The 271,809-nt window shown below is 39.8% G+C and overlaps 15 protein-coding genes and 4 long non-coding RNA genes across 28 annotated transcripts in view; 9 read left to right on the top strand and 10 right to left on the bottom strand.

The window, feature by feature from the left end:
- Positions 1-1,141: 1,141 nt before the first annotated feature.
- Positions 1,142-2,381, bottom strand: LOC131979440 (uncharacterized). The gene is made up of 3 exons (XR_009395055.1): positions 2,300-2,381; positions 2,188-2,212; positions 1,142-2,021 (listed from the first exon to the last, which is right to left on the bottom strand). It is a non-coding gene; the product is annotated as an uncharacterized LOC131979440 (long non-coding RNA).
- Positions 2,382-3,110: 729 nt separating this feature from the next.
- On the bottom strand, positions 3,111-5,452 carry LOC131979441 (uncharacterized). Its single transcript, XR_009395056.1, has 3 exons — positions 5,021-5,452; positions 4,667-4,753; positions 3,111-3,159 (listed from the first exon to the last, which is right to left on the bottom strand). It is a non-coding gene; the product is annotated as an uncharacterized LOC131979441 (long non-coding RNA).
- A 7,090-nt stretch (positions 5,453-12,542) lies between these two features.
- Positions 12,543-13,751, bottom strand: LOC131979439 (gap junction alpha-8 protein-like). Of its 2 annotated transcripts, XM_059343424.1 has the most exons (2): positions 12,834-13,751; positions 12,543-12,800 (listed from the first exon to the last, which is right to left on the bottom strand). In XM_059343424.1, exons 1-2 carry the CDS (start codon positions 13,749-13,751, stop codon positions 12,543-12,545), a joined length of 1,176 nt encoding a protein of 391 aa, XP_059199407.1. The 2 variants fall into 2 exon arrangements, with proteins under 2 accessions (XP_059199407.1, XP_059199406.1); XM_059343423.1 differs by having other exon boundaries at positions 12,543-13,751.
- A 20,235-nt stretch (positions 13,752-33,986) lies between these two features.
- gja5a (gap junction protein, alpha 5a) lies at positions 33,987-46,022 on the top strand. 2 transcript variants are annotated; one of them, XM_059342293.1, is made up of 2 exons: positions 33,987-34,213; positions 44,245-46,022. In XM_059342293.1, the coding sequence occupies exon 2, from the start codon at positions 44,283-44,285 to the stop codon at positions 45,432-45,434; it is 1,152 nt and encodes a 383-aa protein (XP_059198276.1). In that variant the 5' UTR covers positions 33,987-34,213; positions 44,245-44,282; the 3' UTR covers positions 45,435-46,022. The 2 variants fall into 2 exon arrangements, with proteins under 2 accessions (XP_059198276.1, XP_059198277.1); XM_059342294.1 differs by having other exon boundaries at positions 44,184-46,022.
- Positions 46,023-52,179: 6,157 nt separating this feature from the next.
- acp6 (acid phosphatase 6, lysophosphatidic) lies at positions 52,180-58,916 on the top strand. Of its 2 annotated transcripts, none has more exons than XM_059342291.1 (11): positions 52,180-52,326; positions 53,821-54,046; positions 54,148-54,276; positions 55,032-55,162; positions 55,319-55,398; positions 55,484-55,571; positions 55,742-55,874; positions 56,922-57,022; positions 57,148-57,240; positions 57,335-57,500; positions 57,583-58,916. In XM_059342291.1, the coding sequence occupies exons 2-11, from the start codon at positions 53,828-53,830 to the stop codon at positions 57,715-57,717; spliced, it is 1,275 nt and encodes a 424-aa protein (XP_059198274.1). In that variant the 5' UTR covers positions 52,180-52,326; positions 53,821-53,827; the 3' UTR covers positions 57,718-58,916. The 2 variants fall into 2 exon arrangements, with proteins under 2 accessions (XP_059198274.1, XP_059198275.1); XM_059342292.1 differs by lacking the exon at positions 52,180-52,326 and adding an exon at positions 52,623-52,837.
- A 363-nt stretch (positions 58,917-59,279) lies between these two features.
- Positions 59,280-87,079, bottom strand: bcl9 (BCL9 transcription coactivator). 2 transcript variants are annotated; one of them, XM_059342290.1, is made up of 10 exons: positions 86,913-87,079; positions 84,753-84,921; positions 69,384-69,884; positions 66,835-67,148; positions 66,208-66,315; positions 65,875-66,061; positions 64,982-65,078; positions 62,694-64,890; positions 61,880-62,152; positions 59,280-61,728 (listed from the first exon to the last, which is right to left on the bottom strand). In XM_059342290.1, the coding sequence occupies exons 3-10, from the start codon at positions 69,668-69,670 to the stop codon at positions 60,695-60,697; spliced, it is 4,497 nt and encodes a 1,498-aa protein (XP_059198273.1). In that variant the 5' UTR covers positions 69,671-69,884; positions 84,753-84,921; positions 86,913-87,079; the 3' UTR covers positions 59,280-60,694. The 2 variants fall into 2 exon arrangements, with proteins under 2 accessions (XP_059198273.1, XP_059198272.1); XM_059342289.1 differs by lacking the exon at positions 86,913-87,079 and adding an exon at positions 86,530-86,904.
- A 4,667-nt stretch (positions 87,080-91,746) lies between these two features.
- LOC131979011 (uncharacterized) lies at positions 91,747-108,503 on the top strand. Its single transcript, XR_009395019.1, has 3 exons — positions 91,747-91,846; positions 91,998-92,102; positions 108,182-108,503. It is a non-coding gene; the product is annotated as an uncharacterized LOC131979011 (long non-coding RNA).
- Positions 108,504-108,907: 404 nt separating this feature from the next.
- Positions 108,908-118,892, bottom strand: si:dkey-229b18.3 (uncharacterized). Of its 2 annotated transcripts, none has more exons than XM_059342886.1 (7): positions 117,552-118,892; positions 116,668-116,741; positions 116,217-116,445; positions 112,649-114,636; positions 112,122-112,331; positions 111,150-111,290; positions 108,908-109,896 (listed from the first exon to the last, which is right to left on the bottom strand). In XM_059342886.1, exons 1-6 carry the CDS (start codon positions 117,895-117,897, stop codon positions 111,186-111,188), a joined length of 2,952 nt encoding a protein of 983 aa, XP_059198869.1. In that variant the 5' UTR covers positions 117,898-118,892; the 3' UTR covers positions 108,908-109,896; positions 111,150-111,185. The 2 variants fall into 2 exon arrangements, with proteins under 2 accessions (XP_059198869.1, XP_059198870.1); XM_059342887.1 differs by having other exon boundaries at positions 112,122-112,328.
- A 2,725-nt stretch (positions 118,893-121,617) lies between these two features.
- On the bottom strand, positions 121,618-130,864 carry chaf1b (chromatin assembly factor 1, subunit B). 2 transcript variants are annotated; one of them, XM_059342888.1, is made up of 14 exons: positions 130,793-130,864; positions 130,267-130,413; positions 128,945-129,077; positions 128,734-128,854; positions 127,731-127,834; positions 127,468-127,564; positions 127,244-127,328; positions 126,742-126,835; positions 126,555-126,624; positions 126,381-126,472; positions 126,103-126,262; positions 125,005-125,577; positions 123,042-123,130; positions 121,618-122,262 (listed from the first exon to the last, which is right to left on the bottom strand). In XM_059342888.1, exons 2-14 carry the CDS (start codon positions 130,390-130,392, stop codon positions 122,162-122,164), a joined length of 1,845 nt encoding a protein of 614 aa, XP_059198871.1. In that variant the 5' UTR covers positions 130,393-130,413; positions 130,793-130,864; the 3' UTR covers positions 121,618-122,161. The 2 variants fall into 2 exon arrangements, with proteins under 2 accessions (XP_059198871.1, XP_059198872.1); XM_059342889.1 differs by having other exon boundaries at positions 130,267-130,409; positions 130,794-130,827.
- Positions 130,865-133,987: 3,123 nt separating this feature from the next.
- On the bottom strand, positions 133,988-149,205 carry morc3a (MORC family CW-type zinc finger 3a). 2 transcript variants are annotated; one of them, XM_059343489.1, is made up of 19 exons: positions 149,007-149,205; positions 146,794-146,866; positions 144,735-144,867; positions 144,362-144,588; positions 143,979-144,135; positions 143,661-143,808; positions 141,626-141,754; positions 141,409-141,531; positions 141,214-141,311; positions 140,390-140,497; positions 140,155-140,283; positions 138,274-138,348; positions 138,138-138,165; positions 137,913-137,984; positions 137,669-137,786; positions 136,394-136,466; positions 135,213-136,311; positions 134,632-134,810; positions 133,988-134,520 (listed from the first exon to the last, which is right to left on the bottom strand). In XM_059343489.1, the coding sequence occupies exons 1-19, from the start codon at positions 149,043-149,045 to the stop codon at positions 134,346-134,348; spliced, it is 3,183 nt and encodes a 1,060-aa protein (XP_059199472.1). In that variant the 5' UTR covers positions 149,046-149,205; the 3' UTR covers positions 133,988-134,345. The 2 variants fall into 2 exon arrangements, with proteins under 2 accessions (XP_059199472.1, XP_059199473.1); XM_059343490.1 differs by having other exon boundaries at positions 133,988-134,517.
- A 4,820-nt stretch (positions 149,206-154,025) lies between these two features.
- Positions 154,026-174,587, bottom strand: dop1b (DOP1 leucine zipper like protein B). The gene is made up of 38 exons (XM_059343139.1): positions 174,428-174,587; positions 170,520-170,697; positions 169,737-169,918; positions 169,465-169,635; positions 168,447-168,636; positions 168,199-168,297; positions 167,790-167,913; positions 167,565-167,674; positions 167,007-167,118; positions 166,707-166,827; positions 166,462-166,578; positions 166,098-166,206; positions 165,317-165,544; positions 164,912-165,222; positions 164,511-164,821; positions 164,103-164,374; positions 163,854-164,006; positions 163,584-163,684; positions 163,280-163,470; positions 161,567-163,190; positions 160,930-161,029; positions 160,651-160,842; positions 160,372-160,494; positions 160,125-160,259; positions 159,972-160,027; positions 159,777-159,881; positions 159,121-159,187; positions 158,865-159,024; positions 158,234-158,316; positions 158,040-158,149; positions 157,802-157,951; positions 157,303-157,364; positions 157,043-157,171; positions 156,781-156,917; positions 156,619-156,674; positions 156,379-156,522; positions 156,160-156,292; positions 154,026-155,298 (listed from the first exon to the last, which is right to left on the bottom strand). The coding sequence occupies exons 2-38, from the start codon at positions 170,655-170,657 to the stop codon at positions 155,041-155,043; spliced, it is 6,864 nt and encodes a 2,287-aa protein (XP_059199122.1). The 5' UTR covers positions 170,658-170,697; positions 174,428-174,587; the 3' UTR covers positions 154,026-155,040.
- Positions 174,588-181,722: 7,135 nt separating this feature from the next.
- On the top strand, positions 181,723-189,297 carry slc5a3b (solute carrier family 5 member 3b). 2 transcript variants are annotated; one of them, XM_059342924.1, is made up of 2 exons: positions 181,723-181,922; positions 184,868-189,297. In XM_059342924.1, exon 2 carries the CDS (start codon positions 185,149-185,151, stop codon positions 187,258-187,260), a length of 2,112 nt encoding a protein of 703 aa, XP_059198907.1. In that variant the 5' UTR covers positions 181,723-181,922; positions 184,868-185,148; the 3' UTR covers positions 187,261-189,297. The 2 variants fall into 2 exon arrangements, with proteins under 2 accessions (XP_059198907.1, XP_059198908.1); XM_059342925.1 differs by having other exon boundaries at positions 181,906-181,981.
- A 6,979-nt stretch (positions 189,298-196,276) lies between these two features.
- On the top strand, positions 196,277-201,858 carry LOC131979241 (potassium voltage-gated channel subfamily E member 2-like). 2 transcript variants are annotated; one of them, XM_059343183.1, is made up of 3 exons: positions 196,277-196,352; positions 200,513-200,564; positions 201,182-201,858. In XM_059343183.1, the coding sequence occupies exons 2-3, from the start codon at positions 200,535-200,537 to the stop codon at positions 201,509-201,511; spliced, it is 360 nt and encodes a 119-aa protein (XP_059199166.1). In that variant the 5' UTR covers positions 196,277-196,352; positions 200,513-200,534; the 3' UTR covers positions 201,512-201,858. The 2 variants fall into 2 exon arrangements, with proteins under 2 accessions (XP_059199166.1, XP_059199165.1); XM_059343182.1 differs by lacking the exon at positions 196,277-196,352 and having other exon boundaries at positions 200,398-200,564.
- Positions 201,859-202,743: 885 nt separating this feature from the next.
- Positions 202,744-210,359, top strand: casq2 (calsequestrin 2). Its single transcript, XM_059343061.1, has 11 exons — positions 202,744-203,335; positions 206,899-206,983; positions 207,096-207,196; positions 207,307-207,418; positions 207,873-207,946; positions 208,017-208,147; positions 208,247-208,292; positions 208,377-208,431; positions 209,455-209,555; positions 209,661-209,735; positions 209,823-210,359. The coding sequence occupies exons 1-11, from the start codon at positions 203,099-203,101 to the stop codon at positions 210,132-210,134; spliced, it is 1,329 nt and encodes a 442-aa protein (XP_059199044.1). The 5' UTR covers positions 202,744-203,098; the 3' UTR covers positions 210,135-210,359.
- A 4,136-nt stretch (positions 210,360-214,495) lies between these two features.
- LOC131979493 (vang-like protein 1) lies at positions 214,496-241,196 on the bottom strand. The gene is made up of 9 exons (XM_059343491.1): positions 241,106-241,196; positions 232,090-232,339; positions 230,799-230,970; positions 222,560-222,988; positions 221,253-221,428; positions 219,792-219,925; positions 217,420-217,570; positions 215,985-216,219; positions 214,496-215,522 (listed from the first exon to the last, which is right to left on the bottom strand). Exons 2-9 carry the CDS (start codon positions 232,158-232,160, stop codon positions 215,262-215,264), a joined length of 1,629 nt encoding a protein of 542 aa, XP_059199474.1. The 5' UTR covers positions 232,161-232,339; positions 241,106-241,196; the 3' UTR covers positions 214,496-215,261.
- On the top strand, positions 241,170-243,482 carry LOC131979495 (uncharacterized). Its single transcript, XR_009395066.1, has 2 exons — positions 241,170-241,271; positions 243,420-243,482. It is a non-coding gene; the product is annotated as an uncharacterized LOC131979495 (long non-coding RNA).
- A 457-nt stretch (positions 243,483-243,939) lies between these two features.
- LOC131979494 (helix-loop-helix protein 2-like) lies at positions 243,940-246,757 on the bottom strand. The gene is made up of 2 exons (XM_059343493.1): positions 246,572-246,757; positions 243,940-244,762 (listed from the first exon to the last, which is right to left on the bottom strand). Exon 2 carries the CDS (start codon positions 244,734-244,736, stop codon positions 244,368-244,370), a length of 369 nt encoding a protein of 122 aa, XP_059199476.1. The 5' UTR covers positions 244,737-244,762; positions 246,572-246,757; the 3' UTR covers positions 243,940-244,367.
- Positions 246,758-255,727: 8,970 nt separating this feature from the next.
- On the top strand, positions 255,728-257,977 carry LOC131979087 (ribosyldihydronicotinamide dehydrogenase [quinone]-like). Its single transcript, XM_059342994.1, has 6 exons — positions 255,728-255,884; positions 256,032-256,196; positions 256,280-256,410; positions 257,110-257,223; positions 257,300-257,401; positions 257,477-257,977. The coding sequence occupies exons 1-6, from the start codon at positions 255,881-255,883 to the stop codon at positions 257,774-257,776; spliced, it is 816 nt and encodes a 271-aa protein (XP_059198977.1). The 5' UTR covers positions 255,728-255,880; the 3' UTR covers positions 257,777-257,977.
- An 11,084-nt stretch (positions 257,978-269,061) lies between these two features.
- Positions 269,062-271,809, top strand: part of LOC131979504 (atypical chemokine receptor 3-like) — a 6,397-nt gene continuing 3,649 nt past the window's right edge. Inside the window, exon 1 of the mRNA XM_059343504.1 lies at positions 269,062-269,215. The gene's annotated coding sequence lies outside the window, so the exon portion shown is untranslated. The remainder of the gene's footprint in view (positions 269,216-271,809) is intronic.

Raw genomic sequence — 271,809 nt, 5'->3', positions numbered from 1 at the left:
AAATGACTGGAATATCATGTGTGGGATATGGCTTATTTAAGGGTATAATCTCCAGCATCTGTGATTTCACATGTATAACCATAAATAACTCATACTTCTGCTGTATTTTCCATTCACCGATGCAGTATCTTTTTTTTAAGTGATGATGCTGAGTTTTCCATTTGCACTTCAATGTTTTTACTTTTTATACAGGATCAGATAACAGTGTAACAGACATCATTCACCCTATTCAAGTTCCCCTCAGATCTGCATAGCATTCGTTCTTTCGTTTTTCAATTGGCAATCAAAAATTAACAAAATAACCAGTCAATTTTTCATTATTTATTTGTTTTTTTATTATAACACAATATAACACAATAAAATACAATATTGATATTGATATTCCACAGTGAAAAGGTCTGTAAGTGTGTGAATAGATACTTAAGGTCCTCTTGAATGTAGTTGAAGTGGAGTTAGCGACTGGAAACAGACAACAATTTTTTAATATAATGTAATATTTTACTGTACAGTCTATATCCAAAGGCGTTTTATAAAAATAAAAAAAATCCACAGTGAACAGTTCTGTGAATATCGTGCAATTAATCTTATTCATAATCCATATTTATCTGGTATTTGGGCCTGGTTGTGTAACACTTTATTCTGAGAACTGAAAACCGCACGCCGACACAACAAATATTTTTTCCACGCGATGCAATTTAATTATTTCACATGGTCAGTTAATATAAATCTCCTCTCTGGGGGTAAGAGTTGACACTGAAAAAAGTGAAAAATAATGACAGTAAAGTGTTTATTCTTCATGTCAGCTGGCTTGGAGCAGTTTCAATGAATTTACCATAAATATCACAATACGGGTCACTACATTATATAGAGGCAGCTGGTTTGACTACTGAGAAGCGACTGACGCCTCACTTGACCACAGTCAAACTGCCGGGTCACATAAACCTGACCAATTAAATATTCAAATCAAATTCAGTTCTGGTGGCCGTTTTTCCATTTCGTATTTTTGATCTGAGCCTAATATTGAAATATGAAAAAAAACATGTTTTTTTTCCCGTTTTTTTTGTTTTATAATAAAAAACAAATAACAAAATTAAAAATTTTCATTTTTGGATTTTTGATTGCCAATTGAAAATGGAAAGAACGAATGATACACAGTTTCTATTGGCCTCCTTTAACCTTCTGTTGTTGTTTTTCGTTTACTGGCAACTCCTGTCTAATGATGCTTGTTTAGAGCCAAAGCAGGCAGTTTTTCTCAGCAAAAAAAAACTCATAAAAGCCCCACTGTACACTTCCTGCTAGGCACTATATTCCAGAAGCATTCATTAGCAACTGGCTGGTGAACATAAAGAAGCATTTAGTAGCTAATGTTTTATTCACACTACACAACTTTAAATGTCCTCAGACCACTGTAGTGTGAACACTACACAATTTATTGCCATGTTATCAGTAATCTTGAAGTCGTTTCAGACTGCATGGATGACTGGTGACAGTCTCACCCAACAAGGTCTTTCATCAGAACAAATCCCAGGAGATTATGTTTGATCTCCAAACTTTATTTTGTCCTAAACCGGATTTATTGAAGTTGGCTAATGTTGTGCAGTCTAAACAAAGCATTATGAGTTCACTTGGGAATAGGTGGAGATGTGTAGCTAGGCAACCAAAAAACACCTAACAAGGTGTCATGTGTTCAGCTTGTGCTGCTGCCACCTTCACATACAGAACCTTTATCGCGAAAACTGGTAAAACATTTTATATAATAAAATACAAAATAACTGAAGTAAGTATTCAGAGTGGAAAGTAACTTTGACAAATGTGAAAAAAAATAGGTTTTACAATTCATTTGTGTTCCATAAAATATTGTTGTTACAGTTTCACTCAGGTGGCTGACTCCCTTCCCTTTTAAATGTTCCCACCGTATTTTAATATCAGTGAGTCCTGTGTTTGTAGTGAGGATGATTGTAGCCACGTAGTTGACGAACATCAGTTTCAAGGCAGTTTTCATAAATATCTTCTTCTCGCTCCTGGAACAAAAATGTCAATTTAATTTGAAAAGCTTGACTTACAGTTATTATCACTGTTTGAGCTCAGTATCTCTGCAAAACACAATGTAATAGCAATTGGCTTCACTTTGTTAATTTAATTCACTGTGAACCTCTCAAATGAAAACGTGATAATTATTATATTTACCATTGCTGCAGAGGGAGAATGATTCCTGAAAGAGAGAGACATTTTATTTAAATTCCATTATCCACACGTCATGAGCACAGAATCATGTGAAAGAATGACTGGAGCAACTCACCCTGTTCTCTGTTTGCGAACTCTATGCAGAACAGTCAAAGCTAAAATAAAGATCAGGAAACACACACAAGGGACAGTAGTTGCCACTATAATTAGTAGCATTTTTGAATTTCCAGCTTTCTCACGCTCTGTGGGGAAAAAAACATTGAACACAAATTAAGTTTTATAAAATGCAGTTAAATTAAGCATAGCTTCATGGAATGATGGTGCAATGTGTGGTTGTGAGATAATGGTTTCATAAAGGAAGTTGTGGCTGCATGTTGTGAGGCCTCTGAAATGCCCAAAGCACAAACATGATGCATTTATAAAACAATATCCAAGCTCATGAATTGAAAAACTTTTTGTTTAACCAGTATATTTGAGGTATATGGCTTACTGAGAAGAGCCATGCCTGTGTTGACTCTGGATTAGTGTGTGTGTGTTCAGTAGTGCAGTAATTGTTGGTTCTGTTATCTTTGATAACTCCACATCTGCTCTGCTCCTTTTTACATCCTGTTTTTTGCTTGTGCTTCGAGGATAGCTTATGTTGCACCTAGTCTTTAAATTTAAGAGTGAGTAGCTCACCTGTAATTATCAGCTCCCACCTCTGTACGTCAACTCCTGTGGCTTTGCTGGTCTCACAGGTGTAGTTTCCTGTATGCCACTTCTGGGCGCTCTGTATGACTAGGGCATACGGGCGACTTTCTGTGATGTTGATGTTCAGCCTGTAAGTCTCACTATTCCTGTAAAGTCTCTGGGGACTGAAACTAAACAGGATGACGTCATTTCTTTTCCAGGTCAGCTGAGTGAGCGAGCTGTTTGACTCCTTCTTACAGTGCAGGGTCACATTGCTGCCAACCACCCAGGAGATGTTGTTTCCTTCTGTGAAGGGAAAACATCAGTTTAATTCTCATTATAACCAAGTTGTCACTGTTACATTACACTGCAATTAAAACTAAACTGGGTAAATTTTGGGAAATATGTTTTCTTGCTGACAGTTACAGCCAGGCATGGACACAATGCATCACGTGGGCGGAGCAAAGCGGGGGATTTTGTCTGTCACTCAGACTCTTTTGTTGTAGTGTGTGGTCGTTTGCCACCTACACTATGTGCACATTAATTTTCCAAGCAATAGTGCAGCTTTGTTTACTATGGGATCATGAATACATAGGTTGCACTTGTTTTTTTTTTTTTTTTACAAAGTCCTATGTAGCTTTTACATGTTGGAGGGCAGAGTAAAAAAAATAAAAAATAGACCAGCCGTAGTGTTGCAGCATCACAGTGCATGTCCACCAAACATGACACCTTCACAGCAATCTCCTCCTGTTTGGTCAGCTTTGCTAGCTACCCCAGCATACTTTGTGCAGTGAATAAGTCACCTCTCATCCCCTACACAATGACTGGGAGTAAATCTTGTCTGTTGGCATGCACCATCAGTTGATAAAAACAAAGGCGCTCTGCTGTGGCAGACAGGTCACGCTACGTTCCTGCACCATATGTTTCACTACTTAGATGAGAAAATAAATGCCCCTCTTGTATCATATCTGGTATATGAAGCTACGGACAAGTGGTTAGCTTAGCTTAGCATAAATACTGGAAACAGAGGAAAAAAACGCTTGTCTCTCTCTGTCGGAAACAATATCAATGCAACCGCTTCCTATTAACACCTTATGGCTATCTTGCGTTAAGTAAAAAATTGCGCAAATTCTAAAGAAGTTGAGATGCTGTGACGTTTATCTGATTGAATGTTAACTTCTTAAAACAGTTGGTTTGGGGTTAGGTGAAGGGTTAGCATGAGACCAAACAAAATGCATTTATATATGAGGCTTCATGTGAAAGGGACCATCTTCTAGTTTCTGCTGTGGCTAAAACACAACTGAAACTACAGCAGTTAAAAAAACATAAGGTTTCTTCAGTGGGTTTTAAGTGGTTGAACACAGTTTTACTACCACTTTTAATTGAATATATGTCATCATCAGGATCAGTGAGTTACGGCATGCAGTTTTACTTACATTTTAGACAATGTCCCAATGTTTTTGGAGTCAGGGTTGTATTTTTGTAGTTGACATACAGCCTCACATTTACAGTACGGACATGAGAGTGATATCGATTTTCTCAAACAGCAAATAAATATATTTCCAAAAATGTCAAACTGTTCTTGTAGAACAACCCCAAATTCCAAAAAAGTTGGAACATTGCCAAAAACGTACATAAAACAAGATGAAAACCATATATGTTATGTTCAAAGTGAAACTTAACTCTTTTTAAATATACGCCATTTGATGCATTCTGTTTGTATTTCCGTTTTACATAGCACCCCAGCTTTTTAGGAATACGTGCTGTATACTGATCTAATTGTGAGAGTAAGGGTGATGTAAATGAATTTTACCTGCCGGTGAGAATATCCAGAACATGCAACATATCAGAGAAAAAGTCCTTGTGATGCCCAAATATTTACAAAAATCCTCCATCCCACCTTGAAACAAAGATAATTTCATTGTAAATATCATGTTTGTGTTGATGATTTTTTTTTCATTATTTGCACAGGAAAGCTTCCGGGGGACTAAATGAGCGTCCCGGTCACAGGCTAAAAAATTAAAGTAATAACACACAATATGTCACAAGATCAGAATTAAACAGACAAAGTTATTGTGAAATGGAAAAATAACAGCGCTAAAAAGTATCATAAAGGTCACATCCTTTTCAAACCCAGATACAATCTAAATATAGTACACTTACTTACCGGTAGTGAGAATCTGTATCTGCTGTGTAGTCCTGTTATAAGTATCTTAAATTCTAAACTACAGCTTTAATTGTGTTACTAAGGTAACAAAAAGGAGCATATATGGATGAGAGCAATTATCGAATACCTGCGTAAGACTCTGTACCTAACAAGCAAGTGAAATGTCAAGATTAAAGCTGGCCAGGCCTCCCCCTCACACACTCGCACACCAGAAATGATTGCCACACAGGAAGTGAATATTGTGCAGACACTATTGTAACCTTCTGTGTAGTGTGTGTGCCCCTCATAGTGTGTGTCTGTGTGTGTCTGTGGGTGGCTTTGAGCTTGCAGGCCAATACTAAGTTAGTTGAAGGCATTGGTGTTTAAAATACGTATTCAATTAATTTGTATTTTGTGCTGAGCAGAAAGAAAACAAGAAAGACTGCTGAAGGAGCTTGTAATACTTAAATATATCTTTATGTTATTTTATTCTCAAATTAGATATACTTTTATCCCTAGGTTTAAACTGCAGAAAAAACAAAAACAATTAGCTTAATAGCAGTCTTTTGCTCAATGCAGGTAAATCACATGGCCTGTTCTGTCGGGTCCTGCATCACACTGTCAGCTGCAGAAGGGGAAGACTCTTTTTTCACTTGTCCACTTGGTTGCTTGAAAAGTTGGAGATCTTAGAAATGTACTTACTCCTCTCTACGCATACTGTATCTTTTTTTGCAGACAGCTTTTAATCTTTTGGAATCCCAACTGATCGACCTGAAACTTGTTTTAAATGACTCTAAAACTAAACTTATGATGTTTACCAACGGCAGGAAGGCCAGTGATCCTCCACCCAGCATATTTTCCTTGCAGGGAAACCAGATCGAGTTGGTTACACTTTACAAGTACTTGGGAAATTTAATTGATGACCGCCTAACTTTTAAAACCCACATTGAGAGCCTCATTAAAAAGTTGAAAATAAAGCTGGGCTTCTTCTTCAGGAACAAGTCATGTTTCTCCTTTGCTGCAAGGAAAAAATTAGTTGCTGCTACCTCTCTCCCTGTGCTTGACTACGGTGATCTGTTGTATATGCATGCCCCTGTACATTGTCTTCAATCCCTTGATACTGTGTATCATGGTGCCTTGAGGTTTGTTACAGGCTGCAAAGCTCTCACACATCACTGCTCCTTATATGCCCGGGTTGAGTGGCCGTCCTTAGCCACTCGCAGGTTTACTCACTGGCATTGTTTCATTTATAAGGCCATTCTGGGTTTACTCCCCAAACATCTGTGTGACTACATTAACAGGACCCATAGCACCTACAGTCTTCGTTCCAATGACACATACCGGTTGACTGTTCCGAAAGTCCGCACCGTACTCGGTAAACAGGCTTTTATGTATCGGGCTCCCTCATCCTGGAATCTGCTCCAGAGCAGTCTCAATCTGCAGGACCTTATTACACTCACATCCTTTAAAAAACTCTTGAGAGATCTGGAAGCAGACTCGTATTGCCTTTGCACTTGTTTTTTATGATGTCATGATCGTGTACTGTCCATGCATATTTTACTATGTTGTCTGGCTTGCTTGTATTTTACTGTAGGTCCATGTTTTATTGTCTGTTCTTGTTATGATGCACCGTCTGTCTTATTGTTGTAGCTTTTAACCCTGCTTCTTTTCACACAAAGAAAAAAAACAAAACAAAAAAAAACCTGCCAAACATCACTGCAAACCATGTGTGGATGTTCACTCTGGGGCGGGAGCAAGAAAGTCAATACCAGAAAAAAGGTCTGTGTTCGCAATTTTCCAAAGTGGCCAAACTACAACATTGCAACTTATTGGTCCATCACATGATGCCATTTGGCCCAAAAATATTTTTTCTATAGAAAAAGGGGCAATGCATCCATCAATCCATTTTCATCCGCTTATCCGGGGCTGGGTTGCAGGGACAGCAAATTTAGCAAGGCATTCCAGACGTCCCTTTCCCAAGCCACAACATCCAGCTCCTCCTGGCGAACCCCGAGGCGTTCCGAGGCCAGGCTAGAGATATAATATCCCCCCGTGTTCTGGGTCTTCCCTGTTGCCTCCTACTGGGCGGACGTGCCCCAAACACCTCTAATGGTAGGCGCCCAAGAGGCATCCTTTTTTAATCGGCTAGAAAGAAGGCAAGACATCTGTAAATCAGTAAATCATTGTTTTTGGGTACAGCAACTTAAAATGGTAAATATGGACTGCACTTGTATAGCACTTTTCTTGTCTTTGTGACCTCTCAATACACTTTTATTTATTTATTTATTTTTCCACATCTTTTTATTGAGGTTTTCAATACACTTTTAAACTACAGACATGCTCATTCTCCCATTGAAACAAGTGGCCGAGACTACACTACATGGTGCCACCTGCCACCATCAGAAATAATACACTGATCAATGCAGCATCAGGAGCAATTTGGGGTTGTGTATCTTGCCTAAGGAAACTGAGACATGTAGGCTGCCATGGTAAGAGCACGAACTACAACCTACCGATCAACTGAGCCCCAGGACAAGCACTTAAATAGACCTCATTTGAAAGATTATCGTCATTGAATCATTCACCCAAAAGTTGCAACTTTGAGTTGTGTTCCATCCTCAGTTCATGGGAATGAGCTGGGAGGCGGGGCTAAAAGAAGGACTAGTGCACAGATGCAGCAAATTCATGTTAACTGTATACACTAACTTTTAATGGGTCACTGAGAACTTTCATGTAAGCAAACAGGCCCCACCTCCTAGGTAAACTGTATACATTTTCTGTTTATCTCTGTTAGGGAAACACTGCTACAAAATCCCCCATCTAGCTGCTAACACCACCATGCAAGCTGCTACAGTTTGCATGCTCTGCTGCACATCTGACTACAAGAGCTGCTTAGCTCAAACGTGCAGAGTAGACCTGATAGTCAAATCAAGGTGGAATCATGTTCCTGCAAAAAAGCTGCTCCAGGACTGACTCCTCTAAAGGGACTTTAACAAGGCTATACCTGTTCTGTTTGTGTTTTCACCCACTGCTGTTCAGTTCACAAAACTATGAGTTCATTGAAGAAAGCTCTATTTTTATGCGTTCGTGCATGACATTGTTCACACCTGCCCATGCAAACAACACCAAATGTCATAAAAGAAGAAGTGCGTCATCGTCATCTTGCCCCTAAGTTCCCTCAGTTGCATTTCAGTTGGCTGTTCACTGTCGGTCACTGTGAGTGGTTTCTGGTGAGGAAACCACTAAGCTTGCACTTCTGAATTTAAAACCTCTTGGCTTTAAGATATCCTGATTGGACACTGATTGGACCCCTGATTGAAATCATCATCAGTTTGTATAGATCACAATCATCTCAACCTTTCATCAGCCTTTTAAAAACATAATACTGTTGAATCAAGCCTATTTTCTTGATCTTATCCTGATGTCAAAGAAGTAAACTTTCTTTGCATTGAATGTTAAAGACTTTTATTTGTGATGGAGCATGTATTATAATTCCAAAGTGGAGTGCACATCATTTCACTGAACTTACATTTATTTCCAGGTCCAAAGACGTGCAGATTGTAAATGTAAATGTATTGCCCTATAGCTTGTCTATCATATTATCATTTTTGTCTAAGACTAAATATTATTAGTGTTGTGTGTCTCAGTTATTAACACCACAGATGTTAATAGCAACATCTTTAGAGAGCTAAAATAGTAGAAGTCAGTGGTGAAGTTGGTAGTTAAATGTAATTTTCAGCAGTTTGTCCTTATTTTGAGCATTTTTCACTCCTGTAGATTTCGGAGTGAAATACAGTATTGTGTTTTCCACTCCACTACACTTTGCTGACAGCTTTTTACTAAGCAGATTCAGATAAATCACAATATAATTAGCAAATAATTTATGACACACAAGTATAGGTTCAGATTAAGATGAGACTTTATAAAGTAAATAAAATCAGCTTTAGACCTTCAGCTGCAACGTTAGTGCTGCTTACACATTAATGCATCACTAATTATTGTTATGGAAATTGCAGATGCTTGACTCAAAAACAATCAAAACTAGGAGACTCAGATGCCTTACACTGAATTTTTTTTTTAATGAATTAACTTGTACACTGAGAATTAACCATCCCATCACAAATAGAGAAAGGCAGCAGTCTGTGATGTCAGAGTCATTTCTGAGGACCTTTCCTCTGGCATTGTATTTATTGAAAAAGCATTTCTTAGAGAGAGAGAGTTTTTTAAACTAAACATTGAAAACATTGACACAGACAGCCTTGGCTGGCCCTGTTTAGACCAAGCTGGGAACAGCTTGAAACAAACATTGAATTCTTCAGTTTAACTACAGTAATTTATAATATGCAATTTAATATGATTAATCCTAAACATCAACAACAATTATGATCCTGTAATATAATATAGATTATGCCGTATGGACAAGTCTGCCTTAATGAGTACTTTAACTTTTGGTAATCCAAGTAATTTGATGCTTCTACTTAAGCTAAGCTTTAGTGCCATCTAGTGGCGGATTGCATATTGCAGCCAATTGAATTCCCCTTACCTCACCCTCCTTTTCTTCACCCCTCCTTTTTCAAGTGTGGTGTAGAACCTACAGTGGCTTTCAGGTAACCTTAGGTAACACGAAAGGTCATCTCGAGCCAGTGTTTATTTTGTCTGTTCTGGGCTTCTGTAGAAACAGCAACATCATGGACTCCATGTAGGAGGACTCACTCCCTATATAGATATGAAGGGCTCATTCTAAGCTAAACAAAAACAATTCTTAGTTTCAAGTGATCATACACTACTGAAAACATAATTATTACATTTTTACATATAATATAGAACAGAGTATTTATACACTGTGGCATTGCTAAGAACTAAAACATGTGTATTATAGCATATTGTAGCATAAAATACAAACAGTCCTCTGCTTTAAAAAGCTAAATGCTTCAATAAATGTTTCATAAATTGAATGTGTTACTATAAAAATACAATGTCAGCTATCTAGAAAAATGATGATTTCATTTTATTTTTACCTTGGAATAATAATAATACATTTCAGTGCTATAGTTTTACTGTGTGTGTGTGTGTGTGTGTGTGTGTGTATGCGTGCGTGCGTGTGTGCTTAGCAGAGAAACACTGACACAGGACTTCTTGACCACGTGTGACTTTTTATTTCGTCGGTTCACATTCCAAAAGAAGATACGGCCACACATCTATCAGCAAAGAAGACTACAAGTTAGTAAAAAGGATTTTTTTTTTGTTCTTTCCAAGATTAATCATGTCTTCTTACAAACATACAGGCAATGCAACAGTCTTAAAATACAAAAAATCATACATTACCAGTCATATCGATGTACACAAGGACCAGCATCATGCTTTAATTGTAACGCTGTTAAATGCTTAAATGTGTTTAAACAATTTGGTTGATTCAAATGAAGGCTCTTTTTGATTCCACAGCATTGGATTATGGGAGGCGAAGGGATGGCTGGGGGTCACAAAGGGGTCGCAGCTGCCTTCTCTCTGAGTTTCTCTTGAGCCATTTGATCATACCCCCAAAACCAACACTGTGAGGTGTGTGTCTGTGCATGTGTGTGTGTGTGTGTGTGTGTGTGTGTGTGTGTTTGTGTGTGTCTGTGCATACAAAGGCACATGTATGAGAGTAAGTGTGCACTGTGAGTGTGTTCATTTCTGCAAAAAATGTGACTGTATGCACTAATATCACCTTAACATAATTAATTGATCATGTTAATACTTGAAATATGTGTTATTTAATAATTTGTGCTGCATAATAGGCATATTTTTAGGTTTGTGTGTGTGTGTGTGTGTGTGTGTGCTGAGGGGTTGCATACAAATTGAAACTCAGAATAAAAAACAAACAAAAAAAGCAAATAAAATATCAAATTCACATAGGTCCCAGAGCAATATAATCACTTGCTACAATCTTACAACATTTGAGAATTTTACATTTACAGATAAGGCACAGGAAATCATACAGTGGCAGCTGTTTGAGTAAACAAAGGCAGAGAATGTGAGAGGAAAAATTGCGATAGCCTGAAGGCAAACTTAAGGCTTAACGCGTCAAATACTTGCTAATGATTTGAAAATAAATTAATCTTTACTCCGATAGATGCACGATACTGCGGCATGGGAATTCTCTCTTCACTCTGTTGGGTTTGTGAGATTAATTCAATATTATAATCACAATTATAACTGAAATAAGTGAAAACAGCTGCTCTGCACATTATGTACATTATCAGACATGAGATGGGGCGTTATGTACAGCGGGAGTTGCCCCTAGTTGTTTATTTCTCTTAGAATTTGAAAGCATGTCATGAGTATTGTTATTTTCTTGCAGGGTAAGGACCTACTATGGTCACATAAAATCAAGTAGAAAGATTTTTTTCACAGCCAGGTCAAGGATGCTTGTTTTCATTGATGAGTGCGGTTTCTTTTATTGTCTCGCCTCCAACAATACTTTGTGCTGATGGTGCATGATCTTTATCGCCCGGACGCCTGTTTGTACAGGACGAAAAGAGAGGATTTGGCCTGAGGTCGCTACTATAGTTCATTCTCTGATAGGGCAAAATGAGCCCTGCTCTCTGCCATGGACAACTGATATCACAGAATACATTTCTACTTAAAGGCTACAAAACATAAGCAAGTCTAAATGTAGAGATCACATTGAAAAAGACATTCAACATGTGGTCTTTTTTTGTTTTTGTTTTTCCTCACTAACTCAGCTCTGGCTGTGCTACCTGGTATATAAACATGAAAAGGAGAGAAATGCTCTGAAATTGATGCACATCTCTCTTCACTTGAAAGAATCCTGTGTAAATGGATGCATAGATGAGGTGTTATGAGGGTTAAAGGCCTTGCACAGAGTCTAAACCTCTGAATGTGCAAAAAAGAAAAAAAAGGTATGCTCTTCTCAACCTGAAAATGGACTTTTCTTCCTTTTCTCAAAGAGCTGTATACCTGTAAATGTACCGGCACTTAGTCGTGTGAATGCGAGAGCCCTCTCACTCGTGCCGTGTGCAGCCACATGCTGCATTTGCAGTATGTCTGAATGGGAATGAAAGTCAGTGCCTAACTACAGCGAAATTACTGATTTGCAGACACACAAGTATATTATAACTCTCTTCCCCCTATCTACTCAAACCCCATGTAAAAAGTCTAATCCTCCATTGTATATGATTAAAACTCTTTCAATAGAAAAAGATGTTTCTAAAAATTGAACATGGATTTTCATCAAGTAAAAACATTTCCCCCCTGCATGTGTCCTTTCCACATTTTTTAAATATAAGAACACGCTTAATAAAAAACCTACTCCTCCCCTTCTACTTTTTATATTTCATTTTTATCACAAACACGCAGATTTTTTGTCACTTTGTAGAATTGTTGCCCGTGTCTTAAAGGTTTTTAATCTATCCCTGTTGATTTTTCATCCATTGGTTTTTGACCTGCCTGTTCAAGAGTGTGCGTTGTCTTGTGTATGAGTGCTCTCTCTGATGTTGAACATTTGGTGTGTGCAGGTGTACATGTGCTCGCTCTCACAGGTTCATACGGTGAGATCGTCTGACCTGGCCCTGCTGCTTGCTTTGCTCAGTCGGCTCAGCGGTCTGGTGTCTTCTATCGTATCCGTGGCCTCCATCCCTGCCTCGGCTGGAGTTACCCCCTCCCCGTTCACCGCCTCCTCTACCTCCACATCCTCATCCACTACCTCCTCCGCTTTCTTTTCTTCCACCTCTGCCGGCTGCACCTCCTCATGTAATGTCACCCCCCCTGTCTCAGTGGTCTGCACGTAGGAGGGCAGAGTCTCTTCATACACTTTATGCAGCAAGGGTGGGGCCCCTCTGCCAGCCTCCATGCCCACCTCAGTCAGCGGGTAGAGGTGAGTTATGGGAGTTTTCTCCTCCTCCAGAAGCCTGTAACCTTTCGCTCTCTGCAGGGAGGGCACAGCCAGGGGGGGCAGGCTCTTCCCTTGTGGCGGCAGGGGGGCCGTGCCTTCGCCTTGCGCTGGGGCCGGGGCCGGTTTACGAAACACAAAGCGAATCTTCTTCAGGCCCAGGTGACTGATCTCCACAAAGTTGAGGAAGAGTGAGACACAGGCCACAGCCAACATGAAGATGATGAAGACAGTCTTCTCCGTGGGGCGAGACACAAAGCAGTCCACCGTGTTGGGGCAGGGCCAGCGGCTGCATTTGTACAGCGGCAGGATGCGGAAGCCATACAGGAAGTACTGGCCCACCACGAAGCCCACCTCAAACAGTGTCTTGAAGATGATGTGGCAGATGTAGGTCCTCAGCAGGGTGCCCTCCAGCCTGAACTTCTTGCTCCCCTTTGTGCTCGTCTCCTTCGTGGTGCGGACGCTTCCCTGATCGGGTGCCAGAGGGAGACGCTCCTCACTCAGCTCCTGCTGTCGGCTAAGTTCTGCCTCCTCACGCTCTTTTCGCTTCTCCTCCATGTGGACATGGTGCACGGCGTGACCCACGTACACTAGAGACGGTGTGGACACAAAGATGATCTGCAGCACCCACAGGCGGATGTGGGAGATGGGGAAGGCCTCGTCGTAGCACACATTCTCACATCCGGGCTGCTGCGTGTTGCAGACATAGTCGGACTGTTCATCGCCCCACACAAACTCTGCCGCCGTGCCCAGGATGAGGATACGGAAGATGAAGAGCACCGTGAGCCACACCCGGCCGATCACCGTAGAGTGCTCGTTAACTTCCTCTAAAATATTACCCAGAAAGCTCCAGTCACCCATGATCGGTCCGTAGCACTGCAGAATGAAGGGTGGGGTAGGAAGGGACACAGAGGGTGCAGACAGACAGGGAGGGTGGGGTAGGCAGGACACACAGGGGGAGGGGAATGGAGAGTGCAAAAAGTAAGAAATGTAGTAACTCTAACTCGCCAAAAATCTAACCTAAGCTGTAATTTCGTGCTACCAAACATGTTTCGATTAGAAAAACCTGAAGAATTTGAAACTTCTAAATCATGTTCGAGACATTTTTTTTTACCCTTTAAATTACACAAAAATAAAACATTTTAGCAAAGTATAGATTTTTATGCTTAAAAGGCTGCTTATTCTCAATGTAAACACTTTTTTTAAAATGTTGAAGCGTTAAGAGTGGTGCAAAACCAAAAAATATCTTACTGTAGCTCTTTAAAAAAATCCGCACAAAAACTCCCGAATAAAAACCAATAAAGAGAGATCAATAAGTAACAAATAGTCCCTTCTTCTGTAAGTTATGATATAGGTTAAATGTAATCAAATGGGCAACTTGCCACAGCTGCGGCTCCGGCGAAGTTGAGTCCTGTCCCGTTCTCTTGGCACCCGGCAGGGAAAAGTGAACTTTTTTCTGCCCTCTTTCCCACCTAAAGCCCCGTCCTTGTCGCCCCACTGAGCAGATGTGAATGAATCGGCTCTGATGGTTGGTTTTTAGTTTCCTACAATATTTAAGCTTGGAGCCAGACGGCCTTTATTTGCCGGGCGACGTGTGGTGACGCAGGAGACAATAGGATCAACAGAGCCAGAGCGGGGATGTATGGGAGCAGGCCTCAGGCTCCCACACCAACATGGACACTGTACAGCCGGGGCACCGAGTCCACAGCACAGCAGTCCAGCTCCATGCATGCAATTTCATCACACATATGTATGTAGACGCACAGATACAGTAGATGAAACAACAACAGCAGCTGATGAGCCTCCAGCTGCACGGCCATAGCCAACATTAGAGCAGAGAGGCAGGTCAGTGACAAACTATCAGCTCGGGCAGGGATGAAGGAGAGTTTATGTCCTCGTGCATTAGCACTGGACATTGTTGTTTATCCAGCTATTCAGTGCCAGCAGCAGTTAACTAACTATGGCATTAAATAAGATGCATGCTCTTATTTTGAACCTTGGAAATTAATTCCTGGTTTTGTTGAGAGAATGTGATGGCCATTAATTTCTCCCTTTTTTTAATTTCTCCAGTTTTCCTTTTCTGCACTACAACAACATATAAGCCAGATTCAGAATGTCATGCAAGCAACAATACAAAAAAAAGTCCAAAAATAACAAAAAAGTATTTGAATAATTTTCATAAGCGAATTTTCAGACTTTTTTTTCTGCCAAAAAAAATCACAAATCATTGACAACATTTTTTCCTGTAATACAATTGTAGAGATCCCAGTACATATTCATAAAATACTCAATTTCGCCTTCCTTTCAAGGCTTTTGAGGCAAGAATAGTAAATCCAAAGATTAATAACCATTTTTTGATGATATTTAAAACAGACAATTTTTTTCAAGGATTTTTACAGAGCGATTTCATACAGTCCCCCCAAAAAAGAAATTTGACTTAGTCTCTTTTTCCCAAATCACTCACATATTCTGTTTTATTGTAAAAATCTGCGAACCTCAACTGCCAAAGGAAGACCACCTGCTCCTGTGCAACTAAAGTTGAAATATAACATATGATTAATGGCCAAACTATTATTAATTAATTTGGAAAATCACATTTTGACATTTTATTTGTGTGTGCTTAAAACGGCTATAATTTAGTTTGACCTTTCCCTAATTTAAACATGCATGGATGTAATTTGTAGGTTCGCGTTATTAAGCAGTGCAGTTTTGCATTTCGGTTAATTTTCATCAAACCCTCGCTTGACCATCAACAATGCTGTGAAATGTGAGTTTTAACATAGTAGATGACTGAGTCCACCTCTGCGCGTGTGTGTGTGTATCATCATATCTGTGTCAGTTAGCTGGAATGTGAAGAATGTGAACCATTGAGTGAAAGCACACGCTGAAATGTCTCTATTATGGAGGTTAGTCAAACTTTCCCAGCTCAGAAAAAGCAAAACATTCAGCAGCAGTCTTTGATCTCTGAATCATCCCACAGATGTTTGAACAGAGGAAAAGCTACCACTGAGCCTAAAAAGGGCTGTCGAAATATCTTACATTCACATTATGAAATCATCTCCTGGTTTGAACAAATGCAATCAATAGCCTCGCAACAACTGAATACTTTAGGTATAAAATAATACATATAATACATATAATAATGAAGACAAACGTGACTTCTTCTTCTTCCTCTTCTTCTTCTTCTTCTTTTTTTCTATCTGATTCATGACCGTCAGCTGTGTGATGGGTCTCACTGGCATGTTTGGCCTGACAAATATATTTTAATTTATTTAAATACATATTATTTTGTGTGTAAAGATATGAAATTATTCCTATGCACCTTGATTTTTTAGAACTGAATTTGGGGGGCAAATTGGTTTAGCTAATTTTTATCACAAGTTAAGTATTAACTATTAATATTATTAAATTATTTATTTAACAAGACCATTTATATTTTGAAATGGGTGGGTTTTTTAAAAAAAGAAACTCTAATTAAGTTGTATAATTGCTATTGTTTTATGTTTACCTGTTGAATTTATTTTGAAATATTATTAAAAGGATATGAATACGAATTATTAAGTTTTCTAATAATGGAATCATAATTAATTAGATTTAATTTCCTTTTATATAAGTTTAATTTGTCTATCCTAAAATAAAATCAGTCTTATAATAAGAGTATTAAAAAAAAATTAAACTAACTAAAAGTATACATATCTTAAATTATGTATACACATAAGATGTAAATTGTTGAACATTTAAAAGATGGGAGAAATTATACATTAATATTTATTCAATTATATACTGCATATTATATAGTTTGCCCATTAAAATATTTCTCTACAAAATCAAGCTCACAAGTGCAAAGAATTCACTGCTAATCGTATTTGAAAATACTTTAGACAGAAGTTTGGGTATTGGATGTTTGCAGGTGCTTCCTTATTATTGTTACTGGTTGTTTTGGCATGTTTGTTCAACTAGGAAGCTTTCTGCTCAGTCTCACTTATAAACTCATGTTGTCGACGGTTTATGAGTCTATCAGAATATGGGGAACAGGATGGTGTTACATACATTAGAATACTGTACATTGTGTTGAAATGCAGAACTTTACAATAATGGGATTCCTTCATGCCAACATTTAATTCTTTTCATAATAAACCACTCTTGGAAAAGTTTATTTGAAGAAAGCGTTTGTTTGCCTGTTATCCAAACTTTCTCTCGCAGTAAACCACCGATGTACCAAATTAAAAAGGAAGGAACAAAACAATTACATGGCAGTCTGAAACAGACAGTTTGTTTATGGTCACACAGCTCATTTCCTCTTGCACAATCTAATTTCCAGGTTCCACAATTGTTTTATATTCCCAGGACCCAATGGGGTTTGAACAATGCGGTTTTTCTTTGAAGTCTGGTTTGCCTCCATTGCTGATATATCTAGTTTGGAAGAAAAACTCATACATAATGCATAAATTCAACATATTTATGATAGATTAAATGAAAGTGTTTTGTTCTTAATACAAAATTGTGTCTGAATGGAAAACTTAAAATAGAACCACTGCCTCTTTTCCATTTACTTTTAAGGAATCTGTGTGCTTAATTACTTTATTTGAAGCAATAATTAATTTATAGAAAATGGACATTTTTCTTTTTTTTCCTACAAGCTTTTATTTATAAAAAAAACTTTTCAAAATCCAGTTACAGAATGCTTTACAATCAGAAAAAAAAATTCAAGACATAAAATCATCAAGTTTGATTGTAATGTATTATTATCATCATCATCATTATTATTATTATTATTATTATTATTATTAGCACATTGGGTTTGCTTTTACCAATGAAAAGTGCTTTAAAAAATATTATTTTTATTTTTATTAGTACTACTACTACTACTGCTACTACTACTACTACTACTACTAATAATAATAATAATAATGATAATAATTTTCCTGCTTGAATAAAGGATAAATAAATATTATTGTTATTATAATAGGTAGTAAAAGTAGGATTTATTATATATATATATATAATAGTATATAATAATAGTAAATGAAATGGGTGAAGAAGGAAACACAACATACTTGATTTATTTAATATATTTTAATAAATTCCTCATATGTACAGTGGAGATGACCTCATACTAAAGGCTACATGTAACACATATCTGTGGTCAAAATCAACAACCTTTAATCGACAGAAGTCATCACTCCTTTTATGGATGTATCTCCACTCTGCCCATCTTATTACAGCCAGCCCTCGCTGTCTTTCAACCAATAGTGTTGTCTGTCCTTGGTGACATCACTGGGCTGGTGGACTAGAAAGTCCACCTCCTGATGTCTGCTCTCTGATCTGTTGGTTAGTGGCAGATTTGGCCTCCACACTGAGCTTCACTGATCCCACAGCTTTTCACAAATGGATGATGTAATCTTAGAGTTAAAAAAAAAGAGAGAAAAAAAAACAGTGTGAGGCACTATGTTGTTAAATGTCCCCAAATCATTTGTTACATTTCTCTCTAAATGACATAGCGTCCATGAACATCACTGTGTATGTTAGCTGATTGGAACTAGTCTCCATATATCCAGGAGCAGTGATATCTTCTCATAAAATGTCTCCAACAAAAAACCCAAATGCTCGCTCTCCTCTGTGCCCTGGATGGGCTTAGCCCGTTGGGTCGGAGGATAGAAGCCATGCTCAGAGCTCTGTAGAGGCATCAGGGTGTATCCACTGAGCTGGGGGACCAGGGGACTCCCTTTAAAGAGCTGTGTGTTGGTATAGTGGACGCTTGCATGCTAAGCCCTATGGTGGGCCCGTGAATGGCACCGGGATTTCACACAAAGACATGATGTCATGATGCAGGGTGCGGACTCTATTGAGCGTGTGCAGTGAGGCGTGAGGCCAGATTAGACCTCCGAAGCAGGGCACCAACTGGCGTGTTAATCAGAATGCTAACACGCTAACAAACATATCGTACGGTGATCTGCCTACGGCGATGGTGCCACAAGCTTCCTGCTCGCAGGGCCTTTGAAAGACAGGAAGTAACTGAAATCTTACTGTTGTAACGACCAATGTGATGCAATATAAGACGCGTATTTCGTCGAACAATATGCATCATGTAATTCTGATACGTGGTTGGTTTTGGCCTCCTGGTAACCTCACGCACAAAGAACATCTCCCATCGGCCCCTGAAGAAAAACTCCTTCCACGCCATTTTTATACTGAAAATAACCCTTCTGTTCATTTTTACTCATGTGCCATACAATGAGCATGTTCTTAACTCATGTACTTTTTAATCGATTTTGAAGGTAGTTTCTGATCACTTGAAGGTTCTGGACTCAGTCCTCTGCAGCAGTGCCTCTGTTTGGCCTCTTTAAGAGATCAAACCAGTCTGTGTTGGTCTGCACTGTCCTGACAACAGTGGGAGTTACCAGCAACCAGGACTGCAGCACTGGCGAACTGATCATTACAAAGTGCAAGCAAGCAGCACCTTTTGAAAGGGAAGTCACATACTGTATGTGGTATATTTGCACTGCTGTGCTGGCAGTTGTTAGTGTATCCAGTGGGCTCAGAGGGTGAGAGTGAATGCAAACTTTAATGAAAGGCAAGGAATCACTCTGAGTCCATTCATCTGATGCTTACAGTTAACTAATATCATTTCGAGAGGGTTTAAAGTAATTGCCTCAAGTGTCAGAACCTTTGCATTACTGGACAGGCTCAAAATCTGCTGGTTATAAGTCCTCCGTTGAGTAAAGGATGCCCCCTAGCAGCTTCAATAGATTATTCAAATCAGGTTGAAAGTGTGTAATACGTAAAGACTGCTCTATCATATGACCTCAGCATTTTTAGCTGACGACAAAACCTCTCTAAAAGAAGGATTTGCAGTGGTGTGAATAAGTGTTGGCCCCCTTCCTAATTTTTTTTGCATGTTTGTCACAATTTATGCTTCAGATCAAACAAAATTAAATGTTAGTCAAAGATAACACAAATAGACATAAAAGCAGTTTTCAAATGAAAGTTTTTATTATTAAGGGAATACAAAATCCGAACCTACGTGGCCCTGTGTAAAAAAGTTTTTGCGCCCCCCTGTTCAAACATAACTGTGGTTTATCACACCTGAGTTCAATGTCTCTAGCCACACCCAGGCCTGATTAATGTCACACCTGTTCTCAATCAAAAAATCACTTAAATAGGACCTCCATGACAAAGTGAAGCAGACCAAAAGATCCTCAAATGCTAGACATCATGCTAAGATCAAAAGAAGTTCAGGAACAAATGAGAAAGAAAGTAATTGAGATATATCAGTCTGGAAAAGGTTATAAAGCCATTTCTAGAGCGGCCAGAGTGTGGCCGGCCAACCGACCAAAATTACCCCAACAGCGCCGCAATGACTCATCCAAGAGGTCACAAAAGACCGGCCATCAACATCAAAAAATTGGAGGCCTCACTTGCTTCAGTTAAGGTCAGTTTTCTTGACTCCACCATAAATAGGTTGGGCAAAAATGGCCTACATGGCAGAATTCCAAGACGAAAACCACTGCTGAGCAAAAAGAACATAAAAGCTCGTCTCAGTTTTGCCAGAAAACATCTTGATGATCCACAAGGCTTTTGGGTAGACTGATGAGACAAAAGTTGAACCTTTTTGGAAGGTGTGTGTCCCATTACATCTTGCATAGAAGTAACACAGAAAAAGCACTTCATACCAACAGTAAAATATGGTGGTGGTAGTGTGATGATCTGGGTCTGTGTTGCTGCTTCAGGACCTGGAAGACTTGTGACAAATGGAATTATGCCGTCTACTAAAAAAATTCCTGAAGGACAATGTACGGCCATCTGTTCATGACCTCAAGCTGAAGCGAACTTGAGTTCTTCTGCAGCAGGACAATGATCCAAAACACACCAGCAAGTCCACCTCAAAGTCCCGACCTGAATCCTATTGAGGTGCTGTGGCATGATCTTAAATAGGCGGTTCATGCTCAAAAAAACTCCAATTTGGCTGAATTACAACAATTCTGCAAAGATGAGTGGGCCAAAAGTCCTCCACAGCCCTGTAAAAGACGCATTGCAAGTTATTGCAAATGCTTGATTGCTGTTGTTGATGCCCAACCAGGTTTAGGGGGCAATCACTTTTTCACACAGGCCCATGTAGGTTTGGATTTTATTTTCCCTTAATAATAATAAAAAAACTGCATTTAAAAACTGCATTTTGTGTTATCTGTGTTTAAAAAAAAAAAAAAACCCATAACGGGACTTTTTCACACCACTGTAGATCCTCTACTTAAAATTACAATCTTTTCTCTTATCTGTCATTGCTGTTTTTGTTTGTTCAGCCATAGTAATCACTGAATTGCAACACTAGAACATTACTTCATCACACAAGTGAGTTTTAGTGAGAGTCTAATGCGTTACCCTCCCTTGTGGACGAAGTTCTGCTGAGTGATGGAAACTGTTCACGACTGCAAAGGCTTTCATCTGTAGGCCCTAGCCTCAATCACTAGATAGTGGTGTAACTTTAGTAAAAGTATGTATAAAAGTACCATCTACATTAATATGTATGAGCATATTTAATTTGTAGTATCACTGTCATGTGGGACATATGGATCTCTAAAAAGTAAACTTTTCATGAGCTCTGAAAAACAGCCCTGTTTTCAGCTTTGTGACGATGCATCCAGCTACTACAAGGTTGTTTTGAAGTAGTTTGTTTAACATAAAAAGCAGGAGTATTGTCCTTTCAGTTCATCGCAAAACATTGAAATTCAAAATCACCAATTCTGGAGGTACATGGTTTCTACTGGACAGGAAGGGGATGAAAAATTGTAATCTAAATAACAGTATGCCATGGTTTTACCTGAGTAAAAGAATGTATTTTGATACTACATTATATTGTAACTAGAAGTGTATCGGTGGGAGTAGATGTGCCCCCCAAGGCATGGCCAATCTTGGAATATTAACAAAATTTGTGTGACCGACTCGTGATACACCCAATGGTTTCATCAAGCCAGTAGTTTGTCTGTTATCCTGCTGACAGACAGACGAGCTGAGTCAAAAGTGGCTGTGAAGGTCATAAATTCATCAAAGGGATTTGTATTAAATTATAGTCTTTAAAACTGACATGATCACACGCCATTTGGAGAAGAAAATCTCATGTCTCCAAGCTCATGTGTATGTGTCTTTTTTTTCTCATTCACTATTTTAATTGTCTGTGTCATACATAGTTTCACATCCACAGAAAGGAGGCATTCACAGCGGGTTTAAAGAGATGGTATCAGTGATGCCCTCCACAGATACGTGACCTGGGGGCAGCGCTGAGTCCCATGACATAGCACAACACTAAGACCTCAATGGCATCAGGCTTACGCTTAAAGACAGAGATCAACTTGTTTCTAAACACTTGTTTATTCAGTGTGCATGAGTCCATACATATTTTTGCCATATGTGTGCCATCATTTCTCTTTGTGCTTTAGTGACCTACTGCCTCGGTGACAAAGCCTTCGTTTTTCCTCTTTTCATGAGTCATCTGTTTAGAGGCACTTCCTTTTGTTTTGAATGGAGCTATTCGACGTCAAGATTCCAACAATTTACACAGCAGCTTTCTTTGTTACACAACCACTTTTACGCAGACCTTTCTCTCTCACTTTCACAAGTGTGAACATTCATCTCCGGTAATTTCTCATTTCCTCTGAGAACCGAGCAGTTTTTCTTTCCTGTGATGGTGAGAAAGTTTGAAACTACTCACAAAGGCATCCAAAAATTCACTGAGTACACAACAGTGACACTGCAGCCGCTCGCTTCAGCATTAGCCAACGGAAACTGGTGAGAAGATTGATAAAAGCTTGACCCTGTGATCTTAAACTGAGACAGGAATGTACGTCCAAACATCACTCATTGATTGTGAACCCACAACCACTGATTTTGGCCATATAAATGCCTATATATCATGGCTGTATAAAGAGATTTGGACACAGCATTGGGGTTGGGGCCCTGTTCATTCCTATGAAAGTTGCCGGGTGGCACATGAAGCCAAAAAAAAAATCAACTTCTAGACATCATAGCCCTTTGTCAGCCAAACCAACTACTTCAGGTTTAGTGCTCCCCTAACTTAAATGGGAATACAATTATTTAATTGTACAGCTATTCCACATTTTCCAAATGTTTTCAGACTGAATAAATCAAATTTTGATCGTAAAACGAGTCATTTTGCGAGGGTTATGGTGTTTTTAAAAAAATCATCTGTGGAATCATCTGTGGAATTTCCCCATTGCGGTATGAATAAAGTAATACATTCATTGTCCTTAACCGCTTATCCGCACTCGGGTCGCGGTAGGCTGGAGCTGATCCCAGCTGACATTGGGTGAGAGGCGGTACACCCTGGACAGGTCACCAGACTCGCAAGGCAGAAGAGCCCCAGGCCGGAGTCGAACCAGCTATGAGGCAAGAGTACCTTATGTATCTTATGTAAAGTAAGTCCATGGGAAATAAAGTATTTTGGACCCCATGTCATCACAAGTTAGATCCAGAAATTGTAATTCCACCGTTTTGTTTTTTTTTGTTTTTTTTCTTGCAACCATTGATGCACAAAATGGACTGGGGGCAAGAAGGATGCTATGTTATCTGCTTTAACATCTATTTCACTCTAAATATTAACATTATTTACAAAATGAACATCATGCTGTATTTATGAAAACTTGAAATTGAGCTTATAACCAATTACTTGGCGATGAAGTGAGAAGTAGAGTAATTTTCTCATATACTTCTATTCAATCAGGCTTCTTGTTCCAGGAGAGTCGCCCCCCTACTGGCCATTAGAAAGAATGCAAGTTTAAGGCGTCTCTCTTCAGTCCCAGAGGTTGATGCTTGATCAGAATTAGTTTAAATACGTGCTTATATGTACTCTCACGTATGCACAGACACACGTATCACACACACAGACAGGCCCCACATGTGTCACGTCTGGTCCTGTGCCACAGCATTGTGTTTCTGAGGGCAGAGTTCTTGCCACCCAGCTGGACTTGGGTTTAACCATTGTGTTCAGGAGGTCACATTTGTTGAATTTGGACCAGGCCACTGTCCCTCCTGTGCTCACACAGACGGTAGTCACATGGGACAGGGTTGTTAGAGTTTGGAAGTGCATAGCCAGGCCTGTTAAACACACTTTACTACAGGAACTGGCACATACATTAAATTTTGAGAGCTAAAATACGTCATTATAAAGCAAAACTGGTGTCCAGAACTTAAAGTTTGTTCCTCCGTAAATATTTTTCACCGGCTATTGTATGACAGTTTGTTGGAGATTAAATACAGATTGATCGTTGGTAAGATTGCCAGAGAGAACGGTGTGTTTAAATGGTGAGAAGATTGGACTGTTTGGACTCACTACCTGCATTTGTGCTTAAGGTTTCCCCTTCCATGTCCTGTTACCACACCGGTGCACCACCCTCCTGTGCAGCCTCCTGTGTCTTTGAGGGGACTTGGTTTTTGAAAGGGGCCACTATTGTCTTGTGTGTTCGTTTGGGTGTGTGAGCCTGATGTTCACATCTCAAATACACGGGATGTTTGTCTGGTGAGGTTTGGTGTACATATGTTTAGATTTGGTGTGTGAACTTTCTGGGAACCTGTAAGCAAGATCTGATACCCTGTCAAAGAGTAAATTACATTTTTATAATTATTTTTAAAATCTTAAACACCTGAAATACCCGATGGTACCTGTTCCCTTTAATTATGAGGGGAAATTTTTAATTTAAGTGCCTGATTTTGTGATAGGACTCACAATAATAAAACTTTTTTTTAGAAATTTCTGATATTTGTTTTTATTTATGTTGGGGTTTTTTAAAAAATTCCTTTTCATGCTTATCCATTAACAGCATTCGTGGCCATTGGCCGTATTTTTTTATTTTATTTGTCTGCACTATATAGAATTGTTAAGAAAAGTGCTATATAAATAAAGTTTATTATTATTATTATTATTATTATTATTATTATTATTATTTTATTTATTTATTCCTATTGTTGTAAGTTATTTTAGTCCCTCTGTGCCCTACAGTTTAGTCTAATTCCCTGAAATTTATAAAAGCACCCCTAAATTCCATATTCCACTCATATATTATAAGACTCTCCTCTGGAACAATCTGCAGGACATTATTATTTTTTTTAGTAATGTTATCTCTTTTTTAAACTAATTTTTATTTTATACATTTAAGCTATATCTTACTGCTTTTATTATGGAATCTGTCATGTTTTGACTCTTATTTCTATATATAGTTGTAAGTGTTTTTGTGCTCTATAAATACAATGTGTTAAAATTAATGTTAGTTCATTTATTTAATTGTTTAAACCCCAATGCAGCTCTAGAGAACAATATAAGGCCAACACCCACAAACATGCTGGTCTCTCACATTATAACACTAAAAAGCTGCCGTTGTCCACAATTTACAGAACTATTTTGTCTTTTCTGAAGACACGATGGATGTATATTTCATGGACAAACTGAGGCCTTTAATTGAATTCCTCTCCAGTTTTACAGACCCTGCGTCAGGAAACCAAGTAACCTGGCAGCCTCATGGAGTCTGGCTTTACGAGAGAGAGACGGGGTGAGAGACGAGGCATGAATTGTTCTCACCAGTGAAGAAGGAAGTGGAAGGGCAGTTTCCTCTCTGTGTAACGCGGGCACCCTGGGAGGGAGAGGAGAATCGACGCGCACACAATGGAGAAGGGAGAGGTGGAGGGTAGACAGAAGGCGTTAATGGAGGGAGGATGTAAATGCTGTCTGGATTTTTGAGGCTGGATGAGAGAGAATGAGGTTTAGGATGACTACTGAGGGGCTGAGATGATGGCTGGAGGCAGGCAGGAAGTTAAAGGACCACCTCTTTTGGACTCCTGTATATGAGCATTGTTTTGTGTTTCTTTGTGTTTGTTGTTCCCACTTTCCCACAGCTTGACTCATCAACAAAGTGATGTTCTCATCATGACCCATGCCCTTTCCTCGAATGCAAAACCACTTAGGCAATAGTCGTCTCAGCTGGTAGATTCCTCCCTGTATGATTAGTTAAAATTATATAAAATGATGATGATCCAAAATGAAATCCTTGATTCTGGATGCTGCTGACTTCTAAAATTTGACTTTTCATTTATTGCACTAGTTATATGAGACTTACTTACCAAGTAGATCCTTCAGTACACTCTTTAACCACATCATTTATTATTAAGTGTAGTTTTGACAAAGAAACAGTTTTTGGGTTACTTTCTTTATTTGCCAAGATAAATATTTTCTGATTAAAAAACACAGGTGACAGATGAAGCAGTTTATCTGAGTTTTAGTGTTTGATTCTAATTTAATAGTAACTTGGAATTTGTTTTGTTTTTTACCGTGATGAAGGAGCCTGTTAGAGATCTTTCCATGGGAGACATTTAGACTTGTCATCACAGGAAAAGCAAAGCATTCATTAGCGATGGCTGAGCTTTATCAAAGTGTCCCAGTAATCCAGGCCAGAGAGCCGTCAGGCACAATGGAAGTAGCTCACCTACATTAGATACAGTTATTTAATGCTGGGCTTTTCCCGCTGTAGGATGCCAAAATGTCTGCTGGGAAAAAGGTCAATCAGTTGATCAACGGACCTAATAAAAGGTATGGCAGCATTATTTTATGGCACTTTTCAAACACAAAGGCAATTTAAAGGTCTTTACATTGGCAAAGAAAAACATTAGACTGACATTTTAAACAATGTTGAATAAAAACGGGGAAAAAAATCAATCAAGATAGAATTAAATGTGATTTTTTTTAAAAGTCAAATTAATGTGTTCTTTGTTCATTATGTTAAACTTCAGAGTAACATAAACAAGCTGTAATGTACAAGCTGTTGAACTTTTTAAAATTTCTAATGGTGAGCCTGTTATCAAATCGTTGCTTAAAGACGTAGCAGAAGTAGAGACATGAGGCAAATATCTGGCTTTTTAGCTGCTGAATGCTCCAAAATGGTCACTCACCAACTAGGTAGGTTTTGCAAATCATTTGTCACCTACATCAAATCAAATACAGTACAGAGATAAGATATCTAAAGCAAAAGTCTTAGGGCGGTGGGAAATTTTTTTTTTCTTTTGTTCACTCACTTTGCATTTTGTTAATTGATCAAAATAAAAAAAATATTAACATTTACATTCTATTTTTGAAAGTATTCTTTCAATTTTTATCAATTTTGTTTTTACTTACCATTTACACAGAGTCCCAACTTTTTGGGAAATCAGGGTTGGAGCAATGCTGGATGAAACTGCCATGACATCAACTTCTGTTTGACTCATTGCATGTTTCTCCATGCAGCTCTAATTGGATCATTTCATCAACAACCAAACAGAGGAACCATCTCTTAAGGAAGGGCTAAAAAAGTTAACAGGAACCAGGTGCTGTTTTGCAAATCTTGCCTCTTGAAAACCGAAGAAAGATTGGTTCCAAGCAAGTTTACTCGAGTCAAGCTGTGTCGGCACTATGCAGTGGAAATTAGGCGTAACGTAGTCTGGTGTTTTGGGCTGGACAGGTAGAAAACAGAGAGCTTTTTTGCAATGGATGACTCAGAAAAAATGCTGAGAGCTAATCAAAACAGTGAAGTTGCTAAAATGCTCAATGTCACTTTGGGGAACTGCAGAGTTTTTCACTAGATGTTACACTTAACACATTCAATACTCATGTTAATAGCAGGAGTTTTAAATATGATACATTTTATTAGTCATTGGTCCTCAGTACACTGGGCCTGGGAAGCAGTCAGGTGTTGCTAATGGATTTATACACTTTTGAGGAAACAAAACAAAAGGAGGATGAAGGTGATTGGGAGATTTGAGATGAAACTGCATGGAGGGTGACAAAGGTTCTTTAGAAGTGCAGTGTAAGAGGGAACAGTGTGGGTGTACATATCGCTCAGGACAGGAAGAGCTGCCTGAAGGGCTTGAGGTAGATTTCAGAGGAGGGTAACACCCTCCTTGTCTCTATCGGGGCAACACATGGCCCCGACACAGGATGATTTCATGCCTCCAGGTCCCCGAAGTCAGCCAGCCGCCCAACACAATGTTATCTACGGATAGGAGTGCCGGTACACACGGTCAACCATCCACCGGCGAACACCCACAAGACTTTTTCACACACGTTCAGAAGGTGACAGAAATGATTTACAATTTAATGTTGTTTCCTCGAATGAAGCAGAGTCCCTTTAACAATGACCAGGACCAACAGGAAGTCATAAAACATTGCCAAAGTAAAGTGCATCAGACAGAGAACATGCTAAGGTCCCCCCCAAAAAACACAACTTTATTTCATTTGTCAAATCAGCTGTAAAACTGCCCCTTGAATTTTATTTGTTTGATTTATTCTAGTCAAAGGTTCAGCAGGGAGGAAGAGGCTGCATTGAAAGCCTGAATGGTCTTTTCGTTGCCTTTGGCCGGTGACTGCATGTCGCACGTCTGCTGGACCTGATGAACAATGCCGTCCTTTCATTCGCTGTTTGTTTTGGGGGATGTATGTTGGGCACATAAACATACATACACCCCTTGTCTGTCTTCAGTCATCGCACACATGTAAAACATACGCTGAACAAAGTCAATCTGTTCACACACACACACACACACACACACACACATGCATGCATGCGCGTCCACACACAGCACCCATCTGTCCTCATGTCTGAGTTAGTTGGTTGTCTTGGGTCAGGGGTCTTGTAGATATCCCTCTTCCTGCATTTGTTTAGGCCGCTCCTTCTCCCTTCGCGGCTGCACACTGATGCTGTAACTCCACAGTGGTGACGGGAGGAAAATATGGCATTAAGAGTCCATTCTTCCTCCAGCTCTCTCCATATCTTGATAACCTTGTTCTTAGAAGGGCGGAGGAGGAACTGACAAAATTTTGTTTGCTTTCATTTTGTTAAACCATCAGTTACTGACTCTCCACAAAGAAACACAGTAATCTTGTAAAAATGTTTGAATAAAAGTATCAACAGGTTTTTATCAACAGCACTGATACTGGATATTTGAGGCCACTAGGTTCTTTTCAGAGCAGACATTTTGACTTGTAGGAGAACCACAAGCGGCAGAAAGATATTAACAGTGTTGTGCTAAGCCTTGGGGGAAAGAGAAGGTTTCTTAAGATGGTACAAAATGTGCAAAACATTTTTGACAGTGTTTGCCTAAAATAAACTAATTCTGTGTTTTATATCAAACCAGATAAAAAGCAGCCAGCTAACCACCCACTAATCATATCTGTGGCAGCCTGGAGGCTCACAGCTATGTTGCTTTGCCATGTTATCCCCCTAAATCAAGAAATTGACATAGCCACCGTGATGTCACCCACCGTCTTGTGGAATACTTCTGAAGCCTCAAATTTGGGCAACTGGCTACAAGTGAGCATATGTTGATGAGAGTGGAGATACATTTTTGGCTAGTGGTAGCTATCCAGCTTGGTTGGCAAGATTAAAAAATGAACAGAAGACTCCTTAAAGTGTCTTCTAGTACAGCTGACACTGAACAAGAACTTTTTTATGCAACCAAAATGTTGCATGAAGTAAAAACACACAGTAAATGTCAATGTTCTTCAACAAAAAACAGATGGGACAACACCATGGTAGTGACTTTGAATCACAAGACGCATACTTTATCCTCTATTTTACACTAAATGGGACCATCATTTACAAAGTGGACTTCTTTTTGCAACCAGTTGAGTCGCCCCCTACTGGCCATAAAAAGAATGCAGGTCAATGCAGGTTTAAGGCACTTTTGCATTGACTTCACTTTTTTCAGGCCCAGAGGTTGCTACTTGATATACCTTAAAAACACTGAAGAGGTTTTAGAAAAAAAGAGAGTGATACATGGCATAATGCATGTGTGACCCACATACAGAACTCATCATCAATGAATCCAGACTGGGACAGAGTCTCAGACAGCGGCAGGGTCAGAGGTCAACTACTAAGAATAGCATCAGTCTAAATATGTAGACAGAGTTGGATCAGAGTGTAAAGTGACAGGAGTCTAAAATACACAACGAATGACAGATCGTCAGCCATGTCAGCTTCTCGCAATCTCTCACCTGTTGGCTCGGATTTATCGCCCTATAATGAGCAAACAGAACGGATAATCATTTGCTGTCTGTGACCACATGCTGTCTTCTCTGGGTCAGCTTGTCCCCAGCGCAGCACTGGTCTAACAATATTTTAGTTTGACTGGTAAAGATGTTGAGATGACAGTGAGGATTGATGGTGTTGTATATTTTGATACCCTCATACACTTTGTGTTACTTGTCCTGTGCTGACCCGAGAGGGGAAAAACTGTCTCCAAGGTCAATACTACTTTTTATTACTTCATAACAACAAATGTGTTTCTTAATTGTTAATCAATATTATATCCATGCCTTATTGATGAACATGTGTAAGAGATGTACTGCCTATCTAGCCAAGGCCTAAGTGGTTCCCTCCCTGCACCCATTCATTCAGTTCATGGACAGAGTAGGGAAGTTGAATTGTATGGAAACCACCAGCCTGTACTTGCTTCTTTTCTCTCTCTCCAGGAAAACCTGTTTAATGTACAGTTCTCTCACTTTACATTAAGGTATTAGAGCCACCATCTTAAAAAGTTCAAAAGTTGTAATTCATCATGATAAATAAATATAGCTTTATATCCTCTGTAGCTTTACATGTCAGTTAGAGATGTTGATTTAGAGAATTAGATACAATCCTGATCTCGAAAAGTTGGGGGTCAGTGTAAGATCTCAATAAAAACTTAATGCATACAATAAGAGTTTATTTGTAAAAAAAAAAAAAAAAGTTGAACACGACAGTGCCTTTGTACAGTTTTCAATTATATTTATTAATATATATGTCAAAAAGGATTAGTAAATTATTGCATTCTGTTTTATTTGCGTTTTAGATAATGTTCTAGCTTTTTTGGACATTGTTGCCTTTATAAATGACCTATTGCTGAGCTACTAAGCAACAATAATTAGTAATTAAACATTCCTAGAGAGACATTTATATATATATATATATATATATATATATATATAGAGAGAGAGAGAGAGAGAGAGAGAGAGAGAGAGAGAGTAGAAAGAAAGCCACTGTTCTTTAAAGTGCTTGTAAAGCAATACTGTATGTATTTCTCAGGAAAGTTCAATTTAAAACAGGAGAGAGAAAACTACACCTGATGCCTCTGCAAACAACTGATGTTTATTCAGATGTATGTTTTTTTGTTGTTGTTGTTTTCAACATAAGCAGGTATTGCTTGGCATCATATTAATACAAGTGGTTGATACATATAATAAAGGGAAAATGTTTACAGAAAAACAAATGTACAAATGAGTAATGAATTTGTATGTTTGTAATGGAAATTAGGGATGTAAATAACATATTGGTAACAGTAGGGCTGATCTATTCAGTTCAATTCTATGTTTACATAATATATACATTATATGCCAGAAATCAAATCCCTGTTTGAGTTATGAAAGCCTAAACAAATGAATAAAACCTAAAATTAGGCATGAGGGAAGACTTTTTTTTAAATGTTGCAACAGGATATATTTGACTAATGACCATATTAGTCATCACAAAGTCCAGTAAATGTGACTGACAGGAAGACCACCAGACTGACAGGAAGACCACCAGAACAACATACCAGTGCTGTGTACCGCTCCTGTCAGTTTGTGCTGACATAAACGACTGAGTATTCGTTCGCCTCAGTATACCCAACCTTGAGTTCTCAACCTCGCCCACTGCGGAGTCTCCTGCTACATTTCACTGTCGTATTAGGAGCCATCACTGGACTACAGAGACAAGTTGGAGGGTGTACATGAGTTTGTGTTCAGGAGCACATGTCCATTGGGCATGGCTTCCCTCGGACGCGGGTGAGGCAGGGCTGAAATGCAGAATAGCAGGCAGGGGTCAGGCTGGTGGGTGGGTGGGGTGGGTTACACTGATGCATCCTGGCAGTCAGGGCTTTTTCCATCAAACACTCAAGTACACATACACTCGTTGTTGTCTGCCTCCTCTTGCTCTTGATCTCTCCGTAACACACACACATTCAGACCTCATCCTGGCACCGCAGAGAAGCTGTAAATGATGAGATTAAGTGAAGTTGTGGAACATCACTTCTTTGTTGTAAATCACTTCATGCTGTTATTCTGTGTGAATGGAGTTCCGCTTTTTAAATCCATCCTGATGAGCAGCACAATGGAAATGTCACAGAAGACTTTTAACTGAGGAAGGCTGCCTAATTAGGAATTAGCAACAGCTTTTCCATCCCTTCAAACACTCCATTAAGTGGTGTCGCTGACTGAGGCCTGAGGGGATGTGAGGTGCTCCATGGGCTTTTGTTTAAGGAAACTCGGAAATCACAGGCAATTCTTACCGACGACTGTCGACCTTTTTAAGATGCTTGAGGAAAAGAAGGTGTTTTAGTGTAAGTCCATGTTCATGTAGCCGCCATGGTACAGACTTTACAAAGAGCCTTTGTTTTGTCTTGTAGGAGCAATAAAGACCAGAGATCCAAAAATGAGATGATGGCTCACAGCTCCTGGCCAGAAATCTGGCAGGGCTGTGTCATGAGATCCTGGTAAGTTTGGTGTTTTCTGCTATTTATACATGCTAAACCAGTTTCTCTACCCCTTTGTCAAAGGCACAGTTGTTGGAGAGGAGAATTTAACTATTCATGTCCCCGATTAAGCCATGGCAGCAGCCGGGGGAAGAAAATTAAGCAAAGAGCGAGAATGAGGGGTATCTTTGATTGCACTGAAGTAACAATTCTCTGTTCACTGAAAGGACGTCATCATTAAAGGAATAGTTATTGGCTTCATTTTGGGAAATAACCCTATTCACTGTCATGCTGAGAGTAAAATGAGAAGAATATCACCATTCTCTCATGATTAGCTACATGTGAATTTACTGCCAGAAGCTGCTTAGCTTAGTTTAGCTTAGCCAAACAACAAATAGGGCGGAAACGCTGCTTGCACAGACAAACTTTGTGGCTGTTTTTTGGGGGTGAAGATCTTTTGATTACTTTCAGTCTTAGTGCTAAGCTAAGCTAAACTAAGCTAAGCTAGCAGTTTATGGTGGTATCTTCACATTCACCAGACAAACATGAGATTAGCATCATTTTTTTAGCATTTTTTTCCAGATTGTTGGACTATTCCTTTAAAGTTTAACAGGAAGATAATCCAGAGACGGAATTTGACACACCTTTGCCGAATCAAAGAACGATGCAAACATAGCACTAAAGTTCCATCGTTAGTGAAGATACAGTAGAACTGTCTGTCTGTGAGCGAGTGCTCATATGTACCGTGTGCCCTCGCCACATAATTACAGCCATTTGAATGCACGTTGGCCCTCCAGCAAGGAGAAATCAGACCTAAAAGATACCCATTATATAATGTAGCATGTATCTGCAGGCAGGCTGCACATCAGAGAGACTGTCCTGGGTTCAAACTTACATCTCATATGGCAGACGAGAAAAACAGGAGGAGGATGAGCTTTTTGTCTGAATTTTGTCTGTGACTTTTTGTTTGCACCCCAAATTTCAGCACGTCATTTTGTTGGCTGGTTTTTAATAGTTTTTAAAGGGCCAGAGAAATGAGCGGCAAGGCAAAAGCAGGGACGACATTTCCACCAAAGCTTTTAAGGTAATGCCTGATATGATGACTGTTTCTGACTATGACTGTGTTTTTATTACTTCTGGAAATCCCCATTCGGGTTTATTTTCAGTCTCCAAAAAACTACAATTACACAGTTAGTCCATTCTTTTATCTGTCTGCTTGTACTCACAATAAACAGTCCAAAACAGAGAAATGCATCAGGATTTTGCAAACTTTTTCTTTATATCTTGCATTAGAAACACAGCACAGACAACAGAGCTGTAAACCTGAAGGACCATACAGTAAATAAGAGCACTCTGGAAGTTTACTCTGAGCGGAATTGCCATTGATCCCAGAAAACAATTCCACTTCCCCTCCCGAAGAATGCTTCCCAGCAGAAAATAGAGCACCAGGGATGTAAGAAAAAGGGGGGGAGGAAGAGGAGGAGATGGAGGAGGAGAGACAGAAGGGAGGGCCGTGGAGGGAAACACTCTTGTGATGCCCCTGCTTTTCTTCTCGTGCCCCCTGTGTGGACTAACAGTTTGGTGCTGGGGCGACGCTGAGCTTGGATGACATCCTTGAGAGCCAGGTCCTGTTGACAGTCAGAAAAAAGAAGAAGGTGACAGCCAACTATCACATCGAGCCTGTGGTCATCTGTTCATCTCTACATCATCACCTGCCAGCTGTCCACTGAGTTAAAAGACGTCTCATCAGGGGACAGATAGGAAAGCCGGCACTTCCAGACAGCTTTCGTACAGCAGAAAAGCAGGTAAACCATCAAGTTATTACATAACCTAGGTAAAAGAAGGATGCAGATATTTAAACACTGACAGCATCCTACTACTAAACTACAGTGCTGGACTCTTGGCTCTATAAGAGAGAGCTGGTCCTGGCACGATGGACTGAGACGCCTTGTGGGTGATAGAGTCCCTGTCCTCCTCGGCAGGTACAGCTGTGTCCCTGCTCGCTCTCACTCCTTTCAGCCAATCTTTCTGTCTCTCTCTACCTCCTCTCTGCTCATTACTCTCATAAAGAGACAAATATATTCAAACAAACTGCAGCACTGGAGATCTTAAATCACAGAGCCACCAGCAATGTGTACCGACACTTGGAGGAGTTGTTACCACTGTGGTGTCTCAGGGGCAGAAGCTGCTCATACTGCTGTTCATAAATCTGAACTGAGAAAATGTTTAAATCAATTGAAATAGCGTAAATTAAATTTACATTTGGGGGTTCAAAGCCACAAGTCTGATGCAATCTTTTGATTTTTAAGTCTAAAAAACAGTGGATGATTCGGATTGTTTACATAAAGTGTCAAAGTATTGCAATCAAAATGTTAAAGAAGTATTATAAGCAATAAGGACTTTAAGTATACAGGTAATATGGCCTTGGTAAGTGAAATTATTATATGTTAAACCATTGTATTATTGATTGATTATTGATAATTATACATGTAAGAAGCATTTTATTCACCCAGCTGGTTGTGGTTGAGCTAATTTAACCTGTTTTATACTATTGGGTGGTTTTATTTACTCTGCAGTGGTAGCAATGTGTAATTTAGTATATGCTCTTATAGGTTTTTAACATATTAATCTGAAAAATAACACGTATTTATAGCTATTATATAAATGTAATATCATTAAAAGCACTATATTTACCCCTGGAATTCAGAGGTCTGAAAAGTAACAAAAAGTAACAAAAAAGTACCTCAGAAATGTACAGTACCTAATTATATATATATATATATATATATATATATATATATATATATATATATATATATATATATATATATCTTTTTCAGAAAACAGATATATCAGATTAGACAGATAATATAGCTGTAGATAATATTATAATAAGTTAATTGTCTTCAATGAGTCCTCACAAAGTAACTTTAGCTTCTTTGTATTGAGTCCATGCCAGTGTTTTTCTGTTTGGACCTAAATTAAACAGCACTGTGACATTAGTGCGACTCCCAACTCCAAGCATAGTCATAAAAGACATTTCAGTGGAATCACATTGAACAAACAGCTAGTGAGAGTTGAATAAAGATGCCTCACAGCAAGAGATAAAGATTACAGGCTCACTAGTCAAATGATATTGTGTCCACTGCCAAGAATAAATTTACAGCACTGACTATGAAGATAGTCTTCAACATAAAAAGAGATAAAAAGTAAGATGCACATTTAATCTGTCACCACACAGAAATAGCTGCTATCCAGGAATTCCACTTGGGAGTGAGTTAGTCAGACAGACTTTTCCTCACTGAAACACCTTGCAGCTGTCTGGCGTGATGGCTCCAGTGTAATGCCATATGCAGCTAAACAATGGATCATAACAGGGCTGTGGGTCTGTGTACAGTAGTGGGCAGATGAAGAGCCAGACAGCCATGTAAGGTAGCAGGCAGCACACCGGCCCGCCGGCTTCTGCTTGTGTGACTGATATATGGCAGCCAGGAGCCACGCCGGCCTGTAAGCAGTGGCAACAGGTGACTCACATGTATTCTCCCCCTGGTCCTGCATCTGATTCACATTGTAGGTCACACTATCCCAAACTCACCCCTCCACCACTCCAACCATGCTAAACTTAAACATGCTCATCCTTGATCATAATCCCGGCACACATTTGGGAGATCGGCACGCCGCCACTGCAGTCCCGTAGCTAAGCAGCTGCAGCAGTGCACATTGGGATTAAACCCTCCACACGTGTCAAAGTTCAAGTTTAAAAGCCAGTGAAACAAATGCACCTAATTCATTTCCATTAATCACTCCATTATACCCTTAATAACCTTGTGAAACCGGTTCAATCACCCAGAGAGTAAAAATAACAATCGCTGAGCCGAATAACTGCTGCCTCGGTATGTTTGGCATCCTGTATGCAGCTCAGACTGATGCAACCTGTGTATAAATGTGTTAGCACAGAGCAGTTGTGTGGCTGGTTTGACATTTTCCTCGTGCTCCGCTGTGTCTGTTCCACTGAAACATTGCTGAGCTGTCACAACACTGCAAAGTGAACTGTTACCAGCAAAGATGTTTTGGTTATAGAGCTGCAAACAGGGGCTTTTTGTTTGTGGGTTAATTTGGTGACATTACTCTATCAAAGAGTCTCTTTGTCAAGATATCGATATCAGACAACCAGTATACAAGCTATCAGTCAAAGAAGAAACAGGTTTAGTATTTCCATAAGAAATTAACCGCTTTAGCCATTTAAAAGGTGCATAATGCCCAAAGCCAATACATACATATATACATACATATATACATATCATATATTGAATATCTAAAGTCAGGTAGTTATCAGCTATTGCAGAAGAAGAGCTAGAATGAAAAAAAAGAAGTAAGATAGTTTAATAAGCTTTCTAATAAGAGTTAAAGATGATTATCATAATGTGATTCTTCAATTTAGTTAGTGCTGCAGTAGTAGTTTTTGGCCCATTAAATGTCCATCGTAGCTCTTTAAAGGTCTTGTTTGTCAATCCAACAACAGTTGGTTCAGTGTCAACATGATATAAAACTGAAATGGATCTCCAAATGTGAGAGACTGACATTTTCTGAATTTTTAAAACTTACTTTGAGAATGAATCGATTATCAATAGAATCAGAGATTATTTTTCTGTCTATAGAGTAACCGATTAGACGAATAATCATTGCAGCTCTAATTATAGTCCATCCAACTTGATACAAAGCGCAACAATGATCGTGAATGTTTCTCCAGAGTTTTGGGTTAAAGCAAATAAAATGCATCCAATAAGATATGCTAGTTAAGTTTTCTTTTTCTCAGCAGTTACTGTTGAGATGGAAAAGCATTATTATATGTATTTTTTTTGTCTTTTTAGTGTAGCCAAATAAGTTTTTTCTTGAAAATTCAGCGTAGATGCAATAAAACCTTAATGGATGGTTTTACTTATATTTAAAATAAATAAAGTAGTAAACCAGAACATAAGGACATTTTTTAAAAAATTGATAAAATACAAATATTATATATATATATATATATATATATATATATATATATATATATATATATATATATATATATATATATATATATATATATATATAATTTTTTTCCTGATCTAGAACAAATAGAAGGACTGTGTAGTTACAAAGTTATCTCACACCAGAATCCTCTGAGGCCACCCGGCCAAATTAGGCTCTGCACAATTTTTTTAGTATCTGACTTCGGGCCCCTCCAGTGTGAGCCTGTGTGGTCAAATTTGTCCCTCTAGACTATGTCAAATACATAATTTTTTTAAAAATACAATATATGAGTTTTCTTACTGTGTTATACTTTCTAATGAAAATGATGAATTAGTTTGTCAGGTAATGTGGTTTTTAAGCTGGTGTGTACTGAAAAATGGACTTCAGACACACACTAAACACTATTGAGTTTAATGTAAAACGCTGTGTAAATACTTTTTTCCTCCACTGATGTTAGACTAAACATTAAACAGCCCCATTAAAGGGAAGCAGGCCAAGAGATGTATACCCCACCATGTAATTGCCTGTGTGTTTATGAGTACGGTGCAGAGCAGGCAGTGTATCCTGGTCCTCTATGAGGATCCAGAGTCTGTCAAACACGGCTTAGTGCTGAAAGGTGCAGATCACTAAAGGAATGTTTAAATCAACCCTGCCCCCTGTTGTTCCTGGCCTGTGGATGCACTGCAGGCTTTTAAAACCCATCAACCCAACTAGACAAGAGAAATAAGCTTTTAATTTGGGTCCAAAAGTGTGTTTCTTTCTATATCTCTGCACTCTGATTATGACTCAATCAAAGATTATTCCTAGTGATTTTATTGGAGCATAAATCTGCCCCATTTGCCACCTTAAAGCAATAAAAACATAGCTTAATCATTCTATAAAACTTCCATCCAGGGTTTTTTCCAGCCTGAGGTGCTGCCACAGTCCCAAGCAGAGTCACTGCCCTCTAAGGCAACACTGAGGCTCCAACACACGGAGGATTTATTGTTGTGTTGCGGGGAAGAGAAAATACACAGCATATATTCCTGTTGCTCCACAGCGAGTCACAGCAGCAGCCGTCACTTCGCAATGATGCAGTTTAATAGCTGCTATTTCTCTCCTCTGAGCTGCCTGGCTGCTCTCCAGACTGTTACTGTCAGTGCACATCTGACTTCACATTTAAGGGGAGACACTACAGGTGAATAGGGTTGTTTTTTTTAAAACTTATAGATATCTCCATGACACTTCCCCAGTTTGTTATTTACATTAAGACTATTTTTTTTTGCATTTCAAGTTTTCTGAAATGTTACTTTTAGATATGCAAATAATGTGTTAACACATGAAATATGCACTCATTTGCATATGTATTTTCAGGACATAAATCTGAACATTGCATTCAAAGTTAAGGTTTTATGTTGTTGATGTCTTAGATTTCAAGTTATTTACAAAAGGAAATTGGGATATCTCCTTTCATCATTTTATAAATCAAAAAATACTGTCAAAAGCCATTTAAAAAATCTAATTGTTATATAAATCAGGGTATGAATGATATATAGACAAACCCATTTGAACAAAACTTTCAGAATATAGTTAATAGTTAATAAAAATGGGTAAGTCTGGCATCTGTAAGTGTAGCTGAAGTTTAGATTTATAGCTCAGAGGATGATAAAAAAAAACAACTCATTTTGACAAAACGACCTTTTCAAGATTTCATACATTCTTAATGTAAATGACTATTTGAAGACAAAATAATGGCTCTAATACACAGCAACAACAATATAGAACATGTTAAACACTTAATATTGTGCAGAAGAGTGGGAGCTTTCTAACGATGCATGTGATGACGAGGGTTTGGGTTACACTTGCAGACCTACGTTCTGCAATAGAACGCTAACTTTTAGTGAATGTAGGTGAACTCTAGCAAATATATTAAAACATACACTTAAATGTTTGTTTTGTTGTTCCCTTTCCAGTATTCTGAAAGAACAGGAGACTTTAATACAGCCGGGTTTAGTTAGCCCGGTTTAATTTTGAGTTGAAGTGGTGAAATGACTGTGGTTCTTGGCTACAGTTCATTCAGAGGATACTTTCTTGTTTAGTTTATTATTATCTCAGACACTTACACTGTGTTTCCATGGAACTCACCAACACTTCCTCAGTGCAGGAAATACACACACACACACACACACACACACACACACACACACACACACACACACACACACAAAGACTAAGATATAACGTCAAAGAGAAATAACTCAGAGGTGCATAATACCCCATTTGCGCAGTTCATCGTTTTGAATACCTTCTAACCAGATTGTCCATTACTCTGCCACAGAGATTATAAACAAATATGACAGCCATGACGGTATACAGGCAAACCAGACGGCCCAGCAAAGGGCACAATGTGTCCCAGTAAATCCATGGTTATTGCCAGAGGGCCCACAGGAGTGCAGGTGTGATAGACAGACGAAAGCAAAAAGTTGCTTTTATTGCGGAGAAAGTCACTGAAACAGCTCGGCTGTAACCTTTCTGCCACCCCTTCCTCCCACTCCTCTTAATACCTTGTTCCTTTTGTCTTTCGGAAATCATATTGTTTAAGATTGTTTCCTCTGAGAACAGGAAGAGGCAGTCAAGGAAAGGAGACAGAGACCGCAGTTTTTCACCAGCTGATCTGAATAACACGCCGTCTACTTGTGTTTGTGTATGTTTGCATGTTTACGAATGTTAACAGACATTATTCGTCATAGCAAGAATAAAGTGTTTAATTACTTTACATGAAAATGTCTACTTTATATCAGTTTGTACTTCTACATTTGAGAAATCATTTTTTTGACATACTCCCAACTAAAATTATTTGACAGCTGGAGTTGCTAGTTTGGGTGCAAATTTATTTTCTAGATTATGATTTTTAGCCTTTAGCAAAGCAGCATTCCTCGGTCCACCACGTTGGTCTGGACTAACATATCTCAGCACTTGGAGGATGGATTGCCATGAAATTTTTTTTTTATATTAGTAGTGCCCAGAGGATTAATCCTCGTGGTGATTTCCTAAATTTCAATACAGTCCTAACATGAGGATAGCATGTGGTTTTGAGAGAAATATTCCACTTTTAGAGAGATGGGCCTTTGAAATTTGGTTTAAACATTCTTGTTTCCCTCTTTTACATGTTTACTTTACTAAATTTCTGAATATAGGACTTTTACCTGTAACTAAATATTTAAACATAGTGGTATATCTCCTAAAAGGTTTCTGATTGTTATTTCGATACACCAGTGTCAGGTCAGTAAAGCCTTACTGTTTTCAAATTTTCATATTTTACCACTCAAGGAATATTTATTGATTGATTTTTTTTTTCAATTTCATTTATTGTAATTAGGGCCCGAGCAGGCAAAGACCTGCGAGGTCCCTATTGTATTTCAAATGATTCTTTATTTTTATTCTTTGTCCCAAATGATCGCATTTTTCACTGCCTGAACATACCCCAAAACTCATGAAACTTAAAGACTTAAATATAAGTCACACCTCTTTTTTTTTCTTTTTTTGACTTTTTTTGTGTGACTTTTTTAAACTTTTTTTTAAAAACTTTTTATTTTTATTTATTTTTTATTTTTTTATTTTATTTTTTTATTATTTTTTTATTTTTATTTTTCTGCACAATGCGCATGCGCGGCCTTTTGCGCTTCTGCGAAGTATTCAGATCCTTTACTTCAGTAAAAGTACTAATACCACACTGTGAAATGACTCCACTCCGCTCATTTTAACTACATAATAAACTTTTAAGTGGTTTCATTTATAAAAATGGGTAATAATTTTAAATCTATCATGTTTTTCATTTTAAATCTTGATCTGAAAAGTAATTAAAGCTGTCAGCTAAATGTACAGGAGTAAAAAGTACAATATTTGCCTCAAAATGTAGTGGAGTATAAAGTTAAAGTATAAAGTATAAAGTTACATAAAATGTACATAAAGGTACCTCAAAATTGTACTTTAAGTCCAGTACTTGAGTAAATGTACATAGTTACTTTCCACCATTGCTACCTGCCTCTTCTAACTTATACATATCAGTTAAGAGTCCTCCTTCAGACACTGTATGAGGATTAAAGGGATAGTTTGTGCATTATTATACAAAACTTGGTACAATTATTGTCAATGCCCTCCTGAGGATAACCCTTTAAGGTTTTATTGATCGGCCCCTAGGTGGCACTGTGGTGGCAGTCTAATTTCATATTTGGTACCGTGGCCACACTATAACACTTAAGGCAATGAAATTCATAGGGGTGGTATAGACTGGCCCCTGTAACGCACACACCCCGACGGCAGCATGCCCCGACACGCGTGTACTGCAAGGGCCCGTTCAGTAATGCTTGCAGTCCTAGTTTGTAATTGTAATCAGGGCAACAGGTCATATAATAAAGCCTATTGAACTGAACTGAATCGAATCGAAAGGAGTTGAGGTGAGTTGAGTTGAGTTGAGTTAAATTAAATTGAATTAAATTAAATTAAATTAAATTAAATTAAATTAAATTAAATTAAATTAAATTGAATTGAATTGAATTGAATTGAATTGAATTGAATTGAACTGAACTGAACTGAATTGAACAACAAATGGAAAAAAAAAAAAAAAAACTTTACAAAAGTAGCTTTGTTGTCTCCCTTCTAGATCTCATTGCTTGACTGTATTCTCCATCTGGTGCAAAACATTTAGCAGCATGTCATTATTGAAAATAATGGGACACTATCACAAAGGTTAACTCTGAATGAGTCCAGGGGGAGATGTCTTGTTAGCATGGTCTGCACAGGTGAGGAAAGTCTGTTGTCAGTGTTAGCTGATAAGAACATGGCTGCTCTGTAATGTGTACCTCCTGCTATTGTGCTGGCTGGACTCTCACTCCCTTCCTCCTCCTCCTCCAGCTCTCTGCCTGTTTGTGATTTACTTCCAGTAAAGATAATCAGCTTTATTTAAGGAGGGCTTTGAGCCAGATCCCTGAGCAGGACGAGGACTCGCTTCACTAACTCACAGTCCAACTGGTCTCCAACTTGTGACCAGTGTGACGTTAGTTGGTATTATGTGCATGCTGGAAAACAAGAGTCAGACCACAAACTTTCCTGTGCTATGCATCAGTGTATCCGAACATTTCCTCTCTCACACGATCTGATGAGGGTGTTTTATTTCCCGCCTCTCCATGCTTCACAGATAAAGAGCACAACGCTCTGATTCTCCATCTTATTGCCATATATATACTTCATAGAGACACTGAGGGAGGGGGAGAGACAGGCTGAGGGTCATTTAGACCATCACTCTCTCACACATAACTACTGTCATTGTCAGCCAGACAAGTCAAAGCCCTGCACAGAGGACTATGCAATGGGAATAACTTATTATGGAAGCAACTGCTCATGGATAACACTTGGAGGGAGACGAGAAGTGGTAAGAGAGAATATTAAGTCCCTGTTTGGCTTTTTTCACACACTTGTGATTATAGAGATACTAATGTATATCCGACCTGGCACGCACTTAAAATAAAAGCCTTTCTTTACACACAGCTTTTGAGGAATGTATACTATGTTTTCTATGACCTTGCCAAGTAGGGCAGTAACTTCACGTGTGTGACGTGTTGGAAAAAGCTGTCAAACTGTTACTTTCAGCCCTATTTTACAGTATGGTACAGCTCATCTGTCTTTGATGTCTAATTGCGTAGTAAAAGCTGGCAGTCGGAAAAAGGTACATAGTGCATTAAGATGTCGGAGGTCACCCCTCAATGGAGTTTGATGGGGGTTTTTTTAACCTCTCAATGATGGGGGTCAGTTATTGCACCCATAAAGCTGTCTAGTGAACTGCCTTATAGGGTCATTCTTGGCTGAGACTCGCCAGCCTGTCCCTGCCATGTTTGGGTCTTACCCAAACTCTCACTAATGCTGCAGGTGAAAGCACGCACACTCTGGATGAATGGTATCTGACTGACAGCTTGATATAGATCCAGATTGCATCGTGTAGGAGGTTTTCATCATCGCAGAGAGGACAGCAGACATCAGAAGCTGCTGTTCTGTCGTTTTGAGTGAAATCTGCTGCTGATGCTCCACAGGCAAGATAGATAGAGGCCACGCAGCCCGGACCAGGTCACAGCATTAAAAGGACAAAGTCTCCTAGCTTTGACTTGCCCTGTGGTGGTTACCCTCTCTGTCTGTCTGCCATGTATAATTCTGGGGTTGGATATGTGGAATGTAAACACACATAATATAATATTGAGTCATTTTTCTTAAAACAACCTCATTATTTACGTTTACATGACTCCTCTGACTTCCCCTCTCTCTCTGTCTATTTCTCTCTTTCATGGGAAAGCGGTTGTTCTCATGCCATGGTGTCCAGTCCTCAAGCAATTCACAAGCAGAGGAGCTATTTTTATGCACATGAAGCCACACACACCCAGGTCATTTCATCTGCAGGGATATATAGAGGACCTATCTGTCTATTTGAGGTGTACAGAGACATCACTATCTGTATCTGATCTGTTCAGCCAAATAACTATGTCTCAGGGCCTTTAAAGCATCAGATTGATTTAATATAGGCATTTAATTAATTATGAAATATTCCTTAACTTCATGCTCTACTTTCATCGTTTTAAGAAAGATAAGATTTGCCAGTCATGTTCTTCCACCTGAATAATAACAAGCAACTTCAGCTTGCTTTCCGGGTAAATCCCCACTGTCTTTACATTTTCTGTATTTCTCTCTGCTCCTTTCTCTCCTCCTCTCTGCTCTGTCCATCCTCGACCTCAGTGACTTCACCTTGTCACCTCTAGTGCACCCTCTTCTCACACTTTCTCTCCTTCCTGTCCAGTCTTTGTTCTCAGGTGTGTTTCCGGCCTGTGAGCAGTGATGGGGGACTGGAGTCTCCTGGGGAATTTCCTAGAGGAGGTCCAGGAACACTCCACCTCGGTTGGGAAGGTCTGGCTCACCGTCCTCTTCATCTTTCGCATCCTGGTGTTGGGCACGGCAGCTGAGTCCTCCTGGGGTGACGAGCAGAGCGATTTCCTGTGCGACACTCAGCAGCCCGGTTGCACCAACGTGTGTTATGACAGCGCCTTCCCCATTGCCCACATCCGCTACTGGGTGCTACAGATTGTGTTTGTCTCCACGCCATCCTTAATCTACATGGGCCACGCCATGCACATTGTGCGCAGGGAGGAAAAGCTGCGGAAGAAGGAGCAGGAGGAAAGGGAGGAGAGAGGAGAAGGTGGAGGAGACCTGGAGGGGGAGAAGGAGTACCTCCAGCAGAAGGAGAGCGGAAAATTTATGTCGTCCGATGGTGCTGGCCGCATTCGCCTGAAAGGAGCACTGCTGCAGACTTACATCCTGAGCATCTTGATCCGAACAGTGATGGAGGTGACATTTATAGTGGTGCAGTACATGATCTATGGGGTGTTCCTCAGGGCGCTGTACCTGTGCAAGTCCTGGCCCTGCCCCAACCCCGTCAACTGCTACATGTCCCGGCCCACAGAGAAGAACGTCTTCATCATCTTCATGCTGGTGGTGGCTGGTGTGTCTCTGCTGCTCTCTGTGTTGGAGCTCTACCACCTCGGCTGGAAAAGCGCCAGGAGGTGTTTACGCAACAGGGCGGCGCAGAAGAGTGAAAACAAAGCTGTGACAGTGGCCGTGTCTGCAGCCTTGGAGCCCAGCACCCCGCCTCGCCCCTCGGCCTCTTGCACCCCACCGCCTGACTTCAACCAGTGCCTGGCAGCCCCGAGCTCCATGAACGCCATGACTTCTATGGCCTCTCATCCCTTCAACAACAGGATGGCGCTGCAGCAGAACTCGGTTAACCTGGCCACCGAGCGGCATCACAGCTGTGACAACCTGGAGGACGATGAAGACTTCCTGAGGATGAGATACGACCAAGCGGCCACAGAGCTGCCCAACAGCTGCGCCCCGTCGCCTCTGCTGCACTCTGGCTTCATGAAGGACAAACGCCGCCTGAGCAAGACCAGTGGGAGCAGCAGCAGGGCTCGCCAGGGTGACCTGGCAGTATAGACAACCAGAAAAAGTGGCTGACAAAGTGGGGCAGGCCTTCAAAACCAGGGTGAAGGGACAGAAAGGCACAAAAAGTAGTTTGACTGTCATAACTGAGTGATGGTGTCGGAGCGTGAGGCTTTTTATGCAAAACGGCATTGAAGCCGAAAACTTGACCACAGCCTAGGAAATGGTATAAATGCAACTTTGGAACGAGACACTGAGATGTGTGGAGTGGACCATGTGAACTTGAAGTGTGTGAGCTTTGTTAGCAGATAGTGTTTGTGAACCAATCTGTCCCAGAGCTCGACTGACAACCAAACTGCAAAAGAAAAATAATTTTGAGATGAGAACAGGGTAACAGGTGTGAAACCTGACTATTGCACATTATGTTTTCGTTAAACCGTTTAAGCCAAAAACTAAGAGAGGTAAAGATATTATTCAGTGAGAATAAAGGTGTGAGATGACTTCGGAAAACCATTTCTTAAAAAAGCAAATTAAAATGGACATAAATCTATTCATTTGATTAATGGTTGTTACTTTAAAGGGGCAATGTGTAATTCGTGGCAACACACTCCAAAACAATAGGGTGCAGCATTTCACCCTGTGTATGACACAATTTAAGATCACATACAGTTCTAAGTAGATTGATTAGTTCAAAGTAGGTCTTACTTTTACTTCTTTTTTCTAGGTGTAAAGCTACTAACTACTATACTGCTAACAGTGTTGCAGCTTTAACTGCTTCGTCCTCTCTGAGGGCAGACTGTACGCTACAGTGGCTATAAGTGATATTACAAGACAGGAAGGACTGGAGCTAGCTGGTTAGCATGCTCATTTCCGTAGATATCTCTGCAAAACAATACATAGATACATAAACTAAAGTTCTCTCCATATTTTACACATTGCAGCTTTAAATAACAGAACCAACTGTTTAAAAATTGCAAAAGAAATTGAGATGCATGAAAACAGGGACTTAATATGCAATAAACTGTGAAGCTTGCCATTATATAAATTGGATGTTTTTATGCAATGATCAAGGTAAAGTGCCTTAACAAGTGTGGAAATATATATCTTCCACACAACATGTTTTCTATATGTATTTTTCCAAAAAAGCCATATTAAAGACTGTAAATTTAGATAAAGCCATCGGTTGACTCACTGACTTGATTGCACTACACCTGCAGGTCAACAAAAATAAAACATAACTCAAGAATAATCACTTTACAATCTGAAAGGAGTATGAGTAAAACTGTATTCATTTGACAGGAGCCTCTATGTGCAAAATGAAAGAATGTAGCCTGTTTTCCTTTTGAGAGGGATTTGAGGGAAAAGAAAAGGAGGAGGTCCTGCTTGGATGCTGTTATGAGGAGATACGGCCACTGGGTGGCAGCATTGCACTTAAGTTTTTTCAGTTTTTCTCCTGGAGCTATTGTGTAAATAGTGAATTTGTCCCTATGCAATGTATGTTTTAGTTGATGTCTTTACATGTATTTTTATTTCATTTCCATTGTCTTGTTCTTATTATGCAGAATAATTGTACATGTTGTTTATGAGAGCAGTTTGTAAATCAATATCCACTCCAGCTGGGGGTATAATCCTGCATATCTCCATCAGCAAACATTCATTTAAAACAGAAATCTTGTCAGTCTTTTTGGTTTTCTCACACAGACCTTTCTGCAATAAATGTCATCACTAACCTGTCACAAATTAATAAACACAAACTGTTAAAATTTACTGTGTTTTCCTAAAAGGTGTGTGATTAATTCAAGCACTTCTTTTCTTTCTGCATTCATCAAATAGAGATGTGTGTGTTTCTAAATCAGAAATAATTTACAACACCAATTCTTTGGGATGCTGCGTTAAACATAATAAGCAAATAAAAAATTAAAAAAGAATGCATCAAAGAATGAGTGTATATATTTACAAAAATCAAAAGTGTATCAGTTTGAACATTAAATATAATTTCTTTGTACTGTAATAATTGCATTCTGCTTTTTTCACAGTGTCCCAAGGTTATTGGTTTTTTTTTTTTACATTTAGACCAACTTGTAGCATATCAAAACCTAGTGGTAGATGTAAAAAAAAATGCAATTTAAAGGAGAATTAAATAAAGAAGAGGAGATGTTAAAAAGGCATACATAGATAAAGGGTTCCCTGCTTTTTCAGATCTATCACCACTTGCGTCTGTTCCCTGCAGAAAGGACCTGCAGGAGACAGACTGGAGAGGATGTGCAGTATTTACACAAACAAAGACTGTCTCGCCATCTCTGCCAGGAAGCTGAGCGCTAATATCCAACTTGGTCTATCAAAAGCTGAGTGGAAAGCTGTTGTAGATGCTGCCATTTTGTTTGTTTGTTGCAAATCAGATCCAATTCTACAAAGTTACCCTCACTTCATCATCATATAAGATTATACTATATAAGACATATATAGTAGTAGTCATAATGACACAGGCTGTTCAATAAAATCTTTTCTTGTACATTACCCATAGGCAAATCTGAGGTGATGCTTTTATGCATCCAAAGGGGCACTGGGCTTGCAAAGTTGATCAATCTACATTCAAGATGGAAGGTGGGTTTATTGTTCAGTGGTGGAAGAAGTATTCAGATAATTTACTTAATAAAAATGTCACTTGAGTATTAGCTGCATGATTTCCTTTCTTCTTTATATAACTATGTGTTAATAGATTATCATTATTGATGCATTGACCTGTGGTAGCTATGTCCTACTTTTTTACATACTGGGCAACACTGCATATTTTTTTAAGCTTAAGATATGCATGGTAAATTCTAATCTATAGTATAACACGTGATTATGGCTGTAAAATGAATGCAGTGCAATAAAAAAAACTGCAATATGTCCTTCTGGAATGTAGTGGAGGAAAAATATGAATAAAAAAGAAAAGGTAGGATACATTTCAAAAGTGTATAAGGTATCACTCGTGTGCATCATGTGTGCATCTTAATATTACTGTAATTTCTAAATTCTGTGTTGAATACTTTTTTCACTTTTATTTCTGTATATATTCCTACACACACAAATCCTGCTTTATTTTAGTATACATATATTTATACATATTAAATTCATATAAGTACATTCTTCGAGATTAACAAAAAATACATGTGATTATAAATTAAATACTTATATTTTTAAACATTTTTTCTTTTATTTGTTCTCTTATATATGAATTCACTTATTTATGTTTCATTCTTCATTTATTTTCTTTGCCAGCTTTTTATATCATCACACTGTTAAAATAATCGCCTAAGTTATTTTGTGTCAACATTGGGGGTTTTGCCTAAAACATCCTCATGACACCGGCCACCTAAGGTAAAATCGCCTACATCCTCAGTTGATCAGATCATGTGATTTTAACCCTTTAGTGGGGCGGATTAGCTGAACAATCGTTCACTTTGTGATAAAAGCATGAAATTTGGTAGATGTGTTGGTGAATATGTTTCGAACAAATCTGGATATTGGGCCACCTCAAAAGCGCCCCCTAGTGGCCGTGGCAGGCATTTGTTATACAAATAAATCAATGATGAATAAAAACTGCCCTTTTAATAATACCAACTGGTGATGAATTGTATATTGTTGGAAAGCCTGATTAGTCACCTTTACAACGAGGTACAGCTTGTAAGGATCGTGCATTCATGGAATGAGCAACGGGGCTAAACGTGGGTAGCACCCCCAAAAAATGTGCATCCCCTGTGAGGCGGATTAGCTCAATAAATCACAAGAATTGTTTATTTTGTGATAGAAGCACACAATTTGGTGGATGTGTTGGTGGATATGTTTCAAACAAATCTGTATATTAGGCCATCGCAAATTCGCCCCCTAGTGGCCATAGCAGTCATTTTCTTCGTTAAAATTACAAAAAATATTTAAATTATTTCTTAAAATATTTAAAAAATGTAAACTAAATATACAAACGTAAATTAAAAAATGTAAATACACATATTAAATTAACAAAAATCCAGTTAGACACTCTTTCAGTTATTTTTCCTGCCCCACCACAATCGGGCTAGCCATCGAGCTAGCTAGCAAATGAGCTGACTAGCATTTGCTTCCTGGGACAAGCAGTGCAGTGAACTGTCCATCAAGGTATGTCTAAATATTTCATTTCACCTGTTATAATTATGAATAAAATATGCTATGAACATCATAAAGGCTAAAGAGAAAAACAATCATCATGGGCCTTGGCGGAAAAGTAAATTAGCAAGATAGCAAAAATAGGTACTTAAGCTAGCTAGTTAGCTTGGAACATGTATCAGTGGCTGTTGGGTGTGAAAGCTTAATAAGACACTGTTAAATTATGTCCTGTGGAATGTGGACATCCCTCCACACACACACACAGGCACACTATATGTAATGTCTCCTTTGCCCATGTGGTTCTTTTTTTAAATGTATTTTATAACTCCATCACAGTTAGTCAGGCGGCTTAGGACCAGATTTGAGAAGAAAGGGGACACGCCGGACAAAAGCACCAACATTTTTCCACATGCTCTCTATCACCAAAGGTTTCAACTTTTGGTAGGAGCCACTTCATCAAGATTGCAGATAGGAGACGGCAGCCATATAAGCCATAAGCCATAAGTCTATGAGAACCAATATATCTTCCAAGCCACCTAGAAGGTCAATCTTGGTGTCAAAATATACATTTTCTGGGTCAAAGAATCATTTAAAGCTACTGAGAATATCACTAGATGAGTCACTGTAAATAATTTGTTGATCAAGATCTGACATGAGTTGAAAGTGTACCCTTGATTTTTTTGAGCAGTGTACATGGCAGCTAATCCTCACTCTCCCGTGAACATTGATTCCAAACAGTTTCAACTCAGGATACCCTGCTGCAGCACTTGAAGCGAGTTGCCCAGTCTGAGTGAAAATGAACATATCAATTTGATAAAATAATCATCTAGTGATATTCTCAATAGCTTTAAATGATTCCTGGACCCAGAAAATGTATATTTTGACACCAAGATTGACCTTCTAAGTGGCTTGGAAGATATAGCATTTCTCATAAACTTTATATGGCTGCCATCACCGCAATCTTGATGAAGTGGCTCCTACTAAAAATTGAAACCTATAATGATAGAGAGTATGTGGAAAAAATGTGGTGCTCTTGTCTGGCGTGTCCCCTTTATTTGGCTAAGCCGCCTGACTAAGTCACACACCTCAGTACAAGGATTTTGCCAGAAAGAGTAACCTGCTACAAGTAACCCTAGTAGAATTTTTAAAATGTATGATTTTTTTCTCTGTCTAAATGTGTTTTGTTTTTATTGTTGCAGATCATACAATATTGAAAATTATTTTTTCAGTATAGCTATAGGAGGCCGTAGCCTGTGAATGGGAATATCAAGACCTAATAAAATGTTATACAAAGTTAATGTTCTTTTCTATTAGACTGTAATAAAGCTTTTGTCACTTTAACATGTCTCTAAATTATATTTGTGGTGCTGAAAACATGAAACAGCAGCTGTAGGGTAGGCAAAGCATTCCTCGCCAGTAACCACTGGCGGCCATTTTTAAAAATGGCCGCTTTTAAATGACCATTTTTAAAAATGGCCGCCACAGCCATCAGAATTTTTTTTGCGATGGCCCAATATCCAGATTCATTAAACATGTATTCAGCAATGAGTGTACCAAATTTGATGCTTTTATCACAAAATGAACGATTGTTCAGCTAATCCACCCCACTACACAGGGGATGCACATTTTTGGGGGGTGCTACCCACACGTTTAGCCCCGTTGCTCATTCCATGAATGCACGATCCTTACAAGCTGTACCTCGTTGTAAAGGTGACTAATCAGGCTTTCCAACAATATACAATTCTTCACCAGTTGGTATTATTAAAAGGGCAGTTTTTATTCATTATTGATTTATTTGTATAACAAATGCCTGCCACGGCCACTAGGGGGCGCTTTTGAGGTGGCCCAATATCCAGATTTGTTCGAAACATATTCACCAACACATCTACCAAATTTCATGCTTTTATCACAAAGTGAACGATTGTTGCAAAATATTGAGCTAATCCGCCCCACTACTTTAGATAATCACTTCTTTGACAATTTGCCACATTCATAGGCATCAGATAAGAACCCAGCAAAGAAGAGCTAGAGGGAGATTGTTTAGTTATCAGTTTAGTTTATCAGTGTTTTATTGTTGACACTAATATTGGTAACACTTTACTCTTAGGTGTCTATATAAGAGTGACATGAGCGTGTCATAAACATGACATGGGATGTGTCATGAACATTAATGACACTTTAAAGTAACATTAATGCTCATGATACTTGTCATGTCATGTTTCTGACAGGCTTGTGTGACTCTTATGTAGACACCTTCAAAATAAAGTGTTACCATATCTTGCTTAAGTCACAAAGGCATGTTCAAAAAATTGCCTAAGTCATTTATTTCTCTTAAGTTACATAATTTACACATAGTGTTATTACTCTGCCAAAAGCAATCCTTTGTTTCATCCTTCATCCTTTGTGTGAAATGATCAATAAATGTCATATTTTACAGTTTTGGTATAGTTTTTTTTGTGTTTCCTGCAAAACTCGAAAAAAATGAGTTAGGCGATTATTTTAACAGGGTGACGATATGGCATTACTACGAATCCGTCATAGTGTAGGGGGCAGCAGCACACTTGGATGCTTCTCCTGTACCAGAAATTATTCCAAAAAAGAAGAAGAGGTCACGCTGTACTGTGAATGCCGGGAAATGTAGTTTTACCTTCGTAGCTATCACCTTCACTTAAACCGTAGAGTGGCATTACAGATCCTACAGTTCCCGACATGTCGTTTGGCTTGAAGTGGTGGCCAGAGTTGCCGAATGACAAGTGAATTTATCATTTACCAAACGTTGTGTTATCTGACGATAAAAGCAGTAGAACTTCGTTTTTAGAAAGTAAGTAACCAGCTAGCTTGTAACCTATGCTACAGCTTAGCAACAGTGAGCTCCGTTGCCATGATGCGTGTAGCTCTGTGAGGTCAAACTTCATCTTATCATCTTGTTTTGTAATCAGCTAGTTTTGAAAGAGTTAACGTTAGCTGTTTGCCGAGCGGTGTTTCCTTATGTGCTTCAGGTTGCTGCGAGTTTATGTTGAAACGAATTAAGCAATGTTTGTTGGCTAGCTCAGGATATCAGCAGCATGAATACTTCTTATCTCACAGTATATGGGAATTGAATGGCAAGGCTAGTTCATGTGAACATAATATATTTCACAAGTTTGAATAGAAGTACTAGTGTTAACTGCAGCATCCTCGTCACCGACGTCACTGGACCTGACCGGAAGTTAAATTGTATCACTTTACTTTCTGCAGGCCACGTTGGTTTCCCTTACTTTAGACTTTCTATGCATTAGTGTTTTTCTTAGCTCAGCACAGGATTTTAGCACAGTCCTCACCTCTCGTGAATGGTATGTTTTGTTTAAGAATGTCTACCTAGTATAAATTGATTAATCACCTGTTTGCTGGAATCGATACAATTTTTGTAATTGTAACAGCCTTAAGATTTCTAATGTCATATGGATAATTGTCTTAACTAATGCAGGTTAGTAACTATATGATGCATAGTATAGCTGAAAGTAGAACCTAAAACACGGAACATTTGCATCAACAAAAAAATAGTTGGCAAGATATTGATTAATCGTTTAAAAAAAAAATCGAGTCAAAATGGCCAAAATGATCTGGTTCTTGCTCCTCATATGTGAGAAAAGGCTCTTTTTCTCTGGTTTTTAAAATTGCAAACTGAATTTAAGAATTTGTGGAGTGAATTTTTCATGTTTTTTGTGACATCTCATAGACGTATTGACAAAGTAATCTGCAGATTAATCGAATGGCTCGCCCTAGCTGAAATGATTTTCGATTGAGTCGGTTTTGTAGTTTTGTTAAGCAAAAAGGCTAAGTTATTCTCAAATGTTCGTATGGTTTGTGGTCTTCTGTGACCATAAACTGAATATATATTGGCTTTTGGAGTGTTAGTCAGACCAATATAAATACATGTCATATTGGTCTTTCAAAAGTTGTGATGGAGAGTCTTTCAATATTTTCTGACATTTTATAGGCAAAGATTGACTAATTGTGAAACTAATTGTTTTTGTGGTTTGTTCCAACACTGTGTTACATAACATTAGGCAGACTAATAGTTTTTTTTGTCTCCTATTGGCCAAGTACACAGAGAAAGAATTTTACTCCAGTTGTACATATGCAGTAAAAGACATACAGCTAAAAACAGTAACAATAACAGTTGTATACTGTAAGGCAGGAGTGCAATTAATGCTGGAATAAATATGGTGTGATAAATGTAACTGGTGACTTTACACAGTTGAGGGAAGTGGATATAAAGGGACAGTGTGCATAGATTTTAGACACTAACACAGTGTGACTGTTTTGTTCACAGCTCAGCCATGAGGTATCTTTGGACCAAAGCAGGTGTTTTCGGTTCAGTGTCAGTGGCTTTTGGTTCAATGCTGTGGTCTCAGAAAAAGAGTGAACCGGACCCAGTTGCTTCAAATAGCGCCTCTGCTGACACAAATCCCAGTTCCCCCTACGAGCTAAAATTGGTTCAAGTCCTGTTCCGACATGGCGCTCGAACACCACTGAAGTCGATACCTGATGTGATGGAGGTAAGAAAAAAAAACAGCATTGCATCACCTCCTGTTGTGCTTGTTGTAGCTGTATTGTTACAAAATAAATTATTTGTCTGGACATGTTTTTCTCCTCGAAGGTCCAATGGGTGCCTACGCTCTTGGAGCCTCCAGCACACACCCACATCAACTATGAAGTAACAGATCTTCATGGCGGCCCCAGGCCCCCAGCTCCCGTCGAAGACAGCTATCGGAAAAACGTACTGACCGTGAGTAGGTGTGTTTTGTGGTGCGGTCAGATGAGAACAGAGCTGATGTAAAAAATATTCACGTGCAGCAACTTGTGTAGCTGGTTCCTGGTAAGAAGCTTTGATGGAGGATAATTGGACGTAAATTTTCATGGCAGACATTTAGACATGTAGTAGCTGGCAAAAGCTGCTGTCATACAATTTAGATGTTCCTGTGCCAGGGCCTTGTGCAAGCTGCCACAGTTTCCTTAAACACTTACTGAGACAAGTAGATACATTGTGCCTTTTATCTGCAAGTCCTGTTGTGTTCGATCACTTGTGTGTAATCAAAATATGACAAGGGATTTTGGATTAAATGTCTTTTATAGACTGTGTGTAGGATACATACTGGAATAGTCCAGTCTGTCATAGATGTGAAGATGTGTGCACCCCTCTAGTGGCCACTAGGACTCATTACAAAGCCTTCCAGGTGACATTCAAGCGGGTTCATTCATTCAGCTCCTCTCTTTAACGCTGCTGAACTGTGTGTAGAGCTTCCCGGTGAGATATGTTTGCCAGCCACTGTGTCCATAGAAATGATAGTTTCCTGTGCTGAGTTCGCTGCTTTGCTAAAGAGGTTTACTGACAGGATTTAGCTTAGGAGACTAAATTCCACAATATGGACTCCTGCCATCCTTATACCACATCCACTCTGGATTCCTGCACGCCTTAGCAGGTGTGTGTTTGTTTGGCCACATCTGTGAGTGAAACCTGATCCTGTTTGTCGCACTTGGCAGGGTGGCACGTTCCCCGGTCAGCTGACCACAGTGGGCATGCAGCAGCTATATGAGCTGGGCAAGAGGCTGAGGAAGAGATACATCGAGGAGAGCTCTTTCCTCAGCTCCACCTTTAGTCCAGCTGAGGTCTAGTAAGTGTTGACGGGGAGCAAAAACACACATTTTTCTGTACACCACAGTTTTGATACATTGTGCTCATAAGGGCAGTACAAAGGATATCAGCCTAAATGTTTTACTATTTTGAAGTTGGCTGCCTTCCATGACCTGTTTTTTTTTTCCATTTTTAGTGTGCGCTCCACTAACATTGTGAGGACCATTGAATCTGCCAAGTGCCTGGTAGCAGGGCTCTTCCAGCAAAAACAAAAAGGTAGGGAAGAAACCCATATGTGCATGATGCTATTTATGCTATTCTGAATCTCACCTAATCTGTAATTTTTCTGTCCTACTTGAAGAAATTGTGCCTATTCTAACAACGGAGGCAGAATCTGAAATCCTATATCCTAACTATCATGGATGTAAGCTGCTGAGACTCCTTGCCAGGTATGTAGAGTATATTTGCATACCAGGCCTCAAACATCCAATGCACTCTCTACCCAGAACTAGAATCTGGAATAATGTGCTGTGCAAAATTATGAGCAGAGTTGAGATGCCTCTGACAGCTTGTCATGGTGTGTCTGTGTTTTGTGGCTGACACTGTGTGTTTTGTGCAGCCACCGCTGGGCAGAGTCGTCCACTCTGCCAGACATTGCAGCAGACCTGCAGAGCATCCAGGACGCGTTGGGCATCGCTGCTCACCAGCACATCGACTTCATCCTCATTAGGGACGACATGGTTGCCAGAGAGGTGACAGTGCCGCATCATGATTCATATGACTTTTATTAGGTCTCACCACAAGCTATCAGAATACATACGATTATTATGAAAACTTGGCCTGGCTCGAGGCAGCAACCCAGCAAGCTGCTTGTTATGCAAGATGAAACTCCACAACAAGGCTCATCAAGTTATCAAGCTAAAATAATAGACTTAGAGTAGAGTTTATACATTAATGGTATTTACTTATGGCTGTAATTGAAGATATCAAAATATATACAAAATACATTCTAATTCAGTTAGTGAAAGGAATTCACTAAGTGAAAGGAATTCACTAATAGATGAGTGAAAACAATGTTTTCCCATTTTATCATATATTTTTTTAGATGTTCAAATAGAAATATTTTACTAAGAGAATGCACACTGGGGCCACTACATCCTAAACAAGAAGAGGGAATTTTATTAGCTTTTTCAGAATTTGTTGAATATTTTTCCCCCTAACTAGCCAAAGTCAGATACTGAAATATATGTTTTGAAATTGGATCTATCTGTTATCAGTTACAAGTCACTCAGACTAACATAAGTTAATTATCTATAATGAACTTAAAGAAAATAGAAGAAAATAAAAGCTACTGGTAAATTTCACTGTAACGGCTTAAAATTGACACCCTATTTACATGAAGTTGCCCACAGTAAGGCTGCAACTAACGATTATTTTCGTTATCGTTAAACTGACGATTATTCTGAAAAATCAATTAATTGTGTGGTCTAAGCAATATGAGGAAAACATCATGTTTGACTGGAACACTATTTTCAGCCATGTTTGCATGAAAGACGACTTTATACAATTAATCAATTATAAAAATGGTTGGCGATTATTTTCTGTTGATCAGCTAATTGATGAGTGGACTTATTTTTGTAGCTTGAGCGAACAATTGAACCCTTAATTGAAATAATATCTCAGTAAGATGACAGAAAACAGAGCAAATCTTCACTCGTTTTGGAAGTTTCCCTTTTTTGATGTTTGTGTTGCTCAACAGCAAAGCTGATTCTCACTATCTAGTCTCTGCACATTACCAGACACACGGCCTGCCCTGCCCATCAGTACTGGACACCTGGAGGAGTAAAGTGGAACAGAGAGCTGTGGACATGATCTGCCATGTATATGAACCCAGCAAGAGGTGAGATTAAACAAAGTCAGCAGAGGAGGGGCTTCAAAAAAGAAAGAAAAAAAGGATTGATTTTTGATTATCAATTTTATGTTTAACATGCCAACTTCAATTCTTCTGTGCCGTTTTTTTTCCAGTGAGAACTTGCAGCTGTGTGTGGGACCACTGCTGCACACATTGTTAGCCAACATCGAGGAGAAACTACAGGGCAGCGCATCCAATCCAAACAGGTTGGACGCCTCTTGATGGACTCACCCATTTCTTGCACAACTCGATTGCATTTGGTCTGTAAATGATCAACTGTTAAATCTCTCTCTCAAACAGGAAGTTGTTTTTGTACTCTGCACATGACACCACTTTGATTCCCTGTCTGATGGCTATGGGGGTTTTTGACATGAAATGGCCACCATATGCTGCCGATATCACTCTGGAGCTGCACCAACACCGGCAGACCAACAAGTCCTTTGTTAAAGTGTCGTACGTTGACCAGGTAGGGGCTAAAGTGTGTTCATTTGATTAGCTGTTGCATTTTCCCCACTGTATTTCAATCTGACTTGCTTGTGTCCCTGCAGGATCAACTTATACCAGGCTGCAGTGGAGTCTACTGCCCCCTGGAGGAGTTCAAGCAGGTCCTCTCAGCATACTCCCTAAACTCTGAACTCTACCAATCACTTTGCAACAGCACAGAGGGCTCGACCGAACCCTGAAGTCTCACAAAAACCTTCACATCAACACAGTGCAACCTATGACTTTACACTCCAACAGGCACTATACATCATGTTTTGTTTTTTTCCTCACTTCCACTTCTCAGTCCATCCAGCCACCATCACCATGGGAAACTTTGCGCACAAGTCCTAGATTACAGCCTCTTTTGGAAATCATTTAGTTTACATCACGTTTAATTCTGTAATACCTCATCTCCATGTAACCCTACTGTAAAATGCTCAATTAAGATAGATTAGTTATATAATGGCAGATTGACAAGTGCAGAATAATTTTGCCATACAGTGTTTGTGATATCAGATGCTTAGAGCATAGGTGTCTGCTTGCATGTACTTAATCTGTGTGGTTTAATGATAAACGCATCATGATTTTCTTATTTACAACAAACGCCCAAAGAATAAAACTAACAATGTCTGTCCTGACTCACAGTCCCATCATAAATGGATAAAAGGAGATGACGATACTTTTTAGTCTAAATTATTTGAGAAAACATCCTGACATGGATTAATAGAAATGTGGCAATAAAAGAATATAATCCTGGGCATGTTCAATAGTTGTTAGACAATAGTGAAGGGCACAGAGGAATAACTATCGGATAATACTTGTAATACTTGTGAGAAGGATACATTGATTGTTGATTTTGGTCTTTTGGTGATTTGTTGCAAAGAAAAATACAGAATATCAGCATTTTGCTTAGAAGTTAAAACCATTGCTGCAATTAACTCTTACAATAAAATATGGATATCTTAAAGGTTGACTAATGTTGCACCAAGTCCAGTATCTGATTGCTGCTGCAGTTACTGTCAATTTGGTTGTGCTCACAATCAAATCTTTCACATTTAATCAATTCATTCCTCAGGGTAATACTAACAAGTTCATGTACTGTATCTAATGTTGGGGATTGTACATTAGTGTGTAGATAAACGTCTTCATAATGATGTAGACTCTGCAGAAATGGCTTTATTCTTCTACAGCATGTTTTAAGAGTGAAATATTAGGTTGCCTTATGAGGATTTTTTGGTTCAGTCAGACCACAGTAGAATGTCTGCATGAATACATGCCCATTAAACATAAACATGTTTTACAATAACACACTGAACCTCATTACTGGGTGTTTTACATGACCTGCTGTTTAAATATAAGGTTTGGATTGGTGAGTCATAAATAAAGATTTTGATCAATGTTTAGTGTCGTTTTTTGTCACATAATGGGCTCTGTACTATCCCTAGCAGTCAGATAAAACACAGGTTAGTAAAGTACAACTTGTTGAGTGGAGTTCAAATGCATCAACATGCTTGCATCTATTTTGGAAGTGTGGTGTCCTCTGAAAGTAGTGCTCACTAAGCACTTCCTGATAAAATGTCAACTTGACAAATGCTGCTTCTCGGTATGACTTGCTCTCTTTGTTCTAGCTCAATGTTGGTGAGCTGGTTTGACGTGTAGAAGGACAAAGACACCACCTGGTCCACATAACTGACTAGAATGTGAATAGTCAAGAGCCACATGGACCCATACATGCACACACACACACTCCATAGACAACATGTATATACCAAAACAATATCTTTTATTTGTAGTCCATCACCACAGCCCTGGTAGGCTATTCTGCACCAAAGCCAATGGAGAAACACATGACAAGCTTATACAATAGAGAAAAGAGAGGAAGTCAACTGGATGGTAAGCAGTACGTGTTTACATTTCTGCGTGTCTCGCTCTGGACACCACACCTGCCTTGCTAATTTTTTACCAGATCTACCTAGCTCTAGTTCTATAATACCTGGCATACCTGCTGCGGCATTCAGCCACTCCTGTCCCATTCTGCTGACCATTGGGGGGATTATTGCTGTGGGAATGATTATAACCCAGAGTCAACAAGAGAGTCAAAACAAAACAGGAACACAACAGGAACAAGAAGAACGCACATAGCACATCTGGGTATTAGCAGTATTATTTACGCTGGCGAAAAGTTGAGTCCTGAAAGTTTTGGAGCACCAAGTCAACTGTCATCGACAACTTGAAATGGACTGGGGATTATCATTGTGCTGCAAAGCTGCCAGGATCCTCCTCACACTTAATGTGTTGCTCTCAATGGTAAAAAATAGAGAAAGAAGACACTTTCTGCAGACGGTCCATGTTTGTGCTTTTTTAATAATACTATTATCTTAATGAGGTCATAGTTTGGTTTGTTATACACTGGAGTTACAAAGGAAATTAAAATAGACTAAAATTCGAATAGCCCACCAATGGTAAACAGTACAGTATTTTAGGGGGCGTTCCTCCCCCAATGAAAGTTGGGTAAGAGGAGTTGAGAGGTCACTGATAGAATGCCTATACATACAGACACATACATACATACCACACAAACATACAGTCTGTCAAGCACGCACACCCACTCTCACACGTATATACTGTACAGAAACAGTCAAAACAATGGAGCGAGAGACAAGATGGAGTTCCACTAAAGTCTTCACAAAGCACAAATTCTTCTTATTCCTTTCTCTTGTTCCATACCACTTTCATGACAAATTTGTTTTTTTAAATTTGAAAAAAGTAGACATATACTGTAGCATCTCCACGCTGACTTTGAGTTAGGTTGATTCCTCTTTGATGTCGAAATTCATCTTTATAGTCAGATAATCAAAAAACACAAGAACAGTTTTGCGAAATTGATGCACAACAATCCCATACATTCTGAAGTTCATGAGTCAAAATTAAATGTTCTTGTGGCAAAAGTACTCCAATCTGGGCCTGTCCGAGTCTCCATTGGAATAGTTCCCACAGGACATTACTAGGTGACTGGTTAGCTCCATTCTGTTCGTTTCTGGGTACATCCTCTCTCCTGTATTATACTTCCTTTACTTGAGTCCATCAGAGTTTTCTGAACACTCTTCTCACACAATCACCTTTACTCCATCCTTGTGTATTGTCCAAGAACATTCTACATACAAGGTTTCTGTTGGATTAGAACATTCCAGGGCCCGGACTGAACCCCATGTCCATGTCACGTGGCCTCATCTGACCCCCCATCATCATTGTCTGCTGTGGGGGGCCGCCCATGCCCTGCAGTGACATCATCATATTAGGTGAGCCACCAGGGCCTGGGTGGGCCATTTGTCTCCCCTGCATCATCCCCGGACCCCCAGGAGACATCATCCGGTGCTGGGGGCCCATCATGCCTTGGCCCATGAATCCTGGTGGCCGCATCGAGTTGTGGCCAGGGTTCCCCATTGGCATGTCTTGGGGGCCCATTCCCCCGCCAGGCCCCCCTGGCATCCCCATCCCCTGCATGGACATCCCCATCCTCGGTGGACCATCGCCCATCATGCCCTGCATGGGGAAGCCAGAGGGGTGTGGTGGTTTTCCCCCAGGGTTGTCTCCCCCACCTCGGGGGAAGTAAGACAGAGTCTGGCTGGGCTTCTCTGACGGGATTATCCTGGACAGGTCAAACTCGGGAATGCCGGAAGCTCCCGGCCGCATCACCTCATGAAGGTCTGCATCACTGAATCCACCTTGCATGTTGTTGAACTCTGGTCCTCCAGGGGTGTTGGGCTTGCACATACCCCCATCACCCCCTCCTCCGTGAGGCATGTTCCCCATCCGTCCTCCCATAGGTCCTGCTTCCCCCTGGAAGCCCATTGGGTGGCCAGGGAAACCTTGTGGACCAGGGCCGTTGTGCGGGGAAAAAGGGCCTTGCTGGGAAGGAGACTGGGTGAGGGGGTACGCCTGGCTTCGGTGAGGATAACCCATGCGTCCCTGGGCCATCATTTGGGGGTTTCCCATACCAGGGTCTTGGGGATTTGGTGGGATCATCATGCCATGAGGCATCATGCCTGGGCCCATATTAGGGGCATTGGGAGAGGGCATCTGTGGGGGCATGCCATGGGAGAGGGGCTGTGATCCCATTGGATTCATACCAAGCGGGCTGAGGGCAGACATGGGTCCAGCATTTCCAGGTCCCATCATACGTGGATTGCCTTGATGATTCATTGCCATACCTATATATGCAAGACACAAAGAAGTGATTATGTATTCATTACATGCACTTCTGAGGCAGATCAAATGAGGATTAGTATAAATATGGCCCAAGGTGGGTGGAATTGAAAGTTCAAATTAAACATCAAACAAAAGACATTTCGGATGCCTTACCATTATTGTTCACTGATGGCAGGTTCGGGGAGCGAGCAGGGGGCGAGTCGTCGTCAGAGCTGGCAACAGTCTTTATGGCATCGTGGTAAAGTGGGGTGGAGCTGGGCATTGCAAACTTGGACATGCGTGACATCATGATGGAGAGAGGATTCTGGGATAGAGTTGGCTCAGGGGGTATGGTGTATGGACTGCCAGACGGGACGTTGCCTGGGAGGGACATGGAGCCAGATGGAGCCCCTGATGAAGGAGGGGCTGAGGGAGGGCCGTTACCACCTAGAAGATGGCAAGATGAGAAAGAGAGGACATGACAAAGACATGAGAAATCTTAGCAGTTGAGACTTTTCATTTCCTGGCGGATTGTTTTTCATCTGTGATGATATGTAGCAATAGTGTGTAGTACTTAAGGCTCAGTGAGATCTAAATTCTTTGGCCACAAGAGGGAGCCACTGGACCATAGCCCACCCAACCCCACCCCTCATACAGATGTGTCAACTTGAATGAGAGATGCACTTGATAAATAAGCCTCTTCGTCTATATTATTTGAATGTTTCAGTTTTGGAGACTGATAATGATTTCAAAGAACTAAAAATGACAGATATTTTACATGTGGTATTAACAATCACTGAGATCAGAGGCTAACAATGCAATACTGATCAAATTCCACACTAAACCATTTACAAAAGACATCCCGATATTAACTAGATTCAATTTAAGAAAAATGCACTGAAAAAAAGACAGAGAATTAAATACTGAAAGAAGAAGCAGAGCAGAGGAGCTGCTGAACACACCAAATGGAAGAAATAGATTGTTATACCTTGCTCCATGCCCCCCATCATGTTTGGTGAGGTTATACTGAGGGGAGGCTTTCCACCCTGAGGTGGTACTCCAGGACTCTGCATGGGTGGTTTTGGTGAGGATGCCCATCCTGGAGAGGGGTTAGGAAGAGAAGGAGACCTCATATGAACAGGAGAGGCACCTGCTGATCCCATCATAGAGTGAGGGGATTTCATTGGTGCTGAAGCTGGAGGAGGTGGTGGGGCACTGGGGCCTGTGGGACCAGTGAGCATGCCAGCCAGTTGGGACGGTGTCTGGGGGGATTTAAGGTTTCCAGAGGGAGAGCCCATCATGGGGGACTGCACTTGCCTCAGAGGAGGGGACTTAAGTGGGTTGATACTGGGAGAGTTCCCCCCTCCTGCTTGGACATTCAGATCTGCTGGCTTGCGGCCCCTCTGACCTTGTGATGGGCCACCAGCAGGGGGGAGGTGGTTAATACGGCCATTACCTCCTGTTGGTGTAGATCTGTGCTCTGGACCAAAGGCTTGGTCTGCATGTGGACCCCTCATCCCTCCAGGACCCCCTGGGAAGGGCCGACCAGGCCCCATAGGAAAGTCTCCTGGCTGTGCCTGCTCAGGGAAGGGAGGACCCTGCATGGGCCGGCCTTGTGGACCCATGTTCTCAATTGGTGGTCCTCCACCTGCTCTCATTCTCATGATCTCTTCAGGACTCATATTCATGGAGGGATCTCTTAGCTTGGCAGGGTGCATATGAGGTCCTGGTCCAGGGCCAGGCCCCATGCCAAACTCAGGCCCCATTTCCCTTCCCCCCATTCCCTGGAGCCTAGAGGATGGACTCATAGGACCATCAACAGGCATTCTGGGAAACATGCCCATCCCATTACCAGGTTCCATTCCACCTCTTTGGTGCCCCATCATCCTTTGCATGTCCATCATCATTCCTGGGGGGATGCCCTTTTCTCCACCCATACCTTGGTGGAACATTGCTTCTTGGACTGACTGAGGATTAGGAAAACGCTCCCCACGACCCCCTGGACCAGCAAACATTCCCCCTGGTCCTCCAGGGAACCCTCGTGCATCTCCCATCCGGGGAGGCATGTCGTCAGGCCAGCCCATTCCAGGCCTTGGGGGTCCTTCCATCTCAGGATTCATCATACCAGAGAAAGCAGGCATCCTCTGCATATGGGGCATACCCCTGGGGCCAGGGCCAGGGCCCATGGCCATACGTTCCTGGTAATGCTCTGGCGGACCACCTGGTCCTCCCCACATCTCTCCTGGACCCATCTGGTAGGGAGGTGGGGGGCCTCGCATCATGCCACGTGGACCATGGGGGTGCATCATCATGTCTGGAGGAAGTGGCCGGTGTTGCATTTCTTGTTTCTTCCTCTTCTCTTCATAAAACTCCTGCTGTAGCTTCAACCAAGCCACTTGTTCTGGGGTCATCTGATCTCCATCTCCACAGCCCCCCGGGCCCCCCATATGGGCACCCATTTCATCTTGTGGAAACGGGGGCATGTCCCTGGGACCGTGGGGTGGACCGTGCGGTGGGCCAAAGGGTGGACCTTGTGGACGAGGTCCTCCTGGTCCACCTGGTGGTCCAAGGCTCTGAGACTGCGCCATCATAGCCTGAAGGGGCCCCTGCTCAGACCTACGCGGTGCACCATCAGGGCCTCCATCATGGGGTCCACCATGAGCCTGTGGGGGCCCAGGTTGTGGGGCATCACGATCATCTGGGAAAAGCATGCGCTGAATATCACGCAAGGTCTGCAGGGAGCGCTGGCGATGCTCCAACTGTTCTTGGGACAGACCCTCTGTGTTGGCCTCCATGTTTAAAAGCTCCTGGGCCAGCTGCTGCTGTTGTTGCTGCTGCTGGGGTGTTAGACCTGCTCCACCAGAGCCTCCACCCTGCCCTCCTTCACCTGCTGTCGGAGGGTTGAGGCCTGCCTCAGGTTGGGTGACAGGGGTCTGGTCAACTGGAGCTGTAGCGCTACTTGGGCTACTGCCGGGAAGATTTTTGGATTCCATGCCTGCCGAGGATGGTCCTTCCTGTGGAAGAACACCAGATTGGCTCCCTTGGTTTGAAGGCTGGGGTGGGGCTGGCTCTGCCATGCCAGGTAAGGACGGTTTGGATCCAGGCTGGTGGCTCTGATCTTGGGCATGGGACGGGGGTTGCTGGGGAGGCTTGGAGTCATTTCGGAGGGCGCTTGCTGCATTGTTCTATAACAAAGAGTGATAGAAATAGGACTTTAATGCAAAATGCTAGTGAAATTATATGTGTGTGTTTAAAAGAGCCTGTGTGTGTCCTTACCAGGAGGAGGTGAGCTTTGTCCTTGCTGTTGGAGATATTTTTCATGTGGAAGGCGATGATGTTTTCTGTATGGCCAGTTAGAACTGCATCAGCTGCCCTGAGGACAAGAAGGCAGACAGTCAGATATCAGTCATCAGACACAATAAATATATGTGTGTGTGTGTGTGTGTGTGTTGTGTGTTGTGTGTTGTGTGTGCTCATTTGAGAGACAGTGAGCCGGATGAATGAGTACTAGATGGGACCATGAAGGTAAAACCAAGGTCAACAGACTAAGCAAACTATTGCACGCACACACCTTCCACGGAGCATCCAAATCTTTGATCTCTAATTCCCAACAGAGTGTTAATCTAAGTGTATGCTCCCACTGAGAAACACACATGCTTGTGCAGATATACACAATGGATTTAGGCTATAACTGGGAAAGTTGGTGGAAGGAAGAGAAGGGGTGGGAAGCAAGTATATTTGTGCCATACACACAAACAGCTGCAACAAACATCAAAGACAACAACAGCCAGTGATGACTAGGGCACAGAGATATACAACATACTTCAGGCAATTGACATTGTTAGTAATTCCATTTAATTCTGAACTGCAATTCCACAAAGGGTTTCACTGTGGGTGTGTGTTTTGCTTATGTAAAAAAAAAGGTTCAAGTACAGAGATGATGATTTAATTAGCCTGTCTAAACACATTAATATATAAAATGTGTAGCGATGAGCTTTAACCATAAATACTAATCACTAATCATACCCAACACAAAGACTCCACATACATGTACAATATATGCACTTAAATACAAGATTTAAATGCCAAATTTTGGCTAGAGAAGGTAGTTTCTGAGCAACAACATAATAGCTGTGACAGATACAAATGGTTATTCTCAGCTTCCTTACTTGTTCGCCATCTCTGTTGTGAAGACATAAACAAGTTTTGTGCCTGGTTTCTGGCCACTAGCAGGTTCTGTTGTGGAGCTTTGGCCTCCCAGTGTATTGTGGGAGGGTGTGGAGGAGCGACTGAGTCCAGCATTGGAGGTAGAATGTGTGACCGAGTCCTGGGGCTTCACGTCACTGGAGTTGCAGTCTACGGAGAAACAACAGGGAAGACCGCGGCTTTAGGACCAGCACAGACCTATGGGAAATGTAGTTCTACTGAGGAGCTGTCATAAGTCAAGTTGATCAGCGGAGGGACTGCTATGCATGCTTGGATGCACACGTTAACACACTTACTGAAGAATCCTTTGTCATCTTCGTCACTTTCTCCCCCAGAGCACCAGTCAGCTCCACTGTACGGCTGCCTCCTCTCTGCCACACACATCCTCTTCACTCTGCTGCTGTCTGTACACAAACACACACACAGGGCTTGGGTTTATCAGCAAAAGTGACAATGGAGTGCACAGTATATTTTTCAACGTGTCTAACTGTTGCCTTCTCTTGACTAACAAAATATAAAGAGCTATATGAAAACAGTACTTTTCTAAATAAGTTATGCGGTGGTTCATGCCATTTCATCCTTTAAACAGTGCTGAAAATCTGATAAACGGCCTCTGCAGGAAATATGTGTATTTTTTCTAGATGAACAAAACTGATGCACTGCAAATGTGACACTGTTTGAGCACTGTCTGTACTCTATCTTGAGCAGATACGTTTAGTAGCAAGCCATCATCAAGAAACTTATAAACCTTACACACCTACCTTAGTACTACTTTTTTAATCATTCTGTTGAGAATAAACACATTTAAAATAGTCTCAGCAATTTAAATTGACCGACTCCTGCACTTCACATGACCGATCCTAGTTTTCTGCCGGACATTAGATGTTCAGAAAATGATGAGTACTGGCTCCCACGGTTCTTACCTTTTTCCTCGCTAGTGGGAGTGCCGCCCTCTGGTTGTTCAAACGACTCCACTGAGGTGCTTCTCTCCCTTTTCACTTTAACCTTGGAGCTTGGGCCAGAGGTCAGCCCCTGGCCGTTCTTCAGCCCCATGCCCCCTGCCACATTCTGAGCCCCTTTGGACCCCAGCGTCTTGGGGTCGCAGGGTGAGGGCTGTGATTGGCTACCAGTGCTCCCTGGTTTACCCTGATTGGGCATTTTAGAGTCCATCTGGGTGGCAGTGGAGGGGGACATGACGGGAGGTGAGCGTACCATGGCCTCCGTCTTAGGTTTAGGGCTGACAGAGGAGGAAAAAAAGAGATCAGAGGCACAATTAACGGAGAGAGAAGAATGAAAGGAAAATATGATTGTTCTTTTTGGCCTTTTTTCTTTGTAACTGTGAAAGACAATGCCATTATGGCATCTTGTATATGGTCCTTGAACTGTATATTAGGCTGTAGGTAGTGGGAATTCCTTGTGTACAGCTAAACCTGAAGGAACAGACTGTAGAGTCACAGGCCATCTACAAATGACTGTTGCTTACTAGCTATGAGAACAGTTCAGTTCAGGCAAGCAGGACACATCCAACTGGCAGAGAACTTCCCTACCACACCCTAATCTCTTTCTCTGTCTCCCTCATTCACACACACACATACACACACGCACACACACACGCACACGCACTCCCTTGTACAAGTAGCATTAAACAAATGCCAACATGTCTAAAAAGCACAGCCGCAGCCTAGCACACTGTATGTACATTCACACAGACACACAGCTAGTAGAAAAAGAAGGCAAAGCCAGAATTTTGGCAGTCCAGACAGCTGTTTCCAGAGGCTCCAGAACCATGAGTCAGCAGGGAAAACTTCCAACCTCAGTGTACTCCCTGACCCTAAAACAGCTCTGGATCACGCATCAAGACCTTCCAGGTAAAGAAATGGAGCAGAGAAGTGGATTGTAGATCTGCTCTACACCTAACCTACACTTGTTCACATGGGTAAAAACCAAAGTGGCATGCTTACTAGAGTCTGTTGAGCCCATATTCATATTAATACACATTCAACATTATTAAATAGAAAGTATAATATTTCTATTTATCAGTGCATTTGTGTGTGTGTGTGTGTGTGTGTGTGTGTGTGTGTTAGAAACTGAGAGGGAATTAATTCAATCAAAAGAAAACGAAATGGCTTAATCTATAATTAGGATATTGGCCTAAACTTTTATGGATTTTTTCAAATTCTTTGGGGCAATTTTTTCCCCTTGGATCATATTTCACAGTGCCATTTTAGAGGAGATATCTTAGAGAATTTTTGCCCTTTTGCATCCATATTCTGACACTGCATGCTCAGGTTTGTGTCACTTTCATTAGTCATCATATACCATATACACACTCAGTAACAACTTGCCAAGGCTGTACGAGAGCTAGCACCAACACTTTAAAACAAGAAGGTCTCAGCCTCAGACCTTTGTGTGTGAAGACTTACACAGGTTTCCTTTAGTTTGTTTTTGTTTTGTTTTTTATTTACACAGTAAAACATTCAAAACTTGCATATTAAAATAAAGCCTTAAACTACTGACTAAGCCACTGGCTTTAGACATAGTTGCACACTTTACTTAAATAGTTGGGATGGGTCACATTTCCCTGCAGAGATAAAATAAAAGTATGGAGAAAAATACTGCTGTAAGGCCTTGGCTGAAGTTTCCTGTAGACTTCTGATTAGCTTTTTCAAAATCCAAAACTCAGCACATTAGACGCTTTGCAACTGGCGAGATACGAGAGTTTCACAACATACCAAACACTGGGATGAGGGAAGCACTGATCACTCTGCCACCAGTAATATCAGCCAAAAGACTGCTTAACTTGGCATCTGTACTTGGCTGGATGGCACAAAATATTATTATTATTATTATTTATTTTTTTTTACAGAAAATGGTTCCATACATTACAGTAGCCTTGGTGTTTCGGTTTTTTCAATTCATTCTGTTCTGAACAGAGGGTTGAGTGTTTGTATTTGTTCTCTCTTTCCAACTGTTAATAAACACTGGCAGCTAATGTTTATTCATTTTTGATAATGTGAGATGATTTTTTTTTAAAAATAGGTTTATGTATTGGACACAAGCTTGCTGCCTCTTTATATGTAACTGATGTAAGAAGATATGAGTGAGTACTTCAGTCATCAGCTCTTAGTGGTACATAACAATGTCCAAGATGTAAACTTGATTTAGTGTCACCGACAACAACAATGTTATGCATCCATAAAAACAATCTGTTAAACACGGTGCAGTTGAAACTTAACTTCTGCTTGCGGTGCAGTTGTGCTGCTGCTCACAGAGAGTCTGCATTCAATTCATAATTTTAATCAACATTCAGATCAGTGTTTGGCTGATTAGGCTATTAAAACAATCACCAGGATCTCACACGCACATACATATATATGTACACACACCAGCTTACTGACAATAACCATCACAACCCTCCATAACTGCATCACAGCACTGGCCCTGCAGGTGGTCAGTGTGAGAGTCTACTCACCTCTGCGTGTTGGTGGACGGGGAGTTCTTTAGCCTATTGGAGTGCATTGATGGGGCTCCCAGGACTACAGAACAGGGTGGAGTGATGAGCTGGTGAGGACTGCCGCTGTGTGAGAGAGGCGCTTTTGCGCGCACGTTCCTTGAGCCAGGAACAGGATTCCCGATATTGGAGAGATTTCCCCGACCGTCCTTTGCCTCCTCTCGCTCTTTCTTCCCTCGCTCCTTCTTGTTGAAATGTGTCGCTGCTGTACCTGCCGCCGCTGGCCTCTCCTCTTGGACCTCCAACATTCTCTCTATGTCCTTGTCTGTGAAGGTGTGTTTGTGCGTGCCTGTGTGTATGTGTATGTGTGTGTGTGTGTGTGTGTGTGTGTGTGTGTGTGTGTGTGTGTGTGTGTGTGTGAGAATGTGTGTAAAAACAATAACAATAGTCCAGGAGTCTTTTCTTGTTCGGAGTGTATTTCTGAAACTCCCCCAAGGGGGCTTTCACGGGCCCTCGGGCACACTGTTGAGAGAGGAGAGAGGAAAACGAAGAGTTAACAAAACTGGGGAAAAAACGGCCACAGACTGAACAAACTTTAAGCAACACTCCACCCAAAATCTTTTTGTATCAATCTACTGGTGCAGGCTTGAAAGGTGGTTATTAAACGTTGGTCATTTTCTCTTTTCACAGTGGCTTTGGTCAGCTTTAAATCATGTCAGCAGGGAACGGACTCACTTTTTGACGTGTCACAGTAGTGAACACAGAAATGATCAGAACAACATTAATTACATGCATACTTCAATGGAACCATTGTTAATGTTATTTCCAGTGCATATGGTGTATAAAAAGGCTCATGGTACTTCTCAAAACTCTCCTGCAGCATTTTATTCAATGTATTTATCTATTTTCTTTTCAATGATGTGTTCAAGTATGACAGAAGCTAATGGCACAGCCTGAATCAGTGTATTGAGCCATATTTAGCCAAAAAAAATTTGAAAAAAAAGTGTTTGTAACATACTACCACCTCTCAACACTAAACTGAGTTTCACACATCTAGACAGGACAAAACAGCATGTGAAGTGTATGGGGCTGTGTCTAATTGCATTTTTTTAAATATTCACAGCCTTTACTGAGGTTTTTGACTGAAGCTTAATATATGATGTCATATTTTATTAAAAATCCATGAATGCAATCAATAATTGGAGTACAAAATTGTGTTGGTGTATGATAAAAAAAAAAAAAAACAACATAGCTCATTAGTTTCATAAACATTTGTAATGTATCGCAGCAAACTAATTTTTGAACAGTGTGAAAATGTTTTTGAAAGTCTGGACGCCAACAAATATGGATTGAAGCAGAATATTTCATTGGATAAAATATGTTGTAAATTTTGGAAATCTTTTTTTCCAATACATTTTTTCTTTTGGACTACACCATTCTGTAGTTATTGGAAATGTTTGGGTCATGGGAATGAAACTCTACAAACAGGAATAACAATATGAATGTAGCTTAATCTTTATCTGGACCTGTGCAAAAATTAGGAATAAAAAATAGAAAGAAAAAAAAGTCAAAAAAGCTGTGCAGCAATCCAGTGCTGAGTTAGAATTTGATTGTCAACTTTATGAATGAAGATTCAAACTATTGATAAAGCCCTAATAATGCTCATGTGTACATGTCAGCCAGTAAGTTACAAGAAATTGCAGCAGAGAAATGCCAAGGAGATTAATGCTTTTTCTATTTTAAAAAATTATATCTAAAAGATCTTTGTGGAAAATACCCATTTATATTGTTCATGTAAAAAGATGACTATTGACTGATACCATTATTCAGTTTTTAACCACTTTCGACCTAAAATCATCCAAAATTCAACATCCGTGAGGCTATTCTTTGACACTTAAGACTCTTCGTGTGATACCATGTTAACTTCATAAATACCAGCATTACTTTGTGACTGTTGCAGACAGTGAAGTAGCTGTGGTGGTGTGGAAGAGGTCGTACTGTGGTCCAAACTAACCACTGTGTGTTTCTGTTCCTGCGTGTGCTGAGCATGAGAACTGCATGAGAATCCTGTTCGAGAGAGCGGCCCAGTCAGTCAGATTACATTGTCATCCTGAAAATATTTAGGAGCTCTTCCAAAACACTCAACATTGTAACTGGCTCCAGAGTTCCCCCGGGGAGAAGGAGGTGGAGTGTTTGGTGGGGGTTAAGGGGGAGGGGGTGTCACTGGGAACCAGACAAATATACTAACTCCTGCTACAGCAGCAACACTCGTCTCTCGCTGGTCTACAGGAGAGTGATTTACAGCTATCAGGGCACACAGATCACTACTGCACACGAGCAGAGGCTGACTTCTCCTCAGGGACACAGAGGGGGAAGCGCAGAGGAGCATTGTGTATCCAAATGACACTATTAGACTAAAATAAAAATACACTATCTACTGATATTTATGTCAGAATTGCTAGAAAGACCTCTATTCTGGCGTTTCCATTTTGCAACACAACATTTGATACATAAATATGGAAGTAGAGACCACAACACACAATTATACGCAAGTATTTCTGCAGCACACAGAAATTTCTCACAAGGGCTCAACTATAGACTTGATATACACATTCACAAGTTTAAATTTTGGATCTAAATATTATCAGCCGAACAGACATTTCCTACCAACATCACATCAGTAGTTGTTGTTAGAGTTGGGGTTTTGTTTGGGCAGACTTTCGATTTAGGGAAGGAAGAAAATGTGTGAAGGAGGGCGAGACGATAAAGTGGCAAAAGCAGAGACGTGGTTTTAGTTTGCTACTGACTGTAATTTGCTCATCAAAGTGAAGCACTGACTTGCGTAAGTCACAGTGGAAAAGACCTGCCAGACAGTCCCGCTGAACCAAAACACTCAATAGTAACAGTCAAGATTTTATGCTTAAGCCAAAAAAAGGAAAAGCAAAATGGATCGTGTGGACAAAACTCCTAACCTATTACAAGACACATTTGACAAGTGGGAATTTAATGACACACACATCATAATCAAACTTTCATTTGTCAAAAGTGATTTACAATAAATTATTTCAGTTGTCATAAAAATAGGAAATCAAGCATTTTTAGTGTGAACTTCCCTCTAAAACAACTAAAAGTGTTTTCAGTTCTAATATGCATTATGTAATAAGAGTGCAATACAGTGTTTTAAAATTAAACATCATGGGTGTCGGTGCGAACCATATGTACAGGGTATGTTTTAAATAAACATGCTATCCAATCACGTTTGAGGATAAAAATGTCCATAACTATTCCGAACAGCTACATTAAATGGTAAGGCAAAGAAGTCTGCCATAAAAAGGGCCAAGATGCAATACTTGCTTAATAAAGGGACAGGGACACACACTTTTAGGATCCCCTCCATCTTGGCTCACTGAGAAAACTTCAGTCAATGACAGCCAAGTGGGGTCAACCACACTCCTTTTGCTATTGGTTGAGGTTGCAACTTTGTTTTGTTAACAAAATTGAACTTCACGTGATGCGAAGATGCAAATTAGCTTTGCCAACAAGGGCAAATGTTTCTATTAGCTCGCATAGAATGGAAGTGAAGCAAGATTCGGCAATGTTAATATCACGCATGTGTTCCCTTGGTGGCATTAAGGTGTTCTACTCATTTGTCCATACAAAACTGACAAAGATTTTCTTCAATATTATATGATTTGTAGGTCTGGGCATCTTGCAGCACCACAATGCTTCATTAAGAATGGTATTTTGACACATTTGACAAATACTGCAGCCCCTGCAATTTTGATATTGCATGAGTCCATATTGTGCTTCCAATAAAAAAAATGTATTAATTGTGTAAAAACTGTCAGACCCAAAAAAAACCTCTATTCCAGCATCAGACAGCTGTAGGGGAGAGGTGTAAAGATGCAGTTTGACCATCTAAATGCTGCTTTGTTTGAAGCATAATGGCATGGGGTTTCTAGGTGTAGTTAAAGGCGAGTTTTCAGCCTGCTCTGGTTGGATGTGGGTGGGCAGTGATTTTGCTGTCCTGAATCAAGAGAAGAGATTTTTCCTCCACTGTGAGTACAGAGACGAGCCTTGACCAAGATAATGTCCCACAGGGGCCTTGAGTCATGGCGGCCCGTTTGAGTCCATTGGAAAATGTATTCAGTTTGCTAAAGGAGATCTCATTTTACAGTATCAAAGAACCGGCCTCCTCCTTCACTCAGCCCTAACTGGCACGTATGCCCTCAAGGGTTGTTATCTAAACCTAAACCCCAATCATACACAAACGCGTGTAATGCGAGTATGTACACTCATACAGACGCAAACAGCAGGACCTGTCAATCACCTGTTCCCTCCAATCGCACGCTAACGAGACACTAATTGGGGAGCTTGCTGACATGACTGTCATAAGGAACGCGCTAACACACACACACTCTCATCAGGTGTGCACACTGCAACCCACTGCGTGTGCACACACACTCACACAAACGCACAACAAAACACCGTAGAGGTAATCACTGAGATTTCTCTTCTTCTATCTCCAGTAAAGAGGCTGAACTGTCTATCACAGCACACACGGGGAGTTGCAGTGCATGCAAGTTAATGGGAAAACAGTATAATGAGGCTCTAAAAATGAGCTTCTTGCCTCTGATATAAATATGAGGTTCCACATGAAAAGAGGGCAGAAAATAGTTCAATTCAATTAGATTTGGGTTTTCCAATGCGGGTGGCACTAAAGGGGAGCATTTCATTTCATGCTTATGTAACAGTCATCGTACGCTGGCTGAGCGCAGTGTAGAGACTAGAGTAGACCTTCCCTGCTACGTCACCCAAATTCTTGTGAAGGGGAGATGGGAGCCGTTATACCAGTAGAGTATCCACTGGTAGGGGGGGATTTAAAGGTGTGTGAATAAGAGGAGAAGATCCATGACCTTGCTGCCAACCCAGCCCACTGGATTAAATTTTAACGCAACAATACTAAAAAGACATTATTCTGAAAAGATGAGGGGGGGAAAAAACACACAAGTGCAAACACACACACACAAACTCCTTTCCTCATCTCAGCCCTGCTGTTGGCTGTAAAAGGACCTGCTGATGTTTCAGCCTTATTTATGCAAATCCCATTTTGCAGTTCAGTCACAATGGAGTATTGCTCTCTCTTTCTCGCTCTCTAGCTCCCCGACGCGCTCTCCGTCTGCTCGGCCTCCATCTCAAGAATTTCTTTAGTCCATTATTTGTTTAGGCCAATATCAGACACATTATTTCCACCTCTCCTCGCAGTTTTCTGCAAGAATATACAAAAATGCACAGCCATCAGCAAGGAACCGTGCAGTCTGAAGAAGCAGCAGCCAGCTCTCTCGCTCAGAAAAGCCTTTCCATCTCCGTACACAGAGGCACATCGTACATGCACCCAATTTTCAAATGAAATTACCACGTATGAAGTCTCAAGTCAAAGCTTTGTCACAAAAAACAAATAAAAAAGGGTTTATAGGGCTGGTAGTCAAGTAATAGATCAAATTATGCCGCAAATTCATTTCTGAAAATGCATTTTGAGGCCAACTATTTTAAAAAAATCTTTCAAGAGAATAGAATCAATACAAATCTAAAGCAAGACAAGTAACTTTTGTTAAAGGAAGCCACAGGTGGTAATTATCAAATAATGGCACATAGATATTTGGTACTATCTCAAATATACTCCTGAGCCAATGCTTTAATGTGACAGTGTCTTGAGAGCAAAAGTCTTCCCAAAAGTTACTACAGTGTGTGTTTGCCTCCCGTTTTACTCTTGTGGTATGAATCAAGCATTTTACCTGAGGAGAGTCTAAGGACGTAAAACGTCATGAATAACCTGAGTGCAACTGTTTGACAGTGTGCTGGATATGTTGGTAATTCATCCGACGCACCTGTATATAAACTTCCTGGAGTGCAAGAATTCTGTATTAATTCTTGATAAAAAACAACCAATGTTTTTCTTTCAATCATGAACCCATAAAATGACTCATGAAAGTCAGCAAACATTGGCAACAGGTTGTACCCGAACACATGTAAACACCAAAAAAACAAAAAAGTGAGTTGAATAGAGGACAGGTTTGTTTTATCGTTTATGATTGATCTTGTGCTACTTCTTTATTCTTAATTTGCAGAGGCTAGCTTTAAATTAATTACCAATAAACCTATGAACTGATCCAGTACAGATATCGCGCCAATATTGACATTTTGTTTTACAACGTTGGGAAAGCAACATTAACAGTCAAGCCCAATGTTGTCTTACATATAAAGAAATGATCCCATTTGCTTCCACACAGTGACACATGCAGCTTATTAATTTAACACTGGCATTGGACTGGTACTCTTTTTCTGCCGATACCGAAAGCCCAGGGATCAATATTAGAACGGAAAAAGTCAAATTGGTGCGTTTTTTGGCTAAAACATATCACTGAGAGGCCAATAGGAGTATGATATAAATACTGTCTTAATTCTGCGGTCTTAAATTAAGTAAAAAGTTTGTTTTTTTCCTTTTCCATAACCAGTTTCCTTACTACAATTTGTTCCCACGCATTCCTGTTTGGCTGCTAGTAAAGTGGTAACTAACTGCAGACAGAACTGAATTAACTCTATTTAAAGATAGTGCAAAAAGACCTCTGCTGCCCTTAGAGCAAAGATCTGTTGGATATCTCACAGTACCCTGGCTGAGGAGACACCTGCGTGCTCACCTGTTGAGGTGGTGGCTCCCTGAAAGCACTATCCCAACATGCCACACCCTGCAGATAGCACTCATGACTCACACTTGGTACATACAGAATGTGAGGAATGATAAGTGTCACTAAAGATAGAGCTGTGACGCCACCCATGTAGCATTTGACATAATTCATCTACCATGACAGGAACAAGGACTCTCACACATGAACAGCTCTCACACACAAGTATGACTGAACACCAAACCGCACAAATATTTACAATACAATGAACATTCCCTCCTTCTCTAAACTCTTAGCTTCTCCCAGAGAACAATAGCTACACATCTTCATCTGTTTCCACCCAGGCGTTCTCTTCTGCTCACCTGAGTATGTTTTAGTCTTTCCCCCTCACTCACTCTGTAATGCACAGTACCAGCTGTCTCTCCGCAGGTTTGTCTGTCCTGCATTTGTACAACAACTCTCACTCCCCCATCCTCAGCGCATCTTTCCTCTGGTCCGCAGACGATGCCCCTCCATCCCCAGGGAGGCGACATGTGTGTAATGTCACATTTTGTCATATCATATCGTGGTGACAGAAGCCTCGCCGTGTCCATCACAATGATGGAAGTGGCAATGAAAACAGGAGGATGGGAAAGGGGCATGATACAGATTTACCCGTAAGGAGGAGGGGGGTTTATTACACAAGTCGCTCTCTTCACAGAGTGTGCGGGTGGGTGTCTGTGTCGGAGATAGATACACACACACAGACAGACAGACACACACACACACACACACACACACACACACACACACAGCTGACTCACTAGTGACACATCTGCTGGCGTAGCCTGGGCACAGTGCCATGTGTGGCGGCCAGCTCCAGCAGCAGGACTGGCACTCAGCACTCCGGCCTGCTCTGATCTCCGTCTCACACACTTCACCCTGCACTTCCATCTCTGTCCATCTGCCCTGCATCTCTGGATCTTTGGCTAAGTGGGTGTGTCTTGCTTACACACACACACACACACACACACACGCACACACACACTCACCTCTCTACTCAATACAAGACAAAGAGACTGGATAACTGGCAACAATGTACCATTATTTCTCGAACAATACAAGCGTGGGTGCAAATTAAAGGTGTGCCAGTATCAAATGCTTACCAGTATCAAAGCTTACGGGACAATCACTGTGGTCAATAATGTAATGGTAAAAAGTACATGGTAACACCAAATTTACCTTGGATATTGAGACATAACAAACACACAGTAAAGAGTAAATTATAACTTCTGGACCCTCCAAAACCATTGACACAAAATACAATTAATAACAGTATTTATTCAAGAAGGTTGGTTTGTCAATTTCAGACAATTGACTGCAAATGACTTTAAATTCTCTCCTTCACTAGCAGCAGATGTGTGAGCAATGAGAGCCAAAATGAAAAATCATGAGCAGAGCTGAAGCTGACCCATGAACACCAACACCTACGCAATGTGCGCAATCTTGAGGCAGCAAGATTTCCTCTTTATCAGGCAAATGAAACCATGCTCTCTTTCACTTAACATTACAACTTTGCACCCACAAACTTCAATGCACATCAATAGGTTGTGAATTTTACCATAGCAAAGAGTCAGCCTCACTGTCCTACTGGGTAGCAGTTGGGTTTTCTGCCTGTAATTAATCAGACCCAAGTTGTCCAGATTTGAATTAGATTCAGTCTAATTGGGTCCAGGTGAAAGTTCATGGGTCAACATGGCTAATACACAAAAGGATCCTAGCCAATTGCAGAAATACGTGTCATTTAAGGTGAGACAAAATTCTTTTAGACTACAGCTGCTTGTTGATTGGTGACATATCATGCAGCACTACTATTATGTGTCAGTGGCCTCTATTTGGGTCTGTTAGAGTCAACCACATCTTGGATATGGTCCTCCTAAGGTCTAGTCTAATCTCTCAGATGGTTGCCTTTGTATATTAATTTATACACATCGAGTCAAGGCAGGTTTTCCTCAGGCTCAAAATTTTAATCTTAATTTAAGAGATAAATTCAAGCACTTTCGAGGTACCTACACTAAAAATGTCCAGTTCCTGTTACTATAATTGCTACTATAAATGGATTTGCAAAAAAAAGCAGATGGCCGTTGCTCATGAGGCTGTGGAGCAGAACAGAGAAACACCCTTCTATCTCTTGCTCCGTGTGTGGTGTGAGGCGCCAGGAGATGACGAACAAATATGACGACGGGATTGTTTCATTGCAAATATGAAAAGAATTTTCTTATTTCATGAGTGATCGTGTAGATGAAACACCGCATTATGTTAAAAATCAAGCATTTTCCAAGGATTAACTGAAATGAAGCGTATCCCTCACCTTGAATATATAACCTGTTAAATTAAGCATTTTCCAAACGTTCAAGGCCTTGACGACTTCTAGTAGAAATACTCTTCCTTTCTCCGATTTGTGACTAAAATGAAAAGCCAAACAGAACTCCATTTGCTTGAGAGACACTCTGCTGCCCTCTGTGCAGACCCCGTCTTTCCGCCCTTCCCTTGACCATGCTCTCTGGTCCGTGACTCCCTCCCTCTATCCTGATGGTCGCTCCCACACTCTGGCCACATTCCTCCCTTGTTCATGCTGGGAGGACGTCTCCCTGTGGCTAAAAGCATTGTGGGAAATCCCAACGGCCAGGCCCTTCAGCGGCCAAGCAGACCATTGAGGTAATGTGTAAAGGAGGCTTGCGTTCCCCGCTTGCTGGTCAAAAGGCACTTCTAGCAGGCCACTTTCAATTACATTACACACTTACACATGAGTGTCATTAATGTCTTGAAAATGAACCTCAAAACAAACAGCACAGAAACATCAAATACCCACTTTAGAAGCGGCAGTTAATACAACCCACACTGTGCAGAACCTCCATTTATAGCAGTAAGAACGTTAGGCGGGAAAGGAATGAAATTTTAAGACGTGCAGCCCAGAATATTTTTTTTCCTCTTTGTTCATTACAAATCACTACGCAACAGAAACAAAGTGACTTCTCAACCTGTCAGACCATGTGATACAGTTCAGGCATCTCCGCTGACCTGGCATGACATCAAACAAGCATAAACATATTTTACTCAAAGCAGAACACTCACAAACACACAGAGTATACAATGCATGCGCCGTCTCCTCTCCTATCGTACAACAAAATTAGCACTCTGGAGAGAATATGAGCCAGATCCTGTCCCTGAATTACCCCAGTTTGCACTTGTGTGTCATTCTCATGGAATTTTAAATACACTGGCTAAGACCTGCCCAATTAGATATACAGACACAGAGCAATATACGTGCACATACTCATTCTATTGCAAATGGAATCACCCACATGCGGCAGTAGTTAGCTGTCCTAATAATGTCGGAGATGCACTGAAAACTGCTCGACAAGTTTTATGACATCTGTTGTTCCCCTGAGTCTTAAGCTTGCGTGCCTCTGAAACTATGAATGCTCTGCAAAAAGACGTCTACCCAGCTTTTACCCACATGCTAATATGTTGAATGTATACAGTCGTAGAATCCTAATATAACAGACATACTGAACTTTCTTTGTTACTCCTAACACCTTATCTTCTCAGGTGAGGAGATGAAAATGATGTTACACTCTCTTTGTTGCAACGCCTCTCATACAGTTGTGTGGCTGTAGTAGCTACTCTCAAAGCTTGGATAGGAGAGAATATTTGGGCTTTTTTATACTGCAATTAAAACTCTAGAATCAACATTTTTGCTCTGTATCTTTGAAACATATGATTGCTTTATGCTCAGGGTGGGTTAAACTGGTTGAGAGGCACGGAAACACATTGGACAACACATTATTTTAATTACATCAATATTGATAACACCACAATTGTTTGCAAACAAAATAAACTATGGTAGTAAAACAACCAACATACACACACCTCTATAACACACTGCTTCCAATATTTCAAAAAGTAACCGGAAAACACCCCTAATTCTATCAAACCACAATATTCATAATTGTTGTTCTTAAGGAATTACAACAGATGTTAGCATGTTAATATTAGTACCTTGACACATATATTGTGAGGTGCCTGTACATCAAAATAACTTCAAATAGTCATTAATTAATAAATACACAGTTGGTAGTTTAATGTGTAAACAAACCGCTACTGTGTACCCTATAAAATGTTGCTTATTTTCCTCACAAACGCATGTGAAAGAGTAGCAAAGACTTCCTGCAAAGCTGACAGAGCAGTCAAAGAACACTTGATAATGAAGATTTGTCACAGCTGATGGATGCTTATCACTGGCTCGTAAAATTAGCAAACTGATTTCAAATTAAAAACCAAGCTCTTTGAATTGTGTCACATGCATCAAGTTTTATGGTAAATTGACAAATGGCAGAGAATCAGGAATCTAATCATCTTTCTACTGGAGAGCACATGGGCAAAAATTATTTGGAAAAAACAAAAAAACCCAGGAGGTGTAGTGGCCAAAATCCTAATTCAAACACTAGAGCCTGATTGCAGTTTGCTCTCTAAACGTCTGCTGGTTACCTCTGCCAAGGAAGTTATGTTTTTGGTTTCGGTGTGTGTGTTTGTCTGTCTGAAACAGCAATCAATGGGTTGTTTAAACGCCCTGAGCAATAAAAAACAACACATCTTGTTTGTAGCATCCATGTTGTTTGCACATTTTGACTTAAAGCTCGTAAACACACTGGAGTCAGAAGAACAGTAACCCAACTCGGGAAATAGAACCATGGAGCACGTGAATCCTCTGGCCTTGGAGGAGGTCTCCACTCTCCAAGTGCCAGCCTAGTTATTATCATGTCTCTGTGCTACATTAAACAAGGCTAACAAGTGACAGTCCTTCAGGTAGCTGGACGTCAGCCTTGCTGGCAGCTTTTATCATAGATAGGGTGAATGCGGGTCACCGTGCCCCCCAGGTTTCACCTGAGAGCAGCACTGTTTGAGAGGACCCCTCCCCTCAGGCCAGGAGCAGCAGCATGTCTGTGCAGTAACTGTCAATCACAGCGGACAAACATGAAAGCAGAATTATAGGTACATTCTGACTCAGACAGACACGTCCCTGAGGATCAGGTATGGGCAACAATCCCACCACACATCCACATAGACAGAGACCTCCTACACTTTAAAGATCTGCTAGTTGAAAAAACACATTCATATTTATAGCTGGAACAGTTTGGAAAGGCAAACTAAGCTGTAAAGACCTACTACTAGAAGTTGGTTCTGAAAGCCCTAAAAAGATTTGTTTTAAAATGACAGCCCCGTGTAGCCAATTTCCTTTATTATTACAATTTATCTTTATAACGCTTCCATGTGATGACTGCTCTATATTGGTCAGTGTAGGATTTCAACAAATGAATAAATAAAGAAAACAACTGATGCACTTATTCTTCTACTTGCCGAAATTGCTGTTCGCCATGACTGCCTATAAATTATGTAATAGATATTCCTGTCATTTAATCTATCAAAAGTATTAAACAATAGTTTAACACTGTGTGCTGAAAATGGTGTTAAACAGGAGTTTGTGCTTCTTAAAGAACAGAATTTATTGAACACTGATTTTTAGTTGTTTTAACACTACCATAACATCCATCCAATTTCAATCCCTGTTTTTGCTCTCTAAACTGTAAATCATACATTTTATTTTATTGTCTTCTATTTTATCTTATTTTATCCTGCGTTTTATTGTTATTGGTCCAATCTTGCTTCTACAATTTGTAGCTTGGTGTTTCACAAGTGCTAAATAATATTCTTAGAGATGCTCCGATTCCACTTTTTCTCTCTCTAGAACTAATTCTGATCCCTAAACTCCTGTCATCTGTTGACTAGAACTAATTAAATTATATTAATTGAATTGTGTAGAAGCTTTATAAAACCGTGCGGTCAAACTTTGATATCGAAAAATTATAGAAATGTTGTTTAACGTGGATTGGTCACATCTGGCCAATACCTGGGTTATCGCTATAGGTGCCAATACTGATTCCATGTGCCGGATCACTATTTGTTAGACAATGAAGACCTGATAACTGCCCATTATGACTACTGGCAGGGAAAATTGACAATATTTGCGCATATTTTATGCCTCTCTGCCTACAATTTCAAAGCTCCATTTATGCCCTGTTAAAGCTAGTAGTATTTAGCCATCTTCTACGAACTACGGAATACAAAATTGTTTTCTGTAAAGCTATAATTTCTTGGGTCTATGAAACAAATGCAGTTTGTAAATGCTCTTTTTGTGTATTATACTGACATCTGAGATCATAGAGCTTTCTTGGAGTAAAATTAGAGCACTTTTAATGTAATTTCAAGGCCCTAAACCAGAGATTTTCAGACTATTATAGCCTTGCTATTAGGAAAAATAAAGCTCACTAAATTCCTTTTTGAGACAACGGGAGACAAATAAATATGAGGACAGGTTTGTTTCATTACAAATGTTAAGATATTTTGTTTTCAAGGAGTATATTCGGATTCGAACATATTCCTAACCTTGGTAACGTAACTTTCAAGACTTTGAACGAGCCCTGTAACATTTTATGTTCAACCACCAAAATTAACTGCACAGGATTGCACATGATGGTTTTATGTACAGTCGTTTAGTAATGAAGAATTTTAGTTTCCCTTGTTTTACAGAGATAATTAAAAACCACTAAAAACTCCTTAACAAGTTGAATGTAAGCTTGCAGAGCTACGATGGTTACAAACGTAATAGTATTCTCCTGCTCCAAGGGGAATACTAGATAATTACTGTGCTATAGAGGCCTGACTATTGTAAAAGTCATTCAGCTGATTAAGTCTAAGTTCCTAAAGTAACTGTGAATGGTTGTCTTACCTAGAACACCAAGTAAATGGGAAGTTGATGCTTTTTTGCTTAATGTAAATACTCTTTAGTTTATGAGCAAACCGGACAATAAAAGAGATCATAATGAGGCAGCGGAGTGAAAATAAACATTTCGAGCAGCAGAAAAAACGGACACACTTGGGTTTGATCTACTGTATGAACAGGGAGGGGAGCATCCTGCCACCCACTGCACATGCGATGAGACAAACCGCCTCTCCCAACACATCCCTCCATGTCATACACAACACAAGCCTTGCAAGTTTTAATTAGAAAACCCATGAAGCAAACAAATGCACAGAAACATGAGAGGCCAATACACAGAGGAGAAAAATAAATCCTTTGCCGCTTTACATCAATATCCATTTCCCTTCGTCCTTCACCTCACTGTGGTTTTTGGTTAACACGCTTCGGATTAGATAGCAGATAAATAAACATTGTGGACAGCGTTCTCAGGGAGAGCGCCCTGACCGTGTTGTGTCCTCAGCATGTGCAGATCAGAGAATGAGACCAAACATCGCACTGATAGTCCAGAGCAGTGAGGTCCTTTTCCTCAAGCCGCTTCCCCCGATCATCAAGAGTGGCTGCAGAGGGCTCACCCGCTCTACAATTCAAGGCCTCTCTCATCAGACTGCAGCTATCAGTGTAGGCACATCCATAGATAAATGTCAAAGAGATAGTGACTGATGTTAGGAAGAGCCTGTGCCTGGCTTGTTACTGTTGCATCAGAGCAGTGTTAAGCTATCAAGTTATGACACCGGTTAGTCTTTGAGTGCAGGACACAAGTGTTTGCTGCCAGGTTTAAAAACAGAAACAACATTATAGTCAGGAGAATGTGTGAAATGTTCCTGAAGAAAACAGATATATTTTTTATTATTCTTTACCGAGTGCTACATATGGTGGAAACAACAAACGCTTGCTATATTGCTACACCATGGCGGAGTCCAAAATCACTCCTCTCTAGGGCCTTCATGTAGAAACTCTATAGCGAAGTGGTAAATTGAGCTCTTCGACACTAAATATTCTTCATTTTGCATCAACACTGAAAAGTGTGGTGTCGCATGGCTGATAATTGCACACATATATATATATACATATTTATATATTGTGGGATTGTTGGCAGATAGTACTGCTTTGTTTCATTCCATTGTGGGATTTTGTGAGGACACGATATGTATAGTAGATAAATTCAGACACTCAAGTGGCTCACTGTAAATATACTGAGGGTTAGTACAGCTTTTTAAGAATACAATTCAAGCACTTTTAAGGCACCTAAACCGAAAATGTCCAGACTTTCGTACCCTTTATTATTACATTTAAACTGTTAATTTAAAAGCAACTGCGGAAAAATTGCAACATTTACCCAATCTAGCTCCAATCTCGTATTAGACGCACGGAGACAACAAACAAATGTATTGACAGGAGCATTTCATTTGTAGTAAAAGATTTTTAGGTTAAATGAGTGATTGTGTCGATGAAATAGCGGATTGTGTTGAAAATCGGGCATTTTTCAAGGAATATATTCAAATTCAAGCATATTCCTGACCTTGAAAACATAGTAGTTAAAATTAAGCATTTTCTAAACTTTCAGTACTTTGTACAAACCCTGTGTGCTGCACTATATAGTAAGTATGGGGTGATTTCAGATAAGTTCCTGCCGTGACTTATGCTACTTGCTTCCTGGCATTTCTACAGTTATGCTTACAGAGAAGTGAAGCGATGAAAAAATGGGGATGAGAAAACAGCATTTATGTGCAGTCTGTCATGGATGTGTGCGTTTGAGAACAGGGGAGATGTGTACGTATGAAAGAAACTCTGTGATAAAGTGTGGAGGAGAAGGAAAAAAAAAAGGCAAGAGTTGAGCTGGGTTACCTCAGAAGCCCCCCTGCCCTTTCAGCAGGGCCTCATATGGAGAACCAGGCCTCAGGTCCCCTGGGCACTGATGTCTGCTCTCCACTCGACTCCTCCCAGCAGTCAGCCACGGAGGCTGTGCAGGAACCTGGCCCACTCACGACACCTTACAGCCACAAGTCATTCACACCTGGAACAGAGGGAGACAACTTTGCTCATCGGGCGAAGCACAAACAAGCAAATGGCAAGGAAAAGCACTCAGTCACTCGTGTTGACAAGACCAACATGTAGCAAACACATAACCAGTGCAAAGCTTGGGTCATTAGGGGCAACAGTAGCAGTGTATACTCGCCTTTTTTAACCCAGACACTCATTTATACTTCAGTTATCGACCGGTGTATACATCAGGGACTACAAAACAGCGTATGATACTCTACCAAGAACTTCCCTGCTTCCTCCTACTCCAAATATCAACTGTTGGATTGAAAAAGCTACTTTTTTACACGTCAATAAAACAAGAAAAATATTCTAGAAGTAGTGAATAACGGAAAGATTAATATGAAACCGTCTTAAGACTATGCAACAGATACACATCCGTGGCAGACAGCAGTGTTGCCTAGCAATTCAAGAGACCAGAGTCCTAATAGGAAGGTCTGCGGTTCAATCTCAGCAACTGGCAGATATGCTTCAAACGGTCCTTGGACAAGACATTGAGCCCCTACCTGCTAACTCAGGGGTCGTTCTGGATAACAGCATCAGATAAAGGACTCGAAAGAAGTCAAACTGCAACAAAACACAAAAGCTGCTGAGATTTTCTCTTTATAATTATGATGTAGAAATCATAGAATTAAGACATGGGGCTGGATGTGCATTTACTGGAAATGTATACTTGAGTCTTGCAAAATGTGTAATAAAAAGGAAAATAAATTACACTTGCTGAAACTCATGAAAGGTAAAAAGTCAAGACTTTATTCTTCAGGGGACTAAATTCCCCAAATTACGAGCTTTCAGTTGTCTTTTGCTTAACTTTTTAACACTAAAGGACCTGTGGATTTTTTCACTCATAAGTCAAGTTCTTTTTTTTTTTTTTTTAATGAAAAAAGATTGGTAAAACTAAAACACTGAACACATTCTTTGCCATGTTTAGCTCCCTTGGTCTTGCCAAGGTAACACAGCACAATGCCCCACAAGTTACTCACAAACGGGCCTACTCGAGGAAGTCGTCCTAAAATACACTCAGGCATCTACAAACCTAAAACTCTGCAAATAAACGTAAAGCACACAACAACTACAGAGACTAGACTTCCCCCCTGAAATCTCAGCGCCTCACTGGACAACTCTTGGCGGACAAAGTAATTCCATGGCGCTTGAAACTCCAGGAACTTTTTTTCTTTTTCCTAAAAGAAGTTGTTCCTGTTTCGCCAGAGAACTGGGGGGGAAGGGAGGACTTCAGCACTTGCATTCATGGAGCGTCGGCCAGCGCAAACAAAGTCTTCCCCGAAGAGGGAGGCACTGGACGGCGGCTGAGAGCGAGAACAACGACGTCGGCCACAAGCACACACAAAAAAAACACACACGAAATGAGATTCATTTTAGGGCTTTGTCTGCTAATAAAACAATCCAGGCCCTCCTTAGGCAAACGTTCATTTTCAAGTTCTGCTAGCTCCGTTAACAATGTAACAATTAAATCGCTCGGCAGATGATAGGGCTGGCCGACACAATCAGCAGCCGAGGCCTATAATCTCGCTACGCGTTTATAAATCTTATCAAACACATTTTAATAAAGGAAATACAATACCAGCGGTGTGGTACTCCCGAAGAATGCAGAACATGCATGCTGCATTGTATCCTTTTTTCATTTTCACGAAGCACGGGCGGTCCTCCAGTATAATGGGGTAAAAACCAATATTTCTCCGCGGGTTTTACACCATGCCGAAAACATCGTGAATAATCCGCTTTTGGTGCGCTGGAAAAATCGGCATTTACGGTTGAAAGGGTGCTCACTGTCTGCCAGGGCCAGACACGACGTGGGTTTGCTCGCCAGCCTTCGGGGACAGAGGCAGAGAAGAACGGATACCGGAGTGTGATGTCCCCGGGAGGAGGACCCGCGTGTGCCCGTTGCCAGGAGGCGAGCTGTGGTACCGACACTTTCCACCTGGATTTGAGAAAAGGAGCACTCACCTGGAATGTTGGCTTAATTTCCGTTTTCCTCAAACGACGGATTCATACCGTACACTAATCAAATCACAACATTATCACGGGAACATTATAAAATAGAAATATGTCTCCCCCCTTTCGCCCGAGCTTTCCAGTGGTCCTACTCCATTACATCCCAGTCAAGATTTCCTGTCGTCTCTCCCCCCTCCGCTCCGCCGCGATGGTTTAGCCCGAATTCTAAGTAGCAATTCTAGGTCAGGTCTGTGTGCCAGTGAGAATGTTACTGTCGGACAGCAGCGAGACGCCAGCGTCCACTCCATGTAACACGGTAAACACTAAAACATACAAGTACACAGAGGGGGACAACACGCTTAAACTGTGGTTCGGAAAAATATTTAACTGTACTTGGCACAGTTTGTCTTTGTGGAGACATCGAACTTCCCCCATCTAACTCGGGAGTTCCAAACTTGAGGACGTTCTTAGAGGATAATGTTTTTCAGATGCAATTTTGCAACAATTTTTCAAGTTGATTAATTTATTGAAATATTTTTTTAACTATTTATAGTTCCACCTTCATAATAATGCCACTTTGCTGCTTTTCTTTTATGTGATAGTAATCACCTTAAAGGGACAGTTCACCCCCAAATCAAAAATGCATATTTTTTCTCTTGGGCCTACCTGTAGTGCCAGCCTAGGCCGGCTCTACGCAGGGGCAAGAGGGGGCAGGGCCCCCTTAAATAAATGTCTTTCCCCCTCAAATCAAAATTTTAGAAGTTGAGAAAGTACATTTTAATATACTCACAAAATTAATATACATTACAATTTGACAAAAGTATCTGCAGTAGCCGAAAAAAGGGACACACGATACACGATTGTTGGTTGAAGTCTGGATGAAGGATGTTTTATTTTATTTTATTCATTTATTTTATTTTTATTTTTCAGTTTCCCACCCTGAGGTACTGCCACCTTATTGTGGTCAGGGGTTTGCGTGCCTCAGTGACCTTAAGAGCTGAAGACCAGCAGGAGCTTAGTGTTCAGGTGCGACACCCAAGTTGGACAGGTCTAAAAGGTAGAGGCCTGACAAAGTGCAATCCACTTCTCCAGGGTTGGACACATAGAGCCCTTTCAATGAAGAAAGCACCGTTACTATAAGCACAGTAAAAAGTGCTGGAGCATGATGTGTACACATGATGCCCCCTTCACATTTCTGACTGCCCCCTCATATATGCTTGCCTAGAACCGGCCCTGGAGGAAATTTTTTTCCAGATGCAATTTTGCAACTATTTTTGAAGTTGATTAATTTATTGAAACATTTTTTAACTATTTCTAGTTCCAGCTTCATAATAATGCCACTTTGCTGCTTTTCTTGTATGTAATAGTAGTCACCTTAAAGGGACAGAAAATCAAAAATGCATTTTTTTTCTTAGACCTACCTGTAGTGCCAGCCTATGTAGATTACATTTACAAAACTCAACAGCACTTTATCTATAACCCATGATCCAATCAAAAATAATCTGCAACAGTTTAATATAGGAACTATACTAGAAAGAAATTAATTCCTACATGAAACTTCTAACAACAATGTTTGTGGGTTATGTTCAGTTGCATGGTCCATTTTTCTGGAAAGAGACAATACTGTTAAGTTTTTTCAGATACATTTTTTGGTGCTTTAGGCATCAAAAGAAAAGACCCATATATCTGATATTCCATTATATTCAATAGATTGCAGACATTGCTAAAATGGTTGGATTCACTCCAAAATAAAAAAAATGTTTTTCTCTTGGGCCTACCTGTAGTACCAGCCTATTTATCAATTTAGGTTGTTTTGGTGAGAGTTGCTGAATGTTGGAGGTATGAGCTGTAGAGATGTCTGCCTTCTCTCCAATATAATGTAATATGGACTCGCCTTGTGGTGGTTAATGCGTCAAAAAACAATTTTTCAATAGCAGTGTCTCTTTCTATAAGTCATGACACGCTGACTAAAGATAATCCACACTTTTGTTTGAGCATATTCATGTAGGAACTATACAAGAAAGAAAAACGTTCCTACATCAAACTACTTACCAGATTATTTTAAGTAAAATAATCATACTTTTTTAAATGCAATTTTTTTTTGGTGCTTTGGGTATCACAAGCAAAGTGCCATATAGCCGAGTTCCATTATATTCAAGAGAAGGCAGACATTTTAACAATGGCTACAATTTAACAAAAACCAACACAGTCTTGATTGGAAAATAGCACCACAGATGAAATAAAAGTTATTAGTTTTTTTATTTTGGGGAGAAATGTCACTTTAAAGATTTGGAGTGCTTGTCAATACATTTATAGATGTTACCTTTGGTTTTAGGATTTTATGTTGCTATTTTTCTGTATCTTCTGATATTCTAGATCAAATTATCTGTGGTGGAAAAAGTACTCATATCCTTTACTTCAGTAAAAGTAGAAATAGCCTGCTGTAGTCTGAAAATATCCCACTACAATTAAAATGTTGAATTAAAAGACTTAATTCAGTCAAAATAAGTATGTTTTCATTCCAGAATGAACACAAAGTATCAATAGTAAAAGTACTTACTATGCAGAGTGGCACATGCATAAATAATATATCCCTCATAGTGATGCATTAAAGTGCACATCACTTACTTCTTGCAGCTGGTAAAGTTTGGGCTAATGTTTTATTTCTTAATCTACTGTCAGGTATCTTAATCTATTATCATACATTATAATGTATTACTTTATTTATATTTTTTATTAATAACCTGAATCTGCAAAGTAACTAAAATTGTCCAAAAAAATGTAGTAAAAGAAAACAAAAGTACAATATTTGCCTCCAAACTGTAGTCACGTAGAAGCAGAAAGTACCAATATAGCATGGAAATACTCAAGTCAAAAATGTACTTAAGTTCAGTTCTTAAGAAAATGTGCAACTAATAAAGTGTTTGGCAGATTGATCTATAATTGTTTGTTGCAGCCCAGCTTCACTCTCACTGTTGACATTAAGCCATTTATAGCATAACATTCTGGTTATTTTTTGTCCAGATGTTTTTCTCCGTTAATGAAGCTGTCAGTTCAGCAGCAGCTGTAATAAAATGTGTTGCTCGTTTTTTTTTGTTTTTTTTTCAAAGAAGCCCTTGCTTAGCTGCATCTGCATTTGTATTAAAGAAGTACAGTAAAGTCAATACACTTCCATTTAGTTGAGGAAATCACAAGAGGGGAAAAACAGTAAAATAAATAAATAAATGAAGCAACAATGGTTGCAATATTCAGTTTTGTTGTTGTTGTTTTTGGATTCTGAAAACCCTCAATCCTACATTCCCCACAATGCAACCATCTTTTCACTGATCCTCCCTGCCTGGCAAACGGCCATGACTTTCAAACTCCACCTCCAGTTTGTGATTCATGTTTTCTGTTGTAAATGTGTAGTCTTAAAGCTCATGCTGAGATAACCTGATGGAACAGAGCTTTAAATTCATGTGTGTAATGTTGGCTGAGTTCCCCTTTAAGACACTCAAAACATACAAGTATGAGTTGTGTACTTTACTGAAAAAAAGTTCATTAATCACATGATTTCTGGTTTATCCCCTAAAACATCAAAGCCACAGCCGTCATGAAGAAAACTAATCATTCAAAGGAAATGTATGTAAAAATAAAAGGAATACTGAAAGAAAGAAGAAGAAAGGGGTCTTTGCTGCAGATCAGCCCTGTAGGCATTCAAATGAATACACAAAGAGAGAAATGATATACAGTAGCATAGATAGATAGATAGATATCTCAGAGGGGTAAAGTTGTGTTACTGTTTCATTGTCCACCCGATTTATATAAATGATGGGTGGAAGTTAAATAATGCACACAGTTCATCCATTGAATGTTAGTGGAAAAAACAGACTAAAAAGACTAACATCATTATCATAGAGGATTTTTCAAGTTTATCACTAGGTCATCCTTTATTCCTTTTCTTTCAACAGGCTTACATCAAGTTTCAGTCGTGTTCATGATGCACAAAGTAGCTAATGACATTAAAAAAAATTGTCTGGTGCCACTTGATAAATAAGATTATGTTCGGATACAGCAAACATACACACTCACACACACACACACACACACACACACACACACACGCACACACTTATCAGACTATAACAAGCCTCAGAGGAAGAGTGAAACATTAAGAACATGCAATGTGAGAGTGGTCCTTCTCAATATTTAATCAAGATACATTTCAAATCTAACCCAAATGTATAATCAAGACAACTGGGGATTGAATGAATTGGTGTTTAAGTGCACACAATATTAGCTGGCCTGATTATGTGTGTGTGTGCCTGTGTGTGTGTTCTCTACTTATGCAAGAAATGATTTAGACTCTCAAAGTGAAGATGTCTTTTCAAACTGAGACGTTCTTCTTCAAGAGGATGTTTGAGGGTGAGGACTCGGTTTTGTGTGTGCACGGCAGTTTAAATGTACAAGGATAAAATCACAAGTGTGTTATATGATCTTTTGAATTCATGGGAGAAATTTTGTCATACAATTCAAGTTAGCAACAGTGCTTCAATCTTCAAAATGACAAAAAAGAGCCATAGCAGCAGGTTTGAACTGAAAGCGCAGGAAAAAGGGATGCTGTGCTGAAAAGTTTTTTGCATGTTTTGTGCTAAAGTGCTACAACCCACGATTATTTTCTTTATTGATTAAACAAGCCAACCCATCATCTTCCTAAAGCCAAATGGAATTGCAAATATGATTCTTGTAAATTTAGAATATTATTTCTCAAGTCAAAAGTATAAGACTGTGAAAATGCATAATTGGAGTGTCTACACACCCAAAAAATTGATGTCATAACTCTCTTTCGCTGCAGGGACGATGCTGGTCTTCGTACCTGGATCATCTCACATGAGCAACAGGTCTTGGTCATTCTTTTGCTTCCCAGCTGATGAAAAGACAAGGAGTCACTGGATAAAACACATCAGGTAAGATAACAGAACATTTGTGCAGTGTATGAACTTGTTAAAAGAGTGTGTTAATTGAACAAACCCATATTTTTGGTGAACTGGTTGCATCATTTTGCAACTAATGAACATGAAAGCTTGTTACCCCATTAAATAGTGTTTCCTCTCTTAGTTTCCTCTTGGTAAAGTGATGACCAGTGTTACGGTTTCATGAGTGACCATGTTAACAGGTGACTCAGCCGAATGTGTCGTGGCTGCTTGAAGTGTCCTTATAAAGGTATTGTCATTTTACTTATGTCAATTTGAAATACATACTCTTTACAGTTCATTATCAATGTCAAGCATTAATGTAAGTTATTACATGCAACCATTGACGCTCTCAGCTGAAAGTAAGATGTTGGTGAAGTGGTTAGCACTCTTGCCTCACGTTCTTCTGTGGCTCTTCTGTGGCTCTTCTGTGTGGAGTTTGCATGTTCTCCCCATGGGCGTGGGCTCTCATCGGGTACTCGGCTTCCTCCCACAGTCCAAAAACATGAACTTAGGTTTAATTGGTGACTCTAAATTGCCCGTAGGTGTGAATGAGAGTTTGATTTTCTGTCTCTATATTTCTGCCCTGCAGTAGTCTGGCGACCTGTCCAGGGTGTACAACAAAAGCAAACGTCCATTTTTTTGGCACTGTAACTGTATCTTTTAAATGACGAATATTATATGTGTAATTAGTGGCACAACTTAAACATTATCAAAAAAATATTTGTTTAATGCCATTGAGTACCATTCATATTTTTTTCTAAAATAAGGTCCCATTGGTGTTACCAGAATGGAAGAGACTCTCAAATACGACCATGAGTTTTTTTATTCCAGCAACCTGGATTTTTTTTTAAAATGACAACATGCACTATATAATACAACTGAAAAAGTGCCAACATTGCTCTGTTTGGTTGCCAATGAAAGGATCCAACAAATGCTGCATTAAAGATAATGTTACGGCAGGTTCACAGTGTTGCTGTGATGGTCAGCTGATAATCCCACCTGCACTGAAGGGGTTCTCTATGTGCAGCAGGAGAACTAACAGAGAAAAGTATTGCCAAGAGTGGGTTGAGTCGAGCCAAACGATGAAGAAATAATTAGGCACACAAAGCTAAATAGTTATTCAGCTTGTTTGAGAATCCGCCTTCTTTCTCCCGTCCTCGTTAGGTGTGCATATATATCGTACCTGTAGAGCATCAGCTACATGGAAGCCTTTTACGGCACAGTGGGATGACACACAGTACGTAGGACAGCTGCATATTTGTGACTTTTGACAAGCAGGCCACGGCTACGTTGGACATGTTTGTGCATGCTAGCAGAGATCAGTGACACACCACAAAGCTCTGTCTCTCTTTTCTGTCTTACACTCCCTCCCTCTCTCGTTCTGTGTGTATAAGTGTGTGGGTGTGTGCATGTGTGTATGATAAACCCCACTGGTGGAGTAACAGTAGACTGGCAGTATTCCCAGACTGGGTTGCATTAGACATGCACACTAGCAAAGCTCTTCAGGTCGATGTTCTGGCTCTCCAGCGCTGCAACTCTCTGGCATGACTAACACAGGATACTTTGGAAACGGGAAAACAAAATCCAGATTCTGCCCAGTGTTACATTAAAACAACTGGAGAAAAACTGAATCATATTTATTTCACTCTCAGCACTAATGTGTGTGAATGGCCATCTGTCTTCCTGCATGTGTGTGTGTTTAAGCAGGACACCACCATTGACTGTTCACTTATCATATTACCATCTGCATTATTCAAAGCTTCGATAAACAGTCTTATGCTGCGGAGACACACTGTAGACACAGAGAGGAGGGATGAAGTGGTGGGCTGGAGGTGCGATACAATTTATTATAATATATTTTATTATACAGACTGTAACTCATGCACAATATTAACAAAATACAGCAAAACAGCTGGCCTCAGACCAGTGGCTGTGGGAAAACTGGGATGCTTGGTGGGTTTTGGTGGTGTGTACTGTATCTCCAAGGCTTTAGTTTGTTCATTAACAGGTTTGTTGCGAAGAACGCCCGTACTGGCTGGGTTATCAAAATACTGAGACAGTGAGCTCACTCACACAGCGGTGAGGTCACTTACCAGAGTGTGGCAGCCTGACCAATCATCAGTCAGCCTATTATCATGGTATGCAGTGTTGCTATGAGTAACAGAGACAAGCACTGCCTCACGGATCCCTAATGATGGTTGATGCACTGAGATGCTACCACTTGGCCTATTCTCTTCTATTGTGCTCTCCACACTCCACATCACCAGCCCTGATCTTTTCTAAACACATTCCTTTTTCGTGCTGAAGTGGATTTTAGACCTAAAGATTCAATTCAAAGTTTCATTCCACTTCATTTCCTCCCTTCTGCCCTGCCGTCTTCCCCCCTCCTCCCCTTGTTTACTGTCCCCTGCAGCAGTGTTTTCTGACTCTACCCCGTGGCAGGTGAGTGTAAACAAGCCCGAGGACTGAAACAATGTTAATTAACCGATCATTAACGAGTCGAGGCAGACCCTGGAGATCTGAGAAGTTGCCCACCCACCTGCGTCTCACCATTTCACTAACTGGACTGTTAATGACTAATCAGAGGCGAGAGCGATTAGATCGCCTCCTAACGAGAAGGATTTATGATTGCAAGAGTCTATTACGCTTATACGACTGAGGCCTTTACAGTGATAACAGCAACTGAGCTCAGATCCAGTGCTGCAAGAAGTATTCATCCTTTACTTAATTACAAGAAGCAATATGACACTTTGAAAATATTCCTCCACAAGTAAAAGTCCCAAATAAAGCACTGAAGTGTCATCACCTGAGTTAACTTGTACAATGTACTGATATATTATTACATTATTGGGTTGTAAATACTGGTAGTTTACTTCTGTGGTTTCAAACCCGAGGTCACAGGATAAATCTGAGAAGTTGTGAGAAGATTAATGTGGAGGAGAGAATAAAGGGCAGACCATGTTACACAAATTTGTATTGATTTGGAATTTGGAGTAGACTTTTTCTTTTTTCTACAAGACCTCTCTGTGCCTCATACAGTTATTAGAATGAAACTGTTTGAGAAGTTTAGGGGAGAAATGTCTCTCTGTAACAACAAATAAGTTTTGAAGGAAACATAATGCTGACCAGATATAATTTATTGTATGTATAAGGAGGAAATGTCAGATGTTGTATATATAATTAAATAGTATTAGTAAAATGTTATCACTAATCCACTAATGCAGTACAATATCCACTTTTAGTGTCTACAGCATTATTAAACTTTTTAATGGATATTTCAGCATGCTTGGTTAAGTTAAAGAGATACAGAAGAACACAGTGACTATAATCACAAAAAACAACAATGATCATCATTAATATTTAACAAAAAGCACAATATTTCCCTAACCTTAAGCACAAGCCAAAAAAGGTTGTGACCCACTGGAATAATATATAAAAATGCACTATATATTTTTGTTTCTTCTGCCAAGGAAGTTTCCAGCTATCTTGGAACCCATCGGCTGTTGGTCTGATCAAGATCTGGGCTCTTGGGGCAAGGGGCAATATTTTTGTGGTTCTGTGGATTGATTCTCTGAGTATGAATGCAAATACAAAAATTTTAAAAGGCAAAATTGTCTCAAGAGGATGGGTTCTCAGATTGTTTTTCATCCAATGTGTTACACTTCTTTTACTCTCCAGACGGACTGGTTACCTGCATGCAACTGAAGCCCACTCAAATGTGATTTGTCAATTATACTCACACAACAAATGGAAAACAGAGCGCTTCTGAAAACAAAATCTTGTCCCGTTGCTGACAGATTCTATATTCATATGCAGATATCTGGGGGTTTTTCAGTTTGGCTAGTTAGTTAGTTTATTCATTTGTCTGTTTGTCAGCAAGGTCCAATTTAATGAAACTTGGAGTAGGAGTGTTAGACATTTGGAGCAAGATACACAAATTATTCTTCACTTTCATTAGCATTGCAAGACAGGACACGGTATTGGAGGAGGTCTGCCCTCTCCCCCTCTATTAATTCTATTAAACATGCAGTAGTGTTCAAAATGATAGCAGTCCAATGTGACTAACCAGATTAATCCAGGTTTTTAGTATATTTTTTATTGCTACGTGGCAAACAATTTACCAGTAGGTGCAGTAGATTTTCAGAAAACCAACAAGACCTAGCATTCGTGATATGAACGCTCTTAAGGCTGTGCAATTGAGCAATTAGTTGAAAGGGGTGTGTTCAAAAAATATATATATTTATTTAATATGTCATTTACGATTGACGCTTTTATCCAAAGCAACGCATAATTTAGAGTTAATACAACACAAGCAAAATATTTCACCTTTATTTTACCAGGAGTCCAATTGAGATCAAAAATCTCTTTAACAAGAGAGACCTGGCCAAGGTGACAAAAATTACAACACATTAAATACAACATGCACAACATGATACACAAAAAATCACAAGAAAAACAATGACATCACAGTATCCTTGATAATACCCTTAAATTCATCAATGGGGATGTATGTTTTTAATTTGAGATCTTTTTGAGGATTATTCAATGCCCAAGGTGCAAAGATCTGTAAGGTAGCATCTTAATTTGAAAGTAAATAAAGCGGTTGAATGATTGCGCTTTTGTTGAAAGTCCAAAATTTCTCTCTCTGAATTGTAGTGAAGTAGAAAGTAGCAGAAAATGGAAGTATCCAAGTCAAGTAATAGTACTTAAATAATTGCACTTAACTACAGTGCTTGAGTAAATATAGTTTTCCCCCACGGCTCAGGTCCCACAGCAGCTGGCAGACATTGGGGACATTAGATGACAATAGCTGTGAGTGTGTGCACCCACCTTCAAACGCCACCCAAACAGAAGGACACCCTGACTCACTGAGCGTATTCTCTCCCTCTCTGCTATCTTTGTGTATGAATGCTAACAGAGAGGAAACGATAGATGCAGACATTCCACAACCCATATTCCCCCTCACTCTATCTTGTTGCCATGGGAACCAAAGCAGACGGGAGACAGGTTCATATCGGCCTCCCTCAGGTCTCCAGTCACAGTCTCCTTCTCTCTCTCTCTCTCTCTCTCTCTCTCTCTCTCTCTCTCTCTCTCTCTCTTTCTCTCTCTCTCTCTCTCTCTCTGCTGTCAGAGCCGGCTGCTCCTGTGTGGGCCACTGATACTCGCTGATTAAAGGAAGTTATAATTTGATTTTCTCAGCAGGCGCCGTTTAATAGAGCAGTTTAACTAAAGCTGTGCCATCCCCAGGGCTTATAGAAGGAGAGGGGAGAGAAAGAAAGAGGGAGATATATATGGAGAGAGAGGGAGAGAGTGGGTGAGAGAGTCATGCTAATCCCAAACACTGAGCAATCACCCCACCACTAAACTCTCCCACTCACTCTCCCATTCTAATTCTGTTTGCCTATTTTGCCGTGTCTCTCCCTCTCTCCCCCTCCGTGCCTCTCTGTCTTTCTCTCTCTGTTTCTCTTGCTCTTCCTCCACCTATTAATCTGTGCTTCCCTCTCCTCTCCCTCCCTCCTCCCTCATTCCTTCCTCCCTCTTTTTAGTGAGGCAAACATGGGAGGGCTGGCTTCTCTATGTACAAGCTAGCTGTATTACTGGCCCATTGTGATAATAGCGTTTAATTATCCTCTCAGCTAAAATCAGCCCCATCACTCTGCCTCTCTTTCCCTTACCCCGCTTCCCTTCCCTTCCCCTTTCCCACTCCTCCCCCTCCACCCGTCTGTGATGTGTCTAATACTTCCCCTTACCGCCCTCTCCCCCTCCGTGCATCTCTCTTCTTCTCTACCCTGCCGCCACCACCGCTCCCCCGCCCTGTTCTCCAGCTATTTCAGACCCATTTAGCGGGATAAGCATCTTGAGACAGACAGAGGGGTTTTTGCTCTCTTTCAGAGAGAAGCGAGGAGAGGATATGGAGACTGGCATCCTGGTGCCCGCCTCAGAATACCAAACAGGGGCCCGGGCATCTTAATATGCAGTGTGGGACAGAGGCTGAGATCAAAGAGAGGCACAGACAGACAGAGAGATGGGTTGGGGGTGGGAGGGTGGATGTGAGAGGGGGGGGGGATACAGAGACAGAGAGAGGAGGAGAGAGGCAGAGATGGAGAGAGAGGTGAGAAAGGGAGGGAGTGAGTCCTCTCATTTCTCCTCATCTGAGCATCCTTTCCCTCACATCATCATTTCTGCTCTGCTCTCCTGCGTCACTCCCTTGACCCCAAGAAAAATCGACAGCTTAATTACCACAGCGTGCAAATCTGCATGCCTGCCCATGCATTGGTGTGTTTTTGTTCAAATGGGAGGATGGCGGAGAGAGTGTATGTGTGCCGGCGTCTTCCTGGGGTTTGTTTCTGTACAGTGGGGGGATGGATGGTTGGATGGTGGCTCTACCTCTGCCACCTACCCTGCCCCTCTATCTCCTCAGTCAATTAAGATCGTGAGTAGCTGTCCCTGAAGCGGTGTAGACAGGCTAAATGAAAAGGCAGTGGATGTGAAATATGAATCATTAGAATACTGCAAGGACGGGCTGGGGGGAAGGCAAGAGGGGGGGGTGGGGGGGTCTGGTAGAGAGATAAGGAGAAAAAGGAATGGAAGAGAAAGGGAGAGGAAGAATGAGAGAGCAGATAATAAAAGATTAACGTCACGCCTCTCAGAGTGGTGGAATTTCAAAACCCTCCAGATCAAATTATTTATCCCTGTCTATAAAGGCAGAGGAAGAGAGGGAAAAGAGGGGAAGATCAGGAAAAGGAGCGCTGGTAGAGGGGGAAAAAAACGAGTGAGAGGAGGGAAATGGAGTAGAATGGAAGAATGGCGCGAAGATCTCTCTCAGTCTCTTTGATGACGGTGCTGACAGCAAAACAAATACCGTGTGTGTTAGTGTGTATGTGTGTTTGTGTGTGTGTGTGTGTGTGTGTGTGTGTGTGTGTGTGTGTGTGTGTGTGTGTGTGTGTGTGTGCATGTTTGTTTGTTGCTTCTAAGACGGAAAACGAGGGAGAGAGAGAGAGAGAGAGAGAAAGTGCAGGCAGATGTCTGCATTCACTCTGTGGGAGGCTCAAGGCTGTTTGCCGAGGACGGAGAGACAAGAGAGGGAAAAGAGAAAAAGAAAGAAAGACGGAGAGAGACAGAGAGGGTAGGATTAAATGAAACCTGTTTCCCTTTGATTCTTCACTAATTTGCAGCGAGATGAAGAGCACAGAGAACAAACCACCTACGCAGCACGGCGACACACCAAACCACACAAACGCATCACTTGCCTAAGTCTCAATAGAGTTCACTCGGGCACGCTGACACACAAACACGCACAGTTACATTCATCTGTAGTTCACTGCCTCGCTGCCCTTCTCACCAATGACATTGACATTTCTCTATATGGGCTGTGTAACCCCTGCTTGACTTCAGCTCTCCTCTATTTTTAATTCCCCCCACTTATCCTCTATGCTCTCCACTGTATTCTCCACTAGCATCCTTTAAATTCTTTCTATTTCCTGAAGTGAGAACCATTAAACCACCAAGAATACCAGCAGACCGTGTTGCTCAGATACACATTGACTGAAACGCTCGCGCACAAACATGCACACGCAGGCGCAAAGTCCTTCCTCATTAGCCCTGATTCCCCCTGAGTGACATCTTTAACAAAAGGAAGCAGCCTCTGCCGCCATGGCAACAGCCTCCTCCATCTCTATGCGGTGCTTCAGACTGTTTACATGATGGGATCTCACTCTCCTGTTCCCTCTCACTCCATCTCTCTCTCTATCGGCTTCCTGCACTCTATCACTCCTTTCTTTCTCTTTTTTTCTCACTCCGTTTGTGTCACAATCTCCCCTCTCCTCTGTCTCAAGCTCCATTTTCTTTCTTAGCCTGCTTCCTTGCTGTTGGTGTTATCTTTACTAGGCTAAGTTTTTTTTTTGTTCCCCCCGAACCCTTAAGGGCATTCAGTAGAGACCACCTGCTTGCCAATCAGAAAGTGATATGTAGGTCTAAGAGAGAGGGAGGGGGGCAAAAAAGAGAAAGAAAAGAGTGACACAGATGAGTGCGTGCATGTGATTAAGTGTGTGTGTTTGTGTGTGTGACCATGCATGTGTGTGTGTGAAATAGAGTGTGAGGGGCTTCCAGGAGACTCTGATATCTAGGCCATGGGAGTCCAAGGCAGCCAGTGTGTCTGGTGTCACAGCAAATCAACTGTCAGCTGTACACCACCTGCCTGCCCACACATGCTCACACACACACACACACACACACACACACACACACCCAAAGTCTGAGGAGAAGAGACTAAGAATAGAACACCCGGAGAGTGTTGCCGTTTCTCCCTCCACCTCCTCTTCCCTCTCTCACTGCTCTCCTGCCACCGTCAGCGGTGTTTTGCAAGTGGCCTCCACCGCGATACGAATCTTTTCTGTCTTCCACCCTTTCCCCAGAGCTCAGCCCAGCCCTCCTCTCCCACAGTGAAATGAGTCACCTGCACTCCTTCGCTCCTCTCCGCTTCTGTAAGGTGTACAGTTAGCTGTTAAGGTCTTCTTTTTTATTTAAAAAAAAGAAGGGAAAAAGCAAAAAAAGCGGGCAGACGTCATCTATAGCCCTCCGGTGTGTTCTGCTTTTATTGACGGAGCAGGAGGGAGGAAAAGGGATGCAAAGCGGTGAAAACACGGGAGAGATGCTTCTGAAGCGGGATTCGATCCGAGGCCAGCAGGGGTGCGTGTGGTTTCGGAGGCCTCAACCGCTAAACCGTCTCTGGGGAGGATTTTCAAATTCTGTGTGCACATTAATGTGTGTGACCCGGAGATATTAGACAAGATGGAGCACAGTTGTCTCTGCTTTCAGCACGAGGAATGGTTAGGCCCTCAGTAGCATCTAAATCCACATAATACATACGCTCAGTGTGTGTGGGCACGTACACAGAGGGATGTGTGAGCGCTTGCTTACATGCAGTGTGAGTGTATTTATGTGTGTGTGTGTGTGTGTGTGTGTGTGTGTGTGTGTGTTTGTGTTTGTGTGTGTGGTATGCTGCTCTCAGTCTGGTCCCTCTGTTTCTCTGCTGTCTGTGGCCTCCTCTTCCCCATGAATACTAATGTGCTTCAAACCCCAGAGATCAACCCTCCCCTTCCCCTTCGCTCCCTCCCTCCCTCCCTCCCTCCTCCTCCGCCAGCCTCCCTCCCTCCCTCTCTCCATCCCTGCCTTCTTCCACCACAGTCTTCATTCATTTCTCTGCCCCTTTTACCTTTAAACTTTCCCTCTCTTTCATCTATGCTTTTACACCCCATCTTTTTCTCCTCCCCTCGCTTCCTCCCTCCCTGCCTCATTTCCTCATCCTTCCCTCCCTCTTCCTTTAGCCTTTCCTCCCCTTCATTTCTGTCTTCTCCTTTTCATCCTCTCCTCTCTCCTTTCCTCACCTCACCTCTCTCCTCTCAGCTCAGCCTTTCCTCCCCTTCATTTCACGTTACATTGCACAACTCTTCTTTTATCATCACCTCTTCAGTAACCTTTCTCTCGTTTCCTTTCCTCTCCTCTCTTGTTTCCCTTCCTTTCCTCTCCTCTCCCCTTCTCTCCTCACCTCTCCTCTCTCATTTTGTGTCATTTCCTCTCCAAAAGTCTCCTTTCTCCTTCCCTCTCCTCTCTTTTCTTTGAATCCTATTTCTTCCTCCTGTCTCCTTTCTTCTCTCCTATCATCAACACTTGTTTCCTCTTCTTTCTGTTTCCTTTGTCTCCTAACCTCCTCTCCCCTCTTTTCCTCTTCTCATCTCTCCTACTCCTCTCCTCTCTTTTCCTCTTTTTTTGTCATCACCTCTTCAGTAACCTTTCTCCCATTTCCTTTCCTCGCCTCTTCCCTGCTCTCATCTGCTATCCCCACCTCTCCTCTCTCATTTTGTTATTTTCATCTCCTCTCTTAATCTCTCATCTCTCCTTTCCTCTCCCTTCGTTTTCTCTTCACTCTCCCCTCTTTTCATCTCCCCTTCCCCTTTTCTCCTTGAATCCCCTCTCTTCTTTTCTCCTGTACCTATCATTTTTTCCTCTCCTCTCATTATCCACTCCTTTTGTCTTCAAACTTTTCATCCTTTCCTCTTCCTTTTAGTCTCCTCTCCTTATCATTTCCCATGTTTTCCTCTCCTTTCTTCTCCTTTTGTCTAACCTCTTTCCTTTCCCTCCCTTGTCATGATTTGTCCTTCTCCTCTCTTCTCTTTCCATCCCTCGTGTCCCTTACCTCTCCTTCTCTCCTCTCCTCTCTTCATCCTCTTTTCCTCTCCCTTCATTTTCTCTCATGATCCCTTCTCCTCTCCTCTCTTTCCCCCCCCCTCGTGTTCCTTACTTCTCCTCTACTATCCTCTCCCCTCTCTTTCTCCTCCTCTGCTGTGTCCCCTTCGTTCTTTACAGTACACCTCCTCAGGAGGACATGTAAATGAGGTCAACACAGTCGAGTACATCAACCGCATCACTCAGGTGAGAGCGTAGGTGTGCACCGACGCATACATGCACAAATCAAACCTGTAAGTCTGTGAATTTGTGAATGTGTATTTCACTATAGGGTTGCATGTGTGTGTGATGTGTTCCAGTCCTAATAAAGAATTTCCTCTCTTAAGCTGTATACCAGTGAACCAAGTGCTCCAATTACATAAACGCCTTCACCCCAATACATTTTGACATCCTGAAAATTATTCACGGCCTAATTCATTTAAAATTGCATCCCGTTTCTTGGCCTCCTTTTTTTTTTTACCACAAGCCCTGGAAACAGATGATGAGCAGGGGTGAAGGGATGAGAGGAGCTTTCAGTTCCTTGTGTAACATAGAGGCTGCTGCTCATTCGGTAGCCTGCTGCTGCTGCTGCTGACTGGACGTTCTCAAACTTTACTGCTTTTCCACACACAAAGGATGAGTGTGGAAATAAAACCCTGTGACTGCCAACAGCAGAGTGTGCATTTGTGAAAATATGAGAGAGTGAGAGATGGTGGTGGTGGGGGGAGTGAGTGAAAGGTAAGAAAATGGAAGAAGATGAGGAGGAGAGTTATTTAGAGGAGAAAGTTTTTTGGGGGGAAAAGAAGCAAGCGGCTCGTCGTGTGTTCGTCATTAAGACCAGTCAGTTTGGGTTGTAAAATATTCCTGTTTGTGTCAGCAAAACAGCAGAAATGCATGTGTGTGTGTGTGTGTGTGTGAATTTGCTCAGCGGCAGTAGTGGGAATAATGAAGCCAGAGAAGAGGAATCCTGCAGGAATCCATCTCAGTCTGCATTCCTCCTGATGCAGAGCTGAGAGCAGCGAGAAGCAGAAAGCAACAGGCTACTGGAGATTGACCCTGTGCACACACACACACACACACACACACACACACACACACACACATTCTTAGGACAATAACAGCCTCTACTGGGGAGAAAACACATAACATGACCACACTCACAGAGACAATTGCATGCAGAAAAAACCCACCCACAGACTGGGCTCGACACACACACACACACACACACACACACACACACACATAAATAGCACAAACAGGATACACACAGATTGTTAGTAAACAGATTAAATTGGAGAAGCTATTCACACTGGCATGCATGCAGAGACACACACACAGACAAATATGCAGATGCACATATGAGCATCTGTGTGTACATGCTCACACACACGCACGCAATTCACACTGCAGGACCACTTCAGGTTTCATCATCTTCTTTTCCTTTTTTTTTGCTTTCTTTCTCTTGAGAGCTGGGGAGGAGGGGGGACCAGAGGGGGGAGTGTGTGTATGTGTGTGTGTGTGTGTGTGTGTGTGTGTGTATGTGTGTGTTGGGGGGGTGTCTCATTCCCTCTCTTTTGTTGCTGCTGGGGAGAGAGAGCACATATCCATACAGAACGCTCTCTCCAGCCCCATTCACACCCACACACCACTCCCTCCCTCCCTCTCCTCTCCCCACACACACACACACACACACACACACACACACACACACACACATCCACAAAGATACAACATCAAAGAGCCGCCACCGCCGAAGGATTACTTCAGCCACACACTGGCTCCTCAATCCGGGTCTGTTCCTCTTGTGGAACCCCCCTCTCGCCTGGCTGCACTTGGTACGGCCCAAGCATTCCTGCCAAGTAGCTTTCACACATGGAGGGGAAGCTTGTCTCAAGCAATTGCTGACAAGCTACAAACAAGACGGCCTCCCTTTCCCTCTCTCTCGCTCTCTCTCTCTCTCTGTCTCTCTCTCTCTCTCTCGCCCCTTTTCCCCCTCCTCTCTCTCTTTTCTCTCACCCTCTCAGCCCAGGTCTCCCCTCTACTCCTTACTCTTTCCACCCTCTCCATCTCCCCTTCTTTTTCCTCCTCTCTCCTTCTCCCCAATCCCCCCCCCCCCCTCTCTCTTTCTCTCTCACTCGCTCTCTGAGAATGTGGGGGCCCCACTAGCATAAATTGTCAGCTGTTCCTGGGCGTACTCTCCATGGCTCCCTAAACTCACATAAGCCTACATATGCAGTCGCTGCTGGGACAAGGGTAACCCAAGTAAGCCCTGTTGGTTATGAGTCTGAAAAAGTATACTGAGGCCCCCGAATAATGCTGCAGTGTGAAGGCACTGAGAGTTTTACTCTATAATAAGCTGCAACAGATACTCAGGCTAATGGTATTGCAGGGTTAACATCACCATACCGTCCTTATTTTGGGCCTTTTAATTCATTGCAAGCACCTAGTCGACACAATATCATAATCTGAATCGTCTTTACACTCTAGAAGTTTCATTCTAGGATCATCTTATTATTTTTACTATCCTGCAATCAAAGACAGTTTATTGAAAGCCACAACTCACACACAGCATGACTCACATTGACCTTTTCAGAGTGCTTAAACCCCAATCATTAATCTTTCTCTCATTTTTCATAATTATCACTGCGCTGCCCACTATAAGAGATAATTACACATAATAGCATTCATTCATATTTTTATTCTTAGCTGGAAGCCATTGGAGGGTTTTACAAAATAATCACATCCTTTTAGCACTCCAGTTAGCATATGTTGTTTTACAAAAAAATAAAGATTTTTAATTTTCCCTTTCTTTGAAAAACTCCACATTGGGGGTGTCTGGATGTTTCCAGAGGTAGGGGTTCATCTGGCTTGCATCGTAGTATTATTGTTTCCAAGCAGCCATTGTTATCCACTAGTGCAGGCTGTCATCTAGTGTCAGCTTTGGGTACTGTTAAAGGAGCAACATGTTTGGGTGTTTTTTTCAGGGAGGCAACAAAGCCGACGTTGAAGAGAATCAATTATGCTTATTTCAGGTTCAGACTTGTATTTTAGGTTCCTACCATAACAGGGGTTTTAAAGACAAAGCTTGGAGAAAGGTTCTCTTTAGTTTACTTAGTTTCAATAATTCCCTGGATGCCTATGGGATCATGATTAGATTATTAGATCCCGTAGACACTCAACAGCTCAGCAAAGATAGCCTAATGTTGCTGTTTGATTTAACTTTAGACCACCAAACATAAATAAAGGCCTGTCTTAATTCATTTAATAATGTCTGACTTTGGGAAATTGAGAAAACACAGTAAAATTCCCCCAAACTGCTCTATTTCTTAACTATTTGTTTAACCAACACACTTTCCATGTGACCTTCTTATTTATCTAATGTAACAAATAATGTAATTTTTTTTCACTTACATTAACAGAGCCTACCTGGGGAGGCTGCCTGCCAAAGATCTTTACATGCTTTAATGTTCAAAAACACCAGTGGTGGAAGAAGTACTCAGATCCCTTACTTAAGTAAAAGTACTAATACAACATTGTGAAATTACTTCACTATAAGTAAAAGTCCTGCATTCAAAACTTACTTCAGTAAAAGTACAAAAGTGTCAGAATGTACTTAAAGTAACAAAAGTAAAAGTACTCGTTATGAAGAATGACCGATCTCAGACTGTTTTATATATTCTTAATATGTTATTACACATTTTGTATTGATGCTTTTATGTGAGCAGTGTTTTAATATTGACAGAGCTCATTTATTTACTTAATATAATGTTATAAGATTTAATTAAAAAAAAAAAAAGTATAATCACTTTAAATTAATCATGTTTTTATGTTAAATCTCGAACTGTAAACTAACTAAAGCTGTCAGCTAAATGTTTTGGAGTAAAAGTTCAATATTTGCCTCAAAATGTAGTGAAGTAGAAGTAAAAAGTTACATAAAATGAAAATACTCAAGTGAAATACTAATACTTCAAAATTGTACTTAAGTACAGTTCTTGAGTAAATGTACTTAGTTACTTTCCATCACTGAAAAACACGTTATTTTTCTTGCATTGTCTGTCTGAATTTACCTACCTATAACAATGTCTAGACTTGTATAAAAGTAATTAATTTTAATCCTGAACACAAGTTTGTGTTAGTGTCTGTATCTGCAGAGAACCTGCCCTCTGCCTGTATTTTCTCTGTCTTTTCCTTTTGCTGTGTTCAGCACGTTTCTGGGCATCACACCTTGTGCATGAAGCTTTGAAAATAATATGTCCCCTTTAAGATAGATAAGCAGCACTTCAAAACCTGACGTGCAGCTCGTTCACTCCACTTAAAGATTAAATGAGATACCGAAAATGATCATGCGTTTTCGGTTTTGGGGACAGATATACTGGCAGTGAAACCTGTACAGTCAAAGAATTATGAAATGATACACTCAAAGAAAAGAGAAATATAAATGTGAATGCTTTTTGCTGAGTGTAACACAAATTGAACAAAGAAGTCCCTGCTTCCTCTGTCTGTCTGGTTTGATGAGCATTCTCGTTACAGCAAATACACCAGTGAGATTTCTTTGCTGAAATATTCTGTTTTGACTAGTCTTCTTCCCAGCTAGTGAGAGCTACAGTGGATTCTACTGCCTGCAAATGTTAAAAGTGTGAGCACAAACATGTACAGCAATTTGTGAATGCATTCACATCCATAAACAAATACAACTTAAGTCAGTATCAGGCATTCCATGTATGTATTTCTAGCCTGGAGCAAGCATATTGAACAACATTTGATTTTTGAATTCTTCCTGTGCATACAAATGTCTAAAAAGCATCCTTTTTTGCGTTTTGCTTACATGTATGTACAGGTCCACCAGCACTTAAATGTAACATGCATTTGTATTAAGAATTCCTCATATGTTCCAGCATCCCCTGTACTCTGCACCATTGCATTAATTATCTTGTCTACAAATGTCACTTTGTTGTTGTGTTTTACTATATAGATATATTTTAGCATATGTATTTTTTCTGCGCATAAAAGTCAATGTTCATGTTAACCTTGTTTAGCTTTTCCCCCTTTGATTTTAGTTGTTATGTCTATTGCTGTGCAAGTACGTAGAAAGTAACAAAAAAAGAATCAAAATCTTTGAATGTTCTCGAAGAAAAAGGCTCATTTTAACTCGGAAAAATGTCAAAAAACAGGTGCATCTCAATATATTAAAATATCATAGAATATTTCCAGTAGTGAATTTAGAAGCCTTTTAAAAGGAACTTTGTGTTGGAAATAAAATCCACAGAATATTTAACTGAATCACACATGTGTCACTAGTATTAAGACTATTTTTATAGAGAGGTAGGTGGAATAAACATTACACATACTGCACAGACTGAGACTTTTACTGAGAGAGGATGAGATTTAACTTGAACCAATATCTCCATCCCTCTGTAATAAGCTATTAGTTTTTGCAGCACCTTCAGCCTCCAGCTCACCTGTACTTTAGATGCTCTTTTGTCCTGACAGTACATCAAATTGTTCCAAACCATTTGTGTAGCTCATGTTTGCATTCATCCGAACTATATTTTTCCTGATCTGTTCTAATCCTCGTTGTATTTTTTTGTTAAGCAGTGCAGTATTCCTGCATATGCCCCTCCATCATTTAATGTTTTCTTATTATGCTAGTATTAATGAGAACAGGACAAAATGCAAATGTACCTGTGTCACTTTCTGTTTTTTACATGTGATTAACATTTACAATTTGAATACATTTGATAAAAGGAGAATAATGCTGCACACCTACGCACTGTCCCCCAAATCATTCATATATTTGGAAATCCGGGATTCTAATTAATGAAACAGCCATAATTGTCAGTCATTTGGTGTTTTATTTCTATATTTTACATATATTGCTGACCTAACTGAACTCAAATGCTTTATTTCACTGGTTTTCAAAAATAACTGTCTTCACATTGTAGGTGTTACTATTTTTTCCTTCTTTGCTCCTTCCTGTCTTTTTTTAATACATTTCCTGTTCCAATTTACTGATGCAATAGCAATATTTCATCCAAAGTGATCATCTTAAATTGGTTGAACATGAGTCTATATTTTATCTTCTCTTGCTCAACATTTGTCAAGACAAAGACCTTCATTTCTGCTGCAATGAGTCAGTCACAAAGGATGCAAAGAAGTGATTCATGCCAAAAGCTCTTCCTCATTCAGCCTGGATCACGACCTCTGCAGACAGAACTCCTCATCCTCCTCCTAACTGGATACATGCAGACCTGAACCCACTGCAGATGCATCAGTGCATTAATATTTTGGATGGAAATTCTCTGCACAATAATTATATCTCCTGTATAGGGCTGCAGGTTTCACATATATTTTTGATATAAATTTTATTTTATAAAATTAAATATTAACATCCTCTTAATAATACACATAATGTTGTATATAAACCAGAGCCTACTAAATTATTTCTGTTTTCATTTTGTTATGGTAACGTACTCTCTCCACCTCCCTTTTTGAGTGCAATTTATTTTCGAAAAAATAAATAAAATCTTAATAAATTAAGAATAAAATTGTATGACAGCATTACTTTCAAATATTAACAAAAAAAATAATGCTAGATAAAATCTGATGGCAGCCCTTATTTAAAATCAATGGGTCCATAAAATGTCAGAAAATTGATTTTTTTTTCTTTAAAAGCTCAATTAAGCTGGTAGTGAAGCCTTCTTGATGCATATTTTGTTAATATTGCACATGATTTATTAGATTATTATTATTGATGCACTGGCTACACTGCTGTTTCGTTCAATTACAGTACAATCCATATAAAACACAAAATTAAAAACCAGAACAGGATATAAAAGGCAAAAATTTATTCAGTCTTTTAAGGGAGCAACAGACAGCTCATTTATTTCTAAAATCAATTTGTGAACCATAAACATCTCCTTGTGTGAACACATTGCGTTTATTCAGTAGGAGGGGGGGGGTATGAAGTAGAACAAGACGACGAGTCTTTTCTTGGATCGCAGTGGAATAAGAGATCAATAAAACATCTGTAATTACACAGCTGTGTTGATTACTAATCAGAAATTCACATTAAAAACGAGACATGATTCCCTTTTTAAAATTGGCAGCCTTAGAAAAGACAGTGGACCACAAATGGCCTGCAGAAACACATGCAGTGGTGTCACCATACCAGTCAAATCCCCGACTCACGGACTACGAGAGACGAGCAGATCAATATGAAAGGAGGAACAGCCTTGTCAAGTCGTTTAAAAGTTAGCACATCAAAAGGACAAAGACCCACTGAAACACCCAAAGGACAGTCTCACTCCTAAGACCCCAGCCCACTTCAAGTATTCCCTCCAGCGCTTGCATCACTTCAAGTATTCCCGCCGTGGACAAACCTTCAATTTCACCACCACTTCTTAGGTTTACAACAAAAGCTATGATATAAGTGCACTCAAAATTCAGCTATACATAGAAAAATAATAACAATAAGTAGCAGTAATAGTTATAACAATCACTTTACATTTCATTTTATACACAACCGTGACATTAAATCACTTTATACCGTGGCATCACATTCCCCGCCCCCTGAGTGTAATGTTCAAGTTTAACCTTCTGTAGCTACGGACACGCAAACAGGACCAGCAACCTTTGTTTGGTTATTTAAATAACATTATCGATCATTGACGACCGCAATGATTAGTATCAGAGTAATTATGCCTTTCCACAGACCGTTGTGCTTGTGTGTGACGGATGCATTATGTACAAGCTGCTGATCGATCATGTGCCTCTGGCTGCAGCGTGCTCGCTGGTGTCGGACGCTCACAGCCTTCATCCTGGAAAAGAAATAAGAAACAGACATGGTAAACAAAATCAATGCACAACACGTGATCACATTCACAGCTCCTTCTGCAGGAGGTTCGAGGAGTGATGGTAAATACAAGCTACAAACAATTACATTACAGGTTTCACAATGACCCGGTTTATACTTGGCTTAAAAATGGGCAATCAGATGACAAGTGGACAGATGCAGTGTTGCCAACTCCTCAGTCAGGAAAGTAGCTATTGGCTGTCCTAGAAGTGGCTAGAAGTCGGTAAATGACATCATTGCCCAATTTGCATAATTTATCTTGTGTCTGTAATTGTAATGGACGCTGTAGGAGAGAGGAATAACGTTGTGGGAAAGACAAAAAGCGAGTAAAAAAACCCTAAATATGTTTAGAACTACAAATGCAATGTCTTCTGTCACAATTCCAACCCTCCTACTTTATCCGACTTGAGGACCGGCAAAAGTGACCCAAAAGAGACACCGACTGTAAGCCAGCCAGCGGCGACTTCCATTTGATTCATTTGCAGACTGGACACAGAGGGATTAACACCTCCTCCTCTGGCTGCAGCTGGGAGAGACTGCTGCGCGAGGACTGTGCCACTTGTGAGTGCTTTGGGACAAGGGAGGAGCCGCCGGCAGCACCCACTGCTCGTTAAGAAGAGTAAGAACGAGTCTCCAAAAATCTCCAGTAACACCCGAAACAGTCGATAGATTTGTCGCTAGTCGTTCTTTTGGAAAATAATCGTTAGGGGGGTCTGAAAAGTTGCTAAATATAGTGACAAAATTGCTAAGTTTAAGGCAACACAGAACAGATGAGACACATCATCATTTACACCGTGTGTATTATGTATCTCCACGAGTGTCCAGCTGACCACAGGTATTCGGTTTTCTCACCATCTACACCACTTCCACTAGAAGGTTGAATTGCCCTGCACACTTTATACATTTATTACGTCGGACAACAACACCGATCCAACTGCATCGATGCAATGCCCAAACATTGATGCATATCGCCGGCTTTAATATACACTTTTGTTTTTACAATCTCCCTGTTTTGTTTAGAGAAGTAAATAATAAGATAATTGAAAGATCATCACAGGCTCTTTAAATTAACCCATAAAAAACGTTTGCACTTAAATGCAATGTGGCAATCACAATGCGTCTTGGACCCTGTTTACATTTGTATTTGGCACTGAGCACTTGTGATCTGATCACTCAAGATACATTTTAGAACCAGGAGTAAAGGGGGTCTTTACCCACCTCAGCCTCGCTGCTAGAGCCGAGCCTCCAGCTGCCTCAAGAACCGGCAGCGATGCAGCTCCGGCATTTGTACAACTTGGGGTCATGGGTGCGGATGTGGTTCCGTACATTCCTCAGTCGAAAGAACGTCTTACTGCAGAGCTACACAGCAGAGAGGGAAAACGAAGGGTTAACAGCATATACATGAACAGAAGAGGACAACAGAAGCTTTGAGGTATTCTGACGAAACAAATTAGACACAGAAGTTTGCTCTCTTGCTGAAAGTCAATGGAGAAGACTGATACGACTGTCAGTTCTATATGATAAATATGATGCTACTGCTGGTTAGCTTAGCTTAGCACAAATACTGGGGACAGGGGGAAAGAGCTAGCATAGCTCTGTCTGAAGGTCACAATATCCACCTAGCAGCATCTCTAAAGATGTCTCATTGGCTCAATCCATAAAAAGAATAAATTGGAACAAAGTGCAACTTTATAGAGTTTGGTGGCCACTGTGCTGTTGCCAGGCAACCAGTGGAGACTCAAGATCCAGGCTGTTTTCAGTTCTTGTTCAGTAAATACATATGAAAATGGAACCATACATGACAGCTATATGAAGGTCTTTTCTACTTGATAATTCAAACTATTTCTATAGTCCAAATCTGTTTTTATCTTTTTTTACAAAAAATGTTTCATCTCCAGTATAAATGTAAATACTAAAGTCAAGGGCAAGTACCTCATAATTTTACAGCACTTGAGTAAATGCATTAGCACACAGAGAATCATAAGCTTGCACTTTTATAACCAGTCAACAACGAGACCACCCAGTTCACCAAGAAGAGGCGTTCACACCTTGCATCAAACTACATGATTTGATTTTACTTTAAATCACATGGTTTATTGCTGGGTGGAAATAAAATCTGCAGGTTTTTGGTGGTCCAGGTTATGGATTTTGATCCCCAGCTTGTTAGGGTTTAGGAGAGCCGGTACTTACCAGACATGGCCAGTGCTTTCCCTCGATGTGCCTGAGGCGATGCATGATTAGAGCGTCGCAGTTCTTGTAGGAAGCCGAGCACTGCATGCAGGTATGAGGTGCCTTTGGAGCTTTGGGTACTTGACTACGAGGCCCTCGGAGCTGCTTTAGCCTTGCCCGGCGTACGGAATCCAGCATGACACAGCTCCTCGGAGGGAGTTTTTCTTGCTGCTGGAGTCGAGGAAAAAGATGGGAAAAGGCAATTATGGAGAAGTTATATGGCAGCAGGTAGAAGGTGACATTATCCACTTTCTACAGTGCCCCCCTTTACTGCCCTTCCCCTGGATGCTTTATCTTTTATTTATTTATTTAGAAGAAGAAGATTACTTTATTAATCCCACAATGGGGAAATTCAACCTCTGCATTTAACCCATCCTTTTTTACACACAAGTGAACACACCATGCAAGGAGCAGTGGGCAGCACATTACTGCAATTTATTTATAAATCGCCGTTGTCATCATAAATCACCACCCGGCCCTTCATTTACCTTTGGCTTGGTCTTTGTCGCCTTTGACCTGGCAGATTTGGCCAGGTGATGAGTGCTGTTCTGGGAGTTTGGCCTGGGTTTCTGGACCTTGCTCACGCTCCTCCCCTCCCTCTCCTTCTTCACCACAGGCAGAGCGGGTGGCCCTCTGGCCCTCAGTGCCCTGTGCGGGGACTCCTCCGCTCCAAATTTCTGCCCAACTTGTGACACGGAGCGCGTCAAGCAGATATCCACGCTCTCCTCCTCTTTCTTCAGTCCTGATATCGGCACCCCTGCTGGCCGGCAGAAGCTGAACAGAAAGCCAGAGTCCAGTAATTTGATGGGGGGCTTGCTCTGGCGCTTGCCTAGGTCTGGTGATGGAGGATCATGGAAAGGCCCGCCAATTGCTACAGGATCTGCTGGCTCTTCCTTGATGACTTTGTACAGAGGATGGTTGTAGATGGGTGGCGGAGGTGCGTGATCTGAAAACTGGAGCCCATCAGGTTCATTTACCTTCATTCTCAGTCTAGAGTCCATGACCTTCCTCCCCTCCTCCCTGGGGTTACACTTCGTCTTCTCAACCTCCCTCGTGGAGCCACGCCTAGGCTTTGCCTTTGTTGCTGGTCGGCCGCTGTTGTAACGCAGCGTTTTGACCGTCTCTACAGTGATCTTATTTCTGGCCTGTGTCCTGTGTGAAGGTGGAGATTTGTGAGGTGTATGGCCACAGCGATTATTCGATGAAAGAGGGAAACCTGAGATAGAGCATTCAGATGGTTCTGTTTTGATCACAACTGTTTTTCTCGCTAGAGTTTTGTTGGTGTTGTGTCGCCGAGGCTGCTTGGCAGGAAGGTGGGAACTGTCACCATTCCTCACTGACCGCCTGAGTTCCCTCCCCCCGAAAGGAGACCTGGATGCAGGCTGGAACATGTCCGGTAACACACCTTGACTTCTCATGCTCCTGTCACTTGGGGGAACATGTCGCGGGCCGGTCTTTGGCCTCTTTGGTGTCATCTGCTGAGCGCTGACTGGCCCCACAGGCTTCGTCTTTGCTGACTTGTTGAGAAGGCGAGTGTTAACGGGGTTACAGAGGGGAAGCGACAGTGTCACGGCCCCAAATGGTAGCACTGGGGAGGTAGGGCGGGGTTTCCTGCGCTTTGTCAGTGAATAGTTGTTAGCCTTCAGCTTCCTCAGTCGCTTCTTCTGTCTCCAGCCAATCAGATCCTCTGGTCTGGGGAGGAGGGCGGTCCTCTGTAACCCAAGGACATTCATGAGCTTGTACTTCTCCTGTGCTCTGGCATAATCCTGTTCATCCTCTCCAACCTCCTCTACCTCCTGCTTTATCCTCACAGGGCTGCACCCAGTAATCTTTGGAACCCTTGATATGGAGTTGCGGGAGAGCTGGGTGATAGAGTGAGGTTTTCTGTTTCGTCGAGGGCTCTCTGGCCTAGGTAGCAATCTCTGAACCTCCTTGGCAGCCCCAGGAGTGGAGCGGAGAAGACGAGTGTTCGAAGGCGATATGCGCGAGTAGTTCTGTGACTGTGGGGTGGCGATAGTGTGTCGAGGTGTCGTAGCTTTCTTCGAAGAGGGAGATTTGAAGTCCATGAGCTTCATCCTGTGTGAGGGGCTCAGAGGGAGACCGTTATGGACTGGGGCTTTCGGTGTCCTGCGCAAGTTGCGCCTCGGACTCACTTCTAGAGACTCATCGGACGCATCCAGCATTAGACTGAAGCTGTCGTTCATACTGGAGTCTAAATCCAAAACCCTTTTCCTTTTGCTTTCTCTGTGATGGCGGTGGCGCTCCTGACCCGCACCAGCACAGGCTGAGGTAAAGTCCTTGCCAGGATGCAGTTTCTGCTCCTGTTCTTTCATGAGAGCGGAGCAGGCTTCCACTGCAGGCCACATGCCCAGGTGGCGGGCCATGGCGATGACTTCAGGTAGGTCCTCCTGGCGAACACACAGGGTGGAGGAGTAGGAGAAATCCAGCAGAGAGAGAAGGCTGTCCTCACTAAAACCTGAGAGCAAAACAAGGAGCATTTAATTAGATATGCTGAACCCTGGTCAATCAGTGAGTGAGATGAAAGTGACTGAGTAAACAGAGGATCAGAGAGGCAGCAGACAGTGTGGGGGCAAAGTGTAAACATGGTGGTGGAGACAATATAACAACCGCTTTAATCAGGGCCACTTCTGCTCCTATCTGACGACAGACATCAAAGACATACGTAAATGAGAAGACAAGACTACGGCTGTGTTCAACTTCAGGCTCTAGATGCTCCCAAGTCCGAATTTCCAGATCAAATACGTCACAACAATCTGACAAGACGGACACAAAAGATTTCTGACATGCAGCTGAGAAATACAGCCTTCTTTTTGCCAGAATGCCCAATGTATCATCTGCAGCTCTCAGTTTCATATAAGCCATATATGATGAATGATAATGAGAAATGAACTGTGTCAACTTAGGTCAGGAATTGTCATGTGACAGCGTATGTAGAAAATCTTTACATTCAGGCAGTCAGCAGTAGCTCATGTGAGCTACCACTGCATGAGCTCAATAATAAAAAACTGTTTGTACTATCCTCATCACAGGACATCACAGCAACATTGTTGATTATAATTACAGCATCTTTCTCATTGTTTTTGTGTCAATAAGTCAATATATTTCAATACCAAGTCATTATTTTTGAGATAATGCACCATTATTTTGAAATACTTACAAATACTTATTTTGAGAGCTTTTCTGTTATTTTGAGATACTGAGTCATTGGCCTCAACACATCAGGGGTGTTTTTCGCCTGATTAATAATTCAGACGTCAATATATTTTTTTAATTTTTTGTTTCTGTCGTGAGTACTTTCACAAAGACATATTACGCAACAAAAAAGCAATGTAATTCTTTTCTTTTTTTAAGGAATAGGTTAGATTTTTTCGGAGCTTTTGCATCTTGAAAAAATTAATCACTTTAAACTTAATAAAAGCAGGTCGTATCAGATTGACTCCCTTAGTTCTTACCTTTCACAATAAAAGCCCTTGACACATAAAATGTGTAAATGCTTACCAGAGGGAACTCAAATTCACTCAGAGCATTTTGCTAAAAGGAAACACAATAAAATTGCTTAGAGTAGCTTAGGCTCTCCAACAACTACCTCAGACGGACTACGAGATGCTGCTTGCTTACGAATGATATTGAACAAATATTCAATAACATTTGATTTTTTTGTCATTTTTCGTCTCACCCCTGGTGTGTAAAAGGCCTTCAGAAGTTATTTTTAAGATACCAACTAATTATTTCAGGAGAGTTCCTTTTAATGACTTAAAGGATCTTCTTTTTCCATCACCAGGCTAAGTTTTAATTTAATATAATTTCATTGGCAAAAACGTGTTCCCGTAATAATCAACCATTCTGGAGGTTAATACATACGGGTTAGTATTTTAAGGTACAGTAATGAAAATAACCTGGCGATGAGATGAGAAATTATGGTGGAGAACTTTAGTTTATTTCATCATTTTTGGGACATCTGGGGACAAAGTTCAGGCTCAGTCGGGTCTGACACTGAAACAGACTTCAGACAGTCAGTCTGGGCTTTAATCTTACCAGTGAGATCTATGTCTGCTTTCTTGTTCGAGTCCAATTCTGTGAAGATTTCCTGGAAGTGATCGCTGACGGCCGCCAGGACAGCTTTGTGGGCAGAGTAGGATCGCCCGTTGGTCCGCAGGGTAATGTCACAGAAAAGTCCCGCCTCCCGCTGACTCCTCAGCTTGCTCAGCATGTCAGCGCTGTGTGACACCATCGTCTTTGTGACACATCCTCTGTCACCCAGCTCCTGAGAGGCAAAGTCAGCCAGACAGAAGCAGATAGAGGAATCATTTTAGGAATACAATGCGTGTGTGAAAGCAGGAGATAGTTAAACGTGTGAGAGCAGGATTGAGTGAGAATGAGAGTGAGAAAGTGTGGATTAAAATGTGCGAGGGATGAGGCACTGATACAAAACTAGAGGAGATGGAAGGTTTTTTTGGAAGAACTTGAACTGAAACGTATATTATACCTCTGTTTTCTTGGTGCGCTGGCTCTGACACTCTGGGCAGCTCAGGACCAGATCTCTGATCTCGAAGTACATTTCTGTGAAAAAAGATACAGATGGTAATGAGTCAAAGTGCCAGCAAAAGTGGCTTTTGCCGTTGATGAAAGCCACAAGCTGAAATGTATTGTCTCAAAAATGAGAAAAGCCTAACAGCTGTCATACATGTGTGAGTGGGTTTCTTGATCTTTGATTGATTCAATCACTTGTGTGGGCTTGACAGGAAGGGTCAACACTGAGACAATGGCAACCAATTATTTGCTTATGGTTGCCACCAAAAAAAAACAGGGACAGCAAACAGTAGAACGTGCCGTTTCTTCAGCTATATGCAAGAGAGGATTCAGCTGTCTAAGCAGAATACAGTCAGATTGGAGGTCATCTCTGAAAGTAAGGATGATGTCATATGTCACTAAAGGGACCCACAAACCAGGGCTTCAAGGGTTTATGGATCTGGGGTTGGATTAAGCACAGGAAAACAAAAACATTTGAAAGGGAGAGAACAGATGAACACACAACCAGTGAACCAGTGCTGGATTCTTTTTTGTGGGATCTATAAAAGAAACATGAAAATAGCTGCACTATTGGTAGCCTAATTCAATTTTGCATGGTTGCTGTAATAAAGCTTTTATTCTATGATGTATCTTAATGAGTAAAATTATGAAAGGGGGTAAAATGACACACTATATGCACTTTTTGTTTACAAAAACTTAGTGTAAAGCCCTGGTATTGCTGTTCCAAATGACCCTAGACTTCCTAGCAATAAGAAATGAATAAAGAGAGTTGGTTTACAGAGTCAGGGCCCACATGCCGGCTTATAAATTCACATGACAGGCAAGCAGTGAAGTTCATACCTTCCCACCAGTAGTTTTCAGCCACGCACTTGTAGGTCTCCTCCAGGGTGAGGTGCCTCTGGCCGAGCCGCCGCCGGTGAAAGGTAGACACGGCCTCATGTCTCCGGTCCTCGTCCAAAACCTCCCGGTAGTTGATGAAACCCTTCTCCAGCTTCTTGCGGTACATCAGCCCGTCTATCATCTCGAAGTTGGGCGACCACTGTGCGGGAAGTCCACGCCCTTTCGAGTTCCCGGCTGTCTCCATCTCCCCGGCTCGCTCTCGGTCTCCATCCGACCAGGGTTTGGACGGACAAAACGTCTCTGCTTTTGCGTAATGAGCATTGGTGTGGGTGCAATCGCCGGCCATTTTTTATTCCGGTTTTTCTACTCTGATGTTAAAATGTAACTTTGTCCAGGCTGAGAGGGACCACAGCTGCGTCCCCTCTTAAGTAATCAGTCCTGTGAGCCAAACTTTACCCACTTTACCGACCTGAAACACGTGGATACGGTGACAGCAGACAACAGACCACCGACCGAACAATAAGTCCACACAAAACACTCTGACACGCTGCTAATAGTTTGACATATCCAAGTGGACGGCTACAAATTAGCCAATTTGCTAAAATGAACAGCAACGTCTCTCATTATGGCTTGTTTTTCTCAGCTAAAGAAGAAAGCAGCATTTCACTGGAGGGTCCTGCTTTGTACCCTAGCTGTCAGTGAGGGCATCACTTCTCACTGCCCAAACAGTTGTGGCTGTATAATGTAGTATAATATAGTTCCACTTTCTGTTCAGGAAGCATCCAGTCATATTTATACACAATGTTGCTGTCTCTAACGCTACGCAGCATCAATATATATTATTTTTCTTCTTTACTGTCCATCCGAGTGTGGATAATAAATGCAGCCAGGAGAGTATCGCGCCAACAACGCCGAGCCAAGTGATGTAAAGTCACCAGTTTCTCAGCGACCACGTAAATAGGCAATCACCGCAAACCGCTCACCAGCAGCCCGTCTCCCATCTATCTATCTCAGGGGTCGGGAGTGGCCTCCGGCGGCTGGATGACGGCGGGCAGCCTCACCTCTGGCGTTAACTTGAGATTTCTTTTCGCCAACTCGAGTCGGAAGCAACATGATGACGCAGCTATCAGCTCAGCATCGCCACTTGAAACGACCTAAAAGCGAGGTTGTCTCCGCGATCAGCCCCAAATGTTGCAAATCACCGCCGAGTCCCCCTCAAAAGCGGCCCAACAAGCTCCTGCCACACACCCGACTTAGTTCATACCGCTCTCGGTGCCGTAAAGCCAGTCTGGCGGCCAAATAGTCCAATTTTTTAAACTCGTAACCTTCTTGTTTGTTGCTAATCAGCAGCCTAACGGAGCCAAGTATTCCCCGCCTTAACACAAAGGCTATTAGCAGAAGCTTTAAAGAGAACCTGCCAGACGGCTTGTGGTTGGCTAACAAAGCTGCCACTCAAATTAGTTTTCCTCCACTTGCAGCATGGTAGGTTGTTCGCACACGATGCCAGTAGTATTTGCTTTACTTGCTCAAACACGATACACCCAGTGTATTTTCCTCACTTCTGCCATACAGACAACATTAAATTAATGTTTTATAATTTTTATTTTCTTGTATTGACCTGATATTATTTTGCTCTAAATAAAAATCATCAAATGATTCCAGATTTTAATCCTAGCTGTCACTATCATCTTAATGTCAGTTACAACAATTGACACAACACTATTAGCCTACTATTATTCTACAATCAGTTTCAGAAAACTATTAACACAAAATCTATCATGGAGTGTATTCTGGAATAGCCTACCTGACATGCCTACATCACCCTTCAAAGGAACAGTTTGGGATTATATGAACTTCATATTTTAATTTTATTTATTCAACAGTGGCTCTAACACATACAAGCATTCTTATTAAACAAATAAAGACATCACAACACCTTACTCATAAAACACTGTTATTGCGTAAGCCAATCTTGTGTTGGCTCTTAAAAATATACCTACGTAAACATACCTAACATACAACAGAAAATAAAAATATCTGTATTCATCCAGTTGCCTATGTCAACAGCAAAACAGTGTTCAACACTAAATTTCAATCATTGCATTAAAAAAAAAGGTTATTATTGAGTACTGCTGTCAAACAGTCAAACAGTGCCACAAAGCAGTGGCAACGTACAAAAGATTAGACAAATAGAAATGAGAAATAAAAATGTGCAATGCAGTATTTGAAATGATCAGGAGCAACATTGACTTTCATTTTATTAATTGACTATGCTACATGTTTGTCAATACAAATGAAGTTAAACTTTACAGTAAGTTCTATGTTCAGATTAAATTATTCATTCAAGATAAAGAGATCACTGTGATGACACTTCACTGCAACTGTTTTATCTTGTATTGACTCCCAAGTTTGTTTTTAAATCAAGACAGGGAACCGTGTAGTATACAGTCCCTTGTTTACACTATAAATATAAAATGCAGAAAGCTAAAATATTCTGGAAGGTATATAACATTAAAACACAATACACAAAGTTTATGCTTCTAAACAGACAACCATTATTTCTCTTTTCGTAATCCTAAAATAAGTAGAAAGGTCTGCAACACATGCTGCATGGATTCATTAATCTGTACTCGAGCTGTCATGATATCAGAACTCATGATAACAATATTTTTCCAATATCTATAGAAAATTTGGGAAGTCAGTCAAAGGAATATTCAGTTTTGTTTATTGTGTGTTTTTCTCTATCTTGGCAAATTAATAACACTTAAAATATGAGCAGGGAGGAGAGTGTCTGTAACCATAAATACACAATAAAGCATGAATGATCATAATTTCAATGGCTCTGGATTATTTACACAAAATTATTTGTACCAGTTTTGTAAATATCACTATTTTCATCACAGATAAAAAAATGTCACTAATCTGTACACCTAGTTATATGCAATGAAATGGCAATTCATATGAGATTAGCTAGGTCAGATTAAGTGTTTTGCAGCATTTTGTGTTTAAAAGCAAGAATTTAGTGCATCTGTTTGAGCCAAGGCCATCATAAAATACTGTGAAACATTCAGGGTTGCAGTCCAAGACCAAGATGTCACGTTCTCTGTATCCTGGGGTCGGGGGTCAGAGGTTCTAATAACCTCAGAGACAAGTCAGTTTTATTTATTATATAGCACCAAAAATAACAGTAGTTATCTCATGACACTTTTCATATAGAGCACTCTTTAATTTACAGAGGCCCAACAAGCATTGGGCAAATAGTTGCAAAGAAAAACTCCCATAGTACTCCCCTAATAGAAGAAAGCTCAAAAAGAACTCGGCTCTAGGTGGGCGGCCATCTGCCTCCACTGGTTGGAGTAGTTTACATTCTACAAACTATGTCCTTCATAGTGGATTGAAATCTAAAAATAATATATTTTTTATAAGACCGTTTAGTCAATAATAATGTGAATAACAATAACAAAAAATGAGACATCTTGTTGGTCTACAGTTAAAATCGTCTGACCTCAGATTAAAATAAAAAACTACATTAAAAATCCTGAGTCCTAAATACATCAAGACATAGCCATTAATCATCTCAGCATTCATTCCAATCAGTTTAGGTTGAATACAGCTTTTTAAGAGTAAAATTCCAGCCCTGTCATGGTACCTAAGCCACAGATTTCAAGCCTCTCAACACATTTATCATAACATCTACCGGAATCAATGTATATTTTACCAGTTTATATAAACTTCATTATGTTTGGAATATGGTTTTATTTAGTGATTGCTGATTTCCAAAGGATCAACAAAGGACTTATCGTGCTTGGCTCATGCGGTTTGAGATGCCAGGAGATAAGTAGTGTTTTCAAATTCAAACAGTCTTCTAACCTTGATAATATAATGGGTAAAAAATGAATGATTTTTCAAAGTTTTCAAGACTTTGTATAAACCCTATTAATACAACAAACCATTATTGATCAGTTTCATAACAGAAAATTACACTTTACTTATCTTTCAGCTGCTTGTAGTTACTGAGTCACGACTCACCCCACAGCTATGTACTTTAAACCACTTAAACAGGCACTGGATGTGAAATTTCCTTTATTAGACAAGAAAAATACTTGAAATTTTGAGCTTTTCATTCAATCTGCTGGCCCAGTCTTCAGCAAATTAAAAATCAGGTTCTATATTCAAAGCTCTTTCAAGGCAGTAAACCTTGGGGTGCTTTGTGTTTTTTTTTCTTCAGGTTTTGAATGCAGTTTAACCATCACATTTCCTTAATAAAAAAGTGAGATAAAATCTTCATCTTCAGCCCTATAGCGCACCTAAATGTCAAACAAGTCAAATAGAATACAATTATCTGTTCACCGTATAATACAAAAACACGACTAAAATAAGCATTTATTCAAAGGACACCTACTGCAATGCAGTTTGTTTTATAACACAGTGCGTTATTTGAGGTTAAAGCTTCATCTAGTCAAACCAAGTACAGACAATATCAACACACACACAATGCTGCTGCACCTGTTACAGCCTTAGCGGTTTTGTACTAAAGCTTCTTATCCTGTCACCCTCCACTGTATGTACTCTTTAATGATATCATAGCACCACACTGTTCCCGGTAGACGTTAAGTCTGGGTGCTGTTGGTCTTTGATGGGAGCTCACTGGTCTTGGGCCGCTTGGGCTCTGGAGGCTGGCACACTGGATCAGTGGGAGGAGAAGGGCGTTCTGCAGAAACACAAGTGAAGAGATCAGTGACAGAAGGGTAACACATGATGGCATGATTCACTCTAGACTCACTATCAGGTCAATATGCATGGTGAAATACACTGACCAGTTAATGCCCAAGTAATGAAAATGTTGAAGAAAGGGTACAACAGTTAGTCAAGTTTTTTTGTTTCATTACATTTACAGAATAATTCCCCCTAACTACAATTACTGGGTCTTATTTTCATACTTTTGGTCATTCTTCTTATCATTAATAATTATTTTGTATTCACCAAGTTACCTCTAATCTATGAACATTGTTATAGCACAAAAAATAAGTCAGACTGGGCAAGAAACATAACTGAAATAAGACATACAGCAGACCTACAAGTGTTGAATTGTTCAAATATTGCAAGGCACAACAATAGCACAATATTTTCAACAGGATCCGTAATCGTACCCTTAAATAGATCAGGACATGACAGTCAGGTCCTGACGGGCTACTGAGTGTTTTTTTTAGTGCCACTTGCATAAAAAAATGATTCCAAGAAGCTTAAGTGAGGAATATAGATGTTAAATTTGGGGAACAACAACGTTGGATATCCTGTGCTGAGGTTTGCGCCTTAGTATCATCAGAAATAAAACACATTGGATTGGCATCCCTAATCATAATAAAAACTTAAAACCTGGTTGTCAATAAAGATGGAGGGATTTTCCATCAGCTTAATACTTTAAATCACATTTTTGTTGTGATCTTTGCAACATGCAGGACAACAGCCAAAGTAGTTGCCCTTACTAACCATGTTTGGCCTTCTCAGTGGAGGAGGGGGTGCGGAAGAGTGAACTGACAGCTGGAGATCGGAGGGTAACGGGAGTCAGAGACACTCTCCTGTAAACAAGCATAAAAGCTGAAATGGTAAACAGGCTTCAAGCAGACAGAAAACACAAAATATGACAAGAAATGACTCCTTTACGCTGAACAAAGTTAATCACTGTTCCTCCTCATTTATCATCTCTTTTGTTCTTCTGATTCAGTTGTTGCCAACTAGTAAAACTAGCCAAGGCAAACGTTCCAAGTTACAGATACGAGGGCAAATACAAAAGCTTGTGCAGACCTGCCATTGTCTACACGCAGTCTGTCAGAGTGATTATTATTTTATAGTCAGTGGGGGGTCCAACGGATCCCTCATACCAGACTGGGCTTTGTTCTCACTGCTAATACTGCGCACATGTAAACAGACAAAAACACCATCAAGCTCATCACAGCTATTTATACTCTCCTTGCATTTTAAAAAAATGTATTAAAGGGGCATCTTGCTTACTTCAAAGAACTCAATGCTGTCTTTTGTTTAGGACTCATCTGTAAACTGGATCTTTAGATATAATCAGCTTACTTTAATCATCAGGGGAAGGGAGCTGGATGCACAGTCCTGTGTGGCTACTACCTCAGTCACAACACATTTGAATAGTTCAAGTATTTTCATAAATTAACATATGCTCTCTACTCTTGTATGAGGCAGCACCTGTATGCTTCACACTGTCTACAGTACGTCTAAACAGAGTGGATGAGAACATTTGGAAAGGTCTCGCTGGTATAGAAACTAAATAACATTTATCTTTGACTGATTACTTACTAACTTCACAGCTCTCCTGTGTTACCTCAGTGATTGGTTCACCACACTGGCTTACTGTCTAATTTAGGATCAAATTCAGAATCCTCCACCATATATCAGTAACTACACAAGAATAAAGAGATAGCTCTGTTTTTTATTTCAGGTTAACTGTGAAAATATTCTTAATATAGAATACACTTGAGCTGCTGCCCCCGTCGACAGCAGGTCATTACTTCGCTTCTATGCTGGTAAACCTGGCTGCTTCTCAGAACTGTGGTTGTGCCGACCGCCATCTACTGCAGGTAAGACACTGACTACAGATAAGTACCTCATACAACCTCACTACAAAATAAACCAGACCTATCCCTTTAAGACTCAAGTTGACAGAGCTTTTGCTGTCCTAGTTATCAGCCTCCCTCTGGAGGTCGGATCGGAAAATACGGTCATGCGTTTTACATTTTGTCTCATTAAAAATATTTACAGGCAAAGGGATTTTATTGACTTATATGATTCCTATTTATTCTGAAATAGTTGCTTATCATTTCAAATGTTTTGCAATTGTGAAACACTCTGTAAGTGCAGCATAAATAAAGACTTACCTACTTACCAATAATTATGTAAACTGTATAAATATGAATTCAATTAAACCAAATAAATTATTTTAGAGTATGGACTAATTTAGAAGGGTAAGTAACACACCATCAAACAGTAAACACAAAAAAATTGATGATATGCACTAGTGCTTAAACTATGAATTGATTGTCAGTAAATTAGTTACAACTAATGCTATAATCAATACATCTTTCAGGTCAGTTATCAGATACAAATGTCAGGTATTGTAATTCCAGGTTCTCAATGTAGATTTAAGATTAAAAGAATGTTTTCTAGGTAATTATAATGTGTTATTCTCATTATTTTCTAATATATTACAGATTAAATGATGATAAATGATCAATAACATAGAAATCAATTAGTTGCAACCCTATGGCACACACACACACCTTCCCTCACGTGAACTGAAAAGCCTTCCTGCCAACACTCAAGGCAAAGCTCACTTTCATCGATATATAATAATAAATAAATAACTTGCCTGTTCCTCACTCTGACAAAATCAAACATATTTAAAAAATAATTATATTTTTGCATTTACCTTGGAGTGGGCCCTTTTGGAGTGGTTGTACCCTTAGGAGTAGTGGACCCGGCATTATTAGCACTGTTGAGGGCTTTTGGGGTGGAGGGGGTCAGGGGGGCGGTGCGTGGCTGGGTTTTGGAGGAGTTGGTTGGGGTGAGAGGGGTGACGCGGGGCTGGGGAGTAGAGGGTGCGCTTGTGCTCGCAGATGTTGGGGTCTGAGGTGCTGAAGGAGTTGTAGTTTTAGGTGTCGAGGGCTTCCCCCAGCCCTGCAGGGTATTGAGGGTGATCCTTCGCGGCTGAGGTTTAGATTTGGCACTCGGGGTGTTCTTCTTCTCCTCTGGAGGGGTGACGGCAGGAACATCTTTGCCCAGGCTGGTTTGAGATGTGGGAGTTGGTGCTGAGCTTGGCGTCTGGGTTAAAGGAGATGACGTCCTGGCCTTCTTACCCTTTTTCTCAACAACACTGCTTGGGGTAAAGACCTCCAGGGTGGGAGGCTCCTTCAGCGGAGTGCCCAGCTCCCCAGGCGAGAAGGATAGGAAGGAGCAGTAGCCGTCTGTGGAGGACACAGCCAGGAAAGAACCGTCTCGAGACCTAAAGAGGACATAAAACAAAAACATGGAAGTGGGTCTAAAACTAGAACATGAAGGAAATATTATATTTATAAGAATCCTGGTAGGTTTAAATGTACATTTAAACATTTAGTGTTTGCTGTTTTACTTCCTCTGGTCCATAAAGGCAGTAAACAGGCTCTTTCCTGGCGTTATTACAATCCAACAAGATGGGGATGAAAGGCAATATTGTATCTATACGAAGATGCCCAGTTTTAAATACTTCAAATACCAATTGATGTACTTATTTCTCAGCCAACTAGGTGGTATTGCAAATTTTCATTGTATTTTTTTTGTTTCAACAGTAAGTTACTTTTATATTTCCAAATCTACTTTGTATGAGTTGAATTGTTCAAGATACCCCTACAATAGTCTACACATGTTTGCATTCAGTTAAGTTGGATCTTGGTATAACAACTATTGTTGCTAAGGTCCAGAAGGCCAACCATAATTTCTTCCCACAAATTACAAATATTTAAAAAGGCATTTCAAGAGAGCTTCAGCTTACCATGTAAGATCGCTGAGTGTGTGGTAGTGGATGTTGGACACCAGGCCAAAAGGAAGCGTCTGCTGTGTGTCGTACAAGAAGATGGAGTCCTCAGATGCCACAGCAAACACCATGCGGTATGGCAACTGGAAGACATTGGGAAGAGTCTGAATAGAGCCATCTGTAGAGGAGAAATGGAGGAAGAATGAAGAACACATACAAGTAAGACATAGGGGGGACATAAAGAGTGAAGCCAATAAAAATGGAGGGCTTCATTATAACACTTGTGTGTCCCTTGCCTTCTTCCTTCTTAGTCCTCAGTTCAAAGTAGACAGGGCAGCAGCGTACAGCCAGTGTAGCTTTAGTTGGACACGGCAAGTGGGCGATAGGTCTAAAACACAGAGATTTGTACGTTTGTTACCATCATTAACACAGCCAACACGGATAATATGACAGCCTTTCACAATAGTTACCTCTTTAGACTCTTCCTGGAAAACACGTAGGTGGTATTTATGATGTTTTCTCCGATCTCCACACACCCGGCTGCGGTTAAAAAGGATGACAACAGAAGATGGAAATTAGTTTTTTTAAACTGGGACATAATAAGACTAAATTTAACCAGAAAAAAGCCAGATTTTGAATATGCTTTTGTTTAGGTACCTGGGGCGAGCAAGAAAGATCCATCTGGCGTGAATGAAAGGCGTCGGAAAAACGACCTCATGCTGTCATCGTGGAACATTCTGTACTGCTTGACCTGCAAAGGTAAAGAGAAATGCAGCGCTGAGTGTGTGTGTGTGTGTGTGTTACATGCCTCACTCACTTGGCAGCTGGGCAGAAAATCTCTGAAGATCTCACATAGTATGTTTAATAACTTTAAGACCAAATATATAATAAAGAGGAAAATTCAGAAGCATCATCAACATGTTTTTGTCAACAGGTGGCCTACATGGAAATATTAGTGAGAACCAAGGAAAAATTGTGGAGTAGCCTATTTTTCTACTGGTAGTTGATATTATACATGTTAGCATCAGGATTTCCATGTGCTTTGTCCTCTCTTATATTTATGGTGTCTAATGGAAGAGTGGCATTCAATATCTGACAAAATTTTAATTAACAAAAAGTTGTTAAACTCGGTGTCATCAAAAGCACAATTTCTACTGACCTCTCCCTCTGCAAGCGGCCCAGAGCTCATTTTACTGATACAGAAGGCTTTCTTCTTGGTGTGAGTGCTGTAAACACGCATCACTCTGAAGGGAAGGAAAAACAAAAACCATCTTGAGCATCAAGCTGCTGAAGCCCTGCTGTCAGTGAGCAGCTACAGTAATGGAGACAAAACATAGACAGGCCATGAGGAGTGGATCAGGATGCCTGAATCTGTTCTTCTACCTGTCACAGCTGAGCGTGGCTACATATTGTCCCAGAGGATCCCAGGTCACCCCCTGCACGTAGCTCTTATGGTCATTCAAGATGGACAGCTTCTGTCCTGAAAACAGTTGCAACCAACATAATAAGTCCAAAGCCAAACTAAGATGTACTCTCACATATTTACAGTATGTACGGCTGTGGTTTTGCACTACTTAATCAGAATTATAACAGATCAAACTAAAACTGTACGGAAGACACACAAGCCATCGATGAGTTTAACAAACCTTTGTTGATGTCCCACATAATCGCAGTGTTGTCGACAGAGCCAGACACCATGAAGTTTCCATCCCGTGTCCAGCAGATGTCATACACGTCCTCTATGTGCCCCCTAAAGACAAATCAATGGTAAGAAATATTTCTGGTATTACCATACTATTGCTACCCTTATACATTCATCAAATCAGAAATTGTAAATGGACAAAATAAGTAGATCTCCATATAGAGACCACTTAAATATAACAAATTATTAGTTATTTTGTAATTCTGAGTTGACTCATTGTCTGATCTTAGTGATTTCAGGTGCTGAGGAAGACAAGACACTGACAAGTTTTTGATACAGTACTGTGCAACAGTCGTAGGCAGGTGTGTAAAAGTGCTGTGAAATGAGATTGTTTTCAAAAATAGAAATGTTAGTTTGTTTTTATCAATTAACAAAATACAAAATGAGTGAACAGAAGAAAAATCTAAATCAAATCAATATTTGGTGTGACCAACCTTTGCCTTAAACCAGCATCAATTCTTCTAGGCATTTTTTCCACACCTGCCTAAGACGTTTGCACAGTAGTGTACAGTTTATGATTTTCAGTTTTCCAATGTTAGAAAAATTTGGCAAAGCAGACACCAGTGAGAAAATAAAATGTGCAAATTTTGCTGCAGTGGGGTTTATAGTCTGTTCTAAAATATCATCACGGTAATAGCTCATGTATTTGGTAGTTCTACAAAGAAATAATCTACCAAGAATGTGGGCTTGAAACAATGATTGGCTAACACATGAGCCTGTCTGATGACACTGAATTGCGCAAGGGCATATTTGTACCAGGGTTATGACAGGGCTCCATACTGAGCCAACTAATGGTCACATCAAAATGAATAAGAATTCTGCGTTTTTGATGCAATGCTGTTGTCAGTCAGAACCCAGTCCAAGATTATAATTAAAGGAAATGGGGTAGAAACATTGTAACACAATGGGATCGATAACTTCCAAAGCTTTGAACAGGCATTGTATACCTCAGTGTCTTGACCACAGACCAGCTCTCCTTGTTGAGTTGAGCGTCTTCTTCCTCCTGGAACACGGGCGCCTGCTCCGGCTCCTTAGAGTCGTTGAGCTTCCAAAGCAGAATTGCTGCATCTGTACCAAATAAAAACCATATGATTACTAAAGGCCACTGTATTTTAAAATTCTTGTTCTGATTAATCACTTTTACTAGGTCGAGCATACCGTCTCCTCCTGAGGCAAGCAGCTCTCCATTGGGGCTAAAGCGAACCACGTTGACAGCCTTGGTATGTCGAGCCAGATTAGATAGAAACTCTACCACTGCCTTTCCATCTGGGCTCGTGTCTACCCGCCACAGCTGCATCAAGAACAGGGGAAAAGGTTATTAAACAGAAAAAAACTACAGAAAAACAATCTAAAACTTATTTTTACTCACTAAGTATTGTGCAAATATCTGTAGTACATCTACATCTCACAAGTTATTCATTGCTAAATCATTAAACTTTACTGTAAAATATTGCAGTTTTAGGATGACCTGGCTTTAAGTTTATATGCAATTACCGTAAATTACAAATGAAATTTATAAAAATGTTAGACCTTTAATGTTGTGTTCAAAATTTTTGTCAAGTCTGTCATTGTACTAAAATGCATTTTAATCACATATAAAAAAGAACTGGCTAAATCCTGAGGATATTTATTGATATATACTTTCATCATGCGACTCCATTGTAAAATATGGCCGTCTAAGGACAACTTGGCTTTAAGTATACTGTAATTTAATTACAAATGTACCAAATAGTAAATATATAACAAAATAAATTGTAAAATCTGATTTTAGTGCCATTTGGCGAATTCTGCAAAAGACATGCTCACTCTTTCAAGGTCTTACGAAAGCCCAAATAATGTTACTTTAAATATGTCAATATGAAAATTGAAAATAATGGCATTTGATGAGAAACCGCCATTGATGTTACATGACGTTTTCTTCAACAGAAGGCATGAACCCACTTATTGCTCGCTCATTTGCCTTCACAAATGCAACCATTAAGTTTTTATGGTCAGATTCACACACAATTGTGGACAAAAGTAACATTTCCACTGCTTATGTTCATTTTCATTTCATTTATCCTTTTCTCACAGAATCATTGAGGGCAACCCTTCATTTACAATGATGTCGAGAGAGAAAACACAAAACAAAGCACAGAGAAAACACAAAACAGCACAGACAAAACACATGCAAAAACATTAAAGACGGTTACAGTGAAAGGCAGAGTTATTGGTTATCATAGTTTTAAACTGTCCCATAGTTATAATTGTGTTGAGTGAATGTTGTAAGATGTTCCGGGTAGATGCAGCAGAAAAACTGAAAGCCGTTTTTCCAAATTCAGTATTAGTCCGGGGAACATTGAGCTGTTGCACTCCTAGACAAATGCATGTACAGACATTTGCATCAGATGACCATTAAAGTAACTCATGCATTTATGCATGTACGTTTTCTTACAAAACCTTTCACTTAGTTAACCAGATCGTGTAGCTACAGTACTCACTCTGACTGTGGTGTCCACTCCAGCTGTGGCCAGCCGATGAATGCGTCCATCCGAGCTGTGCTGGAAGTCCAGACTGTACACTGGCTCCTTGTTGTGCCATGCAATCTCACACGTTACGACCTTCATTTTTTAATATCCAACACCGACCTCAGGGGGGGGAAAAATAATAAAAGTGATACTTCTGACAGTTTCAAAACGGGCTGATATTAACTAAGCACCCAACACAGACACAGCTATCTCTACATGTTGGCCAATATGGAGCGTGTGTTTGGGGCAACAGAAGAAAATTAATTGATAAAATGGCTAATTTGCAGACACTTGCAGCGAAAGCTACGACAAGCTAATAGCTTTAGCATTAAACTTAGCGGTTTTCTGGGATGCTTTGTGGCTTATGTCGCGGACAAATGACAAAACCGGCTAAAATGTGCATACGCTCCTGTTAGCTAGCATGCATATCTGCAACAAATACAGCCTCATTATATAGGTAATTATTAGAACTGAAGTTATCTGTAAGTCTGTTTTTTACCTCCTCTGTTGTCCAGCTGAAGCGGTGAGTAAATTCCCGCGTATGATTCGTTCAAAACTTCCGGTCTGATGGACTGCAGTGATTGGACGACAATCGGAAGGGGCGGGACTGTCTGTCCGCGCCACGTTCCATATCTAATATCGTCACCCTGTTAAAATACTCGCCGAACTCATTCTTTCAAGTTTTGCAGGAAACACAACTTCACCAAAAGTGTAAAATATGACATTTATGGGTCATTTCACTTAAAAAGGATGTAACAAAGGATGGCTATTGACATAGTAATAACACTGTGTGTAAATGGTGTAACTTAAGAGAAATAAATGACTTAAGCATGTTTTTGAACATGCCTTTGTGACTTAAGCAAGATATGGTAACACTTTATTTTGAAGGTGTCTATATAAGAGTCACACAAGCCTGTCAGAAACATGACATGACTAGTATCATGAGCATTAATGTTACTTCAAAGTGTCATAAATGTTCATGACACATCTCATGTCTTATGTAGACACCTTAGAGTGAAGTGTTACCAATATTATTGTCAACAATAAAACACTGATAACCTAAACTGATAACTAGACAATCTCCCTCTAGCTCTTCTTTGCTGGGTTCTTATCTGACACCTATGGATGTGGCGATTATTTTTACAGTGTGACGATATGTGTTCAATACTTTTCACCAGAGTTTCTCAATGTTTTTCAATAAAGGACCCCTCTAAAAAGAAAGAGAACATACAGGGACCCCTTCATGTGTGTCCCTTGAGATAAACTGATGTAGCCTAGCCCATTTATTACACTTCTGTAGTCTTAGTTATGTAAAGGAACAACACAAAAGAAATGTATTAGAAATATATTGGACATGTATTAAATATTATGTACTTATCCCCTGGATTTGTTACAGTAGAACATAATCAATGAACAATGAAAATGTAAATATTTTACATTGAACTATGAAGTAAAAAAATAAACAAAGAAAGAAAGATGTCATGATATTTTAGAGACATTAATGTAAAAACCTTTCAGAGATCCCATAGCAGTGCCACAGAGCCCACTTTAAGAATCACAACTTTACACTACATTTTGGTGAATTTTCTATTGTAGAACAGATTAAATATATCTTTTGAAAATGTTTAGTTATGGTTACATAGTAGAATACTGTCTCAACTAAACTTCCCATGGGAAATATTTGATTCACATATAATGAATATTAAAGCAGCTACAAAGTTTTAACTGGTTATGAAACAGTCTTAGTTTAAAACTGATGTCTGTATTTGAATTACATTAGCAAATAAGACCTTCGGCAGAAGATGGGATACTCTGAATACTTGTCAAAACCTTCGTACAGATTTAAATGTTTTATTTTTTTCTGCTGAGTGCAGGCATACGCCATAAAATGCAGACAATAACAGTGTGAAATGAATGCTCTGCAAATATGTGTTCATTTGTTATTAATAAATTGTTGTATTTTATCAGATGCAAAAAAAACAACAAAGGCACGATATTGGAATCAGCCATTGAAAAACCTGTATCAGTAAATTGACACGAATCAACTAATAAATAAATTGCTGCATTATTAAGTAACTCAGTGTATGAAGAGGTTAAAAGGAGCTCCACCTTTACCAGCTGCTGCATTAGTGATGCTTACACAATAATGAATCAATATCTATGATCCAGGGATATAATATACAGTAGTGTTCAATATAATAGCAGTCCAATGTGACTAACCAGATTAATCCAGAATTTTTTGGTATATTCTTTATGGTTACATGGCAAACAAGGTACCAGTAGGTGCAGTAGATTCTCAGAAAACCAACAAGACCCAGCATTCGTGATATGCACGCTCTTGAGGCTGTGCAATTGGCCAATTAGTTGAAAGGAGTGTGTTCAAAAATATAGCAGTGTGGCATTCAATCAATGAGGTCATCAATTTTGTGAAAAAGCAGGTGTGAATCAGGTGGCCTCTATTTAAGGATGAAGCCAGCACTTGTTGAACATGCATTTCTCTTTGAAAGCCTGAGGAAAATGGGTCGTTCAAGACATTGTTCAGAAGAACAGCGTACTTAGATTAAAAAGTTGATTGGAGAGGGGAAAACTTATAAAGAGGTGCAAACAATTATAGGCTGTTCAGCTAAAATGATCTCCAATGCTTTAAAATGGAGAGCAAAACCAGAGACACGTGGCAGAAAACGGAAGAAAACCACCAAAATGGATGGAAGAATAAGCAGAATGACAAAGGCTCAGCCAATGATCAGCTCCAGGATGATCAGAGACAGTCTGGAGTTACCTGTAAGTGGTGTGACAGTTAGAAGACGTCTGTGTGAAGCTAATCTATTTACAAGAATCCCCCACAAAGTCCCTCTGTTAAAAAAAAGGCATGTGCAGAAGAGGTTACAATTTGCCAAAGAACACATCAACTGGCCTAAAGAGAAATGGAGAAACATTTTGTGGACTGATGATAGTAAAATTGTTCTTTTTGGGTCCAAGGGCCGCAGACAGTTTGTGAGACGACCCCCCAACTCTGAATTCAAGCCACAGTACACAGTGAAGACAGTGAAGAAAGTGAAGCATCATGATATGGGCATGTTTCTCCTACTATGGTGTTGGGTCTATTTATCTCATAACAGGGATCATGGATCAGTTTGCATATGTCAAAATACTTGAAGAGGTCATGTTGCCTTATGCTGAAGAGGACATGCCCTTGAAATGGGTGTTTCAACTAGACAATGACCCCAAACACACTAGTAAACCAGCAAAATCTTGGTTCCAAACCAACAACATTGATGTTATGGAGTGGCCAGCCCAATCCCAGAACCTTAATCCAATTGAGAACTTGTGGGGTGACAACAAAAATGCTGTTTCTGAAGCAAAACCAAGAAATGTAAATGAATTGTGGAATGTTGTTAGAGAATCTTGGAGTGGAATAACAGCTGAAAGGTGCCACAAGTTGGTTGACTCCATGTCACACAGATGTGAAGCAGTTATAAAAAACTGTGGTCATAAAACTAAATATTAGTTTAGTGATCACAGGATTGCTAAATCCTAGAAACAAAAAAGTTTGTACAAAATAGTTTTGAGTTTGTAAAGTCAACAGCAGACACTGCTATTTTTTTGAACACATCCCTTTCAACTAATTGCCCAATTTCACAGCCTTAAGAGCGTGCATATCACGAATGACACGAGCGACACATCACAGAGCAGACGGGGAGTAGAAAAATATATTTGACAAAAAACAATACAATACATGATTCAATTAAAACAAAGGAGTAAACAATCAGTGGTCATTGTAAAACAGAAACAAAATGAAATTTTGAAATTTTTGAAACTTTACAAAGCAAATCTATAATTCTAAGCAGAAATCTTAAAAGCAGAGTGAAAGGCCTTAAACATACATTAATGTACAATGTCATTTAATTGTATATATTGCTTTTATAACAGGATTTGTCTGTTAAAATTAAGAAATACTGTAAACTGCCCAGTGTAACTATGTACAAACCTTCAAATAAATAAGACATTATTTTATATGCATATAAAATTGTTTCATACATTCTACGATTTGTTTAATCATCAAACATTCCGTTCATCATGTCAGGTGTGACGGATCCAGCTTCAGTGAGATACTGTTCTAGGATCTCATCAATTACATTACACTCAAAATTCACTTGGTTGAGGTCCAGATAAGGCACGAAGGAGATGAGAAGCCGCCCGATGTTGTGCCTCAGCTCTATCAAACTGCTGGAAGAAAACAGAGAGCAGAAATCAGATTTCATCATTGTTCTTTTAGGTTGCGGAGGTAGTGACATCTCATGCAACATTAAAGGAAGGTGATATTAAACACAATCCAACCTTTTGGACGTATCAGAGCTTGAATCTGTGCCAGAGCCTGATGTCCCTGCTGCCTCCTCTGGATTAGTTTGTGCAGTTGTGCTTCTCTCTTGTAGCATTTTCTTCTGCTCCTGCAGGCTCAACCTGAGCTCTTCACACTGGGATGCCAGGTTTGTCTTTTCCTGCTCCAGACTGTCCAACTGGTGGAGTAGAACAAAGTGATTGCCAGGAGAAAAGACAAAGCAAAGGGAAGCAGGGTAAGCATCAGTACTATAAGACAGAAGGTGGAGGTAAACAGATATCTACATGAACTAACAAATAAAGTGTACATAGATACAGCTAAGACTAGACTTTGTAGCTAAATGTTGCCTGATATAATTCATTTTTTATATTGACGACCATATGTGGGCTTTCACAAAATTGTTTATGGTTTATGGAAGATACCCAAGTTTCCTTTTAAGAATTTACATCTTCAGTCAGAAGAAATTGACCTAGTGGTGAAAGTCAACGTCATGTCAGGAAAGTATTGAGACTGTTGCTTTGTTTTTTTTTTTAAATAAGACAAATAAAAAGTATCATTAGACTACAGCTGAAACACTGACCTGTGAGCGCAGTTCATCCTTCTCCTTGTTTCTTTGATCCAGTTCCCGGAGCAGACGATCAACTTCTATTGCAATCTCATCATTTTCCGTTTCTGCATTTTGGGTAGTACAGGCCCTGGCATCAGCGGCTGCCAGTAAAGCCTCTTTATCCTTAATCAGTTGATCGACTTTCTGTTTGGCCCTCTCAAAAAGACCTTTGTAGTCCTCCTCCCCCTCAGTTTTCTCCGTCTGGCAGGCCTGGTGAGAACACTCCTTCTTTACATTGATCTGAGACAGCTCCTGCAGTCTGCTCTGCATGTCTTGCAGTTGGCAGGTGAGTGTATGTACCTTCTCTTTAAAGGAGTCTCTCTCCTGAGCTGTAGCCTGCATAAGATCTAGCAGCTGGTCCTGCTGTTCCTGTACCTCAGTCATACTGGGGTAGTGAAGAGGAGAGTCTTTTTTCTCACAAGCATTTAAACAGGAAGGTCCTGCCTCTTCACTATCCGAATGATGTTTCACTCCGTTCTGCAGGGTCTGCTCCCTTTGATTCTCACTGGGACAGTCTCCATTGCTCTCTTGTTTAAAGCTGCAGATGCCAATGGCCACATTTGAACTCTGCACTGAAACATTCTTATGAGGTGTACTCTGCCCTGCTCTCTCCTCCGCTTCAGTTTGAGTGGGTTCCTGTTTCACTCTGGGTACTTCTGTCTGTGTGGTGATGCTGGCTACTTCTGCACAGGGCGCTGGTGAGGGACCGGTTCCCACAGCGGCTGATGCTACAGAACTCTGTCCTGCAACATTCGTCTCAGAGGCGTCATCAATAGCAGCATCTTCGCTGCACTCCAACAGCATGCACTCGTTAGCTTCAGTCTGCGCTTGTTCCGTTTTCACTTTAGCCAAATCAAAGCTCGGCTTTACTGGCTTGGGCGTACTGGCACTCTCCAAGATGCAAATTTCATCATCAGTATCATCAGTATCATTATTATCATCGAGCAATGATGGGGAGCTTGGTGCGCTCACATTCACTGATGTGGATGTGTCCAAGGTGCGTTTGGAAATGCCATTCATTTTAGGTCTCTTGGGTGTTGCTCCTGGAGTTACAGACTGTGTTCTTTTCCCCCTGTAATGCACACAAAGAAAAATGACTCTGCTTCTTAAAGTAAAATGTATACATTAAAGCTCATAAACAAACACAATCATACCTCAGGGTGCTTGGTGACAGTGAGACCACACTGGATATAACTGGAAGACCGCCGCTACTGGATGGACTGCAAGCTAGAGGGAAAGAAAACAGACATTTTTAAACTCCTAATTTTTTTTTCTTTTTCCACTTTCTAATCATTACAAACAAATGGGGTTTTTTCTTTTTTTTTCTTCTTAATTTGAAAAAGCAAAATATGATTTACATTGCACATAACAATCACTACTTCACAGACTTCCTTGATCTACTCTAAGCTATTTGTCCATCGTTTGTCCCCCTTCCTGCTGGGACTTTGGGAAGTTGGGAAAAAAATGTTTTATCCAAAAGAGCAAGCACTGTCTAAATACTTAAGGTGAAGTAGGCAGAAACTGGAAAGCTTTGAAGTAGCTCCTTCTGCAGCTCTTCCCCCTCCCCTCTCTGCCCTGAGCCATTCCCATCATAGGAGCACATTATTATGAATCATTCTGCTTTTCTTTGCAGGACTGCCCTGTGTGGCAGTCAAGTGCTAGGATTGGGCAAGTGTCCATGCTCACACAACGTACTGGTACCAGATTTGTTCAAGTCCTGTACCCTAAACAATAGACTATCCTAACCTTGAGCAATCAGACTGCTTTACAGGGTGGGGTTTTAAAAGAAATGCAGTGAGATTCATAAACAGGCTTGAGCCACAGGATTCAACATAGCCAAAAGCTCACAGAGAAGGAAGTGGCCACCCTGGGTCAGAAAAACACTGTGATGAATGTTGATTTCAACATTGTGATTCGACTGGAATCACAATCTTTAATTTCTAACATAAAAGCAGGCCGGCTTTCCCGATTGTTTTCATGCCAAATGTCTGCTTCCTAGACCGTAAATGACCTTGCACACTGTTTATTTCCTCGCTATGCACTGTACTGTATACAGATGGACGACAATAAAGCCTTTCTTATCGCTCTTATCTAATAGGTTAGCCTTGATTCTATTTGTAGAACCACCAAGAGGAAAAATGTATCTGGAATCATCTGTAATAGGCCAAAGTATCTGGCCACAGAGAAAAGGGGTCCAAGGAGGAGGGGCTGAAGTGTAGTTCTCTGTCAGACTACTACAATTACAATATGATGAAAAGTCATTTTTCCCCAATGACACCAAAATAAACTACCCCAATCCAAACTTGATAAGACACAGGACAATAATAATGGAAAACTTGCTTTCCAGAAAAACACGCTATATTTTGGTTTCAGCTAGGAATCCTATCAAATCAATATATTTTTTACACACAAAGAGGACATTTTCTTACCAGCCTGTGATAGGGTGGAGGACCTCAACGCAGAGGATTCAGCCCTTACAGCCCCCCCTTGTGTCAGCCCAGTGGTAAATCTGCTCCTTGGAGTAGTGAGGGTGATAGGTGGCTTGTTCTGTAAACAACATCAACAACCAAAAGCACAGATTGTTTAAAAATGTTTATTATTCACAGTTTATTTGTTTGTAAATATTATTTCATCTACTTTCTCCACTGTATTTTATTAACCATCACTTCCAACCTGCAGCCGTAACTGGGCCTGTTTTTGCTTGGCGAGATTAGCCAAATGCTGACGTTTTCGCTCCTCCTCAGCCTAGAAAAAAAATCCATAAAGCCATTAATCACTTGTAAACCTTTATGAAATCACAAAAACCAATACTATCAGAAAATTACGGTTTATTCGTGGTACCATTTGGATGAAAAATAAATAAATTGCAGGTGATTTTACGATACAATGTACCCTTACCCTTAGTCTTTCCATCTCTTGATATCTCCTAAAAAAAAAAAAAGAAAAAGATGACAGTTTAATTAATTTGGTTTTGGCAGTTTAACACAACAACATGCCATTCTTATAGAGTCTAAATAGAGTCTATGGGACTTACTGTCGTTTATAGGTCTTTTGGTATGAAGGTTGATCATCATCAGAGTCCACAGCCTCCTGATCAGCGCGGCAGCTCCTGGTAGCGCAAATAAAATGAGAGATTTAAATACATCTCTTCTACTTTGGCTCTCAACGAAGGCTGACACACATTTTTGTCCTTCTCCCCTCCCTTATCTTCCCTGCTTTGCTCCTCTCGTCTCATCTAGTAACAATCATGGATTTGATCAACTGGTCTCTCAGCGCAATTAACACAATCTTCTCGACGAGAAGCCTGGGTTCAGGGGGGCCCTCCTGTCCTGCCGCTGGCTACATGATGGACGTGTGTGGGAGGTGGAGGGTTGTGTGGCAGCTCTTTCTGTGGAGGACTTTGAAGACATCTACCTATTCAGAACCATGATTACAGGTCTTTTGCTGATTGGATTAGGCATTGCCCTGGTTTATCAAGGAATACAGAAAATTGTGACAGCTGTCCAAAGCTCCATAAGACTGCCAGACTTGATTGAAGTGGTGCGCAGAGCTGTCGGCACTCAGACTGTGGCTATAAACCGCAATATGGATAACATCATGGAGAAGCTGACAGCTTTGCAAAGGCACTAAGCCCAAACAATCCAAATCTTACTCTCTTTCAGCCCTGTCAACCAGCTCTGGCCTCAAGGCCGTTGCTGAAACAACAACTCCCCTGGAAGAACACTGCAGTGAGATGCTCTTGTATCCCCTCCCCCACTTCCCACAGACACCTGCTGATTGTTGACTCTGTCTGGAACCTGACCAAGGCTGTCTCCATGGCAAGTTGCTGTGTTATCACTATGACAATCCTGCGAACTGAGGCATTGACTAGTTGGGATGCCAGGCGGGGCCTATACACACATAAACTTCTACATACATGTGTAAAAAAGGAAGCAAATTGCGCCCATTTTCAACACTTTATCAGCGTGTTTGCGTCTAATATCATTAGAGCTAAGTCTTAAGTGAGCAGTCCTTATGACGGGGAAGATATCTGTTGCAAGTGATGCACAATTCATTGTGCCATCTGTGGCTGCAATCCATTTTTTGAGAATTCACCCGAGTTGCTTAATGCTGTTTTGACCTTTAATTAAGATCTGCAGAGGGCATCAGTCTGTGCCAAGACATTGTTCTTTAACCTTGGCGCAACATACCTTTAAGCTGCCTTTAAATCCTACACTCACTCGAGCATAGAGCAGATACTCAGCTGCTTAACCTGTCCGGAAATCTATATTGTATCTTCTTAGGATTAAATATCTAAGTACAAATCAGAAGATGATTATTGCATTCTCAGATTTATTCTCGACATAAAGTAGAGTAATTAAAAAAACACAAAAATGCATTTTAAAATTTGTTTTTTTAAATAGTTTGAACACATTTACAGCATTTTGATACTTTTAGCAAACACTGTTTCAGAGCCTAAACAGATGTCTGTTCAATCTGTATTTAGGAGTTAATCTACACCTGCAGGTCAAGTTTTCAACTGTTGTAGTCACATGTATGTGATTGTGATTCAAGAATCAAAGGCATGTTGAGCTCTCTGCTTTCGGAGGGTTGCAACATGGGCAGCGATTACATCATTTAGTGGTGAGTTAACATTGCATAGTAGCTGAATCAGCAACTTTTGGTGGCTGCTCCAGTAAGATAACCTTTAAGGCACACCTTTCAGAAAAAAAAACTTTAATTGCATAGGTGTGTTCCTGTAAATGATGCCAAATGTATTTTTAAATGATGATTACAGAACAAATGATTTGAAATACTTTAAGGGAACAAAAGGTTTGCCATTTTACAAAAACAGATTGAGGACAGGAAAAGTAGTATTTTTCCACTTGTACTGGTTTATTTGATCACATCTGGGTTCAGATAATGCTCAAGTTACCTGTACTGAGGATCTGGGTTCATACGGCAGAACCACTTTTCTGGCAGCTTCTCACAGTCGATCCCATCAGGGAGTTTGCGCCATTGCAAACAATCATCACACTGCACCCAGTTCTGATCTGGTCGCTTCCTGAGCACAGAGATAGAGGCAAGTGTCAGAGTATGTAGGAAGTCAACATGGTTAAACACACAGATGTGTAGAATACATGATGTCAGTCATTGCATAATATACTAACTTTGTATCTTCCACTGGTGTTGTGCTGTTTGGATCCTCTTGGTTTTTCAAGTGGCGAATTTCATTCCAGTACTCCTCCAGTTTGGTCCCCAAATTAGTTATAGTTTTCCTGTAGTGAGAAATTAAGAACTTAAGACTGGCCCTGGTTCCATGGTTCATGGTGTTATACAATTATTATTACTATTACAATAACACTTAAGGCGAGACGCTATAGGCAAAAACATTGCTTTTTCATGCACTAAACCAAGTCCTCCCACTCTCCTGCGTTCTGTAAATGTTTTATAATGTTGTTGCTTTGAATCAGATTCAGTATTTTGTCTTCAAATAGTCATTTCTATTAAGAATGTATGGAATCCTTAAAGACTGTTTTCTCAGTTTTTTTCTCATGTTGTGAACTGTAAATCTCAACTTCAGCTGCACTTATATACACCAAATTTACCAGAGGGATTTGTCCATATATAAGTCATATCCTGATTTTTATAACATTTTGATCCTAAAACCGAAAAATGAAAATAGATTTTTTTAAAATGGCTTTTGATAGTATTTTCTGATTTATGAAATGATAAGAGGAGATATGCAAATCTTCCAAGTAAGTGTAAAAATTCTCCCCTTTAAAAATAAAACATATTTTAATATACATTAGATAAGCAAATGTCAACGGTATGATAACTCTCAATTTTAAAGGCATGGTATACCGTGATACCAGCATATCGCTGAAATCCTATTCGGGCTATAAAAATATTTTTTGTGTACAACATTCAAACAGAAACAGAAACTCATTAGAATTAATGATATCGAAACTGAAAGTGGTTTCGGTGCCATTACCTGTACTTATCCGTCTCATTAAAGCTCTGTTTGTTGTGGGTTGGTTCCAGGAAGTAACACTCTATGACACCAATGACCCCAACACCTTTGTTGTTGGCCTGCAGAGAGCAAAGGTTCAGAACATGAACAACACTGAGTACCCTCTAAAAATATGTGTAATAAATGGACTCTTCCACCAAAACAACACAAACTCACCTTGAGCTGGCAGCCAACACGCTCGTAGGCTTTGATGAGACGATTTTTGTGATACATCATAATGCCATACTGATCTTTGCTTTTGGTGTTATAGCCAAAAATGATAGGAATGCGTTTGTTGTCCTGAACCAACATATAAGGAAAACTCAAAAACAGAGATATAAAAACTTTCTTTGCACTTACAAAATAAACACAATATTCTGTGATAAAAGGATACCAGGAAGTTTGGCTTGTAGTGGTCCTTTCTGACATGGGCCAGACTCTTAGCAATGAGCTGAGATTTCACCTTCTGACCACGTATGATGATCTGCATCCGAGGCTTCAGGTAGAGAATACTGCAATAAGCCTATGCCCATTAAAAACACAAGAATCAGTTATTAATGAAAAGTGATAAAGAGTATCAGTTTAAAAAGGCTAGGGTGTTTTTTTCTCTTGACACAGATTTAATACAATTTAATGGACTTCACTTAAAACAGGTCGAAAATGAAAACAGGTAAGCCTATAACTATTCTTTAAATCTGTTATTACATAACCCCTGCCAGACATGTACTGAACATGGATTTTTCAACAAAAAAGGTAAACTGCATTCATTAATTTTAAGAGTAAAATTCAAGCACTTCAAAATTCCTTAATCTAAACTTTCCAGACATTTGAAGCATTTATCATCACATCTAAATCTACTGAAAATAATGTATATTAACACTGTATTTTTTTTTACCAGCTGTTTGTATAAACATTGATTGTGTGTTTTGATCATGATAACTTAATGCTTGTTAATTTCAAGAGAAGGGATCATCAGGACGTCTGCAGCTTCAAAAGGAAATTGCTTTTGTTACAGTTGTAGAAATAAGAAAGTCTGCAAATGAAATAAAGATTTTAAAAAACTACACTAACTATAAAAAAACAATAAATCACACAAATGCAACACATCTTAAGTAAATAGAGATATGTACAAATATAAATATGGGAATAAAGACACAGATTTAAAGCAAATAGAGATATACACACAATATAGGTGATTGTGTAGTCTGAAACACCAGGGCCCGGATTCACAAAGCATTCTTAAGAAAAAAAATGCTTCTTAAGTGACACTTTTTTCTTAACTTCAGACAAAATTTAAGATTTGGTATTCATGAAGAAATTCTTATCTTTTCTTCATTTCTTTCTTTTCTTAACTTTCTTCTTAATTTTCTTCTTAAGATAGACCTTGAGAACAAATGAGGGTCTTGAAAACAAAGTTCTTAGATTTCTTCTCATATTTCTTCACAACTTTAAGAGAAGTCCTAGCCAATCTTAAAACAGCTACAGAGAAAAGGAAAGTCTTAATACTTGAACAACATTACACTACAATGTACTCATGGAGGCAGTTGCTGTATTTTATACTACTTAATTAATCACTATGAACATATTATTTGGCCAAGTTACTGAAACCATGTCCTTACTATTATTACTTTTAGATGGGAGTTGTCACGTTATTGTCACACAAGATCTTAAGTTAAAAATCTAAGAACGTCCTAAGTGAGAAAACGAAGAAGTTCCTAAGACATGTGATTATTCTTATTTCTTATTTTAAGAAAACTTTTGTGAATCGGCCCCAGATTATGTTGAAATTCATGTATTTTTTAAGGAATATTTTAAAAGATAAGCATATTCCAAATCTTGGGGGAAAAAATGGCCAAATTAAATTTTTTTAAAAATGTCAACACTTTCTAAGAACCCTGGTAAATGTGTTTTGTCAAAAAAAACCTACAATTACATGTATTTCTTAAAAAAATACACAATCTGTATGTGCAAATATCAGCTGGACACCAGATGTCTCTTACTTCACTGCAAAATTAATTGTCAGTGTTTGTGACTTTGAGGCTTCAAGTTCCCACCTGATGCTTGTTTAAGTTTAATGGATCCCGATTTGCTGCGATCTTAATGCTTGTATGTGTAACATTACAAAAATTGTGTGTGGATAAAGGCCCAGATAGAACAGTGTGCCTCGAGTAGGAAAAACCTTAGCTTAGAGGAGAAAAGCAGCCAATGCCATTTGCATTAATTCAAATGAGTTGAGAGGACGGTTGATTCAGTAGTTGCCTAGAAACAATTTAAAAAAAAAAACACACCAAGCTACTCTTCTTTTACTTCAATAAAAAGGTCATGCAGTGCTTCTTGCGTTTTGCAACCTGCAAGAAGAGCTCTGTCTGTGCGGCCGAGGTATAATCTTTAAGAACTGTTGAAAAGAAATGCACATTACTGCTTCTTACCCGCAACGAGTAACAACTCTCAGGGATGTATGACGCAGCCCGTTCTTGATGTTGAGGATTGTCATTTGTGGTCTCAAAGACATCAGATGGTATCCGGATATCATAACGGTCCTTCTCAAAATCAAACTCGGTCGTCCTTGTAGATGTACTGTTAAAAAAATGATTTGAAGCCCAAGTGGACAAAAGATAGATAATGTTTTGTCTTATCTTTATTCTGTCTTTATTTGGTCATTGTACGAATCGGAGGCACATAGAAGCACCAGACATTGGTTCCTGAGACAAAACATACATATTTTTTTATGTGGACTACAGACAGACCTGCGGATATTCCAAATGATGATCCGTGTGCCAGTTTTCTCCTTGGACAAGAGGGAATTGATAGCGTCGATCTCAATGAGCAGTTCTTCCTGTGTGTTGAAAGGGGAATAGCGCAAGATGTCCTGCAGACTGGTTTCCTGCTCCTCTCTTACAACGAGTAAAGGTGAAGTTAAGGAAAACTTGCAATGAAAAGTTAACAAGTTGAAGTATCAGTGTGAGCTGTATAAACACAAAAACTTGATGTATTTGCATTATTAAAATGTAACGTGTTAACTGTGTATACAGTCAACACGTTACATTTTAATAATGCAAATACATCAAGGAAATACTTACATTTAATTTCCATGTAATGCATCACATGTACAACACAGTAAAAAGGATATCCTTGTTGGCTTCTCCCTTTTCAAAGCAGATAATAGGAACACTTATTTGGTTGGCACCAATCTTTTCCAGGTAGGTCTGAGAGAGCATCCCAACACACGAGGCTCTCTTTGACTTAGAAAACACGATGGCGTCTTTGCCGAGACGCATGGATCCAGACTTGAAACCGTTGCCATACATACCAATCGGAGTTATACCCTTTATGGCAGTCTTGTCACTGTATCCAAAGCTTGAGGGGGAGAAAATTCATGTATTCTATAGTGAGTATATGAATCACATCATGATTCATACATAAATGAAACATCATGGATAATGAGCCATCATGTATGGGTCGGCATCATAATCTCCAAAAAATACCAAGCAGCAGAGTCTAACCTGAGCATCTTATGCATCGTTTCATGGTCCAGTCCATTTCCATTATCCATGAAAGTGAGGCATTCTTTTCCATTGATCAAAGTCTTATCAATCCAGAACTGTTTGGCATTGACATCTGGATCATAGGCATTGTCTGTCAGAAAAAAACATTTTTAATGAGCAACTTAAATTCACATAAAAAATCTCATCGTACAGAATAGGGTTGTCAAAAGTATCGATACTCAAAAACGTATCGATGAAAAGTGTTATTTTCTCTCTTGAAGTCCCAGAATGAAGCAGAGAAAAGACGACTTATCAAGCTTGCCTAATATTGTGCACAGCATACAAAATATTGTTCCGATTGTTATTGTTTATTGTATTTATTTATTTATTGCACTACCTCAGACCTGAAGCTTGTTATCATAGTTGCATTTTCTTTTTGCACAACTGTTTTTTATTATAAATATTTAACCTGTGGTTCTGTTAATTTTTACATGTTGCATTTTTCTTGTTGTTAAAAATATTTCTGTTAAATTTTGGAGTCTTTGTTTTTATTCTTGTGGTATCGAAAATGGTATCGAGTATCGAATATTTTCCCGAGTATCGAATATTTTTCAGAGTATCGGTATCGAGTTGAAAATCTTAGTATGGTGACAACCCTAGTACAGAACTAATTGCACTGTGTTCATGTTGACTTGCAGGTTTCTGTGATTTGGTTATTTTTCCCTGATGTTTGTGTTAACAGAGCTAACAAAGAGCACGGCTAAACACAGAGCAGGATGACAGCATGAGCCTTAGAAACCCACAGCAGGTTTACAATATATAAATGTATTAAAGTACTTCAGCTGAGTAAAGTTTGGATTTAAAAGTACTTTGAGTTTGGAGCAACCTTCTGTCAGAGATAAAAGTAACCAGATACATTTACTCTTGTTCTGTTCTGAAGTACACTGCAATTTATTGTGCTAAGAATAATAATATGTCATAATTTATGTGAACTTTTCAGCCAATCTTATTGAAATCCAAATTTTTCTTGATTCTGCTTTCATATTATTTGTGTTTTATTATGCCACTAACAATACATATTATATATTACCATTACACCAGAATTTTTTAAAAAATTTTTAAGGTTGTATTAATTTTGTGACTGTTAAAATTATTTTTGGGACTGTTCCAGGATGGTGGTAAAAATAAAAAAAGGCAGTCTGGAGCTCTGGGTTTCAATTTCCCTGGAGCCCTCTCTAATGAACACCTGTGGGTACCTTTATTGAAAGACTATTAACATCACGGGTGTGGGTAAATTGAAAAAACCTGTTCATCAGGATTAGGAAAGGTGCGGTTCAACTTTAATGTTGGTGTATAAACCATGTAATTATCCACAGAGTTTGAATTGTTATGTATTAAAAACCAATAGTAGATGGCACAAGCACAAATTGAATCAGAGAACAACTTTATCGATTGTACGATATTCCTAATGTTTTAGAACAGCAGCTGATTAAATTGTATTTAAACAACAGACTCACCCCTGCAGTCTTTTGATACAATATTTAATGGATGCATTTACCTGAGCAGTCTAGTGAGGCATCAGCTCTATCAGCATCAGCCTCAACCTCCACCTGAGCTCATCAGCATTTAAAAGGCCTTTACAACATGAGACGTATGCATTTATTAACATGAGATAAGACTGCAATGAATGCATAAACTAGCAATGTTGATTAAGGCTCTTTACTGTTACAGCCTGAGGCTGTAGCAACAACATGGGGTGTAATCAGCAACTACTTGGCATATCAGAGTGCTTTGGAAGACCTTTAAATGTAAATGTTTGCTGCAGCTTTGTATATTGGTTTGTTTAGGGGGAAGAATCTTTGTGGATTACTGACAAAGTTTTACATTTTTAAATTAAATATTTTTGTATGTCAATCTGTCCAATTGATGGAAAAAATAAATCCCAAATGTATTTTAATGCATTGAAAAATCTCAAATTTGATTCACAAAAAAGAATGTTACATATAGTACATCTACACTTGTGGCACGTGTGACAGCCTCTTTTACATGAAATCACAAGCATGTGATGATGACTCACCTACAAGCTCAGCGATTGCACTGAAGGGCCCTGTGTGGCTGGTGGAATTCGCATGAAGATACTTGGGACAAAGCTGCAAGTGGAGCAAATTAAAAAGCATTAGTTATAAAGTGGCATTATTTTCATAATTCAGTCTATTCAAATGCAATCAATGTGTTATTTTTCAGCTTTGCTTAACAGTGACAGATACAGAGTGAAAGAGGGAGACAGAAGGGAAGACATGGTAAGGGCTCTGTGGTATGTGTTTGTAGCATGTGTATCTGGAGGAGTGTGTGTGTAACTGTAATCACATAAAGTGACCTGTGTGTGTGTGTGTGTGTGTGTGTGTGTGTGTGTGTGTGTGTGTGTGTACATGCATGCATCTGTAACTGTAATCACATAAAGTGACCTGTGTGTGTGCATGCGTGTGTGCGTCCGTCCGTGTGTGTGTGTGTGTCTGGTTCACTCTCGAACAGAAAGCATTTTTGGCAAAACCATAATACATATCATTGATCCGACTTCACTTTTAGCGTCCTGAGTTCTTCCTGAACAGCTAAATATGTTTTTAATACAGACTATGGACCTACTGACCTGGGAGCTGAGTATAAAAACTGTTTTGAGATGGGAGATGTGGGAAGAAAGAGATTGGCCGTGGGGTGACATGCAACAAAAGGTCCCCTGTCAGAGGACATTCCACCAGCATATGAAACCAGCATGAATGGCTTTATTACAAAACAGCACATGTCTTACGTGGTCTGCACGGAGAAAATAGGAGGGAAGCTTTTGTTTACATAAATGCTTAACCTCCTGTTGTCCTCGGGTCAAGGAAGGAAGAAGAGGGAAGGACGCAAAGGGAAGTAAAAAAGGATGGAGGAAAGAAGGAAGGAAAGAAAGAAGGATGGAGGAAGGAAAGAAGAGAGGAGGAAAAGGAGAAAGAATGGAAAGGAGAGAGAAAGGAAGGAGGATGGAGGGAAGAAAGGGGAGGAGGAGAAGAAAAGAAGGAAGGGAAGGAGGGAGAAAAGGAGGGAGGCAGGAAGGAAAGAGGGCAGAGAGGAAGGAAAGAAAGAAAGGAGGGAAGGAAAGGGGGGCGAGGGAAGGGAAGAAGGAAGGAGGATAGAGGAAGGAATGGAAGCGGGAGGGATGAAAGAAGGAAGGAAGGAGGAAAGGAGAGGAAATCAGGAGGAAGGAAAGAAGAGAGAAAGGAAAGGAGATGGCGGAAGGAGGAAAGAAAAGAAGGGAAGGAGCGAGGAAAGGAAAGGAAGGAAAGAAAGAAAGGAGGGGCGAGGGAAGGAAAGAAGGACGGAGGATAGAGGAGGGAGGAAAGAAGGAATAGTCAAAACAGATTGGGTCAATTTGACCCGGAAGGACGACAGGAGGGTTAAACAGTAGTGTTGTGTTGCCAATGGGTGTTGTCCAACTGTTTGTCCCACTATGAAGACGTCATAAACAAACTTGAAAAAACATTAAATGTTTTTGTGTTGAAGTCAGAGTTTGAACAGTATATCTCAACTCTCTCAGGTCTACAAAACAAAAAAGCTGTGTAGACTGCCAACATATGCACTTAATGCGTTTAATGTCTTTAACATCTTGCGTCTGTTTACTTTATTATTTATTTATTTGTTTCATTCTTTTCCATTTAATTATACTTCTATTTTATTTTTAAAAAATATTATTTACTTCTATTTTATTTTTTGCATTGTTTATCTTTCTGTAACTCGTTTCTTCTTTTTTGTAACTGTGCATTGTATTGCTGTTTGATATTAAAAAAAATGTTTAGGAAAACATTTTGCCTTCTTTGTGCCAAAATTACACATTTTAAAGACTTGTACGTCACGTAACGCGCATTAATTTATTGAATATTGACTGCAATGGTACTAAGAGTGACATAGTTTACTAGGAAATCGAAACCTATCATCCGCCTGATGACTTAAAGTTATCATCAGGCAGGATCTGCTGCTACAAGCTATGGTAGATAGCTATGTGGGTAATAGGGTTAAAATGTTGTACCAACACTGTTTATATGCTGTTCTGTGTACACAGAGTAGGGCAGATCTCCAGTGTTTGCATTCACTCGGTTTAAGCTAACAAGTGAACGTTAACTTAGTGATTTTTAACGATCGCTGGCGTTAACGTAACCGTATCCACCGTTAAACTGTAACAGAACAGTTGACGCCAAAGTGTAAACTTTTGAAATGGAAAAACAAAACAAAAACAAAGGAGAAATTTCTACTCACCGTACTGAGCGGGACACCACGGTCTGTTTGCGCCGCCATCTTTCCGTAAATCCGTGATGATATGAGGAGGCTGGTTCAACTTTTTTTTTTTTTTTAACTTTATTAAAGCAACATGGTGCAATAAAAGCAGGCGGCAATCTCCGGCTGTATCCCAAAGTCAAGGATCCTCCCTTGGTAGGCTCCTTCCTGCTGAGTCGGGTAGTCCGGATGCGAGGCAAGAGTCCTTCCTGTCACTGGTGTCAGGCACTAATGGGACAGCCTTCCGTGCGTGCAGCTGTGCGTCATTGCGTAATCGGACGATCCTGCTTTCAGCTCCGCAATTTCAAAATCAGTTCACGACATGGATGTGGCTTTGGCATCAGCAGTCTGACACATATTTGTGGAAATGGAAGAAGATACTTTAAGGTTGAATTTCCAAGATTTAGCAAGTAAACGCCACAAAGTAGATTAAGTCTGAATATTTCATTGATCCAGACTGAATTTGACCGCTACTTAGTTTCATAAAAGCAGCAGAACATAATTCACCATGAAAATGTGTTCTGTGATTTTTTATTTTTTATTTTACAGAAGTGTACAATAACAGTTATTTATAAATAACAATAACGGATAATAGCGGACTTTCGGTCCCTGTAAACACAATAAAGAAATGTATAACTTTCTAAATGGCATAGCAGCGTATTATTAACTATGCACATAGTACATCATCATCTGATGCATATATATGAATTAACAATAAATAACTTTGTCTTTTGGCTTTGACTGAGACGGCATTAATTAACTTAACTGGCAATTAATCAAGATGATATTTATCATCTTTTAGCTAAATATTCTGGCATTTGTTTATGGATATGGTTTGTATGACTTTGAACACAGGTTTTGTAAGTTATGTGATAACAAATATTCAGTGTGAACTGAAAATACTTTAATATTTAAATTCATATTGCGCCGCCGGCATCGCTGTTTCTTCGCTCGCCATTTTTCAATCTCCGTGTTGTGGAAAAATAGTTTTAGATTCTTGATATTTAAACAATAAACATTTCCACAACATTTAATTAAATCATGTCTCATAGACAAATGGGCAGACAGGCCAACTGCAGGGGATTAACATATGTATTGCATGGCAATTAACTGAACTGGTTCTCAATCTACGGTCCTATTGTTTCTTTGAAGTTTATACGTCTCACTACTTTGCAATGTCTGGTTCCTGTATGTTAATCTCATTAAGAAGCACCTGTAACTTCCTCCTCTCTTTGATCATGTAAGGCTGAAATGTTGTGTATAAGGAAGAAAGTTTACTTTGTCGGGAGAGATTGCTGAGGACTCTCTCCGCCGTGTACACGTAACTAAAAGCTCTGATTGATCACACCGGCTCCTTCCATCTTTCTTCAATAATTTGGGAAGAAACTGCATCTACAGTGTGCAAGGCTTTATGGGTACTCGGGGCGCACGGAGGATACACACATGCATGGAATTTGGTAAAATGATCCTGGACATTGGGACGGTCCTCCGACGGATGTTGATGACGTAGTATCCTTCAAATTCAGCCGTTTGAGGATCCTTCCTTGACTTTGGGATACAGCGTGTCTGAGCTTGGAGGCAAACCAGGAAGTGCCTTAAGCTGCATTCTACTGAAAATTCCAGTAGTGGGTGCTTAATTTGGCAAAAATTTTGTAAAAAATCTTCTTCTAGACAATTTGATGTTAATAGTTCTAATAATGGCCCCATTTAGAAGAAAACAGAAGATAAAGAATTGTATGAATTGAGGCTGACCTTTGATTGACAGGTCACTAACAAGGCGAGCTGTCATCAGAAGAGAAGCAAAGCAATGCGTATCCACGGTAACATGTCATATGTCATATATAACATTATATAGATATAAAAAAGGACATTTACCGGTGTCATAACTTTGACCCTTTCACTGTATTTTCACTTGTGAAATGATTATTTATGATATCATCATCATCAATGATAATTTATTTGAACGTTTTGTTAAAAATGTCTTGTTCAGCGTTTGGTTGGACTAACAGACACTCCAAGGAATCGTTGCTCATTTTTCTGAAGTCAGTAACATACATATTGTTTTGTTTTTTTGTTAGCCAAAACTAACATCCCAGTTAATGCTCTGGTTAATGCTAACATGAATTAGCAGCTGCTTCGCTCAGTCAGTTTGCCAGTGTAGAGAGGCGTGTAGTCAGTGGTCAGATCTCTCTCGCTCCTTCACAGTTCAAATATGGTCTGCTCCCCGTATCGGAAACAAAGTTTCGAAAGGAGTGTAACGCTGAACTCGATGCTTCCAACGGGCAGTCTTCAAACCAATGGGTGATGTCACGGTTACTACGTCCATTATTTATACACAGTCTATGTGCATGTTAGAATAATTTGAATATTATACTTGTTGAAAATGAAATGTTACTGTCTTCCTCTCTTTTCCTCTTTGACATTTTTCTCCCAACAGTCATTACAAGGTCACTATGCATGCGTAATTTACTGAACCCTTGATAATGTCTATCTCTATGCATTTATATTAATCAGGTAATATGATTTTGATACATTGATTGTGTTTGTGTGTTAATATTGATGTAGAAAACTATGATTACTTTAATTACATATATTCCATTTGCTTAAACTAATTAAGATTCTATAATCACAAAAAATAGTATTGTCTGTCTTATATTTTTTAACCTTTAAAAGAACATGTAGAATAGTTGTTATATTTCTGTAGAACATAATAAGGCAGTATGTTCGTCATAACAAGTTTGTTAGCAGGCCACAAGGCCTCGTCCTGTCCTGGGAAGCAGTGATTGTTTTGCCCAGGTGGCCTGATGTGTGATGGTGTGAAAGAAGACTGGCGAATCAGCGGAGGGGGAAGGCTGGACTTCCTGGAAGAAATCTACCTTCATGATATAATTAAACGATGTTAGTGTAAAACTGGGTTTTTTTGCAGGAGTAGAGACGAGGTTTTCAGACTTCATGACCTGAAACCTGTCTGTGTGTATCAGGGACAGTTAAACTGATTCCTAGAGTGAATCCCAGAGCTCTGTAATTCACATTTCTTGACGTATTGTAATAAAACTATGTTAAACTGAGAACTCGGACGACTCCAGCTCATCATTTCCCCATCAAAGACTGCGCAGAAATAATTGGTGAGGAATTTTCCTGTTGGTGTCAGATAATTCAATTTTGAAGGTTTACTCATGCAATTTTTCTAACATGCAATACAAGACAATACACCAACAAAACGCTGTCAGGGGGTTTCAACAATACAGAGGCAAGCTTTCATACAAAAACATTGTAATTGTACATAAATTCGATGTTTTTATAGCTTTCATGTTGGTAGATTTCTTAATAGACTTAATATATTGTTTGGTTTCATTTTCAAAGATAAGAAAGAGAGGTTTTTGATTAACATAACAACATTTATGGATATGGCATTTGGCTAACTGTATCATGAGATTGATGATATAGTATTGTTTTTCTTTTGCAAAAGGAAAGTCAGTGAAACCAAACAGTATATGTTCAAAGCACAGGGACAAATGAGGTTAAATTGAAAAAGAAATCAGGTTACAAATATCTTCCCATAATTTAGTTGAGAAAGGGCAAGACCGAAATAAATGAAAAACATCTTCAGGGTGTCCTTCACTGAAAGAGCAGTTTACGTCTATCCATTATCGTTAACCGCTTATCCACATTCGGGTTGCGGGGGGCTGGAGCTAGCTAACATTGGGCGAGGGGCAGGGTACACCCTGGACAGGTCGCTAGACTATCGCAGGGCCAACATATAGAGACAGACAAGTTTAAGTCTATGTCTTTCTTAAATCGTTGTAAAAAAACTTTAGATGGGTAAATTCTGTGAATTATCTTAAAAGATACTTCTTTAACCTTACTATTGATTAAATGCTGGTTCAACTTGGGGCCATCTAATCGCTGTGTTGTGGTAAGGTTACTGTGAATGACCAAATAGGACAAAAGACTCAAATTTCAACAGTTATTTCTCACATTTTAAATACTTTTTAAAAGCGAAGATTTTTGCAATCGATTTATGTTTGAAACAAAGTTAAAGGAAAACTGTGGTCAAATGACACTAGAACACATTCATAATTCCTCCCCCAAACTTTTTAAGTGTGTTTCTTGTCTTTTCACCTTTAAGATGTATTAAAAAAAATTACAGTCAAAAAGTCTTGGGCATACCAAATGTAAGAAATCACTGGTGAAGTGAAACTATTAGTTCCCTCTTTTCTCCTTTTTGGCCATTCCAAGTGTCTGTACATTTACCGTAAGTACATGAATAGACGCATAATCTTGACTAAAACAGACAGATTTCATGCCAATACACTTGAATATCTATGCTGTCCCTCAATCACATGAACATAGCACACTGCTTATTGAGGGGCTATTGAGACCAGCCCCTCCTGAGGCCATGCCTCCAACATGCACTGTGCATTCCGCCATCACATGTTCAATTCAACATTTACATGTTGGTACTTTTTTTGGAAGGAGAGGGGCTCTTCTCATTTAACATTTTAAATGTTTTTTTTGGGAGATTATTTCCCATTAATTCCCATGGAAAGATTCCGGTTTGGATTATTTCCAAATTTCCCCAGTTTAACTTCCCATGGAAAGTTTCTGGAAATTTACTCTACTAGATCAGAACATTCCGTGCTTTACACACTAATGCAAAATTGTAAAAAAACAAACAAAAAAAAAACCCCACTCAGCTTCTAATAAGGTTAAATATTTCTACAAGTTTAAATAGGATTTGAACATATTAAGGTTTGAATGGAGTTTCTAGACAAAAGCATGAAGGAGTAATTATTGCATGAGTTCAACTTTTGCTTTTGAATGGAGAAAAAAATGTGATGAATATTTTGGAAATTATGAAAGATATGAAACAGAAAAAATGTTTTTCACTGGTCTGTGTCTGCGAAGCAAGAAAGGACAAATTTTTTCCAGCCCCTCCCAAGATTTCAAGGTCTTACAACATTTGTAGAATACTAACACTGCTCAGTAAAAAACACAGTATTTAAGCTTAATATGTAATTTAATGAATCTTGTTCTGTTAATTCAAAACTTGACATGGTCCTTTTGACATCCTAAATAAATTACAGACATTCAGCATTGTGGAAAGAAAGACAACAGGCAGTTGCAAAAACTATCCACAAACAATTACAAAGAAAGGCTGATTTCCCTTGAACACCAAAATTGGCAAGCATGTATTTAAGCAGGGTGCACCCAACAACATTTCAAAGGGTTTTCCTAGAGTACACAAATCACATTCAGTAACTTAATCATACGACTCTTAACACAAATCTTAGCCAGGTTTGTGAGGTCCCGTAATGAATAGCAAGAGAAAGTACCTTTACAACAGCAGCCATATACTGCAGCCTTTACATTCCCGGAGTCAGACAGACATTATACACATAGCAGGATGTGTTGTTAACTAGAGGTTATGCTAAAGTCTGAAAGAAGACATTAACAATACTTAATGAGGTTCTTCACAGTGAATCTGTTTCTGGTGTTAAAACTAAAAATGATTTACTGGGACTACTGTTATTATTAGAGGCATGCCTAATAATAACAATAGGTAAACATTTGAAGTTGGTTTAAACAAAACCTATTTTTAGTGGAACCATTTTTAGTTTTTAACCATATCAAGTAAACCGACATAATCTCAATGTGTGAATATTTCATATACACTCAACCTTTAGAGAAAAATATGCATTCCACAGTAAGTTGTAATTAATACTTCATCATGTTTTTTTTCAGATATCTAAAAAGCCCACTGAAATAACAACAACAAAGTCCAATTTTTGCATTACAGATTCAGTGTGGCAGCACCTCAGAGTTACATGTATTTATGTGGAGTTTAGACAAGTTAAAACATTAAAAAACAGAATTCCAAAACATTTCCTTTTTTTCCTGGTTCACAATACAACATTATCAACGCCTGGGCCTATTTAAGTTATTCCACTCATATGGCTGCAGGTCAAAGAGCTTTAGAAGAGGACTTAGTTCATGAAAGTGTCATGCTCGAGTTCTAACTCTCCATGCAGTCAAGGAACTCTTCTTCAGTGATGCACTCCAGTCTCTTCAGTACTGTATCTGCACTGGCTGCTGGGTACTCTGCTACTGGAAAGTGTTGCATTGGATGGCTGTATGGAGGAGGGCACTGGAATGAACAGCAAAGGGTGCGGAGGAAGGGCAATAGCTGGGTGATGGACGACAGGGAGCGTTGGGTGAGGAGGGGGAACTCCAAATGCTCTGTGGACGATTCCTCACTCAGCCCACTCATTGCCTGGAAAAACAAGAGTGAGACGTGGTCATGTCACCGCACAAAAGTCAAATTAATGTGACTCTGACTTTCTATGTTCTTTTGTAAGACAGTATTATATTTCTTATGTAAGACTCCAATTTATAGTTGAGGTTTATCACAGACACTGGGATATTCATTAAAGTGATTTCCGTTATAGCACATCAGATTTCAGTCTTTGCCACCAAAATGTATCAAAAACACTGCTTTGTTTTATTGAATATACATATATATGGCTGGCTATATATGGACACCTCATATTATATTATTATTCTCATCAAAATTAACATTGAAGAAGTTTGACAATGGCTGTTTTAACCATTAACTGTGTAAAAGAATTGGATATAGATATTGGGACATCACATACTGTTTTTTAACTACAATTTTTGGAGAAAGTGTGTATCTTTCATAGAACTCAAGGTCACATCCTGGCTATGTTGTGCAAAAACTCAAGGTAAACCAAACAAGTTCAGAACTATTTAAATGTACACAGTGTCATGGATACCTATTGCTATGCCATAGTAGCGACTTGTGAATCACAGTAAATGGGAGCAGTTTACTAAATGAACATCATGCTTTATCAAAGAAGACTTAATCTAGTGAATGAGACCATAAAATCATTATGAGAATCTTTTTTGGGGTAATAAATCTGGTGAGGAGTAGGATCTTTTTCGCATAGACTTCTATACAATCTGACTTCTTTTTGCAACCAGTGGAGTCGCCCCCTGCTGGCCATAAGAAATAATGCATGTTTTAGGCACTTCTGCATTGGCTTGCTTTAAAGACCTGGAGGCTAGCTTCACATCTTTCACACAGTCAATGGTTTTAACCCATGTATGACCTTACCCCATATCGCTGCTGTATCGCTTCCAGTACTTTGACCACATGCGGTCGGCACTCCTGCTCGCCTTCCATCAGAGCATTCTCTGGGCCGCTGTAGCGGTTCACATCCACCTCAGGGACAAATGCCCAACGATACCTATACAGATAGTAACAAAGAAAAAAGGTAAGACAGAAAATAATATTCTGACAAAATAATTGTTTTGTCCTGAATTGGGTTCTTACATCTGAAAGAGTGGCATCCTCTCTGGAGGAAAAGCCAGGGAGGTGTCCAGAAACTTGCAGGCTGACAGGTACATGCCCAACTCTGCCTGAGAGAAATTAACGGGTCCATTCTTGTCAAGGGCTCCGCGCACCACTTTAGCCAGCCTAGGTGGTACCAGGAAGAAAAGAAAAGTATTTAGAGTGAGAGCAGCACCAGAGTGTTAATGAAATACAAATTTGTAAATGAAAGAAACAACTCACTTTGAGACATCTTTTTCTATCTGCAACGCTTTCTCTAGACGTGCAAATATGCGAATCTAAAAAGGAATGAAAGGAATATTTGCATTAATGATAATTAAATGAGACAATTGTACAATACTGGCTGTGCCTACAAAACCAGCATCTTAGAAGATGAGATCATACCAGTTCTGTGACCATGATTGGCCAGAGAGATGTGAGGTGCTGGGATGAAATCCGCAACAAGAGAACACGAAACATCAGGAACATCTGGGCTGAAACACCAGGGCTAGGGTTCATACGCAAAGCCTCAGTGAGTCGTTCTGAAAGGAGGGAGAGGGAGGTTTAATTATAGTTAAAGAACAATCAATTTGAACGCCTGTTTCCACCACTACATTGAACATAATTACATAAAATTAGACATTAACATCCAGTAGCAGCACCCCACCTTGAATGAGGGGCAGGTAGAGATGATACTGGTCGAGTTCTCCACTGAACATAGCAAACGCCTGGCGCTTCAGCAGCATGGGTTTCTGGTCTACATTGGTAAACAGTTTCAGGGAGCCACTCTGCATGCCTACAGCACAAATAAATACAGGTTTGTTTCTGCATATAATCCAAAATGTTTCATTTCCAGATGTTACATGTTGACTGGCTTGAAAACTATTTTATAAAGCACCACACACACTTCCTTTAGGATGTACTCACTCATTAGGTCTTTAAACATGGTCTTTTCATGAGTCAGTAGGTGGTCAATGATGGATTTCCAACTATAGAGAACACAGGGGAGTCAAAAGGAGGACATTAGAGACTTAAAAAAAAGTTCTAGTTTAGTTGATCTGTGACAGCAGACTGACTACTATCCTGTCCAAGTTGTAAGATTAAAGTCCTGAATGACTGAATGAACATAATGCAGGAAAGGCAAAGGCATAATGACATTAAAAGAAAAAGACGTGGCTGTTAAGAATATCTTCCTCAGACATATTATAAAATCACAAAGAAAGATGTATTAACTTACAATCCACTGAAAAATGAACTGCCTTTACACAATGTCACTTTTAACATTCACTGCCATAAAACATCTATCCATTACATTATGCTAGTAGCGCTTTCCAAGGTGTATATTGAATGTACCTCTTTTCTATGAGTTATTGTGACTCCTCTGTGTTTACAATTTGTGTGTGTCTAAACAAATAAACATGCTAACCTGGCAGCACAGGAGGCATCCATGGTGAAGAAGAGGGGGTCCATGAAGAGCTCAAAGACCTCTTTCCTCCAGGCCCTTTTGGTATAGGCATACCCACTTAGACTGCTCAGCAGCTGAGCACCTGCTTCAAAGCTGGGCATGTTGTAGGCACTAGAGGACAGAAAGCCCAGATAAGAGGAAGATTGAGACCAAACAGAACAAAGCTGTAAGCATTAAGATGGCTCAGCACACTGGTTACCTGTGGTTCTTCAGGTAGGGGAAAACATAGTACATGAGCCGAGAAATGAGAGGAATTGCTTTCTCCTTCTCATCGCTGCGATATACCATGTCCAGAAGTGGTGCCAAGACCTATACAGTAAGAGAATATGTTAAACAACAAAAACACAAAAACGTTCACCCATTCATTTCCCCACCTAAAATTAAAAACCTTACCTCAGCCAGGAGTACAAGAGCTTGCACGCTGTAAACTGAAGGAACTGAAGAGGAAACCATGGTGCTGGCTTGAGCCAATGACTCTGACAAGAAGATAAGAAGAGAAAGAAAAGTTAATTTGTGACTGTAATGGTTTTATGAATATGAAGTATATAAAAACAAACCAACAACTCCTGTGTTCTGGAAGGTAAAATTGCTGATTTTATTACAGGAGTCTGGTGGCTTTACAAAGCATAGATAATGGCTTCAATCTCCCCCACATAAAGTTAAATAGGGCTACATTGCTTAGATTACTCCTGCCTGCTTCTCCAAACTGTGTGCACTTCTAGTGCCTAGTAATTTGAGTCATTATAAAAGAAGCTCCTGCCATCTGAGACCCAATAATGACCTTCTGTTATGAGAGCTACTCTGAGGTCAAAAGGTTTCGTCCATCCACAGAATACTAAGATACTAAGCTTAAGTGTACTGTAGAAAGAGCAGTTATTTCATGGCAACAGTAGCGATTTGTAAGCTCTATTTTTAATCTGACAGAGGGCTTTATTGATCCCCTGGGTTCATTCTCCCAACCAGTCGATAGGATTTGCAGATGAGGTCATAAGTGCATGTATTTGTGAGAGGTATCTGAAGTTACCATAATGGTCACCATCCGCTTCTGCATCATCAGGTTCGTCTGCTTCAGGGCACACCTGTGGCTGAACTTTGACCTCAAGGCTGCGGCTGAGCCAACTGGTCTGCTCCAGAGATGATCCTGCGATCCCACCCGCTGCCTCGAGGATCCGCTGAGTCACCTCCTGCATGATAAAGTCAACATCAATATCCCCACAGTGTCTCAGTTGCACTTGCTCGTGACCTCAGTCATAGCTGGTGCAATACAATATGCATCATACCTGCAGATCTCTAGTGTCTTTCTTATTGTCCAGGTTGGGGAGCCTATTGACAAAGTCGTTGAGTATTCTGCAAGACAGAAACCTTTAATGAGTATCATATATTTTCCCAAAGCAAACTGACAAATGTTAACAAGGAAACATGTTTGAGCAATTATAACCAGCAGGCCAATCATTAGCCATGTTTGCATTCAACAGCCAAGTACATTTTTTAGCAAACTTTTGAAAAATCGCAAAAAATAAATGCAAATTGAGACACATTTTCATCAAATGGTAATGTGCAAATGCACTTTACAAAAAAGTTTTTACATTTAGCTTTTCTAATGCAATACTTCAAAATGTGTAGAGAAATGAGAGAATGGAAACATGGCTAATGTCAATGAAATGGACTGCAGTGCATTTCTGAGCTGGTTTGTGTGCATGCCCTGATACTGTCTGTATAAGAGTATTCTGTAACACAGAAGTACTAGTACTAATAATCTTTTTGTTGCTGCTGTTCATTTACATAAAAAAATGCAAGAAAGGAATCCACAACTGGTTTTGTTTATCTTATATAGCAAAAGGGAATTATAACTGCATTTTGTTGTGCAACACCGTGCTGTACAAAGGCAATTAATAAACCTTCAACCTAGAATAAGTACTGAAGGTTCAAAACTGACCCCAGCAACAAGAAGTGTCCAGGCGGAGCCAGGTTGAGCTGGACAGACTCCCGTAACAGACTGAGGAGAGGAGCCACGTTTTCTTGCAGGGTCTGAGCTGAAAGGCTGCATACAGAAACAGAAATGATTATAATAGTGAGCATTTGTAGAATCGTGTAGTTAACCTAAGGTGGGGATTGCATTGTATTTACTGACCTTTGGATGTAGGCGTAGCTGAACTGTAACATGGGGATATCTACCAGGCTTGACTTCTGATGGAGAGAAGAGAAGAACAAACAGAAAAAAAGTGAGAAAAAATTGAACTCAGAAACTTCCAGAATACAAATTTTGCTGTGCATGTATGTATACCTGTTCTCCTTTGATCTGGTGTGGCTTTTTCACTACTTCCTTGACCAATTGTAGGATGGCATCTGTTGGCAAGGTGTGCAAAGACTTCACCAGAGACACAATGGTTAGACGAGACTCACTGGCCACAGGTAAAACCTGAAAAAGGAAGGAGTGTAATGATGCCAACAAGTATACTAAAGCCTTTCAGTGAGAGATATCAGTGACCGTGTCCTTTCTTAGTTTGTAGAAGCACAAAAAAGTTACTTACTTTGTTTTTATGTCTCTTTTTACTCTTCCTGCTGCTCCACACTGCTCCCAGTGAAGCCATCAGCTGAATCCCATACTGCCCAGTTAGAGGGACCAGGAACTCCAGTATCCGCTGCCGTAAGATCTAAACATCACACACCATGAGTGGATGATACTTTCCATCAAACACATATACATAGCTAAAAATTTTGTGTGTAATTGTTTGATCAACAAACACAAACAGCATAAATAACACATGGCATGGCAAAAAATGCAGAAAACATGCACACATGTAACACACCTTGGTGCTTTTAAAGTAGACAGAGGTAGAAGTGTGTCTACTGCTCTGGGCAGCGTCCGATGACCGCCTCTGCAACTCTTCCCTCATGACCACCCCCCATAACAATGCCATGCTACTGAGCATGTGTGGGAGTGCTTCAATCACAGCGTTGCGTGCATTACGGACATCCACAGGGTCACAGGCAACAAAGGACTGAGAGAGAGAGAGATTAAAATGAGTATTTATATTCTCATATATATAAATACATGATAATCTGTGTGTGTATATTTCATTCCTCACCCTCTTGTTGTCCAGAAGACAATAGTGTGTAATGGTGGTCAGGCCTTCTAGCAGAGTCAGAGGGTAGTCAGGAGCAATGTTTTCCCTCCTGCCACTGAGGCTGTTCAGAAGAAAGAAACATGCATACAATTGATATTATTAAAAATACAAAATTAGTTAGGCCACAATTTAAATGACAGAATTTGGGGGTTTGGGCATTTATGGCTGCTTCCCAAATGCTTTGACCGTTTTCACAGGAATCAACATTCAAAACTCTGTTTGAATGCTGCATTCTTTGTCTATTAAACAGTGAAAAGTTGAGCTCCTCCTGTCAGAGGAGAAGTGACTATCAGAGCACAGAAGGAACTAAAGACTTAAAAAAATAAAAAATAAACTACGGTTCTATTGAGTGGATTCAACCAGGTGCAGCTGGGGTCTGTCTGCTCTGTGCAAGGAGTACAAGCATTGTCTTGAGTGGATTTCAGCCATGATTTCTTTGTTGGTTTGACTATCGGTGGACTTGAAACCAACAGAAAGTCTCGTCAGAAAAATGACCTGACTGGAAAATTTTAACATTAAAAAGGACAAAGCTTTCAAAGTTGTCTCAAAGCTGTCATATTGTCACAGTACACAGTTTTTTTAGTGGTGCTCAGTTTACCTCTGATTTGTCTTTCCTCCTTCATGCTCTGAAAGCTTAACCAGTTCATCCAGGTTCCTGCAGATCTGACTGATGAGTGGAGCCACGATGATGCCTAATGAGCGACCCAAGTACGGCAGAGAGGAGCACAGCAGTGACACCCAGTGGGGGTGCATGGCGTAGCCGTACTGTGGCTGCAGAGCCCTGGCTGCGGCAGAAACAAACATTCCTTGGGCTGTGATGGGGTTGTTTTGGACGTACTGGGCTGCCTTGATAGACTGCTGAAAAAGAACTGCAGTTTGCCATTCACGAGCAAGCGGAGTGGTGGCAGTTGGGGATCCACGAGGCTCTGCGGGCTGGCCAGGTGCTGACCCGGCTGCTGAGACAGCCCTGCCAGGCCACACATGGTACTCCAGGACTATGAGAGCCTGGAGGAGTTTCAGTAGTTCCATTTGTAAGGGGAATTGTTCCTGTCCCCCTCCTGCGCCAAGATTCACCAAGCTCTCTTCAGACAGGTGTCCCTGCTCATCCAGCATCTCCACACCCTTGGGTACTCCCTTGTCTGTCCCCCTCTGGCTGACATACATGGAGGCAGAAAGTGTAATCAGAGCATACTTCTGCACTTTGCATCCTGAGAGGAGTGAGCGGATGTGCTCCAGCCTGGCCCCATTGCCCTCTTGTCTCTGTGCCATGCAGCAAAGCTGGTTCACGATCCGGGTCAGCACCTCCACACTTTTCACCTGAACCTCCCTGTTCCCCTGCAGGTCAAGGGGACCCAGAATCAGATAGGAGGGGAATTGAGAGCGCAGGAATCGCAGGCACAAGCACATCAGCAGTTCAATGAGCAGGGATGGGGGCACAGAGGGGGAGGAGGAAGGGGAAAGCAAGCCGCCATAGAAGTCATGACCATCCTGAGCCTGTTGGTGGCGCTGCAGGAGGTTGGAGACCAGGTTTAAATGTGCAGCAGAGCTTGTGTCTAGAGAATTGTGGCAGAGGACATCCACCAGAGGGCACTCTGCACTGCTCCTCAGCAGGCTGTCTAGCAGTGACAAGCCTTGAAGCAGATGGCGCCAGCTGCCCGCTACAGGATACAGAAGAACATGGCAGAACAGAGAGTCGATGGCCTCTCTCTTCTCACGCCCCTGTTTTAACAGGCGAGACCTGGCCATGGCCTGTAGCTCCAAATCCTCCTCATCTTCACTTGACAGCGAATCAGATGCCTGTGTGCGATCTGATTCTGCCCTCCGCAGGCCGTTGACCACACCTCCATCCTCAACGGTGCCGTAGGGGACGGAGCCTGAGCTGGAGTTCTCAGTGGACACCTGGGCACCACTAGTGTCAGCTGACTCAGTGTGTTCACTCTCAACGTCTTCTTCATCCTCCTCCTCCTCTTCCTCCTCCTCCACCTCATCATCCTGCTCTCTGTCCCCCTCCTCTTCTGTCTCTTCACTCTCACACCTAGATTCCACTAAAGTGTTTGGTGTTTTGCCCACCTCTGGGCCACTGTCTAACTCTACCCACAGGGTCTCCCGGTCCACAATGATCATGAGATTTAAGGTGGTGACCTCTGTTGCCATCAAATCCACAGATGTCCCAGAATTTTTGCTGGAGTTTCGACTTCTGTTGCTTAGACCCTTCAGGTTCCCTTTAAGATATAAAACACACATACAGCCAAATCAAGCAATTTCATTCATGTGAACTTTTATTCCTACTTGTGCTGGCGACTGCACTTACCAGCAGTGAGATTTTGTTTAATGCTCTGGATGGTGCGGCGCTGAGTGGAGGGGTGAAGCAGCAGCAACAGAATAGGCTCCAGGATCCGAACGACATCATTGAGGGAAAGAGCCCTGACCAGCCAGCACTGAGCTGCTGCACTTATTGAGCCATCTGTACAGCTCAGACTGTCCACCACAACACATAGAGACCTGAGAGACACACAGTCAGATTTAATAAATCAAAAGAAAATCCTGCCTTTTTCATATTAATTTCAAACTGGGAGTTCCCCCCAATGATTCTCACTTTTCAAATTTGTACTTACCGGTCAAAGGAGCGATTGAGACACATGGCCCTGTTGGTCTGGATCTCCCGGGTCAGGTGCCACAGAACTGTAAAGCGGTGCAGTGCTTCCAGCCTAACAGCCTAGGACAGACAGACATAAGGCAAATCTTTATTTTATTTCTGCTCAACATGTCACATCTCTTAGTGTCTCTGTTCATGTGTTGCAGTTAAGCTGACACGCCAAGAGGATGCTGGGAGAACATAAAAAATGTTTGAACAGACGGTGTTCAGTGTGTACGAGCATACACACCTTGTCTTTGTGCAACATTGCCTGGCAGATGATATCTTCACAGATGGACGCTGACGGAGCCAAACAGTGAAGCCTGTAAAAGAGTTCCACACAGGAAATGTGCTGCTCTCTCCGCTCTGTGTCCAGCTGGTTCCACAGTACCTGGGACACCCTCTAGTTACAAAAAAAGAAGAAGAAAAAAGCATGTTGAAGACTGCATTTATACTACAGCTTTTAGTTACATCAACATTCTCCCTTTTAAAACCGAACCTGATAGAAATCTGTGCCTTCCTCTATGGCACGAAGCACAGCAGGGAATATGGGTGGCACAGTGACCATCTGCAGCCGCCCACTCAGAGGGTTGGAGTCACATCTTTGGTAGCGTCTGTGCTTGTCCTGGATGACCAGTGCTAAGGACTGGGAGTGGTTGATGAGTTCTAACAAAGAGGCCACTGCATTGTGCTGGATGCTGTAATCCCTGGACATGCAGCACAGTGTCATCAAGGACCTCAACCATACTGGCAGGCTTTCGATGTTGCTACCTATAGAAAAAAAAAGTTTTAATCAGTTTAGTTAAGTCTGTTGGTTAAAGCAATACCTTGGCCCAGAATTATCTTGTTAAAGCATATAGCTGACAGTAGCATTAACTCAGCTGGATGAATAACATTATGTGCTGACCTGTGTGGACAGACATGTCTGTGTGGAGAACATGAGTCTCCTCTTCACTCAGGTAGACAGGGAAGGTGGCGCACTCCAGCAGCAGGTGGCAGGTTGCTGTGAAAGCCTGTCGACAGGCATCAGGGATCTCTGCCCTGCCCCGGGGCATGTATCCAGCCGCCCAGTCCAGACAACCTAAATTCCCACGATCCTTTTTCTTCTCTGTGGGGGCTGCTGAGAGTTGGGCATCAGCTGCAGCGCTGAGTTTAAGCTTGTCAGGCTGGGGTCCTTCCTCCGGTCCTCCAACATCCTCCACCTGTACCAACAGGTATCTGAAACATAGTGTAAATATTGAGAAATGACACTTGACAAAATATGTCCATTTAGGTTACAGCTATTTTAATAAAGGGTTAGTAGTTTACTTTGTGGTTATGAAGGCCAGGATGTTCTGCAGACACTGGGTCATGGTGTCCACACTGCCTCCCTGCCTCCACACTCCCTCATCTTCTTTGCAAAGTCCATTTCCCTCCTCCTCCACCCCCATTCCTGGTGGGAGATGCTGCTCTGAAGGTGAGGCGCTGACACCCAATCCGCTGTCTTCAGACCTGAGTGTTGGGTAAACACCATCTGTAGCTTCTGCCTCATCTCCACTATCTCGGTTCAGCTCTTCTTCTCCATTGTGTCCATTAACCTGAGCAACACTGCCATCTTTCTCTTCCTCCTTCTCTATATCCTAGATGGAGTATAATTAATAGGATGAGGCACAGTCAAACATCAAAAATATATAATTTAAAGACCATCGTGGCACAGATTATAAAATGCCGAACCTTTTTGTTTTCCTCCTCTGGTGGCTGCTCCATTTCCTCTGTCTGCGACACTGCCTCGACTTCCATAAACGCCACAGGCATCTGGATCTTACTCAGGACCTTAAAGCAGGCGCGCAGACTCTGTGTTATATCTTCCAAGCTAACAAAGTCAATGTGGCTGTGCAGGGTCTGCAGCATGGTGCCCAGCATCTTAGGAAGGTACTGGGACTGGATGTCAGCATGGAGCTCCTGTGGGAAAAAAACAAACATGTAAAACACACTATTTGTGTAAACACATTTCTTTAGGTCTGCACATGAGTCAGGCTTGGGTAAATTAGTGGTGAATAACAGTCAATATTTGTTTAGACCTAACTGAGTACAGAAGCAGAATGCATTTACTCAAGAAAAACAATGATATATTTTTCTGAATTAAAGAGATAATTATCTCATAATTCTGAGAAGTTTTCATGGAAAAAAATTCAGCTATTTTTTTATTGATAAGATAAACATCTCATTAATTCAGAAAAACAGTGCAGAACTTCAAGCAAAACAATCTGCGCTTGTTTTTCTGAATTAATAATAATCTCATTAAGTCAGAAAAACTGGTGAATGTGAATGCATTATGCTAATATTTTTTCTCTATTCTGTCACAATAATACCAATTTTCTTTTTCAATTTGTCCACATGTGTAGTATTTGTTGCCAAAGTGTCCCATACATTTGTTTTTTGCATTATTTCCTGTCTTAATTAAGTTTCACAAGGGAGGAAACTAATGGTGTGTGTAAGTGTGTGAGTTGTTTACCAGAGGAAGAACGTCAAGCAGGAAAATGATGAGACTGGACATCTCTGAGACAGACGGAGCGGGGTGATTTCGCTCCTGCGGAGGAGGTGTTGGTGGGTCATCTTTGTCACTAGACAGAAAATTTAAAAAAATGTATCTTTATCAGTTGATATTTGAGAGTAAACAAGGAAAGTTCAGTCACATATTGTACAATTTTTTTGCAAAAGTCTATTTTGCACAGAAGGCATTAATTTGATTTAACCATCATGCAGTAACAAAGCTATACTGTGTACCATGTGCAGACTTTTCCCTATAATCTTGTAATCTTACAGTTGGCACAATATAGCCTTTGAAGGTTTAAGTTTCACAATCGTTCCTGCCATACCTGATAGAAATGCAGAAGCGTCGGGTCATGTACTCCCACAGGTATTCACTGTTCATGGAGCTCACAAGCATATTCATTGTCTTTATGATCTCAGAGGCATTTTTATTCTCTTTCATCCTACAGCAAAGAAAAACAAATCAAAAGCATAATTTTTTGCTGTCAGTTGCAATCTCGTCAGCTGCTCAGTTACGTATGTATTCAACAGTGAACATCTTTGAATCCGTCCTATCATTTATCGCTCTCACCTGGCTAGCTGGTTGCCTGAGAGCCCTGAGCTGGTGGTGGTCTTTTCCCCGACCATCTCTTGACAATAGCTGTAGAAAGCTCGGACCACCTCCAGCAACACACTGCTCAAGACCACCGGACCTGCACAGAAACAAGACCATCATCACATACAACAAGTTTATATAGAGCTAAACATATTGCTCATACATCATGCTTTAAAGTTTTACCAGAAAATTTGCTCCATATAAGACAAAAAGTGGTGGATCAAGTAATTCAGCATTTTTAAGTGTTTGTGTACTGTACTGCTCAGTGCTGCCTACCTATCTCTTGTTTATCCAGCAGACTCATGATGATACGAAAAGGCCGGAGGTATCCAATCACATTTTCTGGGTCATTTTCCACATCTTTCTGTTTGAGGATGTTAATCAGAGCCTGAAGTCACAGAAAAACAAACAGATGAGAATAGGCAAAATAGGTCACATTAGTACACTGTTCAAACAGACACACCTGACAAAGATGTGTTTTGAGTTATGCTTCCTCTTAATTAATTTTTACAGGAATACTTAAGAAATTTTGGGAAATACTCTTATTGGATTTTTGTAGCATGAAAGTCACACGTCATGTGACGATTTTCTTGAAGATGGATTTTGTTTTCCTTTGGACAGAGCCAGGTAAACTGTTTCCTGTTTCCAGTCATCAAACTAAACTAACCTACTGGCTTAAAAATGACAATCTTGGTGTCAATCTTCTAATCCAACTCCCAGCAAGTGAAGAAGCGTATACCCCAAATTATCAAACTCTTTCTTTATCATTGATAATCATTCATGAATCGGGCCCAAAATCAGCCCAATTATCCTCCAGTGAGGGGCAAGTGTTACCTGCACAAGGAAATCTCTCGAATAGTTGTTGAAGTAGAACGCTGTATGTTCCTCTATGGTAGCAGACAGAGTGGGGTGTGGTGCCACCATTCCTCCTTTTTTGTCAGTCCCTGAGAACACATAGGAATACAAAACTGAGTTAACAGGGGTACTGAGTTGGTAATTCATTACTGAGGTGTATTATAGTGATTTTTCATAACTGAAGTGTATTTCAATGATTAGCACCTAGCAGCCAGGCGTAGAGACGTCTGTTGAGGGACATGTCTCTGCGGAGTAGGGTAAGTGAGGCTGAAGACACCATTGTTATCATGTCTTTACCAGTAATGACAATACCGGCTGCTGCTGGGTCCTAAACCAGAAACACACAGAGTAACAGTTGGTGGAAGAACAGGAAAGAAAGGGACCATAATGACAGGACAGGGAGGTAAATATGTGGTAAAGGACAAAACTCATAAAAGTAATTGATGTGTGCACTGTGCAGCTTTATTATCTAGGTAAACAGAGGTATCAGATTGGGACTTTGTATCGACTCAGTATTTAATAAACAGGATTGGGATGGGGAGACATCCCTACTTAGAACAAAATTTGGTGTGCAGAAAAACAGATGTGTGTGTTCATGTGTGTATATACCTACCAGGCATGGAGCAAAGGGGAAAAAGTAGAGCAGGATTTCAAGCATGTTTCTCTGCACTAGGACATTTGAATCTTGCAGAGAAAGACACACCGACTTTATCTGAAGACAGACAGAAGCTCAGATTGTCATAAGTTCAGACAGATGACAGAAGATTGTACTAAGGCAGTCTGTAGGGCTGAACATAAACATGAAAGAAACATCCTTATAGTAAATAAATGTGCTTGAGTACATCAAATACAGACACTCACCACCAGTCGGTGGTCGTAGCCCAGCATGTGTGTTTGCTGGCCCTGGGATGCCATTTGGTCATAATGTGAGACTATAAAGATGGAGGCAGGCAGTCGCACCATAGGGGTGACCAGCATACTGCCCCACAGCGCACTGTAGAACACCTGGTGACCCACCAGCAGTGACAGCTTGTACAGTAACGTGTCAGTCCTGTACAGAGAGAGGACAAAAAGGAGACAACTCATTAACATGTGCTCAAATAAATAGCACGAATAAATCTATATTTCTGAGTACCAGGCTGACATTGTGGTTTGTGATGTCACACCAATCAATTATGATCAATATTTAAGTATAGAAGTACAGTTTACGCAGTGTACAATCACAAGGGGCCAACTGCCTCACCTGAAATTATCCTTAAAAGCATCTTCCACTTCATCTTCTGGATATATACTTTGTTATTTAAAAAAATATATTCTGCTCATACCATTACTGTTATATTAGTCTATTGTATATTTGCACTCTTCCCACTTTGTGTTGTACCTGGTGCATAACACTTTTCCTCTGGTTAAATAAAGTTCATCTCATTTCATCTTTTTGTTTCATGTGTTCCTTATGTATATTTAAGAAAACATCTATAAAACAGGAGTAAATAATGCATATTTTTGGACTATTTTCAACCGTAGATTAATAAACATTCAGTACTCAAGTATTTATGGCAGCAAGGTGATGTTTGATGTGGGACTGACTTAAAATAAACTACAGTGCCTATGTTCATTAAAATAATGGAGCATTTCAGCCAGTCAGTGTGGCTATTTGATGTGGTTTTAATAGTTTCTGGACAACAATGGAACTCTATGTTACAGAGGAATTAGCTATATCAGGCTTTGGTTACACAGACAATACTTGTTAGTGTTCATTCATTGTTGGTTTTGGATTTGTTGAAAAATATATAGAACATTTTTAGACTCATGCTTTAAATTTAAAAACAAGAAGAGAAGAAAGTTTTCAGGTTTCTTTTCGTGACCAAACAGTTTGTACCTGTCATAAATATCTAGTCCCTCCTCCAGGCCTGGCAGTAGTCCTGTTATGAAGGCTTGAAGACTGGGCACCAAAGCCTTCTGCAGTGGGAGATAATAACGCTCATACAGGGACAGTAGCATAGGCTTCACTGCCATGGCTGCATGGCCCAACAGCGGGAACAACCCTGAGCTGTAAATCATAAACACACATACGCATAGGTTATATCATAAAAAGCTGCACACATAATCAGGGTAGCGCTCATTAAAGCAGTAAAAGAGTCTGTTCTTTACCTGTAAATGAATAGATCCTTGGCCAGCCATTTTGTTCCTATGATTTTGAAAATGACCTCATAGGTCTCCAGAGCCTTAAGGTGCACTCCGCTTGGCAGTGCCGGGTGCAGGCACTGAGCGAGACGCTTCCCTATGATCAGCCTCTTGGGCAGGAGCGAGTAACGAAGGTTACTCTGCAGGGCCTGAAAGAAAGAGACAGAAAAAAGGAAAATAACTGGGTTGATCTCTAACTTAAAAGTTTACATAAAAAACTAGATCTCGACACAACCATCCAATAAAGCAAAAAACCCACAGAGGCACATTGGCAGAGATTTGGTTCATGTTGTTGTCGTACAGTTTTATGTTTACTAGATAAAATGTCTCTTTTTCTCACATTCTCTGTGTACTTTAGGGACTAATGACTTTGCATCAACACACACAGACACTCCAAAGTAAACATTTGCTATGCAAGGAAAAAGTAAAGTTGCACATTTATTTCCCAAACATAAATAGCCAGAAGGCTCGTATAAGGTGTATAACTGAGAGAGAGAGAGAGAGAGAGAGAGAGAGAGAGAGACAGAGAGAGAGAGAAAATAGGGAAAAAAGCACTTCCTCATAAGTGCAAAAGAACTGAAACACACAACAGAAGCTGTCTAGTTGAAACCCTCAAAATATCAACATAAAAAAGAAAGAAAAGCTCTTCACCGACACGTACACTATAGGTATTGGCAGATACCCAGATCAAGATAATAGCAGTTACAGTATTTGTAGAGCATTACGTCCACTCTGTGCATCATAACGTACCTTATTGAGCTTTCCGAGGGAGGAGATGAGATCTGCCCACTCACTCGAGGACTCAAAGTTTCGCAGCGCCTTTTCAATGACCGACGCATAGCTGCGGTATCGGTAGTCATTCTGCAGTTCTAACTCCTCAGGATCCATGATGCTTCAGTCTGATCCCAACATGTTCAGCAAAATAATTCTGGAAAAGAGGTGAGACATATGAAAGAAAAATTAGATTAAAGAGACAGTATGTTTACCAAACTGACAAGAACAATTAGTCCGGCCATAGTATCGGTCTGCCTGCAGCGTCTTGCATGTCAAACTGACTCTCTGACGCTTGTTTATAGCAAATAAAATTAGCCAATTAGCTCTGTTCACTGATATATTCATTCTCTGAGGCAACTGAGACAAATGTCCTCATTCATGACTGGTCAGTGTCTGTCTGCTTGACCTGTCTCTCACTCTGAGGCGGGAGGAGTCTTGCTAATACAAACTGTGTGTACGCACTTCCAGAGGAAAAACAAGTTGTGGATCGGCCGCAAACAAACAGATGGATAGAGGTTTAATTTTCTTGTCTAAAACGTGAAATTTAAAGCAGTATTAACAGACTTATTTTGCCTCCTGGGGGAAAACCTGGGCCAACATTGACATAAGAACTCCTCAGTGTTGTTATAGCACACATCCAGCAGAGAAAAACCAACATTACCATTTATCTAAGTTCTGTTTCTGATCACCTGATGAATTTAAGTACAATATTCACGCACATTTTAGCTTTGTTTAGGTGTCAAACTATTCCTGGGAAGAGTATTTGGTTCTTTGGCAGCTAAATGCTCCACTGAGTTTACTAGCATACGCTAACTTTGCCAGCTGTTTGGTGACAGCCAGGTAACATACAGCTAAGTAACAGGCCAAAACAGGAGAGTTGAAAAATGCTTTAAAGCTCTATAAATCTAAGGGGAAATGCAGACAGAGTCGGGTGATAACTCTCTGTGGGCTCGTCGCTGAGAGCCATTTTCCATTTTATACAAATATTGATTATTGTAGCTTTAAAAGGTTCAGAGGAGTCAAAATATGAGAAGACACAGCAAACTTAAAAACAAAGTTGCCAACTACTTAATACACTGCATGATCTAGGAAGAGTCGCGCTTAGGCTTCCAAGCACATGGCAAAGGCGGTGGTGTGTGTTTGAATAAAGCTAAAACAGAGAGATTGGTGGGGGAGTAGACAGGGGATTAGAGGAGCACAGACATCTGGACTCTCTGTGCCTGAGCTGAGAGGAGCTTTGCCATCGTGGACAAACCCAACAACACGTGCAGGGCCACTCTGTATGAGTGGTGAAAGCATCAGCCTAGGAAACTAATGACAATAATAACAATCATCATTATCATTATCACCATCAATGAAAATTAAAATTGAAATTAATCTTTTGAGTCATTCAGTCAGTAATCGTTGGTTTAAATTCAAAATATGCCCCCAAAACACTGAATACAGTGGGTTATTTATTCAATCACAAAAACAAAAAACAATTGTACATATTGTTATACATTTACAATACCAATATAGTTATAATAAACTAAACTCAGGCAGGGCAATAACATCGACCAGGCTTCATATCTTATTGAAGAGGTATTTTCTAATGGTCGTGGCTTTTACATGTATGTGCAATTATCGATTCAGTGCTTTTTTTGTTGCTCACTGCTAAATGTACATCTCTTGTTTTTATACATACACATTTTCACATTTTCTTTACAATGAATGGGATTGCGCAAAATTTTGTTTTATATAATGACATTAAAGATTCTGATTCTGATTTTTGTTTTTTTTTACCATGTTCTCTGTTGTATATGATTGATAGACAAGGCCTATAGATGCACCAACTCCCACATGGTACTCATTTCATATAAAAAAACTGAAATGATCTGAAATGATCAGACAGAAAACGTGCATGACATGTGCTATGTCATCACTGACCAAAGCCTACTAATAATAACAAGAAAAAAACCTTCTAATCCCACATGCAAAAAGGCCACATGAAGTACTCGTGACTGCAGGAAAATCCAGACCACAGCCCTGACACCAGTGGATTAACCTTTTCAATTCTCTCTTCCACACTGACAGCATTGATATCCAAACTAGGAGTGATTAAAGGCAGAATATGTAAAAAAAATAAAAATAAAGCCATCCTACATAGCAATGTACTGCTATGCTACATAAAGTTGAAATGTTAGTCAACTAATCAATTGATCAAATAATAACCACCAATCTCTTTATGCAAAATTGGCTGTTTTCAGACTTGGAGATCTTCTTCTTTTCTTTGTTTTACATAATAATAAACTGCATTCTTTGGGCTATGGGCTGCCAAAACAGTAAACATATTCCCTTATACTTTGAGAAAACTGGGATGGACATTTTTCATCATTTTATGACATTTTATAGACCAAAACAACAGACTGATCAATAAGAATATAATAATTAGTTGCAGCACTATTTCTACCCTGTTCTGATGTGACCATAATTCTTCCTGCACAGAGACAACTTATTTGAGTGCAACCCTCAAGCAAATGAGGATCTTAAAACTCTGCCTCACAGGTGACAGCTAGATAATCAAATTGGTAAGGCCAAGCAGAACTAAATGTTTGTTCTCACTTCCTCATTGTATGTGTCAGCAAGTGCGATAAAAGCATGCCTTTCTGCAGGCTGTTGTTGGGCAGGGGAGTGTGTACTTTGAGGGCGGACACACACACTGTATGGGACACAGCAAGCCCTGCTATAGACTGGGTCACCTGACTGACACCACCACCACCACCACCACCACCACAATCATCACAGTGGGCTTTAACTGCTCAGTGTTGACCAATTAGTCCTAAACATTTAATCCAAATGGCTATAATGTCATGGTTTGATTCTGCAAACTGTCTTTTTAATTTAGAATTTCCGGTGTTTCACCATAGATGACAGATGAAAACACAAATTGTGGCCAAATGACATGCAGCTTTTGGCCTGTGAGTGTACAGGAGCATTTACTGATAATTTCACTCAAAAAGGACGTAACAAATGATGGATATTGGCATAGTAATAACACTGTCTGTAAAGTATGTAACTTAAGAGAAACAAATGACTTAGGCAATTTTTTGGACATGCCTGTGTGACTTAAGCAAGATATGATAACACTTTATTTTGAAGGTGTGAGTCACACAAGCCTGTCATAAACATGACATGACAAGTATCATGAGCATTAATGTTACTTCAAAGTTTCATTAATGTTCATGACACATCCCATGCCATGTTTATGACACGCTCATGTCACTCTTATGTAGACACCTTCAAAATAAAGTTTTACCATATCTTACATGTTCAAAAAATTGCCTAACTCACATTTTATTTTGACTTAGGCATAATAAATCCGCTTAAGTCACACACTTGACATAGGCCATTATCCTAAAGGGGTAAAATCACATGATCTGATCAACGGAGGATGTAGGCGATTTTACCATAGGTAGCCGGCGTCATGAGGAGATGATTTAGGCAACAAAAAAAACCCCACTATTTAGACAAAAAATGACTTAGGCGATTATTTTAACAGTGTGACGGTATTATGTAACTGCACGACCACAGACCACAGCCTGGATGATAAAATCACAGCTTCACTGGAGAGGAAACAAGCCAGACGTATCGTTGCTAAGTTAGGTACGTTTTTGTACAGCTAACGTTAGCTTATGCACATTTAAATAAACCTGAACTCGGGGAATTTCAAGCTAGCTAGCTATTGAAAAACGTAACGTTTTCGGTAAAAAAAAAAATTTACAATCTTGTTTTTTTAGAGTTTCAGAAGAAATAATCTATTATTGTTGCTATAATAAGACAATATTAAGCGTTATAGCATCGCCGTAAACAATATTAGCTCGCTGTCAGGTGCATCAATGACTCACCAACTGCGAAACAAGCCCAAGATGCGCCGGAGCCCCCCTCGCTTCAAAGCAGTCCGACTCAAAGAAGCGACAGCCCGGTGCTCATGGTACATCCTTCACGCTACCATAACTCAAAGGAAGGAAGAGGTAAACCCTGTTATTTGTCCTGGGGACGAGTGTAAAACATCCACAGAGTACAAGGCGTGACAGTCACAACGGGGCGGGATCCTCAAACTCAGCTGATTCAGAGCTGAGCGTCGAGGGAAGGTTCACTTCCAGACAGAGAGGGGGGTGGGGCGGCGCTGTTCTATACAGTAAAGGAGATGTTTGTCTTTAAACCGTCAACATAAAGTCAATACACACAAAAAAATTCAGGTTAAGCTCTAGCCCAGGGCAAAAAGAAACGAGTTTCTCCTCGTGACGATAAAAAATTAGGTTGTGGACTTTACTGTGAACTCACTGCCCCCAGGCTTTGGTTTAGTCCAGGATGTGCCGTGTTTACAAACCTCTCACCTCACTGCGAGATGTTTTACAGTGAACTGCACACTGTGATGCAACCATACTGTCTATGATAGCACACTTAAAATGCAACCTTGGTCATAATTAATCTATTTTTGTTGTTGCTTATAAAAGCAGTACCGTTTTAACATTTTTGTTGTGAAACAGACAGACAGACAGACAGACAGACAGACAGATAGATAGATAGATAGATAGATAGATAGATAGATAGATAGATAGATAGAGAGAGAGAGAGAGATAGAGAGAGATAGAGAGATAGAGAGATAGATAGATAGATAGATAGACAGAGATCGATACTGTTTCTATCCTGAGGGAAATCCAGGTATTCAGTAGCTTATACAGAACATAATGTCCAGCAAACAGTGCAGCAAAGCACATAAGAATATTTAAAAGTAAAACATAAAATACAGTAAATGTAAGAAATGCACAAAAAGTTTCAAAAACGTTTCCGGTGACAATAGCTAAAATCGGAATTCGTGATTAAAAGTAAAATTGTTGTTTCAGTGTTTACTCTATAGGGGGTGAATAATAATTATCTAAAATAATAAGTAGAGTCTGTGCTCTAATTGAAAAAGTAAAAGAAGTGTGTGTTCACAACAGGTGCAATATGGGCTACTGTAGCCAGTCATTGTAAACATAGCCTATGTAATTAAGAGGTTGTTTTACAATTAAATTACGCCTAGCTAAACAGTTCAATATGAGTCTTTTTCATTCATTTATGTGACATGCATGTCAGTATTAATTTAATTAATATTAATTGTCTTTGACTTAGTAAAGCTTCCTCCATGGTTGTCCAAGTTCCATTAACAGGCCTGATTATTTTCCCCAATAATTCCCCCGAGTTCATCTCCTCCTACTCCTACTGTCACCTTGTGGAGAAAATGGGTCATTGCACAGAAGTGGAAGTCAATATTCTGGCATTGGTGTGTTCAAAGTTTGGATTAACGGGTGCCACTAAAATCTATAACACTAGAGCAGAGCCCCAGCATTGATGACAGAGTTGTTATGCAACCAGGGGCCGACAAGCTCCTGGTTTAGTTATTCCTAACCTGACAGATGCTTGTTTTAGGATGTAGTTATATTCGGCATTCCTATATTACTGAATAACAATATCATTATGACTTTTTTTTATTGTCAGATGTAATTTTATGAAAATAATACATTTTTAACTGAGATTTTAGTTATAACAGCTTAAGTCATGATGCAGGTTCTATATGCACACACAGACAGGCAAATACATGTTTACGTCTCTAGATGGCGCTCCTGTGTAACGCAAACTTGTCTTTACTACAACTGCTTCAACTCGGATAATGTGGATAAAAACAGTGGATTTATTTCAAGTATCAATACAAAATTAAGAATTTTAAAGACTGCAATCTGGGTTTCTTCCTGAAATAAATGCCTGTAGTTTATTGATTTTAAAACTATAAACTTTTATGAACTTTTAGCGTTTGGACAATTTAGGCAGTTATGTATTGACACATATTGGTCATTGTTCTCTTGTGACAACTCATGGAAAATATTGACATTGTGAGTCAAAATTTAAGTCAAACAAGTGTTCTGAAAAAAAAAAAACAGTTTAAAGTAAATAGCATTTGCCTTTTAGTTTACCTTAGTTAATTTTAATTGCATATATATATGTGTAACGATAAGTGAAGCCGAAATTTGCCTATGAAGATACCTATTAAGTATCATATTATTATTCAAAATTGCTATGACTTTTTAAAGTGTTTTTATGTGTAAATGTGAATAAAGTCCATACACTACATTAACCCTATACTAATAAATCTTGACCTATTTTCTTTTGTTAAGCTGACATCCCAGTATTTCATTGTTTACTGTAACAAGTTTGTATGTAATTAAAAGGGACAAGTTATAAGCAAGTATACCATAGACTAATGGTAAATTACAGGCTCATAGACAGATAGCATTTGACATTTTTACAGACCAGTTGCTAAACCTCTGACAGTCTGTAAAATCAAATATTTCATGCTTGGATCATTTACAGGCCATCAATCATCATGTGGACCATAAAAAACATTTTTTATAATTGTAAATCTTTTTATAGACTTAATTACATAAAACAATATTTACCACAGACAGAGTGGGCAGAATTTAAAACATATATATTTTAACTTCTACCCATGAGTTTATGTTTGCAAGCTAATTGAAAAAAAATCATAAAATCAAAAACTCTAGAAACACTAAGTCATGAAAAAAGAACCTATCAGGTTCTTGTGTGGACAGCACCACCTTGTGGCCATTTAAAAAACACTTTTATTAAGGACTATTTTCAGTCCTTAAGGTTCACAGACATTTTCCCACTACGAATCTAATCAAATCTTTATTTAAAAAAAAATTTGAGTAGATCATTTGAATATATTTTTGGAATTACATAGTATGTTGCTACAACCAATTGCCAAATTCTTGAAAGTAAGGCCCATTTGCACAAAATAACATGCACAAGCTATCTGATATCCCTCTATTTATTTGATTTACATAATTTAAATTATCTGCACTACACCTGTTTTTACAAGACTATTTGTCATGGAGCCATTTGTTAAAGAAACTGCTTTGGAAAATTCAGGGTTGCACTCAATTGGTAACTAGCCCCGTGAGACCTGTCACCCAAGTTCTGTTTGTGAAGTCAGCTAGCTCAAAGACAGCCTGACTTTGCCTAACACGCTCTGTGCCACAAAGGGGGGCTATAGTGTGTGTATACTGTACACACTAAGAGTGCTGTACAGGCGCACTGGTGTTTCTAATGATAAGAGGGAGGGGGGAACAATCGGTTTATTGCTACCAGTGTCAAGGGGGTTGTTCTCCCCCCCCCCCCCCCCGTCTGCCTAACTGTTTTTCATGTAGTTAAATAGATATCTTAAAAAAAGGCAAAACTTCTCCTACTATTACAACTGCTAAATTCTTGTACATGTTGCCTCCTCTGCATAAAATGACATAATTCTTATTGAACTGCAAAACCACAAATAAATAAAACCTTAATGACTAGAATAAAACTGATATTCACAACATTGGTTCTATGAGTTGTAGATGGCTGGAGGAGGAAAATCTTTTCAAGGGATATTGTATCTTACCTGCATCTTACAAGAAAGCAAGGTGCTTTTCTGTACATAATAAATAACTTTGTGGAGATGTATACCAATTAGTATTCACAGCCTTTAAAGATACATTTCCAGAAATAGAATAAAGCATTGGTTGTGTTAAGTGGCCACATGGTTTCGTTAAATATCTGAGCAGAAATGACCACAAGGCTATCCTTTGGCCAAGTTGGATTAAAGAAAATAGACAGCTGAAAATAACTGACTGACACTGCAGCCAGAGCTGTGGCTTTGTGGTGTTAAACCTGAATGACGGTATAAGGAAGGTTTCAAACATTACCACTGATGAAACTGATGACAAACTGTCAGTCACCAAAGGAAAAGCAAACCAATAATAGACTGAACACACTGCAAATTAGTGGTCAGCCCAACTCCTCATTTATGTGCAGAGTAATAAATGTTTCCAAATTAAGTAAAAATAGATTAGGTACATTTGATATATCCAAACATTATATTTGGCCTGATTATAAATAAACTGCTGGTCCGCAGGCTAAAACTAGACTGAGAATTTTTCCATGAATGAATGAATTCTCAGTGTAACTACACTGTGAGACACAGCTGTTGAGCCATGATGCTAATATCACCACAGGTCTTATGACTGGGATGACGAGGGGAAAGATGGCCAAAGTAAACAAGAATCTACTTCAAATCATTAGGAGACGAGCTTGGCCTGTACAAGATCAATTACTCGCTGCACAATGCATGACACATGACACTGCAGTTGCTCTCACCAAACTGCAAAAGCTTAATGTAGGATGGGAACCTATTTCCCCTGGTTGAGTGCTCACTGGCTTAAATGCTTAACAGCAACATTGCTTCACACAGACTATATTTTATTGTTTTGATACGATTTATGGTCACTGTGCAGCACTGTGGACATTTTAAAAATAAAATACAGCTGGGTGTATCACCCAAACAAGTTGCTGATGTTTGTCAAATCAGAGAATACAAACATAATTATGCACCTTCTTCCTTACATCTCTCTTTTACTGCATAGTGTCATAATGTGGCCTAGGCTATAATGAAACAGACATTCACAAGTCATAATATCAAAATTAAGACTTGGGTCGAAGTGCAAGACAAATTAATATTACTGGACTATAAACAGTGTAATATCTAAGCATATGTGTCCCCTTTATTCTAATGTTCTGTTTATACCTACATGTATAGGTTTATTATGTGATGCGTGTGTATTTATTTACATTTTATTGTTGGGAGTCTTTAATTTACTTTACTAACATGGCGAATATATCGTGCTGCAATATACTGATGGGAAATACTTCGATGGTCCTTGGGTGAGGTTTTTGGCTATGTAGTAGGCGTAAATAAACGAGACAAACGTGTTCTCTACTATTTATACAGTCTATGGTTCTCTACTATATGCTACGTTAGCAACATCAAATTACCGTGACATGAGACAAACGTCTGCTTGATAAACGCATCTGAAACCATTAAAATATAATCAAATCAGCCTTCCAAGCGAAATAAAGGAAAACTGCAGAGCCACACAGTGAAAACAAACAGTGAATGAATCCATAGACCATTCTCAAGCCTTGCCGCTGCCACTTGTCCTCAAGTGACTCGCTGTCGCTGACGCTCAAGAAACACGGAACGCAGGCGCGCAGGGTTTGCTGGGAAATTGAGTTTTGCGTGAAATGGAATTTTCCAAAATACCTCTAAGAGTGAGTGGAAATTTACTCTGTTGTCCTCCCCCTGTAGTATGCATAACTATGTCTGCTCTGCAGGATGTTTTGTTGGAAGTCAACCATGTTAACCTCATGTGATTACTGAGGCTTTTGACAGTTACTATTATGATTTTTACAATGTAGTTATGACTGCAAAAATCAATGTTTAATACCATGTGTGTTGGTATGTTTTGGTATGTGTTGTGTATCATGCTATGCTATGCTATGCTATTATTATTATTATTATTATTATTATTATTATTAGTAGTAGTAGTAGTATTGGTGGTGCGAATGCAATATATTACACAATAAAGTGTGAAATCACAGTGTATTGTAGGACATTGTGCAGGAATAGATGACTTACACTTGCATATTCAGTTTTTCCAAATATACAGTATATCTGAACATTAGAGATTTGTATTGCATTATCTTTCATAAAAGAGCCTATGATATTCTTTCTCCACAGAGTGAACCTAATATTGCCTAAGCCTGAGGAACAGTAATGATGGCACAATAGCTACTGTATATTATGTGGTGATTTCCTCCTATTGCTCTAAAATATCAGCCATTTCCTCCTTATCACTGGCCTGATGCTTTCCAATGAATAGCTTCATCTGTGCCAGGTCAGTTGTAAAACGAAAACATGTGTCCTTTCAAAAGATAAATATGCATACCTTTCCATCTCTTATGGGCATTGTTACTGGCATGCAGGACTGAATTCCATTTCAGGGCAGCAGTTTCTTTCTAGATTGTTCCAGATTACAACCCTAAAATCTGATTAGGGGCTAGATTTATGTAATCCGTCAGAGTAGTTTCTAGTAGTTTCTATTACGTCAGACATTACAGACAACTGTTACTTCAGGTTAATTAGCCTACTTCATATCTACCTGTGGTTGCAAGCTGTAGATGATTTACCAAACTGAGGTATTTTTCTTGGTCAGCAGTTACTATATACAAATATCTACATACAAATGTCACCTCCATTTTAATACAGTATGTTAATGTTTGGAATAGTTTTTATTATTTAATACACATCAGTTTATATCGTCACACTGCTAAAATAAACGCCTATGTCATTTTCTGTCAAAATAGTTTTTTTTTGCCTAAATCATCTCCTCATGACGCCGACCACCTATGGTAAAATCGCCAACATCCTCAGTTGATCAGATCATGTGATTTTATCCCTTTAAGATGATGGCCTATGTCAAGTGTGTGACTTAAGTGGATTTATTATGTCTAAGTCAAAATAAATAAACAATTTTTTGAACATGCCTTTGTGACTTAAGCAAGATATGGTAACACTTTATTTTGAAGGTTTCTACATAAGAATGACATGAGCGTGTCATAAACAGGACATGGGATGTTGACACTTTGAAGTAACATTAATGCTCATGATACTTGTCATGCATGTTTCTGACAGGCTTGTGTGACTCTTATGTAGACACCTTCAAAATAAAGTGTTACCATATCTTGCTTAAGTCACAAAGGCATGTTAAAAAAATTGCCTAAGTCATTTATTTCTCTTAAGTTACATAAATCACACACAGTGTTATTGCTATGCCAATAGCCATCCTTTGTTACATCCTTTTTGAGTGAAATGATCAATAAATGTCATATGGTACAAAACTTGAAACAATGAGTTAGGCGTTTATTTTAACAGTGTGACGATATGTGTCATCTAATAAGTTATTATAAGACACAAAGAGCCTAAGTTTACATGTGTAATTTGTGAAAACAAGCTGTGGACCGTGTTGGTGTTTAGTGGCCGTTGGCTCCTGAATGGCACTTAGTTAAAACGCACACTTCCTTGTTATTATAAAGGTTGTGCAAACGTGTAGTTCAGTATGACATTAGCTGGAGTAGTTTTTCAGTTGGCGCTTTTGCACCCAAACGCCTCACGGGTGTGTTCAAGTGTGGGGCGTGGATTGAACTGGTGCGTATAAAAAGAAGAGGCAGCATTATGTGAGCGGGCATCTCGGTTCTCTGTACAGGAAGACACAGAGAAGATAATAAAAAACGGACTGCGAGCGTCATTAACAACGCAGAGGTATTGACAAGGGGCACTGCGTGTTACGAAGACCCAACTATCAGCGTAGGGGGACGGCTCTTCAGGAGGGAGTCACCTCTTCTTCATTCACATCTTCCCTCCGGGGCGTGGAGTGAATTTAGCGTGCATGCTAACACTAGCTGAAAAAGGTACATATATTTAGCGTGTTCATTTTTATTGTTTGTTTTTTTAATAATCAATGGATCCGGTGAGTCTTGTATGTAAGGTAACGACTACATGCATGTGACTCTGTTATCTTTTTTTTTTTTATTAATGCTGTCGTATGTTCGTGTTGCTGTGTTTTCACGAATGACAGTTGATGTTGTCATTCATTATCTGTGTCAAATGTCTCAACTGACAGTGATGATGAGACATCTGGCCCATATTTAACCGCGAATGGAAGAAAATGCTTAACACCTTTTATATTGCATTGTATGTCAGACTTGCCTGTAGTTGGAAAATATCCCAATATGAATCCAGAACTGCATTTAAGGTAGTTAATAATGAGGCATTCAAGCTCCTTCAAGATGCGAAGCTTTTGCAGTTCTAGAAATTTCCACACGCCTGATAGGTGCATCACGCCTCCCCGTGGACTGGTGTTACCTCTCCTTTGTATTAACAAAGGCGGGTCCCAGTGTCAGCCACACTTGGCCATTAATTAATGCAGCAATTGTTCTGCACACCATCTATCCATTATGCCTCTGTTTTTTTTCATGCCGTCAGCTGGCCTCACTTGGCGCCTGGATCAAAGACAAGGTGAAGCTTTCACTGTCTACATTTAAGCTGTGCAAGAGTACCATTCATGTGAAAGGGCTTTCTCTTGTACAAACAAGATCGTTTTTGGCTTGTATTCTTTTTGGCAGTTATTATTTAGTTGTGTGGACTTGTGATATAACTCAGGGTTTAGTGACTTATCTGGGCTTACATGTCAGAGCTGGTTCTCCTCCGCAAAGGCAGATCTCTCTTGGCTTTTGAATACTTGGCACAGAGTTATGAATTAAAGGGGAATAACGCCTAAATTTAGAATTCCAATATGTTATTTGCATGGCCTAGGGTAGTGTAGTCTAATCTCACTAAAAGCAAGAAAGTAAACTTGTGATGAGGTATAAAGTCTAGATCTGCTCCATAGACAGTGAATGAGATTGTGTGGAACCCCGCAGTATGCATATGCATACTTTTCAAATTAATTTGCTGTGTCCAAAAATGGTATATTATGCACTAAAGTAGTGTTTTTTTCCTGAATATACTGAATGGAAGTTACAACACAACTTTCCGATAGCTTCCTTGCCAGTTAGAGACGTGTAACCGTTGTAAGCCATGCCAATTTCACTTCCTCTGGTTCTGACTGCAGGCATAATAAATCGAGTTTGGGTTTTTCTTTATGTCTGTAAGTGTACTTTGCAGTGACAACATGTGAACAAAGCTTGTAAGAAATCTGCTTTGGTTGCATTTTTTTCCTTCTTTCTACGTACATAGTATAAAAATTGAAGACCAGATTTGTACATGTACAGATAAAGTTTTGCAAAAAGTAACTAAAAAGCAATGCCAAATAGAAACAAGTGAAACAAATCTAATGTAAAATGAATAAATTATGCCTTGGTTGCTGTCCACCATTGTCATATGCAAATGTTGTCATCACTACTGCATTGCATTGTGGGATACCAAAAAATGCAGCCATTGTCTATGGAGCAGTTCCACACGTTGTACTTTGTGATGTTACACATCTTTAGTTTAATTTCAGCACTCAGTTTTTGGAATTGAGAGAGATTGGTCATGCTTAATAATATTTTAAGACTGACTTATATCCTAGGAATAACATTTATGAAAATGTTGAAAATGGGTATAATTCAACAAAAAGTTAATAATCTGTTGCAAAAAGTTGGAGAGTATAATATATTCCACATATCAATTTAGTTATTATTTAAGTATCTTATCAATTGGCTTACTGGGATTGTAATGCTTGTATTTGAATTCCACATTATATATAACTTTGCAAATAAAATGATGACATTGCTGTATTTCTGAGCTGGGGTCTCCTGGATAGTTTATGGTGAACACATGGTGTGCAGCCCTTGATGATGAGTTGGTGAAATGAAAACAAAGACTTCTTTTATTCAGAGGGACAGTTATGCATAAAGCCTGGTTGTGAAGATGAATGCGTGGGGTTATTTTCTAGCATGCATGGAAGGCTGAAACCTCAAGAGAGGCCAGACATCCAAGTGTGTGTGTCCGTGTGTTTTTGTGTGTGTGTGTGTGTGTTTCAGAGATTCACTCAAAACAGATGTGCTCTCACGTCACAACCATGCACATAATTTAATCCATCTCAGTTATTTATATGTATCTGTTAAATTTTATTTGTATAAAATGTGTACAGTATAGCATACAACTGAGTTTCGGGCTTCACTTCTAGGCTGAGCCAACATGTGCAAGGGTTTAGGTGTAAGTTTGGTGATATCATTGTAATAGATTTAGGTGTGTGTGCATGGATTATATATTGTAAGCATTACATTTTGAATCTGTAAGAATTTTGTCTTTCAGTAATATTCTGTTGTCCCTCTACTTTATTTATTTATGACTTAAACCATAAAGATGGAATTACAAAGTTTAGTCATTAGCATTTCCCTAGCCTTGGTATGTGTTTTTTTTTCCTGCTTGACTCTTTCTGATTTCTTACATAATGTTATTATAAGCTTTCGTTGAAGTTTTTACAGCTTTGGGTTCTTTGTGTTAAAAAGATTAAGGTGGAAACTCAGTTAGACAGGACAGGCTAAACCCAAGGACTTGTGCTGGAAAATTACTGCAGTTGCAAACTGAATTAATTAAAAGTAGCGTTCTTAATAATCTTCATGTGGTTTATAGTCTTATGCTGTGGCGTATTTGGCATTTCTTTCATTAGTGATTCTGATAAATTGTGTGGATTGTGATGAAAATGTTCTGTATGACTCCAGTCATTTTTAAACCTCTCTTTTATTATTTTTTTTATTATCATGTATTCAGAGAGGCTGCAAACTTTAAAGCATTTTTATTCGGTGTTTTTCCCTTTTCAAAATACGGCTCTAATGAGGTGTTTTTCATTGTCTTTGCTGTCTTGCAGGAATTTTAACTCTAGGCTTTTCTAGACCAGAGACCTGCAACATCCTCCTCTAAAACTAGAACGACCTCAGTGCTGGTGGATAACCCCCTCCGAAGCACACCTAGTGAATTTGACCTGACGGTGGATACTACATCTTCCATCCAGACAGCAAACCAAAGCAAAGCATTTCTATTGTTCCTTTTTAAACGATTAAAGCTTACGTTTGACTTTCCATTCCTTTTTTGTGAGTATTTGTATAGCTGTGAGCTTAACTTCCAAGAGAATTTTTTTTTTAAGTAAAAATGGCTCCTGGAATGGAAGCAGTGGACATTGCTGTGGTAGCACTATATTTTGTCCTGGTGCTAGCCATTGGGTTTTTTTCTATGTGGAAAGCCAATCGCAGCACTGTGAGTGGCTACTTCCTGGCTGGACGCTCCATGACATGGATAGTGATCGGTGCATCGCTCTTCGTCAGCAACATTGGCAGTGAACACTTCATTGGTCTGGCTGGGTCAGGAGCAGCAAGTGGCTTTGCTGTTGGAGCATGGGAATTTAATGCACTTCTACTTCTTCAGCTGCTTGGCTGGGTCTTTATCCCTGTGTACATACACTCGGGGGTCTACACCATGCCTGAGTACCTGTCGAAACGCTTTGGTGGAAAAAGGCTAAAGGTTTACTTTGCTCTTTTGTCTATTTTACTTTACATTTTTACCAAGCTGTCTGTGGACTTGTATGCTGGGGCTCTCTTCATTCAGGAGTCCCTGGGGTGGAACCTATATGTGTCCATCGTCCTGCTCATCAGTATGACTGCACTGCTCACTGTCACTGGTGGATTGGTGGCAGTACTCTACACAGATGCACTTCAGGCAGTGTTGATGATTGGTGGAGCCCTAACCTTAACTATCATCAGCCTAGTCAAAGTTGGTGGACTAGAAGGTGTCCGAACTAAGTACATGCAGGCAGTTCCCAATGTCACTGCTATAATGGCTACTGGAAATTACACCTATTCTCCTTCCTGCCGAATTGAGCCGAAACCGAACTCACTACGCATTCTTCGAGGTCCCCTAGATGAAGACATCCCATGGCCTGGCTTCATTCTTGGCCAGACCCCTGCATCTATTTGGTACTGGTGTGCAGACCAGGTCATTGTTCAGAGAGTACTGGCTGCAAAGAACCTTGCTCATGCTAAGGGCTCTACGCTCATGGCCGGTTTCCTCAAGATCCTGCCCATGTTCATAATAGTCATTCCAGGAATGATCTCCCGCATCATGTTTGCTGACGAGCTCGCCTGCATTGGTCCAGAGCACTGCATGGCCGTGTGTGGTTCTCAGGCCGGCTGCTCAAACATTGCCTACCCTCGCCTGGTCATGGCAGTGATGCCTGTTGGCCTCAGGGGTCTGATGATGGCTGTCATGATCGCTGCCCTGATGAGTGATCTAGACTCAATCTTCAACAGTGCAAGCACCATCTTCACACTGGACATCTACAAAAATGCTCGCAGTGAGGCGTGTCAGCGTGAGCTGCTGATTGTGGGCCGCGTGTTTGTTGTGATCATGGTGGTAATCAGCATTGCCTGGGTCCCTGTTATTATTGAAATGCAAGGTGGACAGACATACCTCTACATCCAGGAAGTTGCTGGCTACCTCACTCCACCAATTGCTGCCCTCTTCCTGTTAGGTGTGTTCTGGACACGGTGTAATGAGATCGGCGCATTTTGTGGAGGCATGACAGGTTTCACACTTGGTGCCCTTCGACTGATCCTAGCTTTTATCTACCGCCAGCCTCGCTGTGACCAGCCGGATGATAGGCCTTCCTTCATCGTTAAGGTTCACTACATGTATTTTGCCGCTGGGCTGTTCTGGATTTCAGGCTTGGTTGCAGTGGTGGTCAGCCTCTTAACCTCCCCACCTGATGAGGAACGAGTTCGTACCACCACATTCTGGGGGCTCCGCAACATTAAAATGGTTCCCACAAAGGACAGAATGGAAACGTACAGGCTGACTGAAAAGAGTCATTATAATGGGGATGGAATACACCATAAGGAAATGCCCCCAGATGTCAGAAAGGAGATGCGTTTGGATGGGGCAGATGTGAAACTCCTGGTCCCAACCACTGACCATGATCCAGCAACCCCAAGTACGGAAACTTCCCCTGCCACCACCCCTGCAGAGCGATTTGGTAATGGAAAGATGACCAGAGAGGAAAGGGAGACTAGAGGGTGTATGCGGTTACTGCATTGGTTTTGTGGATATAAGGACGATGCACAGAGCGCTCAGCAAAAAGTACATCAGGAGGATGAGACAGTCATTGCACAGATGCTGTACGAGCCACCTAGAATAAAAATTCTCCTCAACGTGGTTCTGCTGTGTGTCTGCTGTGTGGGCATCTTCATGTTTATTTATTTCTCACTGTAGCTGAACTCTGCACTAAACTAATGGGGACTGGTATGGGGTCTATTATTAAGGTGGAGGTTATATGGGGGTTGGGGGCTGTTACAAACGAACAGTTAAATTTTCAAAGATTTGAGAAGCTCTGTCTGTAATGTTTACAGTTGTCTTTTGTAGCTCTCTAACAGGGATCTTATTCTAATCATTTATTTGAAATGATTAAAGCTTCTCCACATGAAACTAATACTCCTTAATGACTATGAAGCTTATTTGGCACTTGCGTGACCATTTTGTACAGCGCTTATTGTTAATCCTACATTCGGAACCTGTACTGTTTTTTTAAATTGTTTTTTTAAACTGTTGTACTCTTAGTGAAGTTAATGTTTGCCTCATTTGACAAAAGCACTTGTTTTGTTGTTTGGTAAAAAGAAAAAAAAGTATTCTGTGATAATTTTCTCTTTTTTTTCTCCTGTTATCCATGATGGACTTAGTTGCTTGTATCGCATACATATGTCCATAGTAAAAAGTATTAGGGATGCACAATATAGATCTTTTTTAACCGATAAGACATTTTTGTCCTGTCAATAAATCTGAGGGTAAAAAACATTGAGGTGTAGTGATACTGGGTTATTGGCTGATAATGTATTGGCAATAATTTTGTTATTGGAATAATGCATAATGCATGTTCAGTTATTGGCCTGATATAAATTGTGCATCCCTAAAACGATTCTGGCTTATAGGCCATCATAGTTTTGTACAAGTATCTGCTGCTGATCATATTATAACTGCATCAGTTTAACAGAAATTTAAGTATGTGTCACTGTTTGATTTTAATTTGCCCTCAAATTTAATTTGAAGGTTGCCAGCAAATTACCTACTACCCATTATGTTTTGCTGGAGAGAGATTAGGTAGAAATGATAGTGCTCTCTTTGTTAATGGGACCATTATGAAGTTTGTAAAACAAAGAGTTAATTTTAAGTGCTAAGAAGCACTGCTTCTCTGCTGCTGTTAAGACCATTATGTTTATGGTAATTATCAAAATCACTTGTTTGATTTAATGTACTCAAGACATTGCATCAAGCTTACAGCAAATATGTGGTAGCACAGGAAATGAAGAGAAGTAGCACAACATTAGAATATTTGTTCTTTTTTATCTTAAGTAAATAAATAAACTTAATATATTAGGGTACTTATTCAATTTGATTGGCTGTTCAATTTGTCGTCTCTCTTGACTAGATCTCATTCACAACAGCAGCTGCATTGCTATTTAAAAATGTTTTATATATATATAGCTAGTATATATATTTATAAATACAATTTATGCACTAGTATTGTATCAACAATAAGCCACAAGTACCAATGCTCATGATTCTGTATCGCTTTCTGTTTTATGTATATCTCATTTTATGTTGCATTATGTTAACATCATGTACAATATAATTCAGGGCTCACTGGATCACTCACAATATACATATCCTCTATAGCAGGCCATTTGTTGTGTATCTACTGTGTTGTCAATGTATTTCAGTGCACTATATAATCTTGTTTCAAGTACATCTTTTATAAACATCCTACCAAATGTGTCTTAGTGTGCAAGAAAAAAGAAAATAAAGTAAAAATAATTCAGTTTTACGTCCTGAAAATGTTGTGCAGTGCCATGTGATCAATCAGCTTTGTCATGTACATTTTTAGTTTATACATTGGCATTTTAAAGTTACTGGCCTTCTGGATTGTGGTCATTATTTCTGTATCGTAAGGTGTCCAGATGTCAACACACCCAGAGTACAAAAAAACAAAGAAAAGATTTGTGTGTTTATATGTATTTTGGAACAACAATGTTGAATGACCTCAGTCTAAAACGTCGGTGACCTAATGGTGACAGGCCAATCCTTATTAATGTCAGGCATAAATGATGCATAACACAAGGATGATTAATGACTGATGAATGCTGTATGGGAAAGAGCTTTAAAACCTTTTTCTTTCTTTCTGAGAGAAATATGTTGTTATTTTTATGGATTTTATTTTTTAGACAACTGAAAATAAAGATTCTGCTAAGACAAAGACCAATGTGTGCTCGTTGTTTTATTTTTTTCCTGAAACACACAAAAAAATGTCCTTTTAATGTAAGTTTTATTGTAAAGTCAAAGGACCTGTTGACTTCTTGTGTATTAAATGGTATTACAACACCAGAAGCATTGTTTATTGATCATGTGCTTATCCCAATACGAAGTCTGAGAATGTGTTTTCAATGAAATTGCAAGATAGATGAATAATGGATTAGTTGTGGACTCAACATAGCAGTTTATCTCCTGGGGCTATGATGATATGGACACTAATTATATTAGAACTCCTGAATAACTGCATTGATTGTGATAATTGAGATGTTTAAAAAACTATAACGAGGTACTTTATGAAGGAATTCATACTGGGCTTAAGTTGTAACAAGCTTACCTTCCCATTCAGTGCTTTCCTATATATTTTGGGTTTTTCTGTCATTGTTGACCAGTGTTACATAAACCCCAGCAAGACCTTATTAATCAGCTTAGAGTAAAAAGAGCATTGGATGATTCCAGGCTTCTTTACACAAGAATCAGCCAATCAAAAAGCTGGGATCACTGGCTTATAAATCTCCCCCCCTTAGCCGTTTAGCTCCATACATTCCTCTATTCCCAGCCAGCAAATCCTTAACACCTCTGTAACTTTCCATGATTAAGTAAGAGTGGATAAGAAGTCAGCTTGTGGACGTGAATGTAGAGATGTGGAAGCACAGAGTTCAAAATGTAAAATGAAGCAATATCATAATGAGTCACACCATGACGAATGTACTATTTTTAAGAGTGACACAACCAACGATGTTGCATTTAGACACCATGAAATGTCATGTCACTGATGTCCTATGACTCCCCATTGCAACAAGTTAACATTTAGCATGCAGTGTGTAGCAGTTGGGAACAAATTGAGAAATTGACCTCCTTTTCATGACAGCAGGTCCCTTTGAATAAGTAACTTTAATTATTAAAAATATGACCGTTTGAGGCTGACCTGTTGTTGTTTGTGTGCCATTCACTCAACCATAAATGAATAACTGAATGTAGGATTGAGCTGCATCTACCAGTGAAGTTACAGATTGCAACCAACTGAATACCCCTCTGCTCACAGTAGGGGCTAGATACCAACCACTGAAGGCTGGTGGTTTGGTTAGGTTTAGGCATGATGAGTGAGACTGGTTAAGGTTAAAGTACGAATATCAGGGTAAGCCATTCAGAAGCAGAATAGGTTGGGTCGTCCCTTTGCCATAGTAGGGAAAAAAAATATTGCAAACTTTCAGAGGTTGGGCTCTAGAATCTACAGGTGCATCTCAATACATTAGAATATGATGGAAAAGTAAATTTCCAGTAGTTCAAATCAAATAGCCCCAACCAAGTCTTGAGTGCATATAGATGGACATACTTTTCAGAGGCCAACATTTCCATATTAAACATACTTTTTAAAAATGGTCTTTTGTAATATTTTTTGGAGTCACTGAATTGTATGTCTTCATTAAATGTAAGCCATAATCATAATTAGAAGAAATTAAATAAATTAAGACATGAAATGTTTCATTCTGTGTGTAATGGATCTATATAATGTGTTATTTCCACATTTCAATTGAATTATTGACATAAATAAACTTTTTTTATGATATTCCAATTTATTGAGATTCACCTGTAGCTCTGCTCCACCCCAACTACTACATGTAAAATGTGTTTGGTTCGTCTCTTCTGGGCTACTGTAGAAATATGGTGGTGGAGTGTGTGGAAGAGGACCGACTCCCTTTATTGATATAAATAGCAAAATAAAACATAAAAAAATCATAGTTTCAGGTGACCTTAAACCAATTAAAGCCTTGAATATTATTTTCAATTTATTTCTGCCATAGCTCCATTTGCAGTCTTCAGGCATGTGTGAAATAAGTAATTGATTTAAGATGGTATGTTTCTGAAATGATCAGACACATCACATGTAGAGCATCCTGTCATGGACCTGGCTGACATGCTCCCAAAACACCACTGGATTAGCTGCAGAACCCAAACCAGCCTTCTCGAATGACACTTCCTGCTGGCACAACACTAGACTGAAAGCATCAACTCCAGCCAGGACCGGGTCTAACATCTTCTGATGCAGAGGTAAATCCAGCAAGAAATCAAATAAGACAGCATCAATGCACCACCTGAACTGTCATTGTCAAAACAGTATCATTTACTGATTCTGAACAAAATGTAACTATGTTCAACCCGAAATCCAAGAAATATTGTCCTTTTAATTCAGATCATTGGCTAACAAATTATTTTTGGTTAATGATCTGATCATTGAAGAGTATATGAACTTAATGTGTTAACGTGACACATAGCAAAACAGCACTACTGGTGAAGCAACACTTATCGAGGCTCGTCCTCCAAAGTCTAACTTTTATCAGTCAGTCAGACAAAACAGGAAAGGAGGAAGAATTGGAGCCTTTTTCTGTGTTTGTGTATAATGATATTGACTTTGATAAATGTACAGCCTGCGCTTTAGTTCAAAGTACAGTTCTCATCATTACATTATATTGGCCAACAGGAATTTCTACTTCTGCTTATTATTATTTAGTATTGCACAAATGATCATTTTGACTTAATGATGGGGTTGTAGGCAAAGTCTGGGCATCATTAATAACAATTAGTTATGAGGGAAACGTGACTGCCTGCACTAACTTTCACAACAATGCATCCAATAAACCACAAATATGAACCAGCTGGTGGTGCCTGGGTGAAGGTCAAGGATCATAAAAGTCATTACGATTCATCTTCTGGGTAACGTGAATGTTTGAACAGTGCCACTACATCCATATAATGCTGTAGTGAAAACTTTGACCTGTTGTTGTTGTTGCTAGAGAAAAAGTCAGGTGATCACGAAGGGCGCTTAAGATTAGATAAGCTAAAATAAAACTTTACTGTTTGACCACATGTAAATTTGTCTTGAATCACATCCAACTAATCAACACAACACAACACAACACAACACAACATAACACAACACAACACAACACAACATAACATAACATAACATAACATAACATAACATAACATAACATAACATAACATAACATAACATAACATAAAAAAACCCCATAAAAAACCATATGTATATGTAAGGTCACTCCACTTGTACAAAATTCAATCAATTAAATAAAATAGCTGTTAAGATATTTCAGCAAAAATGTCAAACCACTTTAACTTAGTAAGTGAGCTGAAAACTTAATCCGACAACTGTTAAAATATTATTTTTTAAATTGTGCAGGTGGATACCTCTCTGATTGAATTAAAGCTGCAGGCCAGAACTTCAGCTCTCTTTGTGTTAGTGTTATTTTACATCAGAGTTTGACAACACTGTAATTCAATATAGTTAGAAATTTTCTTTGTCACTTATCATGCTGCATCTCCTACACACTTTGCATACTCCTCCACTATCTCCCACCCCACTCATAAACTCTCTCTCTCTCCTCGAGGAAAGTAATGATATTGTCCTTGTGGAAAAGTACCGGCATCCAGGCCATGCTTTGTTCATTGTCTGTTTTGGAGAGTGAAAACACAAACAATGGCCTGAAACAAATGCTCCGCATGGCCTCACAGCATCGAAATATCAATATTATAAAATGGGATTAATCTTACTGTATGCATAACAATCTGTTAATAGCTATGTGAAACATGCATCAAATATAGTATATAAATTATAGTACAGTTGTTTTTTATACAGGCTTGCAAATTAGATGCAAATATGAAGACCAATAACCGTATATATCATATTACTAATGAGTCAAAGGTTACATACCTCAGAATAAACAAAAAGATATCAGTGTCAGATGAATTCTGTAGAGAATAAGATGCCATTTGTCTACCTGAAGGCATACTAAGTAGGATTTTCCCCACTGAAACACCAGAACCTTTACATAACCTACTTACATCCTATCGGTGACCTGTGTCAGTAATAGCGGTGACTCAGCCTTCTCTCTATATTATGTCTTACTATTACTGGAATATTTTAGGGATGTAATCTTTTGGCAGGGAATGTAAAACAAAGTTCTTTCATGCTAGAACATGATCCTCTAATGCAGCACTTCCTGACATGTTGTGTGCTGCTTCCAACAAGTTATATTACTCACATAGTTCAGAAATAGTTCAGGATATAGGAGAATGGAGGTTAAGGTCTGTCAGTCCTGGTGGGACTGAGAGGTTCAACTCAGGACATGAAAATCTTGTAGGTTCGGTTGCCCGAGCCTGCAAAAATCCAAGCAAACATCATGGCAGGAGCTCGGTGATATGGCAAAAATCTTTTATCCTGATCCAGATAATATCATATCTTCATTACGATATACAGTACTGTGCAAATGTTTTAGGAAGGTGTGAAAAAACGCTGCAAAATATGCTTTCAAAAACAGGAAATGCGAATAGTTTATTTTTTTTAAACAAAAACAACAAAACAACAACAAGAATTAATCAACAAAATGCAAAGTGAGTGAACAGAAGAAAAATCTAAATCAAATCAACATTTTGCCTTTAAACCAGCAATCAATTCTTCCACACCTGCCTAAGACTTTTGCACAGTACTGTACATCACAATATAGTAAGTAATAGTAAAAGGTAGGAATTCTCTTAATTAATAGTCAATATATCCACATGGAAAAGTCTTCTTTTGTATACATAGTCCCATACCACTATGGTTTATTATAATATTTATACCCGTATTTAGAGCATAATTCCAAAGAAACCATCCATGTTATGTTTTCTTATAGTTATCATTTCTTGATTTAAACTGTATTTTGTTATTGTTTGTGCTTTCACTTTTATATCTGTGTCATGCTTGCAGGTTACAGTGGTAATGCACTATATCTGGTCCAGCAGCTGCTCCCAGGGGTGTGCACATTGCATCTTGTTAAGATGGGGAGGCAGCTTCGCCGACTTGGTTTACAAGGCATGTGCGTCAGAACGCCTTCAATTCTATATGTGTCTGACAATGGAGCAGTTCCATTCATGTATCCAGCTGCTTCGACAGGGTAAGTGGCAGTTAGGCAGTTCAGGGGTGGCAAATTGTGTGTTAGGCCTGCTGACCTCCCTCACAAAGCAATGCAAATTTCTCCTCTCACACCAGTATAATCCACTCATTATCAGTACTCCTTAGGAGGGAATCCTGAGTGCATATATGTTAAAGTAAAAGCAATAAACCCATGAGAATTAATAGTAGTCAGTACAGACAACTGCAAGGCTTGTTTTAAAATAAAATGTAAGGTTAAAGTTATACATGGCTGCTAATCTCTGGCCTGGCTGGAGAGAAACTGCAGAGGATGTTCTCAAGTGCTTCCAGGATCTCAGCACATCAAGGGAAATCATTAGAGCAATAAGCAAATATATGTCGCCCATAAAGTTGGAATATTTTTTTTGTTTTCAAACACAATCACATTGCCACAATCATTTCATGGAAAGAGGTAAACATATTAACATTTATTTTTCCAAATGTATGGGCGATCGTGTGTATTGATACATGAATATATATAAAATGTAGTGTTTTATTATCCTATTATGTATAAATGATCTTGGTTATCATTGCACTTAAACAATGAAGTTATAGTTATTAAGAAAATATTGTGACAGAAAATGACAGATTTTTATTGGTATTATTAGCAAGTTGTTGCAAAATGCATTTAACAGATCAGATTCACAATCAATGTAATTTTGCTTTTCTTTATTTACAATATGCGATATATACTCATATCGAAAGTAATGTTCCCGTCAAATCTTGTTTTTTGGATGACAGCGGAAGCAGCCGTGTAGAGAATGTCGAGTGTCCTTCCAAATATACCGCTAACACATAGTCAATACATTCCAGTCATTCCCCATGCACAGCCTTGACTAAACTATGGCGGCATGCCTGGTATTCTGGCATTAATCCATGGAATAGAGCTTCAATGGCAAAAGGAAATATTTACCACCCTTAGTAATAACAGCGAAAAGAATAGTGTCTAGGGCTGTGTCGTAATGAATGAGAACCAATGAAGCTTACATTGATGGGGTCTTTTCTCGTCTGGGTCAAACTGGCCGATGAAAACAACATCCGTGATTCATGACAAACTAACAGCACGGCCTTCAACTGTGAGTTGATGATAGAGAGTGACTTTGTGATATGATGCATAAAATAACAGTTTAGTTTATAATTAATGAAGCAAGCTGTATAAACAGGTCTCATTCTTGCAAGTCATAGCGTGTAAGGGAGAAAAACCATTCTGGCCATGGTCTGATAACATGGGACTATAAACTCACTCAAGAAAATAGGTAACATATTTGAAAAATATTCAAGACTAAATGTGTGCATCTCGATCAATCCAGTTTTCTTATATAACCCCTACAGACTCTTTTTTTTTTTTTTACCAGGTTTCATGTTCCTGGGAGAAGCACTGTCATAATTCAATGTCAAAGAGACACGGCATTTCCCCAAAAAATGTGTATTAGTGTCATCTTTAAGTTTTCTCTTTTCTTCCTTATTTCTAAGGGAGTTCCCAGGGATCTATCCTTGGACCAGTCTTATTCAAGATTTACTTAAAACTTTATCTTTCAATTGTGCCAAAACTAGGTACAGAGTTAGGTTTTTAAACAAATTACTTACATTTCTTGGAGACTTGAATGTAGCCTCATAGATGTGCCAAGCTACCTATATCATTTCATAACATTAGTTATTTAAAATTCAAATTTACATCCCTGAATGCACCAAAACCAATTCATGTTATGAAACCAGATGACACATTTTTATTTTGACTCTTTTATATAATCACTTGTGTTCCTGTATGACTCCTGTGAGTCAACACAGCGCTTTATTAATGACATAATGACGATGAAAAGTAAGATTTGCGGTTAAGTGAGCATAAATGTGAATCTGCATTTCAGAGATTATGTAACATTCAAGCCTATCAGGGGGTTTATGGTTCATTGGCTCCTGTGGCACTGCCCTCTCTCTTTTGCATATGTCAGTCCTGCCTGGAGGTTTCCGTTGCGGTTCTGATCCGTCTCTGTTTAATCCAACAAGACTTGATGATGACGTCAGATAGCCTTTGGTAAGTTCAGTCCTGAACCTGTTACTTCTCAGGTAGCTGTACTTTGTGTTCTACGTACTTTGAATTAATCAACTGTTGGGGTGAAAGTTTCTTTAATTTCTTGTTCATTTGACAGACAATAAAAACTATTCAATCCAATCACCTGCAAATACAGCTTTTGTTTTGCTGACAATGCAAGCTAAACAGAACAGTGGGTAACATAACAGTGAAGATATGCATTTAATGCAACATTCTTGTATATTGATGATAAAAGCCTTTTCTTTTGATAACAAACCTCCTATTTATGTTATAGGGAGGGAGGTAAGCTCCCCTTTTATTTGAAGAAGGCAACGACCTGCGAGGTCCCTATTGTATTTCGAATGATTCTTTATTTCATCGTTTTGCACCAAACTTTGCACACAGCATCTATGGACCCTCATGACAAAAAGTTGTAAAAAGAACTTTGATAGGGCGTCCCGGTGGCTCACACTGGTAGAGCGCTTACCATTAAGGCTGAGTAAATTAAATTTTTTTAATGTATTTTTTTTATTTTTTATTTTTAAATTTTAAATTTTATTTAATTTTACTTTTTGATTTTTTTTCCGCAATGCACATGATTTTTTATTTTTTAATTTTTTTAATTTTTTAATTTTTATTAAAAAATAAAAAATAAAATTATAAATAAAAAAGTAAAGAAGTAAAAAGGACAGTGGTGGAAGAAGTATTCAGATCCTTTACTTCAGTAAAAGTACTAATACCACACTAATACCACTCCGCTCATTTTAACTACCTAATAAACTTTTAAGTGGTTTAATTTATAAAAATGGGTAATAATTTTAAATATATCATGTTTGTCATTTTAAATCTTGACCTGAAAAGTAATTAAAGCTGTCAGCTAAATGTACAGGAGTAAAAAGTACAATATTTGCCTCAAAATGTAGTGGAGTAGAAGTATAAAGTTACATAAAATGTACATGAAAGTACCTCAAATTTGTCCAGTACTTGAGTAAATGTACATAGTTACTTTCCACCATTGCTACCTGCCTCTTCTAACTTATACATATCAGTTAAGAGTCCTCCTTCAGAAACTGTATGAGGATTAAAGGGATAGTTTGTGCATTATTATACAAAACTTGGTACAATTATTGTCAATGCCCTCCTGAGGATAACCCTTTAAGGTTTTATTGATCGGCCCCTAGGTGACACTGTGGTGGCAGTCTAATTTCATATTTGGTACCGTGGCCACACTTTAACACTTAAGGCAATGAAATTCATAGGGGTGGTATAGACTGGCCCCTGTAACGCAGACACCCCGACGGCAGCATGCCCCGACACGCATGTACTGCGAGGGCCCATTCAGTACTGCTTGCAGTCCTAGTTTTGTTTTAATTTCGTTAAATTAGGTTAGAAGTTGAATATAATTAGATTGTTTTGTTTATTGTTTTGGATGTGCTTACCTTAGCTGTGCTTCCTAACATGAATCAGACAATTTAGCTTATTTTTGCAACAATAGAGTCACCCCTGATGGCCATTAGAAAGAATGCATGTTAAAAGCACTTTGACCATTTGATCATTTACTGACCAAAAGGGACTTTGAGGGTTGCCTTGAAAGAAAGTTTGGAAAATTGGTACAAAATAATAGCCTGGCTAACACCAGACCAAATCTCATTGGAGATTAGGTCTGGACACCTTCAATGTATTTCTCCATAGAGGAGGTGTGGTTTACGATCCTCCGGAGCCGTTTATTGGACGCTTAGAATGTCTATCAAAGCGTCTGTAGGTAGCTCTTAGCCAATCAGATCAGTTATACCAGATGACGTAGTAGAGCAACAGAGATGGATGTTTGTTGTGTGTGTGTCTGTGAGAGAGTGTTGCTGCTGCTTTGCTTCTCCAGTTCTCGCTTTCTGCAAGATTATTTATTTTCACGCCTTATTCCCCCTCATGTCATTCAGCCACACACATCCACTGATTTTATGGGCAATAAACAAGCTGCTGCGGGTCTCTGGGGGCTCCGCTGTCCCCCGATTCGGAGCGAGATCACCGGCGGTGACCGGCGGTCTCACCGGCTCGGCGCAACGAGCCGCAGAAACCGCCCGTGCGGCGCTAATAGCCCCGCTACCGGTGATCTCGCTATGAGCCGGGGGACAGCGGAGCTGCCGAGAGACCTTTCACCTTTCAACTTTCGCTCTAAACTATTTAAAACACCATCTACAGCTAAAGAGAGTTTCGCGTCCGCAGCAGCCATGTTGGATCCGGAAAGCTTCCAAGTGCCGAGTAGTACGCGTCATCGTCTCACCGTCCCTCCCCGCTCTGTGATTGGATCCCTAAAACAGGGCTACGATAATCGCCTCGTTTCCAGACTGCCTGGAGGTTCGAAATCAAATTCGAGCGCGCAAGGCAGTCTGGGTATACCCAGGCTAACAAAATAATTATTTGAAGCTAGATGACTTTTACCCTTAACATGCAAACATGTTGCATCAAATGAATATATTAAGGTATTTTTACTTTCTTCTGCTGCAGTTCTTAGTAATTTAACTTCATACATAATGTGGGTAGATAAAGCTGTTTATTGATGCAGCATATCTATCCAATTTTCATTTTCAATTCAAAGGGACTTTACTGGCATGGACATTTCAAGAATAATGTTGCAAAAGCAGCAAAAATATAATTGTTCCAAATATTTGAACAGTATGCAATAACAGTAACATGAACATTAACACAACATTGCTTTCTTTCATTGTGAAAAGCATCAGATCCCCTGTTCAGATCCCCTGGTGTCAGTTCATTTCAACACACATTGTGTTGTAATGTTCTTCCATGACTCTGAGCCAGCACTGAACTGATTTACAAAAAAAAGAAACACTGAGTTGTGAAACATTAAATGACATGACATGCTGAAAACTAAGCAGATAATAATAGAAACAGAATGAAATATCTAGGGAGAATGTGGAGATTTGGATACAATTTGAATATTTGATTATACGACATCTAAGTTAAGCACATTTGTACATGCAAATGTTTATTTCCACAAAACACCTTGTAGGTTTTGCAATTCAGTTAAGCCCTGAATTTCCAATATAGATGACATAAGCTTTTTTTCATTTTCTAAAACTTTTCTTTCTGCATAGAATAGTAGAAAAGTGTACATGTTACACATTAGATTAGGGTCTTGCTGTTAAAGTTACTAGCTCATTTTCAACTCCTTTTCTTATGCATGTGCTGTTTGTGCATCTGTTTCTCTGTACATAATGCTCCAGTATTCTCTTGTTTGACTTTAAAGAGCAGGAAGTCAGTATAACTTCCCCCTGCAGGCATTGCACAGAAAAAATATAAATGATCCAGAAGTTATCAGAGGTAGAGGGAGTTGTCTGCAGTGTTGCTCTGAGGGGGAGAAATGCCATCCCTCCAAATAAAGGATCCGGTTTCATGCATTTTTGTCAGCAAACAGATACCATGCTGAAGTGTCCTTGAGCAGGACAATGGATGTCTAATAACTTCAGGCTGCCTCTTTGTGACTGACACTGACACCTCATTCAGCCTCAAATAAAGACTCCATTTCAATCCCTTATGTAACCAAATAACAGATAAAAAAAAGTGTATTTTATAAGTATCATTACCGTATTTACACGAAACATATATCAGTGCATGTGAGCATGAATGTGAAATGTGTTGCATTTTGCTGCCACCTATGGAGAGCTTCAGTAAAAGTACTATTGACTGGCAATCAACTTCCTCTTGCAGCGTGCTCCCTCCTGTGGGCAGATAAGGAATTGCAAGTGACTAAACATTAACCAGCATCTCTCAAGCTATAGTCAGGATTAATTATTCAATATTCTGCTTTGTATTTGTTGCAAGATATTAATGCACAAAATATTACTGCTGCTTATGTGTGTTTTGTAGGTTATAATGACTTCCAGCACTCCCCTTTCTTTATCAGCTGGAGGAAAGATCAGCATTTTGTATGAATAACATTTTCAAGGTCATTCCCCATTATCGTTTCCTCTCACCCACACACAAAAACTCCAAACGCACTTTTCGGCCAAGCAGAAAAGATTAAAAAAGTAAACAAAGAATGAGCAGTGGTTCACTGTGTTCCTATGAGCAAATGACTTTGACTTCTTACTGTAACCGGCTGTGCTTTCTGTCAGTGCCTCTTTATTATTGTTCTGTTTCACTCCAAGGTTTCTCAGTTGACCAGTCTTCATGACGCAGCCTTTGAAAACCTTGCAGACGGTCAGTACAGCGAAGCTGGAAAAAATATAACCTATTCTTTAGTTCTGTTTTGTGAAATAATAATGTAATTTTTAAGCTGCTGAACCTGTTTCTCTTGTTGTTGTTTAGATGCTTGGTTAAAGAAATGTGCTTTATTGAGGGGAAGTGAGTGGACAAAATCAGTTAGGCACTGGTGATTTGGCTTATTTTATTTATTTTGAGGTCTCTGTTACTTGTTGCATGCTGCTATAAAGAAGTATAGGAATATATCATCATGTTGATTTCCAGACCAGCGCTGATATTCCATATTGGCCTTATGATTCAACTTTGTAGAAGTTGTCATTGATTTCCTTTACAGTTTCATTACTTTTTTTTGAGAGAACAGCTGATATCTCACGCTAAAACAATCTACATTGCTAAATAAAATTTCAGGTAATAGGAAAATATTTTTATGTTTTGACTTAGGGATGAACAGTCTGTTTGAATCTGCTTTTTCATATCTTTTGCTTAAATTAAGTTTACACAGGTCTAAGTTCTGAATTTGGATAGAACACACTCTATTTTACTACTGAATTTTTCTTAGATTTTCTGGAAATAGCAGAAAATCAGAAAATATTTTGTTTCTCCCCCCAAACTAGATGAGTGCATCTGATTGGTCCAACCTGACCCTTCACCTGGAGGGGTCCCTGACCAGTGCGCTGGGTCATTATCTGGACAACTGGAGGCGTAACAACACAGCTGCAGCCAACGCTTTGGACAAGACTCTGGCTGAAGAAAACTTCAGCAATGTCATCTGGTATCTGGCGGTAATGATTGGCATGTTTGCATTCATTCTTGTGGCAATGCTGGTGAGCACAGTCAAATCCAAGAGGAGAGAGCACTCTAATGACCCCTACCACCAATACATCAAGGAGGAGTGGACTGCGCAGGGCAATGGTGATGTTATCAGCAACTTTGCAGCTCGATAATGCAAACAAAGACACTCAACACAGCAGAGCATCATTATCATCAATAGCAACATAACAAACAGATTTTCTCAAAATGTTTTCTTTTTCAGTGAATTATGCCCATTCTTGACACATTTGTTTTCAGAAAAATAGAATAAAATGAATATGGATATTTGTCACCATCAACACGCTGTCTGCTATCTTCAAAATATGTTCATTTGAATTGATTATTGTTTGTTTTTTTCACTAGGTACTGTCATGACTTTCTAGGACACTTAAAAAACACACCTGTGATTTTCCTGCTATGACAAATCAACATGTCTGCTGTGAAAAGGGCTACTGACAATAAATATACTTACTCAAATGAAGCATCATACATGCATGTTGTCTTTACAGTTCTTTTATCACTAGCTTTGGTTGAAAAAAGTTTTTTTTTGCTGTTGGGCATGTCCATTTTAAGAAGTCAAACTTTGAAAGATGCAGTTACAGAACACTCATAGTTCAGGAGGTCATACTTGGTTTCTACCTGCAGAGGGCAGAAGAGGCTCCTTCACTTCCAAGCAGCGAGGGAACTATTGTACTTGACAGTGGCGAGGAGGAAGACTCAAGAGGGAGCCAAAAATAGAGGTGCAGCTGCTTTGTCAATAGAGTAATAATGGTGAATGTGAAATTTAAATCTATATTATTGAGTGTAAGATCTTTGAGTCAATGTGTAGGTTGGGGAAGAGCAAAATGGGTACAATTGTTGATGAAATAATAGGGCATTTTTAATTCTGGCAATTCAAACTAAATCCAAGCAAATTGCTGTTAAATAAATACGAGAATATACGCAGTTCATGGTCAGATAGCACGTTGCACATGCTGAACTTGTGACACCACATCTGCAGAGCACCCAGTGCACACAGACTATTCGAGGTGCCCTTTGCACACCTGTTGGCAGATTGTCTCATAAGCTGTCACTTAAAATACACCACCATTTTCTACTCAAGCACCAAACCAAACATCCACTGTGTTTTTGGTCCTCAGACTTAAACACCTTAAAATAACTGAGCCCCCCCGTCCCAAATCTCCGGGGCTTAACTCTCTCCTCCCACATCACCAACTCCCTCAAAAAGACATCACAGGAAACGAGGACTGTACTCTGTTAAACCCCTCTGTGCTCTCTCTCTCTCTCTCTCTCTCTCTCTCTCTCTCTCTCTCTTTCTCACTTTATTTTTAGCTTTCAAACAACTGGTCTCCTAAAAATGGGCCTGTCCTGCACGAGTAGTGAGAGAGAAGCGCTGCTATGTATGGTATCCACCCCCCCACAGTACCTCACAGGCCGGACAGTACTCCTCTCTCGCCTTTGTGTCTGCAGGGAGAAGCTGTGAAGGAGTGATCGCAGGGGGGAGAAACAGTTGGTCGGTCCTGAAGATGCTTGTAGGAGTTGGATTTCTCTGCACAGTTTGGGATGCTTGACAACTGCCACTGACGGACCAACTTTTTCTTCGAAAACTTTATGCATCATTCCCCTATCCCTCTACCGGGCTAAGGTGACCTTTCTGTCTGTGCACTTTTACTGTGAGACTAAAACCAAACACTTGTGGGGGTGTGTGGTAGCTCCGGACCATGTTATCCCTGTGCTTGTTCCTGCTCCCTCTCCTGAGCCTGGTGCCTCTGGCCCCGGCTGAGAAGGGCCTGGAGTTTCCACAGTATGACGGGAAAGACCGTGTCCTAGACATCAATGACAAGAATTACAAGAAAGCCTTGAAGCAGCACAACATGGTATGTCTGTTCTATCATGGGCCCATACCAGACAGCAAGGAGCTGCAAAAACGACACCAGATGACTGAGTTGGTGCTGGAGGTAAAGTATTATGAAGAAGAAAAAGGAGGCAGAGAAGAGGTGGAGGGCCAAATTAAAGGAACAGGCGTATATAAAAAAACTACTTAACGCTTCTATAGCTTCTCTGTCATGCAAGATAAGAACATTTTCTTATTTGTCAGTTTTAGTTGATTCCAGAGTTTGCTTGGATTGTATAGTTTGGTGCATATGTAGACTAGCCAGGTAAAACCATCCTATCACGTGACCTCAACATTTCTATTGGCTCTACATTATAGTCTGGTCTTTCCACCTCAAGACATTAAGATATACTTGGGCCAATCAGGTACAGCACCAGAGTTAACAACTGGCCAATCAGGAATTACGTTGTAGATGATGACGTAAAATACAGGCTGCAGTAATGGCGGCGCCTGCAGGAACCAACGCTTAGCACTAGTGTTAGTCCAGAAAAAGCAACCATAACTCCAATTATTGCTGAAATAGATGCAATAATAACCAATAAAAATGTACAGGAGAATGCACAGGCAGAGATGTTTTTGCAGTTCTTTCAACTGGATTGAAGAAATATATGATGTTTGAAACAGGAGAAAGGCTATCACACAGAGCCAATAAAAATGTTAAGCTTGTGACAGGATGATTTTACCAGACTGTATGTAGACAGATATTTTGCCAGATTTTTATCGTAAATACCGCACAATTTTTAGTTTTAGTATCCCAGATTTCGGGAAAATCATGACAATATTTCTCTCACTCAATTCGTCATGCAGATTTATATGCTGAAGTGTTCATTTGAAATCTAAGATGGCTGCAAAAATGGCCGCCAATTGGCCAATTTTGTTGGGAAGATCAATATTAATTTACCTGACACCTTGGGAATTACATAAACATATGATAGAAAAATTGGGTGCATTGGGAACCCGGTCTTCCAACCAAACAGAGGTAGAAGAGCATGGATGAAGTCAAAAATGGAAAAAATAAAAAAAAAGCCACTTTGGGGGATGAAAATCAAAGAGATAATTGAAACAGTCTTGGTGACATTGAAGGATGTCCGAGGGAAAGAACTAAAGGACTCTGAGGGAGAGCACTACAAGTCCAATTATCCAGACCCATATACAAGATTTAGAGTGTAATAACTCCACATAAGTGCTCATATAATCAGGGAAACCAACTGGTGAGTTATAAAACTCCATCTTAATGTTCGTATGTGTGAGTTTTGTCAAGGTCAATGTGTATATGTGTGTACTCTATGAGAGCAAAACTGTCCAGTGATATGCAGAGGAGTCACTAAAGGTTAACTTCATATCGCCTTTATTCATTGTGTGCTTCTGTCCCTGAGAAATATATCACTCTAACTGTCCCTGTGGCTCTCCTCTGCTGGCAGAAATAGGCCATGTGTATTCTTTCTTGTTTTAGAGCAATAAATGTGAAGGGCACAACTACCTTCTCCTCCACTGTAGTGTTTTGTTGGTCAAACCAAAAGTAAGCCTGGAGTTATGTTTTATTCAGGCTCAGCTAAACAGCTGGTGTCTAATTGATAGATTATGAATCTCTTTGTTTGAGTCTCATACAGTAGGAAACACTGTGCCCTGTCTCATGTTACACATGGCTGAGGGTGAGTTGCTCTCTGACCTGTTGAAGGTAATCTGAACCCAGGCGTGCAGTCCTGATATTAGCTTTGCTTATTTGACACAGCACAGGTGGGTCATCTCACTATAGCTGGCACTCATGTGCAGTAACAACATACAAGAATGAACTTGTTAAAGCTGACAGTAGGCCTAGTTTATATATTTACTAAAATTATGGTTTTGCAGCCTCATAATCTGTGTAATATCTTTTTAATTCCTTTTTTGTTAATTTGTAGAAAACAAACAAAACTTAAATGGTGCCCAGTGGAGTTTTTTTTTTTTTTTTTTTTTTTAAATCAACAGAGAAATATACTATTAATAATAATTATATCCATGTTTGCTGACTCGCAATTTTCTTCTTCACTGGTATTGATCAAATCAAAATTACTTGATTTATCCCAGAAGGGAAATTCAGTTAGTCTGGTAACTCTGGCAGAATGAGACAGCCTGATGGCTGTAGGAGCGAAGGATCCTTTAAATCTCTCCGTCCTGCAACGAAGAGAGAGGACCACTGCTGGGTATTTCGAGATGGTCTTGAACATGTTGACAGTGCATCTCTCCACCACCTCCTCCAGTGTGTCCAACCTGGCTCCAACCACAGAACCAGCTCTTTAGACCAGTCTGTCCAACTGCCTTGCATCTCTGTGTCTGATGCTGCCTTCCCAGCAGACTGTAGCATAAAACAACACACTTGCCACTACAGACTGATAAAATATCTGCAGCATCTTACTAGATGTCAAGAGATTTGAGCTTCCTTCAGAAAAAGAGGCGGCTCTGCCCCTTGATGGTGCTTTGATGGTTGTTGGCACATTACTGCCACCAACTGTAGCTCAGTGAAATAGCTTAAAACCGATGATGGGAAAAATAGTAAAATACACACTGCACGCTCACACCAAGGCAACATTAGGTTATTAGGGTTTATTAGGGTATTTGGTTAAAGTTAGTTCTTTAGAGTGTTTGCTTTTTATTATTTAGTTTCAGCTTTTCAGACAGGCTTAGTTCTACAGAAGTTTTAGTTAGTTTTTGTTAGGGTCCGATATAATGTTTCTTTTAAGGAAATAATGACACAGAAATATGAAGCTACATACTAAAAACATTGTTGCAGAACTGTAGGAATGGCAATAATATTTGAATTAAAACTGGGTGCAATATGCATGAATAGTGTTAAATCTTTGTGCTACTTTAGCGTCCAATGTGAAGCAATTGTTGAGGGAAACTTATATTATAGCTTAAACTGAAATTAATTTACATTCATTTTTAATTTGTTCTGTTCATTTTTTAACAAGGCAATATCATTTCAGTAGGGTTTTAGTTTTTCTAAAAGGACTTCATTTTCATTTTCATTTCAGTTTATGACATATTTAGTACTTTTTAGTGCTCATTTTAGTTTTCAGTTCCGTTTTTGTTCACATTGATAATCCTGGCTTACATGTGCATGAGCATTTTTGTGCACAAACAAACCGGTACCCAAATGCAAAAGACATTGCTGCAGAATGCTAGTGGTCAAAGCTCCAATGGATACTTTTAATTTTTTCGCTATATATTGAAAAAAGCATGCATTTGTTTCATTTTATGTAAGGATCATTTGTAGCAGGAGACTCTTACTTCATTCACCCACTGCACTTCACTGAACAATTGCCAGAACAATTACAGTGCATATACTGTATCTTCGGTTATATTTAGATCATGGTAGCCTGGGTGATTATGTAACTGTGTCTCCATGGCCCCTGGGCAGCTTAAGCACCCCTGTCATACTGCCAATTTTGGTATTATTATTATTTCTTAATACTGGAATCAAACTCTTAATAATTTAATTTATTTACAAAAGCTGGCTCAATAAATAATTCAACAACACTGACATTTTTGTTCTCATAACCAAAATGAATTATGCTCTGCTTTTTTCTTTACATTTTATGTGTTCAGTCCTGTTAGTCCTTCATGCTCTCTTTGTTTTGGCTGCAGCTTGCAGCTCAGGTTATGGAGGAGAAGGACATTGGGTTTGGAATGGTCGACTCCCACAAAGATGCAAAGGTGGCAAAGAAACTGGGTCAGTATATAAATACACATTGCCTGATTGATACTTGCACTTAATCAAAAATTAGTTAAGTCAAACAGTTTTTAAAATGTATAAATTGACATGTGATTTCCTTTGATCACAGGCCTGGAGGAGGAGGGCAGTGTGTATGTTTTCAAGGCCGATCGGGTGATTGAGTTCGACGGCTTGCTCTCTGCAAACGTTCTGGTGGAGTTCTTGTTGGACGTGAGTAGACGGATTTAAGAGCAGATTCTCAGCTGCTGGCACTAATCAACACCAGCCTGGCCACAGTTACAAGCTTACCCCAGTGCTTCTCTCTGTCTGTGTGTCTCTAGCTGTTAGAGGAGCCAGTGGAGGTGCTAGGAAATGCTCTGGAGCTGAGAGCTTTTGATAGGATGGAAGAAGACATCCGGCTCGTTGGTTACTTTAAGAGCGAGGACTCTGAGCGTGAGTGTGCAAGGCTGCTGCTGACATGAGTAAAATGTATGTTTTCTGCTGTCTGATCACAGCTCCCTTGTTATCTGTGATGGGCTCTCTGTGGCTCATGCCCTGAGTGCATTTTAACCCCTTCATCTCCACGGATTTACGGATCCATTTTTATCGCTGCTGCACACGCAGCTGCTCCCATCTGACATGTTGAGTCTAGAGCCGTTTACTCGTGGTGATGAGCTGCGGCTACATCCCATCTGACCAACTGTGGGAGCATTAAGTGGAGGTCAAAGTTCAGCTATTTCCGCTCCCTGATGTGCAAATATCATGTATACAACAGCCAGAGAAAGAACAAACAGATGTGTGACTAGGAAAACAAGAGTAACATCAAAAACCTTGTTGCCTACGGCATAAAAAAGTCTAATAACACTGTATGCTTTATGTTTAATTTCCTGTTTTCTTTCATCTTCAGACTACGATGCATTTAAAGAAGCTGCAGAGCAGTTTCAGCCCTACATCAAATTCTTTGCCACATTTGAGAAATCTGTGAGTAGAAAACAAACACAAATAAATAAATGCATCATTATTCTTGACTAATCTGTCTTTGCTGCTTCAGGTGGCCAAGGAGCTGACTCTGAAGATGAATGAGGTGGATTTCTATGAGCCCTTTATGGAGGAGCCAGTCACAATCCCAGGCAAGCCTCACTCTGAAGAGGAGCTGGTGGAATTCATAACTGAACACAGACGGTAAACGAAGAGCAATGTTCAGCTAAACTACTCCAAGAAATGTATGTTTCCAATATTTTATAAATGCATACTTTAACAATATGTTTTCTGTGCCATCAGTCCAACTCTGAGAAAACTGCGTGCAGAAGATATGTTTGAGACCTGGGTGAGTAATGATTAACAACTTTAAATTTAGTTTTCCCTGACACTTATAGTAACTTGACATTTACATTTGTCTTCCTCTCGTCAGGAGGATGACATCGAGGGCATCCACATTGTGGCTTTTGCAGAGGAGGAGGACCCTGGTAAGGGCCTGTTATATGCTATAATACCACCATTTGTTTTTGGTGGCGATAAACATGAGTGTTAAACATATTTTATCTAGACACTGGAGTTCTACAGCAACTTGCTTGTTAACTGTTGTGTTCTGATAATTGATCGATATTTGTCAAGCGGCAACCTCTGGGGCTGAAACATTAAGACAGCGTGAAATGTTGGTGGTGGAAGGGTCACAGCCCATATCTTTCCAACAGCATAACTGTGTTCATGTCCTGTTGTTGGAAGTTAAAGTATGTCCGGAAGTAGTTTTTTTTTAAGCCTAAGCTTGTTGTTTTTTTAACCTCAGGATAGCAGATGAAGTGCCAAAACTAAAATGTTTTTAAGCATTAACAATGTGGTTAGAACAGCCATTGTATCTGTTTAAAACAGATATTGTGATATAGGGTACAACTGGGATGTCACATGTTAACAATGAGCCATGCTACATGGTAACAGTGCTCCTCATCTGTCACATTTTGTAGGATATCATACGAATCACACTGCAAATGTTTTCATGAGAAATCATACAAACCTTTGGATCTTTTTGCAATAGTTAAAAATATGGGGAAATGTGTGCACTTTCTTGCTCAGAGTTAGATGAGAAGATTATTATATAATCAATTAGCTTAGCTTAGCATGAAGACTGGAAATGGGGGAAGACTTTAGGAGGTCACTGTTCTCGGCTGAAAAATAGAGAACCATGAGTAAGTTTTACAATTAATTTTAGTCCAATAATCCAATTTTGATTAGATAGCTTTAGAGGTGCTGTTTTTAGCAGATTTTGTCACTCTGGATAGATCCAGACTGGCTGTTTCCCTGTTTCCAGTCTTTATGCTAAGCTAAGCTACCTAGTTAAATGTAACTTGCAGACGTGAGAGTAATGTCAACCGTCCTATCTAACTCTCAGGAATATGAGTGACCAAATTTCCCCCAAAATTTCAAAAAAATTTTGTACATAGGCTGTGTTCTCTCACATAGTCAGATCATCTGATGTTTGAAATTGCTTCCAGATGGCTTTGAGTTCTTGGAGATCCTAAAGGAGGTCGCAAGAGACAACACCCACCTACCTGAGCTCAGCATCGTCTGGATTGACCCTGACGACTTTCCCCTGGTGAGCCGTCAAACAAAGCATAAAAAGTTAAAAACATGTAGGTGGATATTCAGCTCACATGCTGCAGGTCTAATGTGATGTTGTTTTTCTGCTGACCCCCTTCAGCTGATCCCCTACTGGGAGAAGACCTTCAAGGTGGATCTGTTCAGACCACAGATGGGAGTCATCAACGTTACAGACGTGAGTCTCTGACAACCTGTCTGACATGAATGTTATGTGGAGTTACTCCCGACATGATTTGACCTCTCTCTGTGTGTCTGTGCACAGGCCGACAGCGTGTGGATGGAAATGGACGACGAAGAGGATCTGCCCACCGCCCAAGAGCTGGAGGACTGGATCGAGGATGTGCTCTCTGGCAAAGTCAACACCGAGGATGATGATGACGATGAAGATGACGACGATGATGATGATGATGATGATGATGATGATGATGATGATGACGATGATGACAATAACAATAATGACGACAATGATGATGACAACGACGATGACGAAGATGATGATGACGATGATGATGATGATGATGACGATGATGATGATGATGATGATGATGATGATGATGATGATGATGATGAGTAATCCATAGTCCAATCCTTGTAAATGTTGACTCTTTTCCTACAGGTTGAGTCTAACATTGATTTCCAACAAACTTCTGTACAGTAAAATAACTTTCACAAATAAACAATCTCACATTTGTACTGACTATTTGCCAGCGAATAATACATCTATTTAATATCTAAAAATGTAATTTTTGGACAATGTAAATAAGCCTGAAAAGGGTTTAAAAATTTCAAATAAAAGATATACATACTTAAGTTCCTGGACCAGATATTTACCTCACATTACATGACAGTCTCTGTCATCTGATTAATCTCCTCTTTCAAGCCTTACAGGCCCAGCATAGACCCACTTTTATCTTTTTTATGGGAGGCACAGGGGACCTTTAGGAGATGATAGCAGGTCAACAGTAGCTGCAACAACAAAGCAGTAGGCCTATAACCAATCTGATACCCCTTTTCAACCAATGCAAACCTTATTCTTTTGCTGGACCGGTGCTGGTGATGGTGCTGGTTCACAGTTGGTTCAACTTTTGAACCTTCTCAGAACCATGTTTGCTTTTCCACAGGCTCGAGAGCCACGTCATTATACATGTCACTGTAAACGTCTCCGCTCTCCTTAAGCATAATAATAACAATGCTACTGGCTTTGCAATTCTAGCCTGCATTGATCACATTGCAATTAAACAAATAAAATAAAAATTATACAGGTTTTAGTTGGCCTTGTTGGTCATAAAAATCCTGCCCCTAGCCCCTGGCGTAAGTGGTTCATGGTTCGAGACCAACAAAGAATTGGTGCCTCTCTGGAACCAGGTTCCTGGCCGAGAGCTGATTCTTTGGCAGTTGAAATGCGAGGAACTGGTTCAAGATTAGGCACCAGCTTTGAACCGGCCATCAATCTGCCTTGGTTAAAAAATGTATGGTATCTTATCGTATGAAAGAGGCCTTGAGATGCACTGTGTACTGCGCAACACTACTTTTACTTGAATGAAATGTTGAATGCAGGACTTTTAATTGTAATGGAGCATCTTTACATTCTTATATTGCCAACTGCATTAAAGTAAAGGATCTGAGTGCTTCTTACACAGCTGAGCAGGACTTTCAAAACCTAATTTTTTCACTCTTAATCTGTTCATTTACACATGTTGTGGCTCATCGCTCTGCGTGCCAATAAACCAAACTGGGTGATAAATCTGTGTTTGGAGTTCCCTTTGCTTTTATTCTACAGCCTCTTTTCAGGTAATACAACTTAAGATTTAATGTTTGGTTTACCTATAAATGGTGTATTTTCTGCCCGGGGGGTTACAGCTTTGAAATTGTAAAACCACATGCTGACAGTCTCTGTTGTCAACCACTAATCTCTTCTTTCATCTCTCACTACTTCTACTTCTTCCTCTTTCTCAATCAGCTTTGCTTTGCTTCTTACCTGAATTAATGGGGCAAGCAGCAGCTGCACAGGGAGATAATATTGTCATTACACCACTGGATTGATGCCCTAAAGCTCATTTGAATGCTAATTCCTCATGTTGCTCTTCCTCTCTTACATTCCTGCACCTATACTTTGCTGCTTTGAAAGAAAGCACTTTATAGAACGACAGGATGTTTCTTGATCTACAGCTGTGTCGTGACTTTAATGACACAGACCTGGAGTCAGTTACAACTTCAGAAACACACTAGTAATAACATCATAAAAAATATATATTTTGTATTAAAAATAAAGTGCAAACAATATGCCTTGCCTTGTGTTTACTATGCTAAATAAAGATACAAATACATTTTCGGCTCCTATATAACAGTTATAATAACTTTCTGTAGGCATGAACCCAAAGTCATATACACTCACCGGCCACTTTATTAGGTACTCCTGTGCATCTGCACGTTAACACAAATATCTAATCAGCCAATCACATGGCAGAAACTCGATGCATTTAAGCATGTAGACATGGTGAAGACGAGCTGCTGAAGTTTAAACTGACCATCAGAATGGGGAGGACAAGGTGATTAAAGGGACTTTGAATGTGGCATCTAGAGTAGGTCATGCACAACCATCTCTAGGGTTTACAGAGAGTGGCCTGTAAAAGAGAAAATATCCAGTGATATAAATTGTCTTGTTGATGCCAGAGGTCAGAGGAGAATGTCCAGACTGGTTAGAGAAGATAGAAAAGCACCTCTAACTCAAATAACCACTCGTTACAACCAAGGTCTGCAGAAGAGCATATCTGTCGCATGTCCAACCTTGAAGCAGACGCGCTACAGCAGCAGAATACCGCACCACCACTTTATTAGGTACACATTACTAGCTAATAAAGTGGCCGGTGAGTGTATATTGTTACAAAATTGATACCTTTAAGTTCTCAATGTATCAAATGTACTGTACCACCATGACACATTCCTGAAACCTTTATTTTTCTTGGTGATTAATGGCATTCTGATCCAGAAAACACATCAACATCTATTATTAATCAATAGAGAGCCCACAACATCACAATAGAGCATAGTATAGCCAGTATGAACACCATGGTAGGAGACACCACCATAACCCAGACAACCCCACAACTGATTAAAGCGATTAAAGCGTGAATCCAACCTCCAGGAAATCTATTAAGACTCGCATGGAATCAGCAGCGTTGTGAAGTCTGCGTCATTGTATCCGACAAGCCTGGTGTGGGTGTCTGGAGTGTGACAGATATTTCCCAGTCGGTTCTCGAGGAGTTGCCAAGTTCTGGAGTTTGTGTCAGGAGAAGGATGTGAAGGATGTCCTGGAGTCTGTCCAGGAGGTGCAGGACTATCTCATTTTTTCAAGTTTTGCAGGAAACACAAAAAACTTCACCAAAAGTGTAACATATGACATTTCACTCAAAAAGGATGTAACAAAGGATGGCTATTGGCATAGTAATAACACTGTGTGTAAAGTTTGTAACTTAAGAGAAATAAATTACTTAGGCAAGTCTTTGAACATGCCCTTTGTGACTTGAGCAAGATATGGAAACACTTTATTTTGAAGGTGTCTTCATAAGAGTCACACAAGCCTGTCAGAAACATGACATGACAAGTATCATGAACATTAATGTTACTTCAAAGTGTCATTAATGTTCATGACACACTCATGTCACTCTTATGTAGACACCTTAGAGTAAAGAGTTACCAATATTAGTGTCAACAATAAAACACTGATAAACTAAACTGATAACTAAACAATCTCCCTCTAGCTCTTCTTTGCTGGATTCTTATCTGATCCCTATGAATGTTGCAAATTGTCAAAGAAGTGATGATCTTAAAGGGGTAAAATCACATGATCTGATCAACTGAGGATGTAGGCAATTTTACCATAGGTGGCTGGCATCATGAGGAGATGATTTAGGCAAAAAACAACAACAATTTAGTTATATACAAATACAACAATGAAATGCCTTGAAAAGGTCAATACAAATATTTATTTTTTTACAAATGTGACTTTGACACAGTTGCTGTGATTTTACATGTTCTGTTGTATATAAAAAGACGAGGACAAAACATTTGGGAAAAGCAATCTCTTTTTCTTCATTATGTTCCCTTTTTCCTGCCTCTTTCTCTCTCTCTCTCTCTCTCTCACACACACACACACACACTCACACCACACACACACACTCTCACACCACGCACACACACAGACACACACACACACACACACACACACACACACACACTTGAAAACTGCACATATATGCTGAGCACATCCTACAGTAAATATGTATAACTGAGGCACATGTGTAGTCAAGAACTATTTACAACCATCAAAAACTCTAAGAGCCTAAACGAAACCACACCGTCTGTGACCACAGTAACATTTATGTAAATTTACAACATAACAGGCCTCATAAATACAAAGGGTTTTAAAAATACAGAAGAAATATTCATAGAAATTAGCAGATGGATCTTAAGACAGTGTTCCTGTTCCTGTAGCTGCAGATAGGTGGCAGTAGTGTGACACTGAGACAAATACTGACAGCAGAAATACTGACACTGGGTTGAGCAAATTTACATTAAATCAATAATTTTCAACACTTGTTTAAACACCTGCAAGCATGAGATAAGATATTATTCATTTTGGTGAGACGTTTTGAGAGTAAATCTTTTAATATTTCTTTAGGTTATGCATGATTAGGATTTACATTTTGCAGATGGATGCTGTAATAATACACCCTCGTCATGATGAATTAAGATAATAATAAGGGGCATATGTTTTGCAATTAAATAGCACAAAGGTGGTAGTTTTAAGACATCAGTCACATGAACTTTGACGCTGTCTCTCTTTTAGCCCACAAACGGATCAGTGTACACTGCACACACTTAACTGCTCAGATATAAGTCACATGTGTTTGCTCACAATCTATTGGCTAGACCATTGATAATTTGCTGTACTGTGGTTGGCATTCAGTCCAAGAGATTCCAGTGATTCTTGACATTTACAAACATGTCTTAATCTATTTACAGTCCAGTTCGTTAGTTCCACAAATACAGACAGACAAGTAAAAAAAATCTTTGACAAGGTAAAAAAAAAACCAATAAAGCAATGCACAATTCTGATATAAAATGTCTGGAAGGATAAAGTATATTCACATATAAATACTGTACATACATCTGTAATACAGGACAGTTAAATAATTGTTGATAAGACTGAGAAAGGGCAGTTTTGGTGAGAAGGGTTTGGGTTATATCAAATGTCCTGTTCCCTATGTTAACGCTAAGCAGAAAGAAGAGACAGGTCGAGACAGATCCAGAGTGTAGGCTACACTCAACGCACTTTTTCACCCTAAATCACACACACATACACACACACACTCCTCCTAAATCATGAACTCCCCCACGCAGGCACACACTGGCACATGCAAATAACAGGAAGAAGAAAATTTGTGAGGGTCGTCTGTCGTGCATAGAGGAATACCTGAACTGTGTTCTGCAAATGTCAGGACAGAGAAATCCAAGCATATTCCTTCCTGTCTTTCACCGTCTTTCATGTCGCCCGAGACAAAGACAAGCACACCAAGATACTCTATGTGAGGAAATTACATAAACGTAAGTACAAAAAACAGTACAAAAAGTTATTTTTTTGAAAAATGCAGTCGGTAACAGTCCTGTAAGTCCAGATCAACAGCACTGGTCCGCTGTGTTAAACTGAGGTTTCTGATTGGAGCAGCAGTATAAACTTGTGGGACTTGGGGTCGATGTACTCCTCCGTCAGTCGGATGTAAGGGATGCCCTTGACGGTCACAGCCAAGCTAAAGTCAAGACACTTCAGTATGAACTCTGAGCCGTCCTTTACGCCGCCGGTGACAGATGCCTCACTGACCAAAGTCCACTGGTCAGCCATCCAGCGCTCAGGGCCGTACTGCAGGGTGGGACCAGGGGCCAAGTAGGCCTCGAGGAAGGCCTGGACACACAGAGACAGCCAATGATATTTACCAAGAAATGTATGTTTTTATTGGCACCATACAGAGAAATTAATTTTAAATCTATTGGATGGTTTGTAGCAGTGGTTCCCAACCCTTTTCCTCCTCTTTGATAATGAACTAAACTGACCATTTATGGCTATTTCTTATTACATTCAATGTATAACAATAACGCTAAATAAACCGTACAATTAACCAAAATAGTGAATGCTATAATACAAGAAGTTTGTGTTAAATGAGCGATTTTGAGAGTAGATTATTTCCTTTTCCAGAGACGAGTTTTCCCTTTTTCTTCGATATAATTCTCTGTATGATTTTTTTAACGATCATACATGCTTATTTTTTTACAAACATTGACTTCTGTGGCTTGAATTACAAGTATTAATTCACACATATTATTCTCACTACAATAGTTCAGTGATCTTATTCCAAGCCACACTCACCTTCGGGCTCATGTTATTGACGAGGCAGAAAGCCAGGTGCTTCTGGATGCTCTCCATACTGTGGCAGTGCTGCCTCCTGGTGGTGCGGAGGTACTTCTGCAGTGCACGGGCCATGGAGGGAAACACAGCCAGAGCTGCTTCACGCACATCCATGATGTCAGACGGTGTGGCACGCTCGTCCTCTTTCTTCATCCGCCGGACATGTGTGAAGGCCTCCTCCACAGCCACCACCAGCCTGACCAAGGACACACAGCAGTTGGCTTCCTGTCAGCTCTCTAATCCATTAGAGACACTCTGAAGCAGCGGTTCCCAACCTTTTCCCTTAGGAGACCTCTTTTATTCATAACATTAACAGGACAGAAAAATGGATATACTGTACAGTGTTTCCTCTAGGATTTTTCAGCAGTAAAGGGTAAAGGGTTATTTGTCCCCTCGATGATGTAAGCATGCTAATATCAATCAGCAATTTAGAAAGTATAAAAAACGACACTCGACTGCAAAACAAGCTTTAAAACCAGTGTTTCCCACAGGATTTTCTGAGAATATGATAGGAGTACCCGAACAAAGTAGGGGGGGTTTTTTGCCCTGAAAGCCTATATTTGGTGCCTCTCACACATTCTAATACCACTATTTCATCTTAATCATCACATATTTTAATGAATTATTGTGAAGGAGAATAAAGGTTCTTCTATGTTTTATTTAAGGCATCATATTTTGACAGTCTTCTTGTAAATTTGTAAATTCTGTAGTGTACTCTGTTAACATTTTGAAAGCTCCATGTGTTTGCTTTTATTTTGAAGGTGGGTCGAACACGTTCTTACCGTAACGCTTAGTAAAAACATGCATCGGGAAAACAAGAGGAGGCTGACTGACCGCAGTATATGTCTATGGTGGTTACTGCTACAGAATAATAATGAAAAAAAACAATCCCCTATTCTGAAGAAGCGGCAAGGATAATTTAGTTTTTAATTTTATCTATATTAATATAGCGGAAACCCTGCTGTACATTTAACCAAAATGAAGCACACAGTGGCTGCAGGAAGTTTGTGTAAAATGAGCGATTTGGATGAATTTTGAGAAAATTTTCCTGTAAATCAAACATGAGTTTTTCTGGTATTATTATTATATATAAAAAATATACAATAAATACAATTCTCTGTCTGTGTCATATGTATCTTTAACAATAATATTAACTTAATGGCTTTCTTCTTTATTTCATTATGTCTTCTCCCTGATGCAAGCTATTGTTCTGTAACAACTTAATATTAGTAGTTTGTGTTTCCTGACACGTGAAAAATTGTACACTCATCCTTTAAGGAGGCAAAACAAAACGTGCATTCAGACAGAAGAGAAATCACTTTTACATACTGAGCTGCATGGCTGAAAGAGTCTATAGATCATCAAGCTGCCCTCCGACACGCTGACATTCGCTCACCTTGCTCTACGTTTACGGACTCTTCTCTCGTAGTCGGCCTCTTCGTAGTACAGCTCATTGTGGGCGCTGTCTTTGCGCTTGCCTGCAGCTGTAACCATGGCCCGTGACTGATTGCCATTACTAGGCTGCGCTCCCGCCGTGTTCCCCGGGGCTGCACCGAAAGGAAGAGGACAGAGGCAAATTGGTTATATCAGCTAAGGCAGGAGGAGGTGGCATCTGACCCCACCAGGGCCTCTGACTCTGATTAATGGGCTGTATATCTCAATCTGAATAGTGGGCAGAAAAGGTCAGATGGGAGGAGAACTCAAATCTTACACATGGAGGTGTAGCACAACTATGAATCAAAATTATGCCCGCTTTAAGAGTTGAGATAGACTTTACAAGAGTGTGTGTTAATCTTTGTTACTTATCTGGGGCATCCTGCCAGATCATGTGTCCCAGTCACAGAGAATGTTAATTATAGCACTAAGAAAAGGGGCAATTTCCACTAGAAGCATCTATTTCTCTGATACAGAAACCTCTATATTGCAGGATGGATTAAATATTCATCATTTTACACTTCAAAGGCCATACTTCTTGTCTGATCTGTGAATTTACTGGTTAGTGTGACAAACCCATAAAGCTAATGGAGCTTATATAGCTGCATATTAGAGTTCCCAGGGTTTTATTGTGGGGGAGTCGGGTCGGGTCCATATTGATGAAGATCAGAACAGTTTGGGGGAGGTTATTGAGAGTAAACGCTGCAGGTCAGGTAAGAATATAAATCATTAATAATCTGATCTGCATATGTGTTTATGCATGTGACTGCAGGTGAGAAAAAGACACTGAATGTAGCGATGAAACATGGAGGAAAGCTATCCTCGCTTTTACTGTGGTAAAAATTGCTGTCAGATAATTTACACAGGGAGAATTGTAAATATTTTCCACTGAAAATATGCATAAACGCCAGCCTCTTTAACTTCCTGGCCTACATATTCATGCTGTGAGAGGAGTGACTTTGAATGACTGTGAATGAGGAAGAGAGAGGGGGGTGGATGGGTGTTGAAGGGGGTGAAAAATGGAAAGGAAGCAGGAGGGGAGGGGAGGGGAGAGAGAGAAAGTGAAAGCGAGCCGAGCTGGAGAGCGGGAGGAAGGCGAGATGTGGGAGAATGTGAGGAATGAGCGTTACTCTGATGAATTATTTAAGGCTTGAAATTCCGCGGCCCCCTAGAGGCCTCTCCGCCACACTTTGATAGTGAGGGGGGTGGGGTTGGATGGGAGGTGCTATAAGGACACCATATCCCACACTGCATCCCTGCCATAGATCATCAAATCCACTGTGCTGTGCAGCGGGTGGGGGATTTACGGGTGGTGAGTGCAGGACCCTTTCAACTGCAGGAAAGAGTGCAATATGTAGCTTTACAGGATGTGTGTAAGGGAGTTGATCTATCGAGTGTGTATGTGTGTGTGAGTGTGCTTGCAACATATACATTATGTCAAGGACAGAGGCTTTAGAGTGCAGTAAAGATGGAGTGAACCGAACCGTGAAATTGGCAGCTTCCTGTGATAAAGTGCTGCAAAGAATGATGCTGAGGACTTTTATCTGTACTTACTGTCCAAAAGGTATGTTCTCAGTTTGTTTTTAAAAGCTGCTCATGGAAGAGATGGAGATGGGAAAAGAAAACATCACAACAAGAAAAGCAGAAGGAGTGGAAATCAGTAAAAAGAGGGACTTTGACTTTGGCTTAGATCTAATGAATAATCAGACGGCTAGATTAATCTCTTGCACAAATCTGTGGACTTATTTGCTGTGACAGAGTGACCACATCAAACGGCTAAACTCCCTTCACTCCAGCAGAATATGTTGGCTCTTCTGGAGGAATTTAACAGCTACAAGAGACATTTACCCAAGTGAAGAGTGTAGCAACACAACAACACGAAAAAAATAACATCTCTCCTGAGATGTCTGGCTCAGTAGTTCTGCTAACTTGTCTGTCAGGCTCGGGATAGTTTTTCTGGGCAAACAGAAACAAATGACGACTTCCTCACTGCTGCATATTTTCAACAACCTCTAAATATTTTAATTTCTCATAACTCACTCATAGCAATATATTTTTAGAAAACCACACAATTTGAGCCATGTTTCTCCCTTTTTGTCATTTGATGCCACAAGTAAGCAGGTGTCCCTAAAACAGGGCTCTTAGTTCATACTTGGGATAGCACAGCCTTGGGATAGAAATCCTTTTCAGGCCTAATAGAAGTTGGTCTGTGCATACGTGACTGTCCAGTGTAGGTGAAATGAAACTGGCTTTTGAGAACCTATGAAACAGGGACCTCAACAGGAATGCTATAAAACACAGGAGGTAATTATTGGGGCAGATGAGGCGACCAACCGTCCACATTGTAGACCTTCAGCCCGGCCAGGTGTTTGGCAGCCCGGTGCTTGGAGGCAGAGAGAAGGGCCGGGTTATGGAGCGGGAAATCTCTGTAGTAATACTCCAAAATGGACAGAGCGGCCTTCTGAATGCTGTTTGAGAGGAGAGAGATTGAGAGAGTAAACTGAGAGACAGAAGACATACAGTTTACATCATGGCTGGTATAATAAACTGAATAATGCCCTTTAAACTACTGATTTCTTAGCTAAAGAGGAGATGTTCTGTTGTCTCTGTGTTTTCTGACAAAGATCTCTACATAATTAAAATGTAATAAAAAATTACATTAAAAGTAACTAAGAGGAATTTAGCATATAACTTCTATAACTTTGTGGAAGTAAAATAATCACACAGTTTTCGGTAGCTATTAATCAGTGGTGGAAAATGTATTCAGATCCCTTACTTTAGTAAAAGTACTAATACCACACTGTGAAATTTCTCCACTACAAGTAAAAGTCCTGCATTCAAAACTTACTACAGTAAAAGTACAAAAGTATCAGCATCAAAATGTACTTAAAGTATCAAAAGTAAAAGTACTTGTTATGCAGAATGGCCCCACTCACATTGTTTTATATATTCCATATATATTATTGCATTATTTCTATTGATGCATTTATGAAAGCAATGTTTTTATTTTCTCAAGATAGGATACATTTTAACAACTTAATATACTGTTATGAGGTTTAATTTCAACAAATGTTAAATTTTTGTCTAACTTTTATTTTTATCATGTTTTTTATGTAAAATCTCGACCTGAAACTAACTCAAGCTGGCAGCTAAATGTAGTGGGGAAAACATTACAATATTGCCTCAATATGTAGTGAAATAGAAGTATAAAGTTATATAAAATAGAACGACTTAAGTAAAGTACAAGTGCCTCAAAATTGTACTTAAGTATAGTACTTGAGTAAATGTACTTAGTTAATTTCCACCACTGCTATTAATACAGTATATCTCCTAAGTTGATTTCTGCCTCATGTCCAGGTCCATTAAGTTTTTAGCCTCATCATACAAACCTTATCTAATTACCACAGTTTGTCTTCTAATCTTGTCAAAGTCAGATGCCCGATCAGCACAGAAACAAAGTACGACAGCCATAGGACCAGCGCTGTGTCCTGCACTCTGTCATCCCTCCCCCAAACTGCTAGAAGAGCTCGCCTTGAGCGAACTAGATGAGGAGCCTGATGAGTAACTCAATTACTGTCTGTGCCAGTCTTCCCTGTGGACATTGGCCTCAAATTATACACACACTTCAACAGTGTAATGACTGTGACCAAGTGCCAGTGTGTGTGTGTCTCAGTGTGTACTGTGCAGAAAGGTCATATTCACATGTAACATTCTAACAAGCTTCTTCTGTAATCCTCCTTTTTCATTTGGAACAATACGAAGCACACAGAAGAGGCAGTAAGAATGTTCTTGTACCTGAGCTGTCCAATGTTATAGTGACGCGTCTCGCCGTCCGTGGAGCGGATGACACACACGCTGTAGCAGGGCTGGAGGTGGCGCAGCTCTAGCAGCACCACAGCCAGGTAGTGGACGAACAGCTGGGAGTCCACAAGGGACACCGCAAACTGGACGATCCCATGGTAGTCTTCATCCTGTTTAGACAAACATCACAGGTTCAATTAAAAAATTGTTTAGCTGCCGGATGAATTGTTTAGCTGCCGGATGAAAACTTCTTTAATTTAATTTGACCTACACTCAACCAGAAAACAACATGTTATTCAAGTAATGCAAACACCACACATTTAGCATTAAAATATGATCATAAAATCAGAATTTATATGACTTAGACTTGGACAGACTTTATTGTCAGTTATACATAAAAATATACACATTGAACAAAATTCCATTGCCATTGGCTCACAGTGATTGTACTCTGGAATGTCAGATAAATAAAGTATAAATATAAAATATAAAACTGTAAAAATAGAATATTTATATTGCAAGGAAGTGTAGCAGCAGAAAGTGATTTGGTACATATACAATACATTTTTTTTTTATAAAAACAAGTTTAAAAGTTTAAGACTAAGATTGTGTTTTAGAAACAACCGAAAATGGCATTTAAAAAACAACACCAGAGCTATATAAAATCCATAAAATCTCTTATAAAATGTTGTTTTTATGAGCACAATGCACAATTTTATTTTGTGTGGAGAAATACTCATAGCATAATTGCCTAAGTTATATTTTGGCCAAGATGAGATATCTGCCAAGCTCTACTCTCTTAACTCTGCTGATTCACTATGCGCTACTGACTATTAGCCTCATAGCAGAATTACCAAAGTCATATTTAGGCTGATGACATAGTCAGTAATGCATGGTGAATCAGCAGTGTTAGGATATCTCAACTTGGCCAAAATATGACTTAGGCAATGATGCTTTGAAGCTAATGAAACAAAAATGTTTTCCTTGAAATAATGAAAGCCAAATTAAAGTTGTTTGTTCAGCCAAAGAAGAAGAGATGAGCGAAAAATGATCAAACAATTGTAACAGCGAGTGGCTGGGGCTGTTTGGGTGTGCATTATTTTCAGATAACCACACAGCTCTGATGCATCTGCCTCAACATTTATTAAAAATAACCTCCTAAACTCGTTATTGTCAAATTAAGTTACAAAAATCTAATTTAAAACCTTGGAATAACTGTAATATAAACCAAATATTGTGAATAAAAAGACAGGGTACTTAAGCCATAAAGATACTTATTTTACTGTCACTGTCCAACCCACCTGTGCATCAAGGATCCGGACCCCATAGAAGAGCCAATAAGACATGGTGAGCAGGAGTGTAAGTGTGGTGAGAAAGGCACGGTACACACACACTCTGGGCAGGCTCGCACGGCCCGGTTTGAGGAACAAAGCCCACACGGCCAGCAGGAGGATGAGGAGCTTGAAGGCGATGGAGAGGAAGAGGCCCTCACAGGCTGCACCACACGGCTCCAGCCTGTCCGGCCACATTATGGCCGGAAGAAGCAGGAAGGCCAGGGGTGTGGCCAGCACCAGCAGCCCCACACACGAGCCCACAGCCAGGGGGAGATAACGGCGGAAGCCTTGGGTCCGGTCCTGCAATTCCTTCCCCAGTCCAACCACTTCCTCCTGGGAAAGACTGAGCTCTGAGGTGCCCGTCACGGCAGTGGTTGTTTCCCCCCAGTTATCATCCTGAAGGAGGAAAGAACGAAAGGTGAAGGAAGGGTATGTTAAAAGCCAGAGATATATATTTATAGATCTTAATTTGTGTGTAATAATAATAATAATGCATTTTATTTGATAGGGCGCCTTTCAAGGCACTCAAGGTCGCCTTACAGCATAGATATAACAAAGCAGAACATCATTGTTAGATGAAAATAAGAATAGAAATACATTAAACCAAATACAGTGTGTTGGCAATTGATATGTTGATGCACGATATTGCACAAAAAAATGTAATTAAAGAAAAATCTGCATGAAATATTGTTGTTGATCCTGTGGGGACAGTAGTGTTTTGTGTTTATTATTTTTTACTCAATTTTAAGATTATTTAATACAGACAATGGCTACTCATTGACTTTGGGAACATCATGCATTTATTGAACAATATAAAATGTGTATCAAAGTGTATTATAACGGTGGATTTTCTGGATTCATATATAAAAATATATAAAATATAATTTAAGAAAACAACTAATTAAAAAAATAAATGTAAAAATAATGGATGAATAAAACAAAAAAAAAATATAAATATATATACATTTAAAAATAATAAAAAATAGACCAATTTAAAATGTTGTAACATGCAATTCCATAACCTACTGAAAACTACTAAATGTATAATTAATATATTAAAATAATGAATAAGACCAAAATAAATTAAATCAAGTATGTTATAGTGTAGTATATTCAACAGTTGGATAATTTAAGTTCAACATATTCATATACATATTCAAAAATGTGGTGATTGGCAGGTCGTGTACAGTGGCTTTATCAAAGCTTTTTTGCTGAAACAGCTGCCTGCAAAACAATGTGCATGAGAGCATTGATGTTAAAGGCAGAGAGATACTAAAAGGCTCTGTATAGCTGACGGGAAAAGATTTGGGTGATAATTCTCTGCACGAGTGACCTCTTTTTCAATATCCATCGTTATTTCATCCATCAAAAATAAAAGATACATTTGCCAGTGCAGCTTTAAAAGTCATTTTGCAATCCTGTGAGCACAAACAAAATTCTGTTTACCTCTCTTGTATTAGGGTCAAGGAGAAAAACTCACATATGACCTAATAACCTGTGCAAAGACAACCCAAACTATCTGCATTCTTAGATACCAGAGATAGACAGGACGGAGAGATACAAAAGATCCTTCGCTCCTATTTGATTGAATCCTATTTGATTGATTTAAGAGAGATGGGTTCCTTTGTCATTTTAAAAGTGGCTGACAACAAAGACAAATTCATGAAAACCTAGCAAATCAACTGATAAATATAAACGTGAATCTGATGGGCAAATATGCCTCCATTATCCTATTTTACTCCTTTCTTTACATGAGCAAACCATAGATTTTCTGCGACGTGCACACAGAACATCCTTCATGCTATTTAGAGATGTCTGATATACTTGAAATGTTGCCTCATTATGACAGGCCTTCAAAGTCCCATTGAAGTAATATAAGATGACAGGTTGGGGAGTGCTGTTCACGTTCACATTGGCAGAAAGATGCGGACATATGCTGTACACACACACACACACACACACACACACACACACGAAAGAACACACACACAGTAAATCACAACAACAAGAGCTAAAGCTTTCCAGGCCCATCATTGCAAATTAGAGTCATTTTTTTTCTTTCTAGCCAGCAGGGTCATTTTAAGCATAAATCTTTCCAAGAAAGGGAGACAGGGAGTATAAATTAATGACAAGTCAGCTCCAAAGAGGAATTTATTTTTTTGTGTGCCTGTCATTAATTCGGGTAATTAGCCATTCATTGTTCCCCAGAGTGTCGGTGTATTGTATAGCCCCTCAACTACAACCAATCAGAGGCGCAGCAGCTGCAGAGGGATGAAGGCTGGAAAAAAAGACAGGCTGAACAGATAAGCCTTTGTGGTTGCACACACGTGTGCACACACACACCTAAGCACATCAAACAGTCAGTAAAGCCCCATATGGGCGTGATGAAGCTGCTGGGAAAGCAGACAGGCTGTGGGTAACGCAGACAGAAGACGGCCACATTAATTCTCACCTGTCAAGAGTTTGTATCCCACTGTTAGCTGTGCCTGTTAAGAAGTTAATATAACTTTTGCAGATTAACTGAACCCTGCTGCTATTTTAAAAATATGAAATATGAAATTGACAATCTATTTGCACATTTCCAATCAGGAAAATGCAGCAAGAATATGGTGCATAAATATAAATTCTGCCCTCCATTACTGTTCACAGCTAATTAACTCAGAAATGCTGGAGGAGGTGGTGCCTCCAACAGCAGCAGTCAGAAGATGAATGAGCATGAGAAGAGGAGAGGGAGGGAAAGTGAGAGCGGCAGTGGTTAAGGTGTGGGAGAGAAGTAAGAAAGGATGTGATGGGATGCAGGAGCAGGTTTTAATTCTGTGTATCTGTCCTCCAGACTAATGTGTGAGGCCAGGGGTCAACTATATAAGTGCAGTGTCAATTCCATTTAGTATCCGATCTCATTTCTATTCACCTCACATTTCTCCTCTTTTGCTTCCCTTCTTAGATAAGTGTACTCTTTTAACATGGTCCCAACAACTGGAACTGGGTCTGTGAACAATCAATGTCAGCCTACACTTCCATGAAAGAGCAGAACGAGTGAGAAAGCAAATACAATATCCCATTAAGCTTGACAGTTCATTCTTAACTGAGAAAACCGAAACTGGATAAACAATCTCCACTTATGGTCCACTTATTCATCTGTTCTGGAGCTTATGACAGTATTCATCAGTAGCTAAAGTTTGCTCAGTCGTTGCTTGATATGTTCTTTTTTCCTCCCCAATTTTGCCCCTCATCTACATTAAGCTTTTGTTTATCTCAACCAATAAATATACTTTAGAGAGGAAGTCTGAAATCTCCTGCCAAATCTCCAGTTTAAAAATGTGGAAAATCATTGCAATCATAGAAAATAGCAAGTGTTTCTTATTAGAGCTGTAACAGGTTGTATTTATGAGGCAATATGAGATCAGCTTTTTTTACTTGTTTCATCGTCACATGACAAGAAAAATATGCAAATGAGACTAAAACACAGTAGGGATGGTTATAGAACTCAGGAGAAGCTGAGACACGGCAGAGAAACTAGACTGTGTGTCAATCATCAGCAGGTGTCAGCTCTGAGGCACAGCTTTGTTTTTACCAGCTGAAGAAAGGAAGAATAAGAGTAAATTTAGCATATTAAATTCTCCTGTATTCTACAAAAATGAGCCAAATTGACACCTGGTTTGGCTTAATTACATGCAATAAGGCTTTTCAAGGAAGTAATTTTAACGTGTCACATCACAAAGTAGATGTGTAATAAAAATAATGTTGCAATGGTATTGTTCAAGCTGACTGGCTGTCATGGCTCAGTGAGATATTTTAATAGAATAGAGCTAATGTTTATGTTGTTAGTAACCCCTGTGCATTCACTGCTTTGACAAGTTAAAAATATCTGCAGTGAGTTATGCTGCAGTCTATTGTACTCAGAGCTCTAACAGCAACAAACAACCTCTGACAGATAAAAGTGCAATGAAAGAGTCATTCAATTCAGAATTCAAAGTCAAACTTTGCACACATGAACACAGCATCTGACTACACAGCAACATGGCGGTGTGCCTTTTCATCAACATTACTTAATGGAGTGTTTGATGAAGGTTTAATACAGAAGAGGATTAGGGCCAGGCAGGAGAAAAAATAATGAGAGGAGGAAAAATAAATCCATTCTTTATTTTGAGAAAAAAAGTCAAAGTTCGAGAAAAAAGTAAAAATACAATGTTGAGAATAGAGTCACTTTTTGAATTGGTAAAGTAGACTGCAAGCTAAAACCAGATTTTTGTCAATATGTCTAACATATGTTTAAAAAAATCACATAAATTACATAATAATAGTTGTAGCAGCTTCTACTAAGAATATCTCATGTATGTGTCAAGGGTTTTTATTTCTACTGCACCTTAAGTATTGAGGTTATTGCTCATTTTATGACATGATGAGAATCAGGTTGTAGCTGCAGTAACTGTTCGGATAGAAAACAATTGTTCCTTTCCTTGCTTATTGACATGGGAACAACCAATTGGTGCATATTTTTACCCCTTGACACTTTTTGCTTGAACTGCATTATGAAAAAAATAATCCTCCTCTCATTATTTTCTTTTTCCTACCTGGCCCCAATCCTCTTCCATAGTTTAATGTTTTGAAATATGCTGTAACAATGATGTAGCTTTCCATTCAGTTGATTTGTGCTTGATAGAAGTATTTTCAAGCATGCATTACTAGCCTTGTCACCACTGTGTCTTTTAAAAGGGATCCTTAGGGATGTCTTAAATTAGATTTTCAGAATTTAAGGTCCTAAAATGTAATTATGGTAGGTCTAGAAGATGCCTAGTTGCATTTGCCATTTCTCATTGCTAAAGGCTCTGTGGTAACTCATATAGGCCCTCTGTGATGCCATATAAACACAAATTTACTGCAGGCGTCAATGTTTTCCAGAGCAGATGCACTGGGATGCATCTAAATCAGAAGCGGAGAATTCCCACTTGGAATGACTTCAAACTTGCAATGGACTGCAAAAAAAAATTCTACTCAATGAGACATTTGAGACAGTTCAATTTAATATGCCCCCTAATGGTTGATCTTAATAATCAGCATTTTATTTTATTCACCATCACAATTTCTCTGCCAAGGCTTTCAAGCTAATGTCGCCTCTAGTGAGGGAAACAGTGTATCACTTACCAAGCTAATACACTGGTAAAACCAGCCATTAAGTCTCAGTGGATTAATCCCACAGATTAATTCTACACTAATCAGGCCTGATCTCTACATACAGTGAAGCGAGGAGAAAGAGTAACTGAGAGAGAATGAAACAGAGAACAGTTACAGGAAAGAGAGAGCGAGGGGGGCTGCATGGCTGCTGCTGCTTGCTTGGCTGTCTTTTCATCTGGCAGAGGGTGAATACGGATTATGGTTAGGCCTGTTCCACCGTCACAAAGCACAACAACACAACAACATGCTGATTAGCACCATTCATACACACACACACATGCACACACAAATAACAGTCTGCCAGCTACAAAGCACAATGGCTAAGCCCCACTGGCCTGGGTGGAGGTTAAAATGACATTTACACATTGGTGTGTTTGTTAGCGTATTCGTGTCACTGTGTATGTTTGTGCTCAAATGAGTCATACTGTAGGAGCTACAGGACAAAAACAAATGGCATTAAATTGCCTGGCAGGATTCCTCCGTTCTTTTAATTGAGGTGGTTATTCTTGCACTTTATAAAAAGCTGCAAGCGTAGCAGCTATGAGTAGGTGTGTGTGTACATCTATTTAATAGTAAGGGCAAAAAACATAGTGTGAAATGCCAAAATAAGTATGCGGGTCTCCCCATACGCTTTGGTGTTACTAGAGCTAACATTGTGATTTGAAGCTGCTGCCTTCTGGCATAAAGTCACAGCGTCTTAGTCTCACGAAACAGCATGGACAGTCTCAGTAACAGACTTGGCGCTCTTGTTATGACTTACTCACACTCACACACACACACACACACACACACATACACACACACACACACACACACACACACACAGAAGCTGTGGTCCAAGACAGTATTCTTATGTCATAGGCATGCGTGTAAACATGGAGGATTATTCATATCAGCTTTCCTCAAACTGGCGTTTGGCTGGATGCTAAGGCTAATCTCAGTCTGTGAGAATGTCTCTCTGCACTGGAGTCTGTTAGTGTTACAACAGCTCTGCCATCTAACTGAGCTGCTCCCAAAAAAAGGAAACACTGGCTGTGGTTGGATTTTGGTGGTGGTAATGATGGTGCTGTAGCTGTGCCATTTTGTCTGGAGGGCCAATGTAATACAATGGCAGATTACCTTACAGTGCGGACAATGGACGTAAACTACAAGCTGACAATCACATGACATCGTGGAATGTGGCTGCCCAGCCAGAAGGGGATGCTGAGCAGAGGCGGCAAAATAGGTCAGACCTCTCAGAAATAGTCAGAAAGTCTGTCTGAAGACATGTTTATATCCTAATCACATTAAATAATAACTCTGTAGTGCATCTTCTGCAGGCAGCTTGCACTCCACATACACGCATTTTCTCCATTTACTCTTACACACAAACCAACAGTACATGCACAATGACGGCTTTCTTTTTATTGTAGATTTCAAGTAGGTCAGAGAGAAGGCAGCCCAAGGCAGAGTTCCCTCTAAAGAGCAATATATATAACTCTCTTTTTTTCTCCGCCTTTGGTTGTCTTTTCACTCAGCTTTCTTAATTTGCATTGCAATTTACCTGTTAATCGGAAATTATGTGGGAATTCTAAAATGAATTATGGGAATTAAGATTATTTATTTTCTTGCTAAGTGTTAGAAGAGAAGATTGATATCGTTCTTATATCTGTCCAGTGAATATGAAGCTGGAGCCAGAAGACAGTTGGCTTAGCATAAATTGGAAACACTTATGATTGTTTTTTGTGATATCTTACAAAATATGACTGTTGTATTTAACATTGTAATTTTTTTCAGAGTTGCTGTTTTAAACAGTGGGAACTGCTTTGAATGTGGTTAATGTTGTGAAAAGGGGTTTGGGTTATATAACTACTTTCATGTGTAACTACTGAGCACAGTTATGTAGGAGATGTAGGTGACTTGGAACATGACATGGTCAGTGGCATCTCTGCAAGTTAATTTACCTTAAAATACCACTAGTCTCCTGGGTCAAAATTCTATGTTTGTTTGACCCATCCAACAGTCCAAACACCCACCCTCACATGGACTTTCTTGCTCTTTGTAATAAGTCACCTGTCATCAACAAATGTTAATAAATCGTTAATAACACATGTTGTTATAATAATATAACAAAATGGGCCTCTTGGCTCTCAAATAAATGGATAGTCTACAAACTACAGTGCATTTCTTTACGTATGTGTAATTATGAAATGTGAAAAACAGTTTGTTCAATACGTACATAAAAACGTAAAAAAAAAAATGCAAAAACCAACAAGTTGCTATTTTATGAGGGGTTAAAACAACAGCTTTTTGCTATTACACTTTGGTTATTACACAGATTAAAAGAAGATGTGACCTGTCTATTTGTTAGTTTTGGAGGTCCTGTTTGTGAACACAGCCAGGCTAAAGTAAGCTAAGCTAAGCTAAACAACTGCTGGCTGTAGTGGACAGATATGAGAGTATAATCGATCAAGAGTATTCGGCAGACTACTTTAAATAATGGTCATGATTTGAATGCATCTTTAATCCCTGCTGAGTTGACTGACTTCCAATCTGCCTTTGAGCTGCATTATTAAAGCATTTTGACTCCCTGTGTCTACTTAAAAACCTATTCTGCTTGCAGAGCTCAGCAGAATCAGCTTTATGGAACGACTGGTAACAATTTGCTTTGCTTTAAAGCGATAAGGCATGACAGTTATACCCAGTATCACACACACACACACACAGACTCACTTACACACACACTGTAACACAACGTTGTCCTTACAAATCCGTCCAGGCCTACAAGAGGGATACTAATCCTCTGACCTATTTGATCCCTTGTCACCATTGTTATTTTGTGTCAGGCGCTGTGGTAATGGGCAGCCAGCTGCTCTGAGGACGAGTTTATAAGGTCATAGTGCCGAGTTCATACTGTAGATGGATTACTGGAGCTTCAGATTCATTCTAAATGAAAATTGACCTTTTTAAACAGCAGTCTGCATTCCTTCACAGTTTAGATATCCCATTTCTGTCGCCTGAACAGTTTTGTGTACACTTCCATAGAAAATACCTGAGCCTCGTCTCCCTGATCTGCTGCTGGGGCGGGTTCTCCTGGCAGCGGTTCCCCATTGTGAACCGGGGAGTCCTGGGAGGGCGTGTCAGGGGGGTTGATGACGACAGACCTCTCAGAGCGACTGCTGTCTTTACTGCTGCTGGCCTTGTGCCGCTCACGGCTTCGATCGCTGGAGAGCAACAAACACACGATAAAAATAAAGAGTGGTACAAGAAGAATAAAGACACATGAGCATAACATCAGAAACATACACTTATGTGCTAATATACTTATTTCTGACTAATTTGGAGATTGTTTTCTTGACTCTTTTGTTTATAAAATGTTGGAAAATAGAGTCCAAGTTCAAATTTCCTGTTTTCCAACAACCCCCCAAATTTCTCTTTACTTAGTTAGTAACTCATTAAGCCAAAGAAAATCTTCATATCTTGAAAATCTGGAAACAGCAAATGTTTGTCAATTTTGCTTGACAAATGACCAAATAATTAAAATCTCATAAAAAACAAGCAGATCATCCAGTTTATTTATTTACTCAAACACAAATACACACTCAAACCAAGACCTGAAACAATTAGTCGATTGACAGAAAGTTGATGGGCAAGAACTTTGATGTGGTTTTTATCATTTGAATAGTTTTTTTAATAGAAATATATGTGGTTTCAGCTTCTCAAAATGAGCTGCTTTTCTTTGTCTTATGAGAAAAAACTGAATATTTTGGGGTTTTGAACTTCTATCAGGCAAACCCAGATATCTGAAGATGTCACTGAGGACTATGGCGGACGTGGGATTGGCAATTTTTATAATTTTCTCACACTTCATAGCCCGAATGCTTAATTGACACAAGGGCAATAACAGACAGATTATTTCATCATGAGAGTAATTTCTAATTGCAGCCCTACTTGGCAAATAGCTGGTGGAATGAATGTTGAGGAGTGGACAGGACGGCAATCAAACGATTCTCTCATTTGCAGGATAGACCTAGTGAATCGCTGAAATAGGTTAGAGCCACTCAGCTGTGACGACCCTAATCCACAAGCTCTGCCTGTCTCAATCTCTGGCTTGTTCTCTCTTCTGTCTCTCCCTTAGTCTCTCTTCTGATTTATGTGGCTACAACCAACGGCTCAAACTGAAGAGCGGAATAAGCTCAATGTGCAGTGAAGTTATTATGTGATTTAACCACAGCCAAAGGTGCTGCAGTGTGTGATCTAGCAGAAATGAATGTCAAAGGGAGGGAGAGACAGACTGTTACAGCAGAGCAGCAGACAGAAAGGTGGACAGACGGGAAACATACCCATGCCGGTTTGATCTCCCTGAGCGGCTGGAGTGATAGGAGTAGCCCGAGTGGGTCGACTCAGTGTCCATTCCAACGCAGTTCAGAGGCGGCGATTGGCCGGGGGGATGAGGAGAGATTCGTCGTGTGGCAGAGAGGGTAAGTTGGCAGGAGTACTCAGGAGGAGGAATGGGTTGCTATAGAGACGAGCCTCAGGAATCCACGACGACTGACAACTACCCCAGAGAGCTGCTCGAGTAGCCACATTGACCTGAGAGATGAAGAGATAGAGGCTTACATCAAAACTTGCAATGTCTAACAGAAAATGCATCAGACATATTAGCCAGTAGGGCTGCAACAATTAGCTGACTAAACTATTTTGATAATCAATTACTTGTGGAATTCATTTTTGATGCATTCTGCCTCTCAAATATGGAGATTTACTCTGTTTTATATCATATTAATCTGAATATCTTTAATGTTTGAACTGACAAAACAAGACATTTAAAGGTATCACTTTAGACTTACCTTTTCTGACATTTATACACGAGCAGTTAATTGATTAATCAGGATAATTACTAGCAGATTAATCGATAATAAAAAAAAATCATTAGTTGCAGTCCTATTAGCTTGGCAACAAATTTCTGTAGAGGCTTTTGCTGATCATTACTTAATGTATTTTTAATGAACGCAGAACGACCATTAATCAAAATATTAGAGTCCTCATCCATTCTCATTTTGTGGACAGTCGAACTGGATGGGCAGACAGACACATGAGATTATCCATCATGAATGTCTAGACCAGGCAGTCTCTAACAGCTATAATGAATGAATAGTCTTCAGAGTCTGTTGTGTACTTGGCAGAACTGCAATTTAGTGCTCTGCGCCAGCTTTATTTGGAAACACTGCCTCAAAACGCAGTATTCAAACACCACAATTACAACATGTTTCATGAATAATGTAAGTGTTTTAAATAGTCAAGATCTCTACTTCATACCTCTTAAAATAATTGTGTGTGTGTGTGTTTGTTTTTATGTGCATATGACTTAATGATGTCATTCAGTCCAGGTCTCTCTCATAAAAGAAGTAATGCACCTCAGGGGACTTCCTGGTTAAATATAGATTAAACAAACAACACCGTAATCCCACAGACACATTGCAGGAGCTTTAGGGAGAAAATGGAGGCCAGTTGAACTTGTTTCAACTCGCAACGTGAGAATATATGATAGGAAATATATGTTAAAATGTCACATTAGAAATGATAATGACAGCACAATGACAAGTAATTATAGAATCTTGTAGAAGTGCTTTCAAGTAAAAGTATGATTTTAAAAATACTGCAATCCAGTGATAAATTAGCCAGCATGTACATCAGGTTACTAAGATCAACACCTTAAATAGATAAATAGATAGAGAATGAATGAATGAATGAATAAATAAATAAATAATAAAATAAAATAAAATAAAATAAAATAAAATAAAATAAAATAAAATAAAATAAATAAGGAAATGAAATAGTGTCCTCTTTGGCTTTGGCCCTGATAAAAGCATGAATAAAATGTGGTCTGGTTTTAAATGCACAATACGTAATTCTCTGCCGCTATTGAGGGGTCTCTCAATCATAACGATAAGAAAAGATGGGAGTTTGTTGACGTCAGGAGGTAGCGTGGGATCATGGGAGTTGCTATCTTCATGCCATTGCAGTGAGCCTCTCCCACTTATGATCCATTCAGTGTTCCATCATTCAGCCTTTTTTTTTTTTTACTGGGAGCTGAATTAACTGCAGAGATCCCCAAACCACCAAAACAGATCAGGTTTAGTCTTTACAACAGTAAAAACACTGAAAAAAAATAAAGTTTCTCCAGTACTTTTTGACAGACATATAAGGACTCCTGAGCCAAGACGCTGCTAACGTTTGCTCAGCTTGTTTCTCTGATAACTATAACTAACATATCATAATGTTACTGAAATCCTTCAAAAATATAGTTAGAAATGTCTAAAGAGTATCTTGGAAAAATGTGGCTTACATCTGCTGCACAGCTCCTTCTCTCATTGTTTCTACTGTTTATATAAATATTTTTTGTATGTTGACTTTTTGTATTCTGTATTTTCTATATAAGCTGCTGTTTTTTTTGTCTTAATCGATATCTATATTTTGTGTGTTTTTTTGTTTGTTCTTATGCACCACAGCAAATTTCTTGTATGTGAGGCAACACATCGCAGAACAGGACAAGCATTTACTAGAGTTGTACTTTAATGTGTTGCTCCAACCAAAGTGATAGTATTTCCCTCATAAGTACAAAAGGAAATTGGAGAACTACATATTCAAACTGTGTTTATTTAACAGATAGACAATAATAGATGTGTTTTTTTATGTAAATCAAGAGGAACTGAAGACTGCACAATGCTGCTGCAGCCTCTCTAATGAAGAGAGTTTGTGATGATGACTTGATTTTTATTGCAACTTATTGGAAAAAAATACAAATGAAAAGGTGTTATTAAGACTTTTCAATTGAGTGTATGCTAGAGTTAAAGGGTGGTGAAATACTATAGCACACTTATTGAGCTTATGCAAAAATAAGTATTAGGAAACAGGGTGTTACCACGTAAAATCAATATATCCCGTGATATTATGAAGAAAAGCTGAAAGTCTAACTAACAAACGGTAAATTTACCATTTACTGGACATGTTGATCATTACACAAGACATTAAAGGCAGTGGCATTCCTCGCTTTCACTTTATTTCTCTCTCTGCTAGCTCCACACTCCAAACTCTGACGTTCTCCAAATCAGGTACCTTGTGAGGTTTGGCTGCTGATCAGCACATTGGGTTACTTTTGTGTCGTTATTATGCAACCAGACAAATTGGACTGAGAGAAAACGATTCTGATTTTGATATAAGAAGACTTGACAACTTCAGGCAGGCAGCCACAATGCTAATGCATGTGCAAAAGGGATTGATGCCATTGACAGACGACCAAATGAAACAGATCCTAACCTGGACTTGAATTCTGGATTTCTCTATGTTTGAAAATTATTGTTTACAAAATATAACATAGATTAAGCTGTAAATATATACATTCTCAGCTTAATGAGAACTATCTCTCTATCCTGTCACTCCCATTTAAGTCATGATGAGCTTGGACAGACTCACTTCCTGGGCCTTAATGTATGCTGTGTGATGCATGAGGACGACTCTGTGCTTCCCCATGCATGGCCGTTCATTTAGACCTCTATCTACACTCTGTCTGTCTCCCAGCTGTTGTCCTGACAACCACCTGCCAATCACCAGCTCCGGCCCTGTCTCATTTCCTCACTGGAATTATTCTCCTTCCCATAATTTACAGGCTTTTTGTTATCTCTGTAGCCAATGGAGCATATAAACAGTAAAATAGCCCATTCAGCATATTAGGGTGTGAATACATGCCGCAGCTTAGAGATCATGTTCTGCAAATAATGGTGAGCAAAACAGCGCAATGTAACTGATTTCCATTAGGATGATACAGATGGGTTTTTGTCTCCTTCTATTACCCATCAAGAGAAATGTGGATGGAGAAACCACAGATTTTCCATTAAGGATTGTCACACAATGCATATAAATTATGTAATAAGATCACCACTGTCTGTGTATGTGATTACATTGGTCTGACAAAAGCTAGAATTTGCAAATGATGGTGCAGTAGAAATGCACAGTTTCTCCGAGAGTAAAGAGGACATCAGTGTCCACTTATGCTATTTTAAGGCGAGACACTACAGACAAAAACACAGTTTTTTGAGACACTGATCAATTTTGACGTTTCAGGATATTTTTCTCCCATAACATGTCTTCTTTCAGAATATTGGAAAGAAAACAACACATTTAGGTGTATAGTTTAGGTGTATATTTTACTACATTTTGTAGATTTCTCCTAAATTCACTAATTGTGAACACACTAGTTAGCTTCTATTGCAGCGTGTAGTAGTGCGAACAGTCTTAACCTTGCATCGTTAGAAAGCTACCACTCTCCTGCACAAAATTATGTGTTTTAGAAGTTCAAATAGTCATTTCCATTAGGAATTTATGAACATTTTTCTCAGAATTTTGACCTTTTTTCATACTGAGCCATAAATCTCAACTTCACCATGTTGAAGATAGATTTTTTTATTGCTTTTTACAGTATTTCCTGATTTATGAAATTATAAAAGGAGATCGCTCAATTTCCTTATGTAATTTTTTGTTACATAAAATAATAAAAAATAAAATAATAACTTTGCTTTATTCAATGTTCAGATTTATGTCCTGGAAATATATGCAAATTAGCAGAGCCCGACAGATATGTTGGTTGACTGATATCATTGGCCGATATAAGGACTATTGGTATTGTTGTATATGCTGTCTCAAACGTGCCGTTATAAAAACATTTCTTACACAATATATAATTCAGAAAATGATGCTTGCCATGTTTTAGAAATGATGTTCGCAAATTATTTTTTAATCGTTATTTTTTTTAATAGTCAACAATTGACTGAAACTGAACAGTAATGATGTTTACTAAGCTATTTATTTTATTCCTATTTCTTCATAGTTCATAGTCAATTGTAAAATTGGCTGACAATGTAACACATTGTTGGTATAACGTATAACAATGTTTAATATTATTTAATAAAAAAAAATACAGTTTTATGTTTGAGAAAGTAGTTATCTGGGTGCATTTACAGAGTGGTGAAAAATTGGTACACAATCCACAAAAAAAGGGACTATTTTCATTCCAGTTAAAAAAATAACTATATTGGCCACCACATTGGTTATCAATTTATTTCCCCCGTCTTAAATCAGTATTGGCACCGGTCTAAAAAATCTCATATCGGTCAGGTTCCACAAATTAGCACATATTTAATAAGTTAACGCCTAGTTTACATATCTATAGATAACATTTCAGAAAACTTATAATGCAAAAAAATATTGTCTTAATGTAAATAACAAACTAGAGAAGTTTCATTGTGATATCTATAAGCTAAAAAAAATGACCCTATTCACCTGTAGTGTCTCCATGTATGCAGGGGACAGTGCAGAACAAGGCAGAGCTGCATGAATATATATATATATATATATATATATATATATATATATATATATATATATATATATATATATATATATATATATATATATATATGCAGGACTTCCATCAATATTGTACTAGAACATACCACTCACATCATCAAAGCTGATGTCACAGCATCAATTTTTAAACACAAACCAGAGTTTTGACAGAAAGAAGTCATGTCTAACCCACATCTGGAGCGTCCGCTGTTGCCTTGGCAACACCAGAGGCAGGAGGCCCCATCCAGCAGCAATAATCAATCACCCCTGCTGAGAGTAAATTTGTGTTATGTGGGTCTGGGAGTGTGAGGAGAGGAGGGGGTGGCACAGTGAGAGGGTACAAAGAGCAAACAATGGCGTCTCATCACACCCAGCGCCCGGATGGTTAAATGAATCAGCCAATGCTTTGAATAAAAGCTGTTAACCCCCTGAGTGCTGATCTCTGAACGCGTGGCAGTGGTATGTGGGCCAAGATGATTCCTCTGAGAAGCCACTCATCCACGAGACGAGCATGAAGAGGCATAGTGAACCAGGCCATGTGGAAAATCGCAGCCGAGGGGTAAGAAAAACTATCAGTTACAAACCAGCGGATAACTATGAATAAAGCATAACAAGGTGCATCAGAGACGAGCGGCTGCACGCTTATTCTGGGTCAGTCCATCCCAAAAAATAAAGAAATTCAGTTCTCCTCAGTGAGGGACTCCTCTGTGTGGAAAATGGATGCTCCAGCGAGGCCTACTTGCTCTGCTGCAGACCGTTCTGGTTGGCTGCACCGGGAAGAGATTCACAAGGGCAGAAAGTGACACTAATGTAAAACAAACACTCATTAACGTGTTTGTTTAGCGGATGGAGGCTGTTGCACAGTGGGAGCTACTGTTACTAGGCTCAGAGGTACAAGAACATGTGGTATCATGGACTCTGTTTTTATTTTTTTATTCCAAAGAGAGAATATAGCCTGAAAAAACACTTGAAATGCATCATACGTGACTGCAATATTTATATTAATATATTTATTTATTCAAAACATATACCTCTTTACTTCTAACTCATTTTGTTTTGTTTTATGTAAAAATTGCATTGAATCTGAGAACTATTATCTCAATTTCATTTCTGATTCTGTTATAACCAGAATGCACTCTTGCAACAAATATGTGTTGCAGTCATTGGGGAGAGCTGAAACATTTGATAGGTTCTTTGCAGCGTTTTTCCATCCCATTAATTAATAATAACACATGAGAATGATGTGGGATTTGAGCTAAACGTCCTTGGCTGCAAAGACTCCGGCTTCCAAAATTGGGCAGAGAAAAAGAGGTGTGGAATCTGAGACTCCATTAAAGTGCCCGATCCAATGTTGGCACCTTAAATGGCACAAATCAGCCCCGTAGCTCATCTAGAGCACATGCTGAGGCCTTGTTACCATGGCACCAGTGCCCTCCCTTACACCCATTAGCCCTCGTGCCTTCCTTCCTTCCTTCATGTGCGCCCTGCCCCGGTGGCATCATGCCATAATCTGCCAGATGCAGCAGCTGGCAGTCCTCTGTTGGCTTATTTGCTTTATCATTTGTTTCACAGTTTCAAACAACTACAAAACTCAATCTACAACATAAACATGACTCTAGGGCCACAACTAAATATGATCATTATTATCTCTTAATTCCTCTATACATCTATTGATTTTACACTTTTAACACATTGTATATTCACAACTAAACCTTTCCCCAAATTCCAAATAAGGCAAAATAAATAAATAGCGAAACCTAAAATCTGAAAGGGCATTTTCAATGAAAAATGTAATTATGCAAAGAAATAAAATAGAATTTTTAATTTTTTTTTTGACATTTTCAGAGTAACTTCCCACTTCCGACGCCTCTTCAATGCCACCATTTTTAACAAACATTTCCCAGGTGTTTTACTCAGAAGTCTTCTTTATATATGAGTTTCTCAAAAGTCAAACTTGACATCAAATTCAACCAATGGCCAAGAAAAGAGCAAGTGGTATTCTTCCAACACAGCGATCAAGCATTGAGCTAGTAGTAGACATAAATGAACCATTTTCTTGCTCTACTAATGACCATTTTATTTTCTTTCTTAATTTATGTGGTGATTATTTTATTTGTCAAACAATTAACCATTTGGTCTATGCAGTGTTATTTATAGTAACACAGATTTCCAGAGCCCAAGCTAACAACTTCTAATTATTTGTTTTGCACAGTTCAAATGCCAACAGTATCTAATTAACTATCAAACAAGACCAAGAAAACCATCTAATAGTCACACTTGAGGACCCGAAGTCACTGAATTGTTGCCATTTGTACTCAATAAATGCTGTAAACAATCAACAATTAACTAATTTGACATAAATCGTTTTAGTTGTAATACACATTCTACACACACAAGTGTCAAATAAAGTACACACACACACAGACACACACACACACACACACACACACACACACGTGGCTAACACAGGCCAGTAAGCTGGGTAAGACCTCTTTGAAATCAAACAATGGTTGACACAGTGTGCGCCAATGTTATTTATAGTGATAACGATCTCCAATCCCTTCATGGACTCCAGATAACCCAGGGGAACAGCTGTGGATTAGCATATTATAACATCGCTAAAATCACACAAACGGAGCCAAAGATGCAGTGACATGAAACTCCCATTACATGGAAATAAATTCACCCAAGGACATGTGATGTCATGAGGTACTTGTTCCCGGTATTTTCCTCTGACATTTGATTCTTAGCACAAAGGTATTTGTCAGATATGTGCAGAGAGCAAACCTGTGACCTTTGAGTGACTGGATAGTCTCAGCCACTCCTTCCCTGCTGCTCTTTCACACACACACACACACACACACACACACACACACACACACACACACACACACACACACACCACAGTAAAAGGAGAAAGTTAAGACCTGACACAGTTCTCTGGAATGCAAACTTAGTCCCCCCCTGATCCACTCATGTGGAACTAAATAAAAGTACAGTAGAGGGAGAGGGAGAGGGAGCGAGGTGGTGAGGGAGATAACTCAAGTGCATTCCTACTTTAAGAGCAGTGCTTTTATGCCTGTAAATACACTACTGTACAATGCATCGTGCATTACAGAGTGCTATCCAAGCTTTGCAGGATCCTAATGCTCCTTTATAGCCTAAAGGTAGCTGAAAGGTAAAGCTCCACTTCTCATTGCTCAGAGGAAAACAGAGAACAATGACAAAAGCATCGCTGACACCACTTTCTTTTTGATCATCCATGGCAAGAATAGCTTCCAGGGGATGCGGGGAGGTTTCTATACCTCACAGTGTCCTTAAACCTTTCTACACAGCACCTATCATCACTAATAAATAATTAATGGCTGCACAGTTTCACTGCAGCATCATGACTCTGGGATAGTGGAAGAGACAGCACCCACAGTGTCAGAGTGGGGCACGTGAAGCGGCTTCAGTCATAGTAACACCTCATCCAGCTGTGCACAGTGTGCTCTCCAGACAGCTGCTGATGATGGCGACACACACCATCACCCTGCAGCGCCTGAAAACGCCTTTTATTTGAAAGGATCCTGGTTCTGAGGGAGAGCAAAGGATGTGATGTTACTTCTCTATTACACACATGCAGTTTCGGTTACAATAGATCTGGTTTCAGGCACATCCTGAACACCAAAGTAGGTTACTATAAGCTTAAAATAATTCAAGCATTATTGTGATTCTATCAATCTGTCTCGACATAAGAGACACAGGGGCAGTGTCTGAATAAAAAAAGATTCCACATAATGGTTAGGAGGACTACATCTGTCTGATGAGGAAGAAACCATTTTTTCCACGACGGCAAGCAGGCAGCATTGAACTTCATCAGTAATTCCTGCGAGGGGTTGTGTCTCCGGCGTTTGGAAAGGATATAGCCGGTGTAAGGAACGCAGCATCGCGACAATCAGTTCATTTACCTACCTTTCTTTTTTCAGATGTGGCTCATATTCCTCCTCTTGCGTCTCGGTGGATCCGCTGCTGCTGCTGCTGCTGCTGAGGCGCGTCTGTACTGTACTGACAGGGGCAGCTCCCTCAGACGAGCCTGGCCATTGTGGTGAGCTGCACCACAGAGGGAGGCAGCATGGAGGTGAAATACACTTCAAGTGCACTAAATTGAGTATTTTCAGCTGTAGACCACAAGAGGTCGTCTTTTACAGCATATTTAGGGCTGCTGTGAGCAGGAAGTTGGCCAGCCTTTATTAAAAATGTGTTTTTCTTCCTTTTTGGATGTTTGAGCATCACTGTGATGAAGATAAATTAGTGTTTGAAGAGTTTAATACTAGATGATCACATTCATCTGCTGAAGAGAAGGATTTTGTGACAGTGCAGTTAGTTTGCCCTTGATGTCAATTGATGTGGTTAAATATGCAATTTTAAAAAGTCTGATGTGGAAGTTGAAACCCACAGTGCACAAATACTAAGTGGGCTTTTCAGTGACGTATGAGGCATCTTGTGTCCAGCAGTTCAACTTCTGAAATTTGCATATTTATAGTATCTGGATTTTTCAATGAGGAAAAGGAAATATGGAGTGGGTCTTTAATTTTCAGTTTAACTAAAAATAATCAATCAGAGAAATAATCTAGAACCATTTAAGTGAGTTTAACTAAAACATTATCACTTAATGTACTCCACCTGCAAGGCTGGATCATCGCAGCCAGGAATGTGGTGAGATATAGGGCATAAATCTACCTCAAAGTCATACTCATGTGGACATGTAGTACACATGATAAAGAGAGAATTTATGGGAGTGTAAGACTGTTTTTAGTTAACAGGAAAAGGCTTTTGCATGCAAGAAAAAAGGACCAAGGCAGGCAGAAGTGGTAACAGGTGTCAGGAAAGTTTGTAAGAAAATCCTTCATTATATGCTAAAAAGATGTTTGCACCATTCTAAGAGCAAAAAACAACAACAATATTATTATCAGTAAATCAAATTTTAGCCATGCTGAGTTTAAAGTTTATTCTTGACCGTTAAAATCAGCAGCTGACAAAGAAAATCTCACCTCATGGTCCATTTTGTAGCTGCTCTAGAGCTTTTATCACATCTTCAGCAGATTCCAACATGAACAATATGGACATTTGACCACTGCTATTAGTAACAACTGAGTAAACTCCATCTGCTGATGAAACTCATGCGATATGATCGAAAGCTCAAGAACAGCTACTAAATGCAACCAAAGCAGTGTTCAGTGGCTCAGTGAACAAAAACATGTTTGAATTGTATCTGAAAAGAACTTATGTCCTCTTCAAACAACCAGTGCAAGATTCCCTAAAATATAAATCAGAGGATATAAAAAGTAAAAATAAACTTTTTACAGCCACATTTCTCTATATGAAGCTCCATAAGAGGGCAGTGTTGCTCCTCCCAAACATGGTGTGTGTCGAAGCTGTGTGCAGACGTAAAGGCCTGCAGTTCTTACCTAGTTTTGGTATTTGACCCACATTGGCTAAAACTATACAGAATATTAATACCCATCTATATATGGCCTTTGCAACTTCCCCTGCCCCATTTATCTTAAAATCTGATTTTAGGCTTGCCCTCTCCTTCCCAACATACCTATTGTATGCAGTGTGTAGACCAAGTGCGTAGTGTGTGTAATGTGCAGTGTGTAGACAAAGCGCTGTCACTCTTGCTGCTGGAGTGGACATGAACAATGCCTCGAGCCCCTTGGGCCACATTACACAGCAGAGACTCACATAAAGGGACGAGCGAGGGAGCACATACAGCTTCTGACTAATGGAGAGAGAAATCAAAGGGACACGCTAGAGTTCGTACCCATTGCCTGATCTCATACGGAAATATAAAAGCCAGCTTTTGGTAATGTGCAAAGCCGGGGCAGTATATCAAAACACGAAGAAACCATGTGACCATAAACTAAGTATATTTCCATTTGACTAATTGGAATGACAAAAAGGCCAATTGTGCTTCTTTAAAGACACTATGATGTAAGCAAATATTAAATAGCATTTGCTATTGATATATATATATATAATATGCATTTGCTTTGATATTTTAGGCTAAAGTTACCAAAATTATTTATTAAAAATGTAATAAAATCATGTTAGGCATTAATCCCAAAACACTGATCCTAAATGTGTTTTTGGTCCACTCTTTCACCAACAGTCTAAGGTAATTACTGTTAAATATAATTATTTAGTATTATAATGCTTTTTCTGGCTGCTTGTTAACATTACTTTTTTTTCATTTGTATGTATGTGCAATTGTGTGTGTCCCCAGAGAGGAAGCAGACGTATGGCCATAATATAGTTGTTTTGGAGAAACACCTGCCCCCTCCAGAGGGAAGGAAACCCCCAAAGACCTCATCATGTGGTACCTTAATGGCTTTATTTGAAATAATAATAATACACAAAATAAAAAGAGCTTTCTGAAAAGACATTGGAGACATTTAATTTTTTGGCCTAGCCTCAGATACTGTAAGATAACTTGGATCATTGTGTATAGTTGCAATGGGGCCCATAGGCTGGGGATCTGTAAAGAGAGCAGGCCCTCCAACAAAGCATTAGTTGAACAAGGAACCCTTGCAAATGATTCACATTGACTGTATTGAAAGAAGGACTTGATTATATTGGACATAGTGATTTTGCACTTTTGTCCTTTTGCTACATGTGCCCTCAAAAAGGCAAACCCATGTCCATGGTTTTCATTATATTTTTGGTAAAATAGTCAGTGTGCACTGGGACCCGTCATAACGACTTCATTCCACTGACTTGGAACAAAGCAAACAGGTTTCTTAAACATTTTTTAAGCTGTCAGTGTTTATTTTCAACATATGGATTTCACTTTAGCTGCAACTTAATCCTGCATAGTGCAAAGCACACAAGTCCAGACTATTTTTCGTGCAATTGAATTAAAATATTTACAAATTGTTTCAAACAGGAGGAAAAAAAGAGCCACAGCGAAAGACAAGGCAAAAAAATGTATGATCAAGCATTGCAATGTTTCAGCAGTTTGTCCATAAAGACTGTAAGCCTGTAGTTCTGTCCCCCACAATGAAAAATATGATATATGATCCAATAACTAGGATGTAGGGTAGTGTACAATGTGTCATTAGTTTTATATATCTGCATAAGCCCACATATAAAATGTTTTTCACCAATTCTTCTGGTATAAATATTCAGAAATCCTTCAGCTGTCACCCTGCTGCCTCCTGTTGGTCCTCTCAGTCTAAACATCCAGCACGTGGTTGAGGTAGGAGATGTAACAGATCGCGAGTCTCAGGATCTCAATCTTGGACAACTTCTTGTCAGGTGGGAGCGTTGGCAGCAGTTTCCTCAGCTCTGCAAAGGCCACGTTAAAAGCCACCACACGGACGCGCTCCCTGGTGGCGTGCGCAGAACGATATTTAGCTGTGGCGCGCCTCCTCCTCCTCTTCTCCTCCCTGCTGAGGCCGGGCACATGCACGGAGCGCGCCTTGCCCTCTCCATCCTCGGGTTCGGCCGGCATGGACCCACACTGCACGTTGAAAGTGTCCAACAAGGACTCTGTGTCCCTTTGTCCCCAGGGCAGGCCGGACTGGTCAGGACTGAGCATCATGCTCCTGTCCTCAGGCTGGAAAGATCCTGAAGGGAATAAAAGATGAGAGATGATTGGAAATTTGACATCAATGTTTCAGTTTTTCAACCTAATGACTAATTGAATTGGACAAATTACAATGACCCACTATTAGGCAAGACAATTTTTATTTCATATATGAAAAGTCACTTGTTCTACATTAATGTTCTACATTGTCTCAAACAGGCTGCAGTTTTACTGCACTTGTACTTTGAATATTTCTACTGTCCTCTACTTTATACTTCTATTCCACTACAATCCAAAAGCAAATATTTTTACTCAACTACATTCATTTGATAACATTAGTTCGGGTTACTAGTTCCTTTCCACATTCAAATTATTACATATATAAACTATAATAAATACCACAAACTATAATAAAAAATAAATACTGCTATGATTATATCAACAAGACTTTAATGATCTCTAGGAGAATATTCACAAGTTTCCCAATATTACAGGAAATTAAGTATTAAAGGCTATAAAATAAACATAAATCCAGTTGCAATGTTAAGTGATGTACACATTAAGATATTAACAATCCTGATTAAATAATATTATATGAATAATAATCCTTGATCATACTATTCCGAAATAACTCATTCTACAAAATGAGGGCTTCAACTTTAATACTGGAACTTCTTCAAGTAAATTTTTAAATGTTTTGTGATAACTATCCTTGGCCAACCCCTCACTGATTCAACTAATATTGTTTGTTGTATATAAGATTGCATTTATATTTTAACTGTTTCCCTTATATATTGTCTGCTTATTCTAAATTACTTTAACTGGATTTCTGTTGGTTGTTTTTTTTAACTCGTTTCTTTTTTTTTTTTTTTTTTTTTTTTTGTCTTATTCATAATTTGTTTTATGTCCTTGTTGAAAATTGCAGTCTATCTTAATCAAACAAATCAAATGCATGACTTTTTCTTGTAACATAGAATTTTGCACTGTGATTTTAATATTTTATATTTGAAGCTACTCAACAACCATGTATGTGTACTTCTTCCTCGACTGCTTCATCCAGGCTTCTTAATTTAACGGATGATCTTAAACTTGAGCTTTCAAAGTCTCCAAAAGTGGTTTTACTTTAAACGATGACACAAATGGTAAATGGTTTATATTACTTCAGGAATAAGACAAACACTAATGTGATGACCTATTTCCATTATAATGTCTGCTTGTGATCATTACATATGTGGTTGCAACCTTCTTTTTGTTTTTCAAAGTGTAATACTTCTACAGATAAAGGACCTGGAATATGGGGGACTCGTGCTGCCCCCTGGTGGTGGAGCTGCACATTTGCAGCTCGCATAAACTGCCGCTGTCCGAGGTGCTGAAACAATATCAACACTACAAAGCGACTTATCGAGCCATTTAGTAAAAAATAACGATTGTCAAAAATTAATTCCTGTTATCTCAAAGCAAATGAACAATACAATTAACAAGCACCAGTGAGAAGAAAATCTGTCATTTCTACTTAACCCACACTGGAAACGGATGAAATTAAAACACTTACTGGTATTTTCCAGGGGAAACAAGTTTTTCCACAATAAATTACCAACTCAAAGTATCTTTCTTTTCTGTCCTGAACTTCTTATTCAGCAAATAAATTCCCTCTTTCTACCGACCAGGAGGCTTGACTTATTTTCGTAGTGTGTTTTCATTTTTGTGTTTGAATTTAATCATGTTTCCGGTTTTAATAACTTGCTCTTTTAAGTCGTAAATATTTAAAGCGTGCAGCCTTATCTCAAGAAAAGCTCAAACCTCTGAAACTGCGCTGCAGGATAAGTAAACAGCATTCAAATTTAACTTACCTTGCACATTCAAAAACAAACAGAGCCAACAGATTCAAGCTTATTCAATAAACAGTCGGCGCAGGAACTTATCTCCCCGCCAGCCTCCATGCTGGCTTGTAGCTGAGTCGAATTAAAGAGCTGCAAACAAAATGTGTGTGATAAAGCTGTGCAGCCCTGCTTGTCCTCCTCCCTGTCCGTCATGGTGTCAGGTGCACAGCATCATATTGTGACAGTCTTGCTTCTTGTTCTGCCTGTTTCTCCCATCCAGCCTCGCCTGCTCGTGCGCAACATAACACACCCCTATCCCACCTCCCCATAAAAGTGGAGCAAAGTGACGTCGCGCGCAGCAGGATAATGAGCGTTTGTTTTCCAAACCTCCACTCATCTTTCACTCTCACTACCAGCTAGCGTGTGCCAAGAGCTTTATTAGTTAGATTTGTTCGACGGTGCAGACGTTTTGTTCTAAAGGTTATAACCCAGTGAACTTATTAGCAGCCTTGTTGTGGATGAACCCAAATTGATTATAGTCCACTGGACGTATAACTACTTCCAATGACGCCTTTTCAACCTGCTGGCATAAGGTCAAGTGATTACCTGTGTCTAAAAGAAAAAAACACGAGTGAAATGTGTCTTACAAACATGAAGACATAAGCAGCTAATTGCATACTTTGTCTGGAAAAAATATTGGGTGATATCTGCCAAGCCTGATGGTGATGAAACGTTTAAATGGCCCCTGTAGAAAGCTGGGACTCTGTAAACCACAGTGCACAACATTCGGTTTGGTCATAAGCTGTTAATTTCACCAGAGCATCGCCATTTGCAGCACTTTAATGGGCCCAGTGCTGATAGATGTACAGGATTAGGAGTGAGAGAGAGGGAGGGAGGGTGAGGGCTTTAAATCAAAACAGCTCATTTAGCCATGCAAGAAAAAAGAGAAACCAAATTTAAAGGGAAGACTTCTTGCCAATTTTAACATGCTTTAATGTCCAAAAAACACTTTTCCCCCTCATACTGTTTGTCTGAATATAACCATATTCATCCACCTGAAATGCTTTGTTTTATTGCTGGCTTTTTAAGCTCCCAGCTCTGAAACAGCCCAGATACACCTTGTTTGTGGCAGAAATCTTACTGCCAGAGATTTTCAAACACATAGTTAATGTTGTAAAAAGGTCTATTTTAACTCAAACAATGATCTTTTCCTAAACCTAACCAAGTAGTTTTGGTGCATAAACCTAACCGAACTGCAACTGAAAACAGAAAAATAAAACAAAACAAAAGGGCAACCTAGTTTTGTATCTCACCGAAGCCAACACCCAGTCTCTTGGGTGATAATCCTGTTTTTGACCCACTGAACCACCATAACCTCCTCTTTGTGTGTACTTTGTCAGTCTTTATACTACTGCTCGGACCAAATATATTCCAGTGAACCTGCATGTGACAAAGAAAGGGAGTCCAGTTCTGAATGGCTTGTTAAAACTCATGTTTTGTGATTAGGCAGTGCACACAAAACTGCCAAAACTGCCAAATGTACACACATTAGCACTGGAATAGTGAATTTTTTATGATATGTAAAGCTCCTCTAGTTACTGCCTTTTATTGCAACACATGTGTGATATCTATCTACTGCAGGAAAATAAAGCCTGATATTGTGGTTCAGTTTGTGTTTGGAAGCTTGTTGTTGTAGTTGGTAGTTGTTTTTGTCATCTGTTAGAGGGAAATGTCAGTGCTAATCATTACTAACATAATCATGGTGAGTAAATCACCAAAGGGCCTCCACCTCTGCTGCCAATGGTGGAAAATGTTTCCTCAGACACTTTCAGAAATGGCACAATAAGCGCTCAGTGAGGATCATGTGTGGTTAGTGGGAAGGCTTTGGCATATGGCTAACATTATTATCATTCTCTCCGAAATGAGACTGTTTCCATCATACCAAATGGGGAAATGTCAGCCTGGATATGCTGCTCTTCACTGGAAAAGAGTCATGCGATAAAGATGGTTCCTCAGAAATGTTATTAGCAAACACATACTAGTATTTACTCACCCTTCTCAGTAAAGATGATATTGATTTAAGGGCAGAAACTGCATCCTTTAAATTTATTGTTCCACTTCTATTATTTCATTTCCACTGAATGTAAAACCACAATTTGACTCAGTTCTGTCGATTTCTGCCTGCCCTTCCTGTTACTTGCATCAGATCTGAACATGTCTATTTATGTCAGTCAAAACATTTAACAAAATTACTATAATCAAGTACATCGTAAAGAAAATGATCATTTATTACCATCTAACCACGACAGATGGACAGCTCCTGGTGCTGAAATGGAGTCCAGATGCATAAACTATCAATGAAAATGAAGAATAAAAACAGCTAAACATAATTTAAAGTAAACAAAACTGTAAGTCTTTAATCCAAACGCATCATTTGATTAAAATATATATTTTTTCTTATTAGACCAGGTTTTTTGTTCTTCCTTCTTCTTTGTCCTAACATTGTATTTCAGCAAAAACCCAAACTTGGCTGACTCAGGTATCAAAAAGCTATCAGTTTTTATAAATGCAAAAAAAAAAAAAAAAGGAATTTCAATTAAATTTGTTCCATAAAGAAACAGCAAAGAAATAACTTCAGCTTGGCATGAACAAATCTGAGTAGATAAACACTTATTAGTCTGCTTGTTCTTCTCTTAAATTCCTGTTTTCCCAAGAATACCTCTTTTATCTAAAGGCTCCAGCTTGGACTGCAGCCTGTCTTCTCAGTATCACTTCGGTCTAATGAATAATGAATGCATCTCTCAGAACTTTAACTCTATTCTGCAGACTCTGGCTCAGCTCAGACACCTGGCCAAGACTAGAAATACATGACAAGATTTACAACAACACCCACTCATTTTAAGGAACTATTTTATTTCTAAATACATTGAGAATATTCATATCAGCTAATAAACAAATGTGGTTGTACTACAGTTGTAAAACTGGACCTCCAGCACTAAAATCAACCATTTGATTTGAGTGGAATCGCTTGGTAACATGTTATATGAGGTTCTGTGTCTCTCCTCCCCCTTTCAACACCAATTCTCCTGGGTTCAACTCCTCAGTCTGGACACCATCTGTTTAAAGGCCAGAGCCACAAACCTCACATTTCCATCTACTCCTCCTCATCTGTTCATGCATGCACATGTTTTAATTAACATGCATGTTTAAAATATTTTGCTCACACCCAATTTAAAGCAGCTTAAATTTCCAGAAAGATTTTTTTAGTTAAAAGTTTGCGTTGACCTGCTGTGTTTGTTTGTGTTTGCATAAATTACTGCAAGTGTCGGTCCAACTTTCTGTTCCTCTTTACTTCCTCTTACTTTCTATCACTTTTACCTTCTGTCATGTCCACTTGCCAGTTTCCATAACCCTCATGTGTAAACAACAAATCACACTCTGCAAATGCAAACGAGCTGAAGTAGTTTAATCTGAATTTGTTCCTTATTTTTCACACCCCCTCCCTCAGCTCTCCTCTCTGTCTGGTTACCATCTGTTGTCATATATTGTTTCTGCTGATTTGGCATCAGATTACATCTAATCGATCAGCTCTGTCACCATGGCTACAGTGGTGAGGAGGAAGAGGGGGCTGGAAGAGGGGAAAGAGATAATACATTTTATCAGTTTTGCTGCAGTTCTCAAAGTTTTTGGCACAAAAAAGCACTTTGTCTTTTCTAATTTGTAAGTGGAGAAATATGAGACAATAATGTCAATGTGAAAAAAATACATCACAAATTAAAATTACATGAATTGTGCAAGTGTGAGGTGCAGTACACCAAGACGTGTGTGTGTGTGTGTGTGTGTGTGTGTGTGTGTGTGTGTGTGTGTGTGTGTGTGCCCATTGTCAGCTGGGATCATCTCTAGTCTCCCTGCAACCCTGAATAGTGTAAGCAATAACAGATAATGGATTGATGGATGGATGAATGCATTTGATGAGATTAAATGAACAGGAATTTACTTATTATTGATTGTTCTGTTTATTATTTATTAAATCAATGTTTCTTTGAGGTCTTTGAAATACAAAGAATATACTAAAAGATGCACAATGTGAGTTCTAAGAGCCAAATGCAATGAAGACAGGTCAAAACCTGTCTTCATTGCAAAAGAGAGTCACAGTCTGTACCTTAAAACTAGTCTATTATCTCTAATTTGTCACCATAACAGCAAAACATCATCCTGTGACACTTTGCTTTAAATCAGTTTGTACACAGTGTCATATTTATGCCGTATTCCTGTCACACATTTATACTTTTCCTCAAGATACTGTTGTCAACTACAACCTTGATTGCTAAAAGGTGTGATAAATGTAAAATGTAAATAAACACAGAATGCATCAAGTTCAGAATGAGTGTTATATTTACAAAAAACACAGGTTTCCCAGTTTGAGCATAAGATATCTTGTCTACATAATTTAATGCAGGCTGCAAAGGATTTGCATTCTATTTTGATTATGTTTCTCATAGCTTCTCAACTTTTTTAGAATCAGACTTGTACCCAACCACTAGCAGGTAAAAGAAATAAAACATTAATACATTTTAAAAGTAAATTTAAAAAGCATGCAAAAAAGTCCCATTTGTCCACAGTCAAGCATATATGAAAAATAATGTTCTAATAATACAGGAAATGAATGACTAATATAACCTGGTGTTAATGGAGCCATTCTTTCCAGGGAAATTGAATGACTTGGTACCAACTTTATAATATGCGCTTTGCAGGAGTAAAAGCTGCTTTAATCTAATTCACTGGAATTGTCTCTTTGTCTCCTGTTAATTGACAAAATAACAAACAACCGATCTCACCACCTTAAGACATTTTATATAGTTTTGCTTCCAATCTGGCACTTAGTTCTGTTTTGTTTTGGGACAGAAAATTCCCCACTGTCAAGTTAGAGAAAGAGCATCCCAGCGGAGCAGGATGAGGCAGTAAACAGACCATTTAAAAAATATAATTGACTAAAAGGGAAGCTTAAAAAGGAAAAGCAGAGTAGACGGATTTGATGCACACCTGAGAATAACACGGGGGATGTCTGTATGAGGCTTTATGCAAGTTAAAATTTGAGTGTTATCTGCTTTCAGCCAATCCAGCAGGACAGACATTACGGAGGACACCTGTTTCTAATTCTTCGGGGCAGTTAATGGACAGTGGAGACGTATGTTAATGATAGAGAGGGAGACTTTCGCTTGAGTCAGATAATCTACTCATGAAGCAGTGGCTCTCATCTCAGTACATGCCTGTGCTGTTATATTAAATAAATATGCACAAGGTTTGTCTGTCATCCACTCTATTAACAATGTAAGTCAGTGTTTTGCGGCGAGATGCTGTCACAGTTCAGTGAACATCACTTCATCACGCTGCCTTCAGGGACTTTGGCTCAGGAAAACCTACTTGGCTGGCAAAATATAATAAGTGACTTATTATCCCAGTGAGTACAGGAGAGGCAGACTGAGATCATATTATGTTGCACTGACTTGCACTGGTTCATTTAAGTACAGGATTAGTAGCAGTTACCATATAGTATATTAGAGGGAAAGCAAAAAAGTGCAATGGCAGGGAGAATTTATAATAACATTTATGACAAAAAAAAGAAAAAAAAGTTTAATTATATACATATTCACAATTTAAACATAAAAAATAAATATACTTTTTTTTAAATAAAATTTTGAATTTTGAAAATTGAAAAATTTGAAAATAGGAAAAAAATGTTAGGAAGAAGGACACAAAGTAATAAAAGTCACAATGTCATGTCAACAAATTATGATTTTTTTTACTTGTCAAAAAAAATTAAGGTTTTAAAAAAAAAAGATGTACTTTCTGCGAGATCTCGCAAAGATTTTGCGAGATCTTGCAAAAGTATAATTTTTTTTTTTACTTCTATTTTTTTTTCTTTCAATGTCCCTTAAGGGGCTCTGTAAAATCCTGCTTTTTTCTTTTTGTTGCAGAAGAGACATATTTTTCTCTCCTTATTCTGTGACACTCAATTGCCAGGAGACAGATAGATGTGTACTTCACAGCTGAACTAAAGTGAATTGGTTTGATATAAAAACAGACAGGAATGCAAAATCATTAAAATACCTAGTCATGTCTCAGGTCAAATGCAATATGAACAGCAATAGCATTAAATGATTGGCAGTTAATCTTTGACAACAGTAATAAAAAGTTTTAGTTTAGTTCTTGAGACATCGAGATGAACTCAAATAGTGACTGGCACTTATGTGTGAGAAACTGAATGTGACAGAAAGATTGGATTGCGCTGTCCTCTCTTGAGGCTGTAATTGTTGAATCACTTGAAGTTAAAGGAAATGTTGTCTCAGTTTCTTTCCAACATATTTCAATTTACTCTCCTGAATTAGAGAACTATCTCAGTGGGGATGTTTTCAGTGTGAGTCACACTTTTTCACCCACCCAATTGTTATAACACGAACAGAAAACAAGCAGAATCTACTTATACATGCTGTTTATACATATAAGAGGTTTTAGGTAATGGCAGGTTCAGATGTTTTTTTTTTAAATTAATTTACTAATAATCAAACCAACCAATCACTTGTCATTTATGTATTTTCACCATCTCTCTTTATTTCTCTGTGTCTGACAGAAAAAGTCAGTTGATGAAAAACTTCAGGGAGTATAAATGTGCACATAATTAGACACATGCAGTGCTATTTTTGCATATATATGACAGTCACTTGCCTGTTAGCACTTTTTCTGTCACAGCCCTCTTTTTTACTCTTCACTGTGTGATTGCAAGTGTTGCAGCATGCTGCTTACTGATGTATGCTGCTGCCTAGTGGACTAGCACTTACTGTTTAACTACATTGCTGAAGAAAAGTAATTTCTTGTAATTTAATCTGAGTCACACATAATTAAGTTGTTGAGGGCTAAGTAAAAGTAATGCTTTCTAGGTGATATATCAAGGCTTAAATTAATCTCTGGATTTAAGAGAAATGGTCAGAAGATAATTTCTGTGTTTGATCACTGGGTTATGATAGTGAAACAGGAGAAGAAGTGTCTGTTTAACAAATATTTAAGATATTATTTTAAGATATTTTAGAGGCCTCTGCAAGACCTAAACTTCCCCAAGCTGAAACAACTTGAATGACTTTTAATTTGTATCCCTGTCAGACAGCAGCGCCGAGAGTGCGCCAAAAGTACCACAGTAAATCCTGGAGCTCTGTTTACTTACGGTCATTCGAGTGATTAGATCAGTGGCATTAATCTGTTAAAGGTTGCAGTTTGCATGCTTTACAATGATTCCGTTCTGCCAATATACAGACACAATTCACGACTCACCATCTGGACGGCTATTACTCACTTTGGCCTTAACCTCCTCAATGTCTGGCTGATATTCACCAACTGTGATTAAAACATAAACGGCATCAAATCAATCTCTTTACTGGAAGAGAAATCTGGGCACTGTCACCATCTAGTGGTAAAAAAAGTGGGAAGAAAATGTCTGTTTCGGAAAATGGACGGTCTACGGAGCAATGAGCTGCAGGGCACAGATGCAAAAAGCACATTCAGCACTCTCCTCATCACCATCTAGCTTATTTTCAGGGACATTTTGCAAGTTAAGTGAACACTGCAGCTCAATCTGAAGATGAAGAGCATGTTCCCAGGGTCCTAATCTAACATTGTAAGAGATAGGTAAGGGCTAGCTTCACTGTTTGAATTGTAGAAGACAAAAGTGATATGGGCCATTTCAAATGCAGTTTAATGGTAAGGAAGGAGAACCACTGCAAAGGCCCACTGGTAGGTCAGGTTAGAAACCTCTATGTGTAGGTAAGTGTTGCTTTTTTCACATATACAAGAAATAATAATGCATACTGTTGAAGTGTATCTTTAGATAAAGTAGGCATTTTATTTAAGTGGCCATATAAGGAAGAACAAAAGCTGTATTTTCTCACATTGGCCACATGGTGGCACTGTAGGTTACATTTTCACATTATCATCAAGCCTTTAACATAATGACAAGTTAAAGGCCTCTGTTAGTACAGTATGTGTCTGTACATTTTAATGTACTCTATAATTGCATTGCTGTGGTTTTGTGTAAAAGAGCTCCTAAAGGTGGGCTGCAGATGTTCTGTAAGGCCTTGAGCAGCACACCTAAATTACCTGACACATGTAGTAGAAAGTGTGAAACATACTTGCAAGCAATGTTGCAACAAATCAGTCTGGGATCATGTAGCTCAATACATCACAAAGCATGAAAACACACCTCCCGGCAAAACACATGATCCCTTCCCGTCACAACAGAGGGAATGCAGCCAGAGGCTCAATGTGAAGCACATACAAGTGTGTGAAAAGAGTAAACACCAGAATGCCTCATGATTTTTAATTCAAACCACGCATGTAGCAATCTGACAACAAGCTACCAATCCCTAAAACTCAAAACAATTTTAATAAGCAAGAAAATAGAGAGACGGTGGGAGGAGTGACAGCTGACAAAGTGTATCCATATGTTCACTCATGCAGCGTTTTTGCATGCATGTGCGCTTATGTGCTAATATGTAGCAGTTGTTCATTAACCCCTCTGCCTCACAGTGGCTTGATAGATGGTACTTTAGTTGATTTTGATCCCAGATGTGCGCCAGCTCATGTCTCATGCCTTTGATGTCCATTGCGCAGACTATTTTTTTTTTTTACAGGGCATCATTCGTGAGTGGGCTCGACCGCAGGCAACTGTTTCTTTAGAGGAAAGTAATGTAAAGGCAAACAGAGCTGGAAATCAGCGAGGGCAGAGTGAGAGGATCACTGAGCCACATCTGCTTCATGTGGTTGGAAGACATCAGGAGTGGCACACCATTTTTCAACATCTTGCATGCAGACAGACAAAGTCAGACACGCATGCTCTCAAAATATAAACTGTATAGCGGACACAGAAAAACCTACACTTTGTCTCTTTCTGGCTAGGCGAAAATGTGAAAAACACACATAGAAGATATATGTGCAAGAGCATTATTGTAAGTTTATCATTTGTTTAAAATGGGCTACATCTGCAACTAGTTTCACCGATAAAAACGTACATATTCTTGGCCTTTAGTGGTACAAAAATTCCACTCCCAATTTAAAAATTTAAGTTCAGTTAAAGATATGTAGATAATAGTCCTTAGAGATGCTGGCTTATTGACTGATGACTTGATTGCTGATTGACAGCACCTGTGAGAGTACAAATGACCCAGAAGGCCATGTGTTGTTTTGTATAAAAGCAGCATGTTGGGCTTTGCTCCACAATGAGCTGCTGTTCCCATCAACACACCAGCTAATTGAGACATCCAGCATTTACAGTTAACATCTTGCGTCAGAATGGGTGAGTTTTCAGCTGTTTGTTCCAATATTTACTGACTGGTTTAACAGAATGTGTTTCATGTTCCAGCTTAGGTTAGAGCATGTAAACTGTCTTCATGTTTCCTTTGTGAAGTTTCTGATCTGATGTTTAATTCTTGGTTTTTAACAGCAAAGAAAGTGTTGATCGTGTATGCCCACCAGAGCTCTGGCTCATTCAACGCTGCAGCTAAGAACGCTGCAGTGGAAGTTTTAACCGCTCAGGGCTGCACAGTGGAAGTGTCTGACCTGTATGCCATGAAGTTTAAAGCCACTGCTACAGCTGACGACATCACCGGTATAAAAATAGACCAGTTGATTTTTAAAGTTCTGCTTTTAGTTAGCTTTCGGAATTACAGGAAACATTTATTGTCTCTACAGGAGAAGTTAAGAATGCTGATCACTTCCGGTATGCAGAGGAGACCAAACTGGCATGGCAGGAAGGAAAACTGTGTGCTGATATCACTGAGGAACAACGCAAACTCACTCAGGCAGACCTCATCATCTTTCAGGTAGAGCTTGAGGGACTAGGGAGAAAATGCAGGTGGAAAGTTAAATATTTTAACTAGTTTGACCAGCAAACTTCCCCAGTTGCTTAAGAGAACTACTTTATATTAAGTTATCTGGAATTGTGTTTAAATATGCAAGTGAGGCCTTGTTAATGTGCTTTAGACATAAATGTTCAGAACTTAAATCTGAACACTAAAGCAATGTTCAAAATTCTACCTTTTTGACCTTAAGTCAAAAGTTTATCTCTTCACTCCATAATTCAAATTCTGTTTAATTCATTAAAAACATCTATTTGCCACATTTTTAGAAATGTGTAAAATCTGTCATGATTCATGAACAAACATTAGCATAAACCTTTGGAATATAGCTTGGCATAAAACTGCAAAGACTGAATAAAGTGCTACTGAATTGGTGGTTTTTGTTTTAGAGTAATGAGAGAACTCATTTTGCAAATGCATGCATTTTCTTTACTAAACACAACTTTCCAAATGTTACTTGCTTTAAAACAATTATTGTATAAAATGCAAATGGGCAATATCTAATGCTAACTTTAGGGTTGCACTACTGAAATATACAACACCTGTCTATTTTGGATGTTTTCATTCCACTCTATAAGGGGGGGGAGACCTGTTGCGTTATATTGAACAGTGTTTATGCCTGTAGTGTCTCTCCTTAAGCTTACTTTAAGCCCTTCTCCTCAGTTCCCCATGTACTGGTTCACTGTTCCAGCAATCATGAAGGGCTGGATCGACCGTGTGCTCACACTGGGCTATGCCTACTCGCAGGAGAAGCGATACAGCCAGGGAATCTTCAAGGTAAGGGCCCAGATAAAGGCTTTGCATTACTAGGCTGAAGCTTTTTCCACTCTAAACTTATTGGCTTTTCGCACAGGAAAAGCAAGCCATGCTGTCCTTCACCACAGGATCTCAGGAGTCCATGTTCAGTGCAAATGGCATCAATGGAGACATGAATGTCACACTGTGGCCACTGCAGGTACTGCTTCAAGATTAATTGACTCAAACAAGCATTAAATGGCCATAACTGACATTAATGTCTTTCTCTTTCCAGAATGGCATCCTGCACTACTGTGGCTTCCAGGTTCTGGCTCCGCAGATCTTCTGGGCTCCATCTCATGTTCCCTCTGAGGCACGCAGCACCATGCTGGAGAGCTGGCGTACACGACTGCAAGGACTCCTAGAAGAGAAGCCGCTTTCCTTCACTCCCCTGGACTGCTTTGATGGGGAGAAGGGTTACCAGCTGAAGCCTGAGGTCCATGAGAAGCATGCCACCAAGGAGTACGGGCTAACAGTGGGGATCCACCTGGGCAAGGCACTCCCACCCAACAACCAGATGAAAGCTGGAGTCTGAAGACAGCGGGGCCTCACCATGTCAGAGCTGTCTTTGATTGTCTGGAAAATAAAGAGCAGCCTGAATATTCTAACTTTCTGTTTGTACTTGGAGTGTATACTGTCTTAGTAATTCAAATCATGTAGGGCTGAATATTTCTGTCTGGGTTATGACTTCAGCTTTCATGGCAATGTACAATAAATGTTACTGTGGCAACCAGAAGTACAACAGGTGACTTTTCTATATATATAAGTAGGAGGGCACATGTCCCTCAAGCTGCTGCTGCTTAAGGGACATATGACAAAGAATTTCCTGCAGCTTTTATATTAAACTGAGAAAAGCAAAAGGGTTGCTGTATAAGCACTGTCTCAAATTATGCCGTTAATTCAAAGTCATGCAATGCTATTCAGAAGGTTTTTGGTCTGCTCTATAATGCCCCATGGAAATCAAATACACTTCTGATGAGAGCTTCCAGACTAAGACACATTTGGGAATAAGTCTGGCAATACAAGTCTACTCTAGTTCAAAAATTTGCATTTTTGCTAAATGTAAATGGCAAGTTTATGGTAATTTAGCTAAAATGCATGTGATTTGAGACGCACTGAAAAATATTTGGAATAAACTGAGTTTGTAAACATCTGTTTGTGCTGTTGTGGGAATGTACCTCCCATTTTAAAGACTCTTCCATCTTTGCATTCTTTCACTGCGGAGGCATGTGGAAAGTTTAAGAATTCAAAGTAATGTTGGATCACTGAAAGTATTAAAGTGGACCCTTTTCCAATGTTGTCAGTTACATACTCACACAACCATTGACCAAATATGTTAAGCTTTTTACACAAGACCATGAAACCCATTCATGCTGACTCATTATCTACTTTTTTTTAATAAAGCAGATGAATCTCAGTGTGCAAGATCTTAACCCCATGTGAGTTTGATCCAACCCTCAGGTCTTTTTCTCCATATTACTCTGCATAATGGACTTTAATTGGTCCTATTAGTCTACAGTAACAAATCTGAATTTGATTCTTTTCATAAAGTGCACCTTTACATCTCTCTTAGCGCACTTTTTGTCTCAAGAGTATCCTTGTTCTGACCTCTCAGATCTGCTTGGCCTATCGGGAGAAACGCCCTCCTCCTTTCCTCTGATTGCTTTGATGGGGAGAGAGGTTTGCAGCTGAAGTCCATTTGGAAAACCTGCTCGACAAGGAGTTTGATCTGAGAGTGGGAACCCACCTGGGGAAACCACTCCTAACAGCCAGATCAAAGCTGGAGGTTAGTGATGAACACTGCTCTCTGGCTCTGCAAGTGCAATAAACTTAATTTCTTGCTGATTCTTGTGGAAGTTTGGCTTGAATGTTTGGGTGGGCTAAGCTGTGTGTACTTTTGTTTTGGACTGGTTACTTTGAACAAATCAACTTGCATGCCGTCTGGCTGAGGCTGAAGTGCCCTGTACGCTGTATACAGACATGCTGACGACTTAAAGAGTTTGCTTGCAAGCAGGTTTGGGCAACATAAGTGGCTGAGCACTTTCCCAGAGAAGCAGCTTTTGTTTGGGTATGGAGGAAATGAGATGGGGGGTGGGGGAGTACACTTAAGGAAATGGCCTTGCACTCTGATGTCCAGACCACAGCCTGTGACATGTAGGAACTCAACGGTGTGCATATTTCACAACTGGGGTTTCACAAGGTCACTGTGTGTTTGTTTGCGTTCAGTCAGGTCCAATTTCATAATCACCTGTCTCTGCAGCCAGAACACGTTCAGTTCATTTCCTTATTTTGCTGTCAAAAAAAATCTCCCATCCTGAGGGTTCTAGGCGTTTAGACGTTTTTTTTCTTCAGTTTAATATTGTGCTAAGACTCGAGGCCTCTCAGCTAAACACTATCTCCCCACATGAAAGGAGCCGTAGATGACACTGAGGTTAAATAACGTCTTGAGTGTTATGCGTTTGAAATGTGTGAATCATTATGCACTAATTATCTTCATCCTTGTAATTAAAATACACAAACTCTGCATCAGTAGATCTACACAGAAATTTACACAATCCTACTATTGTCAGTTTGAAGATTTTGGAGTTTGCTTTTTCTATATGCATCATTGTCCCGGACAGAAAAGTTCAGAGTTGGTGTGTTGGGAGGGCATTGAGTGTTTATGTATGTAAGAGTTACACCACAGTCTGTGATCTGGTGTCCGTCCGGCTTTCCCATTGTCCATCCCAGTTCTCCCACCCTGGCTGCAGGGAAGGCCATTTTTGGCTGGTTCAATGGGAGGAAGTGGGCACCGTTTACCAGATATGGAACATAGTCACAGGAAATTCAGTCCTGCTTTACTGAACGCTCAAATTCACACGATCATTCAAATAATTAAAAAAAATGTTTAGAAGAAGCCTGAGAGCTGAGTCGACCTGGAGACTTTTATTAACATTGACCTTTGAACTTTGCAGTGTTGGCTAAATATCACAAATCTCATCCTCATCCCGATTTATTGTGCTCCATCACGTTCCATATTGTGCCAAGTTCACTTGGCACTTGTAAGTTAGGAAGAGGTGTCACTCTTGGCAAAAAAAGCAAATAATCATATATCACACAATATGTCAAACTATTCCTTTAAAGGATTGTAATAATGTTTCAAATGAAAATATGAAAAATTCATATATACATATAAATATGAATACATGATTCCTTAAAACTGATGCCTGCAGTGCTGAGCCAGATGTGATTGATTGTTCTTTGTTGGCTTTTGGTTGTTTTGATTAGGCTTTAAATGGGTCTCTGTGTTTGCACCAGATGTCATAGGGTTAACAACAGGCCAGCCATTAAACACCATGACCCAAAACAGACAGGAGAGAGAGAGAGAGAGAGAGAGAGAGAGAGAGAGAGAGAGAGAGAGAGAGAGAGAGAGAGAGTGAGAGCTCAGCTGAGAAATGAGGTAAACTAAATCAACCATCCTCACACTCTTTCAGTGGCCACATTAAAATCCAATCAATTATACCTCAGCGATAACCACAGCTTGTTGAATGTTGCCTGTGTGAGAGAGTGAGTCCATGCGTGCATACACATGACGAAAGACGAGCGCAGTTCACAGCAGTTCTATTAAGATTGGCAGCAGGAAAGGTTTGTAATGAGCTACACTTGTGTTTCCCTTTAGCTGAACTTCAAACTGACTCCTTTACCTTCGTATCACAGAGTGTCCATTGTGTGTTCACCATCATTATGAAACGGAGGAATTCACTGTGACATCTGAGCACAATCATCCCCCAAACTACACCAATCACAGTAGCCTCTTAAATCAAGTTATTCTTGCAGCACAAAGATAAGTTCCCACAGTCCTTGTTAGGGAGAAAAATCACAAGATTGATAGTCCAATAAAACACTTCTTTACATTTCCATTTTTAAATAGTTTTACTTCAGGGAGTACGCTACCATACCTGAGACACCAGGAAAAATATGTCAGGTGGATCAACCTTTGGCATGGCAGGAGATAAAATATTTTTATGGTTTTATTTTCTCATAAATTCATGTTGTAAACTTCCATAAGTATCTGAAAATATGTGAAAGATAAATCTCTCTTGTTTGTGATCAGGGCCTGAACAGCTGGTTATAAAATGATAGAGAAGGGAAGACTAAAACAGCTGCGGAGGAACAAAACAAATAGAGCCAAGGAGCTCCTTATCCAAGGGCCACAAAAGGATAGAACAACACGGGTGAAAAAATAATAACAATCACTACCTCCTTCCTCTTTTCATGAACTTCTGCAGGATGTGTCTTTCATGCCTTGCTCTCTTCATCCTCATCTCCATCCTTCTTTTGTGTTCCTCTTCTCCTCTCACCACTGTGAAAATGCACAGGAAGCTTTTTACCACAATGGGACTTTTCTCACATCTTTTGCTCATTAGGGATATGAACATTCATTGGAGGGAACTGACTGCATTTGACCACATATAAGCAAACACTTTCACAAATCAAGCTCCTGACATGCACTTCACTCAGCTTGCCTGGCGGTGATAGGGCCCAGGCAGGCCTGCGCTGTGCAACTTTGAAACACTTACACGGAAGGCCTGCTATCGTGGTTTTGATGAATAGATGGACATCAGGCTTTTGGCCCCCGTTCAGGCTCTGATGTATGGAGTGCCTGGTACTGGGGAGCTGATGTGAGCAAAGCTGTTTCGTATTTACGAGCCGAGGTTTGAGTGTGGCTGGGAGGTTCGGGGAAGGCTCTTGGTGGTTTGGGGCGTCAGAGTGACAGGGTTAAGACTGCAGTCAGCCATTATGCTCCTCTCTAAATCCTCTCCTATACCCTAATGAGAAGCAGATCTCTGCTATCTCTACCACAGCCTGCAGAGGGATGGGAGCAGCAGAACATCCTGTCCCTCGCTTTTTGATCCCTTGCTCCCGTGTTGACTCCCTTTCCTTTTCTATCTCTGATTCAATCTTCTATTCGGGTTTAGTTCCATGCATCTCCCTTGGATATTTCTCCCACTGTCACACATCAGTATAAACAATGAAAAACTACAAATGGCCTCATATGTTTTTGTCTGTGAGTAATAAATGGAGCTGAAGCTCAGGGTTACAGATGAGACTACGAGGAAAGACTAGATGAATGGGAGTTCTGGGGCTCCTCACTCGGAGCTCCAGGCACACAGGGCTCAGCTCCAGATGCTGCCTGGGTTGCCACATCCTGGACGTTAACCCCCCCTGCAGTGCAGCGTTTGCTTGTGTGCATGCGATCAGCAGAGAGATCATGAATTAGAACCACCTGGGACAGATAGAAATGGCTTGAGGTAATTTTCCATCACACGCTGCTTTGGTGATTTTGATCATTTTTTGCCGCAGGGTCATTTTTAAAGGACATGATATTTACACTGTATCGCCATTAAGATCTTTCCCCATTAAAGCGAGACAGGCTTCATTTTGCTGGCATGTTTATCTACGCTATTTATTCCACCATCCTGTTTGAGTGCTGTGAAGTCGTGTTTATACCCAATAAAGCCCGCAGTGTTTGGGTTTCTCTCAGTGCTCACGCTCTTATAATACTTGAAATTTCTTGTTTGCAAATGGCACGTCACTTTGTCTATGTTATTTCGGCCTGTTTACCACTGATGCAGAGTTTCAAACTTAAACCATGAACTTGATCCCAGAGTCGACACTGAGGCTTTCATGCACAGCCAAAGGCTAGCAAGGTAACACCTAAAGGGAATGCAGCCGGTAAAGCTATTGCTGCAGGCTTCTCCAAAACACCAGCGCATTCCAGCAGTGCCGATGATCCATTTTTCATTTGGCATGACAGGACAATAGGGGTGAAAGTTAGCCACCTTATCTGTGAACTCCGTGTCAGCAGTATGGAAAGGCAGTGTGTTGTGAAGCATACATCAGGATTGTCAGGATAGGATTACTAGATTAGAGCTACAGCCCCCGGGGAGCACAGTGAGACGGACACCTTCTCCTGCAGCCCGTAGACAGATTCTGTCATTCACTAATCCGTAGTGGACACTCACTGTCCCCTGGAGCAGGACTTTTCTTCAGCTTTTTTCCTCTCTTCTGCATGATCCCATTGACCTGGCTGGTATTAATGAACATAGTGTGCGGATGTGTGTGTATGTGTTTGTGCAAAAGTACTGAATGGGTGGGGGTGGAGAGAAACATGTATGGCTTGGGGAAAGCCGATCATGCACAGTTTGAGTTACTGCTGCGTGCAGAGATGATAGACAAAGTCAATGGACTGTATGAACCACAGCCGGTCATAGTCAGCAGCTTAGCATGAATTTACTGACAGATTTGTTGAGGTCACAGAAAAAAGGAGGTAAAGAAAAGAGCAAATACAGAGCTCTGCGAAGCAAGGAGATGTTTAAGGTAAGATTTTACCTTGGCTCTGTGGTGGTCATCTCTGTCTGTCCACCACTTTGACCCATAATGAAATATCTTATAACAACTTGGATGAATTGCTATAAAATACATTTTCAAACATTTAATGTCCCCTGAGGATAAATTCTGGTGATGCCCTGACTTTTCCATCAACACCACGAGGTTGACAGCTGTGGTTCAGAGTTAGTTATTAGCTGAGTTGATCATCTGACTTTCTACTAGGGCCACAGTCAGTTGAAAGTTTTGTTTTTGTTTTTGTTATTCAGTGACTGGCAAAAAAATGTGTACAAAGTTCCCAGACAATACTGACCTTGGTAATCCCCTGACTTTTCCTGTAGCGCCACCATGATGTTCTCATAGTATCTCAAAATATTTCAACCTTTTGTGGCCCTTGGTGAATTGCTCTGAAATTTGGTACCAATGTGGCCAATGTGGCCAATGCAGAAGTACCTTAATCCTGCATTCTTTCTACTGACCAGCAGGGGGCGACTCCACTGGTTACAAAAAGAGTTATTGTATGTTATGGTATACTTTAGGGGCTACTTTAAGGGCTCCCTTAGTGCACTCTATGTTTATTTCTTAGAACTTTGACCATTGTAAAATCATGGTCACCTTAAACCTCGCTAACCCTAGCTAGCTAGTGTTAGCATTAGCTAATAAATTCCTTAGCATCCTCCTCCCCAGCTTCACCCTCTCATTTAAATATGGTAATGTCTACATCCAAAAAACAAATGAAATGTCCAAATGTCAAACTCAAGGATTCAAAACCTTAGTCCACGAACCAATGGGTGACCTCACAAAGAATATGTCCACCACTCAAGCAGTATGCAATGCTAAAGTTATAAATTGTGAGCATGATAACATGCTGATTCCTTAGCATTCACTTTTAGATCAAGTAAAGCCTCACAGCCCTGTTTCCATGGCTGTAGACTTAAAGTCTAATCTAGTAACATGGTTACAAAGGGAACCATTTGATCCATCAAAGCTCTAAAAAGCCCCCTACGCTCCCTGCCAAGCACCTGATGAATATAGTGCAGCATTTAGCAGATATTTCCCTAAAGAGCAAACAATGCAGATCTAAAAGTAGAGTGGATATTTGACTCACACTCGCCAGGTGGCCAGAAACCCAACCCCAAATGAATGCTAATGGAACTTTGTGGCTGCTAGATGTTCACCATAGTTCACCATATCAGTGATGGTATGTTGGTACATCTTCCCGCTGTCCCCGAGTGGCCCCTTGCCTCAACGTTGAAAGCCTTTTTTTTTTTTTGCATGACATGACATCCGAGCAGCTCTCAGGTTTCACTAACATTCATGGACTGGTGTGAGGGATTCTCTGTCAATGTGAGGAATGCCTTGGTTGCTAAATTCCCCAACAGGGACACACTTCTTCTGCCAAATACGCACCTGCATGAACATATCCCAGAGAGACACAAAAGATCACCTCATCACGAGCTCGCAGAATATCAGCAGTGACAAAACACTGGCTGGAAAACCCAAGACAAAGCCAAACTGAACAAATAGCTGCCAATCTTTTGTCCTTTGAATTTTTAAAAGCTCCATTACTCCTTGTTTTCATACATTCCTTCGAAAGCTTCATCCACTCCGTCTGAGGACTGCCTTCAGATTCCCTCACACGGGGCCCTTATCCTCCTGAAAGATAATTGTAAATGAATAAGTAATTAAGTGAAAGATGACTGAGGTTAGAAGAGCAGGGGATAAGGAGGAATGTGAGGGAGTAGAGAAATGCAAGAGGGGAGCCTCAGAGCGGGAGGGAGGGCGACTGGTGATGGTAAAGATGTGGTAGAGAATGAGTTTGAGAGAGACCCTCTGAATGGGGATTTGCACGAAAATAGATTGGGTCTGTCAGACCCCCCACCGTGTCACAGGGCTAGACTACAATAGAAACAGCAGTCATTAGGAATAACTCTCTCCATCTTTCTTCCTCTGTTTTCTACAACGTTTTTTCTCCCCCCTGCCCCCGCCTCATTCTTTTACGTCATTGCCACCTTGTTTTCCTTCTTGTAGTCGCCGACCCTTTCCATATCCTTATCTCTTCATCGTTCTGTTTTTGCTGTGAGGGAAAACGTGTATGGCGAACTCAGCCTTGGCCTAGAACCAGCTGAAAGGAGCCATACTGTATGAATGCTCTCTCCAAAAATGAAAGACTCACACTTGAATTTGAATCACGGACCATCAAACTCTGGTTGTTGTAGGTGTAGTAAGTAAAGAGCGGACAGAAAAACCAGCAGTAGAATTACAGTATTGGAAAATGTAATTACAGCTATTAAAGTGCTGTAATTAAGCACTAATTGTTTTTTTGGGGGAAGCAAGCTTTCAAATGAACATTGACCTTTCACCTTTTAAACTTACAACAGTATATAACAATATAACAGTTGTTTAGTTCCACAAAAGGAACTTTTAGCATCCATTCAAAGTCTTATTTCTGGCCAGCTGATGAATCTAAGTCCAACATTCACTCTCTTTTAGTTCTGTTTTAGCTACCACCAACCTGAGCTAAAAGATGCTGAACTTATTTCTCTGTTTGTCACTTTAAGATACAGTTTTCAAATGCAACAGATAACTGTATATAAAAGCAGAATCTGTAGACAATGGCATCTCAATTTGGCATTGGAAGCTTTATGGTTTCTGTTATTTGTGAAAGTAGTATTGACCAATCGAGCAGGCTTTGGTGGTCCATGTCCAAAAGTGGAAACACATTAGCTGGAAAACAATCTCAGCAGCCATTGGCTATTGTCTGATGTCGATTTAGCCTTTTAGTTTAGGTAACTTAGCTAAACTAAACATTTGGTCATAGATGCCATCTCTCAATTTCAACTCCTCTCAAGTTGCTAATCAGACAGTAAACAATGAGCAGGCCTCAGAAGAGGAAGGCCTGGCTCTAATATCTGTTAATTCTGGAACGCCAGAATTATTCCCAGATGCTAAATTGACATCAAGAAGGTCAGAGAAATTTGTAACATAATATTAAGAAAGAAAAATACCTTTGAATGGATTCAGGCAAACTGTAAAGTGTTTTTTTCAAATTGATTTCACATCACTTCATTTAATTTTTCTCTATACATTCAATCCTGTTCCCTTGCTGTTTGTTCATTTTAGTTGCCGAACTATGGCATCAGAGCCTCAAAAATAATCCTATTCCATCCAATTCTAATTAGATTTTTTTTTTTTTGCAGGTAGCCGGATGGCCTTTTCTCAAACAACACATACACACAGTCACACACACACCCCTGCTGTTCCCATTTTGGCCTCCCTGTGAATGAGGGCTGCAGAACAGAGGTTGACAGCAGTCTGCAGGGCTACGGATGCTTATCAGAAAGGCTTACAAATCCCCCCTGATGCTCCTGATATGGAGGACAATGGGTATGCGTGCGTAGTGGGAGCTCTCTTTAAAGCCTCATTGAAACCGACTTCACTACTCTGCTCTTTAATGAGGTCAGAGTAGCCTGCTGGCTGCATTTCATCACTGAATACAGGGCATGCAGTCATAATAAACTTCAGTGGGGTGACCTGTACGAGTCAACAATATCTTTTTCCTAAGAAAACAAGCAGGACATACTGTACCTGGTGAAACCAAGACTTCAATCACTAGACATGATATCAAAGCAATTACTTTCACTTACAAGCTCTGTCAAAGTAGATTATAATGATTTGACAACTCAAACATAATTCATGGGTATACTTCATACATTCCTCACGTTCTTTCTTCTTTTTGTGATTCTGTCTTTGTATTGAACTTGGGGTTAATTGCCCTGGTGGGAGCAGCTGTGAGGCCACCAGAGTTGCAGGTGAGCTTTCAACGGCTTTCAGTAAACACACCAGCCTCCCACAATGCTTTGTGCTGCTTCCAGAGGATGTGCCTGAAATGAGACTGAATAAGGCTCAAACGACAATGAAACAGCAAGGCTTCTGCAGCTGATCCTGATGTTTATAGTTTCAATGCAAGCATTGCATTAATAAAAGGAGGGCGGAAAATCCACCCTTTTGCATTTTAAATTGGTCAGATTTATTCTAAATCACAGAAACTGGCTTCAGTTTAAAACATAAACTAAATAAGAATATAGATTCTGGTGTAGTTCGTTTTTCAGAGGGTGTTTTCAGCTACCTAAGTGTGACTGGGTGTTGGGTTTAACCCGTCTGTTGGTTTTGGGTGGAAGCAGAAGACAGTAGACGTGGTTTACTGACTGGTTTCATTTTTAGGTGGCCGGGGCGGGTCACGGGGAGGTGCCCTTGTAATATGGTGCAATGTGGCCAATGTGTAATGTGCAGTTTGTTATACAGTTATCCTTCATGTTGTTGCTGTTATATTTTGCAACGGTCACTAAATCATGATAAAAATCCAATTTAATTTAAAAGACATAAGATTGGATGTTTGTAAAAAGCATCTCGAATTTGCATATATTTCAGTGTTCCAACCCCCTTTCTACTGACTCCATACATACGATTAATAAAATATAACAATATTATATATCTTATTATAATATGATGCTGTACAGTTTTATTGATGCTTTACACAAATTAGATGATTGTGGAACTTACAGGCCATATACAAACTAGCATATGGTAAAATTTAAATGTAATGTTGATTGTTGTACCAATCTATATTTATTTATGATTAATGCATACTAATTTCTAACGTATAATGAGCCCATATATAGCAGTCACTCAGTCATTGCAACACAGTCTTACTGAGCCAGTTTGCAGCATCTCAACAGATAGTGTCAAAAACTATTGCATTACTGTACATGATAGCCACTTTCCTAAAGTGAATCATGAAAATAATATAGTAGATTATTATGCTATACATACTTTAGAGGGAATAATAAATTGGAGGTATGAATAGACCTGCATGTCAGATTAAAAACACATGTGGAAACATGCAGTTGAAATGATTTATTGTGCATTTTTTTGATCGCCTATTCAAAGCAGGCAGTAAAGCATTACATAAATAATTTAAAAAGATCACTGTTTCAAATGTGTGCAATGTTTAAACAGGTATGAGTGAAATATACATTGTAAAAACCTTTAGGGTTGCATGTTAAACGTAGGCTACTTCTTCTAAGTTTGCATATACTACAGATTCAGCTATAACATTTTTTCTTAATGACATATATATAGCCTAATTGTATAATTATATAGACCACAGTGCCATTTTATAGACATGCATATACCTGCATACCAGATAAAAACTTGCATAAAGTATAATAAAATTTCCAGCAATGTTAAAATGTATTGTGTATTATATATGGAGCGTCGTAAGCAGGAATTTGCGCGTGCTTTTTCACCTTTTTTTGGCCGAAACTCGCTGTGCTGCTCACTGTTTATTGAGCGCCTCAGGCGATGCCATGTCAATACGCAGAGCTGTTAGGACCAGCCTTGGAGGCGTAGCTCCACCGAGTATCAGCAAGTGCAGAACAAGGAACAGGCTCAGATTCATTTAAGGAGGCGGAGGTTACAGCGCACACAAGTTTACCAGTGGAGCAGAGGAGTTGAAGTTATCCTTCAGCACCAAAACTAAACTAAAAACAAACCTGTTCTTTTAAAGAGGAGACTTCGGCGAGGCTGCAGGAACCCAAAACAGGTAAGCTGCTTATTTATGTGAGCCGTGTGCAGAGTGTACAGGTAGTTACTCGGCTTTGAAAGATGCACTGATACCTGCGATAGTCAGTGCGTGCAATGCGTAACATTATTTAATTAGTTTACATTTAACGACTTTATTTACTCTTATTAGTAAGTACTATTTCACATACTAAACCGGAATAAAAATCATATTATCGATATTGTTGCTGAAAAGGAAACAGAAAGTTATAATATAAATATTACATCATGTGTCACATTGGGTGACTTTTGTGTCTCCATCTTCGCAGAGTATCTCATCGCTGTTTAATTGGCTCCCTGTTCAAACACGGAGTAGGGCTACTGTATACCCAACAGACATCCGATAAAAGAAGTTTGTTTCCTTCCAGCCTGTTATAAATCAACAATGACTACAATGTCATTGTGTGTGTCTGCCGTCAGCAGCAATCTGGGATCTGTCGCTGGATTCTGTATTTGTGTGCGTAATGACGCACCAGACAGCGCTTTACGGCGCGGAAACCTGATGTTCTGCAAAGATTTTACCCTCCCAAACTAAAGCCTGCAGATAGAGACTGACAGGAGAAACTTCTGACAAACACGCTGCACCTGCACCATTCTTGTCGGCAGCATTAGCACATGAAAATCGCCTTCGATCGCTTTTATTTTCTGTGTATTGGGTAACAAAAGCCGTATTCAGCTCATTTGTAACTGGATGCCCACGATCTTAAAAGAAGAGAAACACGGAGAGAAAGAGAGAGAAAGAGATACAGATAGAGAGAGTGTGTGTGAGAGAGATAGAGAGAGAGATGGACTGCATGTGCCGTCTCTGTTATCTGATGGTGTGGGTGTTAAGAGGTTAATTAGCTTGAAGCCTGTGGGGCTACCTGGCACCTTCAGGTATTTTCCATATAATATAAGGGAATTAGACAGAGACCATTGTGAGGGATTATCTCAGCAAAGAAAATCCCTCCATTTGAATGAATAGCACCTCTCCAGTGTCTCAAAATAATTGAAAGTAAAATTAAATGTCAGGTTTCTGACATTTCTTGAAACTGTTTTATCTCAGGCAGCAGTGGGAGATCAGTTACTAAATAGAAGCAGCAATGCTTATTTAGGTATGCTGGAATTCAGCATTACAAGATAATCCGTTACAGGCAAGAGTCCTGCATTTAAAATGAGACCAGAAGCATTTTTCAGATAAATGTTTTCAAAGTAAAATTCCTCACCGGCCCATGGGTGATGAGTACTAACTCTGCTATCACAGTGTATTTATATTAGAGTTAACTTTTAATAGATAAAATAACCAGATGGGAGTGTCTGTTTTAGGATAATCCAATGAATTAAATCTCTGAAACAACCACATTGATGTGAAAACCAAATAAAATTCGGCTATTTCCATAAAGCCCCATAGCTCAATAACACGTGAGTAGCATCTTGATGTTGCAGCTGGTAGAGCTTATATTTAATACTTTCCATAATATTGGGAGGAGGTTTGGATTTGAGTCAATAATTTTATGACTTTAGACTTGATTCGACAAAACCAAAAAGGCTTGCAACTCAACTTGGACGTTAATAATGATGACTCGTGACTTCACTTTGACTTGAGCCTTTATGGTTCAGATCAGTCAGGTTTTTAATACTCTGTTGCTGAAATGGCATTACATTTGGTGAAGAGTGAATTATCACTTTTTCAGGAGTAGAAAACTCCTAGTTTAGGATTTGGGACTAACTTAAGACTTGAGCAGACTTGCAAAAGCAATGACTTGGTCCCACCTCTGCTATTTGGTATTTTAATCCGTAACAATTTAAAATGTAGATAAAATAAAAATATTCTAAAAAAATATACAATTTTAATATCGTAGCTGTAGCTGTCAAATACTGTGGATTAAAAAGTACAATATTTGCTCATGAAATGTGGATTAACGTAGTTGGTTGTATAGAGAATATATAAAATAAAGTAGTATAAAATGGAAATAAACTGATTAAAGGTACCAGAGGAAAGACAACACAGACAGCTGCACATCCTAATATGTTCCAGGTGTCCTTGTATGTCCTTATTTTCATTTTGCCTTTTCTTTCATCATCCTCTGTGACTTTGTGCCAATTATCCTTCATACAGCACAAGTCTCCTATACAGACAGATGTCTGACGCGCTCACATTTCACTACTTTCCGGCGTGCTGTGTCACCCAGTGGTCGGTGACCTTCGTCTTAACCTCGGTCAGACCATTTTGCAGGCGTCAAGCCACCCGCTGATCTCTGCATACAATTCACTCTGTGGGCGTACAAGTCAGTCAGGGGCAGCGGCGGGGTTAAGCCACTCGTGTTCTGGTTTTGATCTATTACCTTTCACCTCTGATCTTTCACACTGGGGCCGGCTGCCAGTTAGGGGAGTTAAGAAAGACATCACAGCACAAAAATTGGGCCTTTCAGAAGAATCTTGCCAAGCCGGTCCAGACTACCACCTCTGTGATCTTGCATATTGCTTCAGTCACCTTACTCATAGCGTTTATGTATCCTGTATTGAAATTGTGTGCATATGCTCCTGTTATAAGATTCAGATGTTGTAAAATGACGTATTTGAGGTTGTGAGCAGCCT

This window comes from Centropristis striata, chromosome 10 (assembly GCF_030273125.1).
Source record: "Centropristis striata isolate RG_2023a ecotype Rhode Island chromosome 10, C.striata_1.0, whole genome shotgun sequence".
Lineage (NCBI taxonomy): Eukaryota > Metazoa > Chordata > Actinopteri > Perciformes > Serranidae > Centropristis > Centropristis striata.
This window is presented reverse-complemented; position numbering and strand designations above follow the sequence as displayed.

What these genes read in the sequence shown, in the direction of transcription:
- LOC131979439 (XM_059343423.1), bottom strand. Translation starts at nt 13,751, where the DNA reads ATGGGTGACTGGAGCTTTCTGGGTAATATTTTAGAGGAAGTTAACGAG.
- gja5a (XM_059342293.1), top strand. Translation starts at nt 44,283, where the DNA reads ATGGGGGACTGGAGTCTCCTGGGGAATTTCCTAGAGGAGGTCCAGGAA.
- acp6 (XM_059342291.1), top strand. Translation starts at nt 53,828, where the DNA reads ATGAGGTATCTTTGGACCAAAGCAGGTGTTTTCGGTTCAGTGTCAGTG. An exon ending in ATCGGAAAAACGTACTGACC is followed by an intron (nt 54,277 to 55,031) that starts GTGAGTAGGTGT and finishes CGCACTTGGCAG; the next exon opens with GGTGGCACGTTCCCCGGTCA. An exon ending in ACGACATGGTTGCCAGAGAG is followed by an intron (nt 55,875 to 56,921) that starts GTGACAGTGCCG and finishes GCACATTACCAG; the next exon opens with ACACACGGCCTGCCCTGCCC.
- bcl9 (XM_059342290.1), bottom strand. Translation starts at nt 69,670, where the DNA reads ATGTTGGAGGTCCAAGAGGAGAGGCCAGCGGCGGCAGGTACAGCAGCG. An exon ending in TCCCACTAGCGAGGAAAAAG is followed by an intron (nt 66,316 to 66,834) that starts GTAAGAACCGTG and finishes GTTTGTGTACAG; the next exon opens with ACAGCAGCAGAGTGAAGAGG. An exon ending in AGATGACAAAGGATTCTTCA is followed by an intron (nt 66,062 to 66,207) that starts GTAAGTGTGTTA and finishes GTTTCTCCGTAG; the next exon opens with ACTGCAACTCCAGTGACGTG.
- si:dkey-229b18.3 (XM_059342886.1), bottom strand. Translation starts at nt 117,897, where the DNA reads ATGGCCGGCGATTGCACCCACACCAATGCTCATTACGCAAAAGCAGAG. An exon ending in AGCAGACATAGATCTCACTG is followed by an intron (nt 114,637 to 116,216) that starts GTAAGATTAAAG and finishes TTTTGCTCTCAG; the next exon opens with GTTTTAGTGAGGACAGCCTT. An exon ending in CGACAAAGACCAAGCCAAAG is followed by an intron (nt 112,332 to 112,648) that starts GTAAATGAAGGG and finishes CCTCGACTCCAG; the next exon opens with CAGCAAGAAAAACTCCCTCC.
- chaf1b (XM_059342888.1), bottom strand. Translation starts at nt 130,392, where the DNA reads ATGAAGGTCGTAACGTGTGAGATTGCATGGCACAACAAGGAGCCAGTG. An exon ending in ATCTTTCTTGCTCGCCCCAG is followed by an intron (nt 126,625 to 126,741) that starts GTACCTAAACAA and finishes TTTTAACCGCAG; the next exon opens with CCGGGTGTGTGGAGATCGGA. An exon ending in CCAAAAGGGCCCACTCCAAG is followed by an intron (nt 123,131 to 125,004) that starts GTAAATGCAAAA and finishes GCTTGTTTACAG; the next exon opens with GAGAGTGTCTCTGACTCCCG.
- morc3a (XM_059343489.1), bottom strand. Translation starts at nt 149,045, where the DNA reads ATGGCGGCGCAAACAGACCGTGGTGTCCCGCTCAGTACG. An exon ending in AAAGGGAGAAGCCAACAAGG is followed by an intron (nt 144,136 to 144,361) that starts ATATCCTTTTTA and finishes CTTCACCTTTAC; the next exon opens with TCGTTGTAAGAGAGGAGCAG. An exon ending in CTGTCACCAAGCACCCTGAG is followed by an intron (nt 136,312 to 136,393) that starts GTATGATTGTGT and finishes TGTGCATTACAG; the next exon opens with GGGGAAAAGAACACAGTCTG.
- dop1b (XM_059343139.1), bottom strand. Translation starts at nt 170,657, where the DNA reads ATGGATCCTGAGGAGTTAGAACTGCAGAATGACTACCGATACCGCAGC. An exon ending in ACCAGATCAAAGGAGAACAG is followed by an intron (nt 160,028 to 160,124) that starts GTATACATACAT and finishes TCTCTCCATCAG; the next exon opens with AAGTCAAGCCTGGTAGATAT. An exon ending in AGCTACGCCTACATCCAAAG is followed by an intron (nt 159,882 to 159,971) that starts GTCAGTAAATAC and finishes TTCTGTATGCAG; the next exon opens with CCTTTCAGCTCAGACCCTGC.
- slc5a3b (XM_059342924.1), top strand. Translation starts at nt 185,149, where the DNA reads ATGGCTCCTGGAATGGAAGCAGTGGACATTGCTGTGGTAGCACTATAT.
- LOC131979241 (XM_059343183.1), top strand. Translation starts at nt 200,535, where the DNA reads ATGACGCAGCCTTTGAAAACCTTGCAGACG. An exon ending in CTTTGAAAACCTTGCAGACG is followed by an intron (nt 200,565 to 201,181) that starts GTCAGTACAGCG and finishes CCCCCAAACTAG; the next exon opens with ATGAGTGCATCTGATTGGTC.
- casq2 (XM_059343061.1), top strand. Translation starts at nt 203,099, where the DNA reads ATGTTATCCCTGTGCTTGTTCCTGCTCCCTCTCCTGAGCCTGGTGCCT. An exon ending in AAAGGTGGCAAAGAAACTGG is followed by an intron (nt 206,984 to 207,095) that starts GTCAGTATATAA and finishes CTTTGATCACAG; the next exon opens with GCCTGGAGGAGGAGGGCAGT. An exon ending in TTCATAACTGAACACAGACG is followed by an intron (nt 208,148 to 208,246) that starts GTAAACGAAGAG and finishes CTGTGCCATCAG; the next exon opens with TCCAACTCTGAGAAAACTGC.
- LOC131979493 (XM_059343491.1), bottom strand. Translation starts at nt 232,160, where the DNA reads ATGGACACTGAGTCGACCCACTCGGGCTACTCCTATCACTCCAGCCGC. An exon ending in GGGAGATCAAACCGGCATGG is followed by an intron (nt 230,971 to 232,089) that starts GTATGTTTCCCG and finishes GTTGCTCTCCAG; the next exon opens with CGATCGAAGCCGTGAGCGGC. An exon ending in GAAGGTCTACAATGTGGACG is followed by an intron (nt 217,571 to 219,791) that starts GTTGGTCGCCTC and finishes CTTTCGGTGCAG; the next exon opens with CCCCGGGGAACACGGCGGGA.
- LOC131979494 (XM_059343493.1), bottom strand. Translation starts at nt 244,736, where the DNA reads ATGATGCTCAGTCCTGACCAGTCCGGCCTGCCCTGGGGACAAAGGGAC.
- LOC131979087 (XM_059342994.1), top strand. An exon ending in ACAGCCAGGGAATCTTCAAG is followed by an intron (nt 257,224 to 257,299) that starts GTAAGGGCCCAG and finishes CTTTTCGCACAG; the next exon opens with GAAAAGCAAGCCATGCTGTC. An exon ending in TCACACTGTGGCCACTGCAG is followed by an intron (nt 257,402 to 257,476) that starts GTACTGCTTCAA and finishes TTCTCTTTCCAG; the next exon opens with AATGGCATCCTGCACTACTG.